Source organism: Erpetoichthys calabaricus, chromosome 9 (genome assembly GCF_900747795.2).
Source record: "Erpetoichthys calabaricus chromosome 9, fErpCal1.3, whole genome shotgun sequence".
In the NCBI taxonomy this organism is placed as follows: Eukaryota; Metazoa; Chordata; class Cladistia; order Polypteriformes; family Polypteridae; genus Erpetoichthys; species Erpetoichthys calabaricus.
In genome coordinates this window covers 40666264-40910056 of record NC_041402.2, presented here as the reverse complement: position 1 = coordinate 40910056, position 243793 = coordinate 40666264, and the positions used below count along the sequence as shown (strand labels likewise).

General features: G+C 40.4%; 1 protein-coding gene across 2 annotated transcripts; it reads left to right on the top strand.

Annotated features, from left to right (window-relative positions):
- Window positions 1-8299: 8299 nt before the first annotated feature.
- On the top strand, window positions 8300-166123 carry slc9a5 (solute carrier family 9 member A5). Of its 2 annotated transcripts, XM_051931682.1 has the most exons (17): window positions 8300-9162; window positions 71324-71626; window positions 71731-71894; window positions 82050-82128; window positions 86068-86245; window positions 107967-108187; window positions 111275-111477; window positions 114249-114338; window positions 114612-114682; window positions 118158-118287; window positions 147632-147720; window positions 147990-148116; window positions 149639-149812; window positions 155267-155336; window positions 157392-157517; window positions 160057-160246; window positions 165011-165143. In XM_051931682.1, the coding sequence occupies exons 1-16, from the start codon at window positions 8919-8921 to the stop codon at window positions 160242-160244; spliced, it is 2457 nt and encodes an 818-aa protein (XP_051787642.1). In that variant the 5' UTR covers window positions 8300-8918; the 3' UTR covers window positions 160245-160246; window positions 165011-165143. The 2 variants fall into 2 exon arrangements, with proteins under 2 accessions (XP_051787642.1, XP_028665185.2); XM_028809352.2 differs by lacking the exon at window positions 160057-160246 and having other exon boundaries at window positions 8308-9162; window positions 165011-166123.
- The last annotated feature ends 77670 nt before the right edge of the window (window positions 166124-243793 follow it).

The following is a 243793-nucleotide window of genomic DNA, read 5'->3' as shown; positions in this document are numbered from 1 at the left end:
ACTTACTTTTTTACTTTGAAAAAAAAAAAAAAAAAAAATTATTAACTGCTGATGATGTAGATCGTTTTGTCTGTGCTGAAATTCCAAACAGAGAAACCTGTCCTGACCTCATTAAAAAGATTCAGCATATTGGGACTCGCAAGATTACAAATATTGTTTTTACAGAAGGTCTGAAATAAAAGTGAAACTAATGAAATAGTAACAATTCAAAGAAAAAAAAAAATCTTAACAGTGTGCATCCGGAAAACCAAACACGGGGGTTGGCGAGCGAAGCGAGCAGGGGGCTAAGCCCCCTAGTTTTTTCTAAAGTCAATAACAAGCTCCTTCATTTTTGTGGTGTTGAGGAGCAGGTTATTGACTCTGCAACACTCTGACAGCCGCTCTGCCTCATCCCTGTATGCTAGCTAACCCTCCTTGCCCGAGATGAGCCCGACCACCGTCGTGTCTTCCGCGAACTTTATGATCTTGTTGCTATGGTGAATGGGGACACAGTCATGTGTAGAGGGTGTAGAGGAGCGGGTTGAGCACACAACCCAAGTGTCCCAGTGTTGAGGCTGAGAGCAGTGGAGGTGTGGGGACCCAGCCTGACCTTCTGGGAGCGACCAGACAGGAAGTCCAGTTTCCAACTGCAGGTGAGTGATGGAAGTCCCAGATCTGCAATTTTGGACACCAGTCATTGTGTGAGGATGGTGTTGAACGCCGAGCTGAAGTCCACAAAAAGAAGTCTAGTGTAACTGCCCTGTTGCTCCAGGTGGGTCAGGGCAGCATGAAGGGCTGTGGCCACAGCGTCCTCCGTGGATCTCTTTGCTTTGTAAGGAAATTGAAATGGGTCCAGGTCTGCTGGCAGGCAGGCAATGATATGACTCCGCACCAGTTTCTCAAAGCACTTCATGATGACAGATGTGAGTGCCATTGGGCAGAAATCATTCAGACCATTCATGATGAATTTTTTCGACAGCGGAACAATGATGGAGGACTTGAGGCAGGATGGGACAGGGACTGGTTGAAAATCCTAGTGAAGATTCCGGCCAGTTGATCCGCACAGTCTTTCAGCACCCATCCAGCCACACCGTCGGGTCCTGCAGCCTTCCTCGGGTTCACCTTCCTCATCACCCGCCTCACCTCACACTTCTGCCATAAGTATGTTGCTGTTGTGAACAGGCCAGGCAGCTGTGATAGAGCTGCTGTTGGCGTTGCCTCAAAGCGGGCAAAGAAGATGTTCAGTTCCTCTGCCAGAGAAGCGTCTCCCTCAGCGGCCGAGGAGTTGCTGGATTTGTAGCCGGTGATGTGCTGGACACCCTTCCACACCTGCCTGGTGTTGTTGCTCCTCAGATGGTCCTCTATTCTCCTTCTGCACGCTGCCTTGACCTCTCGGATGCCTCTCTTCAGGTTCGCTCTGGCTACCCTGTAAAGAGCCCCATTCCCAGACCTGAAAGTAGTATTCCTAGCTTTTAGCAGACTCTGGACCTCCCTCGTCATCCAGGGCTTCCTGTTGGAATAAATCCTTATGTGCCTATCCCTGGTGACATTGTCCGTGCAGAACCTGTTGTAATCCAGGACTGCCGTAGTGTGGTTCTCCAAGTCTTGGTGATTGAAAACCTCCTAGTTGTTTCTCTGGAAGCAGTCCTGCAACTGTTGGGAGGCCTCCTCGGGCCATATGGTAACAGTCCTGGTCATAGTGGGAGCTTGTTTCCTGAGAGAGGTATATGCAGGGATCAGAAGCAGAGACGTGTGATCAGACTGGCCAAGGTGTGCTAGGGGTTTAGCCCTATAGGCCTGTCTGATGTTTGTGTACATCTTGTCCAGTGTTTTTACTCCCCTGGTTGCACACTTTGTGTTGATGGAATTTGGGGAGAACTGCTTTCAGATCTGCATGATTAAAGTCCCCAGAAATGATGTGAACAGCCTCAGGATACTTGCTCTGTTTACTGCTGATGGTGTCGAGCTAGCATTCGCATCTGGTGCTATATACACAGCAGTTAGCAGTATGGCATTGAATTCACGGGGGAGGTATATGGGTCTGCATTTAATTGTCATAAACTCCACGTCTGGAGAGCAGTGTCTGGTTACTATGGTGGAATTCGTGCACCAGCTGTTGTTCACATAAATGCACAGCCCCCACTCCTCTTTTCTTACCGGAGCTCTCTGTCCTGTCTTGCTGGTGTGCTGTGTAGCCTGCTGTCTCGATAGCCGTGTCCAGTATGATTGAATTCTGCCACGTCTTCGTGATCAGCATGATGCAGCAGTCCCTGATGATCTTTTCCATTGTAATCCGCAGCTTCCATTCGTTCAGTGTGTGAGTGTTTCAGGGATCCATGGAGTAAATGGTCAGGGGCTTTCTGATGGGTGGTGAGCACATTATTATTCCAATTTAAAAATGAAAAATTACTGAAAAAATGAGGTATTAACACTATAAGTTGAATTGGATAATAAGGATTGACTGTGTTGTGTTCCTGCCGAGTTGTTCATCAACAATCCCCGAATACAAAACTAGAAATCCAGTCCTGTAAATGAAAGGAAGAGGATTTGTTAACAGTAGGTAGGTAATAGTGAATGAAACAAGAAAGGAAGCAAACTAACATAAATTATGTCTTTCAACATCATGTATGTATATAGAACATTTTCATACAAATGGTGTAGCTCAAAGTGCTTTACAAGATGAAGAAAGAAAAGCTTATATGAAAGAAAAATAAGATTAGACAATACTAAGTAACAAAGAACAAAGTAAGGTCAGATGGCCAGGAGGTCAGAAAAAAACAAACAAAAAAAAAATATGCAGGGGTTCCAAGGCCAAGAGACCACCCAGCCCCCACAGGGCATTCTACCTAATATAAATGATCTAAAACAGTACTCATGGTTTTTAGGCTTCATGTGAAAGAATTTGATGATGATGGTCATGTGAGCATTTACGTTACTACCTTCAATCCATCAATTTAGGGATAGCATGGTGCATGGCACAACATTGTTATTACTTTTGTGTGACAATATATTAATTGAACTGGTAAATGGGGTGGTCAGAGTGATGTGCTACACTAACATTCAACCAGCGATGGAGGCACTGGAGTATCCACCGCCTGTATATTCTGTCAGTTTCGGACTCCTTTACCATGCTGAGAAAGTATTTAAACTTACCAAGGCCAGCCATTGTTCCCAGCTTGTGTTGTATCCAGGGCTTGAAGTAGGCTGCTTTACACTGTACCAGCCCCTCACTGTTTCAGTTTTGCAAACCTTCGTATAGTGGCACATCATGGTCTGACATCCAAGGTGACACCCTGGTTCTCTGCAATACTGCATGTATTTAACTACAAAGGGTGCGTCATCAAGTGTATGTACTGTATACAAGGGCAATAAACAATTCACAGGAAACAACCCACTTAGAATTTATATATATTTAATACCACATGACAAAGAGGAAAAGGAAGCCGACAGAATAGTGAGTACTGCGTGTACCCAAGGAGCCAACTTGCTAAGCATGTCTACTTTAAGCTTTGTGGATCTTTTGGTCTTCACCTTTGTTTCTGGCAATGGCCTCCATTTGCATTAAGAGGCAGCCCTACTTCTCTTCGCCAACCTTTGTGGACTGAGATGGAGGGATGAGCATCAATTAACATAGTGTTTAATAAATGCTATCAAATTACCAAAATTAGGTTTAAACAAGTCTTTAGGTTTTCTTGTGACAATTACTCAAATATTTATAAGTGTTCTGTGACAATAATCGAAAAGTGAATATGTTTAGTCTGGGATATGGAGAATTCGCTTCAAAGTTAAATGCCGAGATTAATTTTAAATCATGGTATCTTGTGAAATTCACCTACCAGAATTAGTACAAGTAGCAGTGATAAGACTGGGTCCAAGCTATTGAGCTCCATACTATTACCATAAAGATATTACGAATGGCTTCTTCTTTTTTTCTTCATCAGCATTATGGAGATTTAACACATTTATTTTAGGGTATTTTTTATGCCAAAGAATTCAAATTTTATATTTTTATTATTTTTACAGTTACCGTTTGAAAATGTTTATTTTTTTCCATGTTTTCCGCAATGCCATTTTGTTTGTTTATGACCACTGCCATGTTTGAGTATTTAGAATACTCATTGCTATAACGGGATTCCCATGTTCCACTGGGGGAACACAATCACTGATGTCATTGAGATATCTTGTTATCTGACATCTGGATATTAAGAGCGTTGCTTATGTTTATTTTTGTTTGATGTATTCTGGTTAGTTATTAGGATGAATGAAAGTTGTACCTGCTTGACATTCGACTCTGGCATGTTGTTTTGACCACATCTCTCTCTCTCTCTGGGACCTTCTTATGAAATCTCTTTCTGTCTCTTTGAGATAAGACAAAAGAGATAGCTTGTTGTTAATATTTAAGTTTGATTGTCAGAAAAAAACACAAAACTCTCCAAACACTGATGGTTTTTTTTTTTTTTTTGTTTTAATTCTGAACCTTGGACAGAGAAAGAGAGTGTGCCACCATCTTAAGTAGTGGTGCAAATCTGATATTTTCTAACACAATTTTTGGTGGTGACACATTAGCAAGCTAGAGCTATTGCCAACAACAAAAGTGTACTAAAGAGGTGGTACCCATGAATAAGCAAACAAAATAATCATAATTTTTAACAAATTATAAAACAAATTAGACCTCAAAAGTATGTGCAGAAACCAGCTCCTCATAAGAACCTAAATATTCATAACATACCAAATGCTGAGATGTGGCATTTGTATAGTATCAAAAAATTATTTTGAGCCTCACTCCAGTATAGAGAAAAACTCACAATATTCCTTAAAAAAGTTATTTATTTCTTTGCCTCCTCTAATGTTGCATCTGCAGTATTTATCTCTAGTATTGAATTTTGAACTTTGGATTTATCCAGTTTGTTGTAAAATCTTATTGATATTTTCTCAGTTTTCATTGATGGCTTGACTTGCAAATAAGTTGCTCTGTCTCTCATATAGGCAAACGGTTAAATTCCGACTGTAGTGACAACCTTTTTTTTTTTTTTTTAATTTTTTGGTACAGTTTATCATTTGGCAATCCTGCATATTCTTGATCAACAATAGAAATCTTGGAGATGAGCTGTGGCGTCCTTCTAGTCTGCAGCTTATTTTTGTGTGAAATATGTGAGATAGTTGGCATTCTTATAAATGTCTTGAGCTTTTCTGAGAGTCTTTCCGCAGATATGTCTGGAGACGTACTGCATTGTGTGAAGATGAATTTTATAGTCTTCATCCACTAACTGGCATTGCTGTATTAAGTCTTCAAAGTTATGTTGCACTAGTGGGGCTTGCTGATATGAGCTTTACAATAAGAGGAGTGTGGTTAGAGATAGCAGTAGTATCAGATACACAAGATTTAAATGAACCATGATCAATAGAAAGGTAGTAAATGTGGTGTGGTGATGTACCGGTGAAAAGAAAGAATGTCGTGCAAATAAGGGTGAAAACCTCCATGGGTTGGAAAGGTTATAATCTTTAGTAAACTGTGAGATTACCAGAATAGTTTTGGATATTGGAATTGAAGTTGGTGAAGGCCTGTCTAAATTAGAGCTCATTATACAGTTAAAATCTCCAGCCATCATAAGTTTATGAGAACTCATATTAAAAATTAAAGCAAGAGACTTTATCATGAATTCTTTATCTTCTGTAGTTAGTGAATGTACAGTATATTAGTCAGTATTAATTTTTATATATAATTCCACAATATGTTGCCCTTCAGTGTCCAATACTATATCAGTGCCAATGAATGGAATTTCTTTGTGAATTAAGATTCTCAGTCCTTTGATTGCCTTGTGGACTGAAAAATTTACCTTGACCAGCTGTTTTCAGCCAAAAGTGATCCTTATTATTTAAGTGGGTCTTCTTCAAAGATAGTATCTCTGCTGTCAATCTTTTAAGATTGTGATGGAAAAATTTGGCATTCCATCTAATAAAATTATCCATTGATCTGTATTATGTTTTTGTATTTTAAGTGTCATTTTCCTGGCTTAACACTGAAAGAAGGCACCATTTCACCATATAACTTTGATCACCAATGTTGTGTTCATTAAGAATTACCAATGAATGCCTTGAAATCACTTCGGGTTTTTTTTTTTTGCAGCGCCTCCTGACTCACCAGTATGAGAAAAACAACCACATATGATATACTGTTTAACTCATCTTGATGTCTGGTTATACAAAATGTCGATTTTTGGGGTCCCCACCTATTTTTTTTAGCACTGTAGATTCAAAAACCCTTGGTTTTAGGTCATTTTTGGATCATACTTTGTGCAGGAAATCACACACTTATTATAACCCAATAGGTGTCTTCAGCAAAAATGTTCAGAAAGACTTGAAGTTATGTATACCACATCAGCCGACCCCAGCGGTTCATCCCCTAATTAGGATACAAGGGGTCAAAGTTATTCCCTTTCACAAAACTTTGAAAAAAATGGGGATGAATATTACAGGCACATGTAGTGTTGCTTCATGCTATTTTGAGGTTGCTGTTCATCAATATGATATTTTTTATATTTGATTTGTTACCGGTGGTCCTAGTCCTTTTTATCCTTCTGGGAGTGGTTCTTCATTTCAAACCTAAACATGAGGTATTGTTTTAGACCAGTGGTGAGCAACGGGTCGCAATGGTTGCAGGTTTTTTTTCCCGCCCTCTTTGCTTATTTAGAAACCTGTCCTTACCAGTAGAAGGTCTTGTTTAATTTCATGGCTTGTTAGTGTTTTAACTCTGCCATATCGACTCATTCTTATGTTGTGGATTTTTCTCCTTTCCAAAGATCTTATCCAAATGGTTTGAAATATTCAACAGATGAGTAATTCTCACTCCTTCACCTTTTTCTCTTCAGTTTCCTTCCAAATGTTTTATTATACAAGATAGTTTGTGATGAATACACACAGGTGGAAATGGCACTGATGGTTCCTTTGTCATTTGCATCTTATTTCTAATAAGTCATTAAAAAGTGAATGCAGCTGTTTAAGACTAAAATAATCAATGCAGGGAAAGGTAACAAGCGAGACAACTGAAATAAAGCATTAAAATGCTGCTTGAGCAACAAGTGCTTTATCAGCAGTAATTTACTTCTCATTAATCAATTGGGTCTGCAGCCACTGTGGCCCTTGTGGGCTGACGTTGGTCGCTCCTATTTTAGACTATTTCAAAGTCTGAGATTATGAATATGATGTTATTTTTGATCTTTACTAGCTATTCTAGCCCTCCATGGACTTCTGTCCGAGGGTGGGAAATTCGATTTCTATGAAATCGACAACATTTAGACTTTAAATTGAAACGCACATTTTAATATTTCAAATTTCAGATACCACTATTTTTTATTATGCACTTCTACCTCATGAAATAAATCATCATATTTCTTATGAACACCCTGTACTAAGGCAACTTATGCTAATTCAGACTTTTTGTTTTAATTCCTTACTGGGCCTGGCTACCAGTAAAACAATCAGTAATGATTTTAGAATACAGAAGTGTACATAAAATGAGAAAATGTGCAACTAAAATATTCCCTTCCCTTCCCTATGCTCCCTTATTCCCTACCCTTCTTGTACAATGAAACCTTTCAAAGACCCACTCCTCCAACATATTAAGAATCCCTCCTAGACAAGAGACTGCTGAGATATTAAAAAATAAAGACATTTTACAATCATTTACATCCATATTTCTATTAAAAAGTGAGGAAAAACAGACTAGAAGTTAAGAAGGAAAAAAGTCGTCTAGCAAGTGCTGTTGTTGATTAATATAGCAAGACAAACGGCTTTAAGCAGATCATTGAAAAAGCTGTACCGTAGTGCTTAGAGGTGTATGTATTATCATTTTGTTTCTCACACTGCCAATTACACAATATCAGCATCGTGTCCTTCACATTATTTCCAAAAGAGTCCGATTGTGAAGGACTTCGTTATTGAAGTGGTGCAGTGAGAAAATGACACGCAAAAAAAATGACAGGCCGAACGAGGCGCCACGCTAGCAGATCTGCGCGGCTTTCGGTGTTCTGCCGCTTTAGACTTCGCGCACAACTAATCGCGTTCGGCGCATGCACAACATCAAACAGGCGCACTTGGCGTTCATGTACTTAAAAACCTATTGTCGCCTTAGCATGTGAATTGTATTTTCATGAGATATGTATTATGAATATTTGGTTCAAATGTAATAACAAAGTCTATTTTTCGTGGTCCTCTCTTTACCTTTTTATAAAGTAGTAGTTAGCGTTGTCACCCCCAGATCTCAGTTTATGGAGTTTTCAGGTTTCTTTGTCTCTTTCTCCTCCAATATGACAAAAAACGTCCATATTCTGTAAATCAGGGGCTCGCTATTGTGACGACGAATGACAGCAGGAGTATGTCGGCTGATGACTAGCATCCTGTACGGCATGATTCTTTCCCTTGCATCCGTTGATGGACACAGCAGGCTACCTGCACACAAGTGCATTTATAAAAGACGAGAGAGGGTTATGACAATGCGACAAAATTGCATCACAACGAAAAACTGCCTGTGGTTAACATAGGAACCTGATTTCATTTCTTTTCTGAAGTCTTGCTACTTCAGTATCAAGTTTAATAAAATCACCGCTAATGTACCATGTCCAGAGGTTTAGTGCCACTACTAAGCGCGTCCTGTCACTTCCGCAAATGAAGAGGGGCAATTTGAAACACTCTACGTCTTTAAATTCAAGAGACGCATTATTCCCTTTAGAAATTGAGTCACGTGTGACGCTAGTCACCCACCCCCCTCCCCGTGATGTGGACACCGGTATGAGAAGGAGTCGCGGCCAGTTAGTCGTCGGCGCCAGTCGCTCGCACGGAGCACCGCTGACTTGTCCCCCGGCGCCTCGTTCCCTGCTGCAGCTTTGGTCTTGCTGCTGTCTTTCCCGACGAGGAGCGGCACATCCTTCACTACTGACCTCATGGAGTCGGCAAGCTCCCCGGGGCCCACTGTCAGGCTGTATGAAACCGCCAGCCAAGTGCCTCCTGCGCAAACACCTGTTACCAGCAAAGCCCCGCCGGACTCTACAACATCTGTCGTGGTACATCCCGGCGTCCTGGACACAGAGCTTATGACCTTTGAGATAGTCAAGTGGGAATGGCAGTACGTGCAAGGACCCTACCTCATAGTGGTGTGGATCATGGTGGCCAGCTTGGCTAAAATCCGTGAGTACACGGGTCATTCTTGATCTTCCTGGGACAGCGCAAGCCGCAGTTTAGTGTCGCCTGATGAACATACTAGTCACGCAAACCTGCGGCTTATAATGAAATCCGCTGCCGTAATGAAGTAAAGCTTGTAATAAATGGTGCCTGTAACGGTAAAAAGTCCCAATTCGCGCAACAATTCGACCGCTTTCAATGAGCAAAGTCTGTGTGTTGTAGATAGTATATAGAGACACTTTGACGCTATATAAGTTAACAATGGCTATTTTGCTGTTTAGTACATTTCAAGAGTAAGCCAAAGTCTTAGAATAAAACACGTCGTTTAAAATAGCAAGGGTCCCTTAGCAGTACAATATATCATCGGTATAGGATAAAAAAGAAAGCTGCGAAACGGCAGTTTTTGCGTAGTCCTCATCCATCACGTTCAATCGCTTATACAGACAATCAACTGCCCCAGTAAAACCATCGTCACTTAATGCGACTGCGTGTGAGGAGCCCCTCCATTCAGCGTGTCGCCCCCAGCGGACCACCTCGACCTGACGGGTGCTTCTTGGCTCTGACTATGGTAATGAAACATTTACAGCAGGCTCAGTGGTGTGTCGGCTGCATGTCCTCCGTTTGGACCCAAGTTCTACTGACAGTATGGTCACCATCTATGAGCGGTGTGCTCCTTCTGTTTATGTTCGGGTCGGTTTACTACGCGTGCTTCATCCAAAAAAAAAGAACAAGCGAACATTAGTTTGTGAACCGGAGAGCCCCGAATCCTGACGTGCGCTTTGTGTCGTCACAATAAGCATCTGCTCCTTGCGACCCTGTAACAGACGTACAACCAAGACGAGTACTCTCGCCGGAGATTATTCTCGACTTGAGCCCGATGCACAAGTAAGGTTAAAAAAAAATGTATGGCCGATTTCGATACGTTAAGTTTACTCTTGCTTGACACCATTCAAGATGAGCACACACGCAAAAAGCTCAAACACATCGTCAACATAATGCAATAAAGGTAAAACGAAATGACACTCGGCTTACACACACGCATGCATGAAGTAAAGAGAAAAAAGAAAATTAGATGCATACACATGTCGGCGATGGCTCGGTGCCTGATTTGCGCTTGCTGCTTACATAGATCCTTTCCTTCAGGTCAATGGAGAACTGACATTTCTTCAGAGCGTCTCCTTGCGGCCCCGTTTGCGTTTACCACCCCAAGCTGTGCCATTTACTGCCGGTTAAAACTTCTTTCAAAGGAGAGCATAAAGGTGCCGCATTCGACAGACTAACGCGCAGTTGTCTTCTTTGACAGGACTCGTAGGTGAAACTGTGGTGGTTAATTTGGACGGGCATCCTGCAGTCCCTGTGCGGTGGGATGATCGGGTCCACGCACGGGCGGTCCACTCTTGAAAATAATGGTATAATAATGGCATTTTACTAAGCCGTGTGGTTCATCGTAGAGCCAGTACTTGAGAAAGAACCGGTTCGTTCTGTACAGATTTTTTGTATATGCAATTGTTTTTTTTTTCTTTTGGTTTTAAAGCTTCCTAATATGTAGACAAAACAGAAATATTTAATGTATAGGCTATCTAGGAGGAAACTGACAGATCAAGAAAACCTGAACTTAGCCTGTGTAATTGTCAGCAGCAATGAGGAATCCACTGGTAATTCACAGATCTGTTATCATGGCGATTTGTGGAGCCTGTTATGCATCTAAATAAGTAAAGGCTCTTTACGGAACATGCATGTGGATGGTCCTTTTGGAACTGAAAATGGTTCCCCTGTGACATCGCTCTGAAGAACCACTCCAACACCTTTTATTTTTAAAAATGTTGTAGTGGCAGGGACAGTTCTTTCCCCCATTGTGCCTGATGGCACAGCTCACTTTTAGGATGCTGGCTCCCGATTGGCCAGGCAGAAAGCAACTAGATTTACGTTTGCATTATATTACATTTATTTGGCTGACGCCTTTATCGAATGTGAATTACATAATTTGAGATACAATTGCTTACAGTTGTTTTGTTTTTCCATTTGGTGCACAGGCAGGTGAAATGACTTGCTCATGGTCATGCGGTGTCCGTAGTGGGACTTAAACCCAAAACCTCAGGACTTGAAGTCCAAAGCAGGCTCAGGTTTCACTGATGATCAACTAGAACAATTTTACCCTGAATTTATCACAGACATTTACCAGACCCCAATCATTGCACCCTCCGGCCTCCTCATACCCAATGAGAAGTTGGGAAGGCGCTTTATTATCAAGTAGAAACTCTGATGTGCACATTTTCTCCGTCTATATTATATAAGATACATTTCTGTGAATGTAGGTCACATATTTCTGCAGCTCTTATTAACCAAATGCTTTGACTGAATTGTCTGTAGTTATATAAACCCAGCAGCACAAAAAGACAAAGAAGCTACTGATATTTTTGTATTCAAAGATGTGAACAATGTGTGCACTTTACAAGGGCAGAATATTATTTTCACACCTGATTATTGTTCCTTATTTGGTGGCCCAGTGCCCTATTCAAGGTGCTTTTTGCTGCCAGGCTGCTTGTTGGATGGACTTGTACTTTAATTATGTTTGCAAAAATTGTATTCAACTATCGGGCTAGTACTTGAGCCACTTATTGTCCAGTACTAAAGCTGCTTACCAGGTCAGGTTGTGGAGCATTGCCAAACCCCACCGCATGACAAAACAGCTAAGGATTCTGGTTGGCAACCCCCCCGGCAAACACATGTTCCTGTCCCTCCGGAAATGACCATCTGCCACAGCCACGTGTTATGTGGGCATCCCCTTGGCCTGGTCCAGCCGTTCAGGTCTTCAGCAACGAGGATCTTGCGAGCCAGATCACCCTCAGGATATCGTGCCACATGGCCGTAGTGCCGTAACTGACGCTCCCTCACAATGCAGGTAATGTGCCTCATTTGGAACTCCATGAGTAACTGCACATTTGACACAAAGTCCAACCAGTGGCACCCAAGGATTCTCCGAAGAGACACAGGAGTCCAGTCTTCGTCTCAGGTCAGTGGATAGCGTCCATGTCTCGCAACCATATAGCAAAACAGGAAGCACCAGGACTCTAAAGACTTGGACCTTCATCCTTTTGCAAAGATATTGGGAGCGCCACACACCCCTTTCCAGTGACCTCATGACCCCCTGTGCTCTCCCAATCCGTCTACTGACTTCATAGGAAGAGTCACCAGAGACATGAATGTCACCGCCAAGGTAAGTAAACCTCTCGACGAGGTCAACACTCTCTTCTCAGATAGACACACTGCTGATGGCTGAGTCCAAGAGGTTATTAAAGGCCTGGATCTTGGTTTTTATCCAGGACACTTGCAAGCCCAGACTTTCAGACTCTTCGCTCAGTCTCTCGAGCGCCTCCATTGCCAATGATGCTGTGATCTTCACAGAGTCAAAGTCAAGATCAGTGAATCTTTCTTTACCAACAAATGCCACACAATCGCTGGATCCCACGACCTTGCCCAACACCCAGTCCATGCAAGCATTGAACAGAGTAGGAGCAAAAACACACCCCTGACGAACCCCAGAATCAACTGGGAAAAAACGCAGAGGTTCTGCCTCCACTCTGCACAGCACTCACAGTACCAGTGTAAAGGCCGGCCATGTTACCCAGCAACCTCCGGGGGAGCCTGTGAAATCTCAGGATGCCCCACAGTGCAGCTCAATCAACTGAGTTGAATGCTTTACGAAAATCAACAAAGGCTGCAAGGAAAGTCTGCCGATATTCATGTTTGTGCTTCATGTGAACTCTCCGTTCCAGGATGCAGTCGATGATAGACTTCTTCGGTGTAAAACCAGACTGTTCTGGTCAATGGTAGGTGAGCAAGTGATCACAGATCCTATTGAGGATGACCCTAGCAAGGACCTTACCCGGCACCCAGAGACGTGTTATCCCCCTGTAGTTACCTCAATCCTAGTGATCGCCCTTCCCTTTCCAGACAGGGATGACAAGTCCCGTTTTCCAGTCAGTTTGGATGATGTCCGTCTCCCAAATGGAAGCAAAGATTGCTTGCAATGCCAGGAGGACAACCTTACCACCAGCCTTTAGAAGTTCACCCCGGATACCACAGATCCCTGCGGCTTGAACCTACCCTCAGCTGGTTCACCACCTGGTCAATCTCTGAGATTGGGTGGTTCACAGCTAATTGGAGGATCAACCTCATGGACTGTGAACACAGAGATGTCCAACATCTGCTTACCATGCCTATAAAAAGTATTCTACCCTTTGGACATTTTCACATGTATTTGTGATATAAAACTGAATCTCAGTAAATTAAATTTGACTTTTTGACATTGACCAACAGAAATGAATCCAAACAGACATCTCCAAAGTATTCTAAATTAATGACCAGCACACAATCAATTACTTTGTGTTTTATAAAGTGTTCAGCCTGTTTAACATGGCACACCCAAATTATCAGTAGTGCAGACAGTTAGTTTTAGAAATTACAGAATTAATTCAGTATACAGTGGTACCTCTGGTCATGACCATAATTCGTTCCAAAACTCTGGACGCGACCCAATTTGGTTGCGACCCGAACATAATTTCCCCATAAGATTGTATGTAAATACATTTAATCCATTCCATCCCATACGAACTGTATGTAAATATTTTTTTTAAGATTTTTAAGCACAAAAATAGTTAATTATACCATAGAATGCGCAGCGTAATAGTAAACTAAATGTAAAAACCTTGAACAACAGAGAAAACTAACATTGTAAGAGTTCACGCTACACCCTTACGAACCGTTCACTGTAAACACATTTTTTTTGAGTTTTAAGCACAGGGAAAAAAATTAAAGTTTGAAAAATCCTTAATTTATACAAGAACTAACCGTAAACAACCAAGAAAACTAACCTTGCATGAGTCGAGTTCTGGTGTGAAGGAAGTGAGGAGGAAGCTGGGTGGAGAGGAGGTTACAGTTTTGAGGGAGAGTCCGGCTCCGCAAAGAAATGATTTCTTTCTTTAATTGGATTTCAGTTTTCTTTGAACCTTTCTTCTCGCCAACACTGCCACTCTTCACTTGCTTAGAGGCCATGGGTAATTGCAAAATTAATGCAAAAGCACACAAAATAATAGAGCACAAAGAGTTCACAGCAAATGCACGCATGTCTGACAGAGAATGATGTACAGGGAGAGACTGAACACGTGCGGAAGTCATTGGTGCGTACGAACCGGAAGGGAAACTGGCCGCCAGGGTTTTTGTTCGCCACCAGAGCATGTGGTCGTGGACAGATGCAATTTTTTGATCGTAACCCAATTTGTACGTGTTCAGAAATGCTCGTGACCAGAGATTCTACTGTATGTGGAAGGGCCAATGTGTGCTGAATCAGTATAGTGGCCTAACCTATCCCAAGGCAGGATTTAGTAGATGCGCCTTTGGTGGCCATGACAGCCTTAAATCTACAGGCCTCTATCAACTTTGCATACCTGGACTCTTCTTGGCAAAGCTGCTCAAGTTCTGTCAGGATGCATGGGGGTCATAAACGAACAGCCTTTTTTAATTCCATCCACAGATTCTTAGACTGAGATCTGGACTCTGACTTGGCTACTCCAGGATATTAACGTTGTTGTAATGAAGTCATTCCTGTGTATCCTTGGCTTGTTGTCTTGCTGGAAAACAAACCTTCTCCTAAATAGCTAGTTTCTTGCAGTCTGCATCAGATTTTCCTCCCAGATTTATCTGTATGTTGTCAAGTTTATTTTACCCTCACAAGTCTTCCGTGGACTTCTGCAGAGACACATCTTCACAGCATGATGCTGCCGTGCTTCACAGTGGGGATGGCGTGTTTCTGATATTTTGTTTAGCATTCAAACTTGGTATTTAGTCTGATGGTCTAAAGCTCAGTTTTGGTCTCGTCAGACCATAGGACCTTCTTCCAGATGATTCCAGTGTGCCTTCTGGCAAACTCTCTGCAACTGTTGTTTGCACAGTCTCTCCGAACTCAGTTATTGTAGATTGTAACTTCTTAAGAGTTCTCACAGGGCTCTTGGTGGCCTGCCTCACTTGTTGTCTTCTTGCACAATTACTCAGTTTTAGTAGACGGCCTGCCTGCAGATTTACATGTCTGCTTTACTCGTTACATTTGTTAATGACTGATTTATTTGCACTTCAAGGGATATTCAGTAACTTAGATATTTTCTTGTCTCCATCCTCAGACTTGTGATTTTCAATTATCTTTTCATGTAGTTTCTTGAAGTGTTCTGCTGTCTTCATTGTGCAGGTTAGGTGACCATATTGACTCGCCACAAGTTGGACCTTCCAGATAAGTTACAATTTAGGCTGCAATTGGCTGAAACCCCAGACTAATGATCAGCATTAAAGTAATCATGTAACTTCTAAAACCATTTGGCTGCACCAGGTGTCCTATTAAAGGGGTGAAAACTTATGCGCTTAATTATTTTGTATTTTTTATTTGTAATTAATTTAGACCATTTTGCAGAGATCTGGGTGCATATTTAACAAGGTTTTAAGAATTGCACTAGATGTCTGACTAGATTTAGGACATGAGAAGTAGTTTTGAAGTGTCCACATCCCAGTCCCTGCCAGGACCTCCTTCATTCTCCCATCTGAAAATGCACAATGTCACAATTTTGCGGTTTGCCTTGCTGCAAAATGGCACACATGATGACGTTTGTAGTTTTCTGATACTAATGCTGAGGCCTCACTACATAGATAATAATAATAATAACCATAATAAGTAATAATAATAATCCAAGAAGAAGAAGGAAAATATAATAAGGAAGGATATTGCGCTAAGCTGTACACTCTTAAAAATAATGGTTCTTTAATGGCATTTTATGGTTCTTTACTTTGGTTGTGTGGTTTTTTCGTAGAATTATTGCTTAACAAAGCACCAGTTCATTCTGGGAAGGGATCTTTGCATATGATGTTGGTTCTTTGTGCTTTGAAAAATTTTTAATATATGGTAGGCTACCATAGCAGGATTTAGCCCGAGTTATTGTATCCTTTTGAAATCCTGACTCGCTGGCATTTCACAAATCTGTTACTATCTAGTCATGTTTTTTACTGTATGGAGCCTGTTATCTTTCTCTTTCTATTATAAAAAAAAAACATGGGACGAGACGTGATCTTTAGAAGAGAGACACTTTCACTTCCCGCGAGACGGACAAGTCGCTTCATACTTACAACCTTCAGACACAAGTCCCGTGCTACACATGTAGAGCAGGTTAGAGATAATGGAAGTAGGAAAATTCAAAAGTCTCAAAAAATGACAGTAAAGATTGCATTAGTGCAAACAAACAAAGTATTACTCGGAGAAATAACGGAACAGCGAAAAGAGATCGAATATTCAGGTGCTGTCCAGGCTTTTAAACATTCAAAGCTCCGTACAAAATGCAGATCCCATGGCACGGCAGCAGCAGCAGCAAGCCAAGAGCTTCTCGACCAAAGAGGAGGTGACAAAAACACCAGTTTCTTGTTTCCCAATGTATCACCGTTTAAGAGGGGTTTGGAGAAGTGGCCGCTGGCAGGGGGTGAAAGGGGTTGGCGAGCGAAACGAGCAGGGAGCGAAGCCCCCTAGTAGGTCTAAATAATGAAAAGGTTCTCTTTAAAACGTTCATGTGGATGCATCTTTTTTGTAACCAAAAATGGTTCCCCTATGGCAGGGGTAGGCAACGTCGGTCCTGGTGAGCCGCAGTGGCTACAGGTTTTCATTCCAACCCAACTGCTTAATTAGAAACCAATCATTGCCAATCTCAGACCTTATTTAATTTTATGGCTTGTTAGTCTGTGCAATGTAAGGCTTTTATATCGTAGATTTTTTTCCTTTCCAAGGATATCATCCAAATGATTTGAAGCCTAAAACAGATCATTTTCAGTCTGTCACATTTTTCTATTAAGTGTTTTATTAAATCAAACCGTGCATGATGAACACACACAGATGTAATTGGAAAAAAGCTAGCTGGAGAACTGCTGGCTGCTTTGTCTTTTACATCTTATTGCTAATAAGGAGCAATTAAAACACTGAATGCAGCAGTTTAAGATTGAAATAAGCAATTAAGGGTGGAGAACCTTAACAAGCGAGACCACTAAAATGAAGCATCAAAATGTCACTTAAGCAATATGTGCTTCATCAGCAATAATTGAGTTCTCGTTAAGGAACTGGGTCGGAACAAAAACCTGCACATACTGTGGCACTCCAGGACTGACATTGCCCACCCCTGCCCTATGGCATTGCTCTGGCATCTTTATTTTTAAGAGTGTATGTAATTTTTGGCATTTTACAGCAACAAGAACAATATTGTAATGAATGCTGAAATAGAAGGACCGAGAGACACACTGAATGGGATCTAAGCCTGATAATGGGCTTGGTACTTTAACAATGAGTGATCCACAGCCATGCTCCCAGGAAAATCACCTTCCTGCTGTTTTGGCACACAGGAAATGCCCCCTAAAATAACAGTTCTACTGAAACTAGCCATGAATATTCTTACACTGTTACTGAAGTCCCATTCATTTTTCCAGTGTTCTCAATCATCTTGTTGTGTTGGGAATCCCCCGTTATCTTCTGTGAGAATCAATTTATCCAATGTCCTGGGAGCCTCTGCCTGCCTTGTTGAACCTTCCTACGCTTGTAAGGCGTAAATGCCGATGATCCAAGGGTTTGTGGATTGATACGCTCAGCATGCATGTGTGACATTTCACTGTTAATCACCTATCCAGCCCCACTTATCTTCAAGGTAACATGCTAAATACTACAATAGGTGTGATGTTTCCTGCTTTGCTTTGACTTTGTATGAGTGGAGTGGAGTGGAGCTGAGAACCAGATACCAGCAAATCCTAGAAACACTCAGGCTCCAAGTCGCTCATTTTTACATGGCGGAGTACGGTTCATCAGAACATGTTTATGGGCTAAAAAATTCTTTTGGTTATGACAATGGATATGAAATCCTCGTAGTCCACAGTGGGCTAGTTGTAGTTGTTTAATTTTTTTTTTAATATTTTCCTTCTGCTTTATTACACATAGGCTCCAGATTTTTCCACCACGTAATAAGATTTTGCACACAGTGGGATAAAGTGTGGGAGAAATAGCAATACTGTAGTTTGGCAGAATTTCTGTACATCTAAGGGACAGGACAAGGGTAGAAGGGAAGGTTTTAGTAAAGACCCCAAGTTCAAGTGCATTTCAAGAAGATTTTACTTCATGTAGTATTCAGTTATTCATGAGTTGTCTTCCTCCTCTCGATCCTTTTTTGCAAAACATCCACTGAAAATTCAACCTAAACATCTACCACATGATGTCATCGTGTCCTGGGAATGCTGCTTTTCCACAGCCTCGGCCTGTTTATGGTCATTGTCAGCATGGCATTTGGAAAGATTTACAGTGACGCACCTTTTGTGTGAAGTTGACTTTTGTATTGCTGTAATGTTATAAGCAGATTGTGTGATGGAGCTGGATGGGCCTCTGCTCATTTTGGGTGGTCAATTTCTAGTTGAGTAACTCTTCCCACTCATTTCCATATGGGCAGTGAAAAGTGTGGTGTGCTGCTGCAGGTCTGTTGATTACTCCGTGGCATTCTGCTTTAGGTCTTCTTTGAGGTTTGATGGTCCCTAATGTCCTACTCTTTACCTCACTACTTGGTGATTTATTCCATGTATCTGTGGTTCTTTGCATGAGGAAAAAAAAACCTCTAATTTGCCCTTAACAAGTTTCCAACTGTATCTCCATGTTCTTGTTGAATAATTTATTTTAAAGTAACGGCTGGGATCTTCTATACGAATTTCTTTATAATTTCAAACCCTTTTGATCAGGTCATCTCTTAAAATGAAAAGGTTCAGATTCTTCAGTTTCTCTTTACATCTCATACCTCTTAGTCCTGTTCCTAAATTCTGCAATAAGAACATGGGAACACACATAGAGACTCATTAAGGGCAGAATTTGCACAATGTTAGAATGTTTTCTTTCACACAAGGAGCCATAGACATATGGAATAAATTACCAAGTAGTGTGGAGGACTGCAGGACTTGAGAGACCTTCAAATCTTGACTTATTATTTTGGGTACTCTTGGTGAACAGAATAGACACGCTTGTTGGGCTGAATGGCCTGCTCTCCTCACTATTTCTCTAATGTTCAATGCCAACCATACGGTTGTTCTTTTGATGCCACAGGGCACTTTGCATTTATCTGCGTTAAACTGTATTTCCTACTGTTTGTCCAATTTTAAAGATTGTCCTCATCTTTCTGAATTATTTTTCCTGCCTCTTGAGAATTTTTATATTCGTTAGTTAAGGTGTCAGACCCCCAAGGAACTGAAGAGCTCACACCCCCCTAACCTCTGATGTGATATATTTACCTCAGGCTAAATAATGCAATTTAATTACTTTTGGTGTCAGTGGTGTCCAAGATTCAGAATTAAAAAATGAGTGATAAATTCTAACTAAATTTTGCCATACATTGCTTTTTTTCCCTCTACTTTTTGCCTATAGTGATAACTGATATTTTGAATATAGGGTTGATGCACTTAGTCTTTATTTCCTATTTGAGTTTCAATTATTTTAAAAGGTTTAGGGCTAAAGTTATATTGGAGCAGGGATCATTGTTGTCCCACATTTTGTTTACTGGAGTCATATTTGACAATTTTCAGTTATTCTGTATTTTGCTTTTGAATGACTCCTGAAATATTTTCACCAACACTTTGTACCTAATGTCCGTATTTCATCTCTTATACTTCGGTTAAAATCCCATCAGGCTCTGTGATTTTTTTGCTAGTTTTTGATCATTCTGTGCTTTAGACACTTCTGACTCTTGCATGTTGAAATTCTTAAACCAAGTATTCATTTTTACTTCATCCTAAGACATTCAGTTTATTTCTTCTCTTTAAAAACTGGAGTGAAACATTTATTTAGATCATTTTCCTTTTCCTATTAATTTTCAATGATTTTAAATAGTCTGAGGCTTTTTAAATTGTTTTTAACTGTTGTACTGGATCAGTGTTGAAAGAATTATTTGCTGTTTGTGTTGGTTTCCTTTTTTGAGCCTCTCCTAACCTTTTGAACCCTCACTTGTTTGATCCTTGAAATTTTCAATAATTTTTAAAATTAGCAAATTTTTATACAGCAAAAATATTGTCCAACCCATGCCGGCTTTCTGATCTCATAGAATCAGGAGGGCATGCAATGTATCCTTAAGGCAGTGAAAAGCCAAGCCGCAGTGTGCCACCATGTACACAGCACGTCTGGTAGTGCACACCTACAATGATGTGCTAACCGAGGCAAGTGGACTCCAAAAGAGGCATAATGAAAACGCTAAAACTGTGGTTGTTAATATTCAAGTCCTTAATTCAAAGCATAGGTGTGAACCAGGAGTATAGTCATTTATAGAAGGGCAAACAGAAACTGACAAATGTATAGAAGGAGCATAAGACAAAATTGTAATTCACAAAGAGATCATAAGTATTAGCGACTTCGCCATAAGTTTAGTGAAATCACAGAAATATTTATGATCTGCACCAAACATGGTGAAACGCTTTGACGTTTATGGGGAAGGTGGAACTGAACTAGTTTTGAAAGGGTTTTAATGGTGCAATGGTCTTAAGTGTCCCTGAATGCCAGGGAAGCCAATTATGCTGGACTGATTATTGTGACCAAAAATGTCACCTTATCTGTGAGGTGGCAGTGCTAACCACTGGGCCTCAAACACAAAAAAATGCAAACGGAGCAATTGCCATAAACAAAATACTACAAATGGCCAAAACTAGCAATAAGTAAAATATATATATATATATATATATATATATATGAATGGAAGAGAAGGTCTGTGATACGGTTTGCATATTTGCAGTTGGAGATCCACAAAGGGTTCCATTCGTACAACCTTCGGGCACGAAGCCCTCCAATGCATTAGACGATGGGAAACTTCGGCAATCCGTGAAGGGCACAGCTATGAAAAACTCTTCTTCCTCCACAGTTGCATCAGGCACGATGTAACTCCGAGATGCCTACGATTCAAGCCACCAACGAACACCCCGAAAATGTCAACCATCATGCGATCATACGGACTTAGTCACCTCCACCCACCCCCCCCTGAATGTGTTGCTATATATTGCCTTTGATTCTTGTAAGTCTAAGCATTATCCTCTGATGAAGACCCCTGATAGGGGTTGAAAGCTCAGGAATAAAACTATTTTATGATACGTGATTCGTTTTTTCTCCCTTTGTGGATCTCCAACTGCAAATATATATATATATATATATATATATATATTTACATATTTACATATCTACATATATATTTACATATCTACATATATATATATATATACACACATAAATCACTGCACTTACAAAGTTCCACTCTTCAGGACACTAATAGTCAGTTTAGTCAGCATTTTTTGATGTTCCACTTTGGCTGGCATTAGCCGTGCGGCACAGTTGCATCCACACATCTGGCAAATCTTTTTTTGTTTCCAATCTATTTGTGCACATGCTTCACGCTTTTGTTCCATCGAGAAGGCAGAAATACTTTGTAAATCGTAATAATTCTGTTTAGTAATAAACAGTAGTAAAATAGTAATAAACATTTGTTTAAGGTTTGTTTTGCTGGCTGCGTGGCTAATTGTGCATGCATTCAGAATTTGCTAGGTGCTGTGCCAGTATCAGTATTTCATATTTGTGTGGTATTACTCCTAATATTCTGAAAGTTTGAGATGGCTCCAGCTGCAGATCTCCACAATTCAGTAACTCTGCTGGACAGTGAATTGGATTGCAGGTTTTTGTCACTTGGTTTACTTGACTTGAGTCAGATACTATAACCCTCCCTGAACCGTAATCCTAACCATAGTGTAACAAGGAGTTATCAGTGACATATAAAGCAACAACCTCCTCAGTGGAGTCGAGCTCTTGATCAACACTAATCAAATACAACCAAAACACAAGAATGGCTTTAGCCACCTGTGAACCTGCTCAGGATTAGGCAACCTTAGAAAACGGTGTCGTGTGGGGCAGTGACGGGCCGTTTAGAGTGAGGAGCGTCTGTTGGGCTGAACTTCAGACGCCGATGAGAAAGGCATATTGCTGGTGCAGGTGCTGGCCAGATTAGAGCTCGGCACTAAGCCTAACACCTGTAGAGGGATCTTTTGGTTTTAGGTTTTAATGATGGATCTGTTTATTAATTCAGACTATTTTGTAATAAGCTAGCTTTTACTCCTTATTTGACACTAAAATGACATGGTGTATTATGTCACACTGTGTCACTCCCAGCCTTGTCTCCTGCACGGTCTCACTTTTTCTAGCTCATCTTGTACTCTTTCTCTTACACATGCACAATCCCAGCCTGCAATGTCTTTCCCACTTTCATGCCCTTATCCTGTGCAAACAACACCCGCTCACGCCTACCCACACGAGTGTCTGATGAGATACACAGATGCTCCACATCAGAAGAGTGCAGCTGGATTCCAATATCTGAAAACAAATGGCCACATGTGAATGTACTGGATAATTTAAACAAAACGGCCTCCTACTCAGGGGTTTAGAGAACTGCTTTTCCTCTGAGAGTCAACTATTCAGGTTCTTGCAGTGACCTACAGTGAGGTCCATAAGTATTTGGACAGTGACATAGTTTTCATGATTTTTGCTCTGTACACCACAACAATGGATTTGAAATAAAGCAATCAAGTGGTGATTGAAGTATAGACTTTCCGCTTTAATTCGGGTGGTTTAACAAAAATATCGTATGGGCTGTTTAAGAATGACAGACATTTTTCTGCGTAGCCCCCCATTTCCAGGGGCTCAAAAGTATTTGGACAGACTAACATAATCATAACTAATAATGATCACTTTCAATATTTTGTATGAAAATCCTTTACAGTCAATGATTACCTAAAGTCTGGAACCCATGGCTATATCCAGGCTCCGGTTACTTTGCCAGTCCTTTACTGCAGTTGTCCTAAGTTGCTGCTTGTTCGTTGGACTTTCTGCTGTCAGTTTTGTCTTCAGAAAGTGAAATGCATGTCCAATTGGGTTGAGGTCAGTTGATTGACTTGACCATTGAAGAACTTTCCACTTCTTTGCTTTGGAAAAGCTGCTGTCTCAGTATGTTTTGGTTCATTGTCCATTTGTACTGTGAAGAGTTGTCCTATCAGTTTGGTAGCATTTGTCTGATTCTGAGCAGACAGTACAGCCCTGTGCACTTCAGAAATCATCCTGCTACTTCTGCCAGCAGTCATATCATCGATAAACACCAGAGACTGACTTCCGTTTGCAGCCATGCATGATCATGCCATAACACTGCCTCCACCATGTTTCACAGATGATGTGGTATTCATTGGACCATGAGCCTTTTCTTCTCTTCTTCATACTTTTCTCAGTCCAACATTATGGTGTATTTTGATCTTTGAACAAAGGAAACTAAGAAATTTGTTCCAGAACTGGACATGCTTTTTTAAAAAATGTTTTCTGGCAAAGTCTAATCTGCGTCTCCTATGCTTGGTGTTTACCACTGGTTTGCACCTTGTGGTAAACCCTCAGTTTTTACTTTTATGAAGTCTTCTCTTGAGGACTTTGACAATGATAGGTCTACCTCACAGAGATTGTTCTTGGCTTGACTAAATGTTGTGAAGGGATTGTTCTTCACCGAGGACAGAATTCTGTAATCATCCAGCACAGTTGTCTTCTGTGGTTTTCCAGACCTTCTGCTGTGGCCGAGTTCACCAGTGTGTTCCTTCTTTTTAAGAATGTACCAAATGGTTGATTTGGCCACTCCTCATGCTTCTGTTATCTCTCTAAAGGGTTTGTTTTGTTTTCTTAGTCTAATGATGGCCTCTTTTTACTTGAATGGACAGCTCTTTGGACCTCACATTTAGAGTTCACAGTGACAGCTTCCAAATGCAAATTCCACACTTAGAATCAATTCCAGACCTTTTACCTGCTTAATAGTTAATGAAATAATCAGGGAACTGCTCCCACCTGGCCATGGAAGAGCTTGTCAGTCAGATGTTCTTATACATTTTAGGCCCTGGAAATGGGCGGGCTATGCAGAAAAATGGCTATCACTCCTAAACGAGTCATACTATGTTTTTTGTAAACCCCTTAGAGCTTAAAGTCTACTCTTCAATCACATAATGATTACTTTATTTCAAATGCATTGTGGTGGCGTACAGAGCCAACATTATGAAAATTGTCACTGTCTAATTACTTATGGACCTAACTGTAAATAAGTCGTGAAGTATTCACACAGACTGCATCTGGGTTTAATAGCTTAGAGTTCAGTGTGGCCTAAGGTCAAATATGTTGGACAGTAAAGCCGATGGTCAGCAATTAATAGCCGTCACTGATGAACAGTGTGACGCTAAGGACATCCCTTATCCTACCTGCACTCCTATCCTAGATAATGGAAACAACTGTGATTCCTACGTTGCTTTGCATAATCCAATATATGCCGTCTGTCACTTGAAGCCATGTTGCCTCTGTGCTGGTGTTTTTAAACAGGCTGCTGCCCTTCATGCCCTTCAGAGGCTTTGTCTTGTTTCATTGTTCTTGAAATGTCAAGCCATGCTACATTTACCTAATTATTTTGCTTATATGTAGCTTATCTGAGTTTTGACCTTGATGCTTTTGTCTGTATCTACGTCCTTCATTGCAGAATGTAGCTGCATGGAAAAAATTATATAAATTCGTTATAAAACGGTGCTACACACAATATTGAAGACCTTTAAAACAGGTCCTTAATTTCAAACTTTATTGTCCTGTGCACAGTAAGGAAACACGTTTCCCTGGATGATGATAATTCTCTCTTTGCTGTCCACACCAAATGACAAAACCAACGTATAAAGATAAACATAAATAATAAGTAACAGAGGCAGCATAAAATATAAAAACAGAATAGAAATATAAAGTGTAATGTGCAGGTAGGTGTGTGATGGACAAGTCAAATACAGTTGTGTGAGGTACTGTAGATAGAATGAGGTGAACGATGGTTATAAACACCAGTCAGTTATTTAGGAGTCTAATGGCCTTGGGAAAGAAAGAGTTCTTTAGCCTGGAAGTCCTGCTTTTCATACTTCTACTCTATACCTCCTGTCTGAGTGTAGAAGTGTGAACAGTTCGTGTTGGGGTTGGGTGGAGTCCCTGAGGATCGAGGCCATTCTCCTGCGGACTCTGCAGTTGTAGATGTGGCAGTGGGATCCTGGTGATCTTCTCAGCAGTCTTTACCACTCTCTACAGGCGTTTGCGGTCCACAGCAGTAGTGTTGCTGTACCACACAGTGATGCAGCTGGTCAAGATGCTCCCAACAATGCAGCTGTAAAAGTTGCCGAGGATCTTAGTCGACATACCAAACTTCCTCAGCCTCCTCAGGAAGTACAGCCGCTGTTGAGCCCTCTTGACCAGCTGTGTGGTGTTAAGTGTCCAAGTGAGGTCCTCAATGATGTAGACGCCCAGGTATTTAATGCTACTGACCCTCTCCACTTCGAGCCCTCGGATGAACAGTGGCCGGTGAGGTCTCCTCTCCTTCCTCGTGTCCACTATCATCTCCTTCTTGTCTTGTCTGTGTTGAGGGTGAGCTTGTTGTCCTCACACTAGGATGCCAGACTGTCCACCTTCTTCCTGTAGGCCGCCTCATCCCCGCCAGGGATGCGTCCTATCACTGCAGTGTCGTCTGTGAACTTTAGGATGATGTTATCTTTGTGGGAGGCGATACAGTCGTGGATGAACAGGGTGTAGAGGATGGGGCTGAGGACGCATCTTTGTGGAGTGCCTGTGTCTGTGATAATGGTGGCTGAAATCCTATTACCAATCCTGACAGACTGGGGCCTGCCAGTCAGAAAGTCTAGGAGACAGTCACAGAGGGTGGGGTGCAGGCCAAGTGCAGACAGTTTATGGGGGATAACCGTATTAAAGGCGAAGCTGTAGTCAACAAAGAGCATCCTGATGTAGGAGTCTTTGTTCTCCAGATGGGAGAGGGAATAATGTAGTGCGGCCGTGATGGCATCTGAGGTGGACCTGTCGGGCCGGCAGGCATACTGCAGGAGGTCCAGAGTGTACTGTTCTGTTATGCTGTTCTGAATGTGGGCCAGCACCACTCTCGCAAAACACTTCATGATGATTGGAGTGAGTGCTACCGGTCTGTAATCATTCAGGCAGTTGGGTGGGCTTTTTTTAGCAAGGGGGACGATGATCGTAGTCTTAAAGCAGGACGGAATGATGCACTGACTGAGGGAAAGGTTGAAGATGGAGCAGAGAACATCAGCCAGCTCATTGGCACATGCTCTGAGAGCCCGCCCAGGGATGTTGTCTGGTCCTGCTGCCTTACGGGGGTTGACCTTCCTTAGTGCTTTGTGTACCTGACCTGAAGGAGGGGAGGGGGGTTGGGTGGTCCAGGTGTGTTTGTGCCTCCACTCTGTGCTGTTTCTGGATGTCTCAAAGCGGGTGTAGAAAGTGTTGAGATCATCCGGCAGACTGTCTGTCTTAACAACAACTTAACACAACTTTAACAATAAATGAGAACAATGCTTGGATTCCAGACTTATTAATAAGGCAGCAAATACCTTCATTACCTTATAGTTTTATTAAAGAGACCCCGGACCTCTGCAGCCACAAGTGAGTGCCTGCCTAATGTATCTAGCACCTTGTAAATACACACCAACATCACAAATGCAACAAAATTTAATTGTAAAAAGTACATTCCAAGATGCAGAAAAAGCACAAAGAAGGAGCAAACACTATAAAAATGATGTGCCAAAATGACGTGTATCCATCAGGGGGTACTAGCTCCTTTGTTGGAATGAGTTCTCTTTTAATTGCAGTGTGTTACATAACCCAAAACTATATTCATATAATATAAAAAGGCGATACCCCTCCCTTAGTAATACGGCAGTAAGAAATCACATAGGAGAAATAACTTGGCTTTCTTTAATGACTTCTTATGTTGCATAACAGATGAAGGAAGCCATGACAAGACCTTTGGGAATGGGGGCCCGATGTATAGAGTCTGCCATTTCCGTCGCTGCTTTGCAAGGATTTTCCCGATCGGATGACGTTATCTCCCATTTGTCCGTTGGCTACAAAGGTGTGCCAGGCAATGCTCCAAGGCTTTATACTCTTTCTTCATGTGCAGGCCATTCCAAACAAGGGCAAGGGGATAGAGTTTCATACTGACTTTGACACACAAAAATAGCATACAATGCCCATTTCGCGGTTGTCCCTATCTTGTCTTCTAATGCTTGCTTAGCAGTTCTAAATGATGAGCCCCTGTCCTAAATCTGTGTCCACTGTGCATGTGAGTAGAAGGAAAAGTAGATTTATAAATATTTTTTTTGCAGAGGAGAGTGACATATTAAACTTATGTTACAACATGAGACTTCTGTTCTAAAGTGATACAGATGTGATGATACCAAGTTTCTCATAAACCCATCCATTTACTTTCTGCTGCTTATCCATGTTTGGGTTGCGGGGGGCGCCAGTCTATCCAAAGATGTCCAGACATCCCTTTTCCACTGTCACTCCTCCAGGGTGATAAAGAGACATTGTTAGGCCAGCTCAGGCATTCCCAGGCATCAACTGGCTCCTTTCGATGTGGAGAATGAGCGGCTCTACTTGCAGCTCTTCACAGCCTATCTTAAGGCTGAGCCTAGACATCCCGCAAAAGAATCTCCTTCCTGCTGCTTGTATTTGCTATCTAGTACTTTTGGTCACTACCCAAAGCTTGTGAGTGTAGGAACATACTGTAGATTGCCTGGTAAATTGAGAGCTTCTGCTTTTGACACAGCTCTCTTCACCATGACTGACCGGTACAACATCAGCATAACTGCTGATGCCTTTCTGATCCCCATGTTGATCTCCCACTAACTTCTTCCCTCACTTGTGAGCAAGATCCTGAAATACTTAACCTCCTCCACTTGAGGCAGTAGCTCATCCCCAATCCGAAGAAAGCACTACACTCTTTTCTGGCTGAGGACCATAACCTCAAACTACTCGACTGAATACCAGTGTGTATCTAGTATCACAACCCGATGAAGCCAGCAAGACCACATCATCTGCAAATAGCAGAGATGCCATTGTGAGGTCACCAAACTGGACAGCCTGTGCCCCTTGGCTGTTCCCAGAAACCAAGTTTCCCAACCTGCTTGTATTTTCGGGAATAAAGGCCACCGTGATGTCGCACACTGACTCACTGGACCATGTCAACTACATAACATAATCGCACTCCTGTGAAATCACATTATGGATCCTTAGGGAAAACAGAAGATAGCTAGAAAACAAAGCAATATAACAAACAAAGGAAACAAGCTGCGTAAGTACACACAGCATTGTAAAAAGTGCTTTAATCGTGTCATACACCCAACACTTTTATTTATTTAAAGTCCACTGTCCTCTGGTCTGTTTTAATATGAATCCAACCTGTGTTAGCATTTCTTTGGCCCCCTCTAGCATGGCAAAGTCCTTTGTCCTCAGGGATGGACCCCACTGTCCAAGGGTTAATCATGAGTGACAAATTAAAAAAGGAAGCTCCATTTTTGGGTAGCAACAAGACATCAGTGTCTGCCAAGTATTAGACTGCATGGCGTTTCTCTGATGTTAGCCGGGGTGACAGATTATATTGGGATCTACAGCAAAAAAACAGTTGAAATGTCCTCAGTACAATGCCAGTGGTTTATGGAGAGGGACAGGGGAAGAGATGGTGTCTGGATGAGGAGCAAATGTCTCGGTACGTAATGCCTAATATACCACACATTCCCTCCAGCTCTGCATAAGCAGAAATGTAGACTGCAATACACCTTTGGTCTTGTGCAGGAGGGTCCTCAGGTCTATTACGGCTTAAAGTGTGTAATCCATGGACATCCTCACAGGTGTGGGGAAAATTGCTGGGAATTAATTTTGGTCAATTGGAAGGTTGTTGGCTGCTTATATAAGGTTGTCAGTTTAAATCCCAAGTGGACGGAGTCTCCAAACAAATTGTGTGACTAGCTGTTAAGAACAAAGATCCTGTATATGAGTGAAATGTTTTAAGAGGTCTCCAGGATCCCCTCCTGTGAAAACTGACACCTCAATTTGGTGGGTGATGCCACTTTTTAAAAGAAAGGAAAGGAAAGGTTGGCAGAGTTCTCACATCTGGTGTCTAAATACCTAGCAGAGCGGCTGTGCATTGAGTCCGTGCCTCCCATTCCTCTCTGCATGCCTGCATTAAGGTTCACATTTATATTCTCAACACGGTGCTGCGACGCCATAAATCCAAACCCTGTCTGTAGGTGATAATTAGGAGTGGTGAATAGGTCTGAAGCACTAAGATGGAGACGGCGTCTCCTTCATGTCTTTCTGGGGGGCTTGAAAAGATGAGTCTACCATAGCGAAGAAGGCAGACCCTTAACGTGGTATATACACTGATAAACCAGGTGCTAGTCTCACCTTGAACATCTCGCAGTCATCGCTCGAATGCCAGTCCTTAATTAAGAAGAACATGGAGAAGCAGTGCATATACAGTCGCTTCAACTGTAAATGTAGGCTGTTGTCAGCAATTGTCTTGAAATAATAAAGCACTTAATTTTTTGGCACCTATTTGCTTACATTTCTTGTCATGCTGTTTATTCCAATTTTGAGTTTGCAGGGAGCTAGAGCTGAAGCTGGTAGCTGTGGGCAAGTGGCAGGAGCCATTCCTGGACTGGCAGCCAGTGATCATTAAATTATTAAACTTCACAACACAATTAGATGTTCAGTTTATGTCTTCAGTGATGGTTCTCTGCATTAATGTTGTCAGATGTGGGTATCGTGATGTAAAAGAAAGGTGGTCAACAGTATCCACGCATCTCGATGCTAAAACCTTTTCCTTGCTGCTTCATGTTTAGCTAAAGTGTGCAGAATTGCATGTTGGTGATTTGATTCTGACGTCATCTCTCCCTCCTCAACTTAAAATGGGGGTCTGGTTGAATGGCGGGCAAAGGGAAAGCCTCAGGTGAGGGCAGACCAATGAACATTCAGAATGCAGCAGTGGTCGAGGGTGTGGCCTGATGTCCATTCTCACCCCTTGTTTTTCATTTAGTGGTCCACACATGGAACAAGGCCTTTGCTTGGTTACTGTTTTCTAATCTTTCACTAGTCCATAACTAGCATGTCCATTACACAGTATTCTTATTATCTGCTCCTTATGTTTTATTATTATTTATTTTATTTTTTTTATAGTTTCTCCTAGGGTATTAAAATGGTGGTATAGCTTGTTTTTGGGGGTTTTAGAGGTCAAAAAATCTGGTTGTCACATTGTTGTTTTTTAATGGTGCTGAAAATGAACTTTATTGTCCCACAGCTTCAGCTGCCAGACATCATTTTACGATATCCATACCAAGTGATATCTTCAGCGTGACGACTTATAAGCTGGCTGAACAGAACATTCATTGTCCAGGTTTATGGATGTAAACTCGTGCCTAGTATTATTGTTTGAGCTTTTAAAAGAATTTCAGATTTTGAACTGATTTTGACTAACATGAAATGCTATAGTATAATACAGCAGATTAAAGTGAATCAATAGTGACTGCCATCAGGTTTGGTTCTGAAGGTGGCCCCTACCCAGTGAGCCACTGTAGGCAGCAGTAGCTCAACTGTACTCTATATATGAAGATGTGAGTTCCAAAATCAGCTAATCACACCTTTTGGTAAAATTTAGTGAACACGTGATTGTGACTTTTCATGTAGTTGGTCATGCGCCGAAAATATGTTTGAGCTTCAAAACCTGCTAATTGCAACAGTGTAGCGCTATAGTTTTAGGGATTTAGTTTCAAAATCTGCTTACTTACCCAGATTTTCCTATTTATCTCCCAAATGTATCTTTTGTACTTAGCTGATTTTGGAACTGAGCTCTTCATATGTAAATAGAGTTACTTACTTGTGAAATGCCTTGGAAAGGCACGCGGTGTATAAAGTGACAATATAAAATGAAGACTGATTGGTTGAGTTTCCATCTTTATACACCTTAAAAGTAACATTAAAACTCATTCTGAGGAGTTCTTAGCCAGTGAGACTTTTTAGAAACAGATAACACACTCAAGAACATCCAGCCAATCTGAAACCTTCATGTTGGACAGGAGTGGACCGAGTCTCAAAACTGGCCCGGACATCCTTCATCCTTCAACGAGTGAGGTGACGAGGTCGACCCGCTCTGCCCATTATTCATTGTAACTTTCTTAAAATTTGTGACGAGTACGCGGCTCGCTACTTGCTATGAGCCTATGATATGAACTCTATCTAAACTGTTGCCAAACTTAATCTGTACACTGTTGTTTAGACATGACTTAAAATTTGACAACATGCTTAGAAATAAAATAATGAAAAATAAAAATTTAGTAACACGGCTTACACGTTATTAGAGTACATGTCAGATGTCAATGTCATGTCCAAGTGCCAGTACCCTAGTAGGCTAGTAGCTGCTCATTTGCAGTGGAATAAATTATAACCAAGGTTATAATGAAAACCTCACATGATTGAAATGTTCCATTAACTTAACGATAAACTATAAATGTTCCATCCTAATATGAAAAGTCCTATCCTGTGCTTTATAACTTTATTTCATCATACTAATAATCACAGCTGAAAACCACTAACTATCGCTCATGCCGACGAGCAGAGAACAATAAAATGCATAATACATAATATAAATTAATTATTGGTACCGAAGAATTTAAATACTAAATATGAGATAAAATAAATTGCAATAATGTATATGCTAACCGAAATGTAGCGGTATCAAAACAGAAATTGGCAAAAGGCAGTTTTGACCAAATTTTTCGCTGCAACGTTGTGTACTGACAACTAAAACAACTTGATGACGTAATACAGTATATTATATAGGACTATATAAATCACAGTACCGGACAGAAAGTGTTTAGTAGTTTAGAAAATTAATTTTAATGTCAAACAGTAACCAGTACATAAAATTTATTTCATGAAACGGCCGGCCCATGACCAGACCACAGTCTCTGGCCCACCAGGCATTGCCCTAATGGCCAGTCTGCCCCTGTGTTGGAGACACTCCAACAGTCCTCTGTGTTCATGTACTGCACAATGGGTGTGAGGAAGCTGAGCTAATCATTAATTCATTTAATTAATTTGACCTCTTAAATATTTGGACATTTGAACACTTTCTGGCTTTTCTTTTTTCAAAAACCTTAAGCAGTTGCATTATAAAGATGGTAATGGAAGTCTGTGGTGGTAAGCAGAAATGACTGGTTTTCGATGGAGACAGTGTAAAGAACATCAATGTCAAATGGAAACCTAATTTTAGGCCAACATGGTGGGTTTAAATATGAGCCTCGTAGAATTTCTATGAAGCACATACATTCTTCTCGTGCCCATGTCAGGACTTCTTCTCCAATCCCAGGTTAGGTTAGTGTGACTGTGCCCCATGTGATGGACTTCCATCCTGCCATATAACTTTTGTTTCCTGGGACGAGTTTCAGTTCCGGTACCCCTGAGCTGAAGTAAGCTGTGCTGATACCAGACGAACAGCTCTTGGAGATTACAGAACTGAAGTAAAACAACTAAGCATTAGTAGACTCCAGGAAAAAAGTCAAGTCCGTCTAACCACATTACATTCATTCATTCTTTTCAGTCCATTTCATCCATTACAAGATTACAACAACATTGGACACAAAGTTGCAGTCCATTGTGGGTGCACAGACGCTCTCCTGTACACACACCGTCAGTCAGTATTGCAAGGACAGCATTTGTGACCATTCAATTGAAATGTGATGTCCAGAAAGGATAAAATCTAAAAGAGAACATCATGTAAACTCCACACAGGCGGGTTACTCAGCCGGGGAGTGATCTGCAGTCTGGAGCTGCGAGGCAGCAGGGCCGATTCCAGTGTCGTCTTCAGTTTTTCCTTTGATTTATGAAATGGTGTAGTAATTGCCTGATAATTGCTGTTGGTTGTGTTTAGGCGAGTCATTCACAGGTCACTAAGCTCTGCCGGTTTATCGATGGTGGCTCCCTTGACTACAGGAGAGGAGGGAGTGACCCCAGCTTCTGCGTTGCTTATGGGGCTTGACACCTAAAAGGAGGAATGGCTGGCTGATAAATGAGAATCGGGTGGCGGGGAAGATCTCGGCCTGTGTGTAGTGGTCCACGTGTGATGGTGCACAGTGGCTGCCAGCTTTGGCATTGTCTTAACTGAACCAGGCCGGATTTACTAGTAGTACTCCGACCTGCCTCTTTTATAGTGCCTGGGGGCCGCGCTCTGACATCGTGCTTGTCCACCGTTTTTTTTCATTATTCACAGCAAGTGGTTGTCATAGGAACGACCCTGAAAATAGATCTGTGCATTAAGTGGGAAGACCAGCTTTCTTTTTTCTTTGAGGAGCTGTCAAGGCTGGTGCTAGAAATTTAGAAGATAAATAATCGAGTCTGTTTTTCCTTCACAATATTTATTATTGGACATCTCTCGAGCTGCGGTACACGCTGTCGGCTCTGTCTCCGTTTCCATTGAATTCTATCACCAACCCAGACCACATCAAAGCCGCATCTAAGGATATTTTTCCAGAAAATAAACATGGTGGGGTGTTGTTAAAGGCAGAGAAAGTGGAAATCAGGAAAATGATGTTGGTGCACAGAAAGGTGGTGAGGGTGACATTAACAGTTAATATAATAGATGTCTGTTGTCAAAGACTCGTGAGAGAAAAGAATTAGAAGACAGCGGCATGCCTTGTGGGATATGCAAATATGGACAATGGACGTAACCATCTGTGGCCAGAACATGTGTTGTCATCTGGGTCATCTAACACGTATGGGATAAAGGTTAAGAAGTAATTGATTTAAACAGTAAAGATCAATGTGCTGATCACAGCATGAGGATGAATCACCCAAGAGTACACAAAGAGGAATGGCTTAACGGAGGGGAACAGACTTGAAATACACTGCATTGAGTCTTTCCGTCGCTTACGGTGAACGGTCCCAGGGAGCCATTTTGGGATAATGTTCAAGAGGACCTGGCATTCCTATCTGACGTGGCTTTGATCCGTTGTGCCTTGAGAGTTGTGGCACCTCTCAAACTGTGTGGAAGAAGTTAGGGGATCCTGGTGGGGAGGCAGAGCTGGCATGAAGAGACAATAGGGGGAATTAATGATCTGTGAGTGAGTATGGTGGGGTGTTGTTCCTGAATAAGAGCGGTCAAGTCCAAATCATTGATTGAAGATCATAAGGAACAAAAAATTAAGAGTTTTTAGGGTAGAAGCTGAACAGATAGTCAGAAGACATTAGTAAGGACAAATGCCAGAAGGAAAATACAAAATATACAAATGACTAATGTCAAAATTCAAAGTCTAAAGGAGGCAAGGTCGAGGGTCCTAACAATGATTCATAGCCTTTTCTTATCTAACACTAATTGAAGAATTCTTTTTTTTTTAACTTTTATAACGACAGTGTGATGACCCCACTGTTCTCCCCCTATAAGGTGAGAGGAATTGTCACAAGGAGATGAGAAAATGAGAGCAGTCAATAAAGCAGCAAGGGTCAAAACCAAAAATGAATGAGGGATGAATAACCAAATCTCAAAACTCTAACCTAAAATCGAAAACTAAACACATTCCTGTCTTACTAAATTATTTCGACACGACAAATGCACAAGTTAGTCGATTTGTGAAAGCAGAATTGTTACCAAAGGCTGCAAAATGTTCGATTTGTGAAGTGAAGTTGAAAATGCAAGGCAAAGTCAAAGGTCTGAAGAAACAAAGCCATTCGAATACTGTGAAGTCTTTTCCCTAAATATAGACTTGCACACCAACACTGTTTTTATCCAAAGCTAAGGTAAGGTCAGCGGGTGCATCCCTTACATAATATGGCCGCTCCAGTGATGTTGCACACTGCTCATTCCTGGTTGATCCTGGGATAGTGCCTGAGATGTCTGCTCCAAAATGGTGGTTCCCATAACAAACAAAATAAATATGGCATCATGGCAAAACAGTAAATATTTTTAACACCATAAAGGTGCAAAACTAATGTGATTTTTGGATTGCTTGATGTTCAAACTTCCTAAATAGATACATACTTGTAGAAAATGAAGCCAGGACAGCCTACAGAAAATGATGAAGAACGTTAATCGTAACGCAAGGAAAGACCGACACAGAAGTCATTGCAAACAAGGAAGGACTCTGAACATTTGAAGGCCTCGTCAAGAGGGACCTGCTGATGTCCTACTGGCTGTGGCAACAAATGAAGGTGGGCAGCCCAAAGGTGCTAGCCCTCAAAATATAGCTCAGTTGCTGAAGGGAGCACACTGGCCTGATGGCACGGACTAGAAAGTTTGCCAGTCCAACCCTGCTTCCAAAAATGTTCTCAGTAATTCCCTAGAAGTAATTTTATTTGGGAAGGGGGCTGACTTGAATCTGGGGTCGGAGGTTGGAGGGTGTCTACAGTGATTTTGCTGGCATAAGGCTGGGAGTGCCAGGGTGTAATAGAGGGAGAGGAAAACTGCTGGTGAATGGCAAATGTTTATGGTCCACTGGAGGTGTGAAAGTGCAGCAGCCTCCACACGAGACAGATAGGTGGGGTGGTGGGGGGGCAGTTGCATTTACTTTGCTGCCTCTTCTTTGGTCACGTTGTGTGTTCTCATTATGCTACCTTTTGAGCCCTTTTCAGATCAAGTTCACATTTACTGTTCTGTGTAAAGTGAGTTCTTATTTGCAGTTCTAACCAAAATGCAACGCGCTGCTGTTTTATAAGCTCAGTACGCTAACTAAGCAGCTAAGACCATTCCTCAATGTAAAAAACATCTTAGTAGGAAGACTGTAAGCATCATCGAGGCGCTCTGCCTTTGCTTTGCCAAGGTTACTCCCACGTAACAGATAACTAACTCGCTCATCAGTATATCTTGGCTGTCCTCTTCTGCATTCTTTTTGGAAATATATTACAGTAACACTGTGGATTTGTTCAGAAATAATTAGATTTCTGGTTGAACTGCCACTTGTCAGCTGTGAGCTTTTAACGCTGGCAGAATAATCTGTTTTAGCTTTAAATGCTGTGTTACTCGTGTTATGTATCATGGAGAAGGGTTTATTTTTCAGTGCAGAAATTAAAGTATTTTATTGAAGAGCTAAGAACACACATTCCAAGAACGCCCAGTATATAAAGAAAGTTTTGTATTTTAAATTGGAGAAGAAGCACATTACATTACTCTAGCTAGCTAGATCAGCACAGGGTTTACTTGGGAGTTTTTGCGGATAGATGCCCGCTAGAATGATGGCTGGCATCTCTTTCCTCCAAAGCTCACCATCTTCCAGCTGAGAGTTTCTTTGGAAGCCTTTATGTAACTGAACTCTGCAGCTCTCAGCAGCCTCCCCTTTAAATATTTAACATGCCAGTTATCACTGACACCCTCATGTTACCCATTGTGACCACCAGGGGGCATAGCAATGGCCCAAACCCCCCCCCCAGAAACAAATTACACAACACATTCCTTGGTTCAAAATACAAGATCTCCTTATTTTATTTATATTTATAATACTTGCACCATTGCTAAAATTCTCTTCTACAATAACAGTAAATCTCTTTCCACTTCCTCACCTCCCTCATCCACACTCCTCCCGACTCTGAATGCCTTTGCAGGAAACTCTGTTTCTTTTACGTCAAACACGGGAGTTTTTCTGCTGCCACTTCTGGGTTAGGTGGGTCAGGTGGAAGTCTGTTATAACGATCCCTGACAACACCCAAGAACCCCAACAGGGCTGTCCCACGGCACTACAATTTGCAGCCTACCCTGCAGATATTCCTATGGGTGCCCCACCAGTGGGGATGCTGCCACCGTGTATACGGTGGAAAATATGACTTTGGGCATTTGACACCCCCTGTCCTGACATTGTGGCGTCCCTTTCTGGCCAGAAACCAACCTCCATCCTGGCTGAAACACCCGTCAGTCCAACACGGCACTCGCACCGTATGTGCCACAGGCTTCAAAGTGATTGTATAAGAGTGATGCATGTAGGGAGACTGGTAATTGAGACTTGTGAAACTGGCTGAAAACCCTGGGTGCTCAGAGCAAAACAAAACCTGTCAGTACCCTCAAAGCAGTGGTTGCTCTTTTTCATAGGTTACTGAACATTAGAAAGAAGAAGAAAACAGACTGACAAAACATGCAAGTCCTATCCTCCTAATTTTTTAAAAATAGCATCAAATCGAGTTTTGAAAGTCCCTACTTTCTACCACACTACTTGGTAACTTATTCTATGCATCTGTGGTTCTCACTGTAAAGAAAAACTTGGAGACCAAAACTGTACACCGTACTCCAGATGAGGCCTAAGTAGTGCATTAGAGAGCTTGAGCACAACCTATTTGGACTTGTACTGCACACATCAGGGCGCTATATAACCTCACATTTTTTAAGACTTCTTGATGGCTTCTGAACACTCTCTGGATTAAGATACTGATGAGTCCTGGGGCAATTGAAGAGATATGTACAATGGTATTTTCACGTCAGCAGTTTTTCTGTTTTTTAACCCTTTCTGTGGGATTGGGCAAGACGCACATGTTCTGGGCTTTTCTTTGTAAATTTTGACCAGTATTTTTGAGTAAGTTTACAGTGTACAATTATCCCAAACAAATACCCACCTTTTTAAATAAAAATGTTTGATTTTTGTTAGCATAATGAGTCCCAGAGCTGCCTGGGCAGATAGTATAACAAAGGAAATTCACTTGTTTGTCGACATTCAATACATTAACAGCATGGTAACTGATACCATTTTAGGTCATCTCAGAAAGCATGTTATACCAATGTCAAAGAGCTGATGTAAGGTCTGTATATGAGCCCTGTTAACTGATCAGCTAAAAGGAAACTTACTATAAGCCAGATGTTTTCGTCAGTTTCTCCATTTTTGGGTGCATGGTTTCCAGATCACGGAAAGCAGAAGCTTAATCAGAGGTTTCTTGACTACCTACATGAAAATGGTGTCTAATCAGGTTTACCAGGTTCCAAAAAATTTATAGCCCAAGCACATCTTAAAAAGAGTGAATTTGCCCAAAAAAACAGCCCAATGCCTGAGGTATACAAAATGACACATCAGAAAGCAAAGGAATTGCTGTCCGAGCGACTGGGTTAGGTGTATACCATCAAAGCCTGAGTGTTGTCCCCCTCTGAGATATTTCAAAGTGATAGAATGGGTATACAGTATATACTGGCACACACTCCAGGAGATAAAGAACTTATGCAAGTGCAAATAGCAGTAGAAGGGGTTGCAGATGAATGGCAGGCTTGGTGAAAATTCATTGTATAGTGGGTGAAATATAGGCCAAAATACTGCCTTTACTAATGGCATTAAATTCAATCAGATCAAGTTTCCCTTAAGGCTTTTTTGTCCACCATTGATTGGTCTTATTTATCTGGCATCTCCACAAATGTGAAATATACAGTATTAACAGTGTACTCCAGCAGCCTGGCTTGGATTTACACTAGCTAAAGATTAGCTTTTGGGATACTGCATTCAGAAGTAAAACTGCCAGGTGACTTGTGTCATTTGTGCTTCCCAGTTTTATATATATGTATATATATATTTATATATATATATATATATATATATATACAAGTGCTATTTCTGCGTCTGTGAAGGGTTGCTTGTCCATTCCTGATGCAACCGCAGGAAGCAACTCTGAACTGCTGTCAATGGGTGATGCAAGGAACATTATAAATGCAGGGAACAGTATAACTTGGCCACTGACCTGGCCCCGACTCTGTTCTGGTTTCACTAAAGTACTGAGACTCAGCCTCATGTTTTGAGTGACTTGCACATCACGTGGTACCAGGAGTGGGATCTTGCACCAATTGAACCCCAAGAAGCATATAATATCCCGTTACCAGCAGAGCAAAATGAGGCTCCTGCGGACTCTCCGGCCCTCATGCTCCCCAGGGATGTGCGGGTGAAGATGGCTCCCTCGGCTGACCCAGAGAGTTTCCTGTTTAGCTTTGAATGCATGGCAACATTGAATAGCCTGGGCAGCTATTGTGGCACCGTTTTTAACTGGGGAGGCCCTACAGGTCATGCTAAACCTCCCTCCCGAAAGACTCGATGATTATGACTTCCTGAAGCAACAGATCCTCCTCTGTATGGCAGTGAGCCCCGTGGTCAAGGGGCGCCAGCTTTGTCTGTGGCATATGGATCCGGACCACCCTATATGAGGACAGATCCAGGACTTGGTACTCCTGATTTACAGCTGGATCTGCAAAGACACTTTTGAGTGCATTGTGGAGTAACTCGCTATAGATGTAGTCCTGTCAGTGATGGACAAGTGATGGAATTGCAAGGGCTGGCAGTAATAGAAGACCGTATGTCCACAGTAAATTATAAAGTTAGGATTCCCAGGCGACGGAAACTGGTACAGATTTTACATGTTGACCTTTTAAAAGACTGGCATGACCACCACGGTCCTGGTCATGTCCACAGCGGTCCCTCAGACCAAAGTTGCTATTGTGGATGATTTAACTGACACACAGAATTGTTTTCACTGATCGAGGGGAACTCTGATGTCTTTTCGCCCACGCCTGGACAGACAGAAATTTGGAACACAAAATTGTAATTCCACCCGGTGTTACTGTACAAGAGCTTCCATACCACCTGCCAGAGGCAACGAGGAAGGTGATATACGACGAAGTCCGGCAGATGCTCCAGTTGGGTGTAATTTGTCAGAGCAAAAGTGAGTGGTGAAGTCCTATTGTACTTGTCTCAAAACCCAATGGTTCGTTTTGGTTCTGTATTGATTTTAGGTGTGAATAAGATTTCCAAGTTTAACGCATACCTGATGCCGCGTGTAGATGAGCTGTTGGAGAAGCTTGGGCTGGCCTCGTCTATTTCCATCCCAGACCTCATGAAGGGTTACTGGCAGGTGCCCTTGGAGGAGTCCAGTTGTGAGAAGACATGTACATGGACATGTTTTATGAGACCATGTTTTATGAGAAAATTCAGCAAGAGTTTCCTAGTGGAAGAAAGTGTGCCCATAGTCGATCAATACAGAGAAAGTGTGGTGTTTGCGGAAACAGACGCACTATCTTTGGCTGCCAGGAAGTAAATCCTGAGGAGTAGAGCAAAGGAATTTGTTTGCTGTTTTTTTTTATCATCTCTTTATTTTATGTCCATGAAGGGAACATGAAAAATATTTAATCTGATTTTTAAGACTCTTCCAAGATATTGACTAGCCGCTCCACTTTTTCATCCAGTTTCTTGTTTGGACTTGCATTGGGTGCTTGGTGGCACCTAGGTGACTCCATTCACTTTGAGTCTGAATTGTAATATTATTTGTGCTGTAAAGTTCCTTTGATGGTGCATTCTGTTAATGCAGTTACATAAACGTAACATCTATAGATGGGCTAGGAGATGACAGCTTGGGAGCACAACAAACTGAAGCTGTAGCAGACAATAAAATTGAACATGATGACACAGAAGAACTTTTCCCGAAAAAAGGAGTCATGTCTGTTGTCTGGAGATACTTTGGTTTTAAAAAGTTGGATGTGGACCAAACAAGTATTTACTGCAAATGCTGTTGAGCTAAAGTTGTTGCTGAAGGTGGCAACACAAGCAATTTGCTGCACCACCTAAGCCACAAACATGCTTTGGAGTACCATGAATGTATGGAACTAAGATTGGCACCCCCCACGTCCTCGGGTAAAACTAAAAAAACTAGAGGACACTCGAGTCAGACGTCATTTCTAGATGCGTTTGCTAAAGGTACTGCCTACGACAAAAAAAGCAAGTGGTGGATCGAGATAACCAACGCCATTACAATCCATATAGCTAACGGGTCAGTGGACTGAGATTGTTAGCATTAACAGAAAGTGTAGTTGGTTTACAAAAAATATTTACTATTTATTCCTTTTCTAAGACACGTTCAGTGCAGTACAACTTTTGACAAGCACCTCTGGATATTTGACTAAGTCTAAATGCCTCTTTGGATGGTTGAAAATATGTTGTCAAAATTTTACTTTAAGTTGTTTGCAAAATTTTTCAATAAAAAGGCTCTATATTTTGACTGCAGCTGTCATGCAATGTGATTCCTTCTCTTCATTAGTGCCACCCCCTTGAAAAGTATCACTTTATGGGGCCGTGCAAACCTGTATTAACACTTGTGTGCACATTAAAACGTTTTTTGTACGATGTACAGTTCTGATGACAGTGGCATAGGTTATTCTTAGCCAGTAATTGCAGTGGAAAATGTGGTTAACATCCACTCATGCATGGGAAAAAAATACCGTCCAATACCGTGAAACCGGGATAATTTTGAAAAATACCATGATATAGAAATTTGGTCATACCACCCAGCACTAATGGAGATATATTGTGTCTCATTAATGTTAAGATATTTTTTAAAGATTGTCAGGAGCTCAGTTCAGTAAATTGACACAAACAGTTGACTTGGTGGCCTATGAGCTGAGATTTTTGGCTCATTATGTAATCACATAAATACCAGCAAAGTGACAGGTGGGCACAACCCCAGCATTACAAATATATTTTAACACAACGTAACTTAAGTGACAAGTTTAAATGGTATTGTAATACTTCCAAGTTTTTGGCACCTTAGACTTTGTTTATTTCATTTTTTTGAATTTCTATTGGTTATTCTTATTTATTAATATTTTTTATCTTTATTTTCGTAGTGCCACTTTGTTTCATGCTTCAGTATTGTCAACACCATTTAGTGTTGCTCTTGACTTTGACCATTTTGTCTACAGTTGCCACACCTGCTGCCAGTCATGTGATGAGACAGTCACAGGACAAATGAGGTCAGGTATTCCCGCCTATATAAGATCGCGATGCACAGCTTCTGGCTTCCCGGCATTGGATCCTTTTCTTAAAACAAGTGGTGAGGATTAGCGTAAGTTACTAGTTGCTATTACGTTGAGCTAGTGTGAGGACTTTGCCATGTTTGATTTAGAGATTTGATGATCAGTTTCAATGGCTTTTTTGTCTTTGTGACTCTTGCTTATACGTACAGAATGACTCTACCAGCTCCTACTTGTTTATTGCACCTCCTGTTCATTTTTTTTACTCTTGCCTGAGAATCATAACAGATATAATCTAATGGACCTGTGGATTATTAACTAAAATGTGACTGGAAAAAAAGGAAACAGTAGTATTGGTATCTGGTTATGTGCATGTGATCAGCATCCAAATAATATCCATCAGAAAATATGAAAAACTACAAGAAGGGATATGATACAAGGCCCTTAAAACTCAAAAGCAGAGTTTAAATTTCAAGAAGGCCTTGAAATATAAAGTAGGCCTGATCCTGAAACTCAAATTCAGGCTTGTGGCCTGCACACTTAAACAAGTACAAGCCTGTAAATCCTTTAAGGGTGAGTAGGACTGTAACTTCCCCAAGCCCAAAGAACAAAGCCGAGTTTTTATAATGATAACAAAGTATATTCAAAAAAACATTAAAAAATTGGTTTGTAATGGTCAATACAGTCCATCCATGTAAATTACAATTTAGTGATACTGCAAGAAGTCCCTCAATGGAAGATTTTCCAATATGATACAACCAACTACACTGTTCAATAATAGAGAATCAAATTATATACTTATCAAATATTTAGGGTGGCATGGTGGCGCAGTGGTAGCAGTGCTGCTTCGAAGTAAGGAGACCAAGGTTCGTGTTCCAGGTCCTCCCTGCATGGAGTTTGCATGTCTTCTCCGTGTCTGTGTGGGCTTCCTTCCACAGTCCAAAGACATGCATTTTAGGTGGATTGGTGATTCTAAATTGGCCCTAGTGTGTGATTGGGGTGTATGTGTGTTCACCCTGTGATGGACTGACACCCTGTCCAGGGTTTGTTCCTGCATTGCATCCATGCTAGCTGGGTCCCTGCACCCTCATCACCCTGTTCAAGAATAAGCAGGTTAGAAATTGACAGATTTATATAATATTTTTTATGCATACAAAAAATGTACAGTGACATGAGCAGGGAGCTGAATCAAGTGAACCACATCAATAATATACTCTTTTTGAAACTAACCTTAGTGGCAGTCAGTCCATTCGACTATATAGACGGCTGCCAAGGGTGGCATCATCTGAGTGGTGCAGTTTATAAAATTTAAGGTGTATGCCCACTGAGCACCAAAGGGGACCTCCCTGGTCATTGAACTCTAATGATGCTGAGCGAGTGTTTCAACGCACTGTGTGCTGTTTGTGAAAATTAAAAGTGTGCATGCTCCGTACACCAAGGGCTGCACGCTCCTTAAAGTCCATGGTATATATACTGAAGGGGCATGCACTCTGGACACTGCGGGGTCCAACAATATCCTCTACCCCAGCCTAGGGCTCCAAATAGCCTTCTACTGGCACTGCTCATTGGATCAAGTGAAGTAAGTCAGCTCTACTACTAGATCTATTGTGGGGTGTGTGTGTGTGTGTGGGTGGGTGTGTGTGGGTGTGGGTGTGTGTGTGTGTGTGTGTGTGTGTATTTCCTTCTCTTTGTCCTCCAAGATGTGCTCTGGTAGGTTAAACAAGCTGTCTGCTATCTTCACTTATAGATTTGTTTGAGTGTTGTGTCTGTATATGTATATTAGTATAAATTACACCTCTCAAAAGCTACGTGAAGTTCAGTAGGCCTCTTCCTGTGGCTAAGTGGAGCAGACCGCTAAAGTCCCAGTTATATTAAACAATTTCCATAGCAGTTGTCACTAGACATTATTCAAACCATTTTTGAAGGATACGAGGATAAGGACAAACACAAAAGCCCTGGAGGAATTAACAAAACAAACTCAATGCAGTGTTTGAAAACGAGAGGTCAATTTTCTTTGGAAGTTACTTTGTACCTGGTGCTTGGCATTTAGGGAGGCGATCTTAGAAACCACCTTACTAGGATGTAGTCATCCTGGAGCTCGACACAATGCAATAAAACACACGTTTTCGACAGCAATTGTAATTTATAAGATGTGAAAGTCAATTTTGATTTTCCACAGACACCATGCTAAAATCTATTTTTCTTTATGTTTTAATTTTCATTTTAACAGAATCTGAACTTAACTGGGTAGTAAGTTTTTGACCTGATCACCAAAGTGTAAAAAAAAGAAGTGATCAAAAAAGTTAACTAAAAAGCAAATAAATCAAAGATAAAACAAAGACAAAATAATTCATCAAATAAAAAAACAGAACTTACAATAAACAGGATTGAAGCAAAATATCCAAAGTAGAGAGCCGGACAACAGAAGCAGAAGCAAAGTCGTCATCTAACGGGGGTCCTGTACAGAAACTAACAAACTAAATTAACATCATTAAAAGACAAAAGGAACATTGTAAAATGACAAACAAGAAAAAGGCTTAATGATAAACAACTCCACAAGAAAGAAATTAACAAAAACATTTTCTTAAAAACCAAACCTGCCGTTAGAGGAGTTTAATATTCCACATTAGGCTCCTACTGTCCTGCAGACCATGACTGACACTGAGGTGAAGTTTAAAATATTCCGGTTGACTGACTTTTATATATTTGCATTTCTGAGGTCACCCGTCAGTGAATGGTGAGCTCAGCTCAGTCACCGAGTGCAGACTCTGCTCAGGGTTCATGGGATTGGGTTGATTTTTCCCAGAGTGCCCCCATCTGAGACTCCCATTAGTTTGTCTCAAGATCACTTTATACAGTGAAAGCCATTGCCAGAACAATAAATAAAAACGGCACGCTCTCCTCCAAGACAGATGTAAATAGTCAGAGTGCATATGAGGAGCTGCCAAGTGTTAGTCGTGCAACAGTGAGCTTGTTCTGAGTCACCATGTCGTTATTATCAGGGCATAATATGAGCCTGCCGACCCGGGCTAATGAAGAGGTCGGTGTTGGATGAGAAAGGAGACGCTTTAGGCTTTCTGATGCAAATGCAAATCTCCACTTGTCACAATTTGGCGTCGGTTAACTGATATCGTTGTGGACAATGTTTTGAATTTTGAGCAATAATGCATTTTAAAGGATTTAGCTTCCTCTGTCTGCTATTACACAGATTTGGTTTGTATTCTACTTCATTCACAAATTACAAACACATAAATTGGAGCAGGACGGTGGCAGATTAGTCAGCACTGCCTACCCCAAGGCTCCAGAATCTCGGGTTTGGCTTCAGCTGTCTCTGGGCCTTTTGTTTTGTTTAGTTAGCTTTTTTGGTAATTCCATCTGGGCTCTGGATGAGTGAGTGAGGGTGTATGAGATCATTTATATAATAATAATAATAATAATTCTTTGCATTTATATAGTGGTTTTCTCATTATTCAAAGTGCTCAGCAATTGCAGGTTAAGGGCCTTCCTCAAGGGCCCAACAGAGCAGAGTCCCTTGTGGCATTTTACGGGATTCAAACCGGACACCTTCTGATTGCCAGTGCAGATCCTTAGCCTCAGAGCCACCACTCCACCATTTATAGCCATAACCAAGGGTGGACTAGGACAAAAGTACAAAAACAACAAGTAATGGTGTTCGAGTGTAAATTCACTGCAATTCTGTGTTCCCAAAAAAAGTGCAGGGCCATCAAATCTTCAAATAAACAATCCAACAAAAATAAGTCCAAGTGAAGTTAAAGTGATGGATAAATAAAATCAATGAGTAAAACACAGCCATAAACAAGTTTGTCTCTTTCTTAAACCCACGGTGTCTTTCCTAAGTTCATCTCCCCTTTAACCGTTGAGGTCATCTCATTAGGGTTGATATGCTGGCAAATACAGTCAACCCTTTTACTCTGTCATCCCAGCCATCTCAGGTGGTACTCACTGGGACCCTCTGTGGTTGACTCCATCATCCCACACCATCCTCATGCCTGGACCCCAGGCTGCTTGTGCTTCTCCCCACGGGGTCTTCTGACTGCCTTACCTCCTGTCCACCAGGCAGACTCAATCCCCCAATTCCACTCTTACTTCTTCTCTTGATCTTTTTTCCCTCTCTGTGGCTCTGAGGCTACAGATCTGTGCCAGTAACCAGAAGGTTGCCCTTTCAAATCCCATAAATGCCAGCAGTGATTTCACTCATTTGGGCACCTGAGCAAGGCCCTTAACCTGGGTATGATGTGTCCTGCAAGCAAGTTCTTCAACTAGCAGGTGAAACTTGTGGGTTGGTGACAGGACTGGCACTCCAGCCACTGTAAACTAAATAAATAAAACCTCACACTGTTCCATCTGAACTAGTATGGTGCTGAGGTGTCACCCATTGCACGGCTGCACTCGGGTCCTAATCTGGGATCCTGAGGTGGTTTGTCGTGTGGTGGATGTGGCACCACGCTGTATTGGTGCATGTTCCCAACCTCTCCCCTACTCAGACCCTTTTTTATACTCTTTGAGTTTAGTTGCTTTTCTTAAGGAGCATCAATGACGAATGGCTGGGCTGATCCTCCTTGCATGTGAACAAGACATAAGCTGATTTCCTAACTGAACACATTGTGGCCACAAAGCTTTGCACAGGCTCACACTGACACCCACAAATCCTGAACCATACTGTTTTTAAACAAATATCACACAATGCCACAGACCCCTGTACCACGTTAAACCCCACCATAGATGGTCACTTCTTTCTGTTACGATGCGGGTCCTCGCTCCATGCTCTCACTACCTTTTTGGGAGCTTTTGAACCCGACACTGTCAGTAATGTCACCAGATGAGCTGATCAGTGAGGACACAACGAAACAAGGGGACGGTGCAAAAAGGTGCAAAGTGCTTTTATTAAACAACAACAAAATCACAGTGTTCAAAATAAAGTGCAGTGCTCCAAAAGAACGTTCTGAAATAAATAATCCATTAAAGTAGGGGTGAATCAGTGGAGGTTAAAATCCAATAAATATTTCCTTTAAAAGCGATGTTAAAAAAATCAATGGCTGGAAGCTGTCCTTTAAAACAACACCCGATGCCTTCTTTCTACTGGCGGGAGTCGCCCTACCAGCAGCTGACCTTCTCTACTTACTGGTCTGGTGGCTTCCCGATCCCTGGCTTCATTCTGCTCTCCCCAGGCCGAGACTTGAGTTCCCCAGCGACCAGGGCATTCACCTCCCAAGCCTCCCGACTCCCGCGGTGAGCCGTCCACCTTCCGGTCACTCCTGCTCCTCACTAAACACTCAGCAGGAGCGACCACTACCAACTGCCCCGGGTGCCGGCCAAACACCCCGCTAGGGCTCACTGCTCAGCCGCCTGTCCTTATAGCGGGCCGGTTCTCGCTCGCCTGCCCACTCATTCCCTTAACCTCTGTTCTCCTTCTCGTTTCTTTTTATTTTCCCATCGGCACTCACGCACTATATATAATGGGGACGTGGCACAGGTGTGCTGATTAGCAGCTCCCGGCATCAATTACAGATGCAGACGACTCCTCACCTGTGCACTTAAGTGAGGACCACCCGTATCACTAAGACACACTAGCGCGCCCCCTCTATAAGCCGCGAGTGTGCCGATTATCTGTTTAAAACTGGGCTTTTCACCTGAGCTGGGGACCCGCTATACCACAGTCCCAGGGCGAGTTCTTGACTTGTGCCTGACGCTACAGGATCAGCACAGAAAATAAGAAGAGGATGGATGAAGGGGTCACTTCCCGGTCCCTCCCTGCGTGGAGTTTGCATGTTCTCCCCGTGTCTGCGTGGGTTTCCTCCGGGCGCTCCGGTTTCCTCCCACAGTCCAAAGACATGCAGGTTAGGTGGACTGGCGATTCTAAACTGGCCCTAGTGTGTGCTTGGTGTGTGCTTGGTGTGTTTGTGTGTGTGTGTCCTGTGGTGGGTTGGCACCCTGCCCAGGATTGGTTCCTGCCTTGTGCCCTGTGTTGGCTGGGATTGGCTCCAGCAGACCCCCGTGACCCTGTGTTCGGATTCAGCGGGTTGGAAAATGGATGGATGGATGGATGGATGAAGGGGGGCCGCCTCACATGGCAGTCATGATTACAAAGGGCTAATGTCATATTATATCATCTGTGTCTTTGTCTGCACTCCTTATGCAATCAGCAAGCTGTTAATTTTATAATTGCATTTTACCTGTGAACTTAGCAAAGTGAGCCTTACAAAAATAAAACTGAACTAAATGAACGTGTTTACCCCCAGTCACTTAAAACAGTGGGTCACTCTGCGAAGGAGCAATCCTGGTGTGGTTAACATTCTCAAAAAAATCAGCGGCACTTTTAAAGATTATCTTCTTCTGTAATACGCTACCATGGCTGTCCATTTGTCTGTCCAGGATTTTAAATCACTTGCAGCTCGCAAACCGTTTGACCTGTTGGCCTGAAATTTGGTACACATATATTACGTAACGTCTACTATCTGCTTTTAGGGTGATGATTTTTATTCCTTTTTTTGTTTTTATTTTATTTAATTGTAGAAGCAACTCTCAGCAGTGGCCAGCAGGGCACCGTGTGGCACATTGCATATGGGCGCCATTCTCATCCCTACCACTTTCGCAGTCACCTCCCCTATCTCTTCATATCTTAAATCATTCTTGAGACAGATTGAAGGCTTAAGTTGCAGCTTAAGTGAAAAATTAAGAAAAATCTACTAAGTAATTGCAACATGAACACTGACTTAATCAGTTTTAACGCAAAAAGATGCAGACGGAAGAAGAGAAGAAGCGGGCTGCTAGGGTGGTGAACACAAGAGCTGCTCAGGAAGCTACAAGCGCATCAACGTCTGAGCAAACGAATGTTAAACATACAGAGAAAGAAAGAGGATGAAAACTAGGAATGTTCAAGTCAAGCGTATTCGTGCAGTGCGCCGTTACTGATCATTATATAATAAACATACAACTAACTCAAACTGTGCAACTGTTGCATGAAAGTAGTTATAGAGTTGAGCGGTGGTCCTCAAACCTGTGTGGTACGTGTACAGCTGTCAGGTGGTATACAAAGAAATGACATATAAATAAATAGATAAAATTAGGGATAAAAAGTAGGATTTAAGGACCTCTGAATCTGGGCCTCCATGGCCAGCTGCACTCCTGCTGTGCGCCCCCTCCAGTCCTGTCTCTCCCACCTCTGTTCTCCTCTTCTGTGTCAACCAGCTACACCAAATCGTCATCTTCCACTGTTCAAGTTTAGGTCTGTGGTAAAAGCTGCGCTTCACTCAGTTGGAGATGCCATGATGGAGGCTGCCCAGAAACTACACACCAAGTTAGTGGATTCTGTATGTGTGTAATTCTTAAGGTTCATACTTGCACAAAATGACAGTTATTATTTCATAATATTTTAAAGAGCTGTTGCCTGGACAGTGCTAACCACTGTGGCACCCTAACAGTTAAACATCTCCGTTACATACGTAGGTTCACACTAAATGACTGTACCTGTCCTTGTATCTTCTGTTGAAATTGTTGCATCAACTTTTAGAGCCATGAGGTCCAGAGAATACTCCACTTGCGTTTGGCACAGTTATAGGAACCAACTGCTGACCTTGTGCCAGGCTCTGACATGGCGCACTGCTCCACAGCACCCACTCTCAATCCTACAGGGCCTTGTGTCTCCAATTCACCTAATGTGTGTTTTTTGGAATGTGAAGTACCTGCAACCCTCATAGACAAAGGGAGAGACCCCACCAGACAGGGACTAGGCCAGGAATCAAAGCCAGGACTCTGGGGCCAAGGGTTAGCTCTGTGCCAACCAAGTCAACGTATAAAAATACCGAGGAGGCTGTGTAAAAACAAATAAAAAAAAGCTTGTACAGCCATTATGGCTGGTGAAACAATTGGGAATGCAGTTCAGTGTAAACAAGTGCAGAGCGACACATACCAGTAAAGGGGCACTCATTATGAATACAAGACGGGTGGCATTAATGCTCAGGGGCTGATCTAAGAGAAGGATTCTGGGGCTTACGTTGAGATACAGTAACATTATTCTTCACCTGGAATTTGCATGACGAATTGAAAATGCAGTATAGTGTTGAGAGGAAAATCAGCCATGTGCTACTAAGAGCGTGTCCAAAGAGTGATTTGCAGACCTTGCGTAGTTTAGTGATGTCAGCCGGCTTTGGCCCGCCACCAACAAAAGGCAGCCTCTGAGCTGAGCAAAAGTGCTGTGCCAGCGCTGCTGCTGCAATCCAGAGGCAGATTCCCAACTCCCAAAGAAGCCATCAGCCAGCAGTGGGATTTGCGTGGACCGAGTGAGGCGACGGCACCCCCCGGAGTGAGCTGCAGGTGCATATGGGCGGCAGCAGGAGGCTGCTCTTAATTGTCCTTGGGTTCGGAGTCCTTTTGTCACCTTTTTTTTTCCAGTGGCTTATGCTTTTCAAGCGGACTGGAGCTGGCGTGGCAGCTCGTTAGCACAAAGCCCGGTGTGCTGTGCTCAGGGATCTCTGCTGAGGAGGCCCTGTAGAAATTATGTGCGTCAGTAGCACAAAAGATTTTATTTATTTATTTGCTTTCTTCCCATGACAGTAGGAAGCAACCAGTGACAATAGAAACAGAATAAAAGAGGAAAGTCTGCACTTTACAGCAAACAAGAAAACTGAACATCATTTCATCTCTTGTAAGCTGTCTTTATTATTTAAGATGCTTTGTTACAATTGTAACAAAATCCAATTCAGCATGGCAGCACTTTGATGTTTGAGGACTTAGTAATAACAGCAGATCCTCTACCGCCGGTTTTAGGAGTGTCCCATTAGCTTCACCCACATAAACACTTCACTTGAGTGTCGTTGAATGTACAACTACAGTAGCTGGTCAGCTCTTCTAAGACAGATTGAATGACCTACTGAAATGTATTTTGAAATGCACGTAGTAATAAAATGCATTGCATTTGTTATTCCAACAGATGGCACATCACAAATATCTGTAGTAATAAAAGTCAAAATGGATGTGTCTCTGTTTCATAATGGATTTATCAAAGCAGTGCATATGTTTGTGATGCACCATCTGTTGGAATGACAAATGTAATGCATTTTACTACTAAATATGTTTGTGATGTGCCATCACTTAGAACAACAGAGACATAGCAACCGAACAAACAGACACTTTTGTTACAGTGGATTCTTTTTCTCCATCTAAAGCTGTGTAGTTTCCCGCCTATCACTTATGAGAACCACTATCTTGTAGGTGCACCTGCAGGAGCCTGAAGTAGAGATGCTGCTCGACTGGACTGGACTATGAGTGGACTGCCAGGCCAGTATAGGACCCTGTCACAGCAGCCTTGGGCATAGCACTCCAGCGGAAATGTAACATGACTTACCATCCTCAGATCTGCTATCCAGTCAATTTAGGGACACAGGAGGCCACTAAAGTGTGTAATTGAGTCAAGCGTCTTTATTGAGAGTTCCTGGAGTTAAGTCTACTGTATGTGTAATAAATGTGAGGGAGTGTTGTGTAGTGTAGAATGGCTAACACTGCTGCCTCTTGGGTTTAAACACCACGCTTTGTCTCTATGTGTGTGACGTTTGTGCTTTCTCCCGGTGTCCGTGTTTGACCTGTGTTACGGTAAAAGGCGATATTAAATGAACTGTTTGAGTGTGATGGTCTCTAGCTTGATGATATGAGCTGGAGATCCCACAATAAGTCATATTATTTTTGCCTTAATTAAAATATCAAAGGTCCACCATTAATATCTAGACATTAACGAGGTCCGCAGCACACCAGTTTGTGGCTGAGTTGCCACTTAAAGTAATAGTTTGGTTTTAAACTCAGGTTTGTTTTAGTGTATACAAGATGTTCATCACAAGAGAGTAGTCTCTTACCATCAGATTCCTACATTAGCCTTAAACACATTTTAATTTAGGGTGGCACGGTGGCGCAGTGGTAGCGCTGCTGCCTTGCAGTAAGGAGACCTGGGTTTGCTTCCCGGGTCCTCCCTGCGTGGAGTTTGCATGTTCTCCCCGTGTCTGCATGGGTTTCCTCCCACAGTCCAAAGACATGCAGGTTAGGTGGATTGGCAGTCCTAAATTGTCCTTGGTGTGTGCTTGGTGTGTGTGTGTGGGTGTGTGTGTGCCCTGCGGTGGGCTGGCGCTCTGCACAGGGTTTGTTTCCTGCCTTGCGCCCAGTGTTGGCTGGGATTGGCTCCAGCAGACCCCCGTGACCCTGTGTTAGGATGTAGTGGGTTGGATCATGACTGACTGTCTGACATTTTAATTTTAGATGGACAGACAGACAGATTTCTACAGAGGTCTGTAGCAAGTTTTATTACAGATATATTCTTATAGTTATCGGTAACAAGCAATCCATGATGGACAGATAGAGAGCTAAGCAAGAAAACGCAGGAGAGAGAGAGAGGGGGGGGAGGGGGGGAGAGAGAGAGAGGAGGAGAAAGAGGGAGGAGAGAGGGAGAGGGGGGAGAGAGAGGGAGAGGGAGGGGAGAGAGAGAGGGAGAGAGGGGGGGAGAGAGAGGGAGAGAGAGAGGGAGAGAGAGGGGGGGAGAGAGAGGGAGAGAGAGAGGGGGAGAGAGAGAGGGAGAGAGAGGGAGAGAGAGGGAGAGAGAGAGAGAGAGAGAGGGGGGGAGAGAGAGGGGGGGAGAGAGAGGGAGAGAGAGAGGGGGAGAGAGAGAGGGAGAGAGAGGGAGAGAGAGAGAGAGAGAGAGAGAGAGAGAGAGAGAGAGAGAGAGACAGATGTTCACAGCAAGTTCTGCGCTGATAATGTGAGCCGGGGGGCACCCAGTGCTCTGCTCTCGGCCCCTGACTTCACTGCCCCTTTGGTGTTTCCACCTTCTGCCTGCTGTGTCTGCAGGGGATTTCTCTTTACTTCCCAAAGATGTGTGTGTTAGGGTAACAGGCGACTCTTAACCAGGCAGACAGACAGATGTGAAAGGCACTATATAATAGGTATCAGTAGAAATGAAAAACACTCTATACTGTAGATAAATACATAGATTTCAAATGCACTATATAATAGAATGATGGAGGTGAATGGCACTATAGAATTGATAAATTTGAAGTACACTATATAATAATAAATATGAATAGCACAATATAATAGATATAGCTGTGAAAGACACTAATAAACACACATATATGAAAGTCACTGTATAATATTTAAAATGATAGATATGAAATACACCATAATAGATAGATGGATAGGAATGGCACTGTATAATTGATAGATTTGAAAATACTAAAAGAAATGTGAATGGCGAATATATAATAGATTGATAGGTTTGAAATGCACTATGTAATAGGTAGATGTGAAAGACAGTATATAACAAGTATAGGCAGAAATGAAAGACACTATATAATAAATACATAGATTTGAAATACAGTAAATAATAGAAATGTGAGGGCGGCACGGTGGCGCAGTGGTAGCGCTGCTGCCTCGCAGTTAGGAGACCCGGGTTCGCTTCCCGGGTCCACCCTGCGTGGAGTTTGCATGTTCTCCCCGTGTCTGCGTGGGTTTCCTCCAGGCGCTCCGGTTTCCTCCCACAGTCCAAAGACATGCAGGTTAGGTGGATTGGCGATTCTAAATTGGCCCTAGTGTGTGCTTGGTGTGTGGGTGTGTTTGTGTGTGTCCTGCGGTGGGTTGGCACCCTGCCCGGGATTGGTTCCCTGCCTTGTGCCCTGTGTTGGCTGGGATTGGCTCCAGCAGACCCCCGTGACCCTGTGTTCGGATTCAGCGGGTTGGAAAATGGATGGATGGAATAGAAATGTGAATGACAAAATATAATAGATATACTGTAGATGTGAAAGACAGTAAATGAATGAGAGCTAATTTTTAGCTTTAAGTGAAAGGCACTATATGACAGATTTGAAATATGCTATATACTAATAAATAGATTTGAAACACACAATATAATAAGTATAGGTAGAAATGAAAGACACTACAGTATATAATAGACATAGATGTGAAATTCACTATAACTGGTAGATACAGAAGGCACAATATAACAGCTTGATAAATGTGAACAACACTATATAATAGATATACTGCAGATAGATATAAAAGGCACTATATAACTGACAGACAGATGTGATATTTCACCTTTAGCACTTTCCGTCAAGCGTTATAAACACACATTATACTTGAGTAGGAAGGTCAGGCTGCATGTTGCGCCTTAGTCCTGTTTTTTAAGGTTGGTGTTTCATTTTCTAGCATTTCCATGATGATAAAGTAATTGTGGATGCCACAGCAGTGCAGCATGCCGTCCTCTGCGGAGTCTACGTGTTTCCCTTGTGGGTGCTTCAGTTTCCTTCCTCGCACTCCCCAGACAGACTGTCCGCTCTCTCCGGTGTGAACGTGGCTATGTGACCAGTAATGAACTGATGTCTCTTTCAGGTCAGATTTCTGCTTTGCTTCTCTGGATGTTGGTGTAACCTCTGACTCTGTAAAAGTCTGTACTGGAAAAAGCAGGTTTAGAAAATGGATGGATAGAAAATGCTGAATTCAAATATGGTTTCATCAAGTATAAAGTGAGAAAATTCTTCAATCTATAATGGCAAGCCATCTGGGCTGATAAATGTGGTATAAAACTTGTTCATACAGGAGTAAATTATTTTACAGAAAAACATTTCTTTTATTTTTCTCTGCTCATTGATTCATAATCAGACTCACTTAATTCACGATCCCCCAGTACAGGCCACACGCACACATACAGAGCTACAGCATGTAGGAGTTGTCAGTAGACTTAACACCCACGTTGTTACGTATTTAATCCCAGACTCATGGCTTCGGTAGAGACAGAGTGTGGGTCCCAGTTGGTAACAAGGACTGCAGTGAGTGAAACCTCACAAGAACTGAAAGGTTTTTATCAGTCGTTCTTTAAATGTCTACATCTGCCGGGACAAAACTTGTATTCTCGACAGGCCACCTCATAGTTCTGCCACCAGAATGTTCACAACACAGGTAAATAAAGAGAGGATAAGGAATGGCTTCATGACAGGCACCGTCATGCAATGCTTAACATCGTCCTTTTGTATCTCTGGAGACCAGGGTTCATTTCCCAGCACTGCCTCAAACTGTGCAGAATTTGCTTCACTGATGGGGCCCACACAGTGCATGATAAAACTATAGTCAAGTAAAACTTGTATTTAGTCAATCATTCCTGTCAATATTTTGCGGACGGTGTTACTGACCTCCATGGTGAGTTTCCAGATGTAAAGGGAAGGGAGCTAATGACCAGGAGATGAAAGGAACAAAAAGAAACAGGACAAACATGCTGTCAATGGACTGGCAGAAGTTAAAAACAAGAACAAGTGTCAAATCTAAGAATGCTTAGCCAAAGTCGAGGCCGCAGAAGTTGCACTGAAAAGTTCTGAATACCGAGTCCCTCTAGTGTAGACGGCACATGATAGGACAGTGCATCACGTGACACATCGTGTGTGACATCTGTGTCTTGTGTCTGGCAACAATATGGTTACAGCCTTGCAAGAATCAATACAAAATGGTGGTGACCATACCAAAGCCAGCAAACCAAACAACAACATCTACTGTGATAGCAGTCAGAAAAGTGAAAGAAGACAGGAAACATTAGTTAAAAAATGGATTCCTAAGAGTCCATAGCTCAGATTCACGACATATAGGGAGTGAGTGGCTGCCGCTTATCTAAATATGCTACGTTCCTAGCGGCAGACATGAACGTGTTACCAAGGATGCTATGTTCATCTAATTAATTTATTGTCACTTTTAAAGAGGGGGCCTTTGAATAAAGCTTGACTTATTAAAAATATTTATATGTAACAAAACTGCTACGAATCCGTACTGTTACGGGTAATTGGCATTCAGATATTATTTGTAAAATGTTTTGCTTCTTGATGCACACTTGCTTCATTTATAACTGTGGCTGTCCATGATATGTGAATTCATTTTTAATAAAAGTCCTTTATTAGTACACACCACCAGTGCAGAGCACAGAGTGTTCCTCATATTTTTCCCATGTTCCTCCAACTTGAAGAGGACCGCAGTCACTCCTTAACTCGGCATCTGTTTGGACATGGAGCCCTGAACTTTGAACCATACGTGAACAATTTATGTGATCTGAGACTGAAGGGCCTCTGGTCAAAGTGACTTTACTTCATGAAAAGCTTGTTTTGGTGTTTTTATTGTAATTCGGTCTTTTCACTTGGTTTTATCATTCGTTTAAATTTATCTTCCTGAAAATAATGACCCTATAAGTCAATTGATGGAAGGGGTGTCTAACATTATTAACATTTGCATTTGTATCCATTTGAAGGCTTTGAGACGATACGTCCTTTGAACCAAATACATCAATGGCCGTTTGCCTGTCATTTATTCTCAAGTTATTATCCATGACATCAGTCCTTACACCTACTACACATTGTGTCATCCTTTTAACTCGACTTGATGTTACTTTGGAAGAATAAAACAGATAGGACTGGCGAGCTTTGTTGGGCTGAATGACCTGCTCTTTTCTAATGTTCTGCTAGTGTGGTGCTGAGGTGTCACCCGTTGCATGGCTGGGATTCTGAGGCGGTTCCTCGTGTGTTGGGTTAGCCTACACACTGTACCAGTGCACGTTCCTAACCTCTCTCACTCTACTAAAACAACCATCCACATAACTGAAAACTAAAAGAGCTGGTGCCCAATTAATACTGGGGTGACAGCCATAATACATGGCACAGACAAAATTTGGACAGACCGCGTTAGAATACAAGAAGTGGCAGTCATTGTGAGATAAATGCCAAACAAGTCAGCACATGGACTGCAGGTCATAGGTGTGCCAATAGCCTAAACTGTACATGCAGGTCATGGAAAGGGCAGCATGCTATTGTGTTCGGCTCCATTATTACATGGTTTGGTTTTTACTCTGTATCGGCCTTTTTAATTTTGCTTTCTTTTTATGCTCATGTAGAATCCTAGGCGGAGTGGATTGGGTTGGGAGGTTTTTTGGGGTTTCTGCTAACACCTGAATGAAGTTCTTTGTTACTCAGTGAAATAAAGGTACAAATAAGTGAGTCAATGAATTCAGTCTTTTTAATGAACTGAACCAAATTACTCTTAATTATTTTGGTGAACGCCAGTCAGTAAGCAGCTTTAAGGGTGGTGCATACAAAATACACAGGTTTAAAAGTGGAGTTGTATTACAAAAGTAACAAACCTCACGTGTGGTAATCCTGTTACAAGGTGGACAATGCATTGAGTGATTGGACTTCTCTTTGGCTTGTCTGGTTAAGGTGTGAGTTGGAGTCTTGTTCTGAATCTCTAAATAGACTCGGTGTAAGTGAGCATATTGAGTTTGATGGTATTTTGTGTAGAGCTCATTTCTTTCTTTCTGATTTCAGAACATAGATGAATGGAGACAGACATACATGTAAGTGTATGCCCGTTTGTAATATCCGTTTATCTTGAACTAGCTGATCCCCGCGTAGTAGTGAAACAGGACAATGAGGAGGGCCCTGCCCGGCTCCCCACTCCTGACGTCACACTTCCTCCTCCTCTCGGCCCACAGCCTCTGTCTCGGATTACCACAAATATATCGCTCCTGCAAGCAAACTGTGATATTTAGCACAATGAGAGAAGTCGCTGAATCAACTGGAATGTCCAAGCAAATTGTAGAAAAAAACCCGATCTAAATCCATTAAATAGTTCTCTCGTGAAAAGCAGACAGACAGACATTCGATTTTATATCTCTATTATAATAAAAAAATCCTGGGACGAGACAAGACTTTTTAGCCTGGGAACTAGAAGTGAGCTTTTCAGAAAGATACTTTCACATCCCACGAGATGAGACTTTGTGCCAAGAGATTTACCCACACCTGGGGCCGGAAATAAAAAACAAAGAGTAGATGACAAAGTAGAACATTGTAAAGAGGTTCAAAAATGTTGGCGTGTAGAGCAGGTTGCAGATAATGAAAGTACTAAAATTTGAGTCTCAAATAAATGATAGTAAAGAGCGCATTAGTGCAAACAAACAGAAATTGTCCATCCATCCATCCTCTTCCGCTTATCCGAGGTGGCTCCCCGGCCACTTCTTTTAGCTCTTCCAGGAGAATCCCAAGGCTTCCCAGGCCAGCCGGGAGACATAGTCCCTCCAGCGTGTCCTGGGTCTTCCCTGGGGCCTCCTCCCGGTTGGACGTGCCCGGAACACCTCACCAGGGAGGCGTCCAGGAGGCATCCTGATCAGATGCCCGAGCCACCTCATCTGACTCCTCTCGATGCGGAGGAGCAGCGGCTCTACTCTGAGCCCATCCCGGATGACTGAGCTTCTCACCCTATCTTTAAGGGTGAGCCCAGACACCCTACGGAGGAAACTCATTTCAGCCGCTTGTATTCGCGATCTCGTTCTTTCAGTCACTACCCATAGTTCATGACCATAGGTGAGGGTAGGAACATAGATTGACTGGTAAATTGAGAGCTTTGCCTTGCGGCTCAGCTCCTTTTTCACCACGACAGACCGATGCAGAGCCCGCATCACTGTGGACGCCGCACCGATCCACCTGTTGATCTCATGCTCCATTCTTCCCTCACTCGTGAACAAGACCCCGAGATACTTGAACTCCTCCACTTGAGGCAGGATCTCGCTCCCAACCCTGAGAGGGCACTCCACCCTTTTCCGGCTGAGGACCATGGTCTCGGATTTGGAGGTGCTGATTCCCGTCCCAGCCGCTACACACTCAGCTGCGAACTGACCCAGAGAGAGCTGAAGATCACGGCCTGATGAAGCAAACAGGACAACATCATCTGCAAAAAGCAGTGACCCAATCCTGAGTCCACCAAACCGGAACCCCCTCAACACCCTGGCTGCGCCTAGAAATTCTGTCCATAAAAGTTATGAACAAAACCGGTGACAAAGGGCAGCCCTGGCGGAGTCCAACTCTCACTGGAAACGGGTTTGACTTACTGCTGGCAATGCGGACCAAGCTCTGACAACGATCGTACAGGGACCAAACAGCCCTTATCAGGTGGTCCGGTACCCCATACTCCCGGAGTACCCCCCACAGGATTCCCCGAGGGACACGGTCAAACACCTTTTCCAAGTCCACAAAACACATGTAGACTGATTGGGCGAACTCCTATGCACCCTCCAGGACCCTGCTAAGGGTGTAGAGCTGGTCCACTGTTCCACGACCAGGACGAAAACCACACTGTTCCTCCTGAATCCGAGGTTCGACTATCCGACGGACCCTCCTCTCCAGGACCCCCGAATAGACTTTTCCAGGGAGGCTGAGGAGTGTGATCCCTCTGTAGTTGGAACACACCCTCCGGTCCCCCTTCTTAAAGAGGGGGATCACCACCCCGGTCTGCTAATCCAGAGGCACTGTCCCTGATGTCCATGCGATGTTGCAGAGACATGTCAACCAAGACAGTCCTACAACATCCAAAGCCTTGAGGTACTCTGGCATATCTCATCCACCCCCGGGGCCCTGCCACCAAGGAGTTTTTTGACCACCTCAGTGACCTCGGTCCCAGAGATGGGGAGCCCACCCCTGAGTCCCCAGGCTCTGCTTCCTCATTGGAAGGCATGTTAGTGGGATTGAGGAGGTCTTTGAAGTACTCACCCCACCGACCCACAACGTCCTGAGTCGAGGTCAGCAACGCACCATCCCCACCATATACAGTGTTGACAATGCACTGCTTCTCCCTCCTGAGACGCCGGACGGTGGACCAGAATCTCCTCGAAGCCGTCCGAAAGTCGTTCTCCATGGCCTCCCCAAACTCCTCCCATGCCCGAGTTTTTGCCTCAGCAACCACCGAAGCTGCATTCCGCTTGGCCTGCCGGTACCTATTAGCTGCCTCCAGAGTCCCACAGGGCAAAAGGGTCCGGTAGTACTCCTTCTTCAGCTTGACGGCATCCCTCACCGTTGGTGTCCACCAACGGGTTCGGGGATTGCCACCACGACAGGCACCGACCACATTACAGCCACAGCTCCGGTCAGCTGCCTCAACAATAGAGGCACGGAACATGGCCCATTCGGACTCAATGTCCCCCACCTCCCTTGGGATGTGGTCGAAGTTCTGCCGGAGGTGGGAGTTGAAGCTACTTCTGACAGGGGGCTCTGCCAGACGTTCCCAGCAGACCCTCACAACACGTTTGGGCCTACCACGCCTGACCGGCATCCTCCCCCACCATCGAAGCCAACTCACCACCAGGTGGTGATCAGTTGACAGCTCCGCCCCTCTCTTCACCCGAGTGTCCAAGACATGTGGCCACAGGTCCGACAACTTGACCACAAAGTCGATCATCGAACTGAGGCCTAGGGTGTCCTGGTGCCAAGTGCACATATGAACACCCCTATGCTTGAACATGGTGTTTGTTATGGACAATCGGTGATGAGCACAGAAGTCCAATAACAAAACACCGCTCGGGTTCAGATCGGGGGGCCATTCCTCCCAATCACGCCCTTCCAGGTCTCACTGTCATTGCCCACGTGAGCATTGAAGTCTCCCAGCAGTACGAGGGAGTCCCCAGAAGGTATGCCGTCTAGCACCCCCTCCAGGGACTCCAAAAAGGGTGGGTACTCCAGACTGCTGTTCGGTGCATACGCACAAACAACAGTTAGGACCCGTCCCCCCACCCGAAGGCGAAGGGAGGCTACACTCTCATCTACCGGGGTAAACCCCAATGTACAGGCTCCAATAAGTGGGCAATAAGTATACCCACACCCGCTTGGCGCCTCTCACTGGGGGCAACTCCAGAGTGGTAGAGAGTCCAGCCCCTCTCAAGGAGATTGGTTCCAGAGTCCAATTTGTGCGTCGAGGTGAGCCCGATTATATCTAGCTGGAACCTCTCAACCTCGCGCACAAGCACAGGCTCCTTCCCCTTCAGGGAGGTGACATTCCACATTCCAAGAGCCGAGGATCGGACCGCCAAGGTCCCTGCCTTCGGCCACCGCCCAACTCACACTGCACCCGACCTCCTTGGCCCCTCCCATAGGTGGTGAGCCCATGGGAAGGGCAAATGGAAATTATTACTCAGTGAAACAATGGAACAGATTTGTGAAGAGTGGAGGAAAATATTTGGTTTGCGACTGACTAACCTGGGTACACCGGGAAAGTGGTCATTTAAGCAGTGAGGATAAACTCCCAATTTCTGGAAGATAATCATTAGCAAAACACTTTGCACAAAACTGAATTTGTGGTGAAACTCCAAAAAATATTGCATTTCACTTCCAACAAAATCCATGGCATTCATGTAAAGTAGTTGTCTGGAAGCACAGTAATGTACACAGTGGTTCATTTTAGTGTGTTTTCATGTGGGAAAATGCAGCCTGTCATGTTTTAAACTGAACTGCACTGCTCTGCGCTAATGTGAATGGGGGGCACAAACAGACCTGAACTTACCGTTGAGGTGTGGATTACATGTGCTACTGTATGTAGCGGCAGGAAAGAAACACAGGTAGAGACGGAACTGGGACTGAGGCTTAAAAACAATTTTAAAACCCTAAAAACTCTTGACTGAGATTCACATTTCACAACTGCAGAATTAGCTGGTAAGATGAATTTTAGTGTCAGGTTTTCAAAACCCTATGAGAACTGAAACTTCTGGATGGATTTATTTAAGACACTTTTGGTCTGCAGACCTGGTTATTAGCTGTAAAATGTACAGCTCTTCTTCTTGGTCTCATATGTTTTATCAGCTCCCTGTTGCATTATGAAGATGCGTCTGTTGAGTTAATTGACCGCATCTTTGAGTTTATTCAGTTGGTGGACTGATGTTCTTTGTAGGACCGATTCCTGCCTTTCACGTAATGATCATCAGAAAGACACCCACTCACCTCGTAAGTGGTCCTATAATGAAAGAAATAAATATCGGAGACCCTGCATTTGCATTACTCTCTTAGACAATACTGTACTTCATCCTAAAAGCCAATGTCTGGATAATTTGCTTCACCTCTTTCTGAGTAGAGATTGTTAAAATGATTAATGTGCCAGTCCAGCTCCCCCAGTTGTGAGGAACTCATCTTAGGTGGCTGCTTCACATCACCCCTGTTGTCCTCTCTCATTTTCTGTCTGCTGTATTCATATTGCCCTCTCTTGGAAAGCCCAACCATAACTAATTGTAAGCTTTTTGCTGAAAAACAGTTATACACCAGAACTCACAAATAAAAGGTGTATCCGGTTTATCCTCCTGGAGTTCCCATCCCTAGCACTCTGTGTTCAGACCTGGTAAATGCCGTATCAAACTTCCACTCTGGCTCACAAGCCCAACAAACAATGCACTTTTTGGAGAAAATGTCACGTGAATTGCCTCATGGGGATCTGCGTAGACTTCGAGCACATTAGCAAAAAGTCGTCATGCACCTTCATGATGTGGGCCAAAAGAATCCATTCGTCATAGAGTGAGGTTGGAGCTCTTGCCCACGCAGGCTGCCTTGAGATGTGTGGCATACTTGGATGGTGGCATGACAGTCTTTTCCATTTACAACTAAATATAGTTTGTGTTGTTTGTTTTGTAGCCAGCACGTATGGCTGTGCTGTTGGTCAGGAGTATGTTTTATACATCTTGTTTTCTGATTGTGTGGTAAACTGGATCATATGCTGATAGGAGAGCAATTAAACCTTGTTCAACCTAAGAGCATGCTGTTGAGAAGAAACTAGAAACAAAAGAGATAACCCAAAAGAACTCTGCAAAACCATTTTATACTGTAAAACTATAACCATATTTGTCAATCCAACTGTTTTCCGGAGCCACTTTATCCATTACAGGGTCTCCAGGGCTGGAAATTATCATGACAAGAGCAAATTCTGGACTCGCCACCACTCCATCACATCTCACACACATACACATTTATGTTCATTCACAAGATGCCAATTTAGCGTAACTAATCTAACTTTGATGTTTTAGATGTGGCAGCACATGAAGAAAATCCCAAATGAATGTGTGCAGAACTTAACCAATGCACTTCATTGAAACCATAACTGATGTTTGTGAGCATTCTGATGGCCCAACTTCTAGGGAACAAACGATCCAGAATGAAAAGGCCACGATAAGCTCATTTTACTGAGCAGTGAGACTTTTCTGTTTGGTTTTGTTTTCTTGTAAAACGTACAGAAGAATAACTCAAGCACTGGAAGAGCGTTCAAAGAAAACCAAAGCACTCCAAACTCATGTGACTGTCCATGAGCTGCAGAGGCTCACCAGCTGAAAGGATTTGTAATGATTATATTATTCAATTTGTACTCCTTTTTAAAATGGGTTTTTGCTAAGATCTTTATTGTTATTCTGGTTTTCTGGACTGCTGAATCCATTTCTGGTGGTAGTTTTTGTTTCAGTTTTGTTTTAATCTAGTTGTAATTTATTTACATCTTATTCTGATGCCATTTTGTTTTTGCTCCTGAAATCCCGCTGTGAGCTGGCAATTTTTTTTAATCTTGAATGATCATTCTGGGTGCTTTGCTAAAGTTATACATCAGTCAGGGATTTTCTTACCTAAGGAATTTAATGACAATATTTACCTTAGTCCTAGAACATCTCTCTAAAGACTCACCATTTTATTTATCATTATATTGCATTGCCATTTTGTGTCATTTTACATTGGTTGTCTTCATTGTAAATTTCCCAGAAGGACATTGGGATACACTGCCTGTGATGTCATCAGAGTGACCATATAAAGGTTGGTGTGTACAGCCTGTAATTATCTGCAGTCTGGATAAACGTTGCGTCTTTTTGGTTAGTGTTATGAGTTGTTCACTTTAAAAATGTATTTCTCTTAAATGTTTCTAAACAAAATATATATGGGATGATGGCTTGTTTTTACTAATAAAAGATTTCTTTGTGCATTCATAATGTTTCTAGAGCATAGTGATTGCTTATTATCAAATAAGCTGTGTAAGCAGCACGGGGTCCTAGAAACTATAGAAATGTAGAGATGGCAGGTGATTGAGAGGAACTACTCTGGGCATCTCTCTCCTAGGAGGTTTTGTATTGCAGACGTGCTCACATCGTTTGTACATTAGCGGCTAAGTGACTGTCTTTCTTCGGAGGTTTCATTGTGCCGATGTGCTCACCTCGCTTGAGTATCCTTGGAGGTGGAGGCCTTACCCCGACTCCACCTCTCACTTCCGGGAAGAACAGACAGACACACTTCCACACGTAGACGTATATATATAAGATATACATTGCTTGTGGGCGCTGCCATGTTATAATTCATGTTACCAGCTCCTGATTACCGAGGGGTATGTGTTCCAACGTCACTGCATCTTATGTCTTCAACGCGACGCCTTAAATATTGGTGTGATGGTTCATTCAGTATCTGTGATTTGAAGGTAAAAACAAAATCAAATCTAATGCAAATGTCTCTCTTGAATTTTGTTTTTCAATCTTATTGGTTTCCTTCTTATTTGAATGTTGGTTACTAGTTACACTTTGGTGCAAAAGTAACGTCTTCCAAGGTTTGACTTGAAATATAATAAAGCCAGAAACATCTTCTGGTCCTCTTACAGACTTCAGGCAGCAACTGTAGTTAAGATTTATTTCTTATTTCTTTCTAGCTTTAAGACTTTTGGTTAATGTTTACACTTTGATGACAGGCTTTCTGTTTTTGACTTTGATATTTGTCTGTTATCTTCTGGTCCCCTTTCATCATTAAAAAAAATAAAATAATGTCTCTCTGTCGTGCTATGCAGGAACATGCAAAGGATTTTATAAGTTAAGAGATGAGACATAGTCAACCAACATACTGGGAGATCACGAATGACAGCAGCTGAAACCAAACCACAAGACGAAGAGAATCCATCCATCCATCCATTATCCAACCCGCTATATCCTAACTACAGGGTCATGGGGGTCTGCTGGAGCCAATCCCAGCCAACACAGGGCACAAGGCAGGAAACATACCCCGGTCAGGGCGCCAACCAACTGCAGGGCGCGCACTCTCACACACATACACACACATTAGGGACAATTTAGGATCGCCAATGCACCTAGCCTGCATGTCTTTGGACTGTGGGAGGAAACCCACGCAGACACGGGGAGAACATGCAAAGTCCACGCAAGGAGGACTTGGGAAGCGAACCCGGGTCTCCTAACTGCGAGGCAGCAGCGCTACAAGACGAGAATCCGAGTCAAAAATATCAAAACAAAGGTCTTAGCCAGCAGATTATTATTCAATTTAAAAGTAATAATACATAGAATTCATGAACTCAGACACGCATATGACCTCGCAGTGGACTGCAAATGGCCAAGGGAAGTTGGAAAAATTAACTACAACAAAATATGAAACAGTCTCCCTCTTAGACAGTACATCGAGATTACAGATATATCCTTGAAGTCTATGAGTGAGTTATGTTTTCTAATTTCTGATTTAAAAAGTGAGTTGGCCATTTATTTTAACTAAGGGTTTTGGGCTTGATGATTGATTCATCACACTTTTTACTTAACAGACCTGGCTAGGCTTTGACTAACATTTCATATTATGGTACCTGTTTAAAATTCCATCTGGTATTTTTTAAAGCAGACCAGTATTCACTTCTGCTCCCATTATTTCTTTCTCATCCGCTCACTCTCTCAATTCTCCTGCTAGTGAACCCTTGTCTGAAACTTATCTCCATGCCAGCGATTCAGGGTTGTCTTCTGTAGCCATTCATTGTAAGCTAAATGTTTTCTGTTGTTGACAGGACATTTAATTGAAAGTCTAAGAATGCTGGGAGTATTGACCATTTTAGAATGGCAGATCACCTTTTACAGTCAAAGCAGGTGATGGGTTCAAAGAGTCCTATGTAACTGCTGGTTTAAACAGGGCCATCAGTTCTGTGCTAAGGCAACTGCAGGATTAATTCAGTTTTAGAAACCTTAAAAGTAACAAGCACAGCTGTGGCTCTCCTAAACAATTCAACACCTCCTTGACTGAAAGTATTCGGTCAGTTGATAGTCTGAGGCTTAGTCAATTTGGTTACATTTTTGATAGCTAATTGAGGTCCCATTCCAGCTAACTGGTTAGGAGAACTGTCATTGCATTAAGGTCCAGAGTCCAACTGAGACGCAGCCCTCTAACCAAACAGCCATTTTCCATGCTGAGGCTGTCAGAGCAGGACAGGCTTGACGGATGAAAACTCTCCTGTAGTAATCACTTCAGCGTGGGTTTGCCTCCAGGGTGGAGTGGCAGTAAATTGTCTAGGACTGAACTGTATCCTCAGTCTCAAGTGGCAGGGTATTCACTGATGATGAGGTCATTGTCATCCCAGGTTACACCTTTTGAAAAACCTGAATGGACAGAACAGAACAGAAATTGTGCCTGTGAGGTATTTCTAGGTATCTGCATGTTCTCAGCATATGCTCAGCTAAAGCCAGGTCTCAACATCAACACCATGATATCACACACTCCTTCCCTTGAACAGTTTTACACTAAAGAGCACCAAAAACTACTGTTGTAACTCTAATTTCAAAAATCACAAATGCTGTAGCCATGAAAAGTCTACTTCTGTTAGCATTGTTTAGCTAGGCCTGGTGTCCAAACATGTGGCTAAAACCAAACTGTCAGGGGTAACATTTTAAATACTGAGGCTAGGGATGTGCATCCCTATACGGTATTTGATCATTATTTAGTGACTTTGTCTGAATGGATGTATGCAGTGTGAGTGTGTGGCCTTGTGACTATGGCTCAAGACAGTGGAGCCCTCAGTCCAGTCCCAGATTCTGACTGTGTACCATGTACCATGGCTCCCCCTGCAGACAAGTGTGAGCAATTGTACTTTATATGTAACTAGCCATGGTACCTGTCAATGACAGGTAATAGAATAATTCAAAAATATTTGCTGTTTCTGTCCCTACATGTACCTTGACCTCATTCCCTCTGTAGTTGTACGTGTGAACGTCTGCAAGTGAACTGTGATTCTTAGCACGATGAGAGAAGTCGCAAAATTAACCGGAATGTTGAAGTAAATTCTCGAAAAAGCCCAATCTAAATCCGTGAAGTAGTTCTCTCATGAAAAGCGGACAGACATACAGATAGACAGATGTTGGAATTTATATATACATGTATGTATATACAGTGGTGTGAAAAACTATTTGCCCCCTTCCAGATTTCTTATTCTTTTGCATGTTTGTCACACAAAATGTTTCTGATCATCAAACACATTTAACCATTAGTCAAATATAACACAAGTAAACACAAAATACAGTTTTTAAATGATGGTTTTTATTATTTAGGGAGAAAAAAAATCCAAACCTACATGGCCCTGTGTGAAAAAGTAATTGCCCCCTTGTTAAAAAATAACCTAACTGTGGTGTATCACACCTGAGTTCAATTTCCGTAGCCACCCCCAGGCCTGATTACTGCCACACCTGTTTCAATCAAGAAATCACTTAAATAGGAGCTGCCTGACACAGAGAAGTAGACCAAAAGCACCTCAACAGCTAGACATCATGCCAAGATCCAAAGAAATTCAGGAACAAATGAGAACAGAAGTAATTGAGATCTATCAGTCTGGTAAAGGTTATAAAGCCATTTCTAAAGCTTTGGGACTCCAGCGAACCACAGTGAGAGCCATTATCCACAAATGGCAAAAACATGGAACAGTGGTGAACCTTCCCAGGAGTGGCCGGCCGACCAAAATTACCCCAAGAGCGCAGAGACGACTCATCCGAGAGGTCACAAAAGACCCCAGGACAACGTCTAAAGAACTGCAGGCCTCACTTGCCTCAATTAAGGTCAGTGTTCACGACTAACCATAAGAAAGAGACTGGGCAAAAACGGCCTGCATGGCAGATTTCCAAGACGCAAACCACTGTTAAGCAAAAAGAACATTAGGGCTCGTCTCAATTTTGCTAAGAAACATCTCAATGATTGCCAAGACTTTTGGGAAAATACCTTGTGGACTGATGAATCAAAATTTGAACTTTTTGGAAGGCAAATGTCCCGTTACATCTGGCGTAAAAGGAACACAGCATTTCAGAAAAAGAACATCATACCAACAGTAAAATATGGTGGTGGTAGTGTGATGGTCTGGGGTTGTTTTGCTGCTTCAGGACCTGGAAGGCTTGCTGTGATAGATGGAACCATGAATTCTACTGTCTACCAAAAAATCCTGAAGGAGAATGTCCGGCCATCTGTTCGTCAACTCAAGCTGAAGCGATCTTGGGTGCTGCAACAGGACAATGACCCAAAACACACCAGCAAATCCACCTCTGAATGGCTGAAGAAAAACAAAATGAAGACTTTGGAGTGGCCTAGTCAAAGTCCTGACCTGAATCCAATTGAGATGCTATGGCATGACCTTAAAAAGGCGGTTCATGCTAGAAAACCCTCAAATAAAGCTGAATTACAACAATTTTGCAAAGATGAGTGGGCCAAAATTCCTCCAGAGCGCTGTAAAAGACTCATTGCAAGTTATCGCAAACGCTTGATTGCAGTTATTGCTGCTAAGGGTGGCCCAACCAGTTATTAGGTTCAGGGGGCAATTACTTTTTCACACAGGGCCATGTAGGTTTGGATTTTTTTTCTCCCTAAATAATAAAAACCACCATTTACAAACTGCATTTTGTGTTTACTTGTGTTATATTTAACTAATGGTTAAATGTGTTTGATGATCAGAAACATTTTGTGTGACAAACATGCAAAAGAATAAGAAATCAGGAAGGGGGCAAATAGTTTTTCACACCACTGTATATATATATATATTGTAGAACGTGGCCCGGACACAGACAAGTAGACATGTTTAAAAGCACCACCACACGTTTATTTACACTCTATACTATTATTTACAACAGTGCACACAACCCACAAACTCCCTCAGAAGTCCAGGCCTTTCGCAATGCCTCTTTCTTCACCTTTCTTCTGGTCACCTCCACTCCTCTCTTCCAAGACCTTGTCCTTCTTCCACCCAACTCCAGCCATCGAATGGAGAGAGGCGGCCCCTTTCATCCCCACCCAGACGGGCTCCAGGTGCCTCCCGACAACCTTCCGCTGGCACTCCCCAGTGTGGTGGAAGTGCCGGCTGCGCACCCAGAAGCACTCCAGGTGTCCCTGGTCTTCTTCCCCCCAGCACATCCGGGTGTGGCGGAAGTGCTGAGGGCCAGGGCTCCTCAGGCATTGGGGTGCCCCCTGGCAGTGACCACGGGACCCTACAGGGTTGAGCTTCAAAGCTCTGTACCCGTGGTCCCCAAAGCCACCAAGGCAGTTGCCCCCTCATGGTCTGGAGGAGGCGTAAGTGCTCCTCCGGTCCTCTTGGGTGTCCCAGCTGGGTACCACCCCCAGCCGCGTGCCACAATATATATATAGAGAGAGAGATATGCTCAGGGACTGTGGACAATTGTGATTCATGCAAAACTTTAACTTTTGCTTTGTAAAATATTTCATGAAGCAAATTGTGTTTTGCCACAAGTGAAATTCATTCTATTAGCTCATATTGTATATTTTCATCTCATCTGCAGCTTTTTTCTCCGTATACAAAAGCAGGAAACAATTTATTATGGTGCAGAGTACGGAAAAGGGAGTGCGGCTTGAGAGCAAATACCTGCAAGAACCTCACCACTGCTCAAATCCATTGGCCTGAGTATGTGGCCGCCAACAATCACCGTAAGGAGTTGGGGAAACTGAGTGCAGATGGTGTTACCCACGGTGTTACCTGCTTAATGAGTGGTGCGAGACAGATCTTTTCTTTCTGTGCCCTTTCTGCCCTTGTCAAGACTTTATGAGTCCTCAACCACGAGACCCATTGCTCCCCAGTCCACCACACAAACCCCAATTGTGTCTGCATGCGTCTCCCTGGACGCCTTGCCCTTCACCAGATGCTGCTGTGTCCTGCACTTCCTATGAAACTGCGCGCTGCATTCCAGTCCAAAAAGAGAATCCAAGCTCTACAGACACAATTCATTCCCAGGGCATAGTGCCCATATAACGGATGCCACCCCGTCTTTTAACTCCCCCTCTCTGTATTTGGCTGCATTCATCCTTTCCTCAATGCTGACCTCCCTGTCGCTGAGAAGTCATGAGGCTGCCACAACCATGCTCCATTGTAGGAATGATGAGCAGTGACTGGTCTTCACAGGACATAGTGATTGGAGTCTTGCCCCAAAATTTCAATTATTGTCTCATCAAGAGTCCTTTAAACCTTCACATGCCTTTTACTCAAGAACAGCTTCCGTCCAGCCACTCTATCATAAATGCCTGTTTGATGGAGTGTTGCTCAGATGGTCCTCTTTCCAACAGGTTCAACCATCTAAGTAGAGGACTTCTCAAGCTCTGTTAGAGTGACCATTGGGTTCTTGGTCACCTCCCTGATTAAGGCCTTTCTTCACTGGTTAGTCAGTTTGGATGGAGAGTCAACTCTAGGAATAGTCCTGGTGGTTCCAAACTTCTTCCATTTCACAATTATTATTGTTGCTTCTGTGCTCCTGCAAACACTCAAAACTTTTCAAATGGTTTAATCCCCTCGTGCTCATCCCTGCCTCACCACAGTTTGATCATGGATGTCTACAGAGAGTTCTTTTGACTTTATGGTTAGGTTTTTGTCCTGATATGCATGGTGTATAGTGGGACCTTCGATACACAGGTGTGTTCCTTCCCAAATGATGTCTAGGCAATTCAGTTTGACACAGGTGGACGCAAGTTAAGTTCTAAACACACATGAATTAGAATTAAAGCAAACAGGATGCACCTGACCTCAATTTGGAGTACCATAGCAAAGGGTCTGAATACTTTAACAAATGGAAAATTTCACTTTTTGATTTTTATTATGTTTGCAAACCTTTCTGAAAATATGTTTTCATTTTGTCATTATGGGTTATTGAGAGTAGATTGATGCCAATCCCATATGGCGAGTGGCTATCAAAGCCAACTTGGGAGGCAGTAACACAAACCATCCAATTAAAATGCATTCTTTAATAAACATTACATAAATTTGAAAATTCCCAAAGCACTATCAGAACTGCTGAATAATTAAGTAGCACTTCATGCATTTATATGGAAATGCGCTTTCTGCGAGTTGTTGATGGAAGAAGGGTGATAAATAAAGTGAAAATTACTGATAGGTTTGTTCTCACAAGTGTGAGTCATCACGGATCCAGCATCTCAAGCAGGAATCTAATGCCCACTTATTGTCCAGTTCCCCATTGATTGTGTTGGTTTTTCCACTCACAGTCGTAAAGATATTCTGGTTTGCTTAATGGTCAGTTCCAGGTTGGTGGAATATGGCTTGTGGGCCCTGCGAGAGACTGGTGTCCTGCCCAGGATTGTTTTCCGCTTTGCACCTGATGGTGCAGAGATGAGGTCTACCCTTATGAGTGTCATTTGGATTAAGTGGGTATGTTTGAGGGTCATTCATTTGAAACAAGGAAATTGAACAAATAAAGCAGATGTTACTTATTAATTACCATTTCTGAAACACATCAAGGTCTAAATAATTTAATAAGCACCATAAAGCTTTACAGTTGCTTAGCCCCCGGTGTGTGCCTTCCTCAGTCTCTTTCATATTGGATGACCATATCTGTTCTTCTTTTTTTGCAGTGTTCCACCTATCCTATAAAGTGACCAAGATTGTCCCAGAAAGCTGCCTGCTGATCATGCTGGGCTTAGGTCTGGGTGGCATAGTACTTGCTGCTACAAACAAACCTGAATATCAGCTGGACCCTAATTTATTCTTCCTCTTTCTGCTGCCTCCCATTGTGCTGGACTCTGGCTACTTCATGCCCAGTAGACTCTTTTTTGATAATTTTGGGGCTATCATGATGTTTGCGGTCATTGGCACAGTCTGGAACTCCTTTACAACAGGGTTTGCTCTCTGGGGAATCAAAATGTCTGGACTGATGAGTATGATGAATTATTTTGTTTTATTCTTACTTATAAGCTGGCTTTGTAAAGTTACTGATTGGTCCGGTGTGGTTGTTCTCACGTGTCATTTCTCTATTGTACAGGTGACAAAGTGGACGCTGGGCTGATGGATTTCCTGCTCTTTGGCAGTTTAATCTCTGCTGTGGACCCAGTGGCTGTTCTGGCCGTCTTTGAGGAGGTCCATGTCAATGAAACTCTCTTCATTATTGTCTTTGGCGAGTCTCTGCTGAACGATGCTGTTACTGTGGTGAGTAAGCTACTTCTGGGGTCTCTTTTGTGTGTGCTAACAAGAGGAGCACAGTTGACTCTCACAAAACACTCAAGATGTTTATTGATCTCTCTGATATAATTACAGGATCTTTGCATTTCCTGTTTTCGTATACAAATCATATTTCAGTATCTAGATATACTGTACAATAACTAGGACTGTATAGAACTAGTAACTAGGAAGCATCTTCTGTTACATTTCCTAACATTAATGAAATGATCAAGATGTCACAATGCTCCTGTTTCATCTGTTGTTTGCAACCCTCATGAGTAAACCAAGGAAGAGAGTACCACATAGCAAGAGCCATGTATTGTAACCTCTATGGTGGAGCTTCCAGAATCATAATTAATAAATTAAGATGGATGTTTAGATTAAGGTATGAATGGGATATAATGTCTTAAAAAAAATTAAAAATAAAAATAATAGTATCCAGAAACATGCCAGCAACCTTAGAATTTCACCCCAGTTTCGGTTCACCGCCACTGAGAGAAGTGACACACCATGATGGGCTCCTTGTTCAGGCCTTGTTGTTTTTCATTGAATTGACCCAGACCTCATAAAATTTCAAAGAAGAAGACAGGTGGTGATCTTTTGATCTTTTTGTTTCTGATGCATAAGCACTTTAGTCCTTCCCATGGTCCTACGTTGTCTCCTGTGTACTTCTCAAGTCCTGTTAGGATGAGGCTTCAAGCTCAGTGAGGCCAGCATAGTCCGTCTTGCTGTATGCTGCACCTGATTACATTCCCTCGAAACAAACAGGAGGACATGATAAAAGTTAGTGATGTTCTGGTCACCATGGTGTTCACACTGTTGGTTGTTTTGTTTGTTTATTTCTATAGTGCTTTACTCAGCGTTTGATCTTCACCTTCTTTTCATCTTTTCATTAAAAAAAGTAACCGGATGAGTAGTTTTTTGTGAAACAAAACAGGGTGTGTCATGGAAATACAGACATGTTAAGTCTTTGCTCCAGTAGACACCTAAGATCTTTCCTTGGCTGGATTAGAGCATCTGCCTGACATAACTATACACAATCTATGACAATTGTAGGGGTGGGGGAGGAGAATCCAGCTCATTCATCTAAACATCCAAAAATCATGCCATACTTTGGTGCTCAGGTCAGGTTTTCTCAGGTGATTTGCATTTCTATAGCTGGGAAGTTTCTAGGAACCTTTTCTTTCTTCACTTCTTAGCTGTTTAGATTTATGTAACTGTTCCCTCACCGCTGTGTATTTGGGACGCATCGTCTCCTCTGATTATCCTATACAAGGGTTGAACTGGATGCTCTAACTGCTTTTTTGCTATGAAAACATGAACTACTGGTTAGTGACCTTCGTGCAGTCATGTAGGGCGGTGTCCACTTCATTAATGACACGCTCCACCACTTCCTAATAGAACAAGAGGACCCAGATGAGATCTCTGTTGAGTTTATTCATGTATTTTGTTGTGGTGGGGTGGCCTCTTGATAAGTTTTACTAACTTCAACCACAAGAGCCTTTTCCAGAACAGAGTGCTGCCGTGCAGGTGTGGTTTTTGGGGATGGTGTGCTTTCTATAGGACACTGTAAAGGAAGGAGAGTGATACATAAAAAGAGTCAGAGACCCCAGCTGAAATTGGTATTAAAGTGGTGGTGAAAAGCTGCAGCATGCCATTATTACTGCCACATCAGATTCTTAAATTAAAAAACACAGCCATTGGAGCATATTTTGCTCTCCTCAAGGTCTGCTAGTTAATAAAAGACATCTGGTCATGACGTAGGGTTTTTCATTCCTCACATCTGGGATAGGCAAAGCAGAAACAGCGTCACTCTCCTTTGGGGTGGTGATCCTCCATTCTAACTAGGGAAACATGAACTATGTGAACAACTATTCCATTCGGCTATTTTCACCCTGATGCCCCTTGATAACAGACCCTTGAAGAGCCTCAACAAGCTTGTGTGTTTGACAGATACCTGTGTATTTAATTTTCACGTTTGCTTTAAGCAACGAAGCACTGTGGCTGGTGCTGCCTCCTCACTAATTCAGGAACCTGCGTTTGGTTTTAAACATTGAGGTTTTTTTCCACCCAGACCTCAAACCTGCATGGATTAACTTAACAGAACCAAACAGAGAAACGCAGGTCAAGAAAATGAACTGATGCATACTCTGCGTATCATAACACGCTGTTGGTGAGGTCTTCTGCAGCCATGGCACTTTACTTTTCAAAGACATCTGTCAAAAAATCTCCTAATCTGTGATAAATGATGCTAGGGCAATGAAGTGAATCTCAAACTTTAACTAAGTGACGTGTGAAATGTTCAGATACAAACGGTCAGTGTTTTACTACAGTCTACAGCAAAATCAATGGAACACATGTTAGTATTGCAAATGTATTTTTATTTAAGTAGAATTAAACAGTCCTGCTACTGCCTGCTCTTACTAGTCTTTCTGCATTGCCGTTCTGCTGGCCTGTGTCTGCATGTTAATGTCATTCTCATTTTAGCCGTCCAGTTTTTAGCTGAGCCTAATAAGATATTTGTATTTGCTGGTTATTCTTTTCATATGAATCTTGTAACTCCATGAGTAAGTCTCCAATCTGGGAGATAAAAAATGAGCAAGCAGTAGCCTACCAGTCACGTGAACAAACTATAAAGTTTGAACACATCCTTTTCAGTTGTGTACATACAGTATAAGAATGCTTTGACATAACATTCTGATTTTATAAATCACACTTTGTGCACTGATTTTCACGTACAATCCAGGGATTTCAACATCAGTCTATTTGTACGGTCTGATTTATAAATGAAGCCCCAAGTCTTGAGACAGCTTAACTTTTTTGCTTTATGGCAGATTGGAGGTGAACAACTGGCATGTGGTCGGCCTTCTCAGATCTCATCTTTGAAAGGGCAACATGGAACCCCCTCCTGGAGCTCCACATATTGTTCTAAACCGGGCAGGAGGTGTTTTTCCTCTTACTAGGCCGCTATGACTTTACTCACTCTCCAAGTGCACTCTAGCACTCTGTCTGATGCTCATGGCACTCTCCAGCACACTCTTACAGTACACCTCGTCATCTCCTTCTAATGGACTTGAGCCTTACTCTACCCTGCACTGCCATGGCATATGCATATATACATCATTTCTGTATATTTTCTACATAGAGTATATAATATCAGTATGATTTCTGGATATATTAAAACTTTGTTAGTGTTTCTGTTGCCTGTAATTTATTTAATGTTCATATTATAGTTATAACAGCATGTAGTGCACTAAGAATGCTTACTAAGAAGTAATTTAAGTGAACTAAACTGCTGTGAAAGCACCATATAAACACACATACTGACTGAATCATTTACTGTAGAACCCTCTGGATTTTTGCAGATCTGAGTGGTAGACAAGGACAGCCTTGCCAGGAATCTCTCATTGAGGCATTTTAAATGTTTTTTGACTACTGTTCTTACCACACGCAGGCTTAATTACCACATGCTTGAAATTTGAGCAAGTTTGTCTTTTTTTTGCATGATATGTAGCTTTTGTGTATTTTCATTGTGGCCTCGTGTTCTTTGTCTGCCTTACTCTTTCACAATTCTTATCCCTATTGTTTGCTTTTGCCCAAGAGCTCAGGGCCCTCAGGTTGTACAAAGAGCAACAATCTTTGATGTGCCATTTTGCCACTTGCTCCCTGGACATCATTCTCATTGAGTCACGTCAGGAGATGGGTCTTCGCCGAGCACACAGACAGATGGCTGTCACTGAGTGCTGACCTGCTTTAGTGGAAACTACAGATTGTGGCTTTCTAGAGGAAAGTAAAATTACCGGTGATCTGAAGCTTACACTCATTGCATTTATCTCCATCAGACCTTAGAGGATGGTAAATATAACCATTCATGCCATTATTACAGGGTTATGGGGAACTGATGCGTACACTGGTTCTTACACTGGGCACAAGGCAGGATCAGACCTGGATGGGGTGCCGTAACAGTCATCCCTACAATGAAGTTGGTGTCATAAACAGAACATTTTTTCCAAAACTAACCTGTATACAGTACAGTAAAGAACAAAACACCATTGTCATGCCTGGCTTCAGATGCAGATAACTTTCCCAGTTCAGCCATTAGTCACAGTGCACTTGGATGTCTGAGAGCTTTAAATCTACCAGTCTTGCACATTGCAGATAACTACACACAGACACACTCCCTTCATTTTTACTGGTCAGTCTAGACATGACACTGGAAGACTACCAGCCCTCTTTATTTCACAACAAGATGGTTATTTGCACCACCTGGCAGGTGTCCCACATTCTCATGCTAGCTCTTTTTGGATGGTTTTTATTCTTCTATCCCTAAATCTATATGTTGAGTCTTTCTCCTGTTTGCCTACAACTTTGCCCTTTCACAATGGCTCATTATTCTTGTTAGAAAGAAATCAGAACATGAGTGAGTTAAATAGCAAATATCTTCTCCATGCTGAGTTCTCCTTAACAATCAATGGGCAGAGCAGTTTCTGTATGTGAGGAGGAGATTCTTCAGACTCTCTTTTCCTCTTTTTAATCAGATATTTGGTCTGTCTGGGCAAAGCTCTGCAAAAGCCAGCAATGACAAGACTTTTTCATTCTTAAGGAAAAAAAAGCTTATTATTTTCTTGCATGTATGAAGTCTTGTACACTTCTCATCGCCTCCAAAAGCCATCACATCAGACAGATACACAAGTAATGATTATAGGCAACGCCTGTTTACATGCAGCCATAAACATGTCAGTCCCTACTTCTGATGCTCTGTGTCACTGTGAGACAATCAATCAATCATTCAGTCAATCAAAGCTATATTGACATATATTTAGAGTACAGTGTGTAAGGATAAGGAAATATGTATTTCAGCTATCGACTAACATTGACATCAGGTAACTAATCTCTTCACTTGCCTATTATTTATGTATTTCTAGTATTCTTTACACGTCTTGCAATTGTCCTGTGTTTATGCATTTGTTGCTCTGCCATCCTGGGATTTGTTTTTTCATATCACTGTATGCTGCAATTTGGTGTATGAATTATATGACACTAAAGTCACTTCATTTGACTTGAAAAACGTAATGCAACATTGCAGAACAATCATTACTAAACTACAAAGTACAAAATACTGCAATAGCTGACAGCATTCAACCTGGAGTGGTACAAGTGAGGTAGGACAGGGCAGGCAGTTGAATAAAGTGGCCAGTGTTGTTAAACGAGGACTTGGAATCAGTGTAGCAGTTTAGGGATTATGCAATAAAGTGACAGTCTCGTGACTCGTGTGAATTCACATTATTAATATTAATCAGTGTAAGTAACAAGGCCAGGACCGTTTCTGTAGATGTAGATTTAGCCGAGTTAACTGCAGCGGCTCCACATCTCCAGAGACTTGGTTTAAATTACCAGTTGCCATAAGTAAGCAAATAGAAATAAGAAATGCAAGAAACCTCAGCTGAAATTGCTCTTCACTTTCAGCTGCCATGTTGACAAGGTCTTGCAAAAGCTTTGATTACCCAAAATTCCACTCCATATCAATTTTAAATCTTGAATGAGCTGTAACAAAGATCCATGAGATAAGAAATAAAAGGCTCAACAGCTAGCAACAATCAAACTTTCCTAGGTTATGATACAATAAAAAAAAGGAAGAATAATGTCTTTATCAAAGAGTAAGGAACTGAGATGCATCACAGGGTGCGTTTTACTGTATGGTTAATTAAAATGGAATGTTTATGAGTACTTGAGCGCCAAACAGTGTGTATGAAAATTTCAACATTTATTGTGAACATAGCATGTTACTGGTACCTCACAGCAACAAACACTTTGATGTAACCCCCGTATAATCAAACAACATTTTAAATATGAAACTTCTGGTCTGAAGTACTGATTGACAGTCCTACTGCATATATAAGAATTCTGAGTTCATTTTAGATAACAAAAGTGATCTGCAGTAGCTGAGTATATCCAGTCCCACTATCAGAAAAGCTGAGAATCATTAAAAAAAATAAGATTTAAATGAGATGAACAAAGTTGTTTTTTTTTTGGCATAATAGATAGACGTGTTTATCAATAGTCAAATGAAACGAAGTCAAATGAAAAGTATTGGCACGTAGACTTATCTTGCTAGACTAGAAGAATCCTAACTCTCCTATTTGAAGTCAGTGGGTACCTGATGTTATATACTATTTGAAACTGGAAAAAATCAAATTCTCACTTAGACGATCTGTGCAGAACTTCTTTAAAACCTGGCAGGATCTAATCAATAACATTTTAGAATAAGCATTTATATTGGGGAGAAGGACGTCTTTCCCTCTTTACTACTCTTAAAGTTTTACACTGGCTGTTGGCCTTCCTCTCTTTCTCATGGGTGGAGGTTAAATTGAATTTAGTTTTACTAAGTTTGACTTGATTGTATGGAACGTTACATGCTTTTAATAATTACAATAAATGATTAAAAAAAATGTAAGCCGCCCGTTCCTTGAACAGCTTAGTACTTCTACAATGTGAGTGAGGCACTCTTTTACAAAACATTCAGAAGATGACTCGCAGATGAATGGCTTACTAATCATAGCTTTGAAAAGGACTAATCCTTAGTAAAAGCCTGCAACAATCCATTTTCTGTCCTATTGAATTTGTCTGACTAAGGTGAACAGAAGGCAGCTGTAAATATTGGTTGACCAGTGCCCTGACATTTTACCTTTGGTGGTAGATTTGCATTTTTTTCAGCATGTCATGGTCCTCCTTAATAGACAATTACGAAAGCAGCTGAAGAGTATTAAAGTCCGGTCCAGTTAACGAAGTTTCATAATCCAGTATTGATTACACATTTGCTGTTATCATTGTCTGCACCAGTCTCTGAATACTCCAGGACAATATTTTCCTGTTTATGGCCAATTGTTTGCTGTGTCTCCACATCACTAACATGTCTTTTCTAGTTAGCTGACAACTGTTAGGCTACAAAGTTATGTAGTGTATAACAGGGGGGACATTTGGCTCAATTAAAAAAAAGAAGCAATGGATTATTGTTTCCATTTATTTTAATTTTACTTCAGCCAGACAGGTAGGTAGGTAGATAGATAGATAGATAGATAGATAGATAGATAGATAGATAGATAGATAGATAGATAGATAGATAGATAGTTAGTCGTCTTTAATGGCGACTCTCTCAGTGTGCATCTTTAATCCTTCTCATGTGTCTCACGCTCACACTTTTTATTTTGTCACCAAAGCCAAATGGACCAGTCAGATATCTCTGAGTGACTGGACACACAGACCTTAGTGTTTTATTGTATAGTAGATAGATATATTTTGAGTGTGCAGTTTTACGTTCAATTTAGTGTTCATTTTTATCGCGGCTTCTACTTTCACTTTTATTTTTAATAATAAAGTGCATTTTTAGTCAGCTGCGGTGGGCTGGCACCCTGCCCGGGATCTGTTCCTGCCTTGTGCCCTGTGTTGGCTGGGATTGGCTCCAGCAGACCCCGTGACCCTGTGTTAGGATATAGCAGGTTGGATGATGACTGACTGACTGACTGATTTTTAGTCAGTTTAGTTATAGTTCTCATTGTCAATAACAACCTTGCTCTGAGTCTACTGGTGAGAATGCTAATGGTCCTGTACCATTTTCCAGAACAGAGTAGAAAGAAGAGTCCTTGTGCAGGACTGTCGAGGTCTTTAATAATGCTGTTTGCCTTTGAAGGCAGTGTTTGCTCTACAGTATATGTCCTGAACAGAAGGCAGCTCAATGCTGGTCATGCCACCCTCTGTAGTGCTTTACGTTCCAGAGCTGAGGAGGGGCTGTACCAGAATGTCATGTAGCCAAAGAGGGATGGACTCTACTGTGCACATATAGAAGTCAGTGAGAACACATTGAGAAATGTAAACTTTCCTCAGATGTTTTAAGAAGTAAAGGTGTTCAGTGAACCATCTGGACAGCAGCCAGAATGTATTGTGCCAAATTTCAGTTCATCAGTGAATTGAAAGCTGTTCGCTTTCTCGATATCATTCCCTCCAGTACTGATGGAAGTGTTGCCTGCTTACTTCTTCCTGAATTATATAACTAGCACTTTGGCTTTGGTGACATTAAGGGTGAGATTGTTGTCCTGACACCACTTGGTTAACCTTTTCTCTGTAAGCTGTCTCTTCATTGTTTATGATCAGGACTATGATGATGGTGGAATCATTAGCAATTGTAATGATGAAGTTGGAGCTGCTTTCGGTGAAAAAAGTCATAGTTGAACAAGGAGCGTAGAAGAGGGTTCAGCACACTACTCTGAGGGGTGCCTGTATTGAGGGTCAGTGTGGACGATGTGATGCTGCCAATCTTTACGTACTGAGGTCTGCCAGTTAGGAAGACCAAAAGCCACCTGCAACTGAGAGCACTTAGTCCCAAGTTCTAGAGTGCTCTGTGAAGCCATTGTGATGCTACACAAACGAGGAGTCTGGTCAAGACTTTTTAAAACAAGTCAACACTTCATCATAATGTGAGTGAGTTCCACACGTCTGTAGTTGTTCCGTCAGTCTGCGGTTGTTTTCTTTGGCACAGTGCTAATAATCATCCTTTGGAAACAGATAGGACCAGAGATTCTTTTCAGGGAGATATTAAAGATGTTTTTAAAACACACCCTGACATTTCATTCAGAAAGAACACTTCATGAACTTTAAGTCATTAAAAGCATCCTCAATGCGTCATGTTAAGAAGCAGAGAGGGTTGAATCATGCGGTGCTGCAGTCAGCTGAATAATGGGTTGCTTTTTATCACTCTCAAAGTTGGCATCAAAGCATTAATTTTATTAGGGATTAAAGATGTGGATGAGATTGGATGAGGTTCTACTTGGTAATTTGTAGGCATCTCTAAACCCTGTCAAGTTTTGCATGAGACACTGCTGGTAATCAACAGGATCTCCAGCTTAGCTACTTTAATTGCTTTCTGAGCTCACAGTGTCATTTCTTATGTGTTTCCAATTTGCCATCCCAAAACATGTTGCTGCAGGTCACGTAGTAAATTCCTGATGTCACTGGTGATCCACGGTTTCTTATTCATAGGCACACAGTTATCCATGCATGTTTTAATGAGTCCCATTACTATGTTTCTATACTCATCCATATCTGATGAAGAGTCTCTAGACATGTTTCCTCGCTTCTTCAGTCCAGAACTAGCTCCTAAGTTTTTGCTTGTAAGCCGGCAGCAGAAGTACTTTCAGATGATTGGACTACCTGAGGTAGGGGTGCCGTAGTGGGTGGCAAACAATGATCCTGACTATTAGTCTCCCTTGTAAGGCAGATGACATGTCGATGGTAACGTGTAACTATTCTGTATATTTGCTTTGTTGAAGCCTGCAGCAACAATAAATAATTCTTTAGGATGCAAATGTTCATATTCTATGATGATGTTTTACAGATGGTACAGCACGCTGTTGCTGTTGGCTTGAAGTGGAATGTCAACAGTAACCAGAAAAACACTGAAGAACTCCAACGATAAAACAGATGACACTTGGTCATCAAATACTGCAGTGAACAGTTTTTAGAGACAGTTTTAATATTCAGACTCCACACATTATTTACCATAAAACGAATGACACTTCCTCTGCTGTTACCTGACAGTTCAGGCAGATCCATATGAATACATTAAAGCCATCTGGCGGTACTGCGGCATCTGGTTTTCTTAGCAGTTAGCCATGTTTCTGAGAAACAAAAATCACAGCCGTTTCTGGTGACTTTTTGTGAAGCCAGCCTTGGTTGAATGTCATTTATTATGCAGTGGCTGCACGTGACCCATTAAAATGCTGGGCAGAGGCGGTCAGTATGATCTAACCTGAACAACCCACCACCCTCCCCATCCCCATTTCCTAGCTTTGTTTGTCCGTTTACTCACTGCTGCATTCAGCTAGTTGTGTTGGTTGTATATAACTGATGACAGCCATTGTGCATTTATTAGGCTAAAAAGTTGAATCCTGAACACTCACTCCAGTGTTTAAAGTGGCTTCTTGATAATAAGTAGTAATCATTCTAATGAACTACACATTCAATGATGGGTGGATAGATGGATGAATGGATTGAAAATGTAAAATCCACAGTCGGTGCTAACTTGTGTGTGTTTCTTAAATGCTCATCTCACCATATACCGCTTACAGATTTTTTTTTTGCATGTTACAGGTGTTGTACAAAGTGTTCAACTCTTTTGTGGAGATGGGAACCATCAATGTTCATCCTGTTGATTATTTTAAAGGCATTGGTAAGTGACAGCACAAATTCTTTTTATAATCTGTAGATGATAGCCCACTCTGATATCAAGCCTCTAACAATCCTTACAAAAGTATGTTTTACTTTCTATCACTGTCATTCTCTTCATTTTTATTCTGTCGAATGGTTTAAAGAGAGTCGAGTTCTACATGAGGACTGACCGATTGGCTAGAGCATTCTTAATATAGTATCAGTGTGCTTCTTATCAATACTGGGACTGCTGCGGTCACCTCTGATAAGATCTTTTAATGGAATTATAATGCATCTACCTAGAGAGTTTGCACACAGTTTGTGTGTGGAACTTGCAGATTTGGGTGCAACTGCTGATCCTAATGTGATGCGGGAGACCTTCCGTGACATGACCCTGAAGGTTGCTGAGGGTGGTGTTGATGTTACCAGTGTCCCCAGAAGGAGGTGTTTCATCTCACAGGGCACCCTGGATATCATCGAGAGGAGTGGCAGCGCACGGCTCAATGGCAACTCTGGTCTGTACCGGGAACTGAGAAGAACGGCTGTGAGGGCTCTGAGGGCAAATAAAGAGGCGTTTGTTAGATGAATCTGTGAGCAAGTGACACACCATCTGTGGTCTAGCGATCCATGTCCTGCTTACAGAGGAATCAAAGCATTACGCACATCTGAATCTGTTCCTTGGAGAGTTGCAGTCAGGGCGGCTGATGAAACGGTCCTTACGGATGACATTGCAGTTGTGACCCGCTGGGCTGGCTACTTTGAGCAGTTGTTCAAAGCTGATCCTTCCAGATAGGACGTTGGATATCTCTCGGTTCACGGTTCTTGAGGCTGATCCTCCAATTAGCTGTAAACCACCAAATCTCACTGAGATTGCACAGGTGGTGAACCAACTGAGGGGGGGAAAGGCTGCAGGGATTTGTGGTATCCAGGGTGAACTTCTCCAGGCTGGTGGTAAGGCTGTCCTCCTGGCATTGAAAGCAATCTTTGCTTCCATTTGGGAGACTGGCATCATCCCAACTGACTGGAAAGGGAAGGGTGATCGCCTGGATTGCAGCAACTACAGGGGAACAACACTGATCTCGGTGCCGGGTAAGGTCCTTGCTAGGGTCATCCTCAATGGGATCTGTGATCACTTGCTAACCTACCAGCGACCGGAACAGTCTGGTTTTACGCCTAAGAAGTCTACCCATCGACCACATCCTGGCACTGAGGGTTCTCATGGAGCGCAATCATGAATATCAGCAGAGTTTCTTTGCACCCTTTGTCAATTTTTGTAAAGCGTTTGACTCAGTTGATCGAGCTGCCCGGTGGTGCATCCTGAAGGTTCGCGGGATATCATGTCCGGCCTGTACACTGGTATTGTGAGTGCTGTGCAGCGTGGAGGCAGAACTTCTGTGTTTTTCCCAGTTGATTCTGGGATTCGTCAGGGGTGTGTTTTTGCTCCTACTCTGTTCAATGCTTGTATGGACTGGGTGTTGGGCAAGGTCGTGGGATCCAGCAGCTGTGGGGCATCTGTTGGTGAAGAAAGATTCACGGATCTTGACTTCGCTGACGATGCTGTGATCTTTGCGGAGTCAATAGAGGCTCTGATCAGTGCACTTGAGAGACTGAGCGAGGAGTCTGAGTGTCTGGGCTTGCGAGTGTCCTGGATAAAAACCAAGATCCAGGCCTTTAATGACCTCTTGGGCACAGCCATCAGCAGTGTGTCTATCTGCGGAGAGAGTGTTGACCTTGTTGAGAGGTTTACTTACCTTGGCAGAGACATTCATGTCTCTGGTGACTCTTCCTATGAAGTCAGTAGACGGATTGGGAGAGCATGGGGGGTCATGAGGTCGCTGGAAAGGGGTGTGTGTCACTCCCGATATGGGACAAAGGTCCAGGTCTTTGGAGTCCTGGTGCTTCCTGTCTTGCTATATGGTTGCGAGACATGGATGCTATCCAGTGACCTGAGACGAAGACTGGACTCCTTTGGTACTGTGTCTCTTTGGAAAATCCTTGGGTACCATTGGTTTAACTTTGTGTTGAATGAGTGGTTGTGCATGGAGTCCCAAGTGAGGCACATTACCTGCATTGTGAGGGAGCGTCAGTTACGGCACTACGGCCATGTGGTGCATTTCCGGCTGATCCGGCTCGCATGATTCTCATTGTCGGGGACCTGAGTGGCTGGACCAGGCCAAGGGGCCACCCACGAAACACCTGGCTGTGGCAGATAGAGGGTCATTTCCGGAGGGTGGGACTGGACCGTGTGTCTGCCTGAGGGGTTGCCAACCGGGATCTAGAGTTGTTTCGTCGTGTAGTGAGTGTGGCAATGCATTGTACCAGTGCATGCTCCCCGACTTGAATTGACTAGAGAGAGATGATATCCATGGATTGAGTTGTGAAAACATAGGCAATTCCTCTTTTTGGGTTTACATCAGCTAGTCTATCTTGCACCATTTGTCTGTTTACACATTCCGTTGTCTCCACAGACATTTTGACCCATCTGACTTGGTGTCATCCATCCATCCATCCACCCATCCCCATTATCTCCACAGTTTTCTGCCACTTTAGTCCTTCTTGTGCTTTTTACTTCACCATTATATCCTGCTACTAGTGATGCTCATCTCCTTATGCTATCCCAAGTCCTTTATTTCTGTACTCAAACAAAATTCAATAGAGATGAAAGGGTGGGTGCACACCAGAAGGAGAGATCCCAGCACAAGTAATTGACATCAGCTCTTGCAGAGCTAACAACATCTAAATTAGTGTTATGATTTTATTCAAGCTGTTCACTACAGCAATGAGATTGTGAGAATGTGTGGTTCTGATCACAATGTAACTCAAAAGATATAACTACCCTAGAATTTGCACAGAGGCACATGAATGCAAACTAAGTCTCATCAGAACTGGCTAGACGTCAAAGAGTTGTGCCTAAAGGTATCAAAATGCAATATATTAAAGGAAAAAAGGAGAATTGGTAAAGGTGAGGATGTAGGAGATGAAAACTGTGGCTAGTTATCTCAAGGCCAAGATCCATTTATGCCTTCAGCCGATGGCCACAGACCACTTTTTAATGTTTTCTGGAGAGAAGCCTGTTTTGCCACAGTGGTACCTAAATATAAAACTCTGCTGGTCGGAAACTCACTAATATCAGACCAATTTAGACTTGACAGATTTCTCAAACTTGCCCGTCTTTGGGAAGAAAAAACACCAAACAGACCTGAGTAGAAGATGTGAACTCCACAGAGAGTAACCCAAAGAGAGAGATGTGAGGCAGCCATGGTAGCAATTTTGTGACTGAGTAAAATGCTCAGTCAGCATTATGCATGAAATGAATGCAATCAGTTTCTGCTTTTAGCATTAGTGAAGAAGTCGCTAAATGCATAAAAAGTTAATGTTTATATTTACATTTTAAATGTATTTGCATAGCAGATGCCTTTATGCAAAGCAACTTTCAAATAAGGATCAACATAATTGAGTAAACCTCAGTTGATCATCACAAGTGAAGAGCTCAGAGCAAAATACAAGTGAGCTACACTTCACAACTAATGCAGTTAGGCAGAAATCCGCCAAACCAAAGACTCTTCAAACACACTGGGGAGTCATCATTATGAAAGGAGGTGGGCAGCTTTTCCCTCAAGCTAGGATCTACACATGAAAATCGACTGCATTCAAATTTGATGCCACACAGACTTGGCATCACAAGATGCCACTCATCAGCAGAACTGAGAGGGTGAGTAGGAGCATAGGACCTCACAAGTTCCTCCATATAGACAGGTGCAAACCTACGGACTACTCTGTAGGCAAGCATTAAGGATTTGAACTTAATGTGTGCTGCTTCAGGGAACCAATGTAGGGATCAATAACGATTGGGGAAGGGTGGCATTTAAGATGAAACCCAATTACAGGACACCTGTGGACAGGATGCAAGATTCTAGAAGTCCGGTGTATACTCAAGTGTGACCGCATTTTGTTTCCTCAGCCTCCTTCTTTGTGGTGAGTGTCGGTGGCACTATAGTTGGACTCTTCTTTGCCTTTGCCCTGGCGCTCATCTCCCGCTTCACCAAGCGAGTCCGAATCATTGAGCCACTCTTTGTTTTCCTGCTGGTATACCTGGCATACCTGACTGCGGAGATGCTCTCTTTGTCCTCCATCCTTGCGTGAGTATTTTCATGGCACATTTGCTAAAGCTCATAATTGGTTTAGCTTAATCCAAGAATTTTAATCAGCGAGCTGAGTTGGCACCAATTCACTATTGGCATTGTGAGTGAGTTCCCAATGAGCTTCTAACATTTGCTTAATTGATTAAATGTAACTGTTTCCCATTATAGAACATCACATAGACTACAAACTTTTTAAAGAGTACTTTTGTTTTTAAGGTATCATTTATTGTATGTTTTACTCAACAAATGCAGTTTTTTACTTTCGGAGTTCTTAGTTCTTCATTTCTACTTGGTCACCCATCTAGCGACCAGTGTGGGTGAGAATTTTGAAACAAGCTTTCAGTCTCGTCCAGTGTTTATTAGGAATACTTGGGGAGGTACAACCTGACAGACGCCATTTAGGTAGATAGCATGTACCCCTAAACAACCTCAGGAGTTTTCAAGCAAGAGAGTTAAAGGCAGGTGGTGCACGGAGTAAGAGTAAGATGGTGATTGATTCACAGAGACTCACAGGTTATATTGCTCACTTGGTGCCTCCATGCAGATGTGGATACACTCTGGGCAGAGTTTGGCTGGACCCAGTTGCAACTGTGTGTGAATGAACAGATGACACAATTAAGGATGGTCTGACATTTCTGAAGGACACATTTAGAGGGCTAGCTGCTAAATGAACTAGCAGAGATGACAAGGTAGTCTTCTTTGACGTTCTCTCTGTCACATGCACCATTCAAGTACAAATTAGAAGAGATCTGAAGCTTTAAGACAAGTGGCCATATGTTTGTCAGGCACTGTTTATATTTTATCAGATTTGAACTTCAAAATCAACACTACTTTCATTTGAACAAGAGGGCATTGATGCATTGGCAAGGCGTATGTACAGGTTAACATGTTTAAAATAGGGGTTGGAGCAGATTGTGTAATGTATTAGACAATAATATTAATGATTGTGTATAAAAAGACAAACGTGATAATAAAATACATCTTTGAAGATAAGGGACAACAGGCAAGATCAAAAGAACCAGGCTGTAATACCATTAATAAAGAGAGAATGCAAGTACAGCTTCAAAGGGGATGAATGACATTTAACTGTGGACATTTAAAAAGAAAGCTGCAGAACTGGAGGTGCGTGTGTGTGTGTGCGTGCGTGTGCTTGTGTGTGTGTGTGTGTGTGTGTGTGTGTGTGTGTGTGTGTGTGTGTGTGTGTGTGTGCGTGTGTGTGTGTGTGTGTTATTGATCAGTGTGGCATAGGACTGGCTTTGAACTTCAAACCCAGAGACTGTGGGTTTAAATCCCACTACTGACACCACATGACCATGAGCAAGTGCTCTAGTTAGAGAAACAAAAGAAAATGAACCAAATATTTCTCAAATACTGTAAGACATCTTGGTTAAAAGGCATCAGCCAGATAATACTAAATAAATAAAATGTTCTTCCATCCTCAGCACAGAAAGCAGTATTATGATACTAGGGGGCTTTGCCCCCTGCTCGCTTTGGTCACCAATCCCCTAACCCCGGCCTGCGCCAGCCACTTTGCATCTCTGCTGCTCGTGTTGTGAAGGGGGGGCTGAATGCACCCCAAGGAGACGCGGTCGCTCCTCTGAAACCCCCTCTTAAACGGTGATACAATGGGAAACACATACAGTTTTTTTTTTTAACTCCTCTTTGCTCGATCAGCTGCTGGTTTGCTGCTGCTGCTGTGCCACGTGATCTGCATCTCACTCTGCACTTCGAACATTTAAAAGCCTGTACAGCAGCTGTCCTTTTGTCTCACTGCTTTGTCTCTCTTCTCCCCCAGACATCCTCTGCTCTTGTTGGGGGGTCCTGCTCCCGAGAAGCACCCCTATGAAGAGGAAGATTTTTTATTCTTTTAATTGAGTGAACTGACCCCTCCGACTACACACAGAGCTCGATTCACTCCTGAAAGAGACTTATGTTTGTTTAAAGTGTTTGAATAACGTTTCTGTCTCTAAAATCTCCTGTGTATCTGTGCAGCTCTGTGACCCAAGCGTGACAGCGTATGTGGATTTCACTTTCACCAAACAATAAATCTTTTATTTCTCGCGGATATGCCTCTTCATTGGGAAGAAACACTACTTTTTTCCTAATGGCAACATGAATTAGACAATCTACAAGTCTTTGACTTAAAGTTTAAAATCGAACAATATATTCGATCTCTTTTCACTGTTCTGTTATTTCACCGAGTAATAATTTCCGTTTGTTTGCGCTAATGCGATCTTTATTATCATTTTTTTGGAGACTTTTGAATTTTAGTACTTCCATTATATCTAGCCTGCTCTGCATGTGTATCGTTTTTGAATTCTTTACAACATTCTACTTTGTCATCTACTCTTTGTCTCATGGAACGTGAAAGTGTGTCTCTGAGAAAGTCACATCTGGTCTCTCTGAAAAAGTCTCGCCTCGTCCCAAGATTTTTTTATATAATAGAGAGAGATGTTTTTAAACATATCAATTAAGCAAGTTTAGGTGGGGATGTTACAGTAATGAACTACAGTATAAACAAATACAAATTAGAAGTTTTCACCAAATAGTGTAGAATAGAAACAGAAGATCATAGAATTAATTAATAATAAAAAAGCACCAGGGAGAGGAGAAGTCTGTATTCAATAATCTTGAATGATTAGGATAGAAATCAGGAGCTGTAGTGATGGCACCATTAGAGCCTGAGGATTGAAATCAGCATCACGTTTTGTGACAGGGAAAATAGATTCCATTATATTTAATTTTAGTAAGGAAAAACTTTAAACAGATGACCTATAGAAGCAACTGGCATTGAAAGTTAAGATATGGAGATGTCTGAGATACAGTGGGCTACATTTAATGGTATATTGCATATGATGCAGAAAATGTCCGATCCAACATTTAGAAGAATTAGGAAATGTAAAAGAACTCATCAGGGGATCAGTTGGAAATAAAGAAAGAAACAAAAGAATAAAAAATAACTGTATAAGTCACACAAGATAAATAACTCCACCATTAACTGTAGGGTTTAGGAGCACATGAGAGCAACATTTAAAAGGGAAGAAGAATTCTAGTGAAGAATGTAAATGTTAACCCTAAGAGTTTTTTTATGGTATTGTAGCAGTAAAGGAACAACCAAGAAGAACTTTTGGCTAATAAAATATGCAGGAAAGGGAGTAGGAAATAGGCAATGCCTAATAGTTTTACCTGTAAAGAAGTCACAAACCACCCAACTGGGAAATAGTAATGAGATAATAAAGAATCTGAGGATTACAGGGAGAGAAGTGTTACTACAATAAAAAATTTAAATCAAATAAATAGTCAAGAGAGAATAGCATTTACCCAGAAGTGCCCAAGGGAACTATTGGCTGAGGTATAAACCGTTACACATGTTTTTAGATGACATTGTAGACTGAAAAAAAAATCCTAAGTAGGACCCTGAAGAAAATTATTACTTCACATAAAAAGGTAATCAGATTGGCCATAGTAAGCTTACTGTGTATCACTGGAACTAATGGAAGCAATTATGAAAGAAACCCTTGAGCAAATCATAACATATACAGTTGTATTAGCAAATGGTCAACATGGCTTAGATGGGATGTTATGTTTGACTAATACTGTACGTTACAGTTCTGTGCAGAAGCGTGTTGTCATAATGCTGCATATAATTATCTCTTTCAAAAATCACCAGGGGTTATGTTCAAGCTGTACAACACACTTCTGAAGACTCATCTAGGATACTGTTGTTCTACCAAAAGGAAAAAATGCCAGAAGAAAACCCTAGCAGTTCAGCTGCATTACAGTGTAGATAAGCCCACCTGCTTTTTTTAAATCCCAAACTTCCCTGAAAACTGGCAAAAATGGTCAGGAAACGAACATTGTCAAAAGATACATGCAAAGGTCAAAACTGAAAGAGTAAAACAACAACAACAACATTTATTTACATAGCACTTTTTTATACAAATAATGTAGCTTAAAGTGCTTTACATGATGAAGAAAAGAGAAAAAAAGACAAAGTAAGAATTAAAATAAAACAACATTAATTAACATAGAATAAGAGTAAGGTTGGCCAGGGAGGACAGAGAAAACAAAAAAACTCCAGACGGCTGGAGAAAAAAAATAAAATCTGCAGGGGTACCAGGCCATGAGACCACCCAGCCCCCTCTGGACATTCTACCTCACATTAATGAACAGTCCTCTTTGTATTTAGGGTTCTCATAGAAGGACTTGATGATGATGGTCATGTAGACTTATGGATTTTAATCCATCAATGTAGGAACATCATGATGCTTCGATTAAGTGGTGGTGGCGCAGGTCGCCACCACAGAAAACCGGAAAAAGAAACAGAAGAGAGAGCTGGGGCTAGTATGGATTTTAGAGCCACCATGAATAGTTATTATAATGAATTGAATATACAGAGTATCAGGATTAAATTAAAGTGAAGTTATGAGAAAGCCATGTTAAAGTAATGTGTTTTCAGCAGTGTTTTAAAGAGCTCCACTGTATTAGCCTGGCGAATTCCTACTGGCAGGCTATTCCAGATTTTAGGTGCATAACAGCAGAAGGCCGCCTCACCACTTCTGTTAAGTTTTGCTCTTGGAATTCTAAGCAGACACTCATTTGAGGATCTGAGGTTACGATTTGGAATATAAGACGTCAGACATTCTGATATATAAGATGGAGCGAGATTATTTAAAGCTTTATAAACCATAAGCAGAATTTTAAAGTCAATCCTGAATGACACAGGTAACCAGTGTAGTGACATCAAAACTGGAGAAATGTGTTCGGATTTTCTTTTCCTGGTAAGGATTCTAGCAGCTGCATTCTGCACTAGTTGCAAACGATTGATGTCTTTTTTGGGTAGTCCTGAGAGGAGTGTGTTACAGTAATCTAGTCGACTGAAAACAAAAGTGTGAACTAATTTCTTAGCATCTTTTAATTATATAAGAGGTCTAACTTTTGCTATGTTTCTTAAGTGAAAAAAATGCTGTCCTAGTGATCTGATTAATATGCGATTTAAAATTCAGGTTACAGTCAACAGTTACCCCTAAATTCTTTACCTCCGTGTTGACTTTTAATCCTAATGCGTCAAGTTTGTTTCTAATAACCTCATTATATCCATTATTGCCAATCACTAAAATTTCAGTTTTCTCTTTATTTAGCTTGAGAAAATTACTATTCATCCATTCAGAAACACAAGTAAGACATTGTGTTAGTGAAACAACAAAGTCGGGGTTGTCAGGCGCCATTGATAAATACAGCTGTGTGTCATCAGCATAGCTGTGGTAGCTCACGTTGTGCCCCGAGATAATCAGACCTAACGGAAGCATGTAGATTGAGAAGAGCAGCGGACCCAGGATAGAGCCTTGTGGAACACCATATTGGATATCATGTGTCTTTGAGTTATAATTACCACAACTAACAAAGAATTTTCTCCCTGCCAGGTAGGATTCAAACCAATTTAAGACACTGCCAGAGAAGCCCACCCATTGACTAAGGCGATTTCTAAGAATGTTGTGATCAATGGTGTCAAATGCGGCACTCAGATCTAAGAGGATGAGAACAGATAAATGGCCTCTGTCTGCATTTACCCGCAAGTCATTGACTACTTTAATGAGTGCAGTTTCTGTGCTGTGATTTGTTCTAAAACCTGACTGAAATTTATCAAGAATAACAAGTTTATTGAGGTGGTCATTTAACTGTATAATGACTGCCTTCTCTTAAAATTTTACTTAAGAAAGGCAGGTTAGAGATGGGTCTATTATTTTTCTTGAGTAGGGGTTTAACTACAGCAGTCTTAAGACAGTCTGGGAAGACCCCGTATCTAATGACGAGTTTACTATGTTAAGAATATTATCAATTAGCACACCAGATACTTCTTTGAAAAAACTTGTTGGCATTGGGTCAAGGACGCAGGTGGAGGGTCTCAGTTGAGAAATTATTTTATGTAAATCAGGTAAATCTATCCTGGTGAAAGAATTTAATTTGTTTATAACGGAATACTGGGGCTTAGGAGGATCTGCACTGTTGGGGAGATATACTATATTATTTCTAATATCATTAATTTTTTCATTGAAAAATACAGCAATAGCCGCACAAATTTCACTGGAAGTATTTTGGAGGCATTCCTTTGAGTTACCTGGGTTTAGCAGATGATCAATCGTAGAGAATAAGATTCTGGGATTACTAGCATTGTTATTTATAATTCAAGAAAAATAGCAGCGCCTCTCAAGACGGACTGTGTTATTGTATTCTGTTATTTTAACCTTCAGTATTTCATAGTGGATAGTTAGTTTAGTTTTCCTCTATTTTAGCTCAGCTCTACAGCATGTTCTCTTTAAATCAGACACTCTTTGGGTCTTCCATGGTATAACAATGCTAGAAGATTTTTTAACTGTCTTTTCAGGTGCAACTATGTCAACAGCAGCTCTCACCTTAGTATTAAATCTTTCTACCTTACTATTTACATTATCCTCGCTATTGTAGTTAGCACTATAAACGGACTGATTGCTTAGAATGTTTGAAAATTTTAAAGCTGCTGATGAATCAAAGAAGCGTTTTTCAACAATATGCTTCTCATGAATGTTTTCTATCATTATTTCTAAATTAAATAGTAAAAGAAAATGGTCTGATAGACCAATATCAATGATCTGCTTCACATTAACATTTAGTCCTTTGGTAATTACTAAGTCTAACGTATGACCTGCTTTATGTGTAGGCTGATTAACGAGCTGTCTCAAATCAAAAGAGTCCAGGAGGTTCATGAATTCTTTTACTTTTGGGTCACACTGATTATTGATATGAAAGTTAGAGTCGTCGACTATTAGGAGTGTGTCATAGTTCGTAATTATAATTGACACCAAGTCTGAGAATTCCTCAAAGAAAGACGCATTAAATTTAGGAGGTCTATACACGGATAATACTAGAAAGTGAGAATCTCTATGAATAACAATGGCAAGATACTCAAATGACTTGAATTTACCAAAACTGACATCTTTACACTTTAACCGGCACGAGTAAATGTTTGCTAAACCGCCACCCTTCTTTCCTTGGCGATCCGCATGAGTAAAACTGTAATTCGGAGGCGCAGATTCGATTAAAACAGCTGTACCATCAGAGCTAGGCCACGGTTCACTTAGTGCAATAAAATCAATTTTTCTATCACTTATAAGATCGTTGATGAAAAACGTCTTGTTGGTTAATGCTTTAACATTTAATAGTGTCATATTTAATGTTTCGGAGGAGCACAGCTAAATTCTACGTGCGTCATGGGTATTTGAAATAGAAATGAAGTTATTTTTATTAGTGCCGCTCTGTGTGTATTTTTTATTTAATCTATAATCTGTTATTATAGATTTAATGCATTGTTCATCTAAAGGTGTAATTGTAATTACATTATTAGTGTTTATGCCGCACTGCCTAGATTTTTTACATGCATTGGGATTAGCTATTAGAGTTGTAATGCAGTGCACTTTTGCGGAAGACTTCGTTAAAGAATTATCATGTCCTAGCAAAGCATTAGTATTACGGAAGGGGTTAGGAGTAGAAATAGACAGTCAAGAGAGACGAATTACCTTAGCGATGTTTTCAGAGAGGACCCCGGGCGCCGACTCTATTTGGATGCAGACCATCCCGCTTGAAGAAACGCGGCCCCTCCCAGAAGAGGTCCCAGTTGTCAATGAACACGATGTTTTGGTTCTCGCAGAAGCCTTTCAGCCAGTTGTTTAATCCCAGCAGATGACTGTAGTTATCGTTTGATCTTCTAACGAGAAGTAGTGGACCCGAGATGAAGATCCATGCCGACGGGGTCCTCTCCTTTGTGTCAGCCTTGAGAATCTCCAACTGTCAGTCCCTCACGTCGTTTACCCCTGCGTGTAATACAATAGATCCCACTGCCCTGTTCTTGTGCTTCTCGTAGACTGCCGGCGCACGTCTCATAACATCTCGGACATGAGCACCGGGAAAACAAGAAACAAAAGATTTCTGATTAGGGCATGTGATGTTGAGATTTCTTACAATTGAATCACCCATCATGATTACATCACCTGGGGTTGAAGGCAAACTGGGGGTACAGAGAGGGTCAAACTGGTTCTGGGTCGAGATGCTCGCCTGTGCCGATGGAGGTGTTCTAGCCTTGAACCCCCGCCTGCATAGCTGAAACAAGCCAAGGTCTTCATCGATGGCGTCGTCGCTCTGACAACGAGGCATGGGGGTGAAGCTCACGTGGCCTTGGAGGTGAGCGGCACAACGTGGAGTCAATGTTACTGAAACCCGGTGTGTTATGTCGATTTCAGATGGCGGGGATGGTTTTTCCAGCAGCCAAGCCTTCAAATCCCTTAGGTACCTCCGTCTGACCAGGAGTTTCTGGATCTGGTTGTCGAGAGCCTGGAGTTCTTCTACGACGACGCAATTCATCTCACTGTGGGCAATTGTCTACTTCTGCTTCCACTTCGTACCCTAGGAAAGAATGACATCGAAACAGAACACAGACATCGAAATCAGAAAGGAACCCTAAATCAAAGCTAGGAGTCAAAAGTCTATTACCAGAGAATTTAGAAAGAAAGAGAATCACCAGTGGTTATCCAGTCTCGATTGGCCCAAAAAATGCTCAGTGCTGACCTTTTATTTTGTGGCAGTGAGGACATCAGAGATCATGCAGGCACTCCAGGGCCATTTCCATGATGACACTATGGCAATCACAAACGAAATAGTACCTCCTGTGAAAAACAAAATGGCATCAAAACAGACTCAAAGATACATTCAATTAAAAAGTATTTCCTCTCAGAAAGCTGCGAAACCCACACAAAGAATTAAAGACCAGAAAAAGATGACATTAAGATAGCGAGACTTGGCAAACAGTGACCTCATGTGGTGCTGCAAATTCATTCATCCTGTCACTTTTGCCCCCTCCCAAGACAGTCCTGAATAACCCAAGAGAGATGTCACCAAAAAGAAACTGCTCAAAATCACCTGTCATCATAATCACTCAGATAGCGTAGGTGGGATGTTAACACATGACATTCGGATGAAAAGTCAGTTAGAAGGGTCAGAGCGGACTGTACATGCTAAGGAGACACGGGTCTTTTGATGTGTGCAGCAAACTGCTGGAAATGTTCTACCAGTCCATAGTAGCCAGTGTGTTGTTCTACACTGCAGTCTCCTGGGAAGCAACTTGAGCTCAAAGGATGCACAATAACTGAAAAAACTGATCAGGAAAGCTCCATAACAGGGTGAACCCTGGACGCACTGGAAGCCGTTGTAGAAAAGAGGATGGTGGCAAAATTGGATGCCATCATGGAAAATGCCCTCCATGGGGTGCTCTTTTTGGAGCATTTTTAGCCTCAGGCTTATTCCACTTTGGTGTATTAAGAAGCGCCTCTGGGGGTCTTTTCTGCCCACTATTGCCAGGCAATTCAGTGCTTCCTCCCAACATACTCATTAAGTTCATTTTGAAATTTCTGCATTTATTTATTTAGTTATTGATTGATTGATTGGCTGTTTTATTTGTCCTGTGAGTCCCTATCCTTGTTTTTTAGGTTTCTGCTGCTGTATGCATCATACTGCCTCTTCTCAAGTAGCTGAAGGAGAGCCCCTCTCCCCCCCCCCCCCCCAACCCCTCTCTGTGGATGATTCAGCTTCTAGACTGCAATGGCATTCTTCTGTGTGTGTAACGTCAGGTTGGCACCAGGACTGTCACAGTCCATCATACCTGACAGTTCAACTTTCTGCATCATAAATCCATGTAAATTATTCCTTCACTTAGTGGACATGAATATATACCTGCCATAGACAACATGATAAGACTTTATGCAGAACAAAACCCAGACTAACAAGTTGATTCTCATAGTTACAGATCACTCAAGGTCTTTGAATATGATAGTCGGGTAATCTTAGACAATAACAAGACCCAGTAATATTTGACATGTAGCTCAGGTCGACATGGTGTTCTGACAATGACCCCTGCAGAATACCTTAAAAAAAAAAAGAAAGAATTCCAAATCTTTGTCAGAATTGTAGACGTTAATTAAAACATGCAGATTCCTTTAAATATTTTGGCGTCTGCTTGATTAATTGTTTGTCATGCGCTATCAACACTGACCACATTATTAGTGAAACCCTGCAAAGTCTGTGTATCCTTTGTGGAAGATTCAGACCCGCACACAAACAGGCCGACACAGAGTGTCCCAAAACACACAACCCCCACTGCAGTGCACAAAAATACCACAATAAAGGTCCTTTCTCACTGTCTCTTCTGCCGACTCCAACTCCACCCTCACAAGCTCCGTCCTCTTCCACCCAACTCCAGCTGTCGAATGGAGTGAGGCGGCCTCTTTTATATAGCACCCAGAAGTGCTCCAGGTGCTCCCTAATTAACATCCGGAAGCACTTCTGGGCATGGCGGAAGTGCTGCAAGCGAGTTCAGCTCCTCTTCTGACCACAGTTCCGGAGCTGTCCAGGCGCCCCCTGGTGGTGACCACATCCCTCCACAGGGTTGAGCTCCCAAACTCTGTCGCCTCCAAGTAATCCAGGGAGGTTGCCCCCTTATGGTCCAGGGAAGATACTGCCCTTTTCCCGGTCTTTCCCTTCTTCCGGCGTCCCGGTGGGGCAAAGTCCCTGGACATCTGTCACACCTTAAGTATTAACTTGATCTGTACTTCATCAGTCCTCAAGGGGAAACTGTCTTTTCGCATGACCTTTGGGTCAAATATCAGCCGCTGTCACAGTTTCCAAGGCAGCCTTTATTCAAAGCATATTGACGTCAGTCATAAGTGACAGGTATGGCAACATGAAAAACCAAACTGGTGAGGGGCGCAACTACAACACCTGAAGATTATGAGCAATATTCTGCTCAGGATACATCAGTATGTAGAGCTGCCTAAAAAGGACAGAACTGAAATTAATTCAAGAAAATGACAGAGTGCTAATAATTGGACAAATGGTGTCATATAAGCAGTGTATGTGATTAATGAGCCAGTATCTCCAATACACAGTCATTTAAAAGTAAATATATTATGTATTTTATGAAGTGTATCAGATTAATTTATCAAACCTTGTAGCCTGTATGGCTGTTGCAGTTAACTACAGTATGTTATGCTTATTTAGGCACATTTCTTATTATGTTGCTCCACTTCAGTGCTGCCATTTGAAGCTTATTCATCCATTCATTTTGTAAAGCTGCTTTTTATTTTGCTATTAGAGTGTCAGAGAAAGCCCAGCTCATTGGGTGTATAAAGCAGGAGCCAGTCCTAGTTGTCAATAATGTAACACACATTGGATAAGGCAGACATCTAAAAACTCCACAGAGACAGAAGCAGAGAATAGATCAGGAATCAAAGCTGGCAAATCCTGGAGCCATGAGGCAGCACACTGGAGCGGCACACTGGAGCGGCACACTGGAGCGGCACACTGGAGCATGCAGCAGACATAATCCATCTAGAATTGAACTTCTGGTGAAAATTTGAATTAGCTGTTATAAAAGGTGGTGGTGTACATGGACTGACCGCTTTAAACAAATTAAAAGCCCTACGACTGTTTTAAGGAAGAACACATCAAACATATTTAGGGTTTGCTTGGTATGAACCTTGGGGAAAATTTTCTGGCTACAAATTCTGACAAGTGGTGTGGTTTTTATTCCTAGAGAGTTTGTGATTTACCTTAAATCATTTCTCTATTGCTAACATTTTTCCTAAGTTGCTTCGGCCTTCCCTTGCATCAGACAATTATAACGGTCACAGTCACTAATCTCTAATTAAACCACAATTCAAATGGAAGGCAACACAACAAGGGAACTGAATAGTAAATGAAATATAAGACCAAGAGGGAGGGCACAGGAAAAAAAAATGCAATCGGAACAGGCAAAGAATTAAGGAAATGATCATTTTCAAAGTAAGCCTTGACTGTGCAAACTGCACTCTATCAATTTAAGTCAGAAAACTCTTTAATCCTGCAGAACAAAAGGCATCATTTCTTTTATTGACATTGTTAATACAGCTCAGCTGAGTCATTGTCCTGTGGTTGGACAATTAATGTTGATTTTGAGATTGTAGATTGAGGCACGCAAGCATTAAATTATTGCTCTAGCCTCCCCATTCATGATCCTCTGCTCTAAGAACGGTTCTCATGGTATTATTTTTAACTTTCTATTCATTTCATGTAGCCACTCAACGAACCATGCCTCTCTATGCACATAATGGCTAAATGGTGGGTTCTTCATGACTGGATTTCAGGAAGACACGTTTAATGTGCGGTCACCATCTATCTACCGTGCCAAACTTTGTGTCCACACATCTTTGTTTAAATAAGCAGACATTAATCTCTGTTTCCACACTTTGTCCATATTAGCCTGGCTTTTTAAACCCCTAGCAATGGAGACTTTTGAAAACAGTCCACAAGTCTACAGAGTCCGATACTTGTGACATTGTAATGTGGATGGGTGAAAACGCAGCCTTTTGAAAACATCCATCCATTTTCCAACCCGCTGAATCCGAACACAGGGTCACGGGGGTCTGCCGGAGCCAATCCCAGCCAACACAGGGCACAAGGCAGGGAACCAACCCACCACAGGACACACACAAACCCACACACCAAGCACACACTAGGGCCAATTTAGAACCGCCAATCCACCTAACCTGCATGTCTTTGGACTGTGGGAGGAAACAGGAGCGCCCGGAGGAAACCCACGCAGACACGGGGAGAACATGCAAACTCCACGCAGGGAGGACCCAGGAATCGAACCCAGGTCCCCAGGTCTCCCAACTGTGAAGCAGCAGCGCTACCCACTGCGCCACTGTGCCGCCCCTTTTGAAAACATTGAGTATCTAATTGAATTTTGTACAGTTTGACTGCTGCATACATGCACAAAAGCCAAATAATTTAATGGTCGCTACAGCTTTCAGATTACAGTAAATCCTGTGGCCCGCCATGTTACTGTGCCTTGCTCAATGTTGATGAAAATCAATGTCAGGGATCGTTACTCACAGTCCTGGAGTGCAGCAGCGTCTAGAAGACAGTCTGCTGATGATGGGACTTGGCATCAAACTATTTTTCTTGTTTGAGCTTTCATTCTTCCAAAACAAATTTTAATTACATTGTAGAGCAGGGATTCTAACTTCCAGTCCTGGGGGGGGGGGGGGGGGCTGCAGTGGCTGCAGGTTTCAACACCCTTAATTGCTTATTTTAGTTTGAAGCAGCTCCATTTAGGGTTTAATTGTTTTGAGTTTTCTTAACCAGCCATCAGTTAATAATGAGGTGTAAATGATAAAGGAGCCACAGTCCTCCAGCTAACCTGGTGGTGAATGGACATCTTGAAGTATCTTTCTTAATAAAATGTTTAGAAATGAATGAGAGAAAAAAGGGGAGGATTCTGAAGTGCACAACTGTCTGTTCTGGTCCACAAAACATATGGATAATGTTCTCAGAAAAGAAAATGGTACATTCTTCTAAAATGTGTGTTAGATGAATGAAAGCACTACCAAGCAATAGAGTTAAATACCAAGTGTCATTATCAGCAAGGATTGTCTTCTAATTAGGAATCTAGTTGGAATGAAAACCTGCAGCCAGTGTGGCCCATGAGGACCATGAGTGACTATCCCAGATCTGTGTCATACCCGTTTTTGGTTGTGTTAGTGTGGATGGAGAAATGTTCAATAATGATGTGAAACATTAGTGTGGACAGAGATTGTTTTAATGTTTTTAATGAAAAAGTCATATGGATGTAGCCTGTACTGCTATTCTTTCAAATGTTGGGGTAGTTATAATACAATGGATTGCGTTTGAGGAATCTTAGCTTAATATTTCATTTTTATGGCAGTTGCAGCATAAAGGGGGTTCAAAGTAGCCTCAAACCCCTTTCTGAGATAACGTCCTCTCAGGCCCAATAAAAAGCAATCTAGTTCACCACTTATAGAGCTAAACCTCTGTCGTAATTGCTATTGCCCAGAGTCATCTTACATTTAAGATGTAAAGCTGGGCCTTTTAGGATGCAGTTTTTTCAGAATCCTCTCCAATTTTTCAACTTAGTCGACAAGAGAAAGAAAGCCATAGGTATGGGGGCGAAAGAAACAAATGACCTAAAACTGATGTGATTGGGTGGTTTTTTACTTTGCAAAAAGAAAGCTGCACATTAGATTTACCAGTTTGTTTTGTTTGTTTGTTTTTTTTTAATTTGGGCAACTTAGATTAAAAGAAATTTGTATCATAATTTTATTAAGTAGACCCATCAAGTTTCTTTATTTCAGTGTTCTTATTTGGTTCATCTAGATTTCTTTAATATTTTTTCCTTTTTAATTTTGTTCAGATTTTGTGTTAATACATTATTCATTTTTATTATTGGGCGGCACGGTGGCGCAGTGGGTAGCGCTGCTGCCTTGCAGTTGGGAGATCTGGGGACCTGGGTTTCCTCCCACAGTCCAAAGACATGCAGGTTAGGTGGATTGGCGATTCTAAATTGTCCCTAGTGTGTGCTTGGTGTGTTTGTGTGTGTCCTGCGGTGGGTTGGCACCCTGCCCGGGATTGGTTCCTGCCTTGTGCCCTGTGTTGGCTGGGATTGGCTCCAGCAGACCCCCGTGACCCTGTGTTCGGATTCAGCGGGTTGGAAAATGGATGGATGGATGGATTTTTATTATTTAATGGATTATTAATTTGTATCATTAATTTATCTCAGCCACAAATTAGGGGTTATTGGGTTTGGGTTGGTGGGTGAGCCTTAGTAAACTTCTTCCCCCCACATCTGCAAGTTCATGGCAAATGCATTACGCGAACAAATTAGCAATTGATTTTCCTGAAGGCTCTGCCACAAATCAACTGCTGCTCAGCATTTCATTGAAGGTGTCCACAGATCAAAAGTGCTGATTGCTCCTCGCACAGCGGGGTGTAGTGGCAAACGGCACTGGGCTCTAAATCACTGGGCTGCTTCCTGCCCCGACTCGCTGTGTGACTCTGAGCGAATCACTACACCTGCCGGCGCTCCTGACGCAACCAATATGTATTTGCAACTGATCTTGTATGTCATCTTGAACGGCAAACATAAAAAACTAAAACCAAACATCAAAGAAAAATAACTTTAGAATACAATTTAATGTAAACAAGATATTTTTTATTTTAATATGACAGTGAGTTTATATTACCTCAGCTCACACTTTAAAGTCCGTAGAAAAGGGCTACATTAGTGAATTATATTTGATGTTGTATACTTTTAAATTTCAGGGCATCCACTTGGAATTCATTGTGGCTGTTGTTATGCTATCGCTAATTTTAATCATATTACATAAATTAATCATTCTACCGTATTCTGTGTCTGTATTCACACCCCAAAGATATGCACTTTAGATTACAGTATGTATCATCAATGAAATGGTGCGGTATGGTTGAAATCACTCCCACAGTCAAAAAATGAACCTTCTCATTAATCAAAATGTCATCCCCATTCAGATTTACTTTGATAAATGCAGCAATGAACAAATGTCAGGCTCACCTTGCCAAGCTCACACACAACTAAAGGAGAAATTTGTTATTGTGATGGACTATTTGGTATATTAACAGGAAAGAGTGACATCAGCGTTTACAACAGGGCGACCCACGGAGTGGTGTCTCTGAGGCTAGGGATCTGCACTGGCAATCAGAAGGTTGCTGATTTGAATCTTCTAAAAGCCAACTCCGTTGGACCCTTGAGCAAGGCCCTTAACCTGCTATTGCTCCATCCTGGGTATGACGTTAATCTGCATCTAGCCCTGCATGTAGGCCCTCCAACCTGCTGGGAAAAACCTGGGGGGTTGGTGGCAGAATTGGCACTCCAGCCACCATAAAAAACCTCACACTGTAACACTCCATATGAACTAGTGTGGTGCCCAGGTGTCACCCGTCACATGGCTGCACTCGGGTCCTAATCTGGGGTCCTGAGTTGGTTTGTCATGTGGTGGGTGAGGCAATGCGCTGTATCAGCGTGTGCTCCTAACCTCGCTCTCTCTCACCTGCACAGAAATGTCCGCTAACACAGAAGAATACAAGATAAAAGTTTTTCAGATAGCAGAAAGCACGTTATATCAGAATACAAACCACACTGAATGTACTCATCCTTTAAATAAAACCATTATGTGAATCCACTTAATGACTATGTAAGCTGCAGTTTTATTACCATTTATCAAAAAGATTCCTGCGTCTGAATGATAGTCATGTTTAACAGATAACTACACTCCAGCTCTCCAACAGTATTTTCAGTGTTCAGTCTTTAAAGATAAATTAAGTCTCTCCATAAGTGAAAATTCCAATATAAGAAAGGGATAACAAGTGGATTAAAACCCCATGTTCCCTTCACACTCATTCACCTCTTATTTAAAATGCTTTTCATACATCGCTTCACCCCAAAATATTCTAGTAAGCTTTATTTTGACATCTTCCTTGCCATTCTTGATTAACCACATATAATTGGGTTTCTCTAGAGACAGGAGACGGAAGATCATTTTGATCTGAGGAGCTGCTGACATCAAATGAACTTTGCTTATTCTTCAAAAGAAAAAAGAAAAGAAATCTTGCACTGTCAGCTTAACAACTGCCTCTCTCGGAAAATAATGTATGGTTGGAGGAGCAAGTGAGTGTTTGCTGGCACAGCACCTGTGAACGTCTTTCCACCTCCCTAGAAAGAAAGAGGATATCTTAACAGGCCCAGCTATAGTACAGATATTTAGGTTAAGCATGGTGTGTCGGGAGGCCACGGCCATTACCCGGCTGGGACGCCAGTTGGATGGAAGGACTGGGGGTGAGGAGAGTATCTAGGGCACTACCTTTCCCGGGACGCTAGAGGGTAGCCCTCCTGGATGGCTGTGGCTCCACGGATTCCCACAGGGCACACTGGGATTTGGAGTTTGGTACAGCCCTGTTGGGTTCTGTGGGGACCATCAGGAGGAGTTGCAGAGCCCTACATTGAACTTCCATCACACCTGGGAGTGATTCCATGTAACACTGATGAGCCACCTGGAGCACTCCCAGGATCTGCATAAATAGAGCCGCCTCACCCAATTCAGGGAGCCAGAGTCTGGAGGAGGAAGATGAAGCTTGTCAGAAAGAGATAGATAGATAGATAGATAGATAGATAGATAGATAGATAGATAGATAGATAGATAGATAGATAGATAGATAGATACTTTATTAATCCCAATGGGAAATTCACATTCTCCAGCAGCAGCATACTGATACAATAAATAATATTAAAGAATGATAATAATGCAGGTGAAAAACAGACAATAACTTTGTATAATGTTAAATGTTAACGTTTACTCCCCCGGGTGGAATTGAAGAGTCGCATAGGAACGATCTCCTCAATCTGTCTGTGGAGCAGGACAGTAACAGCAGTCTGTCGCTGAAGCTGCTCTTCTGTCTGGAGATGATACTATTTAGTGGATGCAGTGGATTCTCCATAATTGATAGGAGCCTGCTGAGCGCCCTTCGCTCTGCCACAGATGTTAAACTGTCCAGCTCCATGCCAACAATAGAGCCTGCCTTCCTCACCAGTTTGTCCAGGCGTGAGGTGTCTTTCCTCTTAATGCTGCCTCCCCAGCACACCACCGTGGAGAAGAGGGCGCTCGCCACAACTGTCTGATAGAACATCTGCAGCATCTTATTGCAGATGTTGAAGGACGCCAGCCTTCTAAGGAAGTATAGTCGGCTCTGTCCTTTCTTGCACAGAGCATCAGTATTGGCAGTCCAGTCTAATTTGTCATCCAGCTGCACTCCCAGGTATTTATAGGTCTGCACCATCTGCACACAGTCACCTTTGATGATCACGGGGTCTATGAGGGGTCTGGGCCTCCTAAAATCCACCACCAGCTCCTTGGTTTTGCTGGTGTTCAGGTGTAGGTGGTTTGAGTCGCACCATTTAACAAAGTCATTGATTAGGTCCCTATACTCATCCTCCAGCCCATTCCTGATGCAGCCCACGATAGCAGTGTCATCAGCGAACTTTTGCACATGGCAGGACTCCGAGTTGTATTGGAAGTCCGATGTATATAGGCTGAACAGGACCGGAGAAAGTACAGTCCCCTGCGGCGCTCCTGTGTTGCTGACCACAATGTCAGACGTGCAGTTCCCAAGATGCACATACTGAGGTCTGTCTTTAAGATAGTCCACGATCCATGCCACTAGGTATGAATCTAATCCCATCTCTGTCAGCTTGTCCCTAAGGAGCAGAGGTTGGATTGTGTTGAAGGCGCTAGAGAAGTCTAGAAACATAATTCTTACAGCACCACTGCCTCTGTCTAAGTGGGAGAGGGATCGGTGTAGCATATAGATGGTGGCATCCTCCGCTCCCACCTTCTCCTGATATGCAAACTGCAGAGAGTCGAGGGCGTGTTGAACCTGTGGCCTAAGGTGGTGAAGCAGCAGCCTCTCCATGGTCTTCATCACATGTGATGTCAGAGCAACAGGCCGAAAGTCATTCAGCTCACTAGGAGAGAGAGTGTGGAGGCAAAAGGACTGAGAGTGACCCATAACACCCGTATGTCTCATATACTATGGTGCTGTACTGTGATGGTGAGCAAGGAAAAAGCACTTCCCCAGCTCTGAATAAAAGGTTGTTGTTTGCTGCACTTGTGTCTCTGCCTGTCTGTGTTGGGTTAGGGTGATCCAGAGAACCCCTGGTTTCCAAAATGGACAAAAATAAAAAAAGGCTTACTCTGTGGTGCCTGGTTGGTGGCATTAACTCTATTTCAGAACTAAACTTAGTCTATGGTGTTCCCCTGAACAAATGGGGAATCTGGGCACCTTGTAGTTTCATCTGTAAGGATATGCGTACCAGATAAACGTACACAAACCCTCACACACACACATTCAGCTTTATATATTAGATTAAACCCAAGTCCATGGTCTGAATCTAACGGGCCATCTTTGGAACCACTTAGCCTTTTCTGGAACTACAAATTTAATTTAAAGGATGACATTCATTTTTTAGTATAGTGTGTTGTCTGTGTGTATATATATATATATATATATACCCATGAGCAAGGTGGCTGCTTATATATTCCCCTGCATGTTGATTTCTTAATTAGATGAATGGTGCCATTATACTTTATCTAGTGTTCTGGCCAGAGTCCAGGATGCTTATCCTCTTAGGCAGAGGTGTCCGGTGAGATTGAATTACTATTAATAAAACTATGTAAGAGCTTTGTAAAATAGCAATGCAAAGAGAAGGTTGAGAACAGTTACTAATTTAAGAATCCAATGCAGCTGACAAGGTGACTACACCAGCCTGACAGAATAACTGCCTTTCCTTAGCTACTAACACTGGCCTTTACCCTTTCTAGGGGTCCATAAGGATGGTCCTACATTTGCATCTGGTGAAAATAAGCCCTTTTTTCCTTTCTTACTTTTAATGGCAACAGTAACACAGGTCCTGCAGATCCTCCTACATTTCTTCTGCATCTTCTGTCCTTCTGTAGTGTGTGATGACAATCACTTCATGAGACTTAAGGCACCTGCTCAGTGAACAACTTCTGGGCTGTGTTTCATATGTCAGTGTTAACACTCTTTAATCTTTCCCATTTGAAGTTCAGGAAAGCTATCTACAAGCCTCCATAGCATGGAAGACTGCATGGATTATGTTTAAAACTGGAATTGTATGATCCAGGCATTTGGATATGAAAAAACTACTTGGCAAAAATATTTGCACAAACAGAGTGAAAAAGCAGTCTTTACCAGCACAGTATATGTACATTTCACCTTATTTCACCACAAATATTAATTCAAGCTGTGCAATGGTAGTAAAACTATGGTAAGCCTCAGCGTACTAAAGGTTATTGTTTTCAAAGTAGTCAAAGTCACCATGATGGAATCCTGGGAACAGAAGTAAGTGACTAAGCCCAACCCTACTGAGTCAGTATTGAAAGTGCAGGGTATACCAAGACCAGTCATTCTGATGGTGGGAAAGTGTCCATCCTATTACTGATAGCCCAACTACAGAGGACTTTCCTAAATGAGCAATTAACATGTAACAATTGGCTCCTAATCCTATTATAAGCTAAAGTGCAACTGATCCATTTTTGGAATGTAATCCTTTCTTAAATAATACAAAAGAAGTGCTTTGCCTTGTACAGTATAATTTAGTTTCTTTCATATGTGTACTTTGTTTTATGGTGTGTGTGAATGATTCCTTGATTCTTTCATACTTTAATTTTAATTTCTTAACTGATTTTTTGCAGTTTGTATCTTATTTAAAATGGAAAAGTCACCCACACTCAGAACTTGGAATAGCATTTGTATTTATGATAAAGTGAAGATTAAATGCTTAGAGAATAAACTTCATGGATGCACAGCTCCCTCTTGTGGTAGATGTTTGGTGTCATTTTATGAGTTGATTATGTGCATATTCAGGCCATCAACAGTAACAGTAATTTGTCTGGATGTTAGCTCTTTTTCTGTTACAATGAAATGAAAGCTTGGAGAATATCAAAACAAATAGAAATATGAAGGTGTGAGGTGAAAATTGTATTTTTTTTTTTAACACACTTTTTTTTTTTATACCAGGAATTAAACCTGGGCTGGCCAAGTGAAAACTAGGAACTGTCGCTGTTAGTAACTCCAAACATCTGTGAAAAGAGCTACTGTCTTTATATTCAAAGGTTTTCATTTACAATTAATCTATTGTGCCAATATACTACCTGCCTTTTTCCAAAGGCACATTGCACTCAAGTCGAAAGAAGATATGTTCTGCCCGGCTCCTCATGAATCTCCTGGCAGCTAAAACCAAAAAAGCTACCTTCTGGTACATTTCAAGTCTGTGTCATTGTTGGGGAAGAAAATTCTGTCAGTAAAAGTAGTTGTGAATCACTGCTATCGGTGTGTCCAAATGGAGCCTGCCATGTACACTGCTCAGTACAGCATGGCAAGACTGACTAAAACGACCAAGCAATGGTCTTACGTTAAGTTCATTTACGTAACACGTTTACAGCAATCGGACAACAGACAGATCACACCTATGCCTTACGCTATCTAAAGGTCTCCAAATAGTTGAACATTGTAAAGATCTTTGGCAAATCATTGTTTCATTGAACAGAACTTATATGTAAATCAAGAAGAGAATAAAAAGTTAAAATGTCATATGATCTCATCTCTATAATAATGTGCTGATACAAATGATTCAGAATGTCTTAGTTAAACATTCAGGCATAGTCACATCCATCAATCCGTTTTCCAACCCGCTGAATCTGAACACAGGGTCACGGGGGTCTGCTGGAGCCAATCCCAGCCAACACAGGGCACAAGGCAGGAACCAATCCCGGGCAGGGTGGCATAGTCACAGGCATTTTCAAATTGATACAGAACACTTTACCCTTATGTTATACACACCATTTTATTTATTTATTCATTTTTTCCAATTCTTATTTCTCTTTCACTGCTTTCTTTATGAGAGAAGCCATCTGAATGTCACTACTACAGAAGGACAGGAACGCCTATAAAGAGCAATTCCTGAACGCGATGTAACGGAGTTGGTGTGAAGTGAACCAGAAGTTTACTGATGAACGTCTTCGCCTTTACATGTGAACTTCTTACACACGTCCCAAGGAGGATCTTAGTGACATTTGTTTTTGTGTACTTGTTTTTTGCATGTTTACTCTTTGTTTCTTTATGTTTAAAATATAGTGAATGAACAATTCTCCCTGAAATTTCTATAGAACTTTTCCTACTTTAAACCATTATGGGGTTTTGAGTGCACCCCAGATCAATGATTTGTATGTCTCTCTTGTGTTCTCAGGGTAACGTTTTGTGGTCTGTGTTGCAAAAAGTACGTTGAAGCCAACATCTCACAGAAGTCCCGCACCACTGTCAAATACACCATGAAGACTTTGGCCAGTATTGCTGAAACAATCATTTTCATGTTCCTTGGGATCTCTGCTGTTGACACATCTAAATGGATCTGGGACACAGCCCTGGTGCTGTTCACTCTGCTTTTCATTCTGGTGTTCCGAGCCATTGGTGGGTATGCTTCTGGGAATGTTCTTCATCACTTTCAGTTGCCCTAAGTGTTCGAACAAGAGATGCTATCTATAGCAGGAATCTCCAACACCACTCCTGGAGCGCTAGTGTGGCTGCAGGCTTTCATTCTAACTGTTTACCTAATTAGTGACCAATTTTGGCTGCTGTTTAACTTGTTTGCCTTCATTTTAACCGACTTGTTCTTTAAGACTCAGACCCAGCTATCTATCTATCTATCTATCTATCTATCTATCTATCTATCTATCTATCTATCTATCTATCTATCTATCTATCTATCTATCTATCTATCTATCTATCTATCTATCTATCTATCTTGCCTGTAGTAGGAAACGCAAATTAACTGAACTTGGAATTTTTCAAAAATGTTTGCATTTTACTCACACAATTAGTTTTACTGAGCTTAACTGTCATCATTTTCCTCTTCTCTCTGTCACAGTGTCACTTTATGATAAGCATGTGGACATTTCAAATATGGACACATTGTTATCTTAACTGGTGTTTCTTTACCATTATTTTTATTGTAAAGGAAACTTTAGTTAGTGATCATGTTAACAAATTTTTCTGTTAACTCCAATCCTGGAAAGCCACAGTGGCTGCAGGTTTTCATTCTAACCCTTTTCTTAATTAGTGACCAGCCTTTGCTGCTAATTAACTTCTTCTGCCTTCTTTTTAATTGACTTGCTATTTAAGACTCAGAACCCTCAGTCATTTCTTTTTCCCTTTAATTAGCAGCCAAACAATAATGAGATACAAAGCGAGCCAACACTTGACCGGCTAACCTGTGTCCATCTTACAGCATCTGAAAATAAAGAAAGGTGAAGGTCTCAGCAACATTGATCTGCTCAGATCCACAAAACATTTCAACAGTGCTCTTCGAAAAGTGAAAATCAATAGTTTTGAAAATGTCTGCTGTGGCAGAATGAGAGGAGCAACAAGCCATGGAATCAAGTAAAAGGTTTATTGAACAAAAGGGATTGACCTCTAATTAAAAAAAACTGCTTGGTGTGAAGTTGGTTGGAGATTGGAGCTCTGACTTAGCTGGTCATCTGTTGGCTGTCTTCACATCTCACTTATGTTAACCTCCTTATCATTAGACCTGATCATCACTCAGGCTGTAAAAACAGTGCTAAAAGCGTTAGTCCCGAGTGTCACTTTGGCAGCGGTATAGATGTGTCTCATGTAAGACCCAAAGCTTACTTGGCTGTGAAAGTGCCAACAACGTTAGTGCCAAGCATTACTCAGGCATCTCTATAGTCGTGTCTTGTGCTACATGGGCAACAATGTAGACGCGTCTTATCCTAGATTCATAATGGCATCTGAGAAGAAACACCTCTCATCAGCAGTGATGACAAAGTGAATCTGTCTTTAGGTAGTGAAATAGAAATGGTCAGTGAAACAGTGAAGTTTTTCTGGGAATTCGAAAGTGACACTTGTGTCATGCACACATTATTATTATTTATTCATCATTATTGTTATTACTTGTATCATTATTACAGTTTCTACACTTCTGACTTTGTACTTTTAGTATTTTGCACATTTTACAGTAGAAAGATGAGATTTAATAAAAATTTTATTTTTTTAAGCCAAAAAATGCAATGCTTTTTACATGTTTTTTGAGAAAAAATATAACACTAAGGAGGTTAAGGAAAAAATGAAGCAACTCAGGGGAATGAATCTTAAAAAAAAAAAAAATCAACTAAAATGAAGGTAAAAGAAGAAACATTTGTCACAGATTAAGTAAAGGTTTAGAATGAAAACCTGCAACCACAGTAGAGCTCAAGGACTGGAGTTGGAGACCCCTGATCTAGAGTAAATGCCTAGCATTGGAAAATTTTATGGGCTATTCCAGGTTCTCTAGTGACTTGTAGATCCACTCATGGAGTCCGCAAAATTACGTAAAACAGAGCCTTCAGGCGTATGTCGCATGATTCTTCAGTTGACAGGTGAGTTATAGAGGGAGATGGACTAGTGATATGAGTGAAAGAGCACAAGATAACAGAAAAATGATGATGAGAGTGGGGGAATAAAATACTTTTTAGAGGATGGGTGAGTAAGTGAGCTAGCCATCATGTCAGAAGAGGTGTCAAACCTGCTCGAGTAACTGACATTTCTCTTATTCATTTTTATGCTTTGTGCATTTTCATCCTTTGCTCGTGTCAGTATACAGTATGTGTGAGTGTGTGTGTGTGTGTGTGTGTGTGCGTGTGTAGGCACATGAGTTTTGTTCCCTGAGGTCATTGGTTCAAATCCCACTGCTGACACCATGTGACCATGAGCAAGCTTCACCTCCCTGTGCTACAAACAAAACAAAAGCAATATAACCAATTGTAACTCAGATGCTGGATAAAGGTGTTGGACAAATAATCAGTAATAATAATAATAATGGAGCTTCTACCATAAGGAACATAGTAGCAAAAAGTTAAAAATGCATTTATTTTAAGTACCTTTCCCAAGATACGTTTTGTGTGTGTACCAGGGCCGGATTAAAAGCTTTGGGGGCCCGTAGCACATTTCAAATTTGGGGGCCCTTTTGGTCTGCATCATCTGAAGTTTAGATTCTGAACAGTTCAAACCGGACTAAATAATTATTTTACTCTCGATTATAATAAGAATCTTATAATATTTATGTGAATTTTATGTGTTGGGCCCCTAAAGTTTTGTTGTGTAAGAAATTTACAGTTTAAAAACGTAAAGATAATATTTTTAAAGACCAGTTTTTCAATGCTACACTTTTTCATTAAATATTGGGTCCACCATTTGGGGGCCCCCGAAATTGCGGGGCCCGTAGCATATGCTACATGTGCCTATTGGTTAATCCGGCACTGGTGTGTACCTGTACAGGCTTTTTTTATGTGTTTGTGTTCTCTTTCAGTCATGTCGATCTTTAGTACTCTAGATATCAGAAATCATGGAATTTTGTGTATTTAATTTCAGCTCACAGATTAGTCACTAGCTTCCAAAATTTAGTAATCAATATTCTCATCTCAGTTGCCACTGGTAGACTCTTCATCAGTATTCATTTGGTTGGAACTTCATCAGCTAATGAACTTTTGTCTTCTTCTGAAGGTGTCATTCTCCAGGCCTGGGTGCTGAACCAATTCAGGATCTACCCCTTGGATAAGATCGATCAAGTGGTGATGTCATATGGGGGACTCAGAGGAGCTGTTGCATTTGCGTTGGTAATCTTGCTCAATGGAGCAAAGGTCAAAGCAAAGGACTACTTTGTAGCCACAACTATAACAGTTGTCTTCTTCACAGTCATCTTTCAGGTATCACTGTTTTATGTTTGCTTTACTTTAGATTTTGGATTACTTCTGTTTTTGGCTTTAAGTTGTGGGACAAAGGCTTCAGAAGGTAGTGTTCCTTCCCAACTCATAGTTCTCATTGTGTATGAATGTGTTTGCTGCTTTCGGACACAAATCCACTATGTTGTAGATGAACAGATGATTCAAAAGTGGCCCAGTGAGTGCATTCTGTGTTCAACTGGTAATTAGTGTGGGTAGTGGCCTTGTGTTCTTTGCTGCTCAGTTAGGCTCTTGATTCCTATGATCTTGTTTTAGTGCATTAACCTTGGATTAAATTAAGGAAATCTGTGTCTAGGTGTTCAGTTCAATGGTAAGAAATGGGGAGCTCTTAACATTTGCCTAGATTTGGAGCCATTTTGAATGATTGTTGCTTGGGATGTTTAGCAGAATTGCTCTAAGTCGGAGAGTTAAGGTGGTCTGAGTCATTAAGATTATTTTATTAGGTTAGGTGGGAAACTTATGTTTGCAGCACTTGCGAGTTGGCTCTGAGGGATGTTTTTCAGTGAGATTTGTTAAGTTTAACAGATAATTTCTCTGTGCAAGTCCTGTAAATAGCATACATGAAGCTACTATAGAGCACATTACTTTATAATGAAATTATTTAGTGATTCACTTTCATCCATTTTAGCAGTATACAGGAGATTTTTTTCTTTAGTCCCGTGTATTTCTAACTAAGGCTTGGAGTTTGCATCTGGTAAATAGCACTTTACCAATGGTATGTCATTTTTTCAAATTAGGCTTTTAATCAGCTTTAATTGAAGATCTTACAGTTTGATGAAATATAAGGAAGATATCTTTATTTGCGAATTACCACATTTACAGGTTGTAATGTGGCTGGGAAAGCAGACTACAGTGGGCAAGCAAAAAATACGGCTACGGTCAGCCTTGGAATTAGTAGTGCTAGTAGCAGAGTCGGAGCTCTGTCCTCCTTGTTTGTGGGCCAAATACTTATGCCACCTTTCCTGGGTAGTCCTTTTTTATAGCACTGGTACTGAAGCGGACCGAGTCTTCTCAGAGCATTGTGGGCAGACTTAGGCATCGTTTTTGGGGTGGTCTTTTGATGCTATGGGTGGGAAAGAGAAGATTCTGTTAACATCAGCCCCCTTTTTCATCCTGGGGTGCAACAGCTTACCTCAACAGAGTCAGGAAGGTGGTCCCCAGGCATATATGCATGACAAGGTAATTTACACGATTAAGAAAAACACCTATACAAGGCAGGGGTTTGATCATACCTTCATTCACATATGGTATCATAATTCATATTGAATTACAAATGCAATAATTCAATTAACATTTAATGAGTATACATGTTCATGGATGAAGGCCCTGTGTTAGAGGAGTGCAGGTATGTACATGAGACTGTACTGGGATGGACTGGCAGCCCATCCAAGGCTTTTCCCACCTTATACCCATCATAGATATCACTCTGACCTTGTGCTGGAATAAGTGGGCTTGGAAAACTAATGAATGAAAAATCAACTGCAGTATCTGTTGTCAAACACTTGGGGGCGCTGTTTCCCCGCTAAACCCAACAGACAGACATAGACTCGGTAAAAGCAATAAGGAGATCTTTTTTAATTCTTCCTTTTTCTTTGTAGTGCCTCCAAAGCACTCCAACCACAATAAACAGGCAATAATACAATAATATGATGATAAATAAACACAATAACTCTCTCCTCCAACTCCCAGCAAGCTCTGCACACTCCTCCCGACTCCGGCTTGCTTGCTGGGTTCCCGACAGTCCTTTAAATAGTCCTTGACGCGGGTCTAATGAAGAACTGACATTTTCTTCAGCCTGGAAGTACTTTGGGGCTTGCGTCCTCGTGACTACTTTGCATTCCCAGGCTAAAAGGAAAGTATGAGTCCCCAGGTTCTTTGACAGCTCCCCCTGGCGGCACCCATGGCACCCAACAGGGCTGAGAAACCAAACTCCAAGTCCCAAGATCCCCAGCGGGAATCCGGTGCACCGCCACACTGCAGGGGAGCTGCCATCTAGCGTTTTAGGGGAAGCAGTGTCAGCAAGTAGGTGCCTTCCCCCAGCCTTCCATTCCAGGGGCGTCCTGGCCGGGTTGAGCTGCCAGCCGTCCATCACACTGTTAATCCAAAAAAGGGTCTCCACGCTTAACTTCATGTCTATTTTAGGTAAACTTGTGTACTTTTGGACTTTACAAGCCATTTTCATATATAAGATCTTATCAGCTCTGCTCAGCCATGTATGCTAGTAATAGAGATAATTAAATATTCTACACTCTAATTCTAGATTAAGGTAACACAGCTGTTCAGCATATATTTCAAAATTAGTAGGTTTATTTTATCCAATGTGTAAAATAAGGAAATTGTTTTGTAGCACAGTCTCCTGGAAGCTACAGAAATATACTAATGCTGCCTGGAATTTTTTTTGGCACCCAAGTTGGATATGTGAGAACCTGTCATAGCAGCCCAGGTGTTGTATTTCACTTTCCCATATATTGTGCCCTGGAGCTTAGACACACGCACCCAAAACAAGACAATCCCATGGTAAGCCGCCGCTCATTCAGAGGGTGAGGAACTGCTGTAAGCTGATCTTTTTAGCACGTTGTTCTCTAGACATACAGTAGTAATCCTGACCTTTTCTTTGATTCGTGCACAGACCTTTTAAAAAATTAAACAATGACCCACTAAAATGTTGACTTGAAAGCTATTTACAGGCTGCGCTTTCTTCTGAATTGATGTGGCACTTTTGTGTTCCTTTACAGGGATTGACCATTAAGCCACTGGTGAAGTGGCTCAAAGTAAAACGTGCTGACCAACATAAACCAACAATCAATGAGGAAATTCACGAACGGGTAGGTGGATTTCTGGGCTCTTGTAGAATGGGCAGTGAGGCTAATTATGTGCCAGCGTGTGAGGTTGTTGTCACATGCACTGCTGTCCCATCTCTTCCTGTCAGTTGCTATACATTAGTTTAGGAATGGAAAGTAGCAGTGAGGTTCTCTTCAAGGTTCACATTTAAGGAAAAGGAGCTGGGGAGTGTATTTGAGAATCTAAAAATAAGCTTATGAGACATGTTACAGTTCTGTTCAGGACTCCTAAAATATTCTGCCTTTCTCATTGCTCAGGCATTTGACCATATCTTAGCCGCTGTGGAAGATATTGCTGGACAGAGCGGGTACCACCACTGGAGAGACAAGTAAGTCTGAAATGCATTCTACAAAGATGTATAGCATTATCACTGGTGTGTAAGATGAGAAATACTGAATTGAGAAGCAAATTATGGACAGAGAGTTAACATTGTACAGTCCAGTGAAAAAGTTTGGGATATGTATGGAGTCAAGTTAGTACCTACTGTATGTGCAAAGCAAAGGCCATTATAGAGCAACCCTGCAGAATACAGAAGAGGAAACTTCAGGCTGAAAAGAGTCAAGAAATTATGAATAAAATAAGTACAGTACTTGAGAAGCCCAGGAAAAACAAAGATCCGAACCATATTTATTTTTAAATACTGTTTTTCACGGTATTTAAACTACACCTACCACCATGTACAAAACTGTCAATTTTTATAAAAAGTCAAAATACACAAAAGTTTAAATGTAAAGCCTTTCATAAACTTTTAATAGCAGCAAGCAAGGTGAAAAACAAAATCTGATGCACAATGCAGCCCTCTTGCAGGCCGCTCTCCTTTAAGTAAAAAGAATATCTGACAGACATGAGTCTGCTTGCTGCACACCTGCCTGGACAGACTAACAATAACCAGACACTACCGTCCAGGCAGATGTCACTGTGACACGTGAGGCAGCACAGCAGGTCCACCTACAGTATCTCCGTCAGACTATGGTGATAGCAATTCTATCCTTGATGAGAGGTTATTAACTCTCATCGTTAAGAGATGTCACTTGGCAAAAAGTAGAAATGACATTTAATGAAGCAAAAGATTAAAAATATAGTGAAAATCAGCATATTTAACAGCCATAACTAAAATTATCAGGGGAAAATACTGAAATACTTCTTAATATATGTATTACATTACTGTAGTACGTTGAAAGATAAATTATAAGATAAACATTTATCTTAATGCAGCATGTGGTATGAGAGAGACTGTGTGATTTCGCATTACTATTTTTATCATTCTCCCAATTATTTTGTACTCTGCTTCTTGTGCTCTACATTAAATTTCCTTCTTTATTGTTCTGTTGTTATTTGTACTTTGTGATCCCGCCAATGTTTTATATACATGGCGACTTGTTTTGTAAGCTGCATTATATAAGGGAATCGGCTAAAAAGAACAGTAATAAATTAAACTATTAGCAGTAATCCTGCAATTATTTTTGTATAGAAGAGTAAAGCAATGCCTTAATCTGTGCCTGTTGTTTCACAACCTCTGCTGCCACCTTCTTTAAAGGCATAAACGTGGCATGAACTCTGACTTTCCAGCAGGTGGGAGCATTCCTCCTTATTTGACATGACTTTGTTTCTTAATCACACTTTTTATTATAATCTATCTATCTATCTATCTATCTATCTATCTATCTATCTATCTATCTATCTATCTATCTATCTATCTATCTATCTATCTATATAAAAGTCAATGTATGTGTGTGTGTATGTATGTAAGTTCCAGCATCACCATTCCGAACGGCTGGAGCAATTTTCATGAAACTTGGTACATGTTTCTCATTGGTTGACTAAAAACACTGTACGGTGAAACATGCATACAAGACCGCAAGACCACCCCCTTCTGGATAGGGTGGGGGGTGGTCTTGCGGTCTTGTATGCATGTTATCATCCAGTTGACACTCAGAACGACCACCAGAGGGCGAACTGGAGGTGACTGCCAGCATTCTTTATGTTTGAGCACCACTGCACCCTTGTTGCTTTTGAAATTAAATACAGTTGGGTGGTTCCAAGCGTCAACTGGATAATAACATAAATACAAGACCGTAAGACAAGCACATTAGTAAGTCTTCATTGTTTGTTAATTTTATTTTTAAAGTTGTATTTCTTTTTTAATGATATCTTTCTCAAATAATTAAAAAAAGACACTTTATTTTCCTCCTGGGCAATGCTAGGTATTTAAAATAGTTTTTTATATAGTACCTTTCCCATTTACTTAACAAATATTCAGAAGGGTACAAAAGGAACGAAAGCACTTTAAAAGATCAAATAAATAATAATGGATAAAAGTAATATTAAATATTAAACATGAAATAATAAAATAAATGAAACACAAGATTCTGAGTTATAAGTAAATAGAAATAAAATATACTAAAATACAAATTACTAAGAGAGAACTATGAACAAACAGCATAATTTGTGTAAGCTAATATGCAGGACAATCTGTGTATATCAATATTTATTTTAGAAGCAAATCTTTCAAAACTATATGCATTCTAGGACAATCTTCAGAATATTACAGCTTAACTCAAAATAAGAATTTTATCTTCTGTGGAAGCTGTTATATCGAAAATTTCTCTAAATCTTAGATAATGACATGACCTCATACTTTAGATGTAACTTGTCTACAGACCCCTTGTCTAAGTGGTTTTACGGGTTCAGTCCATTCCTGAAGTGATTTCTGTTAAATAAATAGCATCTTACATGAAAAACAAATCTGTCCTAAAACATCACATTTCATTACAAATTAGCACTAACATTTAATTTATGTTTCCTGCATTAAAAAGAGCCACAGTTATAACAAATTGCAAGCACACCATCTTTGAGCTTCAGCGCATTTAATGTCTTATTTCTGGTTGTAGCACTTTCCACATAACAAGCTTTTTTAAACATCACTTAATAACTCATAATGTAACAAGAATTACTAATTTTCTGTGTAGTAACTTATAATATAACAAGCATTAATAATTTTCATTTTTCATCCACATTTTCTGATCATGATTTCCCAGGGCAAAATCAGTTGCCCACTCTCTAGCAATAAGTGCCAGTTCTTTCTGAGAAATTTTCAGGAATTCCCAAATCAGTTCAGAAATGTAATCCCTGTGGTGCATCCTGGGTCATTAGACTGAGTGGTAAATTGAGAGTTATGTCCCAGAACTTAGCTCCCAATTCCAAGCGTATTGTCCGCAATCAAGTGTTCAGTCTCAATGTCTCTTCCAGTCTCATTGATGACTGAATTCATACAGTACTTAAACTCTTCCACTTGCAGCAAAGTGCAAACCATTTTTTGATCAATCACTCCAGTGCACCGTAAACCTTTTCCAGGCCATATAGAGAATAGCCATTCATGGGCAATACGTTGATCTACGGTCCCCCCAACAGGCCAGAATTCATACTGTTTCTCCTGAAACTGCAGTTCTGATACTGCCTAGAGTCTGTTTTCCAGCACCTTGTTACAGACTTCTGCTACAAGGATGCTAAACAGGATGATCATTTGAAAACCTGACAGTCTATTCTGCTGTGCACACAATTCAGAGATGTTGGAGAACATCATATCTCCCATTGAGCCAAAACTAATTCCAAAGAACATTGAGCTCAGTTCATCAAAAAATGACAAGCAATTTAGTTACTGCATCTGCTTTGCTTATCCTCGATGGACTCTGAACACTCCAACTCTATACTTTTTGACAGACCATAATGCTCCCCACACCCACCACAACCAATCAAAACCTTTACTCTGACTTCTCTGACTTAAAGTGTTTGCATGCTTACAGGTGGGAGCATTTTGACAAGAGATACCTGAGCCAGCTCCTGATGCGAAAGTCAGCCTATCGGATTAAAGATGACATCTGGGACGTCTATCACAAGTTGAACGTGCGAGACGCCATCAGCTATGTTGATCAGGTAGGCAGCAAGTGTTACTAACCCTCTTCTTTTCTTCACCTTTTCTTCTTCCTCTTTATATCTTACTGTGCCTGCCTCTCATTTTCCTGCCAGACATGACTTGCGGCAACTGTGAAATTACCTCAGTAGCTCTTGATTTTACATAGCACTTTTCACATAAAGTACATTCTTAAACTACTTTACACATTTAGTAAAATACAGTAATTATAATTATAAGCCTATAGCAATCAAGCAGTACTCAGAAAATAAAAAAGGAAACAAAACAGAATAACCTGAGTGAGGCCTACCAAATCAGTATAATAAAAAAGAGCTGGCATCTGTCTATCCATCCATCCATCCATCCATGTTCTGAGCCCACTTAATTCAAGTTTATGATCACTGGATATCCAGAATCTGATGCAAGACAGCAACCAAACTCGGACACCCTCACACACTTATCCACTCTTAACAGGACCATTTAGTTACCAGTTAACCTCACATGCATGCCTGTGGGGGATGTGGAAAGAAAAAATAATGCACTTTGAAAAAAGCCACAAAGACACAGGGAAAACACGCAAACTCCATTCTTAGAATAAGTGATCTAAGATTTGATCCCAGTGGCCAGAATCGGAAAGGCAGAAGTGCTGACCACTGTGTTACAATACAACTACAACCACAACAACAACATTTATTGATGTAGCACATTTTCATAAAACAATGTAGCTCAAAGTGCTTTACAAGATGACAAAGGGAAAGTTACAAGAAAAGAAAAACAATTAAGATTAGGCAATAATATTAAATAATAAGTAACAAGAAAACAAGGTAAGGTCAGATTCCCGGGAGGACAAAAAAAGAAAAAAAAAATATGCAGGCGTTTCAAGGTCAAAAGACCACCAAGCCCCCACTGGACATTCTAGCTAACATAAATGTTCCTACATCAGTCTTCTTTGTTTTCATGCTTCATGTGATATGATTCTGATGAAACTGGTGTTGTAGACAAACGAGACACCCACCTTCAATATGGTGTCAAGCAATATCTTAAAGCTGGAAGGTGCATCTACACAGATAAAAGACAAGGCTCCTTAACTGCCAATTGTCTTTCAAAATGCTTGTGTTTGACGTATAGCTTCATTCATAGCCCAGGTTCGTAAAACTTTTACTTATGAAGAAAGACAGGAAGCACTAGTAAGCTGTAAGAGGAGAGGGCCCGACCGATTAGGTCAAGGTAAGGTTCAGTACCAATGGTGACTCTCAGTATTAGTGCAGATAACATACTGCGGTAGGTCGACAGACAGAATAAGAAATCCTGTGTGGTTAGAGCAGAAGACAAAGAGAGCGAAAGAGTTCTGTCTGCCAAACCGGTAAACAGCTGAAGGGTGAAAGCAGAGAGATAACTCACAGCCCCCCAAACCACACAGTCTACATGGTCAGTCTGACATGATGAGATGTTGAACTGCCCCTCGCATTTCTAATTCTAATTTCTGATTCTGGCCTTATCCATTGAGGAGGCTCTTTTGAAAGATTTAAACTGCTGGTAAAATTAGGGAACACTTCAACATTATTTTCCATAAGGTGCTGACTTCTTTTGCTTCTTGTCAAATTACTCATTGCTCCAGAGGAGCTTCAACATACTCCTCATCCCTTGGGTGTGAACAACAGAATATGAATTTCTAACCATCTAAAAAAAATAAAATCATTCAATGGGGGTTATCAGGCAAAGTCAGCGAAGAATTCCTCTGTTGCCTAGGGAGGCCGTGATTCCAAAAATGTGTGACAACACCACTTTGCTGTAATAAGATGATTTGTTAATTGCTGTGAAAGCGTTCATTAACAAGTGCTGACAGAAACGAAGATTGCACATAACTTGAGAATCTGTCCATAGACTGAGTTTTTTGTGGCCATGGAAATCCTCTCAGCTTTCTGTCTTCCTGCCACACCTTTACGTGTTAAATAAAATAAATACGGACACCTCTCCGGGTACTGATTAAGCTGACAAGCAGGAGAAAAATAAGTCTTTTACTAGATTGTGGTGATGTGGGCAGAGTAAATGGAACTGAATAATGCTGTGGACAGGAGACCTTGGCTAGAACAGCCAGCTTTTGTGAAACATGAGAGTAAACACCTCGTGATGACACCTCAGTGAAACATAAATGAATTAGTCATTCTTTATCTTATGGAGAGTCATCGTTGGAGAACTCCATCACAAAAACATTTAAAGAGCAAACAAGAGTATAATTCTTACTAGTTAATCTATAACGACAAAGAGCACAGGAAATGGATTTCAATTACACCTTACAGATAAACTGGAAAGGAAACCTCTCTCCTTTACATGCTAACAAAACATGCTTGTTCCTCTGTGTTGGGAAAGAGCAGTGGAAAGGTCAGTCAAATACACCTTTAGTCATACCTAAAAACTAGATGATGAATAGTTAGTTACAACTTCATTAGGCATTTTAATGCTGTTTGGAATGCTTATATATTACCAATCGTACAGAGCATATTGTTTTATTTATGAGAGGTGGGAATTTGTTAAGGGCAAGATTTTCAAAGACTAGTCTGACAGACCAGGGCAGAAAAAACAAATTTGACCAAATGACCAAAACCACAGAGAATAAATTGGATTCTTGAAGGTTTCACAAACAAATCTAAAAACAAATGCAAAACTAAATTGCTAAAGATGTTACCTTTTTTTGAGCTGAGGAGTGTTTCCCTTTGAGGAAAAAAATCAGGTTTGCCATGCAAGTGCGTACTGGTCATTTATAACAGGCTCAGTCATGAGGATCCGAAACCAGTGTTCACATGCGCAAAACCCCCCTTACAACGCAGCGTTTTGAGCAATGAAACACAAAATGGTACCAGTGAAGACATCACCAGCAAAGTGGTAAAGACTAACAAGAACTTTGCTTAAACCCTGACTGAGTGAAACTCCAAAGGCAAGAGCTCCCAATGTGCCCATCAAGTGATCCCAGGTAACACAGATGAAAATGCCATAACAAGGCAGAATGGCATGAATACTCTTAGCAGGGATCCAAGAAAGCAGCTCAGGACCGCATCCCTAAAGTTAACAGTTACTGCGCTCTTGAGCCAAGTCTATGAAAATCCAAAATCTTTTGAACTTCATATTCTAGTTCTGTGTCTGTAAAACAAGAAGAGGAGCAGATACTTCTGAAAACAGATATCTGATGGTAAATATGAAAAGATCAGAGTATCTAGTAATGAGCTGGGAGGGCTGACGTCTAAATTACTGGCCCAATCTGTATCAATATCTTAACAATAATAATAATTCATTACATTTATATGGCGCTTTTCTCGGTACAAATACATGTGTGAGTAAGCTTCTGCAATGGAACCCTCAAACAAGTCTTCCTGCTAGAAAGGATGATTTTTGCAAAAAATCCTAGAGAACCCTTCTTAAAAGAATGACGTCCTTCAAGTTATTCTGAAAACCACTGCCATTATAAAATATGTACTGTATATATCAGACACTTGTTTCACTCAGTTATTTTGACCATTTGCTTTTAAGTGCTATCCAGAAGCAAGACTTACTATGAGTGCAAAACCTCTCACTAAAAAAAATGAAGTGAAGTCCGTGCTCTGATATAATAGAATCAGAAAACAAATGTTGCCTAAAAATTACATATAAATGTTTGGCCAATTATTTGCAGTAGGGAGTTTATTTCATGGAATAAAATGCACAGCCCTCCAGGACCTATCCACTACTATAAAAACAGTGGTATATAAATGAGAGGGTGGTAAATCAATAATAAAATCCATCGCCATAGGCCTCCAAAGGCCTGCTGGCTAACAGCCATAGTGGTAAGAGACCAGATGGCAGACTGTTATCTGATTTGGCTCCAGAGCACTTTTCACATGTGTTAAAAATGAGATATAACAACAGATGCCCAGTAAACATGTCTTTGTCTTTTGTAACAGGGTTAATTACGCATACCTGAAGCAAATGCATGCATGCACTAAAGTGTATTAAGAACGCACAGTGTGAGCAATGAAGAACAAAATGACATCAGCGACAATGTTACTGACAAAACAGTATATAATTACCAAAAATTATTCAAACTCTGGCACTTTCATACTTAGAAATAGAAGAATAAACACTGTCCAGTTAGAAGACTGGCTAGAGAAATGGCAAACAAAAGAAGCAACTTCTGTCACATACTAGCAAGGGCCACAACGGGGCAAAGAGAAAAGAAAATATCATTATTAATGAATGAATTAATTTTTACTGACCTTAAAGATTATATTACAACATGTCAAACACAGTAGAATCAAAAATACAATCAATTTCTAAACTAGAATTAGGGTTAAATCATAATTAACACTTAAAGCCTCTGCCTTGGCCATTTCAAACAGCAATGTGAATACAAATTCTGTTATAAAATAGTCAATAACATACAGTAAAACATCAAAAGCAAAACGGAGCAGAGACCAAAGTCCAGCAGGCTTCTTTGATGGCAGCATTAATAACATTCTTGCTAAATTCTGAAAAAGCTTTGCACCATTTCTTGCAAATAAAAATGTATATTCTTTTATGATTAGATAATATAAGACATTGTCAAACAAGAAAAACAAGGAAAAAAGACTCAAAAGAGCAAAAAAAAAGGCTTTGCCTAAATTATGAAGGCAATGAGTCCAGTGGATCAAGAATGTTATTTTGAATGAGTTCATCAAAAACACGGGGGCACAGTTTGAAACTTGTTAAGGGTAAATTTTGCACAAACATTAAGACGTTTTTCTTTACACAGAGAGCCATAGACACTTGGAATAAGCTACCAAGTAGTGTGGTAGACAGTAATACTTTAGTGACTTTCAAAACTCGATTTGATGTTATTTAGAGGAGTTAAGTGGATAGGACTGGCGAGCTTTGTTGGGCTGAATGGCCTGTTCACGTCTAGAGTGTTCTAATGTTCTAAAAAAAAAAAGGCAACTTGATGTGAACAAGTTCAAAATTGCTATCCACATAGTAAATCCCAGAAACAATCAAAGGCATACCAAAAAGAACAGTAAATCCAAAGAAACGGTAATAATAACAAAATACTCTCCAAACACATGCTTTGCTGTTGGGTTTTTTTTCTTGGCTAAATATAAAGCCAAAAAGGACTCGGCAGCACTGAGGCATCACCCACAAAGTACATAAGATTTCAGCACATTTAAAGAGACAGAATACAAATAAAAATAAATATAACAGCAATAACATGAGAATAATAATAATTCAAAATGAACAAAACAACCATAAAATGGAAATAAAAACAGGTCAGGGAAAAAATCCCTGTAAATCCCAGTAAATCCAGTTTACTGAAGTCATTAAAAAGGTTTAAATTATTGATGTTTCTTGTAATAACCTGGTGTGGGGAGTACAAGTCAAGAGAAGTTATGATGATTAAGCTACATAGTGCACTTGTTTGGATTCATCTGAGGTATTCTGTGTAGTTTTGGTCTCCATATTAAAAAAAAGACACAACAGTGCTGGAAAATGTCCAGAGGAGAACAGCTAGGCTGATTCCAGGACTGTTAGGTGTGAACCATGAAGAAAGGAACATTTTTTTTAATTTAAGAAAATATAGATTAAGGAGCTGCACAACTGAATTCTTTAAAATTATGAAGAGAATTAATGAGGTACTTCCCGGCTGTTACTTCATTCTTAACAATTGCACAAATGTTGGAATATTTTCCTTCACACAGAGAACCATAGGCAATGGAATAAATGTAGTGTGGTGGTAGGTAGTGAGATTTTATTTAGTATTTATTTTGACAGTATTCTCCAAACTAAAGAGAGACAAAGAGTTGATCATTTACTAACACCTTGTCTGATGTTGCAGAAGTAAAATCTAAATTGCTCTGAGACATTTAAAGGAAAGGGCTCTAATTTACTATGGCATATGTGTGACTTAACTGGGAAAATAAATTCTTCTTCAAATTAATTTTGAACCCAACAATTCATTCCAAATTCAACTATCAAATTTTGCATGCTCAGCAATGATGAGTTTGGATTGATAGTAAAAAGTATCATTAGTATAGAAGGGACAACTCTTCATAGTTGCACTTTATTGTAAGTTCATCAATAATGAGATATAGAAGAGGATCACTTCCCAGTTATACTTCAGGAAAACTGATTAAAGTATTGCAGTTGGTGATACAGTGAAGGAGTGCCTCACATATGTTAACAATACAATTAATGGAGGAAACAGAAGAGGGGCTGCTATACAATTAAAACCTAGTCAGACCTACCAGTTAGGCTAACAGGAAAACACCTCCCAGTTAAACACCATACATGCAAGATTTTCTTTGTAACGGGGGTATGTGTCACACAGTGTCAGATCATTGGAAGCTTTCTCATTCAAACACCTGTGCTCTTCTTCAATAGGATGACTGTGGTAATGGCCATCTCTGTGTGCCATTCTAACCAAGAACAAAGAGTGCAAAAGTCAAAATAAAAAAAAAAATGTATATATAGTAACTTGCTGTAACCTGAGTGGTTACCCAATCTCACCTACTGACACTGAGCTCAGCATGCCATTAGCATGGAGCAGACTTAAACCCCATCCAGGGTCAAATTTCAGAGCAATCAGTTCTAGGACCAAGAACACCCTTTGAAAATCCATGGGCTTTCCAACTGGAGCTAACTCCGGCACTCCCAGTATTCCCACATCCTTGAGCCCCAGATCCTAATTGAATCAACTGGCAACTCAAGGCTACCTGCCATCTGTAATATGCACTTCTGCCAAGCAGGAATTGTTTGCTGTCAGTATCAGTTTGGGTACATTCTGCTGGGTTTCTGTTAGCCCCACCATGACTTCTTTATCATTTCATTACTTTTGGATTAATTACTTCCTGTTAATGTTATAAAGGGAGCTTGTCACCCGTAGTGGCTGTTAAACTGCACTGGCACATGGAGAGGCTCTTCAGTTGCCAGTGTGAGCTTCGCTTCTGAAGTTGAGAGCCTGCTCGTTGTATTTATTTTATGTCAGTCTGATTCCCCTTATGTCATCATCAATTCCTTGCCAGCTGGAGGACTTGTTAGAGGACTAAGACATTCTTTGGGTTTATGCTTTCCACTCTCAAATAGCTCATGTATTAATCAATGTGGACATACACTAACAAGGCACCTTCTCCTATTAAATGTTTGGATTGGATATGAAGAATTCTTCAATGCAGGGAAAGTCCACCAGTTATAGTCTTCAAAAAGAGAAAACCATGAACAGAATCAAAATTCAAAAAGTGAACATTTTTGTCATGTCTTTTGGGGTTATCACTAGTATTCACTTAAACCCTAACCATATACAAGTTTGAGAGACTATGGACTCCTGTGTAAGTAATTGGAATGGCTGGTTCCTGCCCTGCATCCACTGTTGCATGCAGAAAAACTTGGCCAGTCTTGACACTTTATCTATATTGGGAAATGCAGAAGGACACTCCTTCTAGGTCGTCTTCAGCAGCATGGGATTTTGGAAAGTTTCAGCAGGATTTTGGGAGGCAAATGTCTCCCAGCGATGTGTTCTCCATGCCACCTATGAAGGAAGCTTTTTTCTACTACATCTCAGTTATGTTAGATACATTGAGATACAGCACTAGAAATAGGCTGACAACCATTTTGTCTGAAGAGCTTCAGAGTACAACAAAACCAAACAGAATTTCCCTACAGCTACATTACAGCACACCTGTAGTGAGCGATGCAGGCATCATGGGGACCTGAACTGAAATTTCTCCAAGTTCACCATGTAAAGCAGAAGTAGGTGTGTGAATGAATCATCTCTTAAGGCCAGATCAGGCAAGGGAACTTGTAGTTCAAAAAATATTACAAATGGCACCACCTCTTAGCTATTGTTTGTTTTGGCTGCAGCAGGTGGAAATTCTGGCAAAAGCAGTCTGTCAGGAGTTGGCAGTGCAGTGTTCAGCATGCATAACAACGATCATCTCATATAAATATTTTCAGTTTTTATTTGCATTCTTTGTGTGGCACTTTGCGTGCTGTCCTGAGGGGTGCAAACTGGCATGCGAGTCAGCAGTGTTGTCATCAGTGGGGCCAGTGGTCATCTTTTGAGCAGTTGTGCATACAGTAGGTTTATGCTTCCCGGGCAGTGGTGTTTCTGCTAGTCAACTTGCTATGCTATGAACTTTTATTTATTGAAACTTCTGTTTACTAAACTCCAAGTGTGGTTTACTGATTACATGTTTACATTTACTAAAAGTCTTCTTTTAGCATGGAGCTGGATTTGAAGTACAGATTTCTGACTACGGTTTTTGGTTTAATGATTCAAAGCTCTAATCTCAGGAGCAAAAAACTTTAAACAATGCAGTTTTTTGGGGGCCAGTTAATTAAACAGTCATAGAACAACTCTCAAAAACATGTCGCTGGCATTCCGAGAGTGTTGGCTACAAAAGACAGTTTCTGGCTGTGTGCATTAGTGCCGCTTCAGGAAGTGGGAAGACAAAGGCTTCCGCTCAGCCCACTGGGTGGTGTGTGGTGGCTATGAATGGCATGCAGAATGAGCGCTCAGCATTCGACTAGAAGAGGCTTGGCCTGCTGCCAGCACTGCAGGCCCAGAAACCATGTTAACTAATGTATTACATTTTGCATATTACATATTCTTTTATTCATGTTCGCAAATGAAAACACCTCAAACAGAATACTGTAAATGAGCTGACTGAGTCCTCCAAATTTCAGTGTTTTTGGAAATCATGGAGTGCGTTTCACAAATTACATCATCATTCTTTGCTTGGTAGTCAGCCTTTAATGAATGCTTATTCTGCACAAAGCAGCAGCCCACATGTGAGAGAGATGCCAGACACACTACTCCTAGCCCCCCGCCCCACCACAATCGCTCTCTCATGTAGTTATTATCTACACTACCAATTACTGTGACAAAACAGAAAAGAGTTCTGAAGTCAGGAATAAAATCCTATATTAGGCAATCATACAAGCAGACATGTCTAAAAAGGTGCTTATATAGCTTGTTAAAAAATTCTGTAGTTTCTCTATATGCTGGCATGAAGCTCTCCCCAATCTGTACAATATGGGTCTTTTACGTATGTCTTCTATCTACTGCAAACATCATCACAGGTGCTGGGTACAATTCACATATCAAGTATGACGGATACCCTGTGAGCATAGGAATACCAGTCAGGAAAAAGTGGCATGAAATACAATACAATTTATTTTTGTATAGCCCAAAATCATACAGGAAGTGCCGCAATGGGCTTTAACAGGCCCTGCCTCTTGACAGCCCCCCAGCCTTGACTCTCTATGAAGACAAGGAAAAACTGGGAAAAATGGAAGAAACCTTGGGAAAGGCAGTTCAAAGAGAGACCCCTTTCCAGGTAGGTTGGGCGTGCAGTGGGTGTCAAAGAAGGGGGTCAATACAATACAATACAATACACAGAACAGAACAAATCCTCAATACAGTATAAAAATAAAAATTTTAGAAGTACAGAGCAAAATTTTACAGTTGATGATATCACATAATAAGATTTGGATATGTTTAGAGTCCTGGAGACCTCATCCATCAAGCTGCCTCCCCCATTTGGCCATTCCACAGCTGAAACAGTGCTGGGCCAGCCAATCCGATGAAAGAACCCCTGTTTCCCACGATTCCTGCGATCCTCCATCAGGGATGACTTTACCTTAGGCAGGCAAAACAACTTGGCAGGTGGGCCGTGGCACCAAGTGCCACATTTGAGTACCGTGAAGAGAAACAGAATAGGTGAGAGTTAGTATCCAATTCTAACTGTCATGTCACTTATGTTTTAGTGCTAATGACTAACAACAGAGATGCAGTCTGTACAGTTAATAAGCAGCTCTAGTCAGGATATGCTAAACTGAAGTAGTGAGTCTTCAGCCGGGATTTAAAAGCTGAGACCGAAGGGGCATCTCTTATAGTAGCAGGCAGACCATTCCACAGTTTAGGGGCCCTGTAACTAAAAGAAATAAGAAGATAGACCAGCAAAAGAGTAAGAAAAATATGTACTGGCAACGGTTTAAGCTGTATAGTCCATCCTGGCACCACAGAGTCTCCAAGTGAAAGAAGTTTGACTGAGTTGCCATTTCGAGGTAGCCAGTCTACAACTGGTTCTGGCAAAATTCATGACCATGTATATACTGCAGAAGGCTCAGGAGAACACTAGTCTCAGGAGTCACCAGAACGTACCTTGGTCTGCAGTCCTGAGACCTCTGAACCTGCACTTGGACCTGCAGTTGAAGTAATCAAAGTATCCACAGGATGGCTGTTAACGCCACCACTACTTTGACGTTGACTAACCAAAGTTCTTGGCGTTGCCCAGGTATATTTGTAGAATAGGCTAAGGATAGAAAAACAAGGTTTAAGTGTTTTTTAAATGTTGACCCCTGTTCCTATTGCTAGCTGTCCCATCCATCATCCACATTGCCTCTGTACCAATGTCTCTGCTCTCATAAGTCGAGAATTTGCTCTTTTTGGGTCTGATTTAGGTCCCAAATTGCAGTAACTCCTTGCTAGGTTGTAACCATGAATGCTGTCATGTCTGACTCATCCTCTTATTTCAAGGTAGACAGTTCGTAGTGCTTAAATTATGAAAAAAAGCCGACAAAGCAGGAGTTAAACAACAACTTTTGATTCTCCTTTGTGTTGTGCTGCACTTCCACTCTCAATCAAGCTTCACCCAACATGCCTTGTAAAAGTGCACAATACTCCTGTTTAAGTTAGAAACAGCACAAGGTGTCCATTGGGTAAGGAATGTTAAGCTCTGGTCATTTTGTTTGTTAGTTTGGCTTATGTCTATCCAGATGTTTCACTTGCTCTGAGCCAGCACGTGGCACTGATGTGCAAACTGTAAAATGCAGAATACTTTGCTGGCTGAAAGACCAGTGTGTGTCAGAAGAGAGGATGTGCGGCATTGGTCATATTGGTACTCAGTTTTGTCTTTAAAGTGCGTCCCATAACTGAGCCTGCCCTTTTAATCAGCTTGTTGATTCGGTGGGCCGCTCTTGAAGTGGTGTTACCAGTCTAGCACACCACAGTATAGAAAATTGCACCGGCCGTCACAGAGTTGTGAAGGATGCCACTAACCACTTTAGTGGAACACAGTCTCCTAAGAAAAAAGAATCTGCTCTACCATTTCTTCTATAGCTCCTCTGTGTTCCAAAACCAGTCCAACCTGTCATTGATGTGGACTCCCAAGTACTTGTAGGAGTGGACCACCTCTACATCCCCTCTTTTAGTGACTGGACATAGAGGCTCTTTGGTGTAGTGAAAGTCAATAACCAGTTCCTCGGTTTTGCTGATGTTAAAATGCAGACAATTCTCTTTGCACCAAGAAACAAAGTTCTCCACCCGACTCCTCTCCTCTGTCTCATCTCCCTTATCGATATGCCACATAAGTGTAGAATCATCTAAGAAGTGACATGACCCAGTGTTAAATTTATAGTCTGAGGTGTATAGAGTAAAGAGAAAAGGAGAGAGGACTGTCCCGTGTGGTGTTCCAGTGTTGCTCAGACTGGCTTTTGTTTTCTTTTGAATTTAAGACTGTCGGCACGTCTAGCCTAAAATTTTGTCTTGGCTATGTTAATCCTTTCACAAGTAAATCTGACCTTGCTTTCTCCGACTACTCTTTTGGATCAGACTTAAATAAATTCTAAAATAGGAACCTTCCCTCACACTCCATCCCCCATTCTTCTCCAATAAATCTGTTATCTGAGCATTACAACTTCATTGTCTCCATGCTAACAAGCTCCTGAATCCAAATAGATTTATGTTATAATGAGATGGAAGCAAAATTGGCGGTTACCTTACCCCCCATAGACCCCACACTTTACAAACGGTGGTTGGCAGGCTACAATTCATCCTGTGACAGTTACTTGGTGTCTAATTGTTCTACAACATGCATCCCCAAGGGCAAAGTGGAGCCACTGTCAAATGTAATAGTTTGTGGGGAGTAAAAGATCTCATCCGGTCCTGAGGATGAAATCATAAAATTCTAATCCAGTGAGTATGCGCCCCAATCCATTGGCATTTTCTGCACATTCATTTCTTGTGACTTGTTAAAAATTTTATATCCCAGGTGTTTTAGGTTACCATTTGTGACTCACCCTGGTTTCAATTGTTTAAATGTAGTGTGTACAACACAGAAAATGTTTAGGATTTTTGAACAGCGTGATTTGTCTTACTCATTCAAATTTCTTTTCATTTCAAATAACTCATTTCTTGCAGCATTCAGTTTTCTTCATGATTATGATTGCCATTTAAAAAAATGCTTTTCAGTCTGGTGTAAGCTACATGCCGTAGTTAGAAAACAATTCTGATTCTCCAAACTAATGTAAATTGTCATACTGTATAACTTCTTTTTGGGGTCATACTGAGATGGAAGTGGAAACTGGGGTGGGGATCAGAGAAGACCACATGCTGTTGTATCTAACAAAGTGGTATAACTCTATTCCTCAAATCTAGGAGACAGTAAAGGAAGGGCAGCTGGTAATCCACATAGAGTAGTGGGGGGGGGGGGGGGGGGGGGGGATTGTACAGTATCTTCTAATTTTAGAACTCCAGCATTCAGCACAGTGACAGGCAGACCTTTTACCCTTGAATATGACATCTCCAGAAAAAGTGACAGGAAGGCAATTTACTCCCTATGGTGATATTTGCAGATGGACTCTTTATTTCTGTATCTCACATGATCAGCGGAGGAAGACGTTTAGAGCTCACACACTCTGGAAAGGATGTCAGAAAGGAAATTTGTATACTTTAAAGGTGGTAGTTTGGGCCATTACTTGTACAGCACTGATCCTGAAGAAAGTGTAACAGGCATGACATTTGTTTGTGTGTTCAGGAGACAACAATCAAAATGCTATTTACAATTTTTTCTTATACAGAGTGTTGGATGGACCGATCGCTGCTACATTCCATACATCCAAAAGCAAGTAATGGCAAAGGGGATTTACATACCGTAGAATGTGATGGCAGGGCCATGATGTTCCACATCTGATATGTCTAAATGCCAGGCAGGCCTATCACATCTAGACCTGTTTACTTCACTTCAGAACATTCACACCCCATGCTGAATATATGTTTATATTATTTGCAGCTCGCTCAGGATTAAAGGATCGACATTATTCTTTTTCTGTTTTACCATATCTTTAGATGATAAGTAGCTGCAATGCATTGCAAGTCAGCCAGTCTTACGGCTCTTCATTTAAAACCTAAACTAAACCTGTTCTCTTGTGCCTTGGCGACAGAATAAATGAATTTGAAGCTTAGATTTGAAGGAAGTTCTCTACCAAAGGTTATTTTTGCAACTGTTGGTGAACACACACAGTATTACGTTTTGTGGCTGCTGTTCTTTTAAACCTGTTTCCTTAAGTCCTCTCTGTGAGATTGATGAGATTGATTCCATGCTAACTGCGTCATTTTCAATCTTGATTCTCAGATTTTCTATGCCTAAATGTATTATTTTTTTCTTTAACTATCCTTATATACACGGGTACTGAAACTGATTTTACTGTGCGATTTATTAAGGTAACATAGCTACAGCATGTATTGTGGATTTACTGTTACTGTTACACAGTCTTCTTAGATTTCATTATTTTCTGACTTCACTAATCTACACTATTATTGTAACAATCATTCATAGATCCAATTTCTGACATGTTTATCTAATCCGTGAATCTACCAAAATGCCCATTGCAGGTCTCTCTCTCACACATTTATATTTCTGCAGTCAAGATCATCAACTTGTTATCACAAAGTGAACACTAGCGCCTGTCCGACCTTGCTATGCATGCTGATAATGTATTACAGTACTTCTTAACTGACAAATTTAAGGGATGAACAACAAAGTTAAACCTCCATAAAGGATTCAGATAACACTTTTAGACCTCTCAGATAAAAAGGAAACTGGAGCAAATCTTTCTGTCAGAATGAGGCATGCAGGATTACAATTTGTGGGTCCCATGGTTTCCAGGCAGTGTGCATTGCCAAATAATGACTTCCAATTCCTGTACATCCTGTTATTGAATCTTATGGATACAATTTTCAAACTGGCCTTGTGCACCCTTGTCATTTGGAAAACACCCCCCCCTCTCCATACATATCCCCTAATTGCAGTTTGACCCAGGTTTAATGAAAAGGCGATGATTTGTTTAGTGGTTTGGCCTCTGTCTCTTCTTCCTGTGCGAATCCCCAAGTCCTTTATGGCATGCTGTAGCCTTGGCTCTGTAGTCAGCCAAGAACCACATGAAAGCCAAAAAAAAAAGAAAAGAAAAAAAATAATCCAAATAAATCTGCACCCACGTGTAGCGTCTCCCTAATTAGATTTCCGTCCCATCATAGGTAGGGAAGCATACAATTCAGGAGCAGCACAACCCTTTTAAAGGATTATTTGGACACAGCAGGTGTCTCACTATTTTAACATTTTAAACTATATTCTTATTTAGAGTGAGCTCTTAACATAAACTCTCTCAGAAAGGTAATGTTTAATGTAATATGCGGGTTATATTTGCATTGATTTATTTAGCAGTTTTTTTTTAATCCGAGAAGTTTACAAGTCATGATTAGTCGCAGTCAAATGTCAATGTAGCCATACAAATGCTAAAATTGGTAAAGGATCAAATATATGAAGGTTTGCCATATTCTTGATTTAACATTAGAACCTTAGAACACTCTAGATGAGAACAGGCCATTCAGCCCAACAAAGCTTGCCAGTCCTATCCACTTATTTCTTCCAACAAAACAAGTTGAGTTTTGAAAGTCCCTAAAGTCTTACTGCCTGCCACACTACCTGGTAGTTTATTCCAAGTGTCTATCGTTCTTTGTGTAAAGAAAAACTTCCTAATGTTTGTGCGAAATTTACCCTTAACAAGTTTCCAGCTGTGTCCCCGTGTTCTTGATGAACTCATTTTAAAATAACAGTCTCAATCCACTGTACTAATTCCCTTCATAATTTTAAACACTTTAATTATGTCACCTCTTAATCTTCTTTTGCTTAAACTGTAAAGGCTCAGCTCTTTTAATCTTTCCTCCTAATTCAACCCCTGTAGCCCTGGAATCAGCCTAGTCGCTCTTCTCTGCACATTTTCTAGTGCAGCTATGTCCTTTTTGTAGCCTGGAGACCAAAACTGCACACAGTACTCCAGGTGAGGCCTCACCAGTGCATTATAAAGGTTGAGCAGAACCTCCTTGGACTTGTACTCCATACATCGTGTTATATAACCTAACATTCTGTTAGCCTGCTTAATGGCTTCTGAACACTGTCGGGAAGTCGATAGCTTAGAGTCCACTATGACTTCTAAATCCTTCTCATAAGGTGTACTCTCGATTTTCTGACCGCCCATTGTGTATTCAAACCTAACATTTTTACTTCCTATGATACTTTACATTTACTGACATTAAATTTCATCTGCCACAAATCTGCCCAAGCCTGTATGCTATCCAAGTCCTTCTGTAATGATATAACAGATTCCAAAGTATCTGCTAATCCACCTGTCTTGATATCATTTGCAAATTTAACCAGCTTGTTACTTATATTCCTATCTAAATCATTTATATATATTAAAAATAGCAGCAGCACTGACCCCTGTGGAATACCACTCTTGAACAACCAATTCTGATAAGGTTCCTCGCACCATCACCCTCTGCTTCCTGTGTCTGAGCCAATTCTGCACCCATCTAAAAACATCACCCTGAACTCCCACTTCTTTTAATTTGATGCCCAACCTCTCATGTGGCACCTTTTCAAATGCTTTCTGAAAGTCCAGATAAATAATATCATAAGCTCCACTTTGATCATATCCTTTTGTTTTCTCCTCATAGAATTCCAGCATGTTAGTAAAACACAACCTCCCTCTTCTGAACCCATGCTGAGTGTTCAGAATAACTCCTTGCCAGGTGTTGCTCGATCTTATCCTTAATAATTCCTTACATTAATTTTCCTGTGATGCATGTTAAGCTTACTGGCCTATAGTTGCTTTGATCTGCCCAGTCACCCTTTTTATATAATGGGATGATATTTGCCATTTTCCATTCCTTCAGAATCTCTCCAGTGCGCAGTGACTTCCTAAAAATATGTGTCAAGGGTTTATATATGTACTCGCTAGCCTCCTTAAGAACACGAGGGTAAATATTATCTGGTCCTGGTGATTTGTTTGATTTCAGCTTATTTAATCTGAGCAGCACTTCTCCCTCTGCAATTTCCAAATCCCTCAGTACCTCCTTAGGGAGGTTATCCACTTGCTCACTTGTAAACACCTCAGAAAAATGTAAATTTAGGGCATCCGCTATTTCATTGTCTGTATCTTTTAATTCATATTAAATGATTTCACCTCCTCCTTGACTGTTCTTTTACTACTAAAATACTGAAAGAATCTCTTAGGGTCTTCTTTCGCCTTATCTGCTATATTCCTCTCCAGCTGTCCTTTAGCCTCCCTGATATCCTTCTTAATGGTTGCCCACTTGTTCTCATACGCTCTACGATTCACTTTGCAGTCATTAGTCTTATATGCCTTATAAAGCAGTTTTTTTCCTTTGCAACTTCTTTTTTAAATCTTTATTAATCCACCATGGAGTTTTTTTTTTTAATTTCCTATTAATTCCAAATTTAGGTATGTATCTGTCCTGCATTACATGTAAAACATTTTTAAACCTGTTCCACTGCTCCTCGACTGTCTCCACACTTAAAAGCTTATCCCAGTGTATCCTACTTAGACATTGTCGCATCTGCTCAAAATTAGCCCTACCAAAGCTCAACTTAACTATTTTAGTCTTTGCATCTGCACTCTTACAAAATACTGAGAATTGTATTATATTATGGTCACTTGATGCTAGTGGTTCAATCACGTCTACACCCGCAATTCTATCTTGATCATTACAAAATACTAAATTCAGACAGGCTTCACCCCGTGTTGGTGCTTTACCATGCTGTGTTAAAAAACAGTCACTGATTACTTCTAAAAACTCCTGCTCTTGTGCTCCTCCATCTGCAAGGTTATCCCAGTTAATATTTGGATAATTAAAGTCCCCCATGACTTTATATATATAATTTTGAGGCCCCCTCATCTCATCCATCCATCCATCCATTTTCCAACCCGCTGAATCCGAACACAGGGTCACGGGGGTCTGCTGGAGCCAATCCCAGCCAACACAGGGCACAAGGCAGGAACCAATCCCGGGCAGGGTGCCAACCCACTGCAGGACACACACACCCACACACTAAGCACACACTAGGGCCAATTTAGAATCGCCAATCCACCTAACCTGCATGTCTTTGGACTGTGGGAGGAAACCGGAGCACCCGGAGGAAACCCACGCAGACACGGGGAGAACATGCAAACTCCATGCAGGGAGGACCTGGGAAGCGAACCCGGGTCCCCAGATCTCCCAACTGCGAGGCAGCAGCGCTACCCACTGCGCCACCGTGCCGCCCCCCCTCATCTCACTGTTCCAGAAATGGAGCTTTTATCTGTTCAACATCTGAGGTCACTCTAAAGACATATTAGTGTGAATTTAACAGTGAAACATATCCAAACCTCAATAAACACATACAGTTAGCTGCAACATCTGAAAGAAGAATTTCCGCAGTGAGACAAATTAGCAACTGACTGTGTTCTACCATGCGGGATCAATGATTCTCTTGAATTATTGGCAAGTTTGGATCAGGACAAAATTGTAGACATATATGCAAACTAGAGGAGAAAGCTAGTCAATCTCCACTAAGGTAAGCCTTATCCTTCTTCTGAGTTGCAATATGGTTTTGGCTCTGTTTGTATGGATTTATAGCAAACCCCCTTTTGGATGACCCATGGTATGGCACTGTATTATGTCCTTTGACAACCCATTAAAAAGTGAAACTTTGCATATGGCTCCACTGGAGCATATAGCATTTTATTGGAATGCTGCTATTGTATAGAGGAAGTAATGTGCAGAAAATAATTATGATGAATTAAGTTCAATGGATGTTGCTAGAGTCCACAGGTGGATTACTGATCAGGAGTAAAAGATCCTGTTCAAACATGTGGAAAAAGACGAATCAGGCTATTGAATGGAAATCTTCAGTATCTGGACACAGTATATGTCACAAGGCCTCGGTCTAAGGAAGTCTAATGTACCGGAGGTACTTACTGCTTGACTGAGGGAACACCAGGGCCTACTGGAGAACTGTGTCACTGAGTGAACTCATTGCTGTGTCAAATTGTCTCAAACTCAAGAATGCCTGCACAATTTCAGAGTTAAGTAAGTTTAAACTACGGAGGAAGGGTGGGTGGTGTATGAAGTGGAGAGAAGGAAGACTGTAACAAGCCTGAAGGGAAAGTAGTGCGTCTGCAACCTCAGAACAGTAAGGAATTTCTGCCCCAGATTTAGGCAGGGCCAAGAAAAACTAGAAGGCATGATTTTACTGCTGTATGCTTTACGTTTCACCCTTCTAATCACAGCCCTCATCATTTACACTTTCAAAAAATGGTTTTCTTTGACTAAACCTTCATACATAATTAATACTTCTATATTTAATAATCATTGTATGACTTTTATGTTGCCTTAAATTAATCATTAATTCATTCATAAACATTTTCAATTACTGAGTTAGAGTACCTTAAATACATAATTGTAAGTAAAATGTTATTGAATGCTGACACTGTGTTTTTAAAAAGTGATTCTTAAAATATAGCACTATATTTAAATTTGACTTTATACCCTTTCATAAAGATTATTCTGGAAAGATTTCATATTAAGCAATAATAATAACTGAGTAATCAATTGGAATTTCAGTTCAATCTTCAATTTGAAATCCAAAGGCAAATAAATATATTATTAGGTGACTGAAAAAACTTTAAATTGTAATAATACAGAAGCCTGCAGTGATGACTGCAAACACCAATCAAAAACAAAAAGAACAACTTCTTGACTTGTGAGAGCATTCATTTAGATCAATGGTTCTCAGACTCAGTCCCAGGGACCCCATATGGCTGCAGGTTTATCATGTGTATCATGTAAAAGCCAGTAACCAGACCTACAGAGAACATCAGTCCATCACAGTGATCCCTCATGTATAGGGTGAACCAATTTAGAGTTTTCCAAGAACTTTACATTCATATGTTTTTGACACCATGCAGAGCTGGGAGGATGTGCAAAAACAGAAAGTTACCAGATTGGGATTCAGACCTTAATCCCCTATAGCTATAGAGCACATTGTTAAAATATCAAACAGACCTCATGAAATATCAACACAGATTTATCAACCTAAAGAGAAAGTAGAGAATGGTGATCCAGAATACAACTCTGTTACCAGTGTTGCTTTATATTTAAGTTATAGCAAAAAAAAAAAAATAATAACACAGAAAAACACAACTTTCAGGAATTGTTTCTGGTAATGTTGCAGAAGGCCTCCGTTTTGGACCAATCACAGTGTATTCTGAGGTGCTAAATGAGAACAAAATGTACTGGAGCAATCAACTTCCTTTGGCAGAATTTATGAAAAATGCATTTCTAAGACTAGCTCTTCTGTACTGGTTACTTACTAAGAAAATGCTGGCATCGTAGCAGAGATGCTGGCAGTAAAGGTCATTGCTTCAGAAACCAAAAAATACTAACAATCAAATAGAATAATGAAGGTGTACAAGGTGTGAAAGCTAGTGGGCACCAGAGAGCCCTAAACCCCAATGTGAACACACCAAGACAGTCACAGGTTCAAATAAATGGTGTTTTATTACACAATACCTAATAAATGAAGTACAAAACAGTTATCTCTCCTCCAAATCACCTCTTCTCTTTCCACTGCACTGCCCTCCTCCAGTCGAGTGTTGCTCGTCTTCCTCCCAGCTCTGACTCACCAGGACAAGGGAGTGCAGTCCCTTTTATTGAGGACTTCCAGTGCCTGGGCTGTTGCCCATTGGAAGCACTTCTAGGTCACACTGAACTCCCACATAGCAGGGAGTACATCTCCCTGCAGCGCCGTCTTGTTGCACCCATGGATCCCAGCAGGGCTGCGCTGCTGGACTATGATTCCCGGCATTCCCTGCTGGTTCCCAAATAGGCACTGGTATCCAGAGCTGCTGCCATCTATTGACTGGGGGAAATATCCCTCCCAGAGACAGTTCTTCCCTGTCAGGAAAAGTCCTAGAAGTATGTTCGGTTGGAACGCCTGTGCATCTTTTTTCCAGGTTGGGATGTCCATCCATCCTCCCGAGAAGTCCTTTTTGTTTCTGGCACCTTTCTCTCCCTTACCTGGAATATTTGTCTGTCCTATAAGAGCCTCCCATCCAGGTAAGGAACCATTCCCTCTCCTGGTCGGATGCCCATCCATCCCATATGGCACTTACAAAGGTAAAAATGTGTGGTTCCAGCAGGCTAATCCCATTTATTGCTTTGGTGCAGTCGAAACATTGGTGTGTTAGCACACTGCCGCTACTGTCCGTTCCACTTGAGAAGTTTAAGAGAACTTAAGAGGTTTTCTCCCACACTGAGGTGGTGGGTATTTAATGGCTGGTAAATTGGGCAGAGACAGTTTGGGGGTCAAAGTTCTCCTTTGAAGATCAACAGCTTCCAGACCCTGGAGGAAGGACAGACACATTATTGTGGTCACAAGCTCAACCTCATCCTGTGTCCCCTTTAATTTAGTCCCCGTCAGCAAAGCAGAACTGTCATATTCTTCACAATGGAAATCATAATGGCAGTGAGGACTACATTTCTTGGCCAAACTGCCTTTCCTCCTTGATAATTAGATGTCGGAGTAAAAGAAGGAGTGCAGGAAGCAGAAAATGATAATGAAAATTTCAACACATAATAATAATCACAACCAGAAGACTGAAGGTGATTCTTTTTTTTAAAAAAATGTAGTGAGAAGTCAAGCAAAATGACATCCTTTATTGGCTAACTAAAAAGATTACAATATGCAAGCTTTCAAGGCAACTTAGGCCCCTTCACAGTATGTACTTGTTGTTAATATAGTGCTTTCTTTCAACAGGTTTCCATGACAAATTTACGTTTTACTTTTTGATATCTAATTGTGTATATTAGACAACATTACACATAACCCTACCTAAAGATGCTGGGGTTGCTTTGCAGTTCATGGTTGTGAAAAGCCCCCATGGCACCTAGAAAATCCATCAGCCTTTATGTAAAAGCTTTCCAAGTTGTAATGAGAGCAGCCATTTCACCTCTCTGTGTTTGCTTTTTGTTTAGAGTACTCACCAGACAGTGTTGCTTGAGATTCGGGCGCTGAAATATGTACGCTTGTGGCATGTTAAAGTGAAAAGGATGCAAATTAGAAAACACAGCCAGAAAAGGTAGAGGCAAGCTCCAAAACAAGCAAAGGGTGCTACATAAAACACGCTGGAAGTATCAGTAGAAGAACTAAAATGAACTACAGTAATCCCTCCTCCATCGCGGGGGTTGCGTTCCAGAGCCACCCGCGAAATAAGAAAATCCGCGAAGTAGAAACCATATGTTTATATGGTTATTTTTATATTGTCATGCTTGGGTCACAGATTTGCGCAGAAACACAGGAGGTTGTAGAGAGACAGGGACGTTATTCAAACACTGCAAACAAACATTTGTCTCTTTTTCAAAAGTTTAAACTGTGCTCCATGACAAGACAGAGATGACAGTTCAGTCTCACAATTAAAAGAATGCAAACATATCTTCCTCTTCAAAGGAGCAAACAAATCAATAGGGCTGTTTGCTTGTAAGTATGCGAAGCACCGCGGCACAAAGTTGTTGAAGGCGGCAGCTCACACCCCCTCCGTCAGGAGCAGGGAGAGAGAGAGAGAGAGAGAGAGACAGATAAAAAAATCAATACGTGCCCTTTGAGCTTTTAAGTATGCGAAGCACCGTGCAGCATACTTAAAAGCTGCACACAGAAGGTAGCAACGTGAAGATAATCTTTCAGCATTTTTAGACGAGCGTCCGTATCGTCTAGGTGTGCGAACAGCCCCCCTGCTCACACCCCCTACGTCAGGATCACAGATAGTCAGCGCAAGAGAGAGAGAAAGAAAAGTAAGTTGGGTAGCTTCTCAGCCATCTGCCAATAGCGTCCTTGTATGAAATCAACTGGGCAAACCAACTGAGGAAGCATGTACCAGAAATTAAAAGACCCATTGTCCTCAGAAACCCGCGAAGCAGCGAAAAATCCGCGATATATATTTAAATATGCTTACATATAAAATCCGCGATGGAGTGAAGCCTCGAAAGGCGAAGCACGATATAGCGAGGGATTACTGTATTGCCAGTTAACATGTTTTACTACTGAGAGTGTATAAGTAGGAAACATCAGACTGAGGGCAGGTAAGGGAGCACTGCTCTCTTATAGAGCAATGAAAATCACCATTAAAGCAGGTGAAGCACTACTAAGTAAATAAGCTAGCCCTTTGATCAGCATAGTGCTGCTATCAGAAATAACACTCAGTTACAGTTTCTCTCAACCCCTCAAGATTCTGCATAGTCCAATTATTTTCAGTACTCACACCGAAAGTCAACATGGTTAGTTTGCCAGACCACCTACACTAACAGGAATCAATGAATTTACATCAAGCATCAACACATACAGTCATTAAATTCAAAAGAAGCAACTAATTGTTTTGTCAGGAACACATAAAGAAAACTAAGAATTGTTCAAGTTATTAAAATCCACAAAAGCCTAAGTTCCCATTCTCACTAACAGCTCTAGGGATTCTGTAACGGGAGCCACGTATTATGAAGTGACATTATTTCCCATAGCCCTAGACACTAAGTGTGGATATGACCCTTGACACCATAAGACGGAGTCCCATGCCACCCTGTCCTTGTTCAGCATGGATTCTTTTCAATATAGTGGTAAGGAGACAATATCAGGTACTTTGACACAAACAGAAAGTTTCTAACCATACAGTATCTCTCTTTTCATCTATCACAAATGCAGACAAATAACAAGCACGACCATTGCAGTTATAAATTCTGACAAGAAACCAATCACCAAATCACTTTAGATTCGTCAGAAAGAATATTATAAAACATAAGAGGTTGTCCATTACATAGATTACCAGCCATGTACGTGTGGAGCTCCATACTACCAACTGAGCAAACTGGCTGGTGCAAATTAAAAGACTGGATGTGGACATGGACTAGACTAGGATTCAAAAAGACAATCCAAGATTAACAGAGGCCCAGGTGGTCCTTTGCCCATGTTAAAGCTCTGCCTGTGAAAAGCTATTAATCAACATTAGCATAAAAAAGACCATTTTTGTCAATGAAAATAAAAGTAAACTGTTAGGAAAGTTGGTGTAATGCACTGTGGTTTGGTTAACTGGCCATTCTGCTTTAGGACAGTGTGGTGTTCATGTGTACATGATGATGCTATGCCTGATGCAATGCTGGCATGCTGCTTGGTTAATTGTAGAAGTATTATATAGATGGAAGTGGTTGATGAGTAACTTGCATCCATAAGGGAAAATTCTAAAGTGGTATTTACTGAGACTAAACATGAAGGTCTCAAAACATGTACCAACCCTGATATTTGTTGTATAGCTTAAACCAGTTGCTTAAGCTGTACTTGTTGCAAACCTAAAAGAGAAACATGCCTTTCTACTATGGCACAGAGTTGTTCTGTGTCTTTGGGATCCATCAGTATGGCTCAGACTTGTAATGTTGGGGATAAATCAATCTGGACATCAAATCTACATTCATGTGGGACAACCAGGACTTCGGTACATGCAATGAAATGTGAAAATGATGATTTTTAGAACACTAGAGCAATCTAGATAAGAACAGGCCATTTAGCCCAACAAAACTCACCAGTCCTATCAACTTCATTCTTCCAAAAATAACATCAAGTCTATTATTTATTCCATGTGTCTATGGTTCTCTGTATGAAGAAAACTTCAATAGCTTGTTTGAAATTTACCCTTAACAAGTTTCCGCCTGTGTTTTGATGATCCATCCATCCATCCATTGTCTCCCGCTTATCCGAGGTCGGGTCGCGGGGGCAGCAGCTTGAGCAGAGATGCCCAGACTTCCCTCTCCCCGGCCACTTCTTCTAGCTCTTCCGGGAGAATCCCAAGGCGTTCCCAGGCCAGTCGAGAGACATAGTCCCTCCAATGTGTCCTGGGTCTTCCCCGGGGCCTCCTCCCGGTTAGACGTGCCCGGAACACCTCACCAGGGAGGCGTCCAGGAGGCATCCTGATCAGATGCCCGAGCCACCTCATCTGACTCCTCTCGATGCGGAGGAGCAGCGGCTCTACTCTGAGCCCCTCCCGGATGACTGAGCTTCTCACCCTATCTTTAAGGGAGAGCCCAGACACCCTGCGGAGGAAACTCATTTCAGCCGCTTGTATTCGCGATCTCGTTCTTTCAGTCACTACCCATAGCTCATGACCATAGGTGAGGGTAGGAACATAGATTGACTGGTAAATTGAGAGCTTCGCCTTGCGGCTCAGCTCCTTTTTCACCACGACAGACCGATGCAACGCCCGCATTACTGCGGATGCCGCACCGATCCGCCTGTCGATCTCACGCTCCATTCTTCCCTCACTCATAAACAAGACCCCGAGATACTTGAACTCCTCCACTTGGGGCAGGATCTCGCTACCAACCCTGAGAGGGCACTCCACCCTTTTCCGGCTGAGGACCATGGTCTCGGATTTGGAGGTGCTGATTCTCATCCCAGCCGCTTCACACTCGGCTGCAAACCGATCCAGAGAGAGCTGAAGATCACGGCCTGATGAAGCAAACAGGACAACATCATCTGCAAAAAGCAGTGACCCAATCCTGAGCCCACCAAACCGGACCCCCTCAACGCCCTGGCTGCGCCTAGAAATTCTGTCCATAAAAGTTATGAACAGAATCGGTGACAAAGGGCATCCCTGGCGGAGTCCAACTCTTACTGGAAACGGGTTCGACTTACTGCCGGCAATGCGGACCAGGCTCTGGCAACGATCGTACAGGGACCGAACAGCCCTTATCAGGGGGGCCGGTACCCCATACTCCCAGAGAACCCCCCACAGGATTCCCCAAGGGACACGGTCGAATGCCTTTTCCAAGTCCACAAAACACATGTAGACTGGTTGGGTGAACTCCCATGCACCCTCCAGGACCCTGCTAAGGGTATAGAGCTGGTCCACTGTTCTGCGACCAGGACGAAAACCACACTGTTCCTCCTGAATCCGAGGCTCGACTATCCGACGGACCCTCCTCTCCAGGACCCCTGAATAGACTTTTCCAGGGAGGCTGAGGAGTGTGATCCCTCTGTATTTGGAACACACCCTCCGATCCCCCTTCTTAAAGAGGGGGACCACCACCCCAGTCTGCCAATCCAGAGGCACTGTCCCTGATGTCCATGTGATGTTGCAGAGGCGTGTCAACCAAGACAGTCCTACAACATCCAGAGCCTTGAGGAACTCCGGGCGTATCTCATCCACCCCTGGGGCCCTGCCACCAAGGAGTTTTTTGACCACCTCGGTGACCTCAGTCCCAGAGATGGGGGAGCCCACCTCTGAGTCCCCATGCTCTGCTTCCTCATTGGAAGGCATGTTAATGGGATTGAGGAGGTCTTCGAAGTACTCCCCCCACCGACCCACAACGTCCCGAGTCGAGGTCAGCAGCGCACCATCCCCACCATATACAGTGTTGACACTGCACTGCTTCCCCTTCCTGAGACACCGGATGGTGGACCAGAATCTCCTCGAAGCCGTCTGAAAGTCGTTCTCCATGGCCTCCCCAAACTCCTCCCATGCCCGAGTTTTTGCCTCAACAACCACCAAAGCCGCATTCCGCTTGGCCTGCTGGTACCTATCAGCTGCCTCCAGGGTCCCACAGGACAAAAAGGACCGGTAGGACTCCTTCTTCAGCTTGACGGCATCCTTCACCGCCGGTGTCCACCAACGGGTTCGGGGATTGCCGCCACGACAGGCACCGACCACCTTATGGCCACAGCTCCGGTCAGCTGCCTCAACAATAGAGGCACGGAACATGGCCCATTCGGACTCAATGTCCCCCACCTCCCTCGGGATGTGGTCGAAGTTCTGCCGGAGGTGGGAGTTGAAGCTACTTCTGACAGGGGGCTCTGCCAGACGTTCCCAGCAGACCCTCACAACACGTTTGGGCCTACCACGCCTGACCGGCATCCTCCCCCACCATCGAAGCCAACTCACCACCAGGTGGTGATCAGTTGACAGCTCCGCCCCTCTCTTCACCCGAGTGTCCAAGACATGTGGCCGCAAGTCCAACGACACGACCACAAAGTCGATCATCGAACTGAGGCCTAGGGTGTCCTGGTGCCAAGTGCACATATGAACACCCCTATGCTTGAACATGGTGTTCGTTATGGACAATCTGTGACGAGCACAGAAGTCCAATAACAAAACACCGCTCGGGTTCAGATCAGGGGGGCCATTCCTCCCAATCACGCCCTTCCAGGTCTCACTGTCATTGCCCACGTGAGCATTGAAGTCTCCCAGCAGAACGAGGGAGTCCCCAGAAGGTATGCCCTCTAGCACCCCCTCCAGGGACTCCAAAAAGGGTGGGTACTCTGAACTGCTGTTCGGTGCATACGCTCAAACAACAGTTAGGACCCGTCCCCCCACCCGAAGGCGAAGGGAGGCTACCCTCTCGTCCACCGGGGTAAACCCCAATGTACAGGCTCCAAGTCGGGGGGCAATAAGTATACCCACACCCGCTCGGCGCCTCTCACTGGGGGCAACTCCAGAGTGGTACAGAGTCCAGCCCCTCTCAAGGAGATTGGTTCCAGAGTCCAAGCTGTGCGTCGAGGTGAGCCCGACTATATCTAGCCGGAACCTCTCAACTTCGCGCACTAGCTCAGGCTCCTTCCCCTTCAGAGAGGTGACATTCCACGTCCCAAGAGCCAGCTTCTGTAGCCGAGGATCGGACCGCCAAAGTCCCCGCCTTCGGCCACCACCCAACTCACACTGCACCCGACCTCCTTGGCCCCTCCCATAGGTGGTGAGCCCATGGGAAGGGGGACCCACGTTGCCTCTTCGGGCTGTGCCCGGCCGAGCCCCATGGGTGCAGGCCCGGCCACCAGGCGCTCGCCATCGAGCCCCACCTCCAGGCCTGGCTGCAGAGTGGGGCCCCGGTGACCCGCATCCGGGCGAGGGAAAACGCCATCCAAAATTGTTTTTCATCATAGGAGGTTTGTTTAACCGCTCTTTGTCTCATCCCTCACCTAGGACCAGTTTGCCTTGGGTGGCCCTACCAGGGGCATAAAGCCCCGGACAACAGAGCTCCTAGGATCATTGGGACACGCAAACCCCTCCACCACGATAAGGTGGCGGTTAAAGGAGGGGTGTTTTGATGATCTCATTTTAAAATAAGAGTCTTGATCCACTGTACTAATTTCCTTCAGATTTTTAAACACTAATCTTATTTTGCTTAAACTGAAAAGGCTCAGCTCTTTAAATCTCTCTTCATAATTCATCCCCTGTAGCCCTTGAATCAGCCTAGTTGTTCTTCTCTGGACCTTTTCTAGTGCTGCTATGTCCTTTTGTAGCCTGGAGACCAAAACTGCACACAGTACTCCAGATGAGGCCTCACCAGTGTGTTATAAAGTTTGAGCAGAACCTCCTTGGCCTTGCACTCCACACATCAGGGCACTATATAATCTGACATTCTGTTAGCCTTCTTAATGGCTTCTGAACACTGTCTCGTATTTGATAGTGTTGAGCCCTCTACAACTCCTAAATCGTTCTCATAAGGGGTACTTTTGATTTTCCTCCCATTGTGTATTCAAATCTAACATTTTTACTTCCTACATGTAATACATTTACTGACATAGAATTTCATCTGCAACAAATCTGCCCAATCCTGTATGCTGTCCAAATCCCTCTGTGATGATTCAACAAATTCTAGATTATCTGCCAGTCCACCTGGCTTGTTATTTATAATAAAATTTATATTCGTATCCAAATACCACCGGCCCCTTTATTGACCCCGGTGGAACACCACTCTTAACATCACCCGATTCTAATAGTGTTCCTCACAACATAACCCTTCTGCACCCATCTAAAAACATCAGCCTGAACTCTCATTTCTTTTAGTTCAATGCCCAACCTTTCATGTGGCACCTTACAAATGCTTTCTGAATGCCAAGACAAATAATATCATATGTTCCACCTTGATCGTATCTTTTTGTTGCTTTCTCATAGAATTCCAGCATGTTGGTAAAACATGACCTGCCTCTTCTGAGCCCATGCTGACTGTTAGGTAAAACTCCTGTTATTGCCATGTGTTGCTCAGTCTTATCCTTAATAATTCCTTCCATTAATGTATCTGTGTTGCACGTTAAACTTACTGGCCTACAGTTACTTGGATCTGCCCAGTCACCCTTTATATATAATGGGAAATGATTTGCCATTTTTCGGTCCTTCCAAGTTTTCTCAGTGCACAGTGGCTTCCTAAAAATGTGTTAAAGGTTTATATAATGTACTTGCTAACCTCCTTAAGAACTCGAGGGTAAATATTATCTGGTCCTGGTGATTTATTTGATTTCAACCTATTTAATCTGAGCAGCACTTCTCCGTCTACAATTTCCAAATGACTCAGTACCTCCTTAGTAGTCCCATTTAGTGCTAGAAGGTTAGCCATTTCCTCACATGTGAAGACCTGAGGAAAATGGGAGTTTAGAGCACCTGATATTTCACTGTCTGTATTTTTAAATTCTCCTTTACTGTTATGGTAAATGTTCAAAAACATGGAACGTTCCAGAGAGACTAACAAATGCTTAAATGCTAAACATATAATCCATAAAGTCTGAGCACAAGGTATTAAATCCAGGACCCTTAAACACTGTTTAAACAAGAAATGGTGCGTAACAAGCTGCATGAACCATTAAGCAACCAAGCAGGTCATTTCCTGAAAACAGTACTGCTTGCTGATAACAGCAGAAGGCTTTACAATAGTCAGCAAAACCATGAAGCACTTTACAGAGCTATTAACAAGATCTTGTTACGTAGAGAATCCATACAGGTAAGTTTGAAGTAGGAAGGAGAAGCTATCCTTTGTCTCTGCTCCCTGACAGTTCATTAATAAGCCAGTGTCTCTCAGGACGACCTCAGAAAGTGAAAACAAATACAAGAGAAGCGGTTTGATGGCAAATGTTGGTTTAAGGTTGGGTGGTTTACTTATGTTCAGCAGTGATTCGGCAGCAGGTGCTCTCAAACAAGCGTTAACCATTTCTTTACCATATCTCCTGTGCTACCCCAGATGAAGGTAAATATAAATAGGTGAAGAAGGGCAGGCTGGCTAAGACAAGTTAAAATCCCATTACATTGACACTAAGAATGCTCACCACCCATATATTTTACGCACCTTTGGTTGTCTGGTCTTTCAACAATGTCAGCTGAGATAAATTCATCTTTAAAAGCCATTATTGTTGTATGTTTTTGTTGTTTTTTTTTTGTATATTATAGGGGGGTCACGTCCTGAGTTCTGCCAAAATGTCACTTGCTTCTATGCCCAGTCGGACATCTTTCTCAGAAAACTCTGTCACTAACCTGATGTAAGTAAAGAAAAAGCTAACTGGTTTTCATCCTGCTTTGAAATTTTAAATAAAGGCATTTAGAAAGTGAGTCCACCTCATCTCTTCTTTCAGTAATACTTTACAGCTGCAAACAAAGCAGATAGCATGGAGCAAAGCTTCACTTGTATCAGTCTCAGGGGGATTAGGTGTCAAGGCCCCTCAAATAAATGCACATGAAAGCAAACCATCACCAAGGGTGGCTGTTGGAAGCAGTGCCCTAACCCTGACGTCGTCGTTCTTTCTTTCAGCCGTGAGAATGGTAGCGGAGTGTGCCTGGATCTTCAGGTAATTGATACCGTGAGAAGCATCCGAGACAGGGAAGACACAGTTATGCATCACGTCTTGACGGGAAACCTGTATAAGCCACGAAAAAGGGTGAGCAAATTCTTTGCCCAAGACTTCATTGCTCAATGCTTTCAGCCCAGTAAATAACGTAACGCAGTTCATTCTGAGCGAAGTGATCATTGCCCACTGGTTTTGATAAGTGTATTGCTGTGTTTGTCTGCATTCAGAAACTGTAGGACTGGGACTGCTTGTTTGTCTTTGAAAATTAATGCATTGTGTGAGGCTTGAATGTTTACAGTCTTAATTTTGTTTGGTGGAAGGTGCTGTAGGTGTAGACAAATTAATTAGTGAAAGACTTCTAAGGAATTGCTTTGCATAGCTGCAACATCCATTTCTTCTCTGTGTGTCTATAATGTGTGAGGCAGAGGAGTTAGTAGGTGCAAAAATAAGGCAGGACTGTATTAAGGAAAACAGAAATACGGTAAACGCATGTTCTTAGAGGAATAGAGAAATGTGCTAGACGGCCCATGCGTCCCACTGCCTTTGTGTTTATTTTCAGAGCCGTTTCAAGGTCACGGGGAGACAGAGCATCTCCTAGTAGCATTAAGACGAGGCAGAAGTCAAATATAGGCAAGACACCAGTCAGTCACAGGACACACTCGCACTACACACCCTTGTCTGCTTATATCAGGCCAGCAATAGAGTCTCCAAATTAACCAGCAAGCTGTTTTTTAATAAGTGGGAAGGATTCATTAAAACAAACTCAATTCAATTTATTCTTGTATAACATTCATCAGTGGACTTTATACCAATGTAGACATGTGGAGCACAGCAGCATACCACATGCACTTCAAGACAGGCCATCTACATGACGCTAAGTGTGTTTGGGCTCAGCAAATATCTTGGATGGGAGGCCATCTATGAAAAGGTTGGGTTGCTGCTGGAAAAGGTGTTGGAGAGGCAAGCAGAGGGTGCTTACCCAGTGGTCCGAATGTGGATTCCAATGCCCCAGTGCAGTGACAGGCACACTGTCCTGGAAAAAATGGCACCATCCTTTGGATGAGGTGTAACACCGAGGTCCTGACTCTTTGTGGTCCTTAAACATCCCTGCACATCCTTTATAAAGATGACCTGGCTAAATTGACTGCTGTGCCCCTAATCATCCCCTGCCTCTGATTTGCTTTCTTTCTCCACGTCACCAGCTAATAGCTAATGTGTGGTAAGTGTTCTGGTGCAAAAATGGCAGCCGTCACATCATCTAGGCAGATGCTGCACATTGGTGGTGGTTGAAGTGGCTCCCCACTCACTATGTAAAGCACTTTGAGTAGTGAGAAAATATAAAAGTAAACAATTATTATTATTATTATTAACATGTAGCTCTTTTCAAAAAGTGACTGGGTTGGGAATCTTAACAAGTATGCCTGGTACTAGGGGTCTGAGATTTTAGCCGCTATGCCACTGTGACCTTGAATTCTACAGAAACTTCATATTTATGTGCATGACTTAAAATTTCACTACTAAGTACTTACATGCAGAAATTTTCTTTTTAGAATATTTAAATGTGAAGTGTGTGGCTGAACAACCATAAAGATGTTTTTGCTCTTGTTCACAGTTCCACTCCAATTACAGCCGACACTTCATCAGTGCAAATGAGCAAGAAAGGCAGGAATGTGAGGTGTTCCAGAGGAATATGCGACGCCGGCTCGAGTCTTTCAAATCTACCAAACACAACGTGTACCCCACCAAAAGCAAGGCACGTCACAAAAGGGATAAAAGTCAAAAAAAGGCAAGTGTACTTACTGTGGATTGCTGATTTCTCACAAGAGCTAAGGCCTGCTCACACAGGATATTTCAAATCAAGTTCAAGGATTGTAAACACCTTGAAACAATAGGATGACGATACTTTAAAAATGCACCTTCAGATTAAATGTCCCATACTGGGTTTGGTATCAACAGTATTTTATAAGGCTCACTTAGTATTGTACTCTTTAGTGTTTTGACAAGCATGTTCTGACCATAAGCTTTGTGAAAGACATATTTATAATGAATAATGGCACAATCTAATATATGAAGCAGAATGTTGGATTGTGGGGTGTTTGTCTGCTCTGAAAATCCACACCTTTGAACCCATCTCTACAGTATTTTGCACAAATCTCCTATTTGTACAGGGGAGCACCATATGATATGTTTCATTCTGAAATTTAATTGGTGCCCCCACCATGGCAGGGTAGCCCTGCTAGTAAATAATAAAGCTTGAATGACTGAAACCTTGGTATGATAAAATGATGACGCATATATAGTGCATTCACTCAATGGGCAAATTATTAGGAACACTATGCTAATACTGGACAGAGCCTGCTTTTACTCTAAATGCAGCCTCAATTCTTCATGGCACCGATTCCACAAGATGCTGCTGACATTCCTTTGAGATTCTGGTCCTTGTTGACTCATGCTATTTGTGCAGATTGGTCAGTGCTGTGAATCTCCTGTTCTACCGCGTCCCAGAAGTGTTTTATTGGATTCAGATCCAGTGACTGGGAAGGCACTGAAGAACATTGACCTCATTGTCACATTCATGAAACCAGTTTGTGATGACTTTTCTTTATGACATAATGCATTATGGAGCTGGCAGTAGCCATTAGAAGGTAATGGTGGTCTTGAAGGGGTGCACAAGTTCAGCAACAATACTCAAAATGTCCGTGGCATTCAAATGATAAATGAGTGGTGGTAATGGACTCAGATTGTGCCAGGAAAACAAACCCCACACCATTACACCAACACCAGCCTGGACTGTTGACACAAGGCAGGTTAGGTGTATGGTTTTGTGCTGTTTACACCTAATTCTGACCCTACCATCTGTGTGTCTCAGCAGAAATTAAGATTAATCAGACCAGGCAACGTTTTTCTAGTCTTCATTTATCCAATTTTGGTGAGCCTGTGCCCACAGCAGCCTCAACTTTCTGTTCTTGGCTGATAGGAGTAGAAACTAATGTGGTCTTCTTCTGATGTAGCCCATTCTGCTCAAGTTTGGTGCATTCTGAGAAGTTTTTCTGTTCATTACCATTGTACAGAGAGATTATCAGAGTCACTGTAGTATTTCTGTCACTCTGGCCACTCTCTTCTGTCCTCTCTGATCAACAAGGTGTTACTGTCCAATCCCAGCAATTATAGGAATACTTAAACCAGCCTGCCTGACACCAACAATCATGCCACAGTCAAAATCACTGAGATCACATTTTATCTTCATCTTGGTGGTGATGTGAACATTAACTGAAGCTCCTGACCTGTATCTGCATGATTTTATGAATTGAACTGCTGCCATATGATTGGATGATCAGATAATTGCTCAGTGAGTGTGTATGCAAAAGGCAAACTCACTTGTATGCAGCTAATGCAAAATATGGGTGGTCCCAGAGTTAGTCAATATTTAGATCTAGGAGTTGTGGGCCCATGACATAAACATTTCATGTGTTTACCAAAATGAATCCTACAGCCATTTACAATACATATTCAGGCACTCAAACTCACAAACAGTTCTTGTGTTTTGTTTCTTGTAGTTTTTTGTAGGCTGAAGAAATTCCATCGCTGTTGCAACTGAGTCTATTGACTGCTATGAGTTTTGCAGATGGCAGGATTCCTTTCTTTCCTCTGGAATTTTTCCACACCTTATTTTTTCTTTCTGTCCTCAACGGTGTTTCAGAGTCATGCACCGTGCTGCAAGCACCTAATTTCCTTTATATGTCAGTAATGTGAGTCAATGTGAATAGCAGGTTTCTCAGAGGGCAGTCAGCAGTATGCCGTGATTAATGAACTGCACACTTCACTGGTGAAACAGGAGATTTCAGGAAAATTAGTCTGTCAGTTTAGGGACTGAAAGGCCCCATTTTGCTTGCTTTATGCGTATCATTACAGTAGCTACATTTAGAGTTTCTGTAAAAGAATAATGAGAGAAGAGGCAAAGTTCCACTGAATTACACAGTCAAGAATTGTTTCTTGTATTTTTGGAAATCCCCATCTGAATTTGCAGTTTTTTTTTCATTGTTTGGTTCATAATTTTCTTTTTTGTGCAGCGGTCTTGATAGAAGACCACACAGAGTATGACAAGGAACAAAGCAGAGTTAAGAGTTGACCACTGACCAAAGAAATCAGATTTTAATGCCAGCATCTCTATCATCCTCTGGAGCATGTCACAGGGAGATGTCCAAAACTCCAGGGTTTAGGGGGGGCTTTTACGTACTGAAGACTTTACTGTCTTACTCAGGACTAGGAATTTAATAGAGCTCTGGATTATACACATTCTAACTGCACAATGTAACCTTTTGTCACAAAAACGTTGGAAATCCATCATATTTAGCCCTTTGTAGACTAAAATTAGTGAGTATACCTATTGTGTAATTTCTTGGCCTAAAGCAAACTGGACCTTTGTACAGTATTTTATATAGTGTGTTAACATTATATGTGCATTTAGCTTGCATGGTCTCAAGTTTACCCTTACAAACCAAAGGAAAAAAAAACGTGTTGGATAACCAAGCGAGTCAAAATCAAACCTTTCCCCGGTGACTCGCGCTTAGATACGTTTGGATTTTTCTCACTTATTTAATTCTCAGCAGCTCTGAAGGCCACCACTACAAGGTCTTGGGAAGGTCCGTTTGTCATGAGAATTTCCATAGTAAATGAATTTGGGATTTAGGCTGTATGAGTATGTATAGGAAACAAAAGTACATGTTCATATTGAATGCTCGTGTCTGTATTGCTCATCTTAGTTTGCAATGGTTTACCACAAGCACTCTAAGCATCAAGCCACCCTACAGCAGGCAGTCCCACGTAAACTTTATGCCACCAGTCCTTAAAGCAGTAACACTCCATGCTCGCTGTTTTTTTGACACAAAGTTTAAAGTGGCCAGCTGTTGTGCTGTTTTTCACATTGAACAGACATTATGCTCTTCTTCCAAGAAGCCACACTCTGCATGTGCCTCTTTTGTAGAAAGTGGTCTCAAGCAGCCAGCTGCCGTGATATTTTTTTTCCCAGTACTTTGATGTTTCCATGAAAATTCTGCAAAGTCAGAAACTTTCTCCTCCAGAGAGCCACACTTCACATACTCCATTTAGCTGTTTTTTCTTTTATAACAGCGGGAAGGGCACAGACGGTCGACGTTCTTTCAATTCCATATCAGGATTCTCCATGAGCATCAAAAACATTTCTTGCTATTTGTCGTTATGTTAAATTATAAAGCAACATTTTTTATGGGGTATCACTAACTCATCTATTATTATGTGGGTGTCATATTTAGGGTCATTATCAGTCCTTGAGCATACCAATAATGGCACGTTACACTTTTTAAAAATATTTTTAATAACTTTAAGCTTTTCAGAATTGTGGCACTGTCAATACCCGAAGGACACACGGAGTCCTGAGTAACAATTGGGCAGCCAGCTGGGCCATGCCATTTAATTTAACAAAAGAAAAAAACGTTAGCCTGTAGGCTCAAGAAAACAAAATTCGACCAATCCAGCCTTCCATGCAGCTTACAGTAGTAGCTCTACGCCAGGGTCTCATGTCTGGGTCCAGACTGAGACACCACTCTCCGGTAATGCTTCTTTTTATTTTGTCCCGACCAGGAGAGATGGGGCCTTCTCCAGGAACTATGGGTGGGATTAGTCATTGTCGGGGTTCCTCTGCAGGTAGAAGAGAGAGTGACAGCGCCTCCTCTCAGTTCAGCGTGGTATTGCTTACCTTGCTTGAGCTTTAAGGTGCTCCCCAGGCACACGTGTGTGACGCACATGAAGCAGTGGAAGATACTATAAGAGCAAATAAAGCTAAGAAATACACTGCAGTTTTGTATTTTTACATTTTCAATGTTTCTTATTTACTTTTACGAGTAATTACTAAATAACTAAAATACACATGCTTATTTTGTGATAGTGCAAGCTTATGGCAGCATACTCCATAACATTTAGGTGAAGTCCAACCCTGCATAGATTGTGATTAGATGTGTGGCTACACAAGAGAGAAAACCATCCGCTGTAAGTGTAACAGAACTTCATCAGGAGACTACAGTAATAACACGAGAGGAGTCAGCATGCATTTATTTAGTGGGTGTGCATTGGCCTCGGACAGGAGTTGTGAACAGGGAAGGTGGATGTTTATGTAGGTTACAGAGTAAGTCAAAGACTCTACTAGCATAGTGAAGTCAACCTGTACAGCCTCAGAGACCTATGAGTGAAAGGGCATTAAGCAGCATTTTCAGATGGGTAAAAAAGATTATCATCTCATCTCATTTTCTGAAACTGCTTTCTTGGTGAGGGTTGTGGTGAGAGCAGTCCAAGCGGTTCAGTCCGGACTTCCTGTCCCCACCTACAGATTTCAGATCTTCTTGGGGAATTTGCAGGCATTTCCAAGCCGATTGAGAGATATGATCAGAGCAGCTCTAGGGGACACCTCCTTACGATATACCCAAACCATTTAAGTTGGCACCTCTCAACCCAGTGGAATAGCGTCTGTATTCTGAGGATCTCCCAAATCACTGAGGTTTTCACCTTATCATTGAGTGTCAGCTCAGCCACCCTGCAATGAAACATTATTTCTGCCTCTTCTACTTGCTGTCTTTCTTTCAGCCTTTACCCACAACTCATGACTATTGGTGAGTACAGAGATGGAAATTGACCAGTAAACTGAGAGTTTTCTCTTCAGACTCATCTCCTGCTTTTGCTGCTCCAATCCATTTATAGATCTCACATTCCCTTTTTCCATCACTTCTGAACGAGATCCTGAGGTACTCGAACTCCTACAGTAAGGGCACTTGTTCTCCCCTCATCTGGTGAGAGAGAACCATGACAGCTGCTTCATACTCAGCAGTGAACAAAACATTATCATTATGTATAAAACCATATATTAAACAGAAGTTCATTTTTTGGTTAGGCAAAAACATTTTGATAGTGTCACATGCAACAGAAAGATTTGTAATGCAACATTATTCTTGCAGAAAGTTGATATTAGCCATTTTTAGATGAAAGCCAAAGAAGCAGGCTGATGGCCCTAAGTGTTTATTGTCTACAGTAAAGCAGCTTATATTTGCATAGCACTCTTTTCACTTGGTGGGGCTGAATGTAATCCCTCTGTTCTTTGGGTCATACTTGGAAATTACATTAAAGTGTGAAAGCTAAGTCTTCAGTGAGACAAAACAAATCTCTCAATGTTACATGTTTAATAATGATAAAATTATTCCTCCCTTCAAAACAGAAAAACAATGATGCAAATGACACCATTCCCAATGGCAAACCCAGAAGAAACATCAGCTGGCAAAATCCAGGTAAGACAAAGGAACAAGACAAATCTTTTTTTGTGGTGTACATAATGTGGAGCAATATACTTTTACTTCTACCACTCAGTGTTTGTGTAATGAGTACAGCATCCCTCCTCTCCTTCCCTTCCTTCTCCTCCAACAATACTGGCCATTCCTTATTACATCAAGTGAGACATTGCGAGCTGCGTTACTCCTGACTCCAAGAGTTCATCCTGGCAACTCCTGTGTCCTTACAGTCCCTAACTCCAAAGACACAGAAAAGGGGAATGTCAATCCTGTAGAGGACTGACAGGATAAAGCAGAAGGCTGTGCACAATCAATGAAGTCTCCCTGCTGCCAAACATCATCATCTCCTGAACAGTTATTTCTGGGCATCTTTCCATTAATTAACAAAATGGCATTCATGCCAGAACATATTAACAATGGCACCCCTCCTAGGCAATTATTGAGTTTTATTATTGAATGTTGTATTTATTGTTCCACCTATACTAATATGTGTATATATATATATATATATATATATATATATATATATATATATATATATATATATATATATATATATATATATATATATATGTGTGTGTGTATATATATATGTACATATATATATATACAGTATATAAATATATATATGTACATATATATGTATATATACAGTATATAAACATAATACCAGTCAAAAGTTTTAGAACACCTCAGTTTTTCCTGTCTTACTTCACATTTAATCAGTTGAAATGCGATGAATGACCTAAAATGGTAAAATGATAAGCAGTAAACTGTCAGAGGTTTAAATTTAAAGTTTAGGTTACCCTTCTTCAGAGAACAACAAGTAGGTTATAACAGATGTTCTGCAGCATTAAAGTAAATTAAACCTTGCACGTTGAAGCAAACAATTTGCACAGGTGTCCCAACTTCTGTTGATTACTTAAAAACTCTCTGTCTGTCTCAAAGAAAAATTGGAACAGACTGTTACTGAAGTACTACTTGAACAAAATTTCACTGTAGAAAGTTGTAAAGCCGACTGATAATGGGAATACAAGTGCAATTAACAAATAAAACAAGACAGAGTATTATTACCCTTTGACGTGTAGGATTTCATTTAGAGAAACTGTACAGTGGTGTCATACACAGTCTAAAGACAATTGTAAACTGGAAGAAACTCTGATAGGAAGAGATCTGGCAAAACCAAAGTCACAATCAGAAGACAAGTTTCTGAGGGTCTCCAGCTTGCTTGATAGGCGACTCCCAGCACAACAGCTTCAAGCACAGCTTAACAGTGCAGGTCAAAAAAAGCAAGTCTCAGTTTCTACTGTGAAGAGGAGACTTTGTGCTGTAGGTCTGACAGGGCGAGTTGCAGAAAGAAAGCCATTCCTTAAAGGTCCAAATAGGGCCTTAAAATACCAGATGTGGACTCCTGCAAACTGGAAAAAAAGTCTTATAGACCAATGAATCACAATTTGAAATCTTTGGTTCATCACAGAGGGTGTTTATATGCCGTTGAGTGGTGAAAGGATGGTTCCTCAGAGTGTGACACCAACAGTCAAACATGGAGGAGGAGGTGTGATGGTCTTGGGGTTCTTTTGCTGAAGGCAAAGTTGGTGACTTGCACAGAGTGACTGGCATTCTGAATGAAAAGAGTTACAACAGTTTGACTGTTATATCAGCAAGAGGTAGTTACTTTCTTGAATCAAATATTTGAATAAAATTGTGCACATTTAATGAGTCATTCACTTATTTTTTTTATGTTTGTCATTGTTAATTTGTTCTATGTCTTGATTTCATGAAACATTAAGACATCAAACTGCAAGCATTTCCATAAAAACCGAGGTGTTGTAAAACTTTTGACCGGTAGTGTGCATAAACATTATATACATAACTTTATATATTTTATATATATATATATATATATATATATATATAATGTTGGTGGGAAATTTTGTCCCTTCAGCACTGAAATGGACATCACTTATATAGAAAATTAATGAACTGAGGTTTCTTTGACCAGGTGAAGATGCCCTCAGATAAATCTTTAATGTTTCCATTTATTTTTGCTGTCAGCTCCTATTGCTGTGGAAATTGAATCTGAAGATGAAGAGAATGACAATTCAGAGACTGAGAAGGACGAAGGAATTACCTTTGTAGCTCGAGCTGCTGATGAGGTCTTTCAGGAGAGAACACCATCAAGTAAGCTAAGCTAAATGGCCTACACCCCACCCTTTATAACAACTAAATGGAACTCTGCCCCTTTGACTGGAAAATGTTACAATTTCATTTTTTCCAGCATGGTTGTAATCTTTTCTACTAATATTTTGTTTATATAAGATTTGCATCATTGAAAGGCAGTTGTATTCCTCTTTTTAATTATGGTAGTGGTGCACCTGTAAAACACTTGTTGGTCACCAGTGAAAATGAGTAAACACTGTAAAAGCAGTAAATAAAATCAACACAAAAATATTATAGCCATGCACTGAAGATAAAAGAGATTTAAAACAAACAAAGGATAGCCCATGTGAATTTTTTAATTAGGTAGAAATGTGGATCTTGCGTTTGAGTGCCCAGGCAGCAATCACGGTAAGTTGTTGAGTGGGCACATTAAGGGCAGGGGGATGACGATGTGAAAGCACTTCAGCCATACAAATGTTTGTATAGAGTAAACAGTTTGGTCAGGGTAATTTGCACTTGTTTTAGGTAGATAGTGCGGTCTCAAAAATGTTTTAGAAAAAGACTGAGAGTTCAGTTTAGCTCTGCATGCTAAATAGTTATATGGCCTTGGTGTGCAGTAATTTGGGATTTGGCCTTTATTTACACCAAAGGACTGAGAAAACAATTGCAATATTTATTCTGATGTTTTGTCACAGTGTTAATGCTTTATGTCTGCATACAACCAGCATCTGATTTCTACATTAACACATATAATGTTCAGAAATGACAACCATGCACACATGAATCACAGCCAAGTTGTGTGGCATCTTATTTTGGCCAGGTAACATGGCAAATCACATGTAAAAGGGCCCAGCAGTACAGAAGGCTTAACACACTGATTGCCTGTAGCCCCTTCTGATCATGCCAATAAACATTTGCTCAGTTGCTGATTTTTTTCAGGTGTACCGTCTAATCTTACTTGCACAGTGCCATCCACTTGAAGTATGGTCAAACAGGACATCTAACTCTCTACTGACCTCTATCGTCATTTATCTTTGTCCTTTTAACATTAAAAATACAACCTAATGATAAATATTACAAGTATGGATCTCAGTTCAGATGCAAGGATATGTGTTTATTTACCTATTTAAACAGTAGACATATAATGTCTACATATTGGATTTGGGCCCAACAGCACTGGGCGGTATAAACATAACCTTAGAAATACATCTCTCAGTATTACAAATACTTTGGGTATTTTAATCTTTGTAAGTAAAATGCATTTTAACAGAGCATCTTTTTATCACATGGCCATACCTAAACTATAATACATCAGGCAAAGTGATGCTTCATGATTTTTATAGTATTTTGGGGAGACAGAAGTAGGTTACAAGTCCAAGTCTGCTGTGTTTCTTTTAATTTCTTTAGATAAATGTCTCTTTTTTAAAAGTAGTCATTTCATATTAGTAAGAGATCAATTTGTTTGATATACAGAGAAGCTTAGTCTTTCTTATTCTTAGCTGAACTAAGGTTCATGACTGCAAATGTTATCCAAACTTTAAGTTTCTTATTCAGACTCACTTACAGGATAATTCAGATTTGCATTTTGTTATTTTAGGGGCGGCACGGTGGCGTAGTAGTAGTGCTGCTGCCTCACAGTAAGGAGACCCGGGTTTGCTTCCTGGGTCCTCCCTGTGTGGAGTTTGCATGTTCTCCCCGTGTCTGCGTGGGTTTCCTCCCACAGTCCAAAGACATGCAGGTTAGGTGGATTGGCGATTCTAAACTGTCCCTAGTGTGTGCTTGGTGTGGGTGTGTGTGTGTGTCCTGCTGTGGGTTGGCGTCCTGCCCAGGTTTGGTTCCTGCCTTGCACCCTGTGTTGGCTGGGATTGGCTCCAGCAGACCCCTGTGATCCTGTGTTCGGATTCAGCGGGTTGGTAAATGGATGGATGGATGGATTTTGTTATTTTGGAGTTCTGAATTTGTAAAAAGGTAGAGACAATACCTTGTGCTAAAAATATTCTTTTTAAGTAAAAAAAAAAAATGCCAGAGATGCAATTTTTAATCTTACCTTCACTTCAGTGATCTTTACATGGCACACAAGGCCATGTGATGATGAAGCCTGCACTTGTGAGCCCTCTTAAGTAACAGATCCTTAAGGTACCTGTATAATGAATGCATGAGTCCATTTAGCATCTTTTTAATTAGGAACATCACATATGTATATTGACTTTGTGACCTAAGGATGTTTACGCTGGTAATACTATGTATGTTCAGCTCCACCTATCACATAGCCACTCTATATTCTGTCTGACAGTATTATTTTCTGAAAAACCAATACAATAATTTCTTAAATTTTAACTTAACAGCTTCTGAATTATAGCTGGATACCAGTTCAGAAAATGTGTCTCAAAAATCTTAGTCCCTGGATAAAACAGGAATGTTTTCAAATCTGTTGCCAAGGTTGATTGTTTTTAATCTTATGGAATGTATTCTTAATTACTTCTGACCCCATTGAATTTGGTCAGATCCAGAAATAATAACATTGCTGTTAAGATTTTCAAACAAAGGGTTTTTCTTACAGTCAGTAGCCAGATACCCAATAATGAAGAGCTGGAAAAAGTGCCTCCTTGGAAATTTGAGAGTGGCCAGCCACTTCCCTCTCTGAGTGCAAAAGTACCCCGGCCGAGTCTGGTTTTTGTGAACAAGATCTCATCAACAGAATCCAACGAGTCCCCAGAGAACAGCCATCCACCACAGCAAACCATTTAACAGTAAAGACAATGAGATTTGTTCTGGGTTTGGTTTTTTCCTCTTTTTAAATATATATATATATATATATATTTATCTTACAGTCAAATCAGGTTTATTCTGACCACTTGTTGGGAAGTTAAAAAAAAAAGTACTTCTATGTCAAAAATGCAATTTTTGCTCAATTAATTCCGATTCTTATTAATCTAATGAACTTAATGACACCACCAGCCAGAGTCAGATTTTGTTTTATATCTGTAATCAAATATATACACTATAATGCCTTACAAAGTACCCTCGGTCCTTGAAAGTTTTGCAGTTTTTCTGAATTATTCAAGTTAGTGTCCAAACATAGCATAACATAACATTCTCAAACCTACTTAATCCAAGTGAATGGAGAACAGAACCTATCTGGGCATCACTGGGTACAATGCAAGAAGAGACACCAGTCCACTGCAGAGTGTCCAGATATTCTCACTCAAAACCTGCACATTTTTTATAAGTGACATTAATTATTTAGTTATTTTTCAGCAAATACTGTATACTGAAGAAAAAATGAAATCAGAATTCAGTGCCATTGCGTTAATATTTGGTAGAGGCATATTTTACAGCTTTGGATTATTTTGGGCATCCACCAAACTGCCCAGCTGTTTTGGGAAGATCTGAAGTCATTACTTTGATTTACGCCACTGAAGAACATTCACCTTTTTATTCTTGAGCGAACACATTCAGCTTTGGATTGCTTCAGTATTTCAGTAGACTTAGAGTGGTTTTTGCAGGGCCTGTATGTACTTTGCCATTTTCATTTTTGATATGTTTGTGAGTGCTGCAGGATACAGTGACAACTGTGTTTCACTTCAAAGCAAACACCACACTCGAATGCCTCAATAATAAAAAAAGGTGACTAAATTGATAAAACACAGGTTATATGACTAGATGTCCACTTCCTATTTTGTCATCAGAAGCAGTTAAATTATTTTCTCAGTTCTTCAACACTGTTAAAGCAACTTAAGATATTCATTCACCTTATAATCTCCATAGAAATGACTCTGCAATCGTGGACGTGTATAAGGTTGCTTTTGGTAGCATCCTAGATGCAGAGTACTACATTTTCTTCTTAGAAATTATTTCTGAAAGGAAAGTTTAAATAAATGCCCAGATTAAGGGAGCAGCAAAAAAAGCCAACTGTTTAATGAGCATCTAAGATTTCAACATGGACTCGAGATGAACAAAGTAAACAGATGAAAATGCATTTTCCCCTGAAATGTCATATATTAAACCTTCAATTGATATTCTGCAGCAGCACCCACGTCCCAGTGAACAGATGGGTGCTTCACACACGTAGTTAGAACTTCAAAGGGTGTTACACTCAATTACTGTACTCCTCTGCAATGGATTTATTTCAAAGAGAATAAAACGTTTTAACCCCACTTATTGTGTGTCATTAGGCTATGAGTTGTGAGTTATAAAAAATTTGTTTTAAAATTAATTAAAAAAATTAGTCGTGATTTGAGTTGGCATAACCTTAACATGAAAAATACTGGATGAGCTAATTGTTTATGTAACAAGGATAAAATGAGTTGACAGTACAACTGAGGAGATGTTTAACATTTTAAAAGCAAGTAGTGCATGTGGCCTTTAATAGAAATGATATAAATATGGATTTTATTTAAGAACAAGCACTGCACAAGTGGACAATTTTGAGAAAATAACTTCAGCATGACTGTGGCCAGTCATATAAAATGGTTTGACTGTAACTTACATTATTTTTCTTTTGTTATTTTATTTGCAGCTTTCCCACTTCAACCCTCTTCTTCCTGGTGTTCTGGGACCTGGTCTGTTCTCCCTGTGATCACTTTTTCCTTCCATGTTGCATCCTTTGAAAGAAATGATGCTTAAACTAACAAAACAAAATTTAGTTTTGGGGTAATTACAGTAATGTGAGTAACTTAAAGGTGTCTAGATTTCAGTTTATGTAGATTCTTTTTTTTTGCACTTCATTCATTTATCATTTTGGCTAGTCCAGTTTGTGATTATTTTTTAATTTACCAGTGAGCCAAGTAGTCAATAGATGTTTAATTATTTAATTATTTTATTTAACATATTCTTATATTCTTAGTTTTTTTTTACACATGAAATGTAAGTATGGCTATAATCTAATCACCTGGCACTGTCAACAAACTACAGTTCTTTACATCATCCTTGAGCAAATTGGAATAGCTCACTCAAAAATAAACTACCCAAGGTAACAGTTCATTTGATAGCATACTCCTGCAAAGTAAACAACTCAAGAAAGGAGATAAAAACACATTAATATATATTACTCACCTGTGAAAATGGCAAAACTGACTGTTTATTTAATGTTTTCTGGAGTTACAGTCTCCCTAAGCACAGACAAAGGGGGTTTAGAGTGCTCCGTTGTTGATTATGACATTGGCAGATATCCAGTTTTGAAGAACGTGCCATCCCCTTTTTTGCTGCTCACATTCTTGAAGGCTGACTGCTGTGATGAAAGATGCTCGGGAATCCAAGTGAAAAACTGCATTCCCAGGGCAGGCCTCAAGGATTGGGCAAAATTTTAGGTAGTGGGTGGAATACTGATTTTGGGAGTCATTCTTAAAATAAGTTGTAGAAGAAAGGTCTGTCAAAAAAACGTACAAAGAGAAATTCTGGGTCAATGACAGTATTGCAGAGAAGCAGACAAATGGCACTAGTGCAAAGAAACAGAGATCTTGATCTACTTCTTCTTTCAGCTGCTCCCGTTTGGGGTTGCCAGAGCGGATCATCTTTTTTCATAAGAGATCTTGATCTACTATTAAGCAATATTTGTGCCTTAACTTAATCCCACAATCAATTCAATGTTATTTAAAATACACATTCCTTGAGTCAGAAGTGTACTGTCAAGGATTTTTGCTTTGATTAAAAAAAAAATCAAATCCCAATGTCTATCCAGTGTTTACTACTTTGATTTAAAAGTCAAGTATTATCCATGTATAATTTCTACAGAATGAATCAGTAGTATCACTATAATATTGTATTATTTTTTTAAATTCCCAGTATCACCACTATGCTACTGAAGTACAGTATAACGAAATTCCAGAATAAATCAAATGTTACTTCATTTCCATCCTTTTTCTGAAACTTCTCACAGGGATCCAAAGCTTGGCCTGTCAGCATTAGGCAGGATCCAGCCCGGGATGGGATGCTGCACTGTTGAAGAGTACACCAACAATTCTTCATACTGCTTCAATTTAAAGTTAATAAAAACCTGCATGTCTTTGGGATGTGAGAGGAATTTGAACTAACTGGATATGGGCAGAATGTGCAAACTTTCCACTAGCAGTAATTAAATCAGAAATACAAATCTGGTCCCTTAAAAGCAATGCCCCAACACACTATAGCAACAGAGTTAGGCTAAGGTAGCAACAACCTTGGCCCTCACATGCCCACACTTAGGCTATGTCCATACTACTAGGTTTTCATTTGAAAACAGCATTTTTAAATGAAAACAATCTCAGTCCACTGTAGCATTTTCACATCATTTACGAAAGCATCTCCATCCACACTAAAATGACTTAAAACACATATGACGTAGACATTCACCAACACTGGGCGTGCGCACATCAGTACAAAAATCCTTGAAGGAGTGGCCATGAGATATTTCACAAAACTGTAGCGACTGGAAAATTACATGTCTTTGTGGCGTGAATGCAGCATTCAAGTTGTACAGAATGCAATTTAGATGCATACAGGTTAGCAACACAACAAGCACCATGGAAAGCTACTCTTCAGTGTCCACTATGTTGAAATATGGTTTTCCTCTGTGAAGAGTGACCACTTGGAATGAGATGTTGTAATGAGCAGGATCCCATCAGGGAATGGCCATGTAATAATCACAAATAACTCGGAACACAATTAGAGTTGCATTTTCGCAGTTCGAATATTCGCCTGTCCACCTCACAATGCTGAGGCTACGTTTTTAAAAGTATACAGCACTGGAGAGCATTTTAAGAAGTCTCCATTTTCAGGGGTTGAAAATGCCGGGGTAGTGTGGACAAATAGCAAAAATAGAGACTAATGTTTCAATTTTTAAGAAGTTTGTACAGGACCTTTGTTTTCACCATTCCAATTTACAGTGATCAGTTAGTCTACCATACATATCTTTGGGGTGTAGATGGAAAAGATCTTCATAAATATGGGGAGATTGAGCCAACATCACATATACAGTTGCTTGGGTTGGAATTTAGAACTGGAGTTCAAAGCTGTGAGGCTGCAATACTAACCACTGTATTACCACAGCCCCTGTATTTCAAATTAATTCAGTATTATCTTATAATGCCAAAATCTCTTTCAATTAGTACAGTATTATGCACGTATGAGAACCTAGTATTATCATTTGTGAAAATATCAGTATCACTTCAGGAGATGTAAGTGTCACCTTTATTTGAAATCCTCATATACAGTAGATAAACAGCATTCCCCTTTTCAGCTGTATAGGGAGTGGATGCAGTTGAATGGTACCTCTGTAGCTGAAGTGCAGTTTCTGCTTTGAAATTTTATTTAATATTGGTATATTCCTTTCCTTCTATCCTTATAGATCTTGCTGTCTCACATATGGCACCTGATGTAGCTCTGGACTGTATTGTTCTATATGTCTGTCTCCAGTTGATAACACTACCCTGTCTCGCATGCTTTAAAACTCCTTCTCTACTAACTATGACTAATCCCATCTTACATTGAAGTGACCATTTCTTGACAATCTTGGATCTTCTTTCCTCCAACTACAGGTAACTTAGATGTATGCCAGAGCCCATGTGTCATTCCCCCATCACCGACATGTGCAGAGAAGGAGCTGCCTTGGAAAGGTCGGCAAGGTGACTTACCTGCCTGTGTTTCCTCTGAGACAACCAAGATCGTGCCTCTTGATATGCAGCAAGCATGGAACCAAAGCATCTCCTCACTGGAAAGCCTGGCATCGCCACCCATCACTGAGATTCAACTGCAGCCCACCCTGGCAGAGCTAGATGAATTTCCTTCCCCCGGACCAACCCCTCTCCACCTAGCCCGGTTTCAGTTTCCTGATAGCACTTTGACTACCCAACACAACAGCGATGATGAAAGTCCGGACTCCATCCAGCAGCAAGAGCTGCAGCCTCTCGTGTCCTATGAGCGACCCTCCTGGCTGGGCCAGTCGGCCAGCTCTGCTGGCACCCGGTGGCCCGTTCAATTTAACAGGGCCAGTAGAGTTTCTCTCCTCAAAAATTTGGTTTCTGGCTCAACAAGTAATCTCGGTGGACAGTCGTCCAGTAGCCAGACAGATCTTTAATTAAAGGACCATTGTTTATTCTATGGTACTTAAACTGAGCACTTTAACAAAACAAAGATTTTGGATTTTTTCTTTACGCATTCTTTTTAATACTTTATGTGGATTTTCTAAAATTATTTTTATTGATGTATATGACACAAATCCAAAGTTATATTTAAGACAAGGCGTGTTTGTTGTTAAGGCAAATAGGACGAGCACAAAAAACCTACACACAGACACTTAAAAAGGAGTTACTTCATTGCAAATTAGAGATAACAACTGTTAAGTTATTATATTGTTCATAATGAATACACTTCATAAATTCAGAACTATCCTTATAATTATTTGTTTTTTTTGTCTATTTTGGTAGATATCATTAACAGACTTACAATTAGGCTTTTGTGTTTCATGTCACTGTTAGACAAATATATAGATATATATAAATGGATAATGATGCACTTTGAAAATGAAAGCTCAGTGCCTTCTTTCATGCACCTGGTCCATAATGTGTACGCTGCTAGGACATAAATGCCATTTTTCAATAACTAATTTTAAAAATGATATTTTATTATATTCTATCTGTATACACACACACACACGCACACACGCACGCACGCACACACACACACACACACAAAATTTCCATGCCTCAATAGACTGGTGCCTTTTATATATTCTGACATTTGTTAACATTTCCTTAATCTTCTAATCGCTGTCTGAATTAAAGACGACCTACAGTACTAAAGTCCTCATGGACTATTAGAATTTTGATTTAGACAGATTACTCATCAGCAATGATCATGATCTACCCAAACATGGTCCTTTCAGCTGATTCACAGATTTCCGTTCAGGTGTGGCTAGTATTTATTTTATTTGGCTATGAGCCACAAGTATTGTCTTAAAGTTTCATCTTTAAGCCTCTGATATTTTGACCTGTCTGCTCTGACATTTTGGGAGCATAAAAAAGATTTTTAAATATAGCTGCTATTTCACTGTAGTTATTGATTATTAAATCAGGTATTTTGATAAGTTAATTTTCACTACTTTACATTTGTGATCATTTTCTGCCATAAGTAAAAAGTTTAGACATTACCTTTCCAGACAAGTAATCAAAAAGGCTGAATTAAATGAAAGCTCAACCAGAAATGCAATCTGTTTTATGTGAGAACAAACCACTTTAAAGTGCTCTCCAGATCAATATAACAAAAAATGCATTAAATATCTATCCACCCATTCATTTTCTGAACCCACTTTTTAAACCCACCTTTAAAAAAATCAGGTTTCAGTGCAAATAGAAAAACCATAATATTAAGTATTATTGTTTGACTGTGGCAGTTTCATAATTCAGTATAGAATAGGTGGGTTTTTAGGGATGATTTTTCAAGGATGGGGTTGAATTTGAAGAAACACCTCAGAAAAATATAAAACAAAGGTTAAGAAACTGGATGCCACAAAGCTTAATGACTGTTTGCCAAAAGTAGTGAAGTAAAGCTTTGGATTTTTCATAATGTGTGCTTTAGGTATCTTTTCTTGCCTATCATACTGTTTTCAGATAGAAATAACAGTACAGAAGTGTATTTGGAAGTCTTGTTGGTGAGTGGCAGAGTCTGTAAGATGATTTCAGAATGGGCACAAGGACAGATACACTGGGCTAGTTGATGGATTGTGGTTTGTGATTTGTATCAACACTAACACTGACTAGCACCATTTTGTATCAGGGGAACCTGCTGCATCTGTCTGTGAGACAAGTGGTGGCTGGTGGATTATTTGATGACCTTGGAGCTGAAAGGCTGAGGCTGGATTAGTGCACCCAAAATGTTTTTCTCAATATGAGGATTTGTTTATTCTCTTTTGGTTCCCAGATATTCCAGTACAATCTCCTGACATAGCCAAAAAGCACCAATGGTGTCCTTCGATCCATTCATTTTTGAATTGCATAATCCAATTAAGAATTACAGGGGGTTGGGACCCTTTCCACTAGTATCAGATGCAAAGTAGGAACCAGCCACAGGTGTGATGCCAGCCCGTTGCGGTCTACACACACATACACACCCATATTTACGCAAATAGGTCAACTTGGATTTGCCAATAAACTTAGCAACATGTCTTTGTGATTTTTGGGGAAAGCTGGACAACCCAGAAAAAATTACAAACAAGCACAGAAAGGACATGTTAACAAAGAAAAGGCCTTTGGCTTTAACTTGACTCCCTCTATCTCTGTCTTTTTATATATATATATATTATATATATAATATTTAGTTAAGTTCAGCCCCCATACACAAACAGACAGACATCAGATGTCCAAAAAACACACTTTGATTACTTATTGATGTACAACACCACACAATGCTCTAACCAACCAAATAGTCAGTCCCTTCTTTCTCTCTTTGTTCTTCTCTTTCTGTCACTCGACTGTCCCAAATGTGCTCCAGGTGCTTCATGGCGCTCCTCCGGTGGCACTTCCTAGTGTGGCAGAAGTGCTGCATGAGCACCTGGAAACACTCTGGGTGTGCCTGGAATCTCTTCTGGCAGCACTTCCGGGTGTGGTGGATGTGCTGCAATCCAAGGCTGTATAATCGTCCAGGCAGCCTCTGGCGGTGGCCACGGGTCCTAACAGGCCCCGATGCACACCAGGGCGGCTTCCCTATTATGGTCCAGGAGAGGTATTGTCCCTCTCACGGTCCCTTCATGCATCCTGGTTGGGCAGGATCCCCAGCTGTCCACAACAATATATATATATATATATATATATATATATATATATATATATATATATATATATATATATATATATATATATAATATAAAATGCAAATTTGACTGACTAACTGACTCACTCACACATTAACAAAGCAACTTATTCCCGTTTATTTAAAAAGCTCAGATTTAATAGGATTGTACATCTAGGCCAGTAGGCATCTGCTAAGAAAGGACATTTTGATATATCAGTATTTAGGGGTTACCCCCCTCAACAGAAAAACGAAATACTCCAAAATCTCAAAAAGACTTTGACTGACTTGATTGAAACTTGGTGACGTTGTTGAAAAAAGAAAACTAGCTGACCTATGTCTTTTTTCATTTGTCATTAATGATGCTGTAGCTTGTAGGCTTTTATTAAGGACTGTGTCCTTTTTTCTGTCCTGTGCTGAGAGGGAATTGTGCAGAAGTGCGGCTGCTGCCTTACTTAAATGAAGGCTGCTACAGATGTGAAGGGGAAGGAAGAAAGTTCAACGCAGCTCAAAGAAGACATGCTTAGCCTGTGCGTTTCCTGTAACAGTCAATGTTGTAGGTAATAAGTTAAAGCAAACCGTTTGTTATAGTACAAGGTTACAGATCAAAACGTTACAATCAATTCTGATTAAACCTACCATTGTTACAGGATGTGCTACACAGTGAAATTATATTTATACCCCAAATCATCATTATTCTTACTAATTAACCATTTGAAGCCAAAATAATTCAGGCAAAAGCAAAGGTCTCTCACTAGGAAAAGCAAGAATTGATCTGCAGCACAATGGTTTTACTCCTGGGCAATTTTATGCAGCATATTCAACAGTAAGGAGCTCCAGTGACCTAATATAAACCCCTGGAAAAAAAAATATTGAAAACAAAAAAGTACTCCGTTAGTTACACAGTACTTCTGATACATCTGATTCATGGCATTATACCCGAGGCCCATTGATGTAAGGTTGCAGAATATCTGTACTTTAGTACAATAGATCAAAATGTTGATAGTATGTTGATGAGCCTGTGCCACATACAGTATGCGTCATGTGGTTTTGATTTTTTTGTGAGGAGCTTCAGCTCCAACACCTTGAATGACTTACAGTATGTTTTTATGCATTGCTAATGAGAGTCAGAGATTCTCAAGTTTTTGTTGGCAAATAGTGTAAAAATAATAAAAGGATTATTTTACAGTTAAAACTGGGAGTGAAATACTAAGGTGAAAATGAGATCTGATCTTCAATTAGTTTTTCTGTCTGCATATAAAGGCTCTTTATTTAACAATCATTCCAGACTGTGAATCTTGTGTAAAATGAAACATGGACAGACCAATATGTTGTTGTTGTATGCCTTTCTGATAACAAATAATCTTTAATCATATACTAAAAGGAGATGTGATGTCTGTTTACAGTAGGCATATCAGCTACATGCAAGTTCTTTAAAAATACCTAAGTGCTATAGAAGGGACACCCTGACAGTTCCATTGTCATATGTGCCATTGTCTGATCGATCTCTGCTAGTACCATATGTGAGGCTTGCTTGATCTGCTAATACAAAAATATTCATTAGAGGGGATACTAACTTTTTTTGTATAAATATGATTCTGTTCTGTGAGTTTTAAATGTGTTTGTTATGTTTACAAATGTCTTACCCAAATATTCAATTCTTTCACGATTACTTGAAAATTGTATATATTTTATAAATAATGCCATATTACAAGATGGCACTTCAGAGAAAGAGGGGGTAAATGGAAAGTCCAGAAAGGCTGTATCTCTAGGATGTGTTTTGATTGTATCCAAGGTGGGTACTGCCTTTGCACTACATTCTTCACATTTTTTTTTGTTTGATTATTCCTCAAATCTCAACAAATTATATGATTAAGGTAATGTTTAAAATTCCACAAAAACAATGCTAATAGGTAAAAATGCATGAAGCACTTGATTATCTTCCTTTACAGAGCCAATCACAAAAAGATCAAATATCTTCTTTTGCAAGAATTTCCTGACTTCACTAATGTTATTCTAGTATTTCCAATGGAAGGTTGTTTTTTTAATTAATTTAGTCTATTTTTGTATCAAGATAAAGAACAACACTTTTTTGCTAGAAAAAGGTAATGGAAAAAAAAAATCTTTAAGCTTTGCCTTGGTTGCTCTGGATATTTTAAAGATTCTTAATTACTGCTTTTTAGAAAACAAATGCCTAGCTGTTTATAAATTGTATTAGTGAAATTGTAATATTTTGTTATCATTAAGAACATAAAATGCATAACTGATATATTTAAAATGCTTCACTGTGTATTGTCTTTATACATTACTATTTAGTGCCAAGACTGATATTCTTTGTCTTTTCTTTAAATCTGTCACAGCACATGCTGGCTACTGCTTTGCCCAACACATAATGATGTTGCCCCTTCTGCCAGCCAAGTAACATCTTATGCAACTTTCCACTGAAAAGAAGAGAGCTGTCTTAATACGATTCATATTACATACCTCAAAATAAAAATACCACTTGGGGATAAAATGTATTCCAGGGATTCACCTACTGAAATAAGAAGATAAACATGGCTTGTTTTAAAATATTTTTATGTTATGTATTTCATAATTCAAAGTGCTTTTATTTTAAAATAGAGTAACTCGAAATAGTGTTTATCCCAAAGTCATAACAGTTTCATTTATAAGCCAATAAACAGAGAAACAAGGATTAATCAACAGTATAATAAACATACTACCTATACACTCTTCTTCTATACCCCACTTACTGCTGAATCTCCGCTTGTAGCTTGATACTCTTGGAGTTGTTGTCATTACAAGTGGTTGTTGTTATACTGAAATACGTATACTGAAGAGCTCCAAGCCGACATCTTCTGCAATTCTAGCATTAGATTTGATTTTGTGCTTAGCTGGACTTTGAATCTTATTAACAAAGCTAGAAAAATTACCAGTATGTGTACAGGCTGGGCAGGTAAGAATGTGACTGGATGATAATGAACCACCCCAACTCCTAACTAATTGTACACGAGCTTTGAGATGAGTGGGCAGGGGAATGGCTGATGTCAGTGTCATGATTTAACTAGAAAGAATACTTGTCAGTATTAACAAGGTACAATAAAGTTAATACAGTAGGCAACGTTCGACTAATTCACTGGTATAAGAAGTAAACTAAAGAACCTTCAAAAAAGCCTTCATAAGAGAAAAGTACCAGATTAAATAATCCTAAAACAGTTGTGGGATGCAATGGAAGTTTTAAAGCCACCGGTTAAGGTGAGTGTTGAAGGAAGCTTGGTGAAAAACTGGAAGAGATTTTGGCAGCTCTTTGAGTTGTACAAGTAAAATCCTCAATTTTCGTCATGTTGCGGGCAAAGAAGCCTTAGAAGTGTACAATACATTTAAATTTGAAAGAGAGGTACATCAGAAAAATGTAGAAGAAACTATAAAGAAATTTGAGGAATACTGTAACCCCAAGAAAAATATAACATATGAAAGATACAGATTTTTCACGTGTGCTCAAGGAAGTGAAAGCATAACACAACATGTAGCCGAGTTGAAAAAGCTGGCCAAATCTTGTCAATTTGGAGAGCTGGGAGAATCACTAATCTGTGATAGGATTTTTTGCAGAGTTTCAGCTGAATCGCTGACATAAAGGCTGCTAGGAGAAAGCGACCTGACACTTGAAAAAGTAATACATATATGCAGAGCGACAGAAATTACAAGGAGCCAGTTGAAGCAAATATTGGAAGATGAAACGTCCCACAAGGTGAACCATGTAGATACTGCAAGGAAAAAACAGAAAAAGCAACAAAGCCCAAAAGATTACAAATTTAGAGAAAACATTGCAATGTAAAAAATGTGGCAGCACTTGCAGCACTTAACCATGTAGCTGTCCAGCTTATGGAAAGCAATGTAGAAACTGTGGTAAATTAAAATTATTTTAAAGTGATGTGCAGATCTAAAAAAGTGCACACAATTGAAGATGACATGGAGGCTGAACATTTCATTGGTGCAGAAGAGGCCAGAAATAAAAAGGATGAATGGAAAGTCAGTGTGACAACAGCAGATCATCATCTGGAATTTAAGCTTGATACAAGTGCACAACCTAATGTAATTCCTTTAACAGTGTATAACAAGATAAGTAAAGGTAAACCACTGGAACCTTTTCACATATACTGGTGAAAGCAGAGCCATAATGGAGAAATGCACACAGAGGGTAATGACAAAAGTACATCCCAAGAACTTCCATTTTTTGTGGTGAATGAAAGAGTATCACCTGTATTAGGGATAAAAGCATGTTAAAGTCTGAGACTTATCAAGAGAATAATATCAGTAGCACAAGATGATATTCTGAAGGAATACAAAGATGTATTTGAAGGAACTGGATGTCTGAAGGGGGAACACTCCATTAGGATTGATGAAACGATGGCACCTAAAGTACAACCACCTAGAAAAGTTCCAGTAATGCCAAGGGACAGACTCAAAAAACAGCTAGACAGAATTATAAAATAATAAAGAAAATGCAAGAGCCAACTGAGTGGGTTAATCCAATAGTAACTATGGAAACAACAGCGATGGAAACTTGAGAATCTGCCTTAACCCTTGAGATTTAAATGAAGCAACCCAAAGGGAACATTACCAGCTTCCTACAGTGGAAGGTAAAACAAGCAGACTCTCCAATGCAAAGTACTACTATTCGGTATTGAATGCAAGTTCAGGATTCTGGCACATTAAACTGGATAAGAAATGTTCCTACCTTTGCACCATTAATCACACCCTTTGGACAGTCCCGGTTTGTATGTCTACCATTTGGTATAAATTCAGCTCCAGAAGTATTCCATAGAACTGAGAAACAGCATTTTGAGGGCATGGAATGTGTACCTACATTAATGATGTACTTGTCTTGTCAGAAGGGGGGGGGGGGGGCACCAAAGATGAATACAGTAATCTCTCCTCCATCGCGGGGGTTGCGTTCCAGAGCCACCTGCGAAATAAGAAAATCCGCGAAGTAGAAACCATATGTTTATATGGTTATTTTTATATTGTCATGCTTGGGTCACAGATTTGCGCAGAAACACAGGAGGTTGTAGAGAGACAGGAACGTTATTCAAACACTGCAAACAAACATTTGTCTCTTTTTCAAAAGTTTAAACTCTGCTCCATGACAAGACAGAGATGACAGTTCCGTCTCACAATTAAAAGAATGCAAACATATCTTCCTCTTCAAAGGAGTGCGTGTCAGGAGCACAGAATGTCACATAGATAGAGAAAACAATCTCTAGCAAACAAATCAATAGGGCTGTTTGGCTTTTAAGTATGCGAAGCACCACGGCACAAAGCTGTTGAAGGCGGCAGCTCACACCCCCTCCGTCAGGAGCAGGGAGAGAGAGAGAGAGAGATAGAGAGAGACAGAGTTTGTTTTTCAGTCAAAAATTAATACGTGCCCTTCGAGCTTTTAAGTATGCGAAGCACCGTGAAGCATGTCGCTTCAGGAAGCAGCTGCACAAAAGATAGCAATGTGAAGATAATCTTTCAGCATTTTCAGACGAGCGTCCGTATCGTCTAGGTGTGCGAACAGCCCCCCTGCTCAATCCCCATACGTCAGGATCAGAGAAAGTCAGCGCAATTGAGAGAGAAGAGTAAGCAAAGAGTAAGCAATCTAGCTTCTCAGCCATCTGCCAATAGCGTCCCTTGTATGAAATCAACTGGGCAAACCAACTGAGGAAGCATGTACCAGAAATTAAAAGACCCACTGTCCGCAGAAATCCGCGAACCAGCAAAAAATCCGCGATATATATTTAAATATGCTTACATATAAAATCCGCGATGGAGTGAAGCCGCGAAAGGCGAAGCGCGATATAGCGAGGGATCACTGTACAACTACAGGCTGTGCCAAGTCCTAGCAAAAGCAAGAGAACATAACTTGAAATTGAAAAGGTCTCCAAGAAATGAAGTACCTGGGGCATAAGGTGACTGGTAAAGGAATAAAACCAGATCCAGACAAAGTAATGACAATAGTAGAAATAGCCACTGCCAAACTGCTAGAAAGAATGGGATGGTGAGGAAAGGAAAGGAATGGTGACCTATGTTAGAAAATGTATTCCAAATACTGTATGTCTGAAATTACAGCACCTCTTTAAGAGCTCTTACAAGATGAGGTAGAAAAACACAATGCAGTATTAATGGCATTGAAGAGATTGGTGACTGAGGCCCCAGTGCTGAAGGATTATGATGTGCATCAAAAGCTATGACTGAAACACCACAATGATAAACACAAATTGAAAAAGACATGTTGGCAATTATTTTTGGTCGAGAGCACTTTCCCCAATCTGTGTATGGAAAAGAAATTGAGGATGAAACTGATGATAAACTATTTAAAGCAATGTTTAAAAAGCCTCTTAGTACTGCACCACCAAGAATATGACGTTTGCTTATGTGTCTGCAGAAATACCAAGTGGAAGGCAGATTTAAACTTAGAAAAGAAATGCACATTTCAGATAGCTTATCTCGAGTATTATTGCCAATTAGTGAAACAAAACAAACCAGTGAACCTGAAGATGGTGTAATTGAAGCACAGGTACATATGTTGATAGAAAACTGACCAGTAGCAGCTAACAAACTTAATGAAATTGAAGAAACAACACAAAAAGACACAGCATTGAGAAAATTACAGCAAATTATACAGATTGAATGGCCAACAAAACAAAATGCAGTCCCAAGTGAAACACAACAGTACTGGAACTTCTGTGAAGAGGGAATTCTCTTTAAAGGAGAGAAAATAATTAGTTTTTAACGATGAAATGCTAAAATGCATGCATGAGAGTCATCTAGACATAGAAACCTGCCATAGAAGAGCATGTAATGGCCTGGAATGAGGAATGACATTGAGAAGTTAGTGAGTGCATGTGCAATATGTAACAAATTAAGTAAAGCACAGCAAAAAGAACCACACCAGTCACATGGGGTCCCTGAGAGACCACAGCAAAAAAAGCAAAATACAGGAATGAGTGAAAGACTGAAAAAAGAACTTGATGTATATGTAAACTGTAGGGATGATAAATATTTTTTTATGTTCATGTATGCTTAAGGTTTTTTTGTGTATAACTGTTATTTAACAATTGTGGTGATATATATATATATATATATATATATATAAATAAATGTTATATAATTAATAAGCACTACAGTTCCCATGATGCTTTGGACAGGACATACAACAACAACAACAACAACATTTATTTATATAGCACATTTTCATACAAATAATGCTGCTCAAAGTGCTTTACATGATGAAGAAAGAGAAAAAAAAAAGACAAAATAAATAAAAATTAAAATAAGGGAACACTAATTAACATAGAATAAAAGTATGGTCCGATGGCCAGGGAGGACAGAAAAAACAAAAAAACTCCAGACGGCTGGAGAAAAAAATGAAATCTGCAGGGGTTCCAGGCCACGAGCCCCCACTAGGCATTCTACCTAACATAATCACTCACTGTTGGACTGTTGGAGTGATGGGGGTTGAATTGTTGAGCTATTCGAATGAGTAATAAAATGGGCTTTGCATTCAGGACCCATTGGAGTCTTGACTTTACTAATCAAGTAAGACCAAGGTGGCATGACAACTATAGGGGGATGTTATGATTTAGCTAGAAAGAATACATGTCAGTGTTAACAAGGAACAATAAAGTTGATTCAATAGGCAACGGCTATGTGTCAGGCTGTTGGTTATTGCTGGATGATGCCTTTATCGAACATTTCACAGTGGGGAAATGTCGATCTGTCTTAATGTATGAGCACAATGGCCTCTGGCTGAGGGCCCCAGGAGCATTGGGGCCCACAATGTTTCTGGTTCACATGTATGTTTCTGTTTTGCTGTCAAAACAGGGGTCCCAGCACACTACTTTGCCCGGGGGCCTATGATGCTGTTAAGGTGGCCCTGGGTAGATGTTTACTTACATTGGAAGTTAACTCACGTTAAAAAGGCACCATTATTTTAAAGAAATCCCCCACATTATACCCCCTCCCATATTTAATCTCGCATAACTATTACCTTCAATTTTATCCATGGCTATGCTTTCCACAAAAAAAATAGAAGGGTTCTACCTGACCAGGCAGCCCTGATCACCACCATGCACGCCCTTCTGGCTTTAGCTGCAGTTTTCATCACGACCACTAAGGCGGGTGGGGCGCTAATGAAGCCACGACCTCTCTCCTTCGGTCGGTGCTGTCTCTGAGACTGAGGTTGGCTTGCTTTCCTTCTTTAATGTTCAGTAATATGTTGTACATTTCTTGACTTTCTGCGTGCCCAACGTATTTGCGCTTTCTTCCTTGTATTTATTACAGTATTCACCTTCAGGGTCTTCTTCAATTTGAACCTCTTCCTCAACTTTTCTCTGTCCGTGATAGACGCCGAATGGGTACATCTCGAGTGCATTTGTCCTGAGTGGTTGTCTGTGACTAAGTCACAGACTATGACTATGTCATTTTACAATCCAAAGCGTCGGTTTTAGATTAAATTGTGTTACAAAGGATGTATTTCATTTTTATAAACGCCGTCAATTCTAGCTCTTAGTTCCACCTTAGTGTCATAGCGGTCGTCAGCCATCCTTCGCAGATATTTGTATTTGTACCTTCTCTAATGTCGATGTTAATCTTATTTTCGCTTACAGCCATAACTATTGTTTTCTTCACATTAAAATTTAGCCCCATTCGACTACAGTACATGCATCTCAAATCCAACTGTTGTTCTTCTTCAGTACTGACTATTAGCGCAGTATCATCATTGTTTAGAATTAACACATTTATTTTTATTCCTTTTATTCTATTCGATATTGATTCTTGCATATGTCCCCTTAATTATTTTTAATCACAAGTAGTGAGTATGCATCCTGTTTTACACCTTTTTTATTTCGCTTCTGGTGTTTTTGTCATTCTCCACTGTTGACAGTTGCTGTTTTCTGACAATACAATTTTATAATAGATCGAATATCTTTGCTGTCGAAACCTAATTGGTGTATGATATTCGAAAGATTATCGTGCACTACGTTATCACATGCCCTTCGTAAATCTAGAAAGCGCATGTGGAAGTCCTGTCCAGAGCCCGTCTGTTTAACAGCGTGGAGTCTCGAGTGCCGACATATAATTACATCACATCGGAGGGCCGCTTGGGTTTTGTTGATTCCCTTTGGCGTTTCTAGCGCGTCGCAGATCAGAGAGGGGACTTCGTAATCCGTTATGCGTACCGGTAACACCCCGAACACCACACCCGTTCGCAACTGCGAAAAACAGAAATGCCGCTGCGTTCAGGCCGACTTCAAGCCCTGATCACGCCTCATATCAAGACTTTTTTTTTTCTGCCAAATGTTTAAAGCTCACAAGTGCTTCATGGGTTCCTAAACATGTTCTAAACCCAAACTGTGCTTCACATTTGTCTTTTATTCTTTTCGTACTTAATTCTTAAAAATATAATCAGTGCATGACTCGTTAAACGTATCGTTCTATACTGGTTGTATTTCTTCGAGTCTGGTTTCTTGGGAATGACGGCAAATTCTGATTTCACCCTCTCTTATTAAAAATAAATCTCGAAAGGCATTTATTAACGTCAAGTGCGACACCGTGAAGGCATTTTCGCATCGATGGCAAGTCGCGCGATGTTTTAAAATGTCCTGAAGGAGTCAAAAACGAGGGCGGTGAAGAACCATCAACCCAAAAAAAGCAGCGGTGGTGAGTTTAATTGTTCAACAGTTCTGACCGATTAGGTGATGAGCCGCTTAAATCTGTAAGAGAAAAGAAGCAGGCATCTTCAATTCAAACCACTTGGAAAGAAAACCACAAAGCTGCAGCAGGCGTGCTCGGCGTAAGTAAAAGCGGCCCACGTTTTTTAAAGATTAAAAAAAGTTAAGAATAGCTACGTTATGTACATAATGTACAAAGACACAGGTTTTATTAGGAAACAAATTACCTTATTTTCTACTATATCAATGTTTTGAATGTTCATCTACTATATATTCCATTTTTCCTTGCCTGTATTTTAACTGCTCATTTTAGATACGCTGAAAGTCGCGCAAGCTAAGAGTGGTTAGGCAAACATGGCAGCGAAGCGCCGTACAACGTTAATGGTGTCTCCTCCGTCCACCGCAGGTGGCTTATTACCAACTGAACGTTTGAAATGTTGGTAAAGTATAATGTTGGAGATTATTGTATTGTAGCGTCGGCGCCGAGCAGGTTTGCCAGACTTCCCGATTTGAGCGCGACTGTGCCGAGTTCAGCAGACAAATCCCGAGTCCCGCACTGCCTCTGAAGATCCCGACAGAGCTAAAATTGTACATAGAAAATAATCTTAGTACTATTTCTAAATTGAATATCTAGTTAAAGTGGCACGCTAAAGTTTTGTACACAGCCTGGCGTACCACCTTTTATGACTAAAATGTGTGCTGTCAGCTGAATCTGAGTGTTTGAATTGGGTACGTCATGTGCTCATTATGGCTGCTCGTGTGTAATTCGTGACTATTTTTGTATAGTTTCTCTTATATGTGTACTTATTTACATATGCTTGTATAATTTCTCTTATATATGTACTTATTTACATATACTTATATGTTTCGATTATATGTGATTATATATCTATAATTATAATTTAATTAAAAATATCAGTTTTTGTCTTCCTTAGTTCCTTAACGTCTTTTTTTTTTTGGTCACTCGAAATGGTGGCTGTCCTGGTCTGTGATTTTGAAAATCTAGAAACCCTGGCACCGAGGGTCATAATGGATGGAGTCTCAGCTCTTACGTGACTCTTTGAGGTGGCTCACTATTCTTAAAAGGACTGCTTGCCTTTGCCGCACTAGTTGGCAAAGCACATTAGAAGGTGCGGAGTTGCCGTATTTATAGGCGCTCCTGCTCATGATGAAGTAATGGCAGCTCATTCTCATGCTGACGATGTAACTTGTCCAGCGTCGCTTTAGTATAATGTCTCCCGGCAGTCATTTTCATAAGCAAATAATGTATACTCAACAGCGTTTAAGTCCGGCCACTTTTTAAAGGTGTTTATTCCAAACAAATTTATTTTTTATAGTTAAAAAAGTAACATTCTGTAAAAATAAATCATCATTCAGTATATTCATAATTATTTACAACATAAGTGTAAATTATTGCATTTAAGGCCAGGCATTTTTTTAAAAAGTTTTTTTCCGAACAGATCTATTTTTTATAAGTAAAAAAGCAACATTCTGTAAAAATAAGCATACTGCAATACAGTATATTTATGCTGTTTAAATATAATTATATTCAACATAAGTGTAAATAAGTGCATACACGTACCTACAAACAGTGGCAGCTCGCGTATAGGCACTGTGGAACTGCAGCACCCCCTATTTCCACTTGATATTATCAGTAACATTTAATATAATGAGTCCTTTTTTCTTTAATTCTTTCTTTATACTTGTACAAAATATAATCCTTAAGCTTAATGTCAGTAGCCATCCCCCAGTTTATGAAAAAGATACAAAAATCTTTGTATGGAACTGTGCGCTTCACAGTTACAGCGGCGTGGTGTTTGGCTGTTGTGCGCATGCGCACATAGGAAGCTGCACGCGAGGCTGCGAGGGACAGAGAGCACTGTCGCTCCTGCAGTGCCGATCCTGGCGTGCTGGTGGAAGGTAGTGTTTTTTTTTTACTCTGCGTGTGTTGTGCTTAAAAACTGTGTACCATATTCTTGAATGTGATAAAGTGTAGAATTAGACTATTATCCTGCTTCCAGCTATTCTATTTGATTCATTTTTTTTTTCGGTTTCTGAATAAATTTTCTTTTTATACATGTTTGTTTCCTTTTACACAATTTTAAAACAAAGGCTAAAAATTTTCTGGAGCAGCACCCCCACTAATTTTAGCTACGAGCCGCCACTGCCTACAAACATCTGTAATCAGGGTTGGTGTGCTGAAGATTTGTGCTGTCTTGTCAAAATATGCTACCGTAGCGCGAACTGATAACTAGATCAGTGCTACCCTATCGAAAAATGCTCCTTTTGGATGAGTTCACATGATGAGCATTGAGCTTTGTGCCGAGCTCAGTGTTAGTGCTCTGTTCCTGTACATGAGTGGCGTTGCTGTGAAATGCAGCTGAATGAAGTCTCTCAGATGACATCATGATATGCTTGCCACAGGTGATGTTTGAATTTGTTTGAATGATTATCTCTCTCTCTCTCTCTCTCTCTCTCTCTCTCTCTCTATATATATATATATATATATATATATATATATGTATGTAAAAGTCAATGTGTGTGTGTGTGTGTACGTATGTATGTTCCGGCATCACTTCCAAATGGCTGGCGCAATTTTCATGAAATTTGGTACACACATTTCTCATTTGTCTACTAAAAATCCTTCTGGGTAGGGTTGGGGGGGTGACCTTGTCTTGTATGCATGTTATCATCCAGTTGACACTCAGAACAACAACCAGAGGGCGAACTGGAGGTGACTGCCAGCATTCTTTATGTTTGAGCACCACCGCATGCCTGTTGCTTTTGAAATTAAATAGAGTTGGCCGGGTCGGCATCCCAACTATTTTTGGGACTTTTTTTTTCTGTCTTTGTGACTAGAGTTGCCATATATATATATATATATATATATATTATATATATATGTATTTATATCTATACTAATAAAAGGCAAAGCCCTCACTGACTGACTGACTCACTCACTCACTCACTCATCACTAATTCTCCAACTTCCCGTGTAGGTGGAAGGCTGAAATTTGGCAGGCTCATTCCTTACAGCTTCCTTACAAAAGTTAGGCAGGTTTCATTTCGAAATTCTACGCGTAATGGTCATAACTGGAACCTCTTTTTTGTCCATATACTGTAATGGCGGAGGTGGAGTCGCGTATCGCGTCATCACGCCTCCTACGTAATCTTGTGAACTGAAAACAAGGAAGAGATTTACAGCATGACTCAAACGCGGGAACGAAGGTAAATGACGTTAATTGTTGAGTGTCTTTTAATACTGTGTAAGCATACATATTAACACATGTGCAATTAAACATGTGCATTTACGGGGTGATTTCTCAGGCTTAAAAGCTCGCCTTTTATCAAACGCGGGAACAAAGGTAAATGATGTTAATTGTTGAGTGTCTTTTAATACTGTGTAAGCATACATATTAACACATGTGCAATTAAACGTGTGCATTTATGGGGTGATTTCTCAGGCTTAATTACTCGCCTTTTATTAAAAAGGTAAATGCAAACTGTTTTCATTCTGAAGGGCACAAACCACGTTGGATTTCAGCCGTTAAACGCGCAAAAATGTCGGTACATCAGATAAATAAGCGCAACATATTATCAGTTGTATTGTATGCTTACAATACATATAGAAATGTGTTAATCGTTAACAAATAGTATGGGATGGTGTTTTTCGACTCAGCTACAGATGCCGATGTAGACCAGAACTGCTTTGGAAAAATATGAACGCCTTGTGGCCGATCTGGAAGAAGGTAGCGCAGCTCCTTGATTTAAACAATTCCATGTCTTGGTGGGTTTGCGCAGCTTATTGTCAATATCTTTACACCTGTTTTTAAGACTTATTGACTGAAACGGGCTTTCACAAAAAAAGTTAGGGCTTTGCTACAGGATACACCCTCCACAAGTTAGGAAGTAAAAATAAAGGTATATATTTCTGTTTTATTTAAACCTTTTAAGTTCGTATGCATAGCCCCATTTGGCTGTTTTAGTTTTTTTTTTTCTTTCTTCAGTAATATTTAATCTCCTTAAAGAAAAACAACATATGCATTTTACTTTTTTTGTATCTCTTTAGTAATATTTTAGTGTAAAAGGATAACCAGTATTTAAACCTTTTATGTTACTTTATAAAGTTATTTTACACAATGTTGAAAAATGAATAAGAAAGCTACATATTTTGGCAGCTGCTGCTTTAATTTTCAATGAAATGAAAAAAGCTCTCCAAGAGAAAACCTCAATGAAGAAGAAACAGTTTGCTCTATCTAAAAAGGAGAAACCCTCATTTATAAAGGTTTGCTGCAGATGACTTAACTGAAAATAAATGAATGGTTCCTATGTGTATAATACATATTTATCTATTTGACTTATGCCTTTATTCCAGCAACTTGCAACATCTGAGGTACAATTTGTTACATTACTTTTGTTTTTTGCAGCCCAGGCAGGTGAAGTGACTTCCTCAGGGTCACACAGTGGTGTCAGTACCAGGATTTGAACTGACAAGGTCCGGGTTTGCTGAAATATTACTGAAGAAAGAAAAAAAACGAAAACGGGCAAATGGGGCTATGCATACAAATGTCCATCCATCCATTATCCAACCCGCTATATCCCAAATACAGGAGCCAATCCCTGCCAACACAGGGCACAAGGCAGGAAACAAACCCCGGGCAAGGTGCCAGCCCACCGCAGGGCGCACACACCCACACACCAGGGACAATTTAGAATCGCCAATGCACCTAACCTGCATGCCTTTGGACTGTGGAAGGAAACCGTAGTACCCGGAGGAAACCCAGACAGAAACGGGGAGAACATTCAAACTCCATGCAGGGAAGCGAACCCGGGTCTCCTAACTGGCACCTTTCACTGCGCCACCATGCCGCCCGCATACAAACTTAAAAGGTTTAAATAAAACAGACATATATACCTTTATTTTTACTTCCTTAACTTGTGCAGGGTGTATCCAGTAGCAAAGCCCTAACTTTTTTCATGAAAGCCCCTTTCAGTCAATAAGCCTTAAAAACAGGTGTAAAGCTAAACTTGCAGCACCGCTATTCAATTACACTTGCCTAACGCCTCTCCTAAGGGGAGATACTGTGGGATCTGGGCATCAGTCAAAGCACCAATCACAGGCCCGATTAGAAAGCGGGAAGCTGTAATTTGTCGTCTCCCTCCCATGTAACAATCACAGCCCGTGTTACAACGCACTATGTATGTATGTGTATATGTATATATGTATATGTGTGTGTGTATGTATGTGTGTATATGTGTGTGTATATATATATATATATATATATATGTTGATATGTGTATATATATATATGTGGATGTGTATATGTGTGTATATATATGTATGTATATATGTATATGTAGATATGTGTATATGTAGATATGTATATATATATATATATGTATATATGTATATGTATTGTAAAAAAGACACAAATAATCGATAAAGGTTTGGGGTTTTCCGGCCCCGTATACTGTGGGAAAAGTGCAAGTTGATAATACTTTGGTTACAATTATCATAACACCGTTCGCCATCATGGCGGACGGGGGGAACATTTATGAGGGAGGGACCGGAAATGGATGAAGCGCTGCTGGGAAGGAACCGAGATGGATGATGGGACTGCTGACGTCATTGGGCTGCGACAGAGGGAAGGCGGAAGTGGCGTGTTGAGAGTCCATGTTCAGACGTTCATGGCGGTGTTGTGTCTTTCTTTCTGTTTGGAAATAAATAGAGAAAGGTTAGTACTCCGCCATTCCCGTCTGGTATATGTCTTCGCGCAACAGTTTAGGTCGTTCCGCGGCTCCCTAATCGCGCGTGCGTGACATGACCCCCCCCTCAGCCCAGACCCATCGGGTCGGGCGGACCGAACCGAGAGGTCGTGAACCCGGGAGAGGGCATCAGCATTGGCCTGAAGGGGACCCCGGCGATAAGTAACGGTGAACTTGTATGGCTGCAGGTCCAAAAACCACCTGGTGACACGAGGGTTCGACTCCTTGTGCAGGGCCATCCACTGCAGGGCGGCATGGTCCGTTACCAGAGCGAACTCACGACCCAGCAGGTAGTACCGCAGATGAGTCACCGCCCACTTAATGGCCAAGGCTTCCCTCTCAACCGCCGCGTACCGGGTCTCTCGGTCCAACAGTTTCCGGCTCAGGTAAAACACGGGGTGTTCGGCACCGTCGACACTCTGGCTCAACACTGCACCCAGGCCTGTGTCCGAAGCGTCGGTCTGGAGAAGAAAAGGTAAAGAGAAGTTAGGGGTGTGTAATATAGGTGCCGACGTCAGGGCCGTTTTCAAGTCACTGAATGCCCGTTCCGCTTTCTGGTTCCATACCACATAGACAGGAGACCCTTTCTTTGTCAGGTCAGTCAAGGGTGCTGCCTTTTCAGAGAAACGGGGAACAAACCGGCGGTAATACCCCGCTAACCCTAAGAAAGCCTGCACCTGTTTCTTGGTCATCGGACGGGGCCATTCTAAGATATCTTTTATTTTGGAGCATTGGGGTTTCACCTGTCCCCGCCCAACTAGGTAGCCTAAATATTTGGCCTCCCTTAAGCCAAAGTAACACTTACGGGGGTTAATGCGGAGGCCGGCTTTCGCTAGTGTGGCAAGAACAGCATACACCTGCAGTATATGTTCCTCCCAGGTGCCAGAATAAATGACTACGTCATCCAAGTAGGCGGCACAATAGGATTGATGGGGTCGTAGCACTCTGTCCACCAGACGCTGGAACGTAGCAGGTGCCCCGTGCAACCCGAATGGGAGGACCTTATACTGCCAATGTCCACTAGGGGTACTGAATGCTGTTTTCTCTCTGGCGGATGCCGTTAGGGGAATTTGCCAGTACCCTTTTGTCATGTCTAAGGTAGTCAAGTATTGTGCCCTCCCTAGGCGCTCCAAGAGCTCGTCCACTCGGGGCATAGGGTAGGCATCGAACTTAGAGACTTGGTTCAGACGCCTGAAGTCATTGCAGAACCTCCAGGACCCGTCTGGCTTAGATACGAGGACGATAGGACTGGACCAGGGACTATAGCTTTCCTCAATAATATTCATGTCCAGCATCCTTTGGATTTCCAATTCCACTTCCGTCCTCTTTGCTTCCGGGAGGCGATAGGGTCTCTCCCTGACTATCACCCCCGGGTCTGTAACAATATCGTGCTCAATCAAGGAAGTACGGCCAGGTACCTCGCTAACCACTTCGGGGACGGCATGGATAGCATGTTCCAGCTCCAGCCGTTGTAATGGGGTTAAGTCTGGTCCGAGGTTAAGTGTGAGTTTACGTGCGCAAAGGGAGAGGGCAGTACCGGAGGGTGGAGCCTCGTCCCTATCTCTCCACGGCTTTAACACGTTCACGTGGTACACTCTCTCGGCCGGTCTACGATTCGGTTGTTTCACCAAATAATCCACCAGCCCTTTCCGCTCCTTAACCTCATAGGGGCCCTGCCAATGGGCCAGCAATTTGGAATGGGATGTGGGTACGAGCACCATTACGCGGTCTCCGGGGTGAAATTCCCGGAGAACAGCATTTTTATTATAGGACCGGGCTTGCGTTGCTTGAGCACGGGTCATGTGATCTTTTAGGATGGGTCGGATTTTGTTCATTCTATCGCGCATTTGCGCGATGTACTCCAAAACATTACAGCCAGGCAGAGCCTCCTCCTCCCAGCCTTCTTTTAATATATCTAAAAGCCCCCGGGGCTGACGTCCATATAAGAGTTCAAAGGGGGAGAAACCCGTGGAGGCCTGTGGGACTTCCCGGTAAGCAAAGAGCACGAAGGGCAAAAGCTCGTCCCAGTTCCGACCGTCCGCGCTGACTACCTTACGTAACATCTGCTTAAGTGTCTGGTTAAACCGCTCCACTAAGCCATCGGTTTGCGGGTGATAAACCGACGTCCTCAGATGTTTGATTTTCAGTAACTTAGCAACCTCCCTGAACGTATCCGAAGTAAAGGGAGTACCTTGGTCCGTGAGGACTTCTTTAGGTATTCCCACTCGGGCAAAGAGCCTGACTAATTCCCGTGCGATATTCTTGGAAGTAGCGGACCGTAAGGGTACCGCTTCTGGGTATCGAGTGGCGTAATCTACCATGACCAATATGTATTTTTGGCCACGGGTCGAAGGTTCCAGGGGACCTACAAGATCAATACCGATCCTCTCGAAGGGAACATCAATAAGGGGAATAGGAACTAAAGGAGCGCGGTCCCTCCTAGGAATCTGACGGATCTGACACTCCGGGCAGGATTGACAGAAACGTCGGACCTCCTCATTTATTCCTGGCCAATAAAACCGCTGTTTAATTCTTTCCAGCGTTTTTTCGGCTCCCAAATGGGCGCCCAGGAGGTGGGAGTGAGCCAGTTCGCAAACCTCCCGCCGGAAGGTTCGCGGCACTAACAATAACTTCCGCGCTCCACCTTCGTGACTCGCAACTCGATACAACAGATCATGTTCTAATACAAAGTAGGGCTCCGGTGGTAAGGAACCATCAGACAAATGGCCATTTATTGAAACGATTGCATTCCGGGCGTTTTTTAGGGAATCATCATTCCATTGCTCCCTTTTAAATGACGCGGGGGTAGACCGGAACTGATTGATCATAGAGTCTATTGGGTCCGCATATACGGGAGCTCTGCAGACTCTTTGACTCGTGCCCTCGCCCGGATCATCTTCCGGGTCGGGGTCCGATGCTAGAGACTCTTCCCCCCGGTCACTGTTATTTACGGCGGTTGCCCGTGTGCACGGCCTGGGAGCCGCGGGGGTGGTGCTTCGCGTACCCATAACAAGACCCAACTTAGCCCTAGGAGTGGTTAATTGTTTCCCGCTGTTGCTATTGGACCAGTCGTGTCCCAAAATGACAGGAAAAGGTGGCTCGGGTAACACTGCGACTGTTAATCGAGACAAGCCACCATTCCATGCCAGAAAACACTTTGCGGACTTATAAGACTTGGTCTCCCCATGTACACAAGTTACACTGACGTACTGGTATCGCCATTGTTGCGGTAAAACATAACGGCGAGCAACAATGGTAATGTTACTGCCGGAATCAAACAATGCAAGCACAGAATGACCATTTACTAAAACCACTCCCGTATTCGGAATAGCCAGAGGGTTTGACAGAGCACAGTACCTTTCGGTGGTGGCCCAAGTGCAGTCCATTGGCTCCTGGAGTGGCTGATATAACGGGCAGGCAGACAACAGGTGACCGAGGTCCCCGCACTTGAAACAGCGCGGTGGCCCGGGTCTGTCCTTGGTTTTCAGCGGTGCTTCCGCCACGCGACGTGTGGGCTCGGAGTGACTGGACCGTCCCTGTCGGGCGCCACGAGCCGGCTTTTCCGATCCCCCGGCTCGGTGAACCGCAAGTTGACGCTCCAGGACCTCCAAGAGTCCTTTCATGTCTTTATAAGGATGTCTACGGACCTGCTGGGCGAGATATCCTGGCATAGCGTTTACTAAGCCCTCACAAGCCACCTGCTCTACGACTTTACGCGCTTGGGGACCTTCTGGTCTTAACCAACGCCCCATCTTGCTCCAGAACTCGAAAGCCTGGGCTCGGGCAGGGTGGTCGGGGTTGAACTGCCAGGTTCGCCACTCACTCGCCTGCTGGTCCGTAGTGATGCCGTAGCGACTAAGGATCTCTGGTTTTAGGAGGTCGTAATCTGCGGCCTCCTCCTCAGGGAGATCATAATAGGCCCGCTGCGCAGCACCCTTCAGGTACGGAGCCAAAATGGACGCCCACTCCGCCCGCGGCCACTGGTTGCGAGAGGCGGTCCTCTCAAATATGCCGAGGTATGATTCTATATCGTCGGCATCTGACAACGGTACCATCGGAGGAGGCGGAGGTCTGGAGGGCTCCGGTCTTACCGCTTCTGCCGTTGTCAGCCTTGCCTTAGTTGCTTCAAGCTCCCTCGTTGTTTCTGCGTGTGCGATCCGAAGATTCTGAATTTGGGCAGCCATCCCGGTCAACACTTCGTTCAGGTCCTGTCCTTCTGTCATGTTCGGACAAGCTTTCTATCCTGCCGACTACGCCACTGTAAAAAAGACACAAATAATCGATTAAGGTTTGGGGTTTTCCGGCCCCGTATACTGTGGGAAAAGTGCAAGTTGATAATACTTTGGTTACAATTATCATAACACCGTTCGCCATCATGGCGGACGGGGGGAACATTTATGAGGGAGGGACCGGAAATGGATGAAGCGCTGCTGGGAAGGAACCGAGATGGATGATGGGACTGCTGACGTCATTGGGCTGCGACAGAGGGAAGGCGGAAGTGGCGTGTTGAGAGTCCATGTTCAGACGTTCATGGCGGTGTTGTGTCTTTCTTTCTGTTTGGAAATAAATAGAGAAAGGTTAGTACTCCGCCATTCCCGTCTGGTATATGTCTTCGCGCAACAGTTTAGGTCGTTCCGCGGCTCCCTAATCGCGCGTGCGTGACAGTATATATATGTTTACATAACCTCTTTAACACACTACTTCTCTGCTGCGAAGCACGGGTATTTTGCTAGTAAAAAATATATAATATAAAATAGATAGCATATATATACAGTATGTAAAGATTTTGCGGTCATGTATGTATGTATGTTATCATCCAGTTGACTCTCTGAACATTTCTGGTTTGGTCCGTAATAGCAATTATTATGAAAAATCCATAGTATTATTTTTTTGTCATTTAATGTTTGCTTTTGTTAACTATATTTTCATCTTGCATTATTCTTTTTGTAACAATGTTGTAGTGGTAATAGAATGAAATCAACCTAGGAGTAATATTAATTTAGTTGACGCGCTTTTCCGTCGTCAAAAATTCTATGTGTAAAAACTTATTACTACACCACAAAACAAAAATTAATCTGTCAAAAAACCTTAAAAAACGCTTTGCTTTTCCTGTCGTTTTTACACTACTTTGAACATAATCCGCGATTATATTTTGATTAAAATAGGCTATCTATTGTATATAAGATAAGTAAGCAATTTTATTTTTATCTACCATAAACATCCTGTATATTTCTGGATTCAACGGCTTTCTTTTGTGATTTTTATTTATTCATTAATGAACTAAATGTCATTTGTTTCACAGCATCGTAGCTAACATGTTGGTGTTTTTTGTAAAAAAGAAATAGGATTTTTTTTAAATACGTTCATAATAAAAAAACTAATTTTAATTAAGTTATCAAAATCAAAGGTGAAATATAGACCAAATATAGCTATGATATTTAACTTATAATATTTATTTATATAGGTAAAATATTTAACCTTTAATTGATTGTAAAATAATTTCAATTGGAGGAGACTAATTGGAGATTCCGTCTTGTATGTCTGTTATCATGCACTTGAGGCTCGGACCGTTTGGACAATCATTGAAAATTGTTGGAATCAATTTGGACACAGCCAGTTTCTCACATGGACAACTTTATGTGTCATTTTCAAGGGAGGGAAGACCTAAGAACTTTTATATATTGGCTAAAGATGGAAAAACTAAAAACATTGTATGCAACAAGGCACTTCAGTAAACAATACAAGCACATTAGTGAGTCCTCATTGTTTGTTATTTTATTTTTATATTTAAAGTTGTGTTTTTTTTTTGTAAATTACATTTTTCTCAAACAATTAAAAAAAAAACACTTTATTTTCCTCCCAGGCAACGCTGGGTATTTCAGCTGGTTATTTATAATTTATTATCATTATACGGCATGAATATTTTACTTTTAACAGGCATAAATCGAACAGTCAACTTCACCAAGTCTTTAAACATTTATATTATTAATTACATTATTCGTTATACATATCCAATTCGTTTGACAAGTACACCTTATCAAAACATGTTCCCAGTGCATAAATACTTCACATTTAGCCAATTCTTACTCCTAGAGTTCTTAAATGAGCCAGATTACTTTAACAGAACATGTCTGATGATCTTATTAAAGGAGCATGCTTTATAGAAACCCTGATAGGTGTGCTCCCAACAACAGAAAATTGAATAGTTCTTCCCACTTTTTCTCCACACCTGTAAATGTCACATCAGCTAAAGTTTCTGTTATTCATCATAACTAGTTTTCACAAATAAAGCCTGCAACTTCAGCTAACTCCTGCTTTGTGCAGCAACACCGGTGTGTACATGCAAATATTCACATGTTTAAATGGCAAAAAGTTACGATGAACATAGATTTTACAATATTCTTCCCACTTCACCCTCCGTATTTATAGATGCTTCACTCCATTATCGGATAACTAGATTTGGTGCATAACACAAGATTTCACATGCTAAGCACGCCATTTCAGACAACTTCTGGGTTCTTCAGCAAAACAAGTGTGCACATGCAAATAATTACACGTTTAAAAGTCAAAATGAAGTCAGACAACGTTTTCTTCTAAGGTTGCACATATTGATGGTACAGTGATGAATGTGGTGAAATGTGCATGTGCAGAACAGCTTTGGAGTGCATTTCGATGGGTTGAGTGGTTCGGTAGAACTCCTTCTTGTGATGGGTGCGAGGAAATCAAAAAAGGCGTGTTCAGTTTTTATATTTTGGACTTTTTAATTAATACATTTTCTACACGTTTTTGCTGAGTATTATATCAAAGTGACAGTTTGATAATCATAAAATGTCATAGAAAAGAAAAAAAGTGTTTATGTGATTCTGTTTTAAAACAGTGGCGTGCAGCATCACACGCAGTACTCAATGAAACTAGACAAGCATTCTTTGTGCCACTGCTCTGTCATGCCCTGAACTTGGTTGTAGTTGACGCTATTAAGAAATAAACAAATGATTATTTTCTTATCACAGATTCAACTTATATTTAACTTTTTGTTGCCTTTTCGAAACGTTGTCATGTTTTTGAATGAAAATGTTCCTCGCTAACGGTTAAATCATTCAATGACACACGATGGGGACACCATGTTAGTGCCACAAGTGCAATCAGATCGTGCTTGAAGCAAATTTATGATTTATTGAAACTGTAAATATGGAAAAGGAATTGACAACCAGAGTAACTGCTGCATCAATTGCAGTAAAACTGGATATTTTTAAATTAATCTGCAGAATTATAATTGAGCATTAATATTGGTCTAATGTTAATCATACAAGAAAACAATTACAATGAAAGTTAAACAGCATCAAGTGCATTAAAATCAACACTTGACTTTTTACTTTAATCCAGCTGTGCGCAACCTGCGGCCGTACGGCCGCATGCGGCCGTGGGCAAGGACTTTGGCGGCCGTGGACGTGTATATTAAAGTGTACGTAATGGCGGCCGTGCAGGTGTAGGGTCTCTGGACTCCAGCGAGTAAGGGGTCAACGCCGCGGAATCTTTGTCGGCCGGGTCGGTATGGTGACGCCGAAAGCCGATTTGCTTACTTGAATATTAAGTTCGGTTGAAATGGGCTGACACCCAGGAGTACATTTGAAGTCACGTGACTAGCCGCTAGCCAATATGGAACTGAGAAGGAAATGGGAGTGTACGCCTGTACGGCCTTGTGGCTAAGTCCATACACTGCCTATCGCCATTAGCAAACGGTCATCATATGTGCGAAGCAGCGTTTTCCAGAATGAAATATCTGAAAAACAAGTACCGAACCCGATTGGTAGACAGCAATCTAGAGTCTGGAATACGGCTAATGGTCTCCAGCGAGTCCCCTGACTTTGCAAGTCTGTCTGCAAACATGCAAGAGCAAGGAAGCCATTAATGGCGATGTTTTCCAAACTTCCTGAAACAATTGCTGTAAAGGTTTTTTGTCCTATATGACGTTTCGTAGACATTTTTTTACATATGTAGACCAGTAAATTGAATATTGTCAGATATATCATACTCTGTTTTAATGTGTAATCTGTAAATTTTTACATAAATCATAAAACATTATTAAGTTTACTTGGACTTACTGGCGGCCGTTATTAAAGTAAAAAGTCTGTAGTGCGGCCGTTATTAAAGTAAAAAGTCTGTAGTGCGGCCGTCAATAGCGGAAAGGTTGCGCATGCCTGCTTTAATCTTTCAATTAAGAAGAATATGAAAAATACACATTAAGTGGAAAAGCTTTGGCTAAAGAGGCCAATCTATCGAGATGTATGCAGTGATAATTTTGTAACTGAATCAAAGGAAAGAATATGAAAAAGAAACATTTTTGGATTAAGAAGATAATGACTCAAGACAAAAATGAAATTCAAAACATTTCTTTGTTATTTATGAAACATCTATAAAAGTGTTTTCAAAACTTTATGAGAACATGGAAATCATTTGAATTCTTTATGAAATCCCCAACATTTTAGAAACTGCAGATGAATCATTGATGAATAAATGCGAGTCTGCAGGAGGCACTGACAGATTGAGGCTGTATATATTGTGGCAGGTGAACCTCAGTTCATGACCATAATTCATTCCAAAACTCTGGTCGTAAACTGATTTGGTCGTGAATCGAAGCAATTTCCCCCATAGGATTGAATGTAAATACAATTAATCTGTTCCAGACCATATGAACTGTATGTACATATATATTTTTTTAAGTTTTTAAGCACAAATATAGTTAATTAAACCATAGAATGCACAGCGTAATAGTAAACTAAATGTAAAAACATTGAAAAACACTGAGAAAACCTTGAACAACAGAGAAAACTAACACTGCAATAGTTCGCGCTATAGCGCTACCAACCGCTGGCTAAAAACACTTTTTTTAATGAGTTTTAAGCACAGGGAAAAAAATGAACATTTGAAAAAATCCGTAATTTAATAAACCACCAAGAAAAGTAACATTGCAACAATGCAGGCTACAAACCGATCGCTGTAAACAGAAGTGAAAACAAAATCAAGCCCAGTGCATTCTTTAACTGCCTTCCTACCTTATGCATCCAGCTCTCTCTCTCGCGCTGCCTGTGTGTGCGTCTCTCTCTCACGCTGCCTGTGTGTGTGTCTCTCTCTTGCGCTGCCTGTGTGTGTGCGTCTCTCTTGCGCTGCCTGTGCGTGTGTGTCTCTCTCGCATGCCTGTGTGTGTGTGTGTGTCGCGCTCTCTCGCTCTCTCTCTTGCTCGCTGCACAGGAAATGCACAGGGAGAAACCAAAAGGGAGACTGTCTTGCTCGTATACCGAGTGTGTGGTCGTGAACCGAGGCAAAAGTTTGGCGAACTTTTTGGTCGTAAACCGATTTGTACGTGTACCAAGACGTTCGTGAACCGAGGTTCCATTGTACATTATATATATATATATATATATAAATATATAAATATTATATATTTATATATTACTTTATATGCAAACACACAAATTGGTCTCTCTCAACTGCCTTTTCCAGTGCAGCATTGCAGGAGCTGTATCCAACATTATAGCATCAGACACAAGACAGGAGTCAGCTTATCAGGTGATACACATGGCTGGGTCGGTTGGTTATCCATGGAGATGAAATTTGCTAACAGCAGAGACATACAAATCTATATTATTCTGCTCTTGTTGTGGCCTAAATCCAAAAAGAAAGACATGACAGACTTTACATTGTCAGAATCATTTATTCAATCTTAATATTGAATTCATTCTAAAAGCACATTATTGTGCTCATTTACATTTAAAAATGTATATAATTTCCATGTTAAAGCAGGGGTGGATAAATTGTAAATGCATATGGTAGTCTGCTGGGGTACCACCCTTGCAAACCAGGTAGTCCAGGTACGCTTCCTGGTAGCCCAGCTTTATATGCGGGGTGGTGGGTTACCAGCAGCTTTTTACAGCAGTGTTTATTTTTAAAGTTCTGTTGTACGCAATTGCATAGCAGTCTTCTACTACAATATAAACAATAGTCGGCATCTTGGAAGAGAATAATTTAGTAAATAGATGATTTTTAAAGGATAATCTCATGTTGATGTGTGGTCATTTTCCAATGTACACTAAAATAAAAGCAACACCAAAGATTGTATATAAAGAATTTGGTCTTTTGTTTTTATCAAATTTAGTTTGATCAGGAAAATATTGCATGGACAAACCATCTGAAGCATCTTATAGCCCTCTGGGCTTTGTGAGTCTGTAGTTTTGTTGTCTGGAATTAAAAACGGTCATCCTGGACATCTGGATTACAGATTTGTCCACCCTGTTAAAGCAGTCATACTCATCACATTTTTATTTAACCAGACTAGTCTGTTTTAGAATCTTTGTGAGCCAGAGTGTATCCTGGTAGCATGAGATAGCCCGTGAGATTTTCTACATGGCAGTGTACCATTGTAATTTCAGTAATACTATCTGAAATACTATATTAAAAGGTAAAATAGAAATGATCTTGCATTCCACACACAACATAATGGGAACTAGCAGAATGGGGGCCCCATTTACAGCTTTGGTTATTTACTTGGCCAATGCCTTTTATCCAAAGCAACTTACAACATTTGAGTTACAGCTGATTACATTTCTTTTTTCCACCCAGTTGGAGCACCAGAAGGTGAAGTGACTTACTCGGGGGGGTCTCTCAGTGTCAATGGGAGAATTTGAACCCACAACCTCAGAGTTTGAAGTCCAGACTGTACCACACTGCATGCTTTGGCTTTCTCTGCTTTGTCTAAGCCAGCAAAAATACTTGAGCTGCCCCAGGAGCTGACCTTATTTTAAATACTTTTAATTTGATCTTGCGACTGCTGGTAGCTTTGCTATCCCACTGCAATATCCAAGAAAAGAAAACTGATAAGGAGCAAAGACCCAAGGCAGAACATATGATTGTGTCAAGTAGACAGGTACTTGTGTTTCTTGCTTGTAAAGTAAAAGTGGAAGTAGTTGTTTGTTGATATATTCTGGCCCATGTTGTGTAAATAAAATGTTATTTTTGGCCATCAGTAAAATTGAACTTGACACCCTGGTTTATAAGATATACATGGCAGTCAGTGAATCTTTGTAGTACGTGTGGTGCAGGGGAATAACATGAGTTTAATGAGGTATGCCTTTTTTTAACATGGGCCAGATAAGGAAACATTTTAGAATGTCAAAGCTGGAAAAGTGTAGTTACAAAGAAATGTGCTGTAAAGGGTGACCTGCCCGTTTAATGTCTCCTTGGCCAGTAGGTACTTTGATTCATTTCAGGCAGGATGTCACACTTGTTAACCCATTAGTCTGCAGATCACAAGACTGGCAGATCAGTTCACACCTTGGGTAAGAACACTTCACCTTCTTTTGAGTTCACTGTGAAAAAAAGTTGTAAGCAGTTATAAACTGAACAGGAACACTGTATGTAAAATTTCAAGAATGGGCAGCGTGGTGCCATAGTGGTGTTACCTCTGTTGCTTTGCATCCCTAGGAGACAGAGCTCATATCCTGACTTGAGTACACACTAACTGGAGTTTGAATGTTTGGACTGTATCTCCTGTATTTTTTGACAAGTTCTTTATTAGTTTACCATTTCTTTACACTGTAAGAAGGTTCTTTTCCTTGAATTAGTTTTAGCATTGCCTACAACCTTCAGACCCCCTCCCAGCACTACCCCTAATTTTAGGCCTGTTTTGTTTTCTTCAGCTGCTCTAATATAAAACAGCTGTGTTTTTCACACCTTATGTTGAATGGACAGTGCATTTGTTAACTTGCTGTCACAAGCTGTTCTTCTTCTGGTTGTTTTTATGTCTAGAATATATATTTGTCTGTCTCTGTCTGTCTGTCTGTGCATATAGTTAAATAATAAGTGCAAAAAGTAGATTTAAGGTTTTCTGAAAATGAAATGTAATGCTCTATGTGCTGCTTCAGTGCTGGGCCCAACTCAGATGCACTATAGCATAACCACTCCCTCATACCCAGCCTGGTGTTGCCTTCTTATCGATGAACTGTTCCAGTATTGGGTGGGCTGCAATGCTGGATCACCCTGTGCATGACAATTGCTGGTAATGTTATCTTCTGGTGTATTTCTATTTGACTTGCTTCCTAAAATGAACATCTGATAAACTTTAGGTAACATATAACAAATCAAATCAACATAGTCCTTACAACACAACCTTATCATTAGCAGATTCTCCTCCTAAGACAGTTTTCCAGCAGGCTTTGATTTTAGTATTCAGTTATTGAAGTTATTTAGATAGCATCTTTAATGTTAATCTCTTCAGGTGATAAAATTCTGTTTGAAGTATAAAACCAATAACCATTCATCATCTGCTTGATTTTGCCAAATTAAAAGTAGGCAGTGTGTTTTTTTGGTAGTACATGACAAGCTGAGCAGTAGGTAATTGTTCCAAAATGTAAAATTGTGTCCCTTTAGTTTACTTTCAGAACAATGTGGGATGCTGTTATGTATCTTTTTGAATTATAATGTTTTCTATGTTTGTGTGCCCTGGGATGGATTGGCTTCCTTTACTGGGTTTGTTCTTGCTGATGTCAAGATTTTGTGGACTGTAGGGGGCACTCCAGCTCCACAAACCTGACATAGACAGGATCAGACACTGGTATAATAAACAGTAAAGAGTTTTTATTTCTGGGAAACACTTCCTTGGTAAGTGTTTCCCACCATAGCTACAGGTACAAGCATAGTACAGCAAGTACCCAACAATTTATTATCATCTCTCTCTCTCTGTTACACCCGGAAGCACTTCCAGTGTTCTGAAGTACTTCTGTCTGAGAGCTTGACAAAGTAGGGCTCCCCAGTCTCTGCAGCACCCATGGAACCCAACAGTGCTGTGTTAAAGAACTCCAACTCCTATAGTGCCCTGCAGGAAACTGTGGTGCTGCCGCAACTCAAGTTGGCTGCCATCTAGCACTCCAGAGGAGACAGTGCCCCATGCATTTTGTCTCCCCATGTTCTTCCATGGTGATGGCGTTCAGGCCCGGCAAGGGTCCTGGCCGTCTCTCACAATATATTCAGCGGCCATGGATTGATGAGACTTTCAGAAAAGGGATTAAGATGGTAACAGATCTACTGTACAGTACTTGTGCTTAAATGCGAGAGTTACATCATGAATGAATGTAGGACTGTAACATGCTGTAAGCTTTTAGTTGTGTTCTCAGTCAGTTTGTACTGTGCTAACTTGAATGTGATACCATTTTTTTAAAGTAAGATTGCAATAAAACTAGGTAATAAATGTCATCTTCCTTGAGTCTTTGTGTGTGTTAGCCTCAAGGTCATCATAAGGTTCTGCTGTGTGTGCATTTCCTTTATGAAAATATATAGCACCGAAAGGATTTCATTTCCTGCTTGACCTCCCTGTGCAAACATATATTTAAATTATCTATCTATCTATCTATCTATCTATCTATCTATCTATCTATCTATCTATCTATCTATCTATCTATCTATCTATATATATATATATATATATATATATATATACATATTTTATCTGACATTTTTTTGTTAAATAGATGCATTCTTGTAGGTTCATTTTTTGTTCATTTATTTATATTTTTACTTCTCAATACAGATATTTATAAATTGTAACACATTACATATATTAGTATTTTAACCACAAATAGATAATTTAATTTTAAAAAGTAATCACAGTTTCATTAATTAACACAATAATTTGGTTGTGGAGAATGCGGTTGCAGGGCTTTACTTATAGGCTGCTTATCTTATTTGAATAACTAATGAAGAATGCAGATGGAAAGGTAGAAGTGCTAAGTTGGTGCATTGACATGGTTGTTATTGCTGCTGCCTCACATTTCTAAGAACTTGGAATTTATTCCTGGCCTAGCCAGTTTGTCCTCATGTCTGTGTTGGTTCTCTCTGAGTGCTGCAGTTTCACTGCATGTCACAGAGATAGGAGTTTTTAGTTAAATGCCTTGCCCCATTATGGCTGAGTGGAGGAACCCTAGACTAGATTTTTTGTTCCTGTCTTACACACACTGCCGACAGAGTAAACCCTGGCTCTATGCTTTCTTGTCAAGCATTTTGGACAAAAATTGGACCACTGTGTGATATTATGGTAAGATTTAAAGTATAACATATAAAGCAAAGGGTGGCTATTACTTTATTTGCTGTTACATGGATAATTAACATGGATAAATAATCAGCTTTTATAGTCTTTACATCTTTAGTGATAGAATATACAGTATCTGAAACCTTGAAAATTGCATTAGTGCCCAAGCTAACACATATTAATATTAAAATATATTTATAAGGTATTTTTTCTCTGTTTAACTGTCCATCGAGGCATTCCTAGTCTTGCTTAATGGTGTCCTTTATAATTGACTTTGTTATTGAGAAGGTTTTAAAAGAATACAATGTTCTGCAGATTTGAACTCCAGGGAATGGCTGCTGCATTGCTTATGCTGGAGGATTTCGTTTTTAGTTGCAGTCTTACAGAATCAATATTTGAAGTCCTGTGTGCAATTTTGGTCTCCAGTTACAAAAATGACTTGGAGCTGGGGCTGGGCAACAGTACGACAATGACAATTATCAAATATTTTAAACTCCTTGCTAACGATAATTGTGTGGTTTAGTCTAGTCAGGTGTTTTGCAGTTCAGTTCCTGGGCCCTTCTATGGCTACATGTTTTATCCCAGTTTTGTCTTTTACTTGGAGTTCTCCATTATTGAAGCCAGCATTTCCCAGTTTCTGTATCTTGTTGTGTTGCTCCAGATATCACAAACTAGTACAGTATCCTAAATGACTACAAAATCATTTATGTGTGTTAAAAGCAGATCAACACATCCAGGTCTATCTTACTGTTTAATATGCTTTCATTGTTAATATTCAGATTATTTAAGACATTATTTGCTAATAAGCACACAAGTGAATAACACTGATGGAGCTGCTGCTGTTTTAGCTTTTAATGTTATTAACAGCAGAAAAAAGTGAATTAAAAAGAAAATGACAAAATAGATTTGTGCATTTAAAGCTATTGGTAAAACAATCTTAATTTGTTATACATGTACATCTCACACTACTAAACTTGTAGATTAAGAGAATGTAAAAGAATCATCTAAATAAAACTCTTTACTTGTCACCACTGCTATTTGCAATCGCCATTGAGCCACTGGCAGTTCACTGTCGAAATGCTTACCAGATAAAGGGGATTATCAGAGAAGGACTTGAACAGAAAGTTTCTCTATATGCAGATGATATGGTACTGTATATATCAGACCCACAAAATAATGTGCCTGCAGTCTTAACAGCACTTACAGAATTTCAAAAGATCTCTGGTCTCAGAATTAATTTAAATAAAAGTGAATTCTCAAGCATACAATATTAGATTGGACACCTTCCCTTTTATCATTGCAGATCAGTTTAAATACCTAGGGGTAAATATCACAAGTAAACATAAAGCTCTTTATCAACAAAATTTCGCTGTCTGTATGGAAAAAATTAAGCAAGACTTGCATAGATGGTCAAACCTTCATCTCACTCTAGCTGGAAGAATTAACTTTGTTAAGATGAATATCCTTCCTAAGCTTCTATTTTTATTTAAAAATATTCCAATATACATCAATAAATCATTTTTTAAGCGATTAGATTCAACCATAACCTCATTTATTTGGAACTCAAAACACCCACGTATCCAAAGAGTGACCCTACAAAGACCTAAGACAGAAGGTGGCATGGCTCTACCTAACTTTCACTTTTATTACTGGGCAGCAAACATACAAGCTATAAAAACCTGGACACAAATAGATGAACATACACAGGCTTGGTCCGCAATAGAAATAAAATCCTGCAGTACTTCTTTATATTCCCTGCTTTGTGCCCCAATAAATGCAAGTTATCGCCAATATACTAACAACCCAATTGTGCTTCACTCACTCAGAATATGGAACCAATGTAGAAAGCATTTTAAGATGGAGAATCTTTTATCTGTGGCACCTCTGCATGAGAACCACCTTTTTCAACCCTCGCAAACATATGCAGTTTTTAATATCTGGAAAACATTTGGGATTAAATTGCTTAGAGATCTTTATATAGACAACATCTTTGCATCCTGTGAATAATTACATTTCAAATTTAACATTCCAGCAACACATTTCTTTCACTATCTTCAAATTAGAAACTTTGTTAAACAGAACCTGCCCGATTTTCCTCATCTCGCACCCTCCTCTATGCTGGAAAAAATATTGCTCAGTTTCGAGGACTCAGACAGCATTTCTGCAATATACAAAATTATTTTACAGTTCCTCCCTTTCAAAGATCCAAGAGGACAGTGGGAAAAAGATCTGTCACTCAACATATCAGAAAATGAGTGGAAGGTAGCAATGCAGGGAATTCACTCGAGCTCCATATGCACAAAGCATACAATTCAACTCAAAATCATATATCGAGCACATCTGTCTTGCTTTAAACTGTCCAAAATGTTTCCAGGGCAAGATCCAACCTGCGAACGCTGCAATCAAGTCCCTGCCTCACTTAGTCACATGTTTTGGGTCTGCACCAAATTAACATCATTCTGGACAAACATTTTTAAGTGTCTTTCAGACAGCCTTGGTGTCACAATCCCTCCTAATCCTTGGTGTTCTTCCAGATGGGCTTAAAGTGGAGAAGGACAAACAAATTGTGATTGCCTTAACTACACTATTGACATGCAGACTTATTTTGCTAAACTGGGAGAATCCTAACTCTCCTCTTTTAAGTCAGTGGGTAATTGATGTTGTATACTATTTGAAATTGGAAAAAATCTAATTTTCAGTCAGAGGATCTGTGCAGAACTTTTTCAAAACCTGGCAGGATCTAATCAATAATATTTTAGAATAAGCTCTTAAAGCACTGAAGAAATAACTCTCTTCCTATTTCTTTTTCTTCTCCATTTATCTTTATCTGCCTATTAAACTCATCAATTTATGTATTTTTACAAGCCTTAAGTTTTACTCCATTGGCCATGCTCTCTTTCTTAGGGGTGGGGGTTGATTTGTTTTCTATCCAATTTTTTGTAAAAATTGCTCTATTTGTATGGAATGATTACAATAAAATTCTAAAAATAAATAAATAAATAAACAACAGCGCGGGGCTGGCGCCCTGCCCGGGGTTTGTTTCCTGCCTTGCACCCTGTGTTGGCTGGGATTGGCTCCAGCAGACCCCCTTGACCTTGTACTTAGGATATAACGGGTTGGATAATGGATGGATGGATGATTACAATAAAATTATAAAAATAAATAAATAAATAAACAACAGCGCGGGGCTGGCGCCCTGCCCGGGGTTTGTTCCCTTCCCGCCCTGTGTTGACTGGGATTGGCTCCAACAGACCCCCGTGACCCTGTAGTTAGGATATAGCGGGTTGGATAATGGATGGATGGATAAATAAACAAACAGTGAAATTAGTTAAAGGACAAAAGACTTGCCGATCGTGAAATTGGTTGGGATGCTCACCTGCAGCCACAAGGGGGCCCAGGACTGAACTTTTAAAGTCCTGATCTAGAGGGCTGCATGGTTCTAATTTTAACAGCGGCACAATGACTTGTGGCTTATTACATGTTAAAACTGAAATGTATCGCAGCAAATAAATAGCATGTGCTTTCTTAACGTATCAACAGCTATTGATAATTGCTACCATATGACTAATTTTACTTTTTATTTTAAAGGAGTTAAAATTGTAATTTTGGGTGCCTTTTTAATATTTCATCATTTTTTTAGCTGCCTTTGGCAATGCAGACTTCTCCCTAATCCAGTTACAGCTTCCAAAATGTCCTGTTGTCTTCATTACCATTGGTAGAAGTGTGGAGATGTATGCTTCAAGTGGGAGAAAAAAACCTGAATTGCTTTATTCCAAAAATAGTTTTTTTTTACTCGATCACCTAATTTACATTGGACAGTGAATTACTGTAAGTCAAGTTCAATGAGAAGACAGGTCTCTACTTCAGTCATCATGAACATAAAACCAGAGCTGCACGACAGAGGACCTAGTCAAACAAACTTCCAGGCTCACAAGTGGGGGCTGATATGTCATGTGTTGTCATGACAGAGAATTAGTAGTCTGTCAAGTACAGTAATTCACCTTCTGCTGTTTTGACATGATGAGCCAGCTGGAAAATGAGAGTGGTGAAGATCAGTATATTTTATGTGTAGAGTATGCAATTGAATAGATAAGATGTCCCAAGGGGAAATATAGATTTTTACAGAAGCATAAGAAATAGCCTAACAAGCAATAGCCACCTAAACAGACACAAGAACAATAAAAAAAAAATTCAAAACAAAACTTCTGACTTGGCTAACACAAGAGTCCTAAGTGTGTTTCTTCACACACCTCTGTTGAATAATTTGTTGGCTAGAAATCCTCAATGTTGTTGTGTCATAGAGAGGATGTGCAGCAGAGTTCATAATGGCACTCAGTTTTTTCTTCATTCTCTTCTCTGTTACACGCTCCAAGGTGTCCAGAGTTTGTTCCATAACTGAGCTCGCTTGCCTTCTATATTAGCTTGTTAGTTTGGTGGGTCTCTCTTGAAGTTATGTTACTGGACAGCACACTAGAGTATAAAAAATCTCACTGGCTGTCACTAAGAAAGCCCAGAAGAGGCTGCTTCCAGGAGCACCAGCTGAGGCGTGAGGAGAGATTTAAGCAAATTAGTATTATGTTAATTTTGCATAAACATTAGGAAGTTTTCCTTAATTCAAAGAATCGTAGACACATCATATTTATGTAGGTAGTTAGTATGTTGGAACAATCAAAATTGTTCAATTGTTTTAATCTTCTGTGTAAATCATCATAAGATAGCAAGTAGAATCATGAAGATCAGTCACCTAATCATACTATAATGTAACTGAATGACAATGAATATTTGTGTTTGTATTTATTCGCATTGATAATTATTCTTTAGTATGGTGATCCTATGTGACGTCAGTATAGATATTATCAGATATGATTTTCTTTTTCTTTTATCAAATCAAAGACAATTATTTATTTGCTTTAATGTGAAGTAAGCATTAAGTAGAAGTAATACCAAGAGAACTGTGTTCAGGTTTTAAAAAGAGAAGAGGATTCCTAAAAGCAAGGAAGAGATTTCATGCCAAGGATGTTAGGTCTCTGTCGTTCACGATGATTTTAGGTAAAGATGTGCAGCCACAGGAAATAGAGCTAGTCTCCTGAAATAGATTAATGGGGAAACATGAAAGTGTGGAAGCAAAAAGGGTGTTATCAGTGTCTTTAGGGAAGCAAGGTACATTCAGTCTTGGCTACTAGGCAGAAACATGTTTGTGGCTCTACTGATTTCTGGAAAAATCAACACTCTATTTCCTCCCTTTTGTATGTTAGCAGGGAAGTCCAGACATTGATTATGGAGGGCTTGTTTTATATGTCTTAGAGAACTTTTGCATCTTTGCTGATATACTTGATGTATACAGAGATGTACAACCACTGATGCAATTAATGAAATGTTTACAGTCAGTGAAATTCCCACACAAATAAAAGTAGAAATACTTAATAAATTATCATGATATGTTAAAGTATATTAATCTTTTAGTATGTATTAAAAAGCATCTTTATTCATCCAAGATTGTACAGAGCACATAGTCGAGCATATTCAATAGTGAATAGCTTATTGCAATTCTGTCATACATGTTACTGTGTGTCCAAAAACTACTGTTACAAGAATGAAAAAGGAAATTATTAATACTATGATCCCAGCAAAAAGAACAGAGTATTTTTCCCATACCAGAGTTCACAAAAACTAAACCAGTGTTCCATATCCATATGTACATTAACTTAATTTTACACCTTTTAAATAAAAAAACACCAAAACAACCATTTTATGAACTTTGTTGTAGCCTGCCTGTTTAACAGCAAATAACCTTGTCTTGAAAAGGGGGCCTTACAGGATTGTCTGTCTGGTGTTCCTAGTGGGGATTGGCCTGACATGCAGCTGCAGAAATATGTAAATTACACAGGGAGGAGCCCAGCCTGCATTCAGGGAGAGAGGCATTGCTGTTTTAGACGATACCATGTGAAAAGATCACACACTCCAGCATTGATGAGCTTTCTGTAGTTTTAATTAACTGAAACATTAAACGGAAATCCAAAAAAGAACAGTGTTTCAATCCTTTCTCATTTTCTTATTTTCTGGAAGGTACTTTTTTCCTGCAGACTTTTACAAACAGGCTCAGCTGTGTTTTCTCAGTACTGGTAAGTGCTTCTGTCACCTGTTTTGGAAATGCAGCCTTTTCAATTGTATTCATGTTCAACTTGCCTTCCTATTTTAGTCACGAATACTTAAACCCTTATTTTGTTTTAAAAATTTTCTTTTTGTTAATTCATAATTGCTTGTTATACTGGGATATTTTAACAAACTGCACATGCTCACAGTACTCTCAGTGTTAAATGTGCTTGTCTTTAGCTAAATGATAGATAGTAAAACTTTCATTTGCATGGTTTCAAGAATGGGTTCTGTCCTTATTAAGATGATATTTAATTTGTTTTGCCTTTTATGTAATGTTAAGGATAGTCAGATTTTCAATGCCTAAATTTGTAGACATTTTGTAATATTTAATTGTCTTTTATTAAGTTGCTGTTTTTTAAAAAGAAGAATCAGTGTTCTGCTTATTTTATAAATCACTGTGAGGCTGAAACCTACAGGCCTGAGCAATTAAACTCCTCTGTAATTATATTTCACATGATAAAACCAAGCACTAGCTCGTACAAAATTACAAGGAGCTCACTGGCAAGTAGCAGCTTTGCTGTCTCATCTGTGGTGCCTTTATGGCAGTTGCAGACCAAACTTTCATCCAAGTCAGTATAACATGTTACACTGATAAATAAATAAATAAATGTACAAAGAATCAACAAATGTGTAACTTAATCTGGGAAGTTGTGGAGTAATATAACTTTAAATGTGTGATTCACTTAACATGCAAAACACAGCACCTTGGTAAACAACACTACCATTTGCTATTCAAAAGAAGGTATTTTTTTTCTTCTGTCGCCAGTTTCCATTTTTGTTTAATCTTTCCTTAAGGTTAAAAGACACCTTGAAAAACTTCAAAACAAGCTGTGTATCTAGATGAATCTTTATTTTAGCCCACGGTAGTATGGTTTGTAGGTTTGTGCCTTCTTTCTGTGTATCCAGATGTATAGTTATTTTATGTGTATAGTTGTATCTTTTGTGCATATTTGTTTTGATTGTATGAAAAGTGCTGGTTAAATAATGCAGTATGATGTATTTGTATCTTGTGATTTTCTGATAATCAGCATTTTTGATGAATTTCTTCAACAGCAAAGTCCTACAACTCCCCAAAGATCTGTGACCCTTATTAATTTACTTTTTTAAAAGTATGGGGTTTGATGTACACGTCATTTAATTTATGTGTGCAGTTTTCCTGTTAGCTGTATAGATTGAATTTTGGCTGTTTTTAGGGATATCATTTAGTAAGTTGCCGCTGATTTCCCATTACATTCTCATATAAAAATTGCAAGATAGCATTTGCTTTGGTTTAAAATGTCCTGCAGTTAAATATTGTAATTACAGATGGATTCAAATTGCATATGTGGAAAATATTTCTTATAGTACTGAACCAAGATTATTCAGCTGCTCTCTTAGTGGAACACGTGTCATCATTTTATTTTGCTCCAAGGCATTTCTTCTGCTACAAGATCTTCTTTGCTAAGGTCTAATGGCTACTCTCCCTAGTGCCTCTCCACTTTGCACTAAAATGTATTATACTGTGTCCTCCAGCAACTTTCACACTTTGCTTCTGTTTATTTTAAGTGTGGCTGTGTTTATTTTTGAGATTTTACACATGCCTGGCACAAGTATGGCTAGAACCCCATGTGAAGGTTATCATGCTAACATTTTTCTGAGGCAAGATGATACCATTATGGTTTATTTTATTATCATAATATGATGACAAATAATTAGAATGTATGTGTTGGTATAAGATACAGTTAAGGTACCACTTATTATTCAAGTATTACAATTTATAACATTGAAAATAATTTTTCAGCTGTTCCTGAATAATTATTTCACATAAAATATAGTAAAGCATTTTATACATATTGCAGATCAGGTACATTTCATGACAGGGAGAGCAAATATGGCAGACTTTTTTGTTGCTTCCTTCATTTTATACTAAATTGTCAAGCCCGCCAAGTCTGCTTTCTGCTGCAAACACATGTCTATTATCAAATTAACACCTGTCACCTTATTCAAGAAGGTGTCGTTTTTTCTTTATGCATTCCAAGAAATGTGATACCAGCAGAACATTTAGATCTTATTTTTCTTCGCTTTTTTCAGTATTTTTTTCTTGGAAATTAATCTGTGACGCATGTGTTCAAAAAGATATAAAAGTGAAGCTTATATTTTGTTGTTTGCCTTTATTGCTTAGCAGTCTACCTGTTTACACTTGTCTTCCACTCTCCGAGTGAGGGAGCTTTTCAGACTGACTAATCCATCTCCTGGGGGCAGCTTTTAGTTTGCATTTATTACTGCTGTTATTAGCGCCACTCTTCTAGGCTGCCATCACACAGAGTGAAGTTAAGAGGGAAATAGGAAATGTACATCTATTGATGCAATTATTTATGTTTTATATTTAGAAATAATTTAGATACACAGTCCTACATTTGAAATGTTACTTCTGTATTCAAAAAATGGCTGAAAATCTCATTTAAATCCCAGCTCAGACACTGATTCTGTATCACTTCTTTGAGATTATTTGTGGGATCAGACATGAGAACTAAGGCCCTGCAACATTTGTTAGTGAGTAGCTTATTAATAGACTAAGATCCTATTAGCAAAGGAAAACCATTATGTTTATGAAATTACTGCTACTATGAAGTATTGACAACCAATAACACAAGGAATTCACTACACATTTATGAAAGTAAATGCAGAAAATTCGGACAAGAAAATAAAGCTTCGATTTTCAAACATTCTAATATTAAATATGATGTTTGTATCATTATTTTGCTATCATGTAAAAACAATATGAGGGATGCACAGTAAAACGTATTTTGTAATAAAAATACTATCAGTTGTGTAACAGTGCAGTGCTGACTCAAATTTGAAATATATCACAAATATCACATAAAGCAGATATAATTTAACTAAAACTTTATAAATAAAATTTAAATATAATTATGGTAAAAGTGCAGAAGCTGTTGGAAATGAGGATTTCTTTATATATCTTGCCTTATGTCAAATGTGAGGAGCAGTATAAAAAGTTTAATTTTCACAGATTTCTGTTTCTAGTCAATATTCTTATACTGCCTTCCAATAAAAAAGATAAATAATACTGCTTGTTTCAGCTACAAACTGTGAATGCATAAAAAACTTAAAATGAGATATTATTAAACTGTATGGTAAACAGATTTTGGAGAGAGGAACAGCTTAACTGTTTGCTTTTTCAGACAGCAAGAGGAGTTCAGTGTTATATTTTTGAACTGGCGGACGTCTTGTGTGCCTTGAGTGCATCAAAGCTTTTTCTGGGTTTTTTTTTGTTCATTTTATTCTTATATTAGATATTTATTAGTTTTTGCATACCCCTTGGGGTCAGAGTGCAGGGTCAGCCATCGTACAGTACCCCTGGAGCAATTGTAGGTTAAGGGACCTTGCTCATGGGCCTAGCAGAGTAGGACCCCCTTTACCAGCAATGGGGATTTGAACCGGCAACCTTCCAGATAGCGGCACAGATCCTAAAACTCAGAGCCACCACTCTACCAAAGTAATCTCTCCTGATGTTAGGGGACATGGTCTCCAGGTTCGTCAGTAACTGGTAATTGCAACATTGGACTTAAATAGCCACCCAGTTTGCTGTGTCTTTATCTGAGCAGCTGATAAACCTTTTGTGAATATTTCTTGCTTTCTGAATTGATCTCTTGGTTTCCTGACTTTTGTTTTGTCCTTCTGACCTTGATTTTTGTCTTGCATTTTGGCTTCAGCACTTTTTGATCTATTACTTTTGACTCTTTTATGATTCAAGTCTCTATCTGGTTTGGCCTTTGAAAATCTTGTGGCCTTCCCATTACATTTATGGCAGAGTCTTCATCAAACTGTCAAAGGAAATGGTATGTTTCCACAGTTTGGCAAGTATTACAGAAAAGCTGTGTGTGTTTCAGTTTTCTTTTGCACCTAGCTGTACAATCTTATAAGGAAACTTATTCCTGCCAGTCAAGAAATGTATTGTTTTGCAAAAACGTATTGTTTTATTTTTTAAAATAATTGCATTGTTTTTAAATAATTATGTTGTTATTTCACAAAAGAACAGTGCTATTTTGATAATAATATAAAAATAATGCCGCTGCGGTCTGTGTCATCATACATACACATGCTCTGGTCATCTAGTGAGAGCTAGTGAGGGAGAGGTAAAACGTGTGCATAGTGAACAATAAAGTGAAACGAACTGAACAGATATTATAGATACACATTTAATCATTCATGTGCTGGGGAGTAAACTTGATTGTCCCAGTTTGGGGTTACAGGGAGCCAGTGATTATTCCAGCAGCACTAATTTTAAGGCAAGAAACATAGATGGCAGATGACACACCAGTCCTTTACAGGGCTTAATTCCACAGCCAATCAGAAAAGAGTGTGCTACGTGCAATTCAGTGACAGAAACATAAAGTATCAGTTTATCGTTAATCCAGTTATTTTCTGTAGATATTTTGAAACAGTGTGATGTTGTCACTGATACCAAGCAATCCACAAAAACCCCATGGAGACCCTTGCAATGAGAGACAGAAATTCTAGCTGTGGCCCTATCACACTACCTATGTTAACATATATGTACTAATCATTCTAAATGTTAAACTGATTAAACCTAAATGTATACCTATAACATTTTTCATTTCTTTTCACTTGATTGTATACTGCAATAGCTGCCAGTAGAGAATGAACCACATATTTTAAAATAGTTTTTATTCCTAAGCTTTCAACTCCTACCTTGTCAATCCCTCTGCCATCATCCTATCCTCTCCTTTCTATTTGCTATATATTGCATTGGATTCCTGTAAGTCTAATGATTTTCCTCTAATGATGATTCCTAATAGGAGTTGAGGAGCTGAGTCCTGGGATTATTCCTGTCTTGCACCCAGAGTTTGCAGGGATAGGTTCCAGCTCCCAGTGACCCTGCTCAGGATAAAGTGGGTTTAGAAAAGGGATAGATGGATACAAATGAACTAATGAGTTTAGTGGGCGTTTTTACATCTGACTGTTGAAAATGCTGTACCATTGCTGCTAACAAAGTTAGTTAAATACCTAGTGGTTATACTGTGTTTACCACTGTCAGTTGGGCACTGGTTTTGCCAAAGAGAATGATCAGGGTATAGAGATGATTGTGTGACCTACTCTTGATTAAAAGAAAAAATGAATCAAAGATTTTCTAGAGAACATCATATTGTGAGGGATTGACTGCAGAAAGACTTTAATTAGTAAATTACATACTCATTTGTACTCTGTTCAGTTTTGAATGCATCTTCCTTCTGGAAAAACTGATGCTGTTCTAATCGACTAGACATTATTTCATTATACATGACTTTCTTTAGTTAGATGGCCTGTAACAACAAGCCCATATTTAAAACTAAATTTGAGCTGACTGTCAGAATGAGAGGGTATCCTGATGTTTCTCAAGTATTTGCATCTTCTTTGTACTGTCTGGTTTGGAATACTCTGAGAAGCTGCAGAGTTGTTGTTTTCAGTAGAGAGTGGCAGTAACTGGGTTTGAACATTCATGGTATCAGGGTTTTGTGAAGGGAGCATGTTTAATTACCAAAAACATAAAATGCTGCTGAAAAACATAGCTTGGTAGACTACATACATTAGCTTGGCTGCTGAAAAAAATTAGCAGTCTTCCCTTTCCCTTTTGAAGTTTATTATGATTTAACTAGGGCAAAGAGTGTTGGATGGCAGATTGATAATCAATGGCACTGCTACTCAACTCCACGGGGTCCAGTCACTGTGTGTGGAAAGTTCGCACATTTGTTCTATAGTATATTGTCAAGGGCCTTTGGACTGTTGGGTTTTCTTCCCATATCTCACAGGAACACTTGTTAGATTAATTGGTAATCAGAAAAGTCAGCGTGTTTTCTTACCTTGGGTTGATTACTGAGAGATACTCGTTTGACTGAAATAAGCAGAATACTCTAGATTTTAAAAAGGCTTGTAAAAGGACTGTATGGAATGAATTATATACCTCATGTGGTTTCTAACTTATTTTCATGAAAATGTTTGTTATTTAGAAAGACTGGCTTCAGATTTACTTGGCCACAACGGGCCCGCACAAGACAAATTGTGCCTTTTGATAAAAACATTAGATTTATAGCAAGCAGTAATGCTTATCAGATTTTGTTTATAAACGTATGTTTCCTGTAAAATTATTTCTTCTTGCACTCTGCTCTGGACTCTTTATGAAATGCTGAATAATATTTCCTGTAGTAGAAATTTGTCCTATTTTTGGAACAGTGTTTCAAAAATATTTTTCCATTGTTCCATTTTTAAAGTTTTCAACAAGGATGGTTTCACTTATCTGTAGTGGTATGGCTTTAAGTGAAATGAAGACATCACTTTTTATGTTTCTTGTATTGTACACTTTATTGATTGTGTATTCTGATGATGATTCCAAAGTTGTTATTCATTCCAAATTTTATTTTAAAACTGAGTGAATGTTAATGCTGCTGTTACTGTAATTATTCCCAGACAATACCAGTAAAAGATGAAATTTGACTTTTAGTTTTTGAAATGTTTCTGGTACTGCATTGTTTGTTTCCTCTTCAAGCTAATGATGTTTGTTTTTTCAGAATTTATGACCATCTTTCTGATTCTAATACTTGCATGGCATGTAAAAAGATTGGCCAAGCACTAAAGTTAAAAGAGAAAACTGTATAAAAAGTTTTAAAATCTTCAGAGTTGATAAGACTTGTATTTTGGAGAAAAGCAAAAACATTGACTTTTTTTTGGACAGTAAGATGTTTGTGGTTTTGTTCCTGTTGGCTTTTGAATTCATTTTATCCATGAACAAGGAAAATGCAGGAACCAATTCATTGCAGGACATCTAAACGTACTTACACTGACTCACTTATACAGATCTAATTGGGTGCTGCTGTGTTCATAATCATCATCACTGTCATTTTAAGGGTTTATCCAGATTATATGGTGGCCCCTTAAATCTTTATCCTCAACCTTTTATTATCCTGGCATTCTTAGGGGTGTGACTCATTTTTCATATTATCTAACACCACCTCAAACCATGTCTTCTTTGGCCTCATTCAGTAGTTTCTCCATATACAATGATACCTTGACTTACGAGTGTCCCAACTAACGAGTTTTTTGAGATACGAGCAGTCTCTTGGCTGATTTTTTGCTTTTGAGTTGAGAGCTAAAATTTGGGTTACGAGCCAGCTTCAGATACCCTACCCCACTGCTAGTTCATGCAGCTCGCCACAGTGAACGCCGCAACATCCCGTGTCTCACTTGTTCACTTTAAGCAGTTAGCTTGCAGTGGAAGCTTCAGTGTTGTGCTTGCAGTTATTTTGCAAAACTTCGTTTTTCCAACTATGGGTCTGAAGAAAGTGAGTGCGAAGGACAGTGCAGAGAAGAAGAAGTGGATGATGTGCATTGAATTAAAGGAAGAAATTATAGAAAAACATGAGCAAGGTGTGCGTGTCATCAATTTGGCGAAGCAGTATAAGCGTAGCACTTCTACAATCTGCACCATACTGAAGCAGAAGGAGTCGATAAAGGCTATAACACCAGCCAAGGGCTTTAAAATCATTTCTAAACAGCGGACATCTATCCATGAAAATATGGAGAAGCTGCTGATTGTGTGGTTGACGGAGAAGCAGCTCGCAGGAGATACCGTAACGGAGGCTATAATATGCGAGAAGGCACGAGCGATTTACACTGATTTGCAGCAGCAGACCCCAGGCACTTCGACAGACTTGGCATTGGGCGAGCCGTTTAAATCCAGTCGGGGCTGGTTCAAGAATTTTAAAAAGAGGACTGGCATTCACTCCGTTGTCAGGCATGGTGAGGCAGCAAGCGAGGATATGAAGGCAGCTGAGGATTACCTCAAAACTTTTGCAGGAATAATAGCGGCCAAAGGATACATCCCCCAGCAAGCCTGGACATGGATGAAGGTGACATCAATGAGCTCATCGAGGAGCACTCTGAGGAACTGACAACGGAGGAGCTAAAGGAGCTACAGATGCAGCAGCACACGGACGTTTTGCAGGAAATTAGTGACGCGGAGGAGGCGGAGGAAGTTATCTCTACAAGTGAGATAAAGGAAATGTTGGGAATGTGGGAGAAACTTTCAGACTTCATTCAAAAGAAACACTCAGAAAAAGTTTCAACTGGGCGTGCGCTATTTAGATGAAAGTGAGGAAGGTGTGGCGAAAAGGGCAAAAATCAGTGAATAACATTCAGTTATTCAGTTCAGCCTTTCTCCACCACCTCCGTCAGCATCTTCAACTTGTCTGATCTCCAAGGTAAATGCTGTACATTATACTGTACTATACTTAATAAAACCAGTTTATTGCAGTACATTCTATTGTATTGTGTTTTTATACAATATTTGTTATTTATAAGTACATTTTTCTTATTTAAAAACATGTAACAAAAAAATTGCAGGGTTTTTTGGAGGTCCGGAACGGATTAATGGCATTTCAATTCATTCAATGGGGAAAATTGATTTGAGATAAGAGCATTTTGATTTACGAGCTCGGTCACGGAACGAATTAAACTTGTATCTCAAGGTATCACTGTACTTCTTTCAGGAGTCCTTAGTCATATTGCTAATAATCACAGAGGTCTCATCGGCATTTTTCAAGGAATTCCCACCTAGTATATCCTGTCTTTCCTTTACTGTCTGCTTTGCAGTTCTGAATTAATTTCTCTTCCCTATCTCTTTCCATTGTTTACATGCAAACTCCCACCTCTTAGATTCTTGTTGTCTTCTAGTTGCTTTCCTAGCATTTTATTTTGCTTCCTAATTGTTTGCCCTGTCATTGTCTGCCTTTGTTTTCTGTCACTCGTTTTAGTACCTCATCTTTTCCTCAATTGCCATCTTTATATCAGCATTCCACCTTCTTATCTCCCTGTTTCTTGGTGGTCTCTTGGTCCAATTTCAGACTTCTTCCATTGTTTTCAATCAGACATTTTTCATTACTTGTTATTTGCCATTCATACGTGGTAAATCTAAAACATCATTTCCATCCATCCATCCATCCATTATCCACCGCTTATCCGAGGTCGGGTCGCGGGGGCAGCAGCCTAAGCAGGGAAGCCCAGACCTCCCTCTCCCTGGCCAGCTCCTCTGGGAGGACCCCGAGGCGTTCCAAGGCCAGCCGGGATATATAATCCCTCCAGCGTGTCCTGGGTCTGCCCCGTGGCCTTCTCCCAGTGGGGCATGCCCGGAACACCCCCCCAGGGATGCGTCCAGGGGGCATCCTAACCAGATGCCTGAACCACCTCAACTGACTCCTCTCAATGCGGAGGAGCAGCGAGTCTACTCTGAGTCTCTCCCGGATAACTGAACTCCTCACCCTATCTCTAAGGGAAAGTCCAGCCACCCTGCGGAGAAAACTCATTTCGGCCGCTTGTATCCGCGATCTTGCTCTTTCGGTCACTACCCAAAGGTCGTGGCCACAGGTGAGGGTAGGAACGTAGATCGACTGGTAAACTGACAGCCTCGCCTTTTGGCTCAGCTCTCTCTTCACCACGACGGACCCTTGCGGAGCCCGCATTACTGCGGATGCCGCACCGATCCGTCTGTCAACCTCCCACTCCATTCTTCCCTCACTCGTGAACAAGACCCCGAGATACTTGAACTCCTCCACTTGAGGCAGTACTGTGCTCCCAACCTGGAGATCACATTCCACCCTTTTCCGGCTGAGAACTATGGCCTCGGATTTAGAGGTGCTGACTCTCATCCCCGCTGCTTCGCACTCGGCTGCGAACCGCTCCAGTGAGAGCTGGAGGTCACTGTCCGATGAAGCCAACAGAACCACGTCATCCGCAAATAGCAGAGACGAGATTCTGAGGTCACCGAACAAGACCCCCTCCGCTCCTTGGCTGCGCCTAGAAATTCTGTCCATATAACTTATGAACAGAATCGGTGACAAAGGGCAGCCCTGGCGGAGTCCAACCTCAACAGGAAACGAGTCCGACTTCTTACCGGCAATGCAGACCAAGCTCCTGCTCCTCCTGTACAGGGACTGGATGGCTCGTAACAATGAGCCTTGTACCCCGTACTCTTGGAGCACACCCCACAGGATGCTTCGAGGGACATGGTCGAATGCCTTCTCCAAATCCACAAAACACATGTGGACTGGTTGGGCAAACTCCCATGCCCCCTCCAGGATCCTGGCCAGGGTGTAGTGTAGAGCTGGTCCAGTGTTCTACGGCCAGGACGGAATCCGCATTGTTCCTCTTGAATCCGAGATTCGACCATCAACTGAACTCTCTTTTCCAGCACCCCTGAATAGACCTTACCGGGGAGGCTGAGGAGTGTGATCCCCCTGTAGTTGGAGCACATTCTTCGGTCACCCTTCTTAAAAAGGGGAACCACCACCCCGGTCTGCCAATCCAGAGGCACTGCCCCCAATGTCCATGCGATGTTGTAGAAACATCATTTCACTCTTGCCATTATTATTTCAGCAAATTTACTTCTCACACTGTCCTTCTTTAAATTCCAGACCTTCAGCTTTGGAACATACTTCCTACTATTTTTTCATTCCTCTGACTTAAAGATATTCTACAAAGAAGTGATGTGTTATATAGCATTCACAATTTTCACCATAACTTTACCCAATCTCCTCAGTAAGCTTATTCATCCAGCTTAATGTCAAATATTACTGCAGGCAGCAGAGCTCTTTTAGCAAACAACTATTACCGAAAATGGTATTCCAGGTTTTGTTCTGAGCCTAATTAAATGAGCTACCCATAAGAACCTGAGGAAATGCCCGAAGTGGAAGTAATAAGTAATTCCAAAGGCTAGGGAAAGATATGTGAAGCCATTCTTAAGAAGGGTGCAGCTATGACGGCTGTATCCATATCATGTCTAGCAAGTACAACAGAAAAGTAGCAGATTTTTAAGTTTTAATGCTCCATTTGGGGTTAGTGAGGGGGTAGTTTCAGATCTCTTACCTTCTAGGTAGTATCAGGGTTTCCAAATAAAAAGTTTCCCAAATCTTTTTACTATGCATGAAGGCACATCTGAAATCATGTTGCTTAAAATGGTTAAATGTTGGCCAGTGTACTATGCCCTAATAACCACAGGACTTTATGGACAAGCCACTAATCTAAGAACTGACATTTAAGATACCTAGATTGCACCAGAGACAGTGTCGTTTCTTATTGTACCATTTTTTGTTTTACTTTTTATATTGCTTTTTACATTGCAGTGATGGTATTGTAGCTAACTGCCATTTACACCCCTGAAACATGTAATGCCTAACTGCATTCTTTATTGTCTATAAAAACTGCTGAGATCTTACACAACTTGGCATAGTATATTCTTTTTTAAACAAGGATTACTGCACAAGCTTCATTCATGTCAGATCTTAGAGGCCTTTTTAATGCCCGTGTACTGTTACGATTTTGGAATGAGAATCGGACAAAGTGATGATTAATATATACAGGGCATAAAGCCCAGTAAGCTGTTTGTCTGGTTGAGCTAAACCAACAGAGTCTTTGTGAAAGGCCAGGATACCCTCCAAATGCAGTCAATAACAGTGCTGCTGGGCAGGGACCTTCTGGATTATCCATTGCTTTTAGAAAAAAGATACTTTAGTTCTTACAGTAGAGCAGCAATCATAATTATGAATAAACAGCAGCACATACCTTCAAAAACTTCAAATGAACACACTGTACAGCTGCACCTCTTTGTTTTTTCTGTGTACAGTGTGCTTAATTGTAAATGCAAAAGGCAGTCAGACAGATAACACACTGAAATATTTTAAATGATATTGGAATTGAAAGATTTAATGCTTGCAAAGCATTTATTTTTGTTATTTTCTGATGCTGACGGTGTTACAGTGTCATAATTATTAATCTAATGTCCTGGACTCAAAAATGCATTTCTGCTGGAGTTCTTAGCATTTTTTAAAACTTAATTTTTTTTTCCTGAGAATTATAATTATTGTAATGCTGTCACGAAGGGCATTCGGTGTAAAATTTTGCCAAATCAATATGTGGACAACAATACAAATTTCCATACCAGATCGGTCGAGCCCCGGTTTAAAAACGACCGCCACCAGTACTGTTAGCCAACAGGGTGCTGGCGGAAATTGGGCTACTGTTGGCCAGAGAAGAAGAAGGAGAAGAAGAGGGGGGAGACGTGTCCGGAGGCAGGAGGTGAGGAGGAAGGTAAAGAGAGTGGAACTGAGGGTAGGAACTTTGAATGTTGGCAGTATGACTGGTAAGGGGAGAGAGTTAGCAGATATGATGGAGAGAAGGAAGGTTGATCTATTGTGAGTTCAAGAGACTAAATGGAAGGGGAGTAAGGCCAGGTGGATCGGATTCAAATTGTTCTATCATGGTGTGGCTAGTAGGAGAAATGGAGTAGGGGTTATTCTGAAGGAACAGTATGTCAAGAGTGTTTTGGAGGTGAAAAGAGTGTCAGACAGAGCAATGATTATGAAGCTGGAAATTGGAGGTGTGATGATGAATGTTGTTAGTGCATATGCCCCGCAGGATGGGTGTGCAATGGATGAGAAAGAAGATTTTTGGAGTGAGTTGGATGAAGTGATGAACAGTGTACCTAAGGGACAGAAAGTGGTGATTGGAGCGGATTTCAATGGACATGTTGGTGAAGGGAACAGAAGGGAAGAGGAGGTGATGGGTAGGTATGGTGTCAAGGAGAGGAATGAAGAAGGTCAGAGGATAGTGGATTTTGCCAAAAGGATGGACATGGCTGTGGTGAAAACATATTTTAAAAAGAGGGAGGAACATAGGGTTATGTACAAGAGTGGAGGAAGATGCACACAGGTAGATTATATTCTTTCCTGAAGAGTCAATCTGAAGGAGATTGAAGACTGCAGGTAGCAGGGGAAAGTGTAGTTAAGCAGCATAGGATGGTGGTCTGTAGGATGACGTTGGAGATCAAGAAGAGGAAGAGAGTGAGGGCAGAGCCAAGGATCAAATGGTGGAATTTGGAAAAGGAAGACTGCAAGGTTGAGTTTAGGGAGAAGGTGAGACGGGCACTGGGTGGCAGTGAAGACTTACCAGACAGTTGGGAAACTACAGCAGATGTAGTAAGGTTGACAGCAAGAAGGGTGCTTGGGGTGACATCTGGACAGAGGAAGGAGGAACCTGGTGGTGGAATGGGGAAGTACAGGAGAGTATACAGAGGAAGAGGATGGCAAAGAAGAAGTGGGATAGTCAGAGACATGCAGAAAGTAGACAAGTACAAGGAGATAAGGCACAAGGTGAAGACAGAGGTGGTGAAGGCTAAAGAAAAGGCGTATGATGAGTTGTATGAGAGGTTGGACACTAAGGAGAGAGAAAAGGACCTGTACCGATTGGCTAGACAGAGGGACCGAGCTGGGAAAGATGTGAAGCAGGTTAGGGTAATAAAGGATAAAGATGGAAACATACTCACAAGCGAGGAGAGTGTGTTGAGCAGATGGAAAGAGTACTTTGAGAGGCTGATGAATGAAGAGAACAAGAGAGAAGAGGTTGGATGATGTGGAGACAGTGAATCAGGAAGTGCAACGGATTAGTAAGGAGGAAGTGAGGGCAGTTATGAAGAGGATGAAACATGGAAAGGCCATTGGTCCAGATGACATACCTGTGGAAGCATGGAGGTGTTTAGGAGAGATGGCAGTGGAGTTTTTAACCAGATTGTTTAATGGAATCTTGGAAAGTGAGAGAATGCCTGAGGAGTGGAGAAGAAGTGTACTGGTGCCGATATTTAAGAATAAGGGGGATATGCAGGATTGTAGTAACTACAGGGGGAATAAAATTGATGAGCCACAGCATGAAGTTATGGGAAAGAGTAGTGGAAGGTAGGTTAAGAAGTGAGGTGATGATTAGTGAGCAGCAGTATGGTTTCATCCCAAGAAAGAGCACCACAGATGTGATGTTTGCTCTGAGGGTATTGATGGAGAAGTATAGAGAAGACCAGAAGGAGTTGCATTGCGTCTTTGTGGACCTGGAGAAAGCATATGACAGGGTGCCTTGAGAGGAGTTGTGGTATTGTATGAGGAAGTCGGGAGTGGCAGAGAAGTATGTAAGAGTTATACAGGATATGAACAAGGGTAGTGTGACCGTGGTGATGACTGCGGTAGGAGTGATGCTGCATTCCAGGTGGGGGTGGGATTACATCAGGGATCGGCTCTGAGCCCTTTCTTATTTGCAATGGTGATGGACAGGTTGACAGATGAGATTAGACGGGAGTCCCCGTGGACTATGATGTTTGCTGATGACATTGTGATCTGTAGCGATAGTAGGGAGCAGGTTGAGGAGACCCTAGAGAGGTGTAGATATGCTCTAGAGAGGAGAAGAATGAAGGTCAGTAGGAACAAGACAGAATACATGTGTATAAATGAGAGGGAGGTCAGTGGAATGGTGAGGATGCAAGGAGTAGAGTTGGCGAAGGTGGATGAGTTTAAATACTTGGGATCAACAGTACAGATTAATGGGGATTGTGGAAGAGAGGTGAAAAAGAGAGTGCAGGCAGGGTGGAATGGGTGAAGAAGAGCGTCAGGAGTGATTTGTGACAGACGGATATCAGCAAGAGTGAAAGGGAAGGTCTACAGCATGGTAGTGAGACCAGCTATGTTATATGGGTTGGAGACGGTGGCACTGACCAGAAAGCAGGAGACAGAGCTGGAGGTAGTGGAGTTAAAGATGCTAAGATTTGCATTGGGTGTGACAAGGATGGACAGGATTAGAATTGAGTACATTAGAGGATCAGCTCAGGTTGGACGGTTGGGAGACAAAATCAGAGAGGTGAGATTGCGTTGGTTTGGACATGTGCAGAGGAGAGATGCTGAGTATATTGGGAGAAGGATGCTAAGGATAGAGCTGCCAGGCAGGAGAAAAAGAGGAATACTAAGAGAAGGTTTATGGATGTGGTGAGAGAGGACATGCAGGTAATGGGTGTAACAGAACAAGATACAGAGGACAGAAAGATATGGAAGAAGATGATCCGCTGTGGTGACCCCTAACGGGAGCAGCCGAAAGAAGAAGAAGAATTATTGCAATGCTGTCAGTCTATGTAATATCCTATATTTTTACAAGAATATTTTCAACATACTGTATGCTTAATAGGAGCTTCTCTTGTCTGCTCAATCAGTAAGTGTATGCGATATGAAAGCACTTGCTTACAAAAGGGCACAGCACCTGAAAGCTAAATTAATTTCAAAAGTGTCAAAGTGTTATTCTCCTTTGTACTCAAATGGTTGTATCTATTAAATTATTATCATGTGTTTGATTGAGTAGTATACCATTGTAATAATTTGGTTTTGAAAATGAAAAAAATCACAAGTGTTAATTTTCTGAGATTGTTAGAAAATGTACTCAAATACATACACTGAAAAACTAGGACAATTTTGTGTAAAACAGGCCATTCAGCCAATCAGAGCTTGTCAGACCTATTTGCCTAATTCTTCAAAAAAATATCAAGTCAAGTTTTGAAAGCACCTAAGGTTCTACTGTCTACCACCCTACTCAGTAATTAATTCCATCTGTCTGTGGTTCTTAGTGTTTTGAAAAACGTTTTTAATATTTGAGTGAAATCCACCCTTGACAGGTTTGCATTATTTCAAATTTGCATTTTTTCCATGTTTCTAGTTTCCATGTCCCCATATTATTTTTGAAGAACTTCAAATTTAAAATAATAACTGGGTCCACCATAGTAATTCCTTTCGTAATGTAAAAATTTTCATCTATGTCACCTCTTAATCTCTGTGTAAATTTGTAGTGTTATTTTACTGTTTGTAGAACTTTGTCAGCCCTTAGTGTTTTGGATACACTTCACCTCCTCTTTGACTGTTCTTTCACTGCTAAAATACTGTAAGAATCTCTTTGGGTCACCTTTGTCCTTTTCTGCAGTACTTCTCTCTAAATGCTGTTTAGCTTTCCTAATAACCTATTAAATCATTGCTCTCATAAGCCCTATGGTCAGTGCTGGAATTATTTGTTTTCTATGCTTTGTAAAACAATTTCTTCATTTATAACTTCTTCTTACAGTAATTTCTTACAGCTTTGAAGTTACGGGAATGAAGTTATCCTAAATTTTATGTTAAACACTTTTAAATCTGCTCCTAGACTGACTCCGCAGTTAAAGGTTTATCACAATATATCTTTCATGGACTTTGCTGCATCTGATCAAAATTTGCCCTACAACAGTTACATTTCACAGATTTCAATTTCTGCATATGCATTAATATTTGCAGTTAATATTTAGATAAGGCAGGCATGTGGTTTGTTTTAATGCAGGAATGCGAGAATAGCCATGTTATATAAACTAAGAGGAAAATAAAACTTTTTTCTAATTCGATATTTCTCTGTGACTTAGAAAAAGGAATGGATGAATAAACCTGTGATGGACTTGTGTTTCATCCTCAATTCTCTCCCTCTCTCTGTCTGAAAAGATTGGACATATACTTTAAATTAGTAGCCTATTGCTGATTTACAAATATAAATTGGTCCTGTAAGAAGTGTGGTTGTGCAGGCATTGCATTAGTAAGCAGCCAACCTATTCAGAGCTGTTTATGGCCTGTAGCGTGTGGCCGGGGCTGTTGCCCGGCTGGGACGCCTCCACGCAGGGAGGACCGGGGGATCAAGTGTGGCCAGAGTGTTACCTCCCCCGGTATGCTAGATGGCAACCCCCCTGGGTTGCAGCAGTGTCTCGGACTCCCGCAGGGCTGCATGGGAGTTGGAGTGTGGTGCAGCCCTGTTGGAATCCACAGGCGCCGCCAGGGGGTGCTGCAGCAGGAGCTGCTAAACCCTTATAGGCAGTTCTTCCGCCACACCCGGAAGTTGCTGCCAGAAACGAGTAATCAAGCACCTGGAGCACTTCCAGGTGCATTATAAAAGGAGCCAGCAGCTAGTACTCGGGAGCCAGAGTCGGGAGGAGGAGTGATGAAGCTTGACACGAGGAGTGAAGGAGGAGAAGGAAAGAGTGAAGAAAGAGACTTATGGTATTGTGCTGTGCTTGTGCTTGGACTGTGTCATACTTGTGGGGAATGGGGAAGCATTTCCCACAAGGGAAAAAGAAAATAAAATCAAGAGTGTGCATTGAACTTGTGTCCCACGTGTGTATGTGTCGGGTTCAGCTGGCGGTGCCAGCCTGCTGGGCCACAGGCTTTATGACTGATGCTGCCCAAGTAATAAAAAAATGCAGATCACCCTGAAAATCACAGTACTTTGTACTTGATGCGCATTTCGAGGTGCTCTGATTTTTTTCAACGTATACGTATAAATTCCTGCTACTGCATTAGAGAAAAGCAGTATGTTAGACAGATTCCTGTTTTACTTGCACTTGATGCATATGTCCATAGTTTAGTTTTAATATGATTTAAATCTGGGTTACATTTGTCTTGCTTCTAAACACACAGCAAATCCTATCTCTGCATGTCTTCCCTTATGGCAGATGTACATTCATGCATGATATCACCAGGAAATATTGAGAGCCTACTTCTGCAGCATTTGGATTAAGGGCAGGAATCAAACCCTTATGATGTGTCAGTGTATTTGTAGACACAGTCACTTCTAAAGATTCGGGAGCCGTGGTGGGGAACATAATGTGAATGGATCCCTAGTTAAACAAATACAAGTAGAAATCTGTAACACACAAATAAATATTCAATCATAGCAATCAGCTAAATAAAGTGGAAATGTAAACAATGTGAACAAGCTAGAAATTAAATATGACTCTGTATCAAAACATTAACTGTAAAACTAAGAAGATACCTTACATATTGATTTTTCTTTTCCATAGTGGCCACAACATCTGCTGTATCTTTTCAGTTTTAATTACAGAAATGTAAAAGAACACATATGAGCGATGTTACCGGCTGCAAGGAAAAAATACATTTGCAAAATTCTGCTGTCTTAATTGTGAAAAGTAACATCCACCATAGACACTGCAGTGTCAGTTTGCTCAACAAGACACCAAAAAGAAATGACTGAGCTGCATTTGTGTGTCTGCTTTTATCCCTTCAGTGCTAACTTTTACAAGTACCATAAATTTACACTGGCTGTTACAGACTCAAATGAAATGTATGTTTTTATTATACACTAATGGCAACAGTAATAGCAGCCCACTACTCAAAACAGTAAATGAGAGTAGAACCTGGTATCGAACCCATAACCATTTGATTATGAGGCAACAGTCCTTACCTATGTACCAGCCATGTCTGCTCCGTATTGATTGATAGTTGGGCTTCAGTTTTTACATATTGCCAGTAACATGTAAATTGAACAATTTCTTTTTCTTCGGTTATATTCTTGAATAAAAGCACAATTGTTTTGTTATACCTTTTGTGTAAGTATTTATTTGATATTTGGACTTCAGTCTTCACACATTATACATTTCACGTCAACATTTTGTCAGTTATTACTATAACATGAAAAAAGTTTCTGTTTTAGTTACGTGTTCAACATTTCTTGCCTTGCATTTCCTGTCATCCTGCATTTACATAGATCATTGTATTCCTAATAGCGATATATTATTTACCCTATACAATTCCAGACACCTTACTCCCAACTCTGAGAATTTTGTGTCTGACTTGACTTCAGCTGCCTCGGTTGGGGATGAGATAGCAGGCTGCTTGCTGCTTGTGCTGATCAACACATTTGCAAAAAAAAGACGCTGATGATGAGGTGCGAGGGAATTTAAGGTGGCCTGGCATTACGGATGTTTTCGTTAGCTTCAGGGATTCTAGTTTTTTTTTTAAATTACAAAAAAGAGCTTTTTGTGTTGGGCTTTTACAAGAAAAAAATTCATCATCTGGCCATTGTTTTAGGATATACAAGAGCCATGAAAAAATATCATGCAGTGAAATGGGAAACTTTCAGCAAAGAGCAATTAAATTGCAGCAGAAATTTGTGAAATTTTCATAATTTGTTCTAAGAGATGTCTACTGCTAGGATCTGTGGTTGGTATGAACTGGCTGGTAATTTTCTTTCTTTTCCTTAGCAATGCAGGCTAGCCTGTGTCTGGAGTATGGAAGACCATCTTGAGAGCATATATATGCAGAGCTTACATTGACTCATTTATTTGTTCTGTTTGCTTTTGCATTTCTTTTGCTCTTGAGTGTTTTTGTTTATTTTTGTGTATTTTATCTGTTGCTGTGTAATCTTGTTTATTGAAAGAGAACTCGCAGAATAAGATTTTCATTGTACCAAGTACATATGACAATAAAGTTGAAGTTGAAGTTTCATTCCTGTTCACAGTTTTTAAATATTAAGTTTAGCATATCCCATGACAGTGTTATTTATCATAATCACAGTATACACTATTATGCTACAGAAATTTTCAATTAAATGAAGCATTTTTTTAATTAATCAGAGTCCTGTGCTTATGGTTTAAAATGGTGCCTACAAAGCAGCAATCCAAACATGAAAACCAAAGCATTAAAACATACTGAATATGTCAATTGTGAAGATAATATTATGCTTGAATCGTTTAAACTCTTTACTATTTTGGGTCTCTTAGATTATATTGAGACATAGGTTTGTTATTGGAAAATACCATTTAACAGTGTTTAGATTGGTGTAAATTAAAATATACTTGAATATTGTATTGCCAGTCCTGAGTGCCACCATGGATCCTTTGCTCTTTACATGGCCCTTTAAGAGGCCTCACTATCCTTAAAAGGACTGCTAGCTATTGCCACATTAGATGGAATACCGTTTGTGGTATTGCAGGCTTGCCATGTTTTCCAGTTCCTACTGTGGGCGACTCATGCTTGGCTGATGCCACCTGTTACTGCCGGTTCAATACATTATGTAAATGAACCTAACTAATAAAAGAGGCTGCTCTTTTAGATTTCTTCAGCCTTTCCATTGAGAACTCAGCTGTTCACATGACATGGGTCCACTGGCCTGGTGTAATAAAAGGATGTCCATTTTGCATCCCATTTATAACGATCACTCGAGACTCTTCTAGAGTATTTTCTCTGACATACATATTGTAAAACAGCACATCCATTTAGGTTTCAGGTAAAAATGTATACTTTGGTGATATTCTGCCTTTGTAAATGAAGCCTAGCTATCTTTATCTGCAACAAGCTTTTACCCACATTGGGTGTGATTAAATGTAGCTTGTTTCAAGAATGCTTCAGTTGTGGTTGTTGAGAGTGATTTGTTCTCGTAGAGTTTAATTTCTCTAAGATTTAGACAAATGAACTGTCATTTTATACCAGTGACATATCTGATTATGAAGGCAGGAATACATTTAGCATCATCACTGATCCATGCTGTTATAATCTTTAAGTTTTGGAATCCCTGTTTCCCAATGGAATATTTTTGCAGGGCACTGTATACTTTAGGGTTAGGATGTCAACATCACTACAGATCTGTCTTGTTTGTTTGTTTTATGGACACTGCTTTTTTGTAGTTGTTTTGTATGTTTGCAGCCATATTTTTATGTAATGCTTAAGATGCCCATTTCTAGATCCAGTGTCCTTCGTTATGTGTTTCTTTATCACACAATTCATGTTTAAAATCATGGGGCAGCAAGGACTTTATCATTGTATTGGTTTCACATAGAATACAAAAGATGTTAGGGGTAAACAAATGTAGGTGACCTAAGGAACTTTTTGCTTGCTTTCTTTGAAAATCATATTTATTTCATTGTGTTGAAATGGAAACATTTTTTAGGTTCCTCTAAAACTATTTGAGGTGCCAAGATGCATACCAGAGCAGACATAAAGGCATGGATTTTTTCTTTACTATCTGGCATCACCCCTCAAGTTTGATCAAGTTACTGTATCAACCTGGGCAGGTTATCTTGCACTATGACTTTACGTTAACATTCATTCATGCACCTATATTATATAATAAGAACAGAAGTGCAGTAAATTAATAGTTTTACCAGCATATTGTGGTGTTCCTGGCAAATTCATATCATATTTAAGATGTGTTTAGCTAAATTAAACATTAAAGCTTAGTTTAAAAAATGGAAGTTTTTTGTTTCTTTTGTGCATTGATGGAAATACTGGTTCTTGGTAAAGGGAATCATTTCTTTAAATACAGGGTAGACCATAAGTAGTGATACAGATTATAATTTATTTAATGACACGTACATAGTATTTGGGTAGATTTAATCCTCCAGGTGGTGAATTGATACCCATTAATTTTCATACAGTTGTACAGTCTACTTGCCATACCTATACTGCCTAACAATTTTAGCATATATAATTTTAGACATTGCTTTTGTTCCATACTATTTGTTAACTCATAAGATTTATTAAAAAAATGTTTTATTATTATTAGAAAGTAATAGGTTTAAATTCAAATGTAAGATAACTAAAATACATTTTCATTTACCTGTTTATTTAAATGTCATGTTATTTCAGAGTGAATACACAAACACATACACACACACACCCAACCACACACTAGGGCCAGTTTGGCCCTAATTGCCAAACTAACCTGCTTGTCTTTGGACAGGGGAGGAAACCCAGACAGACATGGGGAGAACATGCAGACTCCACACAGGGAGGACCCTGGTCTCCTTACTGTGAGGCAACAGTGCTACTACTGTGCCACTATGCAGCCCTTCATTTAAATATATTGTTTGTAAATATTAGATAACATGCTATTTTTATCATAAAGTACAAATTGTCTATTTGTAGATTAAAGTCTTCACATCCAAGAGTTAACAATACTATGTTGAAGAACTGATGATAATGGTTATATGAGAAAAACAGCTGATTTTTCAAATTATTCATTTCAAGAATGCAGTAATCCCTCCTCTATCGTGGGGGTTGCGTTCCAGACCCCCCACCACCCACCCACCCACGAAAGGTGAAAATCCACGAAGTAGAAACCATATGTTTATAAGGTTGTTTTTATATTGTCATGCTTGCACAGAAACACAGGAGGTTGTAGAGAGACAGGAACTTTTTTCAAACACTGCAAACAAACATTTGTCTCTTTTTCAAAAGTTTACACTGTGCTCCATGACAAGACAGAGATGACAGTTCCGTCTCACAATTAAAAGAATGCAAACATATCTTCCTCTTCAAAGGAGTGCGTGTCAGGAGCAGAGAATGTCAGAGAGAGAGAGAGAAAAAAGCAAACAAAAATCAATAGGGCTGTTTGGCTTTTAAGTATGTGAAGCACCGCCGGACAAAGCAGCTGCAAGGATGTACAATGTAAAGGTAGTCATTCAGCATTTTTTAGAGGAGCGTCCGTATCCTCTAGGCCAGTATGCGAACAGCCCCTCTGCTCACACCCCCTCCGTCAGGAGCAGAGAATGTCAGAGAGAGAGAGAGAGACAGAAAAACAAACAATCAAAAATCAATACGTGCCCTTCGAGCTTTTAAGTATGCGAAGCACTGTGTGGGAAGCATGTCGCTTGACAAAGCAGCTGCACAGAAGGGAGCAACGTGAAGGTAATCTTTCAGCAATTTTAGACGAGCGTCCGTATTGTCTAGGGGTGCGAACAGCCCCCCTGCTCACACCCCGTCCGTCAGGAGCAGAGAATGTCAGAGCAAGAGAGAGAGAGGGAGAAAAGCAAACAATCAAAAATCAATACGTGCTGTTTGATCTTTTAAGTATGCGAAGCACAATGCGGGAAGCATATCGCTTGACAAAGCAGCCATATGTAAGCCCAGCAAGGAAAAGAGCAATGTGAAGGTAATCTTTCAGTGTTTTTTGAGAAGCGGCTATATCCTCTAGGGGTGCGAACAGCCCCCGTGCTCACAATATATTTGAGGAGTTTTATTTAATACGTAATACGCGCTCTGGTTGGGTAGCTTCTCAGCCATCTGCCAATAGCGTCCCTTGTATGAAATCAACTGGGCAAACCAACTGAGGAAGCATGTACCAGAAATTAAAAGACCCATTGTCCGCAGAAATCCGCGAACCAGCAAAAAATCCGCAATATATATTTAAATATGCTTACATATAAAATCCGCGATAGAGTGAAGCCGCGAAAGTCGAAGCGCGATATAGCGAGGGATTATTGTATATATTGTTAATGGAAATTGAATTCATTGAATTATTAAATACTTGCAATGATTAGTTTATTTATTCATAAGAAAAGGAAAGTAAATATTTAATTTCATTATTACTAGGTAAAAAAAAAATCAATTCAGTATTCCCTGATCCCCTTCATCCTCCCATTCATGTATTTTGTATTTTCAAACCTGCCTATCCTAAGCTGGATTCACAGGAAAGCTGCAGCCTATCCCAGCAATGTTTACCCTATTTTATCTACTGTGTTGCCCAGTATGCTAATTGTTCAAAATACTTCATGCAATAATTGAAAACTGGCTTGGCCAAACATTTTTCTGTTTTCTACCATATACAGTGTTATTGTTGTACCAGTGAGACTAACAAATGGTTTTCTTTGTATTATTACATATACTGACATAAAGTTGATTCCTCCAAATCAGGCTAATTCACAACAAACTGTTCATGCCACATGTTTGGTTTTGTTTTGATTTAATTCTCAATTTATATATGAACTCACACATGTGAATAGCCTTAAGAAAAATAGTACCAGGAATAGGCAATAAAATTATTATTTCCATATCCCTTTTGTTGTCACAAACATGTTGGAAACACAGAAGGCATGTTTTTTTATCATTCCTGATTGGCTCCATTGCAAATCACCAGTGTTAGCAAGATAGTTTTTAAAATTTATATAAAGTCTCTGGACTTTGGAATAAAATATTGTGTGGCAAATGCATATACACCATGTTTGTGAAGAAATAACTGACATGAAAAATACCAAACTTATTCTTTAAGCAATGCTGCATACTTATTTGTTAAAATACTCTTGAAGCTTGTATGTTATGTGCTTACTATTTTTTTTTTGTGTTGTGCCATTTTAAGCAATATTTAACATAATATAATGAAACACTCATACATAATCAAAATTTTTGTTAATTCCTCCTTTTTTTAAAGAAGACCACAAATATTTCATTGCTAGTTATTTTATATTTTCCTAGATGATGTACAAATATGTGTGGTATTTCACCTGCATAACTTGTGAATAGATCAACCAAATGTGATAAAATTTTGCAATTGTTTATTACAGTTTTGAAACTAAAAATCTGTTGATTTTGAAGGAAGTCAGTTCATGTGATAGATTATGTAACAAGATTTTACTACAAGAAAAAAAAATAAAAGCTGTTGAAAATTAAAACAGGCCTACACGTTTTCAGCATTACCAACTTTTGTCATTTTACATTTACTTTGGAGTGAGGGTTTCTGTCTATAGCACTATGATTTAATATTTGAAAGAAATGTTTCAAATATAAAGTTTTGAGAATGTGAATATGTACTGTGCTTTTTCAAAATCCTTTTTAGAACACTTGAACAGTAGAAGAAATCATTAAATCAGCTACAAGAACCCCTGACTTGTCCACATAGTAGTGTCCCACCCATCTTTAATCTCCTTTACTTACCATATCCGTATACTATATTTGTTTGTGTGAAGTGAGCACTGATGGTTGGCTTTGTTTCTCTGATATTTTAGAAACAGGCCAGACTGATTTTTGCTGTAATTCCCTTTTTTGTTGTTTATTTCCAGTCAATTTTACAGCTCTCATTCCCTGCCACTTCTGCTAATACTGTATATACTGTAGATCTTACAATGAAGTATTTAAACAATATCCTTAAATCATTCCTTTAAGAAAGACCTGTTAAAATCCTATTCATAGACATGAATTTAATTCTGGGGTTACAGCTGATACAGTCTTTTGAATGCCAGTGAAAAGAAATTGTGGGATTATTTTTCCAGTACAAAATTGAAGTAAACAGATTAATTTCTAGTGATGTATGGATACAGTTTTAGTAATGATGTTAATTAAAATGGACAGTGATTTCCTGACCCTTCAGCTGGCTCCACATCAGTCAATAGGCTCCTCTGGTTCACCTTGGTGAATAGGAGGATTCTTATAATTTAGAGCAAACAAGAAGGAAGAAGGATGGACAGGTTTTTCGGCAGCACATTTTGAGAGTGTCATATAAATTAAGCTGTAGGGGAAAGTTGCTTATAGGAGTACAGTAACCACAAACAGGTTAGTTTTTAACTAGTATTGTGGTCTTCAGCTTGGAGAAATTAAAGCAATCAAAAACTATCAGGCCAGTGTGCTTTTGCTTAGAGTGAGTCGTAAGATTGTTGAATAAACTAACTTACTCATAACTGGGCAGTTTCGAGTCAGTAATAAACCTAACCTCATGAAAGTACTTAACATTTTGAAAGTACAAAAAGACCAGGAGTATTCAGAGAAAACTTGTGTGATCATGAAAAGAGCATGTGGATACTGAGCAGACAGTAATACACTGGACATGCTCAAGAATAGAGCCCAGATCAGTACAACTGAGAAGCAGCATTAGAGGCCTCTACGTCTCAGCTATTTTGCTTTTCACACTGTGTGTTTTTCAGTTCGCATATGCAATCTTTGCATTGCAGGACAAATACTGTAACATTTCCACTTTTTTTTTAGGTCAGATACTTGTATTTGCATGCAACTTATACAGGTATGTATAGTATGTTATCTCTGCATTTACAGGGACAGCACTTTGAAATGACTGGCATGCACAAATGATAAGAGCTTAGAGAGGTGATGTCATAGAGACAGAAATAACTAACCATATAAAAATATATTTTGCTTGACCTTGGGGTTTTGGGTTTTTGTCGGCACACCAGTGCATTTTCCTTCCCCTGAAGGTTTGTGGATTTAGGGTGTTTTTGCACTGCAGTTTTCTTGCCTTAAGACATTTTGTTGGCTTTGGAAATATAATTATTTGTTTGTAGACGTTTAGTTTCTTGATCAAGCCCTTCTCTTTATTGAATATATTATCATGACTGTGATATTGATGAAGTTTTTTCCAGCTTAGATGCATTAACTTGTTGCATGGCCCTGTTATGGTTCAGGTTCAGCATTTTAACTGGTGCCCACACATTCTCCTCAGGTACTCTCTGGTACAGTATGGAAATAATGGTTGACTCTATGGTGGCATGATAGGTAAGTTAGAACAGTAGTCCGAAACTGTAATACTTCCACCACCGTTCTTCCCAGTGGTTATGAAGCTCTTTAGGTCAAAAGCAAATTTTGTTTTTGGAAAAACTTGATATCTGGCATTGTGGCCATGCAGCTCTGTCTTTTTCTCATCCGTCTACTGCACATTACTCCTAATGGACCTACTCTTCTAGGTGTTGTCTGACAAACTTCAGTTGTACATCTATATGTTTTTTTTTTTTTGTGGGCAGAGGCCTCTTCCTTTCTCTCCTTGTATGTAAGGAAAATCTGTGAGTGCAGCTTTGAGATGGCAGACTTACAAACCTTGAAATCAACTGAGGCATGACTTGCATTTAAATCCCTTGATGTTGCCCTGGGCCTCTTGGAGGCCTCTAGCAGCACGTTTTGATCTGCTCTTAAGCTGAATTTGGTAAAATACCTTGTCTTAATAGATTGCTAGTGGTTTGAATTTGTATTTCCAGTTGTAGAAAATATCATGAACATTGGAGTGATTGACTAAAAATTGCTTGGAAATTGTATTAAAAATTGTATTAGACAAATAGGCATTAACAGTCTTTATTCTGGGGGTCTGAAGGAGCTCTTTTGAGTTTGGCATGATCAGGCTACAAACCGCATTTGAAAAGAACAAATCACAACACAGGTTTTGGTTGTTTATACAGTATAAGGAAGCAGCCTCCATGTTACTGTCTAATGATGTTCTAATTATTTTGACCAGTTTGGGTGCACATGATTGTAATTTTAGGTATTTGGTGCAATGATAATGGTTGGGCATACTTAACATAAGGAAACTGCAATTCTGTTGATTTAATGAGTACAAAATATGATTTTTTTAAAATCAAATAATCAAATCAAAAAATCCACATGGCAGTTATCTAGTTTTATGCTCAAAACCTACAAAGCATGTGCTTTTTTGCTAAAATAATATGAAATATGTACTACTGGAATAATCAGCGCACATCATAACCAGGAAGCTAATGCCTCATGGGAATGACTTTTTAAATTGAAGACAGGACTCTTAACAAAGTAATGAGGGGGAGAGGCAGGTGTTCCCTTAAGGTAAAATTTGGAGTTTTTTGTTAAGGGAACCTATTTAATTTTAAATAAAATGAATTTGAAATATTGTATTTTTGAAATGGTTTCCTAGTATGAAATTACAGACTTGAAATTTACTGTAGGCCTTCATACTTAAATATGTCTTCATCGTGGCTGGTGAATAAGCGTTTGGTGGTCTGAATCTTAATAGATTCACATAGTTGCTGCAAAATTTCAGACCTAAGAAAAAAACAGTTATCAAAAACAGCAACTCACATAGTCAGTCTGCATTTACTTCTTTGAATGCCAGTAATTCTTATAGCCAGTTTTGTTTACTACACAGTGATTGATATTTGTTTTTTCTTAATTTAAAGTAAAAAAAAAATCCATAATTTAAATTCCACTGGTTGCTGAAAGTATGCATATTACTATCATTGAAATACTCAGTAGTATTGAAAATAGATCTGTCTTGCTTGATTTTGGTTTTATTATTTTAATGGAGTTTAGCATTTATCTTTTTAAATTTTAATGTCAGATTTTTTTTTAATATATGATTTATAAAATGTGTTAAGTTTTGTTGTTCTATTTGAATTAGGTTGAACACTGGAAATAATTATTGTAAAACAAGATTTATACACTTGAAAAACAAAGTTACTAAGCATTTTTTGTATAAAATACATTAGTGTACTGTGGTTTGTGATGGTTTCATATAGGTCCACCGTTTTATACAGTAGATTAGACATTTGCTCAATTTTGAGACTTAAAAAATCTTTATATAAGACATTAGCAGAGTTTTTGTGCATGTTCAAGTATTCTGTGTGTACTTTTAAATTGTGACAGGTAATGCTTGCTGCCAAGATGTGCCAGGGTGGAAGGTGTAAAGGATAGAGACTCAACAGAACATGTGCCTGGCAGTGTCCGTATTTTAAAAGAGGAGCCCACAATGATGATTTTTGCATTCAGATGTAGCACTGTAGGTTTGTTGCACGAGACTTCTGCCATAAAACATTTCTTTGTATAGCCTGTCACAGCCATTGCACACTTACTAGTACCAGAATAAGACATGCAGCTGTTCTGTACATTAAAGTTTTTGGATGCTAATAATACAGTACTTGTAACCTGATATTTGACATATTCCCAAAGGATGGTTGGGCACTGTGTTTAGCTGAGGGCTATAAATAAGTAGACAACCAGTTGAACTGGATTACTCTGTGATACTAATAAATTTAAGTAAAGAACATAGAACTGTGTTTATTCCTGTTTTATTACATGAATTTGAGGTTTTTAGTTGAATGCCTGAGGTATGTACCAAAAGCTTATGGTCTTGTAATAAATGACTTCTCTCCTATAAATATGTGCTGTGAAAAATTTTCATTTTTTATATTTTACTACTTCACATTTTTTGTATAGCCACACTTAGACTTTACTTTCTTCTCAGGTTATTTAAAATGGTAAAGGCATAAGTGATTGTCAGGTTTGCAAAACAGACATTCAATTTGTGTACAAGTTGTACTTTTCCCAGATGTCAGCCTCTTTTTGAGGTAAAACGTGATTTGAATTCCAGTAACTTCAGAGTTAACAGTTGTTTTTAGAGATAAAAAATATTTGGAGTAAACTAGTTAATTATTGATTTAAGTAGAATCTAAGAATTGTGTTGATTTTTCAGTGACCGTTTTCTTGTGACCATCGTAACTAATGTGCATGTAAGGCTGCAAACAGATGGTACAACATTACTTTGGAGATTAATACCACAAATATATAATAGCTGGATAGTCTTTTACACCAGTATTAAATTAGATATCTTTTTGAAAAGAGTTTAGCCCTCTGTACTTACGGTTTCAATTATGGTAATAACCTGTCATCTTATATCAGATCACAAAAACATCTAGCAAAGTGAGTATAAAGGAACAGCTGCCCAGCAGATGATTAGGGTAATTTATTTGGTAATGATACCATGTAAGACCTGTACATAATAGAATAGGGGAAGAGACATTTACTTCACTTTCTGACCATTAGCGACCATGCCTACAATAGAGCAAAATTTTTAAATGGACAAGAATCCATTATATTGGTTTACTTTCATTCTTTGTGAGGTTTGCTTTAGAAAATTAGATTTTATTTAATTTTCAGGGTACATTTTAGAAAGGGTACCTGCTTAAAGTGACTGTAGCAGTTCAATTTCAGGATAACAAAAAACATTTTTTTGTGATGTTCTGTAGTTATGTTTATGATGGTGGCTTTTTGTACAGTATTCAGCATTGGCTAGTTGAATACAGTTAGAAATACAAAAATGTATCTGTAGTAGAAAAGTGTTAATTGTATCAGGAATTAATTTGATAACAAATCTCATGAAGAATAAACTTGTCATTTAAGCGCTATGTCAACTTACCATATAGTAATTACAAAATGGAATACTTCCTGTCAATCCAGCGGGTTAGAACGTTTCAAAATGCATTTACCCATGCAAATAATTAATTAAACATCATTTTATTTTTTGTCTTTCATGGAACACTTCATAAGAAAGTACTTTTTAAAAGACACCCAACATCAACAAAATACAAGAACAGTGGCAGTAATCATGTAAATGTTTACCTTTGTGTACTTAGAGAATCATCAGAGTTAGAAATAAAAGCCACTAATTGATTAGGGCCAGGACTAAAGAAGTCAAAAGTGGAGTGCTATACCGTAAATCTTCTTGATTTATGTAAACAAGTAAACTCTTAGCTTTCAGTTTTTCAGGAAAATATACTTCTCTCCAGCATGAGTAACATCTCAGAATACAATTACAAGTTAAGGTAAAAGCAGTGTTATTGTTGTTGATAGGTAAAAGTGATTTTTTTGTTTCCAGAAAGTGTCTATAGGGTATAGAAAATGTGAACATGTGGAAGTTACTGAACTTGTATGAATCAAACAAAGCCTGAACTAAAGACCAGATATGTTAGAAAACAAATGCATGCAATAAATTAAAACATACACCATAGATTTTCTCTTGGATAATGTAAGTCATACAGTATGAGAGAAAATAAAACCTCATTCTCCCATTGAGTTGGAGGAGATTAGGATTCTTCCAGTTAAGCAAGATGACTGTTCGTGTGAGTAATGTAGCCTAGGTACCACAATAGATTTTCCCTTGGATAATGTTATGCCATGTACAGTGGGGCAAAAAAATATTTAGTCAGCCACCAATTGTGCAAGTTCTCCCACTTAAAAAGATGAGAGAGGCCTGTAATTTTCATCATAGGTATACCTCAACGATGAGAGACAAAATGAGAAAAAAAATCCAGAAAATCACATTGTCTGATTTTTAAAAAATTTATTTGCAAATTATGATGGAAAATAAGAATTTGGTCACCTACAAACAAGCAAGATTTCTGGCTCTCACAGACCTGTAACTTCTTCTGTAAGAGGCTCCTCTGTCCTCCACTCGTTACCTGTACTAATGGCACCTTTTTGAACTCGTTATCAATATAAAAGACACCTGTCCACAACCTCAAACAGTCACACTCCAAACTCCACTATGGCCAAGACCAAAGAGCTGTCAAAGGACACCAGAAACAAAATTGTAGACCTGTACCAGGCTGGGAAGACTGAATCTGCAATAGGTAAATAGCTTGGTGTGAAGAAATCAACTGTGGGAGCAATTATTAGAAAATGGAAGACATACAAGACCACTGATAATCTCCCTCGATCTGGGGCTCCACGCAAGATCTCACCCCGTGGGGTCAAAATGATCACAAGAACAGTGAGCAAAAACCCCAGAACCACACGGGGGGACCTAGTGAATGCACCTGCAGAGAGCTGGGACCAAAGTAACAAAGGCTACCATCAGTAACACACTACGCCACCAGGGACTCAAATCCTGTAGTACCAGACGTGTCCCCCTGCTTAAGCCAGTACATGTACAGGCCCGTCTGAAGTTTGCTAGAGAGCATTTGGATGATCCAGAAGAGGATTGGAAGAATGTCATATGGTCAGATGAGTTGCATCCAAAGAACACCATACCTACTGTAAAGCATGGGGGTGGAAACATCATGCTTTGGGGCTGTTTTTCTGCAAAGGGACCAGGACGACTGATCCGTGTAAAGGAAAGAATGAATGGGGCCATGTATCGTCAGATTTTGAGTGAAAACCTCCTTCCACCAGCAAGGGCATTGAAGATGAAACGTGGCTGGGTCTTTCAGCATGACAATGATCCCAAACACACCGCCCGGGTAACGAAGGAGTGGCTTCGTAAGAAGCATTTCAAGGTCCTGGAGTGGCCTAGCTAGTCTCCAGATCTCAACCCCATAGAAAATCTTTGGAGGGAGTTGAAAGTCCGTGTTGCCCAGCGACAGCCCCAAAACATCACTGCTCTAGAGGAGATCTACATGGAGGAATGGGCCAAAATACCAGCAACAGTGTGTGAAAACCTTGTGAAGACTTACAGAAAACGTTTGACCTCTGTCATTGCCAACAAAGGGTATATAACAAAGTACTGAGATGAACTTTTGTTATTGTTATTGACCAAATACTTTTTTTCCACCATAATTTGCAAATAAATTCTTCAAAAATCAGACAATGTGATTTTCTGGATTTTTTTTTCTCATTTTGTCTCTCATAGTTGAGGTATACCTATGATGAAAATTACAGGCCCCTCTCGTCTTTTTAAGTGGGAGAACTTGCACAATTGGTGGCTGACTAAATACTTTTTTGCCCCACTGTAGTTTTATTCCAGGTGTTGTCGTTAAGGGGTTGTGAGTGATTTCAGACAAGAGGCAATCTGAAAGACTTGCAGAAATTTTAAAACAAAATTCACAATGTGCATCTTGTCCTGAATACACTACAGATAGTTTTAGTCATGATTGTGTTACTGATGTACCGAAATGATAACATTCTGTTTACAAATTGAAGATGAATATATTTTCTGAATAGCCAAGTTCCATTTCCTGTCAGTAGACACTGTTCCTTCAGAAATAGAAATTGGTTTAAAGTGAGGAACATTTTGCTTATTATTTAATGCAAAATTCTAAACAGATGAAATTTAAAAGGTCCAACAGCCGTATCCAATATAATGCATCACATTAAATCAAATACACGAAAACAAATGATTTTTAAGGGGTGACATTTCTCACTACCAAATAATTCAGAAATGAATGCCAAATACAAAAATAAAAGCTTCTTTAAATTGTACCCATGCATCCTGAGAAAACATCATTTATATATTTTAAAGAGCAACTCACAATATTACAAAATTTACAACAAAAAGTGAAGAAATCTGTATTATTTTCAGTTTCACAGTATCATGCTGTCCTGGCTGACAATGGTAAACTTTTCGTAAAAGTTCTGCGTTAGTGTAGTGGCTAGTAATAGAAATATTAACTTTTTCTTAACTACCTACAGTAGTGGTTCTCATATTTAGTCCTGGAGAATCCCTCTGACAGCAGGGTCTCCTCCCAGACAGTTTCTTGTTTTAATTGGACTTCTGCCATGTTTAAGCAAGCTGTCATGTTAACCATTTGTATGTTTTATTTTGTATCAGTTTAGAAAATTCAAACTGGAACATTGGAAAAGTTTCAGTGAATAAAGCAAGGATTATTTATGTACAGTATGTCAGATAGGCAAGATTGAATTCTTTTTGCTATTTCTATTTGTTCTTTTTTTAATATTTTGATTATTTAAGCAACTGTTTACTAAAAGGTGCACAACTGAAATAGAAGTTATTTAGTGTTCAGGGCTGTTTGCACTTAATTAAGAAAGCAAACTTCACAGAAAATTGAATTAAATTAATCAATTATACAGTTCAAATATAGCCAAAACATTTTTCTTATTATTAATGTAAAGTATATACTTTTCTGAATGCAAAATAAAAAATGAAAAGGAAGAGATCAGCTTATTAAGCAGTAAGATTGGTAAAAGGTGGAAATTGCTGATTCTGAAACTGGTTGCAACAGAAATCTGCAACCATAGAAGGACTGAATTGAGAACCACTGGTACAGAATATATTAATACAAAAAAGGCTGCATCAGAGTTTAGCAGCCCTGGAATAATTTACCTTGTTTGAGAAAGTTAGGTTATACGATGGCTGAAAATAGAAATAAAAACAAATAAAAAGCTGAAGAATGCCACATTAGCATATGGGCAACACTTTAATCAAATATGCTGTTTGTTGAAGGATGATCATCAATAATGCTTTTGGATACTTTTTATTGTGTATATTGATTATCTAGTGCAGTAATGTTTGTTTTTTTAAGTGAACATAGTATCAACATGTTTTTTAAATTAGCAGATTGCATTAAATAAGCTGACCTGCAGCAGCCTCTTTTGTCTCTGTTTTAAGCTGTCGTAATAGGCATCCAATTTAAGGCCTTCATGGATTTAATTTTCTTAATCTTGTTAAGAATCTTTTTTTTTTTTTTAACTGCTCCTCTCTAGGGAGCCAGTTCTGTCTGTCTGCCTCACTGATGCTGTTGCTTTGTTATTGTCCACGGGGAAATCAATGTAACATAATCGTAGATGCACTTATATAACAAATCAGGTTTTACTGCTAATAGGATCTAAGTTATTGTTTGTTTTTTCTCCCAGTGGAAGAGCACATTCACAGAAAGCCATTTTTCTTATTTAACTAAATCAATTATTGTCAACCTTTACTTATAGTTTGAAGGCAATGTATTTTAATTAGTTATACCCTACATCTAAAGAAAAGTCAATTTGTGCCATTTTGTCATGAATAGGCTATGTCATTTCAGAGCAGTCCTCTCTGATGCCATCAGTGTATTTATTTGGAACATGATAAATGATGAAGGGTGGCAACATTTTCTCTTTGTGTTGTCTGATCATTTTAAATGAACATATTCTAAAGTTTAGGTAAAAATTGCTTCGTTTTTCTGTTTTGAAATATAACTAAGCTATTTATATATTAAAATACACCTTTTCTTTCTTTCTTTCTTTCTTTCTTTCTTTCTTTCTTTCTTTCTTTCTTTCTTTCTTTAGGTTAAGGTTCTTAATGAACAGGACAACAATATTATAATCTTTAATTTTTCCAAATAAATCACTATATAGTATTTCATTAACTTGGAAATCAATTCTAGATTTAGAGCAACGGAACAGTTTTGAAAATTTTGCTTCTTACCATTCCCCATAATTATTTTTATTAAAGCAAAAATAAAGAATTAGACATCAATTAACTATGTCTTTATTGTTAATTGATGGCAGCAACATAACAGCTCCAGGGTTTAAGACTAAAATCTGCACTATGGTCACTGTCTTTTTGCATGTTATTCCACTGCCTGTGTTTTTCCAGGTCCCCTGAATTCCTGCTATGTTGACTGGTCTTGTGTAGGTGAACGTGGATGTATGTGTTGGGTTGGGGCCCACTGTAGTTTAGTTTAGGTTCCTGCCTGTTGCATCGATCTATTATGATAACGTATGGTGCACTATGATCTTGGGCAGCATGGTGGTGCAGTGGTAGCGCTGCTGCCTCACAGTAAGGAGACCTGGGTTTGCTTCCCAGGTCCTCCCTGTGTGGAGTTTGCATGTTCTCCCCGTGTCTGTGTGGGTTTCCTGCGGTGCTCTGGTTTCCTCCCACAGTCCAAAGACAAGCAGGTTAGGTGCATTGGCAATCCTAAATTGTCCCTAGCGTGTGCTTGGTGTGTGTGTGTGTGTATGTGCACCCTGCAGTGGACTGGCTCCCTGCCCGGGATTTGTTCTTGCCATGCACCCTGTGCTGGCTGGGATTGGCTCCAGCAGACCCCCGTGACCCTGTGTTAGGATATAGCAGGTTGGAAAATGACTGACTGACTATGATCTTGCCATGGGCTTAGCAGAAAATGGGCAGTTGGATCAATTGCCTTTATTGAAATTGCTTTATAAGTAAATGTATTGCGCACTATGTACCAAGAACACTGGAACACATACCTAGTCATTTACACATTTAGTAGTTCACAGTGTTCTTTACATGTTTACAAACAAACACAGACAAAGAACGGGTTAGGTTTCAAAATCAGACCACCGAAGCTGTAAAGCAAAACAGTTGCCACCCTGTCATATGTAAAGATAGGACTCATCTGTCTAAGGGCAATAATGAAAAAGTGGCACTCTGTCTTCTGCTGTCTGTTTTAATATACTGTACGTTATCAGCTAACAGCTAAACCTGCAGGTAAACTGAGTAGGTTCCTGTTGGCTTATTCACATTGGGATGAAAAAAGATGAGTTTTTAAATTAGCTTTAAAATTCAAATATGCATGCTCTTCATGTAGCCATTTTTAATTATTTTAAATGAGTGGCATAGTAGTTAGCACTGCTCTGTCTCTATTTCAGAAGCTTGAATCCTGGCACATTCTATGTAAAATTTGCACATTCTTCTCCTGTTCACAATTGTTTTCGCTGGGTAATCTGGTTAACCTTCAACATGCCAAAGATATACATGTTAAGTTAATTTGCAGTGTGAAATTGGCTCTTTTCTGAGTGAGCACCATGTAAACATGATTGCTCCCTTTAGTGGACCATTGCCCTCTCCAAGGTTGTGTCCAGTGCTTACAGGGTAGGCTTTGATATCATGATTGAGATGGAATTAGCTGATTAATATGATGGGGGATGGATATGTTTTACTTCTATTTGCCTTACATTGTTGTGTTCTAATGATTCCATGAGAGGTGATGTTTTGTGTAAATTTTGTGTGTTGCAAACAAAATTGAACGTAACTGAGCAATGGTGTCTCTTTAAAATAGTGTTTTTGTACCAAAGTTGTGACATCAAATTTAAAAATATTTGTTGGCTCATTAGTGAAATTTTATTGTGCCATAGAATTACTTAATGTTGTCATTAAGGATACTTCTGTTGAATAATTTGCCTTAAATTAAGTTCTTAATAAAAGTAACTTTATGCTGCTATAATTTTCCTACCATCTGTTATTCACCCTGCAGCCACTACTGGTGGTGGTGGGAAAATAAGCATTCACAGCTGACTATCTTTTTGTTCACACTAATATTTAAAATATGATCAACATCTTAATGACTGGTTTCATGTAAAAGTTAAAGTATAATAGAGTATTTTGTGCAAAAAAGCTATATGACATAAAATCAGTTATTTGTGCTTTACTGCATATCTCTCTAATTCAGTTGCTTTTTATAATATTTCTGGGTTACATATCATTGCAAACAAATTCCATAACAGCACATTTTATCAAGTTGCTTTGTTAACTTTATTGTAATAAAAGACGTTATAAAACTGGTGAGAAAAACAATAGAAATCCGTCGTGATTTCCAATGTACTTTAATTGTTGTATCCTTACCACTTGGTGAAGTAGGCTTCTCAAGCCTGGTTATCTTTTCCTTTGCAAACTGAGTTCTTTTGTTTGGGATTAAATCAATCCTGGGGAAGCTAGGACATATGGCATCTGCGGGGCTTTTGGAATGACCTCTGACCACTAGTAAAGTGACAGAGTGCAGCTTTGTGGCAGAATTACACAGCTTCTAAGGTATAACCTCGAGGAAGGAAGCGAGTTTCATTAAATGTTGACAAGTTAGTGTGTAGTAAACATTAAAAGAAAGAGACATTTATAACTTATCAAGCAATGGCAAACAGGTAAATCTACAATTTTGAGGGGTGACATTTATCCAGGATACGCTGCAGCTGCTATGAATCTGAACTAGATGAAGTGGATTTAAAAATGGAAAAATTAAGTGGAATTCACCATCTTTTTGGTTTCTTGAGGCTTTATAAAGAGAAAATATGACTTTATTTTTTGTTCATTTGTAATTTATAGTAAACTCTTTTCTTTTTATGTATTCAGTATCATATGGAATGGCTGTCATATGCAAAATTAAGAATAAATATGTTTGCCCACTGTTTCTTACCAAGATGCCGTGATTGCCATTGATGCCATCATATTAACTGTTAATCATAATTTGCTGTGCTAGCTTCAGTTAAGTGTATGTAGCTAATAATAAAACTATCAAAATATTTTGAACCATGTTTATATTTTTTTAACTAATTGTGTTTTTTGCCACATTGATAAATGAATTTTCATATTTGTTAATGTGTTGTATATATGTATATCTTATTTCTGACAGTTCAGCTTGATGCCTGGTGTCCTGTTTCTCTGAGAATTCCCTTCAGCAGTGTAATGAGAGGAGTAGATGGGTAGAGGATAGCAACTGTTACTTTTAGATGGAGACATGTTGTCTATGCTTTTGCTTGTGTGTGGCAGAATTAAAGAGCAGCATTTGTTTTCATATGTGTTAATTTTGGTTGAAATTGCTTTGAAATCATCTCTATCAGGGAGACACAGCTTAACACAATAGTGCAGCAAATTTAAGGTGCACATTGAAGTTACAAAAAGTATCAGACTTTTTGTTTCAGCAGGAATGGTTGATGGGATTGAAGTCGTCAACCTTCTCTCATCTAATTTAAAAATACTATCCATCCATCCATCCATTTTCCAACCCGCTGAATCCGAACACAGGGTCACGTGGGTCTGCTGGAGCCAATCCCAGCCAACACAGGGCACAAGGCAGGAACCAATCCTGGGCAGGGTGCCAACCCACCGCAGGACACACACAAACACACCCACACACCAAGCACACACTAGGGCCAATTTAGAATCGCCAATCCACCTAACCTGCATGTCTTTGTTAAAGTAAACTTTTAACTGTACTTTGGTTCCAAGCATTTGCTTTTCATCTGTAGTATTTGTTTCAGGAGACATAATTTACACAGCATATCATTAATATAACTAACAGTTAAAAATGCACCTTAACCTCACTTAATTGCATCAACAGTTTGAAACAACTTCCCTTCACTGCCTTTTATTGCCATTGTTCTGCTGTGTGCTATTTTGTGCTCATACAACCTTACAAAGTGAATTTCTTGTTATAACAGAATGACTTTAAAATGACTCTGGGGGTTCTGCGTTTGCACTGCCACATTGCCAGTCCTTTTGATTTCATTGATCTGAGAGGAAATGAGACCATAAGGGTTAAGGTTCCATTTACCTTATGGTAAATGTCAGAATCGCTAGGCTGACCTAAAATGCAGTCAATAGGGGGCTATGGTCTGATCTGATAGAATGTAACAGCTACATCTTGTGATTGGTTGAATTTCTGTTTATTTAATGCTAGAAGTTGTCTATATTTTTAATATGCAAAGAAATATACAGTAACTGGTATAAATCCTTTTCCGTTTATCATTTCACTTAGTGAAGAATTGGATGTGTCAGAAAGCTGTGTTTGTCAGAGCAGCAGTGCAGATTATATTCATAGAAAGTGAAAACTAAAAATCTGTCGGGTCTGTAGTGGCACTGCAACAGATGTTGCTTGCTTAGGGATTTTTGGTTCCCATCCATATTTATCACAGACGGTGATGAAAGAAATTCAACTGTGAAAATTACCACAAATTATTAAGTCTAGCACTTACCATGGTCTGGTGTCACATTTAAGAGTTTTTCCCTGCCTTGCTTCCTAAGCTACTGGGATAGGCTAATTCTCCCTGTGAGCTTTATTAGCACTAGTGGGTTCAAAAAATGGATAGATAAATTACCTAACAACTTTGTTGTTCGCAGTACTTTTTCAGTGGTCAATATTTAGATCCATCCATCCATCCATTTTCCAACCCGCTGAATCCGAACACAGGGTCACGGGGGTCTGCTGGAGCCAATCCCAGCCAACACAGGGCACAAGGCAGGAACCAATCCCGGGCAGGGTGCCAACCCACCGCAGGACACACACAAACACACCCACACACCAAGCACACGCTAGGGCCAATTTAGAATCGCCAATCCACCTAACCTGCATGTCTTTGGACTGTGGGAGGAAACCGGAGCGCCCGGAGGAAACCCACGCAGACACGGGGAGAACATGCAAACTCCACGCAGGGAGGACCTGGGAAGCGAACCCAGGTCTCCCAACTGCGAGGCAGCAGCGCTACCCACTGCGCCACCGTGCCGCCCCAATATTTAGATGACTGGGGAAAAAAACATTCAGAATTGTGGTCATTTTTATATATGAGAGACAAAGGGCTGAACATTGGACCACATTATAAGGATATCTTCATCTGTTCAGTGGGATTGTCTGGAACATTTTCTACAAGGAATGCCAGCCTATTTGAAAGACTCCCTGTTGGTTTCTCCTAGGTGTTCTGGAGGTCAGAAGTTGATAGTCTAGTCCTCCAGGTAGGCTTGTACTGGTAGATGTTTATCTGGCTTACCATGACGACATGTCCCTTATCAGCATACAAATCTGACTTGTTGGTTTGTTTTGTTTTGTTTTTGTTTTTGTTTTTTTTTGAATGTCAAAATTTGAACAATAAACTGTCCATTGATAAAATGTAAAATATGTAATTTAAAAATTAAAACAGGTATATACATCTGCAACAAACACTACACCATAAACAACTCATAGTTGTCACCAGCATTACCTGGATGAACCAGTCATTGCTTTCACTCCACAAGCTTTTCCTGCCTAGTTATTGACATTAGGTAAACAACATAGAAAATGTACTCATGATGTAATATCCAGGTGCATTTGGGGAACATGTTAACTGATACAAAAGTTGTAACATTTCACATTTTTTGTGTCACACAGAATGTTTGTTTTAAGATAGAAAAGTATGCAGATTTGCCACTGCTTTTCAATGGGAGATTTTGAAATTTCAAAGCATTGTACAGAGCAATCTGTCTGAAATATCTCAATGAAAATTTCTTGAAGAATAAGTGTGACAAATTTCAAGAAAATCAGTCCACGGGAGCTTCATGCAAATAGAGAGATAATAAAAAGGAGTGCCACTGAGCATGAATATTATTTTAATCTTAACAAAAGTTAAGGAAAGCGCAACAGCTGCGTCTGTTCAGACAATATGTCCTCTTCCCTAAAA

What these genes read in the sequence shown, in the direction of transcription:
- slc9a5 (XM_028809352.2), top strand. Translation starts at nt 8,919, where the DNA reads ATGGAGTCGGCAAGCTCCCCGGGGCCCACTGTCAGGCTGTATGAAACC. An exon ending in TCTGGTGTTCCGAGCCATTG is followed by an intron (nt 108,188 to 111,274) that starts GTGGGTATGCTT and finishes CTTCTTCTGAAG; the next exon opens with GTGTCATTCTCCAGGCCTGG. An exon ending in ATGAGGAAATTCACGAACGG is followed by an intron (nt 114,339 to 114,611) that starts GTAGGTGGATTT and finishes CTCATTGCTCAG; the next exon opens with GCATTTGACCATATCTTAGC.